This window comes from Mustelus asterias, chromosome 12 (assembly GCF_964213995.1).
Source record: "Mustelus asterias chromosome 12, sMusAst1.hap1.1, whole genome shotgun sequence".
Classification (NCBI taxonomy): Eukaryota; Metazoa; Chordata; class Chondrichthyes; order Carcharhiniformes; family Triakidae; genus Mustelus; species Mustelus asterias.
Window position 1 is genome coordinate 100,821,101 of NC_135812.1, and position 241,563 is coordinate 101,062,663.

The 241,563-nt window shown below is 45.6% G+C and overlaps 2 protein-coding genes across 7 annotated transcripts; both read right to left on the minus strand.

Annotated features, from left to right (window-relative positions):
- Window positions 1–12,529: 12,529 nt before the first annotated feature.
- On the minus strand, window positions 12,530–98,196 carry LOC144501749 (alpha-N-acetylgalactosaminide alpha-2,6-sialyltransferase 2-like). Of its 6 annotated transcripts, XM_078225734.1 has the most exons (11): window positions 97,728–97,776; window positions 94,905–94,993; window positions 74,483–74,604; window positions 58,728–58,929; window positions 29,985–30,153; window positions 27,416–27,593; window positions 26,413–26,551; window positions 21,832–21,935; window positions 19,455–19,538; window positions 16,788–16,887; window positions 13,138–14,088 (listed from the first exon to the last, which is right to left on the minus strand). In XM_078225734.1, exons 3-11 carry the CDS (start codon window positions 74,578–74,580, stop codon window positions 13,894–13,896), a joined length of 1,269 nt encoding a protein of 422 aa, XP_078081860.1. In that variant the 5' UTR covers window positions 74,581–74,604; window positions 94,905–94,993; window positions 97,728–97,776; the 3' UTR covers window positions 13,138–13,893. The 6 variants fall into 6 exon arrangements, with proteins under 6 accessions (XP_078081856.1, XP_078081858.1, XP_078081860.1 ...); XM_078225730.1 differs by lacking the exon at window positions 94,905–94,993 and having other exon boundaries at window positions 12,530–14,088; window positions 97,728–98,196; XM_078225732.1 differs by lacking the exon at window positions 94,905–94,993 and having other exon boundaries at window positions 12,531–14,088; window positions 97,470–97,751.
- Window positions 98,197–121,689: 23,493 nt separating this feature from the next.
- Window positions 121,690–241,015, minus strand: cep131 (centrosomal protein 131). Its single transcript, XM_078225722.1, is given in 28 exon segments — window positions 121,690–122,158; window positions 124,582–124,642; window positions 127,140–127,336; window positions 129,748–129,925; window positions 133,988–134,130; window positions 136,523–136,597; window positions 144,007–144,124; window positions 145,879–145,986; window positions 147,660–147,798; window positions 147,801–147,860; window positions 149,717–149,819; window positions 159,997–160,113; window positions 179,642–179,767; window positions 182,744–182,881; window positions 183,881–184,072; window positions 185,705–185,893; window positions 191,194–191,270; window positions 192,707–192,878; window positions 194,787–194,903; window positions 196,841–196,958; window positions 207,191–207,346; window positions 212,638–212,751; window positions 216,794–216,921; window positions 224,275–224,389; window positions 227,230–227,339; window positions 228,774–228,967; window positions 231,064–231,135; window positions 240,619–241,015. Coding segments are annotated over 26 exon segments (3,291 nt in total). The 5' UTR covers window positions 228,942–228,967; window positions 231,064–231,135; window positions 240,619–241,015; the 3' UTR covers window positions 121,690–122,086.
- Between the last annotated feature and the right edge of the window lie 548 nt (window positions 241,016–241,563).

The window sequence follows — 241,563 nt, forward strand, 5'->3', positions numbered from 1 at the left end:
AAGCAAAAGAAAGAGAGGGAATGAAAGATTGAATTAAGGGAGATATGAGACATTAAGTTGATCTTTCTCTACGCCCTAGCTATGACTGTAACACTACATTCTGCACTCTCTCCTTTCCTTGTCTATGAACGGTATGCTTTGTCTGTACAGCGTGCAAGAAACAATACTTTTCACTGTATACTAATACATTCGACAACAATAAATCAAACCAAATCAAAATCAACTCAGAAAGGAAAAGTAAGAAACTGTACTTCCTTTTCAAATCTCTAACAACAATTCAAATCTGAAAGAATGAGACTCCTCATTTTTAAAACCCAATTTTCAGTGCCAGAAGGCTTTCTTGGCAGTAGTTTAGACCTACCACACAATTCTAAAAGTATTTAGATGCAAATGATTTGACTAAACTTTCTGAGACTAATTTGTGACATCAGTACACAAACATTAGGCCATTCAATAAAATGGGGCGCCTGGCCGTAATGTACGATTGAAAAATCTAAATATTTAAAAAGTTATTTAATGAAGTTGAATGATGAAGGATGGGAGGAAGCTCCAATAGAGCACAAACACCAGCATGCACTGGTTGGGCTGAGTGGCCTCCTTCTGTGCTGTACATTTATGCAATTTTATGCAAGTTTGGGAATAACAAAAATCAAACTCGCCTGGAGCACCCTGTTTAGTTCTTTGACTGGTGGATCTTTGCAGCATTGAGAGGAGCGCACAGCTCTTAATAAAGATAGAATGATATAGATATGAGTCAATTATATTGGTTCACATTGAAAACAGCAATGCAATGAAAGAGTGGATTCAAATAAAGCACTCCAGCACAACAGTTCCCAGTTATGTGATTTCCAGCAAAATTCTTAAAGAGTTAGAAATATTTATGGGAATTGTATAGGGTATCTAGGAATTTAACTAGTGGTTTTGTAGAATGAACAAAGAACAGTACGTCACAGGAACAGGCCCTTCGGCCCACCAAGCCTGCGCCGATCACATTATCCTATCTAGACCAACCGTCTGTATCCCTCTATTCCCCGTCTGTTCATGTGTCTATCCAGATAAGTCTTAAATGTTGCTAACGTATCTGCCTCAACCACCTCATTTGGCAGCGCATTACAGGCCCCCACCACCCTCTGTGTGAAAAACTTTCCCCGCACACCTCCACTGAATGTTTCCCCGCTTACCTTGAACTTGTGCCCCCTTGTGATTGTCATTTCTGCCCTGGGAAAATGCTTCCAACTGTTCACCCTATCTGTACGCCTCATAATTTTAATGAGGTCCTCGTTTATCCATAACAGCATCTCACAATCATGCAAAATAGTCACTTTTCTCCAGTTGAATTGTTGTTGCCACAGCAGCCCCCTCCCCCCACCTCCCACCCCCCACCCCTCGCCCCACCAAACTCACTACCTTCTGCATTTGACTTGATTTTATGGTCACCGTTCAATTAGCCGTTCTCCATTGGGTTACTGCTATCTGGCTGTCTGACTTTCTTCGACATCGCACCATCATCACCTGACAATCAGTCAGTGGGCCTCAGCGATACATTACCTTCCAAACTGAGCTGCTGGTGTGGCCTGGGGAAGAGGGTGTAAAAGATAACACCCAAAAATGAATATGGCCCATTTGGTACATTTTTCTATTCATGTGTGGGACATTGGCGTCGCTGGCTGGCCAGCATTTATTGCCCATCCTACTTGCCTGAGGGCGGTTGAGGGTCAACCACATTGCTGTGGCTCTGGAGTCACATGTAGGCCAGACCAGGTAAGGATGGCAGATTTCCTTCCCTAAACGACATTCGTGAACCAGATGGGTTTTTCCGACAATCGACAATGGTTTCATGGTCATCAGCAGATTCTTAATTCCAGATTTTGTTTCATTGAATTCAAATTCCACCAGTGGCGGGTTTCGAACCCGGGTCCCCAGAACATTAGCTGAGTTTCTGGATTAATGGTCTAGCAATAATACCACTAGGCCATTGCCTCCCCATCTGGCTAACCCTTCCATAGAAATGTTTCCTCCGCCCCCCCCCCCCCCCCCCGGCCCCATCAGAGTATCCAACTCCCGAAGGGATGACTCCGGAGCTTTGGTTTGTGCAAACTGATCATAGACCATTGCTGGTCAAGGTCATCCTTTAGACAAAGTATTTCCTAATTAAAGTTCTCTTCTTGCCTTATGCCAGTTTGTATCAATGTCCTAGTTCAACCAGAAATGTATCCAGAATTCTCAGTGCCACCCTGTCTCCATTTTGGCCGAAAAATAGAAAGACAAATTATTATCTAATCGGAAAGCAGATTCAAAATGCATCTTGGTAGAGGGATCTGGGTGTCTTTGTTGATGAATCACAGTAAGTCGGTATGCAGATGCAGCATGTAATAAAAAAGGCAAATGGAGTGTTAGCATTTATTGCAAAGAGACTGGAGTATAAAGGTAGAGAAGTGTTGTTGCAATTGTACAGGGTGTTGGTGAGACCACATCTGGAGTATTGTGTCCAGTTTTGGTCTCCTTATTGGAGGAAGGATGTGGTGGCATTGGAGGCAGTTCAGAGGAGGTTCACCAGATTGATTCCGGGGATGAAAGGGTTGACGTATGAAGAGAGATTTAACAGATTGGGCTTATACTCGCTGGAGTTTAAAAGGATGAGAGGGAATCTGATTGAGGTATATAAAATTTTAAAAGGGATCGATAAGGTACATGTAGATCAAATGTTTCCTGTTGTGGGGCAATCTCGAACAAGAGGTCACAGGTATAGGTTAAGAGGTGGTAGATTTAAAATTGAGATGAGGAGGAACTACTTCTCGCAGAAGGTGGTGAATATGTGGAACTCACTGCCCTATAGTGCGGTAGAGTCTGAATCATTGAATGGTTTCGAGGAAATAGATGTATTTCTGATAAAAAAGGGACATGGGGACGAGGTAGGGAGGTGGATTGGAGACCAGGGAGAGATCAGCCATGATCTGATTGAATGGCAGAGCAGGCTGGAAGGGCGGAGTTGCCTACTTCTGCTCCTAATTTCTAGTTCCTATGTGTCTTAAAGACTCTGCAAAGATACTTTCTCATTTACCTCCTTTCCATGTTGAAGAAGTCCAGTGGGGAAGCTTTCGACTAGGCCCAGGCTTGAGTGGCGTGGGTGTTGACGGGCTTCCAAGGCAAGAATCCTGGTGACCAAACACAATTAGTCTTGAGGCCTCCGCTGAATAATTGGGGTGAGCTGCAAGCACTAGTCTCATTTCCATAGGAAACCCACCCAATGGGAGTCTTTGATTTCCTGCTGCATGCCTACCTGCAGAAAGCCCCTGAGGTAAGGCCAGGGTGGGGTAGTGTCGGCTGAAGTGGGCTGCAGAGGTAGGGGAGCATTTGTGACTCCTCGGTGTCCTCCTCCTGCCTCCACAGGGTGACTAATTTGACAAAGGGGGTCATTCAATAGGTGTCTTCATCATCAAGTGAACTGAGATGCCTAAATAAATGGGTCTTCCTTATCTTACCAGCAACACTCTCCCTTCAGCACGAACCTAAATAGACATGCAAGGTTACTGTAATTACTAATTTTTTACCAAGTACTCACTTACTCTCAGAATGGTGACATTGCTGTCTGGGTCAGCATTTATTGCCCATTTCTAATTACCATCAAGAAGGGGGTGGTGAGCTGCAGTCCATGTGATGTAGCTACGCCCACATTACTGTTAGGGCAGGGGGTTCTATGAAGGAATAGCGCGGCACGGTGGCACAGTGCTGAGCACTGCTGCCTCACAGCGCCAGTGACCTGGGTTCGATCCCAGTCTTGCGTGACTGTGTGGAGTTTGCACATTCTCCCTGTGTCTGCGTGGGTTTCCTCCCACAATCCAACAATGTTACAAGTTAGGTGGACTTGCCATGCTAAATTGATCCTTAGTGTCCAAAGATGTGGATTAGCCATGGTAAATGCGCAGGGTTATGGGGATAGGATGGAGTAGAGGGCCTGGGTAAGATACTCCGTCGGAGAATCGGTGCAGACCCGATAAGCTGAATGGCCTCTTTCTGCACTGTAGAGATTGTATTGTTTATTGTGATTAAGTTCCAAAGTGACGCGATGTGACTTGGAGGATGATTTGAAGGTGGTGGGGCTCCCATGCTTCTGCTGCCCTTTCCTTCTAGGTGGTAGAGGTTGAGTGTTTAGGAGGTGCTGTCGAAGGCACCTTGGTGAGTCGCTGCAATGCACCTTGTGGATGGCACACACTGCAGTCAGGTTCCATTGATGCTGGACGGTGTGGTGATGGATGTGCTACCAATCAAGCAGGCTGCTTTTCCTGGATGGTATTGAGCACATTACTGCGGATGCTAGAATCTGAAACCAAAAGAGAAAATGCTGGAAAATCTCAACAGGTCTGGCAGCATCTGTAAGGAGAGAAAAGTGCTGATGTTTTGAGTCCAGATGACCCTTTGTCAGAGCTCCGACAAAGGGTCGCCTGGACTCGAAACGTCAGCTCTTTTCTCTCCTGCTGAGATTTTCCAGCATTTTCTCTTTTGGTTTGAGTTTCTTGAGTGTTGTTGGAGCTCCATCCTTCCAGGTAAGTGTATAGTATTCCATCACACTCCTGACTTGGGTCTTGTGGCGATGGTGAACAGACTTTGGGGAGGCAGGAGATAAGTCACTCACCTGAGAAAACCAGCCTCTGACCTGCTCCTGTAGTCCCAGTCTTTATGCGGCTGGTCTAGTTCAGTTTCTGGTCAAAGGTAATACCCAGGGTGTTGGTTGCGGGGGTTACCGTGATGGTAATGCTATTAAATGACAAGGAGAGGTGGGTAGAAATTCATGGTCGAGATATATTGATTGTCTGGCACTTGGATGGTGTGACTGTTACTTGCCACTTATCAGCTGGATGTTGCTGCGCAGAGCCCATTATAAGCAGAGTCAGGAAGACGGTTGAAAAATGTGACCTTTCTTGACTGATACTCCCACTGAGGAAGTACTGTTCGTAACATGACATTTTAAATCATGCCAAGTAACAGGATCATCAGTTTTGGTGTCAATTAAATATCTAAAATAGCCTCTATAGCTCATCATATCATTTTAACAGCTTTACATTCACCTTTACCAAACATAGAACAGGAAGAGATTGGACTCAGTGCCCATATTTAGTCAATTTTGGAAAGGTGAACCTTTGCTAGCGCAATGCAACTACTGCTGCCAGAAGTATTTCTGATCCAGTCACAGTTAAGCAAAATGAACTTTTTTTTTAATTCATTCGTGGGACATGGGCGCTGCTGGCTAGGTCAGCATTTATTGCCCATCCTTGGTTGCCCTTGAGAAGGGGGTGGTGAGCTGCCTTCTCAACACCGCCACTTCTTGAATCGCTGCAGTCCATGTTCTGTGGGTTGACCCACAATGCCGTTAGAGAGGGAATTCCAGGATTTTGACCCAGCGACTGTGAAGGAACGGTGATATATTTCCAATTCAGGATGGTGAGTGGCTTGGAGGGGAACTTGCAGGTGGTGGTGTTCCCATTTATCTGCTGCCCTTGCCCTTCTAGATGGAAGTGGTCATGGGTTTGGAAGGCGCTGTCTAAGGATCTTTGGTGAATTGCTGCAGTGCATCTTGTAGATAGTACACACTGAGGGTCGGTGGTGGATTAAGGTGGTTGATTAACTTACCTGCTAATCAACAATATTCCCTCCCAGCTTCAGAACTGCAGCAACTGCTTTTATAAAATCTGCTATTAGAATTCAGCTGGGGTTAGTTATTGATAAGGAGACACTCTGCTCGAAATGGAATCTTTTGCCAGGATCAAGAGTCCGATCAGGCCCAGAACGGGATGCAATGCTCCGTCTTGTCAGTTTGGATCTTGTTTGTCTCTTGAGTTGGATTCAATTGGATTATGCATATGGTTCCAAAAGAGAAAACACTGGAAAATCTCAGCAGGTCTGGCAGCATCTGTAAGGAGAGAAAAGAGCTGACGTTTCCAGTCCAGATGTCCATGTTCAGCTTTGACAAAATGTCATCCGGACTGGAAATGTCAGCTCTTTTCTCTCCTTACAGATGCTGCCAGACCTGCTGAGATTTTCCAGCATTTTCTCTTTTGGTTTCAGATTCCAGCATTCACAGTAATTTGCTTTTATGCACATGGTTTTTGGAGCAAGCAAGCAAGCAAGGAATGGATTTAGGATTGCCTGGACCTCTGAGCATTGGCTTTGTAACTTTAAGGATGCAGTAAAAATATTTTTTAAAATGGTGGCCTAGATTTCCAAGCCGGCAATTGAGCAACAGCCCTAATTGCCAACCTCAGAGAAAGCCGTCCGCTAAACCCAATGATTTCAGTGACGTGGATTTTCCCTTTCTTTCCCCAAAGGCAGTAGGAGATACTTTGATGTTAATTTTCCTAAGTTGACTAGATTTTGGAAAGGTTCCACCAGACTAGAAAGTAGCAAATATAACCTCTCTATGATGGCGTCGGAACGAGGCAACCTCTTCCAAGCTGTCCCCAACATAACGTCTAATTCTATCTTTTACTCTCGTTCCAAGCTTTTAAAACTGTACTCTAACTCTTTTCTACACCCTAGCTATGACTGTAACACTACATTCTGCACCCTCTCCTTTCCTTCTCCCCTGTGTACTCTATGAACGGTCTGTATAGCACACAAGAAACAATACATTTCACTGTATCCATGTGACAATACATGTGACAATAATAAATCAAATCTAAATCTAAATTTTAAAAAAAGGGCATCTCCAGGTTCCCTCTGAAAAGATATCAGAAAGCTGGGTAAGCAGCCAATCACATTGAAGTATTTTCACAGACAGCAAACCAGGAAGTTAAAAGCACTAAATTCCCTCACTTTGGATTTATAATTCCAGATTGCGAAGTAATGGATTATGATTGAATTGATGGATAATGAATGAATTGATAGATTATGATTGAATTAAGATAGAAGTTAAAATAAAGATAAACAAGCTGTAAAAAGGAAAAGATGGAATTATTAAAAAATTCTTATAAAATTATTTTCCTACAAACTGGGTAATTTTCACCTCAAATCAATGATACAGTTGAATAGTCCAGAGACTGAGGACATTTTGTGGAGTCAGTTACGAGAACAGCTCCTACAATTTGCATTGTACTTTTCCAAAGTTTCTGATGTACTCATCAACATACCTTGTTATTCATATTGAGATTTCTTTTGTTATTCAAGAAGAACTAGAGTTACCATCCTGGAAACATAGAATGACATTGGATGCACAGGAAACATAGAATGACATTGAACGTACGGCTCAGAAGCAGGCCATTTAGGTCTATGTTTCATACTAGCCCCCTCCCCACCTGCTTTGAATGTAACCTTATCAGCATAAGGGACAACAGCAACCTGACTGAGAACACCTCAGCACACTCCTCTCCAGCAATGACACCCAGACAACATCATATGCTAGGCAGGAGAAAGGCTGAACAGTTCCTACCTTCCAAAGATTTGTGGGTTAGGTGGATTGGCCATGCTAAATTGACCCTTAGTGTCAGGGGATTAGCAGGGTCAGTATGTAGGGTTACAGGAATAGGGCCTGGATGAGATTGTGGTCAGTGCATATCCGATTGGCCAAATGGCCTCCTTCTGCACTATGATACCTTCGCTGTTTCAGGCAGAATCTCAGAATCTTTTGACAGGACAAGGTCACCAACGCAGAGATCCTGAGGCAAGCTGATTCCACTCATTGAGAAGGTTGGGCCTTTATTCACTGGAGTTTAGAGGAATGAGAGGAAACCTCATTGAGACATTGGCCGGAATTCTCCCACGGAGAATTGTAGCGGGTGGGGTGCAGTGGCGGGGGGGTGGAGGGGGGGCCAACCATGCAAAGGTCCATTGACCTTGGACAGGATTCTCCGGTTTTGAGGCGAGTGTGGTCAGAGAATCCCACCCATTTCCTGGGCCCACTCGTCTCGAGACCAGAAAGTCCTGCCCGAGGTCAGTGGACATTTGCATGGTCAGCTGAATTATTCTGTCCCGTCCGCTCGGTTTCCCGTGGTGGACGGGACGGGGAAGTTCTGCCATGGGGGGTGTTGACAGGGTAGGTACTGAGAGGTTGTTTCCCCTTGTGGGAGAGACTAGGACCAGAGGACATAATCTCAGAGTAAAGGGGGTCACCCGTTTCAGACACAGATGAAGAGGGAAGAAATTCCTCCCTCAAAGGATGGTGAATCTGTGGAATTCATTACAGTAAGAAGTCTCACAATACCAGGTTAAAGTCCAACAGGTGTTGTGAGACTTCTTACTGTGCTTACCCCAGTCCAACGCCGGCATCTCCACATCATGAATTCGTTACAGCACAGGGCTGTAGGGGCTGGGTGATTAACAAAAACAAAAAATGCTATAAAATCTCAGCAGGTCTGACAGCATCTGTGGGGAGAGAATAGAGCAAATTTCTTGAGTCTAGATGACCCTTCATCAGGGCTGAGAGCAAAGAGAATCAGCAGAGGGGGGGGGGAATGGAATGGGAGGGAATGTAAATGAGGATACAGAAAACTGAGAGGGTGCCAAAAGTGTCCATTAAGTGATCGGAATGCGGGAATGGCACAACCGAGGTACAGATAGTTAAAGGACTGCCCGAGGAATGTGGCAATTGCCCTGAAAGGGGGATGGAGGGGCAGAAAGGAGAGCTGGAGTGGAGAAGTGTTAATGTAAGCCCACTTGTGACACTAATAAATAAACCTTAACTTTAACTTTACCCTTCACTGCTCATAGGAGAATAATTCCTGGTTTTCGAAAAGTATTAAATCTGATCAAAGCCCAGGCCAGGAGATTGTACAGGCTGCTGTTGTATTTTAACAACTTAAAAACACAGCAAAGGGTCAGGAAAGGGCTCACGATGGAACGCACAAGGTGATAATCACAAACACACAGCGCATTAAATCCAAACAGTGAACTGGATTCAAAACTCTCCTTCACACACATTAATGTATTGGACGCTCTTAGCATTAAACAAAATCAACTCCCAAGCATAAACTGCTTTTGGTTAAGCATTTGTTGTCACGCGCAGTGACACATTAACACTGCAATGAAGTTACTGCGAGAATCCCCTAGTCGCCACACTCCAGCGCCTCTTCGGGTACACTGACGGAGAATTTAGCACGGCCAATGCAGCTAACCAGCAGTTTTTCGGATTGTGGGAGGAAACTGGAGCACCTGGAGGAAACCCACATAGACACGGGGAGAGCGTGCAAACTCCACACAAACAGTGACCCAAGTCGGGAATCGAACCCGGGTCCCTGTTGCATTGGGTTAATGGCTCAAGCTGAATCCTTCAGCTGAATTCCACGTTGCACCTTGTAGTGCTCCCAGGAATCCTTTCCTCTGATTGATTTGATTTGATTTATTATTGTCACATGTATTAGTATACAGTGAAAAGTATTGTTTATTGCACGCTATACAAAGCATACCCTTCATAGAGAAGGGAAGAAAAGAGTGCAGAATGTAGTGTTACAGTCATAGCTAGGGTGTAGAGGAAGATCAACTTAATGCAAGGTAGGTCCATTCAAAAGTCTGACAGCAGCAGGGAAGAAACGGTTCTTGAGTCGGTTGGTACGTGACCTCAGACCTTTGTATGTTTTTCCCGATGTGTAAATAAGTGGGATTACGGGAACAGGGCCTGGATGGGATTGTCGTCAGTTCAGACTTGATGAACCAAATGGCCTCTGTTTACTGCAGGGGTTCTATGATTAAGCCTTCTTCCTTTTATTTTTGGTTATGTGGTGTCTGCATCTCAAAGCGAGGTGCAGAGCAAATGCAAAGGAGGAAACATTTTGGGATAAAGTTCGTCAGGAAACCTAATGCCGCTTAAACTTCTATTTTGACGGAGAACTGGCAAGAACAGAAAACAACTGGCACAACCCTGTGTAACAGAAAGGTCAGAGTTACAAAAAGTACACTCTAGGACATGGCATAAATTGGCACTTGTCAGGTGAAAAGCTATCAACTTTTAGAATAACTTGAAATTTATTGATCAGAAACTACATTTGAACCAAGACAAAAATAAATCTCTACACAGTCAATGCATCTCTATAATATTTACATCAGAAGGAAACTCCAGTGTGCATTTTGAAACAACAGAGATTCTTACAATTTTATCTTACTGAAGTTCCACAGACTTCTGGTTATTATTATACATCATTGAAAAGATGTCCACTTCACATTTTTCAACGGATTGATTATTAAGCAGCATGGATAACCTTTATAAATCATCAATGCCACACTAAACCCTGCACTCAACTTCAGAGCAAAGCCTGAGAATAAGTGAATAACAATGGCTTCGTTTCAGGGAATTCCCAATGCCCGTGTTTCAACCAACTACGTTGAATAATTCTGGTCCGTTTGTGTGTTCTGGGGTAATGACCTCTCGTGCTGACAACTGGTCTTTGCAGAGCCAAGGTTGAATTATCGAATTATAGTTGCAAGCAGAGATGGTCATACAATTGTAGAATGTTGGTAACCAATAAAAACATATACAGTATGGCAGAAGAATCAGTTAACATGGTACAATTTGATTATTTGTTCTACATCTCGTTAAAAGGACACCACATGGTAGGCTTTCACATTTGGCAACAAAGGCACTTGATTTCAAGAGGGTTCATAATTGGGGGGTGGGGGGGAGTGGCGGTGGGGGAGGGGGGCATTGCTTCAATCTCAGCTAAGGCACCCAAATGTGTCAAAGCTTGAAGTCAAATCATAAAGTCCAAAGTCCAATATCCAGTACAAACATAGAAACTAGAAGCAGGAATAGGCCATTCGGCCCTTTGAGCCTGCTCCGCCATTCATCTTGATCATCGAATTCAATATCCTGATCCCCCCCTTCCTCCCATCCCTTGATCCCTTTAGCCCCAAGAGCTATATCTAATTTCTTCTTGAAATCAGACATTTTGGCATCAACTACATTTTGTGGTAGTGAATTCCACACATTCACCACCCTCTGGGTAAAGAAATTTCTCCTCACCTCAGTTCTATCAGTTTACCCCTTATCCTCAAACTATGACCCCTAGTTCTGGACTCCCCCACCATTGGGAACATTCTTTCTGAATCTACGCTGTGTGTTAGAATTTTATAAGTTTCTAGGAGATCCCCTCACTCTTCTAAACTCCAGTGAATATAATCCTAACTGACTTAGTCTCTCCTCATATGACAGACCTGCCATCCCAGGAATCAGCCTGGTAAACCTTCGCTGTACGCCCTCAATAGCTAGGACATCCTTCCTCAGATAAGGACACCAAAACTGCACACAATACTCCAGGTGTGGCCTCACCAATGCCCTACACAATTGGTAGAGGAGATTGTGTCAGCAAGTGCCCTGATGCTTCCCTCAAACCAGGGTACATCAACTCACGATAAGGGGTCGGCCATTTAAAGACTGAGATGAGGAGAAACCTCTTCAGTCAGAGGGTTGTGAAACTTTGGAATTCGCTACCCCAGAGGGCTGTGGAAGCTCAATCATTGAGCATGTTCCAGACAGAAATCACTCGATGAACGAAGACTAAATAACATCAAGGGACATGGGTATTGTGCAGGGGAAGTGTTATTAAGGCAGATGATCAACCATGATCTAATCAAATAATGAAGCAGGCTCGATGGATCAAATACCCTCTATGTTCCTACCATATCTTCCAATTTCCTAATAGGGGGAGATTCCCAATCCCTGGGAATAGGCAGCAATCCCAACTGGGAGAGGAGAGATACTGATTTTCCTCTATTTATTGAAAAAAATTGCTCACTTTTCCTTCTCAACTGCTCCTCAAATTCATTGAGAAGTTTTTTTCTCCCTTGGCTAAGCGAGAACTAAATAGAGGCCCCGACATAAAATCAAACACAGTCGTGTTATTGGATCCCTCAGCGGTAAAAAGAACAATAAACAGAAGCATGGGACAGCACATGGTTAGCATTGTTGCCTCACCGCGCCAAGGGCCCGGGTTCAAATCTGGCCTCGGGTCACCGTCTGTGTGGAGCTTGCAAGTTCTCCCCGTGTCTGCGTGGGTTTCCTCCGGGCGCTCCGGTTTCCTTCCACAGTCCAAAGGCGTGCAGGTTAGGTGGATTGGCCATGATAAATTGCCCCTTAGTGTCAGGGGGTTAACAGGGTAAATAAGTGGTGCTATGGGGATCGGGCCTGGGTGGGATTGTGGTCAGTGCAGACTCGATGGGCCAGATGGTCTCCTTCTGCACTGTAGGGATTCTATGATTTCTGTGAAGCAAAGTATTGGTTTGGTTCAGCGAAGCCATCAGGTTTTACCAAGCAATTTGGCAAACAGATTGTGGTTAATATTAGCAACCTGACTGAGCAAAGGCAACTTTAGCACAAACAACAATTCAAACCATTGTGCATTGTGCAATGACAGTGCTTTCCCTTGAATGAAGGCACATGGTTAAGGCAGAGCGGTGAGGGGCATTACCCTCATTTTTACTCCTACAATACAAGCTGAAAGTGGCTGGTGTTGCCACCATCCAATAAGTGGAAAAATATTGAATTCTAACTCGTATATCTAATCTGAATGTAGAAAATTTACCCCCTTTCCAAGAACATGTGCACAAACCACATAAAATAAATTTATAATCATGACCCAGAAAATAGACCCCAAAATACAGAGTTCAATAAACAGGTTACAATGTTGTACAATTGAAGACACTCTGAAAGGCAGGAGAAGTTGCAGATGAAAAGATCACTCCAGCAGGTAGGAGACGATGGGCGGAGGATGAATTGTAACTCCACTCGCCCAGTGGAAACAAGGCAGGTGTAGATTGAACCCTGTGCATCACTTACTGGCATGTGAATGCTCCATTACCATGTTTACTGGGGCCTTCCACTGCCCTGGGCCATTGACTGACCAGATACAGTCAAGGGATAAACCAGGCAGGGATGTGTGCAGTGTAGATGTTGCCCAGTTGAAGCAAATGGCAGAGAGGAAGAAACCTCTCTCCTCAACAGAGGAAGTCAATAATCATTGTGGAGTTAGAATGATCAGGAGTGTCTCTGGACCTGCCTGGAAAAGCATCCGCCAAGGTCAACCTGGGCTGCCAAATCCCCCAAAACAGCAAGCATTACAGTAGATGAGCACTGGTCCGTTGCTCCTCATAGCACAGCAGTGGGATCTATCATCAGAGCACCCACCAGTAATAATAAGCAGTTGCGGGGGGGGCATATCATGCTCATGTTTGGTTTATTCCCTTCAGTTGTCAGTTCTCGTTATAACATTGGTGGTCATAACCACACAGCTACAATATTAAATACATTATAAATTCATTCTTACAAAAGTACATACACAAAGAGACTTTTAGTACATTCACATTTGGAACATTCCAGAAGACATTAGGAACGAGTTTACATGAGGGGTTACCAGGCACTTGAGGCACCAACCATTTTGAAATTATAGACAATAAAGAGTTCAGAAAGCTTTAGATCAGCAAAAATGGTGCAAACATACACCCAATTCTTGCATTCTTCCTCGAACTGTTTCAGACAGATGGTTTCATTCTCTGGAATCTGATGACATGTTCCCATGCTCCATCACTGCTGTCCCTCTACTGTCCTCATTGCCCCTCTCCATCATTGTGACCCCCTCCACCATGTGTCTCCCTCACCCCTTTCCATCAGTGTCCCCTTCACCATCATGTTCCCTGTTCTACCCCCCCCATCGCCCCTCTCCATCACTGTGTCCCCCCCCTCCACCCCACTAGCAGCAAGGAGAACCTTCAGCACCATCTCAGTTCAGTAAAAGGGCTCCGATGATGCTTCCAGTCTCCAATTTCAGATCAGTCTCTCAGTCCCGAGGGGCAGAGGTGACGGGACACAAAATAACCCACCCAGAGTATTCAAAGCCCAGAGAAAGTAACAAGGCTATAGAAAAGGCACTTTTAATTCTTCTGAACCAGATACCCATATTTCACTCAGATTCAAGTTCATCTCTGTATCGTGCTTGCATTCTCGTCTCTGGTGTAGAGTTTAATGATCCCATAATTGTGCAACTTCTTCCACAGCTTCATTTCCAATCTGAAGTCATGATTTGAATAAAAGACCAATCTATGATAGCCTCGGTCAAAATAATGATCGGAATATTTTGCATAGTTTTCTGTGATAAATCCATAAGCATTAACCTGGAAGTGAATAGAACAGGAAAAAAATTTAAACAATGAACCATGCAGAAACACACACATCCCTGGGCAGCACAGTGGTTATCACTGCTGCCTCACAGCGCCAGGGACCCGGGTTTGATTCCTGGCTTGGGTCACCGTCTGTGTGGAGTTTGCACATTCTCCCCGTGTCTGCGTGGGTTTCCTCCGGGTGCTCCAGTTTCCTCCCACAGTCTGAAAGACGAGCATGGTATTGGCTATGCTAAATTCTCCCTCAGTGTACCTGAACAGGCGCCAGAGTGTGGCGACTAGGGGATTTTCACAGTAATTTCATTGCAGTGTTAATGTAAGCCTACTTGTGACACTAATAAATAAACTTAACTCTAACCCGAGTGTGAAACTGAGGATATGAAGGAATAAAGTAGATCCCAATTTACTAACTCTACCTTGGGGTATCTCTGACAATTAACAGCAGCAGCTGCTGACTGTAACAAAGCTATAAGTTACAAAGATCTCCGCTAGAAGGCAAAGGGCAGGGGGCTGTAGAAATAGGATTCAACTCGGCCTAGTTGGATAATGGACATCACAGAGCTGATGTTGACCTGTGTGGGCGAGGATGGTGCAAGACACAGGAGCCATGACACACCATGACATCAGATCCCCTGGTAGGTGTGGCTACAAGCAGGGAGAGACAGCTGGATACAGTCAGAAGCTTCTGCAACCATCCCCTCCTCCTCTCCAGACATGGGGCATGAATCCCTGTTCTTTCACTTGTCCATTGGTGCTTAGGGACTGTTGTACATCAAACTTTGTAGGCCGTGACGTCATTGGCTAATTCAGTAATTATCTCCGCCATCTTATCAAAGATGTTTCACTGCCCTGCTTCCAAACATACATGCATCCAAAACCTGCTCACCTTCCGAAACTGGGTATTTATCCATCATCCTGCACTCTTATTGGTCCAGTGGCAATAACATCTATTAACTTTTATCACTGATTTGATTCAACTCAGGTGCTGGTATTACATCAATACACATTGATCCAAATTCCCATCACCTTTTTATCCAAATCCCCTGGAAGGTTGAATTTGCTTCTACATGCTTTCAGGCAATGAATTCCAACTGATAGCTCACTGCTTAAACAATTCTCCTCATCACCTGTCTGGTTTTTTTGACAACCCCTCTGGTAACTTATCCTCCTGTCACACTGACATTTTTTTAAAAATCATCATCTTTGACCAGAAACGGAATTGGACTGTGGCTACCAAAGCAGGTCAAAGGCTAGGAATTCTGCAATGAGTAACTCACCTCCTGACTCCCCCAAAGCCTGTCCACCATCTACAAAGGAACAAGTTAGGAGCGAGATGGAATACTCCCCACTTGCCTGAATGAGTGCAGCTCCAACAACACAAGAATCTTGACACCATCCAGGACAAAGCAGTCTTCATGATCTGTACGTCACCCACCACCTTATACATTTACTCCTACCTGCCCCTCACCGCACCCCCTCCCCTCCCGCCCCCAACCAGCCAACCAACAATGCACAGTGGCAGCAGTGTGCACCATCAACAAGATACACAGCAGAAACTCACCAAGGTTCCTTTAACAGCGCCTTTCAAACCTGTGACCTGTACCATCCAGATGAAGAAAGGGCGGCAGATGCATGGGAGAAACACCACTTGCAAGTTGCCTCCCAGGTCATGTGCCATCCTGACTTGGAATTATGTCGCCGTCCCTTCACTGTCGCTGGGTCAAAATCCTAGAACTCTCTCGCTAACAGGACTTGGCTGACAGGATATCCGAGGTTGCTGAAGTGCTGAACTGGGCTGGCTAAACGGAGTTACCCGGCAGATACGCTCAGTGAAATAATTAAGCTGAATATAATGTGGAGACACCGGCGTTGGACTGGGGTGGGCACAGTCAGGAGCGTCACAATACCAGGTTAAAGTCCAGCAGGTTTATTTGGAATCATGAGCTTTCGGAGCGCTGCTTCCTCATTGGGTGAGTGGAGGGAGAAGACTCACCTGAGGAAGGAGTGGCGCTCCGAAAGTTCGTGACTCCAAATAAACCTGTGGGACTTTAACCTGGTATTGTGAGACTTCTTACTCTAACTGCATAAACAGTGGGAGAACTGAAAGAATTGGTACAATTAAAAACAGAGACAGCAAGCTTGGAAAATTCTTGTTTGTAGTGGGACGGGTGGAGGTGGGTGCAGGGAGGGAAACAGAAGCTAATCATAGAATCTACAGTGCAGGATGTGGTCATTTGGCCCATCACGCCTGCACCAGCAACAATCCCACCCAGGTCCCGTCTTATCCCCGTAATATTTACCCACCTAATCCCCCAGACATTCAGGGGCAATTTATCCTGGCCAATCATCCCAACCCGCACATCTTTGGACTGTGGGAGGAAACCGGAGCGCCCGGAGGAAACCCACGCCGACATGGGGAGAATGTGCAAACTCCACGCAGACAGTGACCCGAGGCCAGATTTGAACCTGCGTCCTTGGCACTGTGAGGCAGCGGTGCCAACCACTGTGCCGCCCTACTGTGCCACCGTGTTTGAGCTGTTACATTCTGACAATCAAACCACAGCTGGTAGCACATTTTTCTGAACTACTCTGCCGGTTTCACCAATTATTCTGCAGAATTGAATTGAACAATTGGCTCAACCAGGGGCAGTGGGACAAGGGTGGGCAGCATTGCAAATAAAAAGAATTCTCACCTCGTCACAGGAATGGATAGCAGCAAAGAGCATTGTTGCGCCAGTGGATGGGCGATACATATTCCGGCCCGAGGTTTTCAAAATGTTTGACCATAGGAACCTGTGGAGATAAAGAATCACAGGATTGTTACGGCACAGGAGGAGGCCTTTCGGCCCATCATTTCTGCACTGGCTCTCCAAACGGGCATTTTAACTTAGTGCCATTCCCCTTCCCGTTCCCCTGAACATTGTCTCTGTTCAAATAATCATCTAATGCCCGCTCGAATGCTTCGATTGAACCTGCCTCCACCACGTTTCCAGGCAGTGCATTCCCGACCCCTACCACTCGCCGTGTGAAAAATATTTCTCTCGCATCATACTTGCTTCTTTTGCAAATCACTTTAAATCTGTGCCCTCTCATTCTTAATCCTTTTACAAGCGGGAACAGTTTCTCCCCATCTACTCTGTCCAGCCCCCCTCATGATTTTGAGCATTTCTATCATCTTAACCTTCTTCTCTCCAAGGAGAATAGTCCCAACTTCACCGATCCATCCTCATAACTGAAGATTCCATTCCCTGGAACCATTCCTGTAAACCTCTTCTGCCCCCTCTCCAATGTGTTCATACCCTTCCTGTAGTGTGACACCCAGAACTGGACACAATATTCCAGCTGAGGTTTGGTGCCTTTACAAGTTCAGCACAACCTCCTTGCTCTTGTACCCTATGGCCCTATTAATGAAGCCCAGGATGCTATATGCTTTATTAATTTCTCTCTCCACCTGCCCTGCCACCTTCAATGATCCATGCTCATATACACCCAGCTCCCTCCATTCCTGCACCCCTTTTAGAATTTTACTCTTTATATATTTTATATTGTCTCTCCATGTTCTTTCTCCCAAAATGCATCACCTTGCACTTCTCCACTTCATCTGCCACTTATCTGCCCACTCGGTCAACTTGTCAATGTCCTTTCGAAGTTCTACTCCGTCTTCCTCACATTTTACAATACTTCGGAGTTTCAAGCCAAACTTTGAAACTGTACCCTGCACACTAAGATCTAGCTCGTTTATATATCAGCAAAAGCAAGGGTCCCAATACTGACCCCTGGGGAGCACCAGCACCAACATTTCACCAACTCAAAAAATATCCATTGACTGCTACTCTCCACTGCCTATTATTCAGCCAATTTTGTATCCACGCCTGCTACCGTCCCTTTTATTTCATGAGCTGTAACATTCCTCTATTGTGTGGCACAGCATCGAATGCCTTCTAAAAGATCACGCACACATCAACCTTGACCTTCATCAACCCTCTCTGCTACCTCTTCCAAAAACAGGTTAGTTAGTTAAACACGATTTCCCCAAGAACTTCACAAACCATGCAGTGAGCAGTGGGTATTTTTGGTGGTGTAGCTGAGGACATTGTGGAGTGATGTATTTTTTTTTAAACTGTACTTAACATTTATCAACAATAAGGCAAAATTATCATTCAGTTAGGTATTGAAAAATAAAGGGTTCTTTTGATACATAAACATTCAATATCTTAGATTATTTTTGGAGTATAAAAATCTTGGGGTGGCACGGTGGCTAGCACTGCTGCCTCATAGTGCCAGGGATCCGGTTCAATTCCGGCCTTGGGTCACTGTCTGTGTGGAGTTCTCCCTGCGTCTGCGTGGGTTTCCTCCGGGTGCTCCAGTTTCCTCCCACAGTCCAAAAATGTGCCGGTTAGGTTGATTGGCCATGCTAAGCTGTCCCTCCGTATCAGGGGGATTAGCAGGATAAATATGTGGGGTTACGGGGGATAGGGCTTGGTGGGGTTGTTGTCAGTGCAGGCTCGATGGGCTGAATGGCCTCCTTCTGCACTATAGGGATTCTATGATTCCATGAAACAGGAAGCCTGAAAGTTGATTCGTCGCCAGAAGTTCAAAGGTCAGGTGCAGCTGGTTTGCATGTTTATTTTTAGGTTGGCTTCACTCTTAACACTGCTGCTTTGTTTAGCATATTTGGTGTCACGCTAAATCCTAAACTACTGACGTCTTTCAGTGCATTTCCAGACCAGAGGAGGTCAAAATGGAGTTCGACAGTGGGTGAAAGGTCACGGAGAAGTTGGCATTCACAAATGGTCTTTTAGCCAAGTAAACAAAGCGAGATAAAGCACCAAGTTCGAAGGGAGCCCTGGCACATTGAACTCACTCGACCAGAATGTGTGCATCTTCCGTGGAAAAATTTGCAAGCTTGGTTATTTTTTTACAAGTATAAATGCAACAATTAGTTGTCAATACCTTCTCAAACACCTCACTCATCTCTCCCCCCCACCCCCGTTAGAAATCATAGAAACCCTACAGTACAGAAGGAGGCCATTCGGCCCATCAAGTCTGCACCGACCACAATCCCACCCAGGCCCTACCCCCACATATTTACCCACTAATCCCTCTAACCTACGCATCTCAGGATTCTAAGGAGCAATTTTTAACCTGGCCAATCAACCTAACCCGCACATCTTTGGACTGTGGGAGGAAACCGGAGCACCCGGAGGAAACCCACGCAGACACGAGGAGAATGTGCAAACTCCACACAGATAGTGACCCAAGCCGGGAATCGAACCCGGGACCCTGGAGCTGTGAAGCAGCAGTGCTAACCACTGTGCTACCGTGCCGCAGGCAAGGCAAAATTAAAAATCTCCTTTTACCTATTTCGAACATATCGAATGAAGTCAGGGTGATACATCTTGAATTTCTCAGGTCCAGTGTTTTCTCCAAAGAACGTTGGTGGCCTAAGACACACAAAGATATCAGAGTCATTACCGTTAGATCGCCACCCAATAAATTCAGTTTCAAATTTCTCCCTGCCTCCAATGCGAAAACAATTCTCATGCATCCCCATACCCCACCCACCGCCCCGCACCCATACCCCACCCACACCCACACTCCCCGCACCCACACCCCCCAACTACCACCGCCCCGCACCCCACTACTGAAGATACTGAATCATGGTAAGAAGTCTCACAACACCAGGTTAAAGTCCAACAGGTCTATTTGGAATCACGAGCTTTCAGAGCGCTGCTCCTTCATCAGTGATAAACATTAATAGACGTTATTACCACTGATGGACCAATAAGAGTGCAGTCTTTTAAAAAGCGTTTAGACAGTTACATGGGTAAGATGGGTATAGAGGGATATGGGCCAAATGCGGGCAATTAGGACTAGCTTAGTGGTTAAAAACTGGGCAGCATGGACAAGTTGGGCCGAAGGGCCTGTTTCCATGTTGTAAACCTCTATGATTAAACAGGATTAGATGCGTGGGGAAAACAATTCATAGAATAGAATCATAAAATCCTTACAGTGCAGGAGAAGGGCAGCCGGCCCATCGATCCTGCGCCAAGAACAATCCCACCCATGCCCCATTTCCCATAACCCCACGTATTTACCCTGCTCGTCCCCTGACACAAAGGGTGAAGGGGCAATTTAGCATGGCCAATTAACCCGGGTTCAATTCCAGCCTCGGGTGACTGTCTGCACGTTCTCCCCGTGTCTGCGTGGGTTTCCTCCGGGTGCTCCAGTTCCCTCCCACAGTCCAAAGATGTGCAGCTTAGGCGGATTGGCTATGCTAAATTGCCCTTTAGCATCCAAAGATGTGTAGGTTTGGGGGATTAGCGGGGTAAATGTGAGGGGTTACGGGGGTGGACCTGGGTAAGATGCTCTGTTGGAGAGTCGATGCAGACTCGATGGGCCAAACAGCCTCCTTCTGAACTGTAGGGATTCTATGATTCATGCAGTCAATTACCATTTATATGTTTGTAGATTTAACAATGACTTGTTCAAGGTAGATAAGATAATAATAAGTGATTAGATTGTTCTTGGGTAGATCCAGGTCCCCATGGGGCTTGGCCCCACAACAGAAATTGAATTTATCCAAACTATTCAAGGCCTAGCATGCAGGTACAGCAGATAATAAAGAAAGCAAATGGAATGTTGGCATCTATAGCTAAAGGAATAGAATAGAAAGATAAGGAAGTATTGTTGCAACTATACAAGGCATTGGTGAGGCCGCACCTGGAGTACTGTGCACAGTTTTGCTCCCCTTATTTGAGGAAAGATGTAGTGGCATTGGAGGCAGTTCAGAGGAGGTTCACTAGATTGATTCTAGAGTTGAGGGGTTTGTCGTATGAAAAGAGGGTAGCACGGTGGTACAGTGGTTGGCACTGCTGCCTCACAGCGCCAGGGTCCCGGGTTCGATTCCCGGCTTGGGTCACTGTCTGTGTGGAGTTTGCACGTTCTCCCCACGTCTGCGTGGGTTTCCTCCGGGTGCTCCGGTTTCCTCCCACAGTCCAAAGATGTGCGGGTTAGGTCAGGGGGACCAGCTAGTGTAAATGCACGGGGAAAGGGTCTGAGTGGGATTGTGGTCGGTGCAGACTCGATGGGCCAAATGGCCTCCTCCTGCACTGTAGGGTTCTATGATTCTATGAGAAATTGAACAGTTTAGGCCTATACTTTCTGGAATTTAGAAGAATGAGGGGAGATTAAATTGAGGTATTCAAGATGATAAAAGATATGGATAAAGAAGTCATGGAGTGGATGCTTCCGCTGGTGGGACATTCTAGGACGAGAGGTCATAGTCTTAGGATAAGAGGTAGCAAATTTAAAACAGAGTTGAGGAGAAACTACTTCTCCCAAAGGGTTGTGAATCTGTGGGATTCGCTCCCCCAAAGTGCAGTGGATGCTGGGACAGTGAGTAAATTTAAGGAGGAGTTAGACAGATTTTTAATTGGTAATGGGGTGAAGGGTTATGGGGAGGAGGCAAGAAATTGGAGAGGAGGAGCATATCAGCCATGATCGAATGGTGGAGCGGACTCGATGGGCCGAATAGCCTAATTCTGCTCCTATATCTTACGAACTTAAGACAGTTCAGTCACGTTTGGAGGATCAGCGCATTATATAAAACTCAGATATTATTTAGCTAAGAAAGCAATGTTTCTTTCTCGAATTGCAGTAGGAGTAGTTATCTGACCCAAGTGATGCATGAGCCAGCGGAGAGAGAAAAATATATAAAACACAACAGAAACTTACTTGTTGGATTTGTCAGATCCCTTCCTTATGGGCGTGTGTGTTATGGAGGCTTTTGCCAGGTAGTAATCTCGGTTATGGTCTGGGAGAAAAATGTACCTCGTCTCCTTCGCAAAAGGGAAAAAATATAAAAAGAGTTATGCAGAAAATGAAGCAGAGTTGGTTCAATTACTAATAGATCGGAGTTTGTAGTGACAAATCACTAATACAGCCACTCCTAGTTTACAGGAGATAAGCAGTGTTCACATTACAACTAATTCTTGTCGTTGACAGGGGTGGTAAATATTGATCCTCGATCTGTATTCTACTTGCACAGCAGAACAAAGTATTTATTTCTTGGAACACAAATTCATATCAAGTATACTTCATCATTTTTCAAGATAGCATAAGTGAGTAACTACTTTGTCAACTCTACCTGGTTCTAATTTCCCCCTAATATTGCCATTGCAGCATATTGAGATGAAGTGATTTACATTTCATAAACTCTCCTTTTAAAGTTTACTTATTAGCGTCACAAGTAGGCTTACGTTAACACTGCAATGAAGTTACTGTGAAAATCCCCTAGTCGCCACACTCTGGTGCCTGTCCAGGAAGAATTTAGCAGGGCCAATGCACCGAACCTGCACGTCTTTTCAGACTGTGGGCGGAAACTGGAGCACCCGGAGGACACGGGGAGAACACGCAGACCCTCCGCAAGAAACGACAAAGGGTCATGAATGAAGCCCAGTTCCATCACTCAAACCAACCTCCCATCCATTTACATTTTCTACACTTCCGGCTGCCTCGGAAAAGCAGCCAGCGTAATCAAGGACCGCACGCAACCCGGACATTCTCTCTTCCATCTTCTTCCGTCGGGAAAAAGATACAAAAGTCTGAGGTCACGCGCCAACCGACTCAAGAATAGCTTCTTCCCTGCTGCCATCAGACTTTTGAATGGACCTACCTTGCCTTAAGCTTTCTCTACACCCTAGCTAAGACTGTAATACTATATTCTGCACTCTTTCCTTCTCTATGAACGGTATGCTTTGTCTATATAGCGCACAAGAAACAATATTTTTCATTGTACATGCGTCAATAATAAATCAAATCAACTCCACACAGTCACCCAAGGCTGCAATCGAACCTGGGTCCCTGGCACTGTGAGGCAGCAATGTTAACCACTGTGCCACCGTGCTCCCCTTTGACTATTGCAGTAACATTGGTGTCATCCATTCTAACTGGATTAATCTCCAAAAGAAAAATATTCACATGATCCAACTTTTAGTCAGTTTATCTTTGCGTCTCTTGTATTCCAGCCGATATTAAACCTAGAGTCTGGTTCTCGAGGTGTTGTCTACCTTCACCCATTCACAGCCCTCACCTAGAATCCCTACAGTGCAGCAAGAGGCCATTCAGCCCATTGGGTTTGGACCGACCACAATCGCACCCAAACCCTATTCCCATAACCCTCATTTACCTTGCTAATCCCCTTGACACTAGGGTCAATTTAGCATGGCCAATCAACCTAACCCGCACATCTTTGGACTGTGGGAGGAAACCGGAGCACCCGGAGGAAACCCATGGGGAAAACGTGCTAACTCCACACAGACAGTGACCTGAGGCCGGAATTTAACCCGGGTCCCTGGCATTGTGGGGTAGCAGTGCTAACCACTGTGCCACCCCACGGCTAGTTTGTCTTACTCATGACAATCAGAGTTATCACCGGTCCATACGAAACGAGGATGAAAAATTCCTATTTCAACCCCAATCTGTAACTTGATTCTTAACTTTAACAAACATAATTAGGGAACGGAAATCTTTGTGCTTTATATACCATGGAGCATGAAATCCAGTACCAGGCTCTAGTGCAATACTGAGGGAGTGTCACACTGCTGGAGGTGCCACCTTTCAGATGAGACATTAAACCAAGATCCTTTCTGCTCTTGCAGTTAGATAGAAAATATCCCTTGGTACAATCTTGAACTAGAGCAGGGAAAATCACCTAGTGTCCTGGCCAACATTAACCAGGTTATCTGAGTTTCATGTTGTCATTCTGTTTGGATCTTGCTGTGTATACATTTGCTGCTATGTTTCCTACATTGCAACAATGACTGCACCCGAATAAATCATTCCGCTGGCTGTGAAGCTCTTTGGGACATCCCAAAGTCATGAAATGCGTTCTAGAATTCTACCTTACTTGATGAACTTCATTATGGTGTTCATTATGGGGTTCTCAAGGCTTTTTTTAAAACAAATTGACAAGATGAATGATAAAAATCAAAGCCTTCAACGTTTGTACTGTAATGTAGCAAAATATAACGATCGATCTGGATATGATCCCACATTTCTAAAACCAATCTTGTTTCAGCATCATGAGATTGTATCCCATTCCCAGCGCAGGCTGGAATGATGTCCCGACATTAGTTTTTTAAAAAATCTTTCATAGGATGTGGGCGTCGCTGGGCCAGCATTTATTGCCCATCCCAGAGGGCATTTAAGAGTCAACCACATTGCTGTGGCTCTGGAGTCACATGTAGGCCAGACCAGGTAAGGACGGCAGATTTCCTTCCCTAAAGGACATTAGTGAACCAGATGGGTTTTGCAAACAATTGACAATGGTTTTGTGGTCATCGGTAGACTTTTAATTCTAGATTTTTATTGAATTCAAATTTCACCATCTGCCTTGGTGGGATTTGAAACTGGGTCCCCAGAACATTACCCTGGGGCGGCACGGTAGCACAGTGGTTAGCACTGCTGCTTCATAGCGCCAGGGACCCGGGTTTGATTCCCGGCTTGGGTCACTGTCTGTGTGGAGTTTGCACGTTCTCCCCGTGTCTGCATGGGTTTCCTCCGGGTGCTCCGGTTTCCTCCCACATTCTGAAAGACGTGGTTAGGTGCATTGACCCGAATAGGCACCAGACTTTGGTGACGAGGGGAATTTCACAGTAACTTCATTGCAGTGTTAATGCAAGCCTTACTTGTGACTAATAAATAACCCTTAGATTACTAGTCCAGCGACAATACCACTATGCTACTGCCTCCCCCAATCTAATTGCTCTCCTTATGCGATTGTGTTCAGAAGACTTTCCTCGTGTCTGCAAAATTATTTTCTTGCAACCAAATCAATGGGTTGCTGCTCTAGCATCGACACGGAGGGTGAAATTTTTCTGTCCCGCTTGCCACGGGAATCGGAGCTGTGGGATACAGACCGTGTAAAGGTCCATTGACCTCGGGCAGGGATTTTCCAGCGAAAAATCTTTCATAGGATGTGGGCGTCGCTGGGCCAGCATTTATTGCCCATCCCAGAGGGCATTTAAGAGTCAACCACATTGCTGTGGCTCTGGAGTCACATGTAGGCCAGACCAGGTAAGGACGGCAGATTTCCTTCCCTAAAGGACATTAGTGAACCAGATGGGTTTTGCATTGGGGTGCATTGACCCGAATAGGCACCAGACTTTGGTGACGAGGGGAATTTGGGGCGAGCGCAGCTGGAAAGTCCCACCCAGGGTGTGACAACTCAGGCTGTGGTTCCACCCTGGAGCCTCAAACACCCAATCAGGCTGACACTGAGGGAATGGTGTGCTACGCTATCAGAGGTGAGGGAGATCTCAAATCAGGCTGTAGAGATCACAAAGAGATAGGGAAGGGATTGAAAATAAGAATGAGAATTTAAGAAATCAAGGCGCTGTTTGTCCAGGAGCCACTGTAGGTCGGTGAGCACAGGGGGCTATTAGTGAATGGGATTTTCAGGAGTAAGCAGACTGGATGACCTCAAGTTTAGGGAGGGTAGAATGTGGGAGGTCAGAGTGTGGGAGGTCAGCTAGGAACGCATTAGAATAGTCAAGCTTCAGAGATAAGAAAGGCACAGATACGGATTTCTATTGAAGCAGGGATAGAGTCAGGCCCTTTACAGAGGTCGCAATAGTCGGTCTGAGTGACAGCGCGGAAACAAGGGGCAGGTCATTTAAAACTGAGACAAGGAGGAATTTCTTCACTCAAATGGTGGCGAGCGTTTGGAATTCTCTGTCCCAGAAGGCTGCAGAGGCTCACTCGGTATTTTCTAGACCAAGATTGATAGATTTCTACACACTAAAAACATCAAGGGATAATTCAGAAAAATCACACTGAGGTAGAAGATTAGCTGTGTTCTCACTAGATAGCAGAGCGGGTTTGAAGGGCTGAATGGCCTATGCCTTTTTCTTCTGCATTAGGAATGGGTTAACTGCAACCTTCCACTTTAGAACTAATTTGTATGTTAATTGTTTAATAGTACTCATTGGAGTATATACAGGTGGCACTGGGCATGTGTATGTGGAGTTGTAAAAGAGAATAAAGTGAGTTTGTGAAGAAGCTGGAGTGGCAATATCTTTATTACTGGGCTGCAACCGAGAGGGTTTTTTCCCCATAGAATCCCGACAGGAGGAGGCCATTTAGCCCATCGAGTATGCACCGACCACGATCCAACTCAGGCCCTATTCCCGTAACCCCAGACATTTACATTCTGTTCTTAGATGTGGCCAGAAGCTCATCTCAGAATCAACTTTGACACCAAGGTTCCACGCTGTGGATCAGCCTCAGGCAATTGATCTGCGGAGAACACCTTACCGTGGATTGTGGTAAACCAATGTATCCTAAATGGTGATAGGCTGCCAGGGAGTTCCTCATTGTGTTTGTGGAAAATGTATAGAATGATGTCCTAGCTCCGACATCCTTCTCAAATCCTCGAGTGATGGCTCCATTTGCTCTGTATTTAGAAATAAAACATAGAATAAACAAGGCATTGGACAAGTAGACAATGCGCCATTTTAATCGCTAGATTTTCTCCTGGCCTCTCCTACCTTTTTCAAACTACAAGCTGCCATCACTTAACTCAGCTAATTTTTTCTTTCACTCTTCAAACTAGGTTGGATCTGACCAATTGTTGCCTAATCGTCCTTTTCATTCTTTCATGGGATGTGGGCGTCACCGGCTGGGTCGGCATTTATTACCCATCCCTAATTGCCCTTGAATTGAGCGTCTTGCTCAGACATTTCAGACCACATTGCTGGAGACACATCTAGACTAGACCAGGTATGGATGGCAGATTTCCTTCCCTGAAGGACATCAGAGAGCCAGATGGGTTTTTACAACAATCAGCAATGATCATCAGACTTCCAATTTTCTTTTTTTTATACTTAATTCAAATTTCACCATGTGCCCATGGTGGATTCGAACCTGGGTCCCAAGAGTGTTAGCGTGGGTTCCTGGATGACTAATCCAGTGACAATACCAGCAAGCCACCATCTCCCTTGGGCTTCTGGATTACTAATTCAGTGACCATACCACTACGCCACTACCTCCCCTTCATAAAATTAATATAGAAACATGCACACTTCATATCTGTAAGACTGGAGTTTAATTTAATCTACTTTCCAGCTCCACCACCGAGAGTTCAGACAGAGTTAGGTCCCTGGCACTGTGAGGCAGCAGTGCTAACCCGAGTTGGATATGCAACCTTAAGAGCCAACTGATAAAACGGAGAGAGTTTTGACTCTTCCTTTCACATTGGCACACTGGGTTTCAACCCTCCATTGAAGTGAGCCCAGCTGAGATGGAAATAAATGCGTACCTGAACACATAGTCATGCTGATCAATTTCTTCACCCTTCCGAGAACCGTTCAGGATTCCACCATTTCCAATTACAGCACAACGAATGCAGCTGGAAGTTTTATTTGGCCTCTCCTCCCAGTCATCAAACATGAAGGCATTTGCAGAAGTGTTAAGGTAGCTCAGGGCATCCTTCAGGTCTGTAAAACAGGAGTGCGGTGACTCTACCGTTACAATTAGCTGCAACACTTCAGCAAAGCAACCATCTCTCAAAGAGTGACCGTTGATTTTATTTTATTGTCACATGTATTAGTATACAGTGAAAAGTATTGTTTCTTGCACACGAGACAGAGCATACCGTTCATAGAGAAGGAAAGGAGGGCAAAATGTAGTGTTACGGTTACAGCTAGGGTGTAGAGAAAGATCAGCTTAATATAAGGTCAAAAGTCTGATGACAGCAGGGAAGAAGCTGTTCTTGAGCTGGTTGGTATGTGACGTCAGACTTTGTATCTTTTTCCCGACGGAAGAAGGTGGAAGAGAGAATGTCCGGGGTGTGTGGGGTCCTTAATTATGCTGGCTGCTTTGCCGAGGCAGTGGGAAGTGTAGACAGAGTCAATGGATGGGAGGCTGGTTTGAGTGATGGATTGGGCTACATTCACAACCTTTTGTAGTTTCTTGCGGTCTTGGGCAGAGCAGGAGCCAAGCTGTGATACAGCCAGAAAGAATGCTTTCTATGCTGTATCTGTAAATGTTGGTGAGAGTCGTAGCTGACATGGCAAATTTCCTTAGTCTTCTGAGAAAGTAGAGGTGTTGGTGGGCTTTCCTAATTATAGTGTCGGCATGAGGGGAGCAGGACAAGTTGTTGGCGATCTGGGCACCTAAAACCTTGATGCTTTTGACCATTTCTATTTTGTCCCCGTTGATGTAGACAGGGGCATGTCCTCTACTACGCTTCCTGACGTCGATGACAATCTCCCATTTTGTTGACATTGAGGGAGAGATTATTGTTGCCGCACCAGTTCACCAGATTCTCTATCTCATTCCTGCACTCCATCTCGTCATTGTTTGAGATCCGACCCACTAGGGTGGTGTCGTCAGCAAACTTGAAAATCGAGTTGGAGGGGAATTTGGCCACACAGTCATAGGTGTATAAGGAGTATAGTAGGGGGCTGAGAACACAGCCTTGTGGGGCACTGGTGTTGAGGATGGCATACACGCCAGACAATACTCTCTTCCACCTTCTCCCGTTGGGAGAAAGATACAAAAGTCTGAGGTCACGTACCAACCAACTCAAGAACAGCTTCTTCCCTACTGCCATCAGACTTCTGAATGGACCTACCTCGCATTAGGTTGATCTTTCTCTACACTCTAGCTATTACTGTAACACTACATTCTTCACCCTCTCCTTTCCTTCTCTATGTCCAGTATGCTCGCCAGAATTCTACCACCCCACCTGCTACAGAATCAGAGTGGGCGAGGTGCGGACAACGGAAATATCTGTTGATCTCGGGTGGGAATTTCTGGTCACTTTCAAGCGACGCAGTAAAATCCCACCCATTTGTCTGTATAGCGCACGAGAAACAATACTTCTCACTCTATCCTAATACATGTGACAATAATAAAAAACTATGTATACAGATACACACACCATTAGACTTAGAAAGCAAATAAATATATTTGATTTATTATTGTCACATGTATTGGGCAGCACAGTGGTTAGCACTGCTGCCTCACAGCGCCAGGGACCCGGGTTCGATTCCCAGCTCGGGTCACTGTCTGTGTGGAGTTTGCACATTCTCCTCGTGTCTGCGTGGGTTTCCTCCGGGTGCTCCGGTTTCCTCCCACAGTCCAAAGATGTGCGGGTTAGGTTGATTGGCCAGGTTAAAAATTGTCCCTTGGAGTCCTGGGATGCGTAGGTTAGAGGGATTAGCGGGTAAAAATATGTGGGGGTGGGGCCTGGGTGGGATTGTAGTCGGTGCGGACTCGATGGGCCGAATGGCCTCCTTCTGCACTGTAGGGTTTCTATGTTTTCTATGTTTCTATTCTCCCCGTGTCTGCGTGGGTTTCCTTCCCACATTCAGAAAGACGCGTTGGTTAGGGTGCACTGACCCGAACAGGCGCCGGGGTGTGGCGACTAGGGGAATTTCACAGTAACATCATTGCAGTGTTGTCAGCCTTACTTGTGACTAATAAATAAACTTTACTGTATTAGTGTACAGTGGTTTCTTGCGCACTATACAGACAAAGTATACCGTACATGGAGAAGGAAAGGAGGGTGCAGAATGTAGTGTCACAGTCATAACGAGAGCAAAATATAGAATTCGAGCTTGCAAGAAGTCGCCACGTTCCAGTGCCATCTTGTTCTCTTAATTATCCGCACCGTTCAGAATGGAAAGCAGAATATAAAACAAGCACTCAGGTGGTACGGCCAGACTATTACTGAGGGAAGGCTGCCTGCAATCTTTACAAAAAACATATTTTTCTCTGCATTAGGTGACTGCAAAATGCAGGTGTGTTAAGAGGTTGCTATTTTTCCAATAATTATTTGCAAATTTTTCATTGGATATAATTTAATAGAAGATAATATTTACCTTCATAGCTGATTACACCCCATCCATGAGCTCCATTATATCTGCTCAGTCTTTTATACTCCTGTTCTGTGGCATGTTTATTCCATTGCAGGAGGGGAACCATGCTCAGAAAGACATCTTTGTACTCGGATATTTTTGCCATTCGATCTCTCAGGTTTTCAGGACATTTCTAACAAGTAAAAGACAGCTCAGAATTAAGATAAAGCAGACGATTTATACTTCAGTGCAGATCACCACTGCTGTAATTCCTACATAAATGTACATTGCATCGTAACAGTACATCAATCCTTGTTTTAAAATTCATTCAAGGGGTGTGGGCTTCGCTGACTGGGCCAGCATTTATTGCCCATCCCCAATTGCCTTTGAACTGAGTGTCTCACGAGGCCATTTCAGAGGGCAGTTGAAAGTCGACCATATTGTTGTGGATCTGAAGTTACATGTAGGCCAGACTGAGTAAAGATGACAGATTTCCTTCCCTAAAAGACACCAGAGAACCAGATGGGTTTTTAAAAAAAAAATGATAATCGACAATGGTTTTCATGGTCATCGTTAGACTTGTAATTCCAGATTTAATCCCACCATGGTAAATTTGAACCTGGGTCCCCAAAGCATTACCCTGGGTCTCTGGGTTAATAGTCCAGTGAAAATACCACTACGCCACTGCCCCATTAGCCTTGCAGTGATCAGGGTCAGTAAACACCCCTTTACAGATTACTTTTACATAACATCTACCTTTACATAACGTCTTTCACTTACTAAAATATCCCAGATTGTTTGACAAACTCACAAAAGTGCCATTAGGACAGGTGGCCAACGGCTTATCAAGAAAGAGGCATGTGTTGCCTTTGTTTTTTACTTCATTTGTGGGATGTGGGTGTCGCTGGCGTGCCAGCATTTATTGCCCATCCCTAGTTGCCAGGGTTTTTCCAACAATGGTTTCATGGTCATTAGTAGATTCGGAATTCCAGATATTTTTTATTTGAATTCAAATTTCACCATCTGCCGTGGCGGGATTCGAACCCGGGTCCCCAGAACATTAGCTGAGTTTCTGGCTCAATAGTCTAGCGATAATACCACTAGGCCATCGCCTCCCCTTCTGTGTCAACATTACAGAGATTCACCAGTCTCTCACACAGTGTTGCTGAACCATGCGGAGCTTCGGGTAGGACAGGACGGCTCAGCAGAGAGACCTACTCGAGGGATTGAGGAACCTTTGGAAATCCCACACACACCACTAGCGGCGGGTCACATGCTGCTTTGCATCCTAGTTACCTGTTCATTCCCTTGAAATATTACAAAAGCAGGCATTAACGAGCATCTTTTAAATAAAGGGGGGGGGCGGGGGGGGGGAAGAGGGGCTGGTAATATGTTTATAGAGAGAATTCCCAAACTTGATGCCTTGGCAGATGAAGGCACAGCCGCCAATAATGGGGTGATTAAAATCGGAACACACACGGAGATAATGTGATACTTGGCAAGGTTTTCTTCTGCAGTCTTTTCACATGAGATGCACAATGAATGCATCGATGTTGCTGCTCATTATAAAAAGATCACGGAATACTGTACGGCTGGATGAGATTACATTGAGGGATTGAACAGAACAATCTGAATTTTAAGTTGTGGCATCACCAGACCGGTAGCTAACGCAGGTCAGTGCACAACAGGGCAATAGGCGAGTGGAATTTGGTCCAGATTCAGACTAGGCCTCCCAGATTCTTGTGCCTCAAGTTTAAAGAGCATAAAAAGGTGGATACCGGTCAGGAAGGCATTGGAAACAGTATGCAGAAAGGCAGAGGAAATTAGAGGAAAATTCTGGACAGTGCAAGGAAGAGGTCTGAAGGCTCGGGCACTGATTGTTCTTGTAACTGCACGGTGGCACAGTGGTTGGCACTGCTGCCTCACGGCGCCAGGGACCCGGGTTCGATTCCCGGCTTGGGTCACTATCTGTGTGGAGTTTGCACGTTCGCCCCGTGTCTGCGTGAGTTTCCTCCGGGTGCTCCGGATTCCTCCTACAGTCCAAAGATGTACAGGTTAGGTGCATTGAGCCATGCTAAATTCTTCCTCCGTGTACCCGAACAGGTGCCGGAGTGTGGCAACTTGGGGATTTTCACTGTAACTTCATTGCAGTGTGAATGCAAGCCTACTTGTGACACTAATAAAAAAAAAACAACTCCACACAAATGCAAGCACAATAGACCCATACTGAAAAGGTGAATGAGTTCTGCTATATTCATGCAGGATACTGGCGAGACCACATCTGGAGCACTGTGTACAATTTTGGTCCCCTGGCTCAAGGAGGGATGTATTTACATTAGCAGTACAGAGAAGGTTTACTTGACTGATCCTGGCATGAAGTAGTGATCTTAGGAGGAAATGTTATCCCCTGTACCCATTGGGGTTTACAGGGATGCTGAGAGGATGTTTCCCTCTGTGGGAGAGACTAGAACGAGGGGACACAGTTTTTAAAACAAGGGGTCTTCCAATTAAGACGGATGAGGAGAAGTTTTCTCCATTGAATTTTCTTCCCCAGAGCGTTGTTGAGATAAAAGTCATTGAATATATTTTTAAGGCGAGTTGGACAGATTCTGATTGGCAATGGAGTCAACAGTTGTGGGAAGTAGAGTTGATACCACAATCATATCAGTCACGATCTTATCAGATGATGGAAGAGACCAGAGGGGCTGAATGGCCTACTCCTGCTTTGTACGTTGATATTAGGACATGGGGTAAGAAGGATGAGACAGTAGAGAGATTTGTAGATGAGGATAAACTACCAATGGAGGTCAGCAAGGGTAACGGAAGCAGAATGTTTTGTGGGATAAAATCTAAGTAATGGCAATCTACACAGCAAGTCTACCCACAGCTAATTAAAGAGATCTGTTATATATTGGGAAAGTGTCTGACTTTATCATGTTCAATCAATGACCAGCAAAATTGGACCTTCACAAGATAAGAAATATTATTCAGTATTATTCAAATAATGTTTTGAATATTAAGACAGAAGCTCTATACCAGAAGTATTGCATGTACAGTATATGTAATGACTAAACAAAATGACAAAGCTTATCGAAATGCATTGACAAAGTACCTGCTTACTTTCCGTTTTCAGAAAATATTCTGGACGGGGGGACTTCAATGTCCATCACCAAGAGTGGCTCGCAGCACCACTGCTGATCGAGCTGGTCGGGTCCTAAAGGACATTGCTGCCAGACTGGAACTGCGGCAGGTGGTGAGGAAACCAACATAGGGGAAGAACCAAACAACCTCATCCTCCCCAACCGGCACGGTGGCACAGTGGTTAGCACTGCCGCCTCACAGCACAGTAAGAAGTCTCATAACACCAGGTTAACATCCAACTGGTTTATTTGGTAGCACAAGCCACTAGCTTTCGGAGCACTGCTCCTTCATCAGTTGAGTGGGAGTTGAGTTCACAAACAGGGCATATATAGACACAAACTCAATTTACAAGATAATGGTTGGAATGCAAGACTTTACAGATAATCAAGTCTTTACAGGTACAGACAATGTGAGTGGAGAGAGGTTTAAGCACAGGTTAAAGAGGTGTGTATTGTCTCCAGCCAAGACAGTTAGTGAGATTTTGCAAGCCCAGGCAAGTCGTGGGGTGTTACAGGTAGTGTGACACGAACCCAAGATACCGGTTGAGGCCGTCCTCATGGGTGCGGAACTTGGCTATCAGTCTCTGCTCAGCGACTCTGCGCTGTCGTGTGTCGTGAAGGCCGCCTTGGAGAACGCTTACCCGAAGATCAGAGGCTGAATGCCCATGACTGCTGAGGTGTTCCCCTGATGTGGAGATGCCGGCGTTGGACTGGGGTAAACACAGTAAAAAGTCTCACAACACCAGGTTAAAGTCCAACAGGTTTATTTGGTAGCAAATGCATTTGCTACCAAATAAACCTGTTGAACTTTAACCTGGCATTGTGAGACTTCTTGAAGTCTTCCCCAACAGGGAGAGAACACTTCTGCCTGGTGATCACAGCACCAGGGACCCAGGTTCAATTCTGGCCTTGGATGACTCTGTGGAGTCTCTTTAAATGTTATCTTTTGGCTCCCCAACCAATATTAATCATTAAACAAATTATCTGGTCATCAGGAGCTTGCTATGCACAAATTGACTTTCCTGTTTCTGACAGTTCAAAAAGGATCATGAAAAGCACTGTATAAACGCAACAACTGCATTAAATAAGAGTTTCTACGCAGATTCATAGACAAGTTAAGAGAAATTCCTACAGTGGTGTACATTAAAAGTTACAAGGAGATGATGGAAGTGGGTTTTGAAGCACTAGGATAGGTAACTCTTGCTGCAGCAATGAAACGGCCTTTTCTTCGACAATATCTGATTCTATAAAGGCGGCTTTGAGTGAAAGGTCTGGTGATGAATTGGGCGAGTGGAAATCTGGAACTTCCCCCACACAAAAAAACTGTCGAGGCCCTGGGGCGATTAAAAGTTCAAAAGCAAAAATTGAGATCAACAGCTTTCTGTTGTCACAGGTATTTGCAGAACCAAATTAGTAGATCATAGTTAAGATTGGAAATGAGCCGTGATCGAAACGGATGGAGGAAAACAGGCTCGAGGGGTTGAAGCCAGCCTGGAGCAAGTCTGTAGAATCATGAGAATTAAGAGCGAGAGACAGTGGGAACAAACCAAGGAATCCCCTTTTCTTCAAAATACAATATTGCAAAGATTAGGTAGAACGTCAAAGAAATGCTCCTCCAATCCTCAGGGAAAACATTGCTTCCACTTCACACCAGAATCGTTGAGTAATTATCCAAAATTTGCATCATCGAAGAGGTCACCCACAAACCAACGTTCAAACAAGGATGCCCTTTCCCCCCATCCTCGGTGAATCGCATCACCATTACCCAAATCCTAAAGCAACCCAATCAAGGAGACTAAAATGCAAAGTGGAGCCGATGCTTCTCTCATGACAAAGAGCATTGTATGTTTAAACAAGTTCAACAATGGTTCCCCTCTGGCAGATTAGGTAACTCGAGTTGACTGCACCATTACACAGACAGATCAGTTGCAGCCCTATCAATCAGCCAAACCTGGAGTTATGAACAGGTGTTGAATACTGTTCCGTTTAAATAAAACGCGTACATAATGCATTGTGCCCCAAAAGTCACAATGTGGCCTATCACAGGGGCAAGCAAGTTGGCAGCCAAGCCTCATCGTCATTGGAAAGTTAAAACCTAAGCAACAAGAAGCCAAAGGCAGCCCAGTAGGTTGGACACATTCTTCACCTCATTACCCCAAAACTGATTGCTCAGGAGTTGCCCACCGCCAGTCCCATGCACAGTTTCAGCGTTAACACGGTACAAAAGTGTAATCTTTTAGGGTTGACCCTCCAGTGCAGTACTGAGGGAGTGCTGCGCTGTCAGAGGAGTGAACTTTCAGACGAGATATTGAGTTGAGGTCCTGTCTTTTCTCTTGGGTGAATCCAGAAGCTCCTATGGCACTATCCAAGAGAAGAGTGCTCCCCCCCAGTGTCCTGGCCAATGGTTTCCCTCAGATTAACTTTATACAACCTTTACCACAGGAGCTTGCTGTGTTCAAAGTTGGCTGACATGTTTCCTACATTACAACAGTGACTACAAGTACTTAATTGGTTGTAAAATGCTTTGAGATCGGCCACTGGTTGTTCGAGGCACTACATAAATGCAAGTCTTTAAATAAAAGAGCATAAGAAATAGGGGTAGGCCATATAGCCCCTCAAGACTACTCGGCTATTCAATAAGATCATGTGATCTGACCTTTGCCTCAATTTCTACTTTTCTGACTGTTCCCAAAACTTCCCTATAGTTCGAAAAGCCGTCTACCTCAGCCTTGTTAATATTCAATGACATGGTGTCCACAGCTCTGTGGTAGAGAATTCTGAACATTAAACACTCATGTGAGAAAAGAAATTCACCTCATCTCAGTCTTAAATTTATTCTGAAACTGTGCCTCGCGTCGTGATGCCCCAAGTTCTAGACGCCCCCGAGGAGGGGGAACGTCATTGCAGCATCAAGACCCCTCAATGTTTCAATAAGGTCACCTCTCATCTTTCTAAACACCGACAAACACAGGCCACAGACTTTCTTCATAAGACAATCCCCCTCCTCACCTAGTGAACCGTCTCTGAATTGCAATTGAACGCAAGTGTATTTCTTCAGTGCTTTGGTTAGGAAATTTATAGTTTGCTATTGCCAAAATGCAGCTCAAGATAAAATGGCAGCACTTTAAGGTCCTTCATGAAAATTAAACCCCAAGAATCCTATAAATGCATTGATGAGAACACAATATGTCAAAAACTCACTGCATCAGCGTTGGAAACCCAAAAGCAATAACTTACTTGCAGCAAGAAAGTAAAGCCATGCAGAGGGGCAGGCGATGGCCTAGTGGTACTACCACTAGCCAATTAATCCAGAAACTCAGCTAATGCTCTGGGGACCCGGGTTCGAATCCCGCCACGGCAGATGGTAGAATTTGAATTCAATGAAGAAAAAAAATCTGGAATTGAAACCGGGCAGCATGGTGGCACAGCGGTTAGCACTGCTGCCTCACAGCGCCTGGAACCCGGGTTCGACTCCCGGCTTGGGTCACTGTCTGTGTGGTGTTTGCACATTCTCACTGTGTCTGCGTGGGTTTCCTCCGGGTGCTCTGGTTTCCTCCCACAGTCCAAACATTAGCGGAGTTATAGAACATAGAACAGTATAGCACAGAACAGGCCCTTCGGCCCATGATGTTGTGCCAAGCTTTCTGGATTAATAGGCTAGGTGGATTGGGCCATGCTAAATTGACCCTTAGTGTCAGGGGGACTAGCTAGGGTAAATGCATGGGGCTATGGGGATCGAGCCTGGGTGGGATTGTGGTCGGTACAGACTCAATGGGTCGAATGGCCTCCTTCTGCGCTGTAGGATTCTATGATTCAGAGTGACAGAAACCAACTACACTTACAGTCCAATTCTACTCAGACTTTCCACTGCTGATAATATCAGTAAGAAATAATTTGAAGAGTTACAGAGTCAATTATAGAACACAATTATACCACACACACAATCTCAAGGTGCCCAAAAAAGCTACTGAGAGGACACATATGCTTTATGTAATGCATGTGGCTTTAAGGTAGAAACTTAATTTTTTAATGACATGTTAAAAGTTACAGTTAAACAAAACCCACCAAAGAGGCACGTCTAATTTTAGTTGAAACGAAACAAAAAACAAAACACACAATCTTTCCTGATACTTGCGGGCAAAGTTTCCAAATTACTAAAATCACTCTGCACACAATGAGGGCCTTTTATGTTTTATTTCTTCTTGAGATATGACCAAAGCTGGAAATACGAGGTTTATTATTTATCCCTGCTTTCAAGGTGTGGCCAAGTCTACTCCTGGAAGAGTTGTAGCCCATGTGGCAGAGATGCCCGCTTTCTTGGGAATCAAAGCAAGTAGTCTCACAACACCAGGTTAAAGTCCAACAGGTTTATTTGGTAGCACGAGCTTTCTGGACTTTAACCTGGTGTTGTGAGGCTACTTTCTGGGCCTACCCCAGTCCAACTCCGGCATCTCCACTTCTTAATAATCAATGGACTGCGATGGTTTGTCATTCCAATCCAAACCTGCGGAAATTCGTGAACACGTCAGGGTTTTTTTTTTAAAAACAGTAAATTTTCTGGCCCTTAGCTCTCAAATTGTGGATTCATTGAATTCAGTTTCACAACTTGCCACGGTGGCACCTTTAACCCGAAACTGCTTGTTCGCTAGTTTATTTGGGAGGTTGGAAACTCTCTGTCAGTGTGCATCCACAGTGCAAAGAGTCACCAGCACATTACGACGACAAAGATGATTCACCATTAATGTGGGGTAGAGGAAAGTTGCGTTGATGCCAGAGTCAGCATCCAGAGTCTCTGATCAATTTGTACAGCCCACTGTTCTCAAATTGTACACAGTCTCTACATATTCAGCAGTCAGAATTCTGATCTTTAACCCAGGTGTATAAGATTATGTGGGGTACGGACAGGGTGAGGTAGATATTATCGGTGCAGGCTTGATGGGCTGAAGGGCCTTTTCTGCGCTGTATGATTCTATGCTACTGTTGTGAATGTCCTTGGAATGATATTAAGATGATCCCTAAAGGGTCCATTAAGCTGGTTTGTATAGTGGGGTCTGCATTTCATTAAAGTTTCCCCAAAAGGTTAGGAGATAACAACATGGAAAGTTTAATATTAAAGACACTATACGAATACAGGTTGTTGATCAAATGGTTCATTAGCTACTAGAAAAAGATTCTGATTCAAGATTTCACAATTAACCGATGGGGTGGCATGGTGGCACAGTGGTTAGCACTGATGCCTCTCAGCACCAGGGACCAGAGTTCAATTCCCGGCTTGGATCACCGTTTGTGCAGAGTCTGCACGCTCTCCCCGTGTCTGCGTGGGTTTCCTCAGGGTGCTCCGGTTTCCTCCCACAGTCCAAAGATGTGCTGGTTAGGTGCATTGGCCATGCTAAATTCTCCCTTAGTGTAACTGAACAGGCGCCGGAGTGTGGCGACTGGGGGCTTTTCACAGTAACTTCATTGCAGTGTTAATGTAAGCCTACTTGTGACACTAATAAATAAACTTTAAACTTAATTCGAAAATTATTTTGTGACAAAATAATCCATTTAAGACCCTTCCATTTTGTTGCTTTAAGCGATTAAATGAAATCTCATGGAAAAAGGTACCACCCACTCTTCAACTCATTGGCTGTTTATTTTACATTTCCTCCATTTAATTCCAAGAGGGAAGAAAGAAAAGCTCCAAAAGTTCATTCAGAAAATGCAATACCCAAAATGAAACAAAGTCACTCAGACCAGAGGCCTCCCAGACCCGGGGTGGGATTTTCCAGCCACGCTCGCTCCGAAACTGGAAAATCCCACCCGAGGTCAACGGACCGTTCCATGGTCCGCCCCTCATCCGCTCCGATTCCCACAGCAGGGGAAATGGGAAAATTCACCCCAAAAATATCAAATGTGTGTGGAAATAGCAAATTGAAGACAGCCTAATGGTGGAGTTGCCATAATTTACTCAAATACTTTGGCTCCAGGATCATGGATGGCGAGAGAAAACATGCATGGATTTCCCAGTCCCGATTATATTGAATGGCAGAGCAGGCTCAAAGGCCTACTCCTGCTCCCAGTTACTATGTTTCCTGCGTCCCTGGTTTGAAGATGCAGAATTCAGATGGTCAGGCTCGAGGAAGTAGGGAGTCTTTCAGGGTCACCTATTCTACGGCATGCATTTGCCTAAACGCAGACATGAAGAACAACAACAACCTCGTGGAGAGTGATGAAAGAGCCTATGAAATGGCACACATATATTGGTCAGTACCTTCCAAAATAAAGATTGAATTAATGGACAAAAGGACCATTTTGAAGTTTTTGTATGGAAACAAGAGGATATTCTGAGCAAGTGCATCATTTTTCAAGCAATACCCCACCCTCCGTCTAGCTAATCCTATTGTACCACAACCTTGTACCAATGACAAACAAAGAGAACAAAGAACAAAACAGCACAGGGACAGGCCCTTCGGCCCACCAAGCCTGTGCCGATTCCCAATCCTTATTTAGATCCACTAGTTATTGCCCATACGCAGCTTCTATGTCTCCGTTCGCCTCCCGTTGCTGTCAAGATAGCAACATTCAATGTGCCCGCTTCCACCACCTCCACTGGCAGTGCGTTCCAGGAACCCACCACCCTCTGGAAAACTTACCCTGCACGTCTTCCCTAAACATTCCTCCTCTCACCTTGAACCAGTGCCCTCTTGTATTTGACCTCTCCACCCTGGGAAAAAGCCTCCGACTATCCACCCTATCTCTGCCTCTCATCATTTTATAGACCTCCACCAGGTCGCTCCTCAGCCTCCGTCTTTCCACTGAAAACAATCTGAGTTTATCCAACCTCTCCTCCTACCCAAAATCCTCCTGACCAAGAAACCTCCTGGTTAACCTTCTTTGTGCCCTCTCCAAAGCATCCACATCCTTCTGCTTGTGTGGCAACCAGAACCGCACGCAAAAGTGGCTTAGCTAAAGTTTTATACAGCTGTAACATAACTTGCCAACTTTTATACTCAATGCCATGGCCGATGAAGGCAAGCATGCCGTATGCCTTCTTAACCACTTTATCCACCTGCGTTGCCACTTTCAGAGATTGTGACCCGTACATCCAGATCCCTCTGTGTGTCAATGCTCCAAGGGAATTCCCAGTCAGGTTCGCCAAGTTTGGAACAGACATGTTACTGGCCCTGCCAAGAGTTGTTTTATTAAAAAGCACTGCCGATCACTTCCACAAGCAGGGTACAATGAAATGCTGGTGCCCCAAGGCATGGTGCACATTTGAAGCTGGCAGATCTCAGTGGCACAATGGGCAACTGAGTAACTACTGGAGCGTAACCATCGAAAGGATGGTTGAGTATGGACAGGGTTGCAGTCCAAGGTTGAGGCTTTGTTGCCTGAACAAATCATCACTAAAAAGAGGTTTTGGACATGTTCATTATTCCACATTACTCTAAGCTCAAAAGAGAAAGGTCTGTGTCTATGTGTTTGTGTGTGTGTGTGTGTGTGTGTGTGTGTGTGAAGTCTGCAGGTTCTCCCCGTGTCCACATGGGTTTCCTCCGGGTGCTCCGGTTTCCTCCCACGTGTGGGTTAGGTTGATTGGCCATGCTAAATTGCCCCTTAGTGCAAGGGGATTAGTGGGGTAAATATGTGGGGTTACGGGGATAGGACCTGGGTGGGATTGTCGTCGGTGCGGACTCGATGGGCCAAATGGCCTCCTTCTGCACTGCTCATTCTATGATTCTATGAAAATTAAAAGTCAACACTTGTTCTGGGCATCAGAAAACGTTAGCAAACAGTTAGCGCCAAGATGAAACCAATATATATGTTACGGCTTTATCCTGCCTGCTTGCAGGAGGACCCAGAAGATCCCACAGTGCTGTTTTGGAGACCAACTAGCACCAGCGTCTTGACCAATAATCATTCCTCAGCCTGACGCCATTAAAAAGACAGATTACCTGATCATTTATCTCCTGGCTGTCTGTGGAGCTTGCTGCGTGCAAACTGGCAGCTACACTCCCTACATTACAGCAATGACCACAGGACCTCATTGGCTGTGAAGCACACAGGACCATACTGAGCTGATGAAAGGTGCTGCAGAGACAAAAATTCTTTTGTTCCTTCAACACGGAGCTGAAATGACTACATTTTGATGAAACTTGCGAACATTTGCATGAGGGAGTGAAATTTCTTGCCCACTAATATGGGAAAGTACCGCTGTTATTCTGCAACTGGATTTTACCCAGTAGTTGTCCTCGGGCCATTTCAGCTCATCATAACTGCAAAATTACCAATTTAGGGGCTTCGCGACTAACCCCACCCAGACAATATTTAAACCTCTTTCTCATTCGAGGAACCATCCCTGGGAAGGATGTAGACTTATCAGTGCAGCAGCTGTACCCATCTAACAGATTGGAAATCTCCGTAACGGCTGAGAGTGTGAAGGAAAATAGAAGGAGACTACTGGTTAATGGGGAACAAAAAAATAGCAGAATTTCAAGTCGATCGCTTTTGCTTTCTTTATACTTCAGAGATACTAACAGCTGGACAATCTTTGCCTTTTAGACAGCACTCTATATGGCTCAAGGCACTTCACAGAAATATCTCAAACTGCACAAGGTGATGTTAGGACTGATAGCCCAAAGCTAAAAGAATCAGGGAAAGGGGTGTCTGAAAGCAGGACAGCAATGTAGAGGCAGAGAAGCGTAGGGAGAGATGTCCAGAGCGTTGGGCCTAGGCAGCTGAAGGTACGGACACCAATGATGGAGTGGTCAAAAATCGGGATGCTCAAGAAGCCCCGAATTAGACAAACAAAGATACCTTGAGGGCTGAGTTACAGGGTCGATTATAGGGTAGGGAGGGACAAGGATGGGAATTTTAAAATCAAGGTGGCACAGTGGTGGTGAACAAACTTGAAGAAGCCACTGTACTGTGTACAGTTCTGGTCACTCTATTATAGAAAGGATATCGTTAAACTAGAAAGAGTGCAGAAAAGATTTACTAGGATGCTACCGAGACGTGATGGTTTGGGTTATAAGGAGAGCTGGATAAACTGGGACTTTTTTCTCTGGAGTGTAGGAGGCTTAGGGGTGATCTTATGGAGGTCTATAAAATAATGAGTGGCATAGATCAGGTAGACGGTCAACATCTTTTCCCAAAAGGCAGGGGAGTCTAAAACTAGAGGGTATAGGTTTAAGGGGGGGGGAAGATACAAAAGGGACCCAGCTCCAGGGACATGGGTTCAATTCTGGCTTTGGACGACTGCCTGCGTGGAGTTTGCACATTCTCCCCGTGTCTGCGTGGGTTTCCCCCTGGTGCCCTCCCACTGTCCAAAGATGTGCAGGTTGGATAGAATAGCCATGGGAAATGTGTGGGATTACAGGGATATGGCAGGGCAGAGGGCCTGGGTAAGAGAGTCAGTGCGGACTCAATGGGATGAATGCCTTTTTCTGCCCTGTAGGAATTTTATGATTCGATAAGGCGTTATCTGACTGGAAGCCACTGTGGAGTCAGCCAGCAGGGTTTTGGGTGATGTCAGGTTTAGAGAGGATAAATTGTGTGGGGCCAGCCAGCAGCAGACTACAAGAGTCAATTCTGGACTAACAAAGGCTCTCACGTTTGTGCTGATACTGAGAGAATGGGTACCCACCCCTGAGCAATAGGTTTGATAACTGACTTTATTTATAAGTGACACAATGTTCACCTCAAACCTCTAACCAACTTTGCAGAATATTGAATGTCAACTCACATCCAACACTGACCGTGCCTCGTGTAGATGACTTCTTCAAGTTTGTTCACATCTGAACACCCTTTCCCTGTCCATTTCTTGCTTCTCCAAGTAAAATGTGGTATTCGTCTCACACAGTTTCATTTTATAGTCTCTCACAGTTTTAGTTTATTGTGAAGAAAGTTTTTTAAAAATGTTTCTGGGGAGTCCACGTGGTATTGTGTAAAGCAGGATTGTAGGGGTTGTGCGCGCATGCATGACTAACTTAATTAAGCTGAGGACAGAGTCTCTACAAAGTTGAGGACATCTCAGAGGGTCTTGGTGTGAAAGGCAGGCATTGGAAGTGAACAAAGCCAAGTTGGATGTTCTACAGGTAAAAAAGGCAGGGGTAGAAATTTGCATTAGGAGATAAAGAAGGTTTGTGGTGTTGTTAAATTTCATAGGGAAGTAAAAAGGGGTTCACCAAAAATACCAATAGAGAAAACAGTTGTGATGGCTTGTCAAGTTTCCCTTTTTGGGATCTGGTTTACATGTCACTCACCACTGCCAGTAGATGCTAACAAAAGTTCATGTTTTACAATGGCCAATTTGTTTGAATAAGAGAGACCCCTTTCACTCCAGTATCACTTATTTATTCCCCTGTCTCAGTCGTCCTCTGATATAAGCTATCGTCTGGAATCTCCTGCTCTGATAGACCATCGTGTTGCAAAAGCTTTCCTGATCTGTTCCGAGAAAGGATTTTGAGATTATGACGAGGGGGGAAAAATGGACTTTTTCCAAAAAGAAATCCAATTTAAACAAATCTTTCAATTAAAAAAAAACTGTTGTCCCCATTAAAAAAGTGAAACATTACAAAAACGTCAACATTCTTGACAGCAACCTCACGTGGCTCAACCAAATAAAAATTTCTCCAATATTTTCTTCCACTGCTCGATTAAAGTTTCATGTTTCTCTTATCCCGCAAGCCTTCAAAAGGTTAACTTATTCATTGGAACGACAAAGGCAAACGCTAATTAATCTGGCCTCGAGGAATCTGTTCTCGACAGCCGCATCTTTTAACCACAGTTTAAAGACCAGAAGAGAAATGGAAAGATGCCAGATAACATTAACACCACTCAGCCTTCAATATCACATCAAAGCCTCATGATCGGGGCGGGGGTGGGGGGGAGGGGGGAGGGGGGGAGGGCTTTCTGTTTGCCTCTGCACAAAACAACAGCGTACATACAATCCCTACAGTGCAGAAGGAGACCATTTGGCCCATCTGTCTGCACCAACCACAATCCCACCCAGGCCCTATTCCTGTGACCCCACGTATTTACCCTGCTAGCCCCCTGATACTAAGGGTCAATTTAACATGGCCAATCAACCTAACCCGCATATCTTTGGACTGTGGGAGGAAACCGGAGCACCCGGAGTAAACTCTCACCGACATGGGGAGAACGTGCAAACTCCACACTTAGTGACCCAAGGCCGGAATTGAACCCAGGTCCCTGATGCTGTGAGGCAGCAATGCTAACCACTGCGCCACCGTGCCGCATGCTTGGGTCTCTTCATTTTCTTTTTATAAGTACCATTTGTAAACCACGGACTCACAGGGCAGTGGGACACGGGATGCTCTGACCGCCTGCGGGATTCTCCAGTCCCGCTGCAATGAACGAGAGATTTGGCCAAGTGCCAAATTCTCCATCCTCGCTGGGATTGGTGGAGGGACGTGAACAGTTGGAGAATTCCAGCCCAGAACTGGAAAAGGAAACCAGTCTCTTTCGGAACAGATGATATTCTAGCCTGCTGCAACAGGTTGGAGCTGGCAGGATAAAGAGGACAACAACATTCTACTACATAACACACAATGCACAGTTTGGCCGCTTGGTTGGTGTGGTCTCCTTGAAAGGTAACAGGCCTAAGAGAAGCAGCCAGCATAATCAAGGACCCCACGCACCCCAGACATTCTCTCTTCCATCTTCTTCCATCGGGAAAAAGATACAAAAGTCTGAGGTCACATACCAACCGATTCAAGAACAGCTTCTTCCCTGCTGCCGTCAGATTTTTGAATGGACCTACCTCGCATTAAGTTGATCTTTCTCCACACCCTAGCTATTACTGTAACACTACATTCTGCACTCTCTCCTTTCCTTCTCTATGAACGGTATGCTTTGTCTGTATAGTGCACAAGAAACAATACTTTTCACTGTATGCTAATATGTGACAATAATAAATCAAAAATCAATAACAAGTTAATTCCTCAGGTCACAGTCCAATGCCAATTGTTCCTCCGAGGATGGCCAGCTGGTTATAAACTCATGAGTAGCCTCAACATTCAAAAGAGTAGATTCCCTTTTTAAATACTGACTTGTTAGATGATGGTTGGATGGTGATCTCTTGTGCCGCTGCCCAGTTCAAAGATGTATCATTTTAGAGCAATTGAGATACTGTCCCATACAAATTGAGTCTGAAGCAATAAGTCTGGATCTGCACCTTAAGTGCTGTAAGCCACAGGGCTATGGGCCAAGCGCAGGAAGGTGGGATTTGAAAGGGCACCTGGGCATCTCTCCTCAGGCTGGCATGGACATGATGGGCCGAACGGCCTCCTTCTGTGCTGTGCATGGTTGCAAGTCAAATTCCATTACATCATAGTCTGGAATTTTAGCCAGTGCTTTGGACAATGGAAGCACACAACCCTACCCATTACTCAGTGATTGCTACTTATCCATATATAGAAAAACCCTTGCCTAACAACCTCAGTTTGACCCAGTCTCAACAGCTGTTCGGATCAGAGTGTTCCGGATTGAGACTACCCTTTATGGGATGCAGACTTACACCAACAGATTCACTCTCATTTTAAAGTTTCTCTGTCTTCTGGACTTCCCACAAGAAGCAGTTTCTCTCAGTCTACCTCACTGAACCATTTTCATCCGTCTTCAAAAGAAAACCTCGTCAGATCACTTCCTAATCTTCTATATTCAAGGAAATATAAGCCAATGTAACCTGCCCTCATAAGAACAACTCTCTACCATCATCTCAAGGGCAACTAGGGATGGGCAATAAATGCTGGCTAGCCAGCGACGCCCCATGTCCGAGAACTGACTAAAAAAAATTGTGAATTTGCGTTGATAGAATCCTGACAGTGCAGAAGGAGGCCATTCGGCCCATCGGGTCTGCACCGACCACAATCCCACCCAGCCCCTATCCCCGTAGCCCCCCCCCCCCCCCCGTAGTTCCCGAGACACTAAGAGGCAATGTAGCACGGCCAATCAACCTAACCCGAACGTATTTGGACCGTGGGGGGGAAACCAGAGCAACCGGAGGAAACCCACGCAGACACGGAGAGAATGTGCAAACTCCACACAGACAGTGACCCAAGGCCAGGAATTGGACCCGGGTCCCTGGCGCTGTGAGGCAGCAGTGCTAACCACTGTGCCACCCACAATCGGTGAGGTGGTCTGAACGGAACGGAGTACTCCAGTGCAGTCCACAGCTTTATACAATATAGCATTAATTTCACCAATTTGTGTCTCTGCTGGTCTAAGATTAAAACCAACATTCCATTAGCATCTTCAATTTTCTTGCTATGTTCACTAACGTGATTGCTGTTCACCAAGACCGAAGTCTCACCCCTGCTCCTACAGTGCAGGAAGGAAGCCATTCGGCCCATCAAGTCTGCACTGATATTTAGAAAATATTCTGACTGATCTACATGTCGAAGTCCCATCTGCCAGATTGTTCTGATCACTCACTCAATCACAGAATAGAATCATAGAATCCCCACAGTACAGGAGGAGGCCATTTGGCCCATCGAGTCCGTACTGACCACAATCCCAATTCCTGAGACCCCGCACATTTACCCTGCTACTCCCCCTGACATTATGGGTCAATTTAGCACGGCCAAACAACCTAACCCGCACACCTTTGGACTGTGGGAGGAAACCAGAGCACCCGGAGGAAACCCACGCAGACATGGGGAGAATGTGCAAACTCCACGCAGGCTGGAATCGGACCCGGGTCCCTGGCGCCGCGAGGCAACAGTGCCGCCCTATCACGTGTCACTTTGCAGTTTCCTGCTCTCAGCTGCGAGACGTACCGTGGGCCGCCCACGTCGCACGTTTGTCAGCTTTGGCGCTATACTGACAACACGAGTCTCAAAGAGTCAGAACGTTGCGGGCGCCTGCCCACTTTGCACTGACCCGAGTGCGTAATCTAGGCCGACGTGCCCATGCAGCAATGAGGGGGTGCTGCACTGTCTGAGGTTCGTCAAATGAGACCCATGAAGCTGAACTGAAGAGCAAGGGAACCCTGCTGGCTCCCTGGCCAACATTTACCCTTCAGACAATATCACCAAGACACATTAGCGGCCATTTACCTCCTTGTGGTTTGTGGGAAGCTTGCAGTATGCAAATTGGCTGCCACATTTGGCGGTGTTCAATTATAACTACACTTCAAAGAAGGTCCTCCATTGACTGTAAAGCTCTTGGGAGGTCCCGAAAATCTATAAATGTGCCAAATAATTTCAAGTTCTCCTTTTTTAAAAAGAAAAGTCTGAAGGGAAACATAGAGTTGTGCAAACTCGGGGGAAGGGGGGGGGCAAAGCGGTCCGCAGCCTATGGCTCCACACGGAGCTCTTCAATGTCTCATCGGCAGCTCTCAACTACTTCCATTTGTTCAGTAATCCAGGGACCCAGGCCAACGCTCCGGGTGATCACAGGTTCAAATCCCACCACGGCAGCTGGTGGATTTTTAATTCAGTTTAGAATATCTGGAATTAAAAGCACCGCACCTGTAACAGGGACCTTGAAACTATCACTGAATGTAGTTAAAATAAACCCATCTGGTTCACTCATTTAGAGAGAGAAATCTGCTGACTTTACCCAACCTGGCAGCTCCAGACTGATTGACTGCCCTCTGAAATGGCCTCGCAAATCACTCAATTCACAGCGCCAGGGACCCGGGTTCGATTCCCGGCTTGGGTCACTGTCTGTGCGGAGTCTGTACGTTCACCCCGTGTCTGCGTGGGTTTCCTCCGGTTTCCTCCCACGGTTCAAAAGGACGTGCTGGTTAGGGTGCATTGGCTGTGCTAAATTCTCCCTCAGTCAGTGAACCCGAACAGGCGCTGGAGTGTGGCGACGAGGGGATTTTCACAGTAACTTCATTGCAGTGTTAATGCAAGCCTACTTGTGGCGCTAATAAATGAAAACTTTAAACTTAGTGAAGCGCGTCACAATGCCAGGGAGTCAGGGCGGCCGCTATACAAATGTAAATCTCTGTGGGATCTTGGTGTGCATCATTTGGATGATGCATCTCCTATATTACAGCACTCGAATAAAGTCTCCTTTGGGTGCAGGCAGATGGATGTCCGGAGGTTGCGAGAAAACAGAGTCCACCCAGCAGTTACATTCCTCTTGGTCTCGAGGGCTGACCACTTTGCAACAGGAGCAGAGGGTAGACATGTGTGAAGAAAGACCATGGCGATGCAAGCATAGTAAGAAGTCTCACAACACCAGGTTAAAGTCCAACAGGTTTATTTGGTAGCAAATACCATAAGCTTTCGGAGCGCTGCCCCTTCGTCAGATGGAGTGAATAGATATTCACTCCATCTGACAAAGGGGCAGCGCTCCGAAAGCTTATGGTATTTGCTACCAAATAAACCTGTTGGACTTTAACCTGGTGTTGTGAGACTTCTTACTGTGCTTACCCCAGTCCAACGCCGGCATCTCCACACCATGACTACCATCGATGCAAGCATAGCCATAGGACAGCTTCTTCCCTGCTGCCAGACGTTTGAATGGACCTACCTCGCATTAAGTTGATCTTTCTCTACACCCGAGCTATGACTGTAACACTACATTCTGCCCTCTCTTTTCAATTACTAGGGGGCATAGGTTTAAGGTGCGAGGGGCAAGGTTTAAAGGAGATGCACGAGGCAAGTGGGTGGTGGGTGCCTGGAACTCGCTGCCGGGGGAGGCAGTGGAAGCAGATACGATCGTGACTTTTAAGGGGCGTCTTGACAAATACATGAATAGGATGGGAATGGAGGGATATGGTCCCCGGAAGGGCAGGGGGTTTTTAGTTCAGTCGGGCAGCATGGTCGGTGCAGGCTTGGAGGGTCAAAGGGCCCGTTCCTATGCTGTAATTTTCTTTGTTCTCTCCTTTCTTTCTCTCCTATGGACTCTATGAACAGTATGTCTTGTCTGCATAGCGCACAAGAAACAATACTTTTCACTGTATCCCAATAATAAATCAAATCAAAAAGAATAGTACTCAAAAACTGGCAAGGAAGTTAACATCCTTGAAAGCACAGAAAACAGATGGATATAAGAATTGCAGAAGTAAAAATTGTATCAAGGGTATTTATAGCTTATGTTCAGAACCATCCTGTAATTAGACTAATTATATCTTCAGCACTTATGCCTCAAAGCAACGGATTTAGCTAGTCTGGGTGAAATGTCTTGATGGATGTATATTCAGAGAGATTCAGGGAGAATATTCGCAAATTACGAGCGACAAACAGCTACTGCCGCAGACAGAATTCAAAAGGCAAGCTTGAAACCCCAAAGGAAGTACCTTCAAAACACAACCAGCAATCGTTCTGGAATCATTTCCAACTCAGAATGTACAGAACTATTTTTAACATTTCAAAAAAGTGCTGGCTCATAAAATCACAATTAAAACCAATTCCGGGCTTGAAAGAGACCGAAATCTGCTCCTGTTGGAACAGAAACTTCAAAAGCAATTCTATCGCTCTCCAAATCATTTCCAAGTCAAAATGCAGGAACTATTTTCACATTTAAAGAAGTCCCGTTCATTAATATCAGGGAAAATTAAATGTGGTGCTTTTAAAAGGGTTCAGCAAAAACCTGCTTCTGTGACTTCAAAAGCAGCTCACTAAATGTTGCGCTATTTTGGTGTAGATGACATATAATGCCAATGCGTGGCTTCAATGCAAGTATTGTAGCCTGGTTTAAGGCAAAATGACTCTCAGTAATTTAAGATGTCTTTACAAAATCGAGTTACACAATGACAGGTAACTCTTGTTAATTTCCTTGATACTTAATCTAGATGCCGCAAGGGGTTTTTCCTGAGACACTGTTCCACACGCACTCAGATTATTAACGGAATTGTTTGAAGTTTATTTATCATCGTCACAAGTAGCGGCAGGGATCCGGGTTCAATTCTGGCCTTGGGTCACTGTCTGTGCGGTGTCTGCATGTTCTCCCCGTGTCTGCGTGGGTTTCCTCCGGGTGCTCCAGTTTCTTCCCCACAGTCTGAGAGACGTGCTGGTTAGGTGTTAAATTCTCCCTCCGTGTACCCGAACAGGCACCGGAATGTGGCGTCTTAGGGGATTTTCACAGTAACTTCATTGCAGTGTTAGTGTAAGCCTACTTGTGACACTAATAAATAAAAATTTTAAACATTGGAAAATCCAGAGCACTCCTACTGTCCTGCAGTCAAGACATTTTAAGGGACTGAATGCCCTAGTCCTGTTGCTATGCAAGTGATGTGGAGATGCCGACGTTGGACTGGGGTAAACACAGTAAGAAGTTTAACAACAGCAAGTTAAAGGCAAACAGGTTTATTTGGTAGCAAAAGCCACAAGCTTTCGGAGCCTTAAGCTCACTCACCTGAAGAATTCCCACTCACCTGAAGAAGGAGCTTAAGGCTCCGAAAGCTTGTGGCTTTTGCTGCCAAATAAACCTGTTGGACTTTAACCTGGTGTTGTTAAACTTCTTGCTATGCAAGTGCCTAAGGTAACAAGGGAAACAATACATGGGCCTTTTGTTAAGACTGGAGAGCTTAAGGAGCCTGGTGTGGGGTACTCCAACCACAATTTTAATCAATGTATCGGCGTTCCTCTTCTCAAATCTTTTGGATAGCTCCAACAACGCCACACCCAAACAAATCATCCCACTGAAAGATCCAAGCTTCCTTCAGACAGAAAATTCAGCCTTGGCCTTCAGTGTTTAAACCGCTCCATTCGCTGTGCGTGACTGTCACAACCACGAACAAAGCAAAATACTACAGGGGTGCGGGAAATCTTAGAGAAAATAAAAGAAATGCCAGAAATTCTCAGCGTCTGTAGAGTTAACATTTCAGATCGAGGTGACTTTTGGTCAGAATGTTAGAAGTGTAGGAATATTTCAGCCTGTGGAAGAGGATGGGGGAGGGGGAAGGAAAACCAAAGCAGGAGAAGAGAGAGGGTGGAAGCTAGAGGAGATTAAATAAAATATTTCATGATGCAACCAGCAAACGAGTGGTCGCAAAGACACAAGGGGTGGCGCCCAAATGCTTCTTGTAAGGACTCCATTCCATTCACTAAGTTTCTCAGGCTCCGTCACAGCTGTTCTGACGATATGAGCTTCCAACAGCTGCACTTCCAACAGGTCCTTGTTATCCTCAGCTGAGGATTTTTTTCACCGTGTGGCTGACAGGGACCTCCACCATGTCTATCCCACTTCTGCCCTCACCCCTTCCCAAAATCATGAGGGGGTTCTCCCCTTGCCCACCTGCTTCTGCCTCACCGCCTCTGTATTTAACAGGGGAGCTGCCATTGCAAACCTGCCAGCGCCATGCCACCAAAACACATCTTCCTGTGCCCTCCCCTTTCAGCACTCCGAGGGGGCTGTCCCTACCGTGACACCCGAGCCCACCCTTCAGACATCCCCAACACCTCCTCCCTTCCCTACGGCACCTTCCCGTGCCAGTGTGGGAAATGCAACACCTATCCTATTTCCTCCTCCCCTTCCCAATGTTCCAGGCCTCAAACACTCCAGTTTTGATTCACCTGGACTTCTTTCAACTGAGTCCACTGTATTCACTGTTCAAACACCAGCGGGGTGACTGCTTTATGGAGTAGCTGTTTAGATGGCAAACACGACCCCAACCTCCAGTCGCTCGCCATTTTAATTCTCCACCTTGCTGGTCTTGTGCTGGGGTCCTTGTGCACGAGACGCAAAAACCCAGTCTGCAGGTGCAACAGGTGATCAAGAAGGCAAATGGGATGTTGGCCTATGTCGCAAGGGGGATAGAATATAAAAGCAGAGATGTCTTGCTGCATCTGTACAGGGCATTGGTGAGGCCGCAGCTGGAATACTGTGTGCCATATTGGTCCCCTTATTTGCGGAAGGATATATTGGCCTTGGAGGGAGTGCAGAGAAGGTTCACCAGGTTGATACCAGAGATGAGGGGTGTTGATTATGAGGAGAGACTGAGCAGATTGGGTTTGTACTCGTTGGAATTTAGAAGGCTGAGGGGGGATCTTATAGAGACCTATAAGATAATGAAGGGGCAGGATAGGGTAGAGGTGGAGAGATTCTTTCCACTTAGAAAGGAAGCTAAAACTAGAGGGCACAGCCTCAAAATAAAGGGGGGTCAGTTTAGGACAGAGTTGAGGAGGAACTTCTTCTCTCAGAGGGTGGTGAATCTCTGGAATTCTCTGCCCACTGAAGTGGTGGAGGCTACCTCGTTGAATATGTTTAAATCACGGATAGATGGATTCCTGATCGGTAAGGGAATTAGGGGTTATAGGGATCAGGCGGGTAAGTGGAACTGATCCACTTCAGATCAGCCATGATCTTATTGAATGGCGGGGCAGGCTCGAGGGGCTAGATGGCCTACTCCTGCTCCTATTTCTGATGTTCTTATGTCTTTCTGCCTGTCCAGTGAAACTCAATGCAATCTTGAGGAACAGTTCCTTCAACTCCCCAGCCTTTTGGACCCAACATCGAGTTTAACAACTTAAAATGATTATAACCTTGTTCCATTCCTTCTCTTTGTTCTGCTGGGTTGGTCTTCTTTATTCCTTGGCATTGCATTTAGATGGTTGCTATGCAACGTCTCCTTTGATCCCAGCAATTGTTTCTTTAATATCCACATTACCAGCTTTTGGCTGTTACATCATATAATCTTTCATTAATCATTCTCCTCCCCATCGAAGATATTTTCCTTTGCTTTTCTGGCACCCTCCCTCCCTCCACAAACCATTCATCGTTCTCCAGGTCAGACAAAAAGGTCATTGCAACTACAAACACTAACTACTTCTCTCCATGGATACAGCCTGACTCACCGATTATTGCTACAACTACAGATCAAGGGCAAAGCTTCTCCAAATGCGGCAAAGTCGGATTTCCGGCAGAAGCAGCAACCTCGGGCAATGGGGACTTTTTCTGCTCTTCTGGTGAGACATGCGGAGGAAACGAATTGCAGACATGGGTTCCACGCCGTATCGTTGACGGTCGGGCCTCTGGTTCGCTTGCCCCACTATCATCTCGCTGCTTCTCCAGGGGTTTAAAAGGCTGCCCCAGCACACTGCAGAGGCTGCTGCAGGTAACGGCTACCAGCCCCAGGAAACACTTGCATCTCGAGTACCTGCAGGACGCAGTGGTCAGTGAGAAACCCGATCCCTGCACAGATTAAAGACTGGGTTCGGAGAGAATCCAGTGCTTCCTCCCTGTGCTGTGGACAAGCTTCCCAGCATATTTGCTGCTGCCTTGGAAAAGCGCCCAACATAATTAAGGACCCCACGCACCCCGGACATTCTCTCTTCCACCTTCTTCCGTCGGGAAAAAAAATACAAAAGTCTGAGGCCACGTACCAACCAACTCAAGAACAGCTTCTTCAAACTTTTGAATGGACTTATCTTGCGTTAAGTTGATCTTTCTCTACACCCTAGCTATGACTGTAACACTACATTCTGCACTCTCTCATTTTCTTCTCTATGAACAGTATGTTTTGTCTATATAGCGCGCAAGAAACGATACTTTTCACTGCATACCAATACATGTGACAATAAATCAAATCAATAAATCATTGATAGTGTTATAAAGCAGAGGCGGACCACCCCCCCTCTCTCTCTCTGAGAACCAACACCCAAAGGGGAGTACCTCACCTTATAATCTGTAAGAAGTGAGAGAGAGGTGGCGCTTCAGTAACTCCCAGTGGTTAAATACAAAATAAATCCCTGACACACACTCGAAAAATCAACATGTAACAATTTATTTATCTAACTAACAGTGAGCAAATTAACTATCAGCAAACAAAATAAATCCCGAACTATTCCAGAGTAAAACCTTTTGGGAATCGTGACCCAGCACATTTTTGGGATGGTTTCCTCCCACAGTCTGAAAGACGTGCTGGTTACGGTGCATTGACCCAAACAGGCACCGGAGTGTGGCGGCAAGGGGAATTTCACAGTAACTTCATTGCCGTGTTAATGTAAGCCTTACTTGTGACTAATAAAGAAACTTTAACTTTGATGGGCGGTACCGGTGGCGCAGTGCTAACCACTGTGCCATTCATTGTCCACAGCTGCCTCACAGCACTAGGAACCTGGGTTCGATTCTGGCTTCGGGTGACTGTCTGAAGTTTGCATGTTCTCCCAGTGTCTGCGCACATTTCCTCTGGGTGCTCTGGTTTCCTCCCACAGTCCAAATAGTGCAGGTTAGGTGAGTTGGCCATGCTAGATTGCCCCTTAGTGTCCCACGATGTGTAGGCTGCTTAGATTAGCCATGGTAAATTTGTGGACTTACAGGAATGGGGTGGACAGAGGGGGCCTGGGTGGGGTACTCAGTCAGAGGGTCGGTGCAGACGCAATGGGCCAAATGGCCTCCTTCTGCACTGTAGGATTTCTACGATTTTATAAGTGCCAAGAGACCTTTTACCAAAGATAATATATAAATTGCAGCTGCTACTGTAGGAGTTCAAGATTGATCAGGATAGATCCGTGGGACAAAAGGAAACGAGGGGTTAAGTTTGGAACGCAATCAGGGAGTCGGTGTTAATGTCACAGCTTAGGTTATGGTGCAAGTTTCTGCATAATTACAACCAAAACCTTCCATTAGCCAGTGCCAAAGGTCAGCATAGCAAAACAATGAAAATATACTGCTCTGTTTACACTGGAGGGAGAGAGGGGGACAGAGACACAGCCCGAGAGAGAGAGAACAGAGACACAGCCCGAGAGAGAGAGAACAGAGACACAGCCCGAGAGAGAGAGAACAGAGACACAGCCCGAGAGAGAGAGAACAGAGACACAGCCCGAGAGAGAGAGAACAGAGACACAGCCCGAGAGAGAGAGAACAGAGACACAGCCCAAAGAGAGAAAGAACAGAGACACAGCCCGAGAGAGAGAGAACAGAGACACAGCCCGAGAGAGAGAGAACAGAGACACAGCCCGAGAGAGAGAGAACAGAGACACAGCCCGAGAGAGAGAGAACAGAGACACAGCCCGAGAGAGAGAGAACAGAGACACAGCCCAAGAGAGAAAGAACAGAGACACAGCCCGAGAGAGAGAGAACAGAGACACAGCCCGAGAGAGAGAGAACAGAGACACAGCCCGAGGGAGAGAGAACAGAGACACAGCCCGAGGGAGAGAGAACAGAGACACAGCCCGAGAGAGAGAGAACAGAGACACAGCCCGAGGGAGAGAGAGAACAGAGACACAGCCCGAGGGAGAGAGAACAGAGACACAGCCCGAGAGAGAGAGAACAGAGACACAGCCCGAGAGAGAGAGAACAGAGACACAGCCCGAGAGAGAGAGAACAGAGACACAGCCCGAGAGAGAGAGAACAGAGACACAGCCCGAGAGAGAGAGAACAGAGACACAGCCCGAGAGAGAGAGAACAGAGACACAGCCCGAGAGAGAGAGAACAGAGACACAGCCCGAGAGAGAGAGAGAGAACAGAGACACAGCCCGAGAGAGAGAGAGAGAACAGAGACACAGCCCGAGAGAGAGAGAGAGAACAGAGACACAGCCCGAGAGAGAGAGAGAAAACAGAGACACAGCCCGAGAGAGAGAGAACAGAGACACAGCCCGAGGGAGAGAGAACAGAGACACAGCCCGAGAGAGAGAGAACAGAGACACAGCCCGAGAGAGAGAGAACAGAGACACAGCCCGAGAGAGAGAGAACAGAGACACAGCCCGAGGGAGAGAGAACAGAGACACAGCCCGAGAGAGAGAGAACAGAGACACAGCCCGAGAGAGAGAGAACAGAGACACACCCCGAGAGAGAGAGAACAGAGACACAGCCCGAGAGAGAGAGAACAGAGACACAGCCCGAGAGAGAGAGAACAGAGACACAGCCCGAGAGAGAGAGAACAGAGACACAGCCCGAGAGAGAGAGAACAGAGACACAGCCCGAGAGAGAGAGAACAGAGACACAGCCCGAGAGAGAGAGAGAACAGAGACACAGCCCGAGAGAGAGAGAGAGAACAGAGACACAGCCCGAGAGAGAGAGAACAGAGACACAGCCCGAGAGAGAGAGAACAGAGACACAGCCCGAGAGAGAGAGAACAGAGACACAGCCCGAGAGAGAGTTTCCCCAACATTTTGCACTGGAGGAGCTGATGTAAGCTCCAGCCGGGACCACCAAGCATTTCAACAGTGACACAGCGTTAAGGAACAGAATACAAGGAGGCCAGCTCAGAGCTGCTTATCCTCCTTCAGCATCCCTCCTGCGATGCGCCATGCCTGCTGTTTCCACGTAATCATTGCCACCGAGAGAGAGGGGGACAGAGACACAGCCCGAGAGTGAGTGTTCTGCACTAAACACGGCAGAGATACTGCAGAGGTCAGGCTGCAGCAAGCACGCAGAGATACTTGTGGCACCTCTGGGTGTAAAAGCGTGCACACAAAGGTGAGCTACTCCTGGGGCGCACAACTCGTGCTAAATTTGGATCAAAATCAACAGCATCATTACTGAACACAAAACTGCAGAATAGGTCGGGAAGGGACAGAGTGCCAAATAATAGCACATTAATGGCTAGGCCGGCACCAGGTCAAAATAGAACTTCAAAACAGGCACAGGCAAGCTGGCGCAGTAGGCAGTAAGGTGGCAGATGAAGTTCAATGCAGAGAAGCGCAAGGTGATGTAGTTTGGTGGGAAGAACATGGGTGCAGGAGCAGAGGGACCTGGTTGCACAAGTTCAGACACTAGTGAGACCTCAGCTGGAATATTGTCTACAGTCCCGGGCGCCCACATTATAGGAAGGATGTGAATACATTGGAGAGAGTGTGCAGAAGAAGTTTACAAGAATGGTTCCAGGGATGAGAAACTTCAGTTATGAGGATGGATTGGAGAGGTTGGGACTGTTCTCCTCGGAGAGAGGAGAGCAAATTTAAAAAGGATTTGATGGAGATGTTCAAAATCATGAGGGTGTTGGACAGAGTAGAGAGGAAGAAACTGTTCCCGCTTATAAAAAGGAGCAAGAACGCCAGGGCACAGATTTAAAATGATTTGCTAAAGAAGCAAATATAATGCGAGAAAAAACTTTTTCAAACAGTGAGAGTGTGGTTTGGGTCTGGAATGCACTGCCTGGAAGTGTGGTGGAGGCAAGTTCAATCGAGGCATTCGAGAAGAGATTAAGCGCTTATTTGAGTAGAAACAATGTACAGGGTTACAGGGAAAAGGCAGGGGAATGGCACTAAGTCACGATGCTCCTTTGGAGAGCTGGTGCAGACACGATGGGCCAAATGGCCTCCTTCTGCACCGTAATCTGAGATTAAGCTAAAGGCGGTACATCCAAATGCGTAAAGCATTCACAACAAAACAGCTGGTGTTCTATCTGATCGATTGATACCATCTATTATTTTTGCAGGAAACACACTTTCCATTTGACTGGCTGTAGTTTTGCTAAGAATTTATAAAGCCACATCACCATAAGATAGAGGAGTAGAATTAGGCCACTCGGCCCATCGAGATTGCGCCATCATTCAATCAAGACTGATATGATTCTCATCCCCATTCTCCTGCCTCCTTTCCATAACCCTTGATCCCCTTATTGATCAAGAACCTATCTATCTCTGTCTTAAAGACACTCAATGACCTGGCCTCCACAACCCTCTGTAGAACTGAGTCCCACAGATTCACCACCCTCTGGTTGAAGAAATTCCTCCTCATCTCAGTTTTAAAGGAGCGTCCCTTCACTCCAAGATTGTGCCCTCGAGCTCTAGCCTCTCCCACTGGTGGAAACATCCTCTCCACGCCCACTCTATGCAGGCCTCTCAGTATTGTGTAAGTTTCAATTAGATCCCCTCATCCTTCTAAACTCCATCAAGTATAGGCCTAGACTCCTCAACCAGGCAACGTTCCTGACATCTGCTATAATCCATGGAGGACTTGTGTACCATTGTACACACGGAGCCAATGAAATCACAGTGCCACCAGTAGAGAGACATGGAGAGTCCACGCCATCGTGGTGATCTGCCTCCAGATGGGTGTGGAAATGGGTAGAGGAGGAAGAAACTGATGGCATGGCCATTAAGTTACAGGACAAGAAAAATTTCTGCAGCATTAAAATCTCCTTTTCTATTGCCTCGTGGGATATTGCACCCTTTGAAGAACCATTTTTAATTTGAAGTTTTTGTACACAAGCGTGACACAAAATTAAAATGCACAAGACCCACAAATGGCTCTGTATTTCGATTACGCAAATACAAGGACATGGAACTGTCTTTTGCTCCAATATTTCCGTTACACCATCATCTTCAGCACCAGGTGCAAGGTATAAAGTTTATTTATTAGTGTTACAAGCAGGCTTACATTAACACTGCAATGAAGTTACTGTGAAAATCCCCTTGTCGCCACACTCCGGCACCTGTTCGGGTACACTGAGGGAGAATTTAGCACGGCCAATGCACTTAACCAGCACATCTTTCAAAGTGAGGGGGGAAACCGGAGCGTCCGGAGGAAACCCACGCAGACACCGGGAGAATGTGCAGACTCCACACAGACAGTGACCCAAGCCGGGAATCGAACCCGGGTCCCTGGCGCTGTGAGGCAGCAGTGCTAACCAGTGTTCCCTGTTATTTACTAAGAATTCCAGCACTCATGCTGCAAGTTATTAATAATTTTGTAAATCTTCTGTAAATTTTGTAAGGTACAAGCAAAAACTGATATAGCTAACTAATTAAATAGCAGTATAATTAAAATTACAACTTACTGAATGAAGGTAGGTAGCATCTGTGGCGTACAGGTCCCCTGGGAATGGTGGCTCCAATCGAATTGGCGCACTTGTCTCCTTTGCAACGTTTTCAAGCAAACTTCCATTTTTCCCAAAAACCCAAAACTCCATGCGCCTTACATCTTCCGAAGATAGATTATTCTTCGCGCTAGCGGCTTCATAAGTCGTCACCCTCACTTTACTGAAAGAAAACATTCAATAAAGCAGGTTACAATCACAAGGTTATGGATAAAGCTAGTCAAACAATCCATCCCTCCCAGAGGACACATATTCTACCCATATTGTGCACCTTTTCTTTTAAAAAGGGATTATAAATTCATAATATAAAATGAGTAGAATTAGGCCATTCGGCCCATCGAGTCCGCTCCGCCCGCTATTCAATCATGGTTGACGTGCTCTCCATCCTCATTTCCTTGCCTTCTCCCCATAACCCTTCAACTCATTACCGATTCAAGGAACAAGACATAAAACTTTCAAACAGAAAAGGATTTGGGAAAATCTTTGACTCCTCAAAAGTGACTCTCACAAGTAATCCAATGATATTTATTCTCGATATTGAGCAGTCCGAAGTGGTTCCCATTTTACATCAGCGCTAACCGTGGGTGTAAATCTGGATCCAGGGCCCAATGTGATGTTGAGGCAAAGCACAGCGAGGCCCCCCACTAGATCTCCCGTGTCAAATCGGGCCACAATTCCACATTGAATCCTTTGGTCCCTCCCAAATCCATGCCCATCTTTCCCACAAATTCATGTTCGAATCCCTGCGATCAAGTTTCTGCCTCTGCAGAGAAGGGAGAGAGAGAGAGAGTGTGCTGGGTAATTGGGCATTTATGGATGACACCAGGTCAAAACAGTTTAAGCTCAAGGCACCACATTGGAATGTGCATTCACAACAAAATGGCTGAATTAACAATGAAGAAGAAAATATGGGTGGCACAGTGGTTCGCACTGCTGCCTCTCAGCACCAGGGACCCGAGTTTGATTCTAACCTTGGGTGACTGTGCAACCGCCACACAACCATCACCGCCCCCCCCCCATCCCATCGTTCAAAGGTGTGCAGGTGAGGTAGATTGGCCATGCTAAATTGCCCCATAGTGTCCCCAGATGTGTAGGTTAGAAGGATTAGAGTAATTATGTGAGGTTGAGGGACTGGGGCAGGGGGTGCTCTATCGGAGAGAGTGGGCCGAATGGTCTCCTTCTGCACTGTAGGGATTCTATGGTTCTAGATTTGATCTAATAGCCATTACAGAAACGTGGGGTGGGAATTTACAGCCTCGCTCATCCCAAAACCGTAAAATCCCGCCCAAGGGCAACGGACCTTCCCATGCACCGCCCCTCGCCCACTCCGATTCCCATGGCGGGCGGGTAAAATTCCAGCCATGGTTGCAAAGTGACCAAGGTTGGGAATGAATTATCGCAGGATACTGGACTTTTAGAAAAGATAAGCAATGCAAAGGAGGAGTAGCCCTGATAACAAATAGATTGGCTAAAGATCGTAGAGAGACAGGATCTTATCAAAAATTTAAAAGATGCAGAATCAGTTTGGATGGAGCAAAGAAACACTAAGAGGCGGAACACACTGATGAGGGAGGTAATGGGGCCCCTAATAGTAGTTATAATGCTGGGCATAGATCAAGAAATCAGAGATGCTCGTAATAAGACTAATACAGTAATCATAGAATCCCTACTGTGCAGGAGGTGGCCATTTGGCCCATCGAGTCTGCACTGACCACAATCCCACACATCGCTATTCCCATAACCCCACATATTTAATCTGCTAATTCCCCTGATACTAGGGTCAATTTAGCATGGCCAATCCACCTAACCCACACATCTTTGGATGTGGGAGGAAACCGGAGCACCCAGAGGAAACCCACGCAGACACAGGGAGAACGTGCAAACTCCACACAGTAATCATGGATAATTTTAATCTTTGTAGCTTGGGCAAACCAAATTTGTGGTAATAATGTGGTGGGCAAATTTATGGAATGCAACAAAGATTGATCGACAACAACATCTAGAAACAAATGGGAAATGGTAAATGTGGTAATGAGGCAGGGGTGGCACAGTGGTTAGCACTGCTGCCTCACAGCTCCAGGGACCCAGGTTCAATTCCAGCCTCGGGTCACTGTCTGTGTGGAGTTTGCACATTCTCCCTGTGTCTGCGTGGGTTTTCTCCGGGTGCTCTGATTTCCTCCCACAGTCTAAAGGTGTGTAGGTTAGGTGGATTGGCCATGCTAAATTGACCCTTAGTGACCGACGATGTGTAGGATAGGGGAATTGGGGGTGGGGGGGATGGTGTAATGTGGGGTTACAGGGATAGGGTCTGAGTGGGATTGTTGTCGGAGAGGCACTGCAGACAATGGGCCGAATGGCCTCCTCCTGCACTGGAGGGATTCTATGAAAAAATGCCCACGAACTAAGTAAAAGATCCTGTCTGCCTGGCATTTTGGAATGACTGAGCCAGGCAGATTGGGGATTGTATTCAGACTCAGAATATGAGCCACAATTGCCATGGGGCGTCTGAATGCCGGCGGCATCGTGGCACAGTGCTTGGCACAGCTGCCTCAGTGCCAGGACCTGGGTTCAATTCCGGCTTCGGGTCACTGTCTGCGTGGGTTTCCTCCGGGTGCTCCAGTTTCCTCCCACAGTCCAAAGATGTGTAGGTTAGGTAGATTGCCCATGATAAATTGGCCATTAGTGTTCCAAGATGTGTAGGTTAGAGGGATTAGTGGGGTAAATACTTGGGGTTACGGAGAACAGGTCTGGGTGGGATTGCCCTTTAGTGTCAGGGGGATTACGTGGGGTTGTTGTTGGTGCAGACTCAATGGGCCGAATGGCCTCCTTCTGCACTTTAGTGATCCTATGAGTTAATAACCTTATTAATAAATAGAGTTGTAGACCTAGGGTATGTTTTAGTAGAGATTGATAGATTCTTAGACAGTCCGAGAAGCGAGGGATTTGGGGATAGTGCAGACAGGTATAGCTGAGGTAGAAGATTAACCATGAATTTGAATGATCTAAATGGGCTAATGCTGCTTCAATGTTTGGCAGGGTCAATTTCTATCCGTTGACAAAATTATACAAACACCTTACAGATTCACAATAACGGATAGCCAGCTCAACTTCCTGATCATTTCTCAGTTGCTTTTGATGAGTGTTCGATGACAATTTGAGAAGGCATTGCCTTCAGTCCATCACTAGCTGTGTACCGTTGCAGCAGGCGTCACTGTCCCAGGCTAAAATCAGACAATTTACACCCTCATCGTCTGACTGAACTCTCAGCACAGCCTCCAACCTCGTTCTCGCCATCATAAACCAAACAAACTCCCATCTCCAAAACCCTCTCCCGGCCCTCTGGCAACACCAGATTCGATCCGGCAAACGCCATTCAGCCATCTTGCTCCCTCACCGAAGGGCAGCGAATGCTCCCCCAGCATGTTAAATTCTCACCCCTTCACCGTCTCCAGCCCTACATTCCAGCATTCTTCACGTCTGCCCCACTAACTCCACACAACCCAGCTTTTTCAGCTGAGATCTTACATGGAACACGGATGGAGGCCATTCGACCCATCGAGCCTGCACTGGCAACAATCCCACCCAGGCCCTATCCCCATAACCTAGCTCATTTACCCCACTCATTCCCCTGACACCATGGGGCAAGTTAGCCAATCCAGGGCAGCATGGTGGATCAGTGGTTAGCACTGCTGCCTCGCAGCACCAGAGATTGTGGTCGGTGCAGACGCGATGGGCCGAATGGCCTCCTTCTGCACTGTCAGATTCTATAATCCACCTAACCTGCACATCTTTGGTCTGTGGGAAGAAACCAGAGCACCCGGAGGAAACCCACGCAGACACGGGGAGAATGTGCAAACTCCACAGACACAGTCACCCAAGGCCGGAATTGAACCCGAGTCCCTGGCGCTGTGAGGGAGCAGTGCTAACCACTGTCCTGCTCATCTTACATTCATTGTGAAGTCCAACCCTACTGTCGAAGCTCTTTAAAACCCTCCTTTAAAATCCAATTCTCTGATTATCATCCATTTTTCCCCGTGTTTCTGGTAAAGTGCCTTAAATACGGTTTTCTCAACCTTAATTAAATGGAAGTTGATGTTGTTAACACTCGCCATCAGTTCTATTCAACCCTGTAAATGTTTAATTCAATGGTTGACACTTTGATTGATTAAGCAATGCAGAAATCATTGTACTCCACACAATATTTGATGCTCCTTCAGAGCCAATGTTGAGTTATCATTTCTTGCCCAAGGTAGCAAGCATGTTCATTGTCTTCTGCATCTTGGGAACACTGGGGAAGGTATGACCCATAATGAAAACTAAAAGTGCCGGGAAAACTCTACCGGTCCGACAACATCCCTGGAGAGCTAAACAGTTAATGGGTGGGATTTTCCAGCACCGCGCCGTAGGTGAGCAACCCCACGCCCAGGATCCCCTGGTGTCATGGCCAGAAAATAACGCAAATTGCCATTGGCCTCAGTGGGACCGGAAGATCCCACCAGCGGCCAATGGCGAGCTGCCTCCGCTGTAGGGAAAACCCACCACGGAGTGGCGGAGCAGAAAGTCCCAGCCAACTTTGAGTCCAAGATTGCTTTTCTTTGGGTTCTGATGTGGAATCACAATTGACCCGATGTGTGAACTCTGTTTCTCTCTTCACCAACACTGCCGGACCTGCTGAGGTTTCCCAGCATTTTGTTTTTATTTCAGACCTCCAGCATCTATGTTTTTTACTAGGGTGAATCATAGAAATAGAATCCCTACATCACAGAAGGAGGCCATTTGGCCCATCGAGTCTGCACCGACCACAATCTCAGCTAGGCCATATCCCCTTAACCCTACTAATTTACCCGAGCTAGTACCCCTGACACTAGGTTCAATTTAGCACGGCCAATCAACCTAACCCACACATCTTTGGACTGTGGGAGGAAACCGGTGCACCCCGAGGAAACCCACGCCGACACGGGGAGAACATAGATCATAGAAATCATAGAAACCCTACAGTGCAGAAGGAGGCCATTCGGCCCATCGAGTCTGCACCGACCACAATCCCACCCAGGCCCCACATATTTACCCGCTAATCCCTCTAACCTACACATCTCAGGACTCTAAGGGGCAATTTTTAACCTGGCCAATCAACCTAACCCGCACATCTTTGGACTGTGGGAGGAAACCGGAGCACCCGGAGGAAACCCACGCAGACACGAGGAGAATGTGCAAACTCCACACAGGCAGTGACCCGAGCCGGGAATCGAACCCGGGACCCTGGAGCTGTGAAGCAGCAGTGCTAACCACTGTGCTACCGTGCCACCCGGACAGTGCACCGACAGTGCAGACAGTGACCCGAAATTGAACCCCCAAGTCCCTGGCGCTGTGCGGCAGCAATGCTAACCACTGCGTCACACCGTGACGGGTGTTGCGCCTACTGATTTGTCTCAACTTTCTATTTCTTTTCTTTCAATACTTTTCTCCTATTTGAGGTCACCCCTCGCCTAGGCAAGATGCAAACCAGAAAAATATTCACCAACTTACACTGCTGTGCACCAAGGCCGCTTTGGAGAGTTGAGGCGTGGAGATTCTTTAAAAATCAAGAAAGATAGTATACAAGTGGCATTGTAGATCTACAGGCTGCCACAGAAGCCACCTGATCATTTCCAGTGATTACAGAGTGAAAGTTGGCCTGTTTCTGCAACAGATAGACAATTAACAACGTGCAGAGGAGATTTGCTGGAATGGGACGAGGAGTGCGGAACTGAAGTTATGCGGAGAGACCAGAGAATCTTTTTTTTTTATTCATTTGTGGGACATGGGTGTCGCTGGCTGGCCAGCGTTTATTGCCCATCCCTTGTTGCCCTTGGAGGGCATTTGAGAGTCAACCACATTGCTGTGTCTCTGGAGTCACATGTAGGCCAGACCAGGTAAGGACGGCAGATTTCCTTCCCTAAAAGAACATTAGTAAACCAGATGGGTTTTTCCAACAATCGACAATGGTCATCATTAGATTCGTAATTCCAGATATTTTTTATTGAATTCAAATTCCACCATCTGCCATGGTGGGATTCCAACCCAGGTCCCCAGAACATGAGCTGAGTTTCTAGATTGATAGTCAAGCGATAATACCACTAGGCCATAGCCTCCCCTTAATATGGGCCATTCTCCTGACAGTAGCGAAGGTCGGGGAGATAGAAAGGAAGAAAGAAAATATATTTAAAAAGGGAGACATCCAAAATCAAGGCGGCAAAACTGCTTCCAGTGCCTGAGAGTCAGTAAGCAGAGGACACAGATTTCAGGTAATTGTTAAAAGGTAACTTGGGGAATTTGGTTTACATAGCAAGTTAAAACTGAAAGGAAACATGCAATGATAACCAAGGAATCACCATAGACGGTGGACAGGTCAATGTTTGAAGCCTCCGAGAAAAATCCTTCCAAAACATGATACTGTCGAGTATAGAAGTGAACCATTGGATTGGGCAGTTGCAATGTTAAGTGTGCACCACCATGTGGGGTCTGCTCTGTGTGGGGTCTTAAACTCCCACGCATCTTCACAACACAATCCTGCCTAATCTCTTGCACAGTAAGAAGTTTAACAACACCAGGTTAAAGCCCAACAGGTTTATTTGATAGCAAATGCCACTAATAAACCTGTTGGGCTTTAACCTGGTGTTGTTAAACTTCTAACTGTGTTTACCCCAGTCCAACGCCGGCATCTCCACATCATAATCTCTTGCACCCAGTTACAAGGTACTGGTAAATAAAACAGCCACATATAGGGTGAAAAATTGAGGCCAACTACTAGTGGCTGACAAGGTAGTCAACTTATTTGCAGAGTATATGCAAAAACATTGATTTTTGGGGCTGCAATCGTGGGGTCATCTTGTTGTACACTGATTTACTGTAAATAAATACAAAGGGAAAAGGCTAGGGGGAAAAGGGCAGGAGAGTGGGACAAATTGGATAGTGCTTTCAAAGAGCCAGCACAAGCATGATGGGCTGAACATCCTCAGACTGCTGAAGGATGCCAATCTACAACCTTAGTTCCAAAAGAAAATGGTGCAGGAAGAAGTATAACCGGCTTTCGCCTTTGTTAGACTTGATGCTAATCTGGATGCCAAAAACAGACAGGTTTAATGGGGGGAAAAAAAAAATCAGAAACTCTTTTGGTGCCATCCCCGATTAAACCCCACTTTCTCTTCCAGGTAATGATTGAAATGTTGAGTGTCTCCCGTCAGGGAAAGGCAACGCACCCGGATTTTCTGATACCACTTTGGGAGGGATGGAGCAAGAGAGCCTGACCCTGCACCCAAATAGCAGAAACCCACCCGGCAACATCCTAACCACCAGGCACAGGAAGTGATTGATCGAAGCTGAACTCCCAGGATATGGCTGGAATACTATTAGTTCTTCAGTTGTCAAGCTCTGCCTTATCCAGCCACACAATTCGTCACCAATGCTTCCCTTCACTTTCCTATAAATACGGCATCACATTTCCTTCCAACACTCTCATCCTCTCCACTACTGCAACTGTCCTTCCCCCCACTAAGCAGGGCGGCATGGACAAGTTGGACCGAAAGGCCTGTTTCCATGCTCTATGACTCTATAACTGACATCTTAAGACACCACAGTACATACTATTGCATAATGATGGTCACATTCTCAAAATACCTCCCAGTATAAGAACACCCACTCCTTTCTTGCAGGAGAAAACTGCCGGGGGAAGCTGGACAATCTTTTGCTTTCCCCAATCCCCCTTGGAAGACATCATAGGATGAGCTTGGCTGTTGATTCACATTTTGTCAAACACAAACCACTAAACTGTTACACAGTAATCCTTATGTACAATAAGAAAGCACACTCCACCTGCCTACAACAATACATCGCAGTGCTTTTCACAACTCCAGAAGCATTGCACTGGATACATGACACATCTGCTTTGCATATGAAAGGGTTTATCAATAGCTTACTAACAGAAGTATAGATTGGGAGAGAGTGACTCACCTTTGCAAAGTTATTGCTTTCCAAATCTTGATTCGATTTGTCACAAGGCTCTCAATATATTGGAGCTGCTTGACAATGCAGAAAGCAAGCATGCCATTTTTAAATTTAGAAATGTTGGGAGGAGTCAACCCAAGCAGTGCCAATATTAGTCCAGGTTATAAAACAACTCAATTATAGCACACTAAACAGGCTATTGTAGTCACCTATGCTGGTGATTTTCTCTTTATTCATTCATGGGACATGGGCATCGCTGATCGGGTCAGCATTTATTGCCCGTCGCTAATTGCCCTTGAATGGAGTGGCTTGTTAGGCCATTTCAGAGGGTATTTAAGAGTCAACCACATTGCTATGGGTCTGGAGTCACATGTAGGCCAGACCGGGCAAGGACAGCAGATTTCCTTCCCTAAAGGGCGTTAGTGAGCCAGATGGGTTTTTTTTTTACAATCGACGATGGTTCCAAAGATGTGCGGGTTAGGTTGATTGGCCATACTAAAATTGCCCCTTAGTGTCCTGAGATGTGTAGGTTAGAGGGATTAGTGGGTAAAACATGTAGGGATACGAGGGTAGGGCCTGGGTGGGATTGTGGTCGGTGCAGACTCGATGGGCCGAATGGCCTCTTCCTGCACTGTAGGGATTCTATGATTTCTATGATTTCATGCTCATCACTGGACTTTTAATCAAATTCAGATCTCACTATCTGCAGTCATGAGATTCAAACCCAGGTCGCCAGAGCATTACTCTGGGTTCCTAGATTACTAGTCCAGTGACAATACAGCGACACCACTACCTCCCTACTTGCTCATGCCTTCGCATAATCCGCTGCCCCCCTCTAAAACACTTAAAAGGGAATTAGTTTGATGGACACTGATGTAACAGTTTGTGTGGGGAGTTCCATAATACAACCACCCTGGAGAATTCTATAATACAACCACCCTAGTAAACATTTTTCCTTAACCTTCATTTGATGCATCATCGCCTTAAATGTGTTCCCTTGTTATTAGGTCACCAGCAATCACTATCTGGACATTCATATCTCTGCAGATGTGACTATTCCCTGTACATCAAAATGTCCAACGTCGCTTACACTTTCAAATTCTTTCCTTTGTCACTATACCTTGGCAGCTACCGATCTACTCAGAGACTGGGCACCCCTGGTCCTCACTGAAACTTGTGCCTTCTCCCACTCTCATCATTGTCCTCAATATGGCTCTCTGAAATATGAGGGGATCAGATTTGAGCAAACTTTGGTACATCAATGTCAGTTCTGGCTGGTCCACATCATGCACTGCCAGGCCCGCTATGCTCTCTCCGCCAAAACCATTCATTGCTCCAGGATGGCTTGTTGGCAATACAAAGATAACCTGGCATTTCGCACCTTCGCGCGCGCCCCCCCCCCCCCCCCCCCCCCCACCAGCCAGCCAGCTCCTTAAATCATAGAATCCCTACAGTGCAGGAGGCCATTCGGCCCATCGAGTCTGCACCAACCACAATTCCACCCAGGCCCTATCCCCATAACCCCATATATTTACCCTAGCTAGTCCCCCGACACTCGGGGGCAATTTTTAACCTGGCCAATCCACCTAACCCGCACATCTTTGGACTGTGGGAGGAAACCGGAGCACCCGGAGGAAACCCACGCAGACACGGGGAGGGAATGTGCAAACTCCACACGGACAGTGACCCAAACTGGGTATTGAACCCAGGTCCCTGGCACTGTGAGGCAACAGTGCTAACCACTGTGCCACCTTGCCACCCTGTTAGTTGCTCCCTCAGCTCTGCCACTACACCCTCACCTTCAATTAGCACAAGCAGCTTGCGGACTTACCGATGGAAGGGAATCTATTTCCCAAGAAATCTTGCCCTTTCCACATCCCTTTTGTCCACCAGTCAGTTTCCCCAAAACGTCTCCCACCCACGGCGCCCCCTGGCCTTGAACTGACATCTTTCACCCCCATCCCCTTTCATGTCCTTTCCAAGCTCATTATTCACCATGAGACCCACATCCAGTCCTCTGGCACCACACCAAGGAGGGTTGAAAGACTGAGGTCAGAGCTTCTGCCGTCACCAACCCAACTTTCCCTCAGAACATAGCAAGCATCTAGACTGGGTGCCTTACTAACCCGAGCAAGACCAACCCACTTCCTTAGCTATATCCCAACCAGTATCTCCAACTCCTTCCTCCACACCGAAGTAGCTTCATCTCCTTTCTTTTGTGAAGCGCTCAGTCGGTACCTCGACCTCGCTAATCATCCCCTACAATTCCTACACCCGCTGGACAACTTTTAGGTTCCCTTTGATGCGACCCCAAGACCCCAGTCCAAAGATGTGCGAGTTAGGTTGATTGGCCATGCTAAAATTGCCCCTTAGTGTCCTGGGATGCGTGGATTAGCGGGTAAATATGGGGGTAGGGCCTGGGTAGGATTGTGGTCGGTGCAGACTCAATGGGCCGAATGGCCTCTTTCTGTACTGTAGGCTTTCTATGATCTTTCCTCATACTCTTGCTTTTTCCACTTTCCCGCTGTGCACTGTATGCTGTCTGGGGTCTGGCTATTGTACTCCGACATTTTTGTGTTGGCATCCTTTTCCTTTGTTTTGGAGCAACATGGTGGCACAGTGGGCAGCACCACTGCTTCACAGCACCAGGGACCCGGGTTCAATTCTAGCCTCGGGTGTGGAGTTTGCACATTCTCTTCGTGTTTCATGCCACAGTCCAAAGATGCGTGGGTTAGATTGCTTGGCCATTGCAAATTGCTCCTTAGTGTCAGGGGAGATCAGCAGGGTAACTACGTGGAGTCGCGGGGGATAGGGTCTGGGTGGGATTGTTGTCGGTGCGGGCTTGATGGGCTGAATGGCTTCCCTCTGCACTGCGGGGATTCCAAATCTCTGGGTCCTGCCTGTTTTTGCTTTTACAGCTGAACAACTGCTGTGAGTTAAAGGAGTGTTTTGAAATCCGATGCCATGATTTTTCCATATCTGTGATTAAATGTAATGAAAGACACAGAATTGCAAAAGGAAACTGATTACCATTATTAGATCCCATTCATCACTCTGGTAATCAAGTGAACTTACTGAACTCGTACAGGTTTCAGCCTGTTCATTCACCCATTCTCCAGTCTTCCCCAAACCTACACTTGAAGCAGATAAGCAAAAACAAATCACATCACCTTTATCTCAAAATCTGTTTTTGTTTCTCCCTGCAGAAGTTGCTTCATGTGCTTTAGAGAGGATTTCAATAATCTGAGGCTATTTAACCCTTTATTAAGCACCTCTTCTCTCAAACTCATAAGCTAACAAAGAACAGTACCATGATGTGGAGATGTGCTACCAAATAAACCTGTTGGACTTTAACCTGGTGTTGTGAGACTTCTTACTGAAAGAACACAGCACAGGAACAGGTCCTTCAGCCCTCCAAGCCTGCGCCGATCATGATGCCTGCCTAAACTAAAACTGTACGCACTTACGGAGTCCGTACCCTTCCATTCCCATCCTATTCATGTATTTGTCTAGATGCCCCTTAAATGCCACTATCGTACCTGCTCGCACCACCACCTGGGCAGCATGTTCCAGACAGTCACCACCTTGTGTAAAAAAAAATCTTGCCTCGCATATCTCCTCTAAACTTCTCTCCGCCCCCCCCCCCTCAACCCCACGCACCTTAAACCTATGCCCCCTAGTACTTGACGTGGAGATGCTGGTATTCGATTGGGACGGGCACAGTAAGAGGTCTCACCAGGTTTATTTGGAATCACGAGCTTTAGAAGTGCTGCCCCTTCATCAGATGATTAACTCATCTGATGAAGGAGCAGCGCTCCGAAAGCTCATGATTCCAAAAAGACCTGTTGGACTCTAACCTGGTGTTGCGAGACTTCTTACTGTGCCCAAGCAATTGACTTTTCTACCCTAGGAAAGAACATCTGACTATCCACTCTGTCCATGCCGCTCAATCTTGTAAACCTCGTCTCCCCTCAATCTCTGTCGTTCTAATGAGAACAAACTGAGTTTGTCCAACCTCTCCTCATAGCTAATACCCACCAGACCAGGCAACATCCTGGTAAACCTCTTCTGTACCCTCTCCAAAGCATCCATGTCCTTCTGGTAGTGTGGCGAACAGAACTGAACACTATATTCCAAATGGAGGTCTAACTAACAGCTATTAATGTGCAGATGACTTTTCCAAAACTATATCCCTTCATTCTAAACTTTTAGAAATATTATTGAAATGTAGAGAAAAGGTTATAGCTCATTTCCTTCAACTCTAACACGCAAATGGTCATTTGGGAAATTTAAACAAAAGGCATTGGGGTTAATTCTCTGGGACTTCCAGCACCAGCCATGATCCCCGAGGGCCAATTTGGGATGTGAAGCCGGTTGCAAATCTCTAAGCCCCCTGCGCCTGGCCAGATCTGGCTCTTGACTAGAGAACTAACTTCAATATAATTATGTTCCGAGCCTCTCCCTCACACCCTACTGGAAGGCCTGTGGGTGCCAAGCTTTACTGGGCCTGACAAGTTGGGACCAGGTGCCATGGACTCTGGAGGTGTGGGGTGGGGGAAAAGAGCAAAGGGGTAAGTACTACCTCAAACTGTGCCCATGGGCTCTGCTGCAGCTGCCAGGCTGCAGGGGTGAGTCCCTCAAGAGACCTGGAGGTGGATCTCAGGGGTCTCCCCCGGAATGGGGCTCTAGTGGGTGAACTTCTTGTTGTTGCCCTGGAAACCATTCTTTGGATGACAATTTCAGGCACCTGTCTGGTAAAATCCTTTATTATTGTCCATGTTCTGTAAAACCTTTGAAGTGGCCTGGTCACATTAAAATCCATGCCCCCTGAACACCTGGAAGCCTTCAAAATCACCGCAGCATTCTATGCTACGGTAGGGATTGCCCTTGGTTAATTTCAGAAGACCCGTGCAGCCAGCATAATCAAGGACCCCATGCACCTGGACATTCTCTCTTCCACCTTCTTCTGTCAGGAAAAAGATACAAAAGTCTGAGGTCACTACCAACCGACTCAAGAACAGCTTCTTCCCGGCTGCTGTCAGACTTTTGAATGGACCTACCTCACATTAAATTGATCTTTCTCTACACCCTAGCTATGACTGTAACACTACATTCTGCACTCTCTCCTTTCCTTCTCTATGAACGGTATGCTTTGTCTGTATAGTGCGCAAGAAACAATACTTTTCACTGTATCCCAATACATGTGACAATAATAAATCAAATCGAAGAGTGTTACCAGACCTATTTGAAGTGCTTTGATTGACAGGAGCGCTCAATTTCACAAGGGAGAACCTATTTTCCCATTGGAGACAGCACTTAGAACTCATTTGGGAGAATCGCGGCCAATAAAAGTTGCACATTGCTACAGAAAGGAGACCTTACTTTGGGAGTTCAACAAGTCTATCAAAAAACAAATGCTCCTCAAGTGCTTTTCAATTGCTACATCAGACTCAGCGTTCATCTCCCTGAATTCAACAATAATCCAAAATGAACCTTCCCCCATACCTTGGAAAACAGGTTAGCACTGCTCCTCAAAGCGCCAGGGACCCGGGTTCGATTCCCAGCTTGGGTCACTGTCTGTGTGGAGTTTGCATGTTCTTCCCGTGTCTGCGTGGGTTTCCTCCGGCTGCGCCAGTTTCCTCCCAAAGGACATGCTGGTTAGGTGCATTGGCCATGCTAACTTCTCCCTCAGTGTACCCAAAAAGGTGCCGAAGTGTGGTGACCAGGGGATCATCACAGTAACTTCATTGCAGTGTTAATGTAAGCTTACTTGTGACTAATAAACAAACTTTAACTGCTTCTTGAGGGTGGGGGAAGGGGAGGAGTGAATCCCACCCCCTCCCCCAATACGAAACATAGGAATAAATGCTTTTTGCCTCCAGCCAAATGTCAATAGCAGGCTCCCAATATTTCGCAAATACTAAACGCTCCCTACAGGTCTCTGTACAGCCAAGCCCTCACACGGTATGAGGTTTACTGGGCCAAAGACTAACAGCTGCACAGTTTGACAATACCTCTCCCAAAAGGTTTCTGACATTGGAATGAGATAAATGTTGATAGGATAATGACCAGACACCAGAGTCCCTAATCTGCCGCTCTTTAAACACAAATTAAACCTGTAAGATAAGTGGCAGCGCCACAAAATAAAACCTCATTTGCTGTTTTCCTCCCCTCTCTCGTCAAAACTGACGTTCACTCCTCCGGGGCAAAAGAGAATAGGTGGAAGAGACGACATATAAATAGCCATGGAAAGAAAACCACCCCTCTGCATAGATTAGATTAGATAAAAATCCAACGTATTCATAACTTTGTTGTTTCCAACACCAGAGAGAATCCACTTACAGACGATCAGACAATTAGCAAATCGAATACCAGAATTATTTTATTTCTGTACAAGTAGGGTTATAAACCACATAAAAATCCAACATATTCATACTTTGTTGTTTTCCTACTCCTAATTTTCGACACCAGAGAGAATCCACTCGAGGTACCAGTGTAACTCAACCGGGCAAAATGACCCTAGCTCCACACAATCCTCTCCGACACCGAATTGTACAAACCGGTGTACAAACCCTGTGGGTTTTTCTGTGCGTGAGTTAACATAACTAACCAGTTTACTGCCTTTCGTGTGGTCAGCAGCATCGGAAATGTAACAAACAAACATTTGTTCAGGAGCAAAGCCAATTGTCTCAATGTTGCAGAAGGGAACCAGTAAGTGGCACAGGCGAAAGGGAGAAGTGTGTTCGCAGCTTCCCAGATGCTTTTTACTTGTAAAGGTTCAATTGTCTGAGACGCAGAAGTTGAGGAACTTGCAATGTTTCATTTAAGACTCCCCAGCAAAAAGTCCCCCACGCCAAGTCCGTTTATTATTAACACGCCCTCTTGTTAACTTGGTGTCTGCTCTTTGTCCAAGTGTCCGGAACACCAGACAGGAATTCTATCCAGAAACGTTTCTGTTGGCTTATCATTAGAACCAGTGGGGTTCTTACAAAAAAGTGTTCACTTTCGTAAATAAATACACACACAAGTAGGGGAAGATTACATGGAAATGATCACACTAAATAGGGAAGGAAACAAGACTGTTTTTGGAAGGGAATAGGGGAGAAATATCTTTGACACAAATAGGAAGGAATTCCCGCAGAGTGCAAAGAACAATTAACTACATTTCATATTTATCCATACCCAACAATAATCAACTCACCGGACATGAAGGAAAGGAAAAAAAACAGGAATTGGGAGGAAAAAAAAGCAATGACTTGTTGGAGAAGTTAATTTTATATTAGTAACAAGAGTTAAAGGGGGAAGGGGGAGGAATAAAAGATTGCACTGCATGAAACTAAAAGACAACACCATCTACCCCCCCCCCCCCACACCGTACCCCCCCCCTCCCCACACATACACTAACCCCTCCCACCCACACAAACACCAACCTCCCCACTATCCCCCCACAACCTTCACCCCCACGCTAAACCCTACCACCAACAACCCACCGCAACCACACAATAACCCCCACCCACCCACACAGTCCCCGACCACCCTCCCCCCAACCCACTTCCCACACCCACCACAATCCCCCTCCCACCCCACACTATAACCCCCACACACAATCCCCCAATCTATACACTATTCCCCCCACCACCCTCCACACACACACAATAACCACCACCATTCCCCGCCCCCCCCCCCCCCCCCGCCCCCCCACACACACATACACACACACATACACACAGTACCTGTGCAATGATCGATTTAGAAGGAGGCAGGAAACGAAAAGGGTCGTTACACAAACCCCACTCAGGGCGAGGATAATCTTCACAGATATAAACTTCATTTCAAACTGCTCAGTCACCGGCAACTTCAGAGTGAGAGAGAGAAAAAAAAAATCCATGTTCAGTTGAGAGGAGACGGGGGATAAATTCACCGCCAGCAACCCCTTCAGCTTCAGCTGCCCTCAGTTCACATTGCAGCAACTCCCCCACCTTCAACTCACATCAAACCCAGCAGACTCATTCTAAACTCCCCAGCTTCATTGTCAGGGAATTTGCAAAGCTGCCTTTGGGAAAATGGGAAAGCAGCACAGCTCTGGAAAACACTCAAACAAGTCTGGCAGCATCGGCAAAGTTTATTTATTAGTGCCACAAGTAGGCTTACATTAACACTGCAATGAAGTTACCGTGAAAATCCCCTGGTTGCCACACTTCAGTGCCTGTTCAGGCACACTGAGGGAGAATTTAGCATGGCCAATGCACCCTAACCAGCACATCTTTCAGACTGTGGGAGGAAACCGGAGCACCCGGAGGAAACCCACGCAGACACGGGGAGAATGTGCAAACTCCACACAGACAGTGACCCAAGCCGGGAATCGAACCCGGGTGCCTGGGGCTGTGAGGCAGCAGTGCTAACCACTGTGCTGCCTTGCAGTTCCTTTTACCTCCATCAAAGCTGGAAGAGGTTTGAGATGCAAAGGCTTTAAACTAGTGAAAAGGGGAGGGGAGGGGAAGTAGTGGGTGGGTAACAGGACACAAGGGAAGGAGTGTGACAGGGTGAAGACAGGAGAGACTATGAAGGTGCAGTCATCAAGGAGGGTTAAAGTGAGGAAGCAGAGTCTACAGGAGGTGTGAATGGCAAAATCCTGAATATCTAACACCCCACAGCAAAAAAAACAGGAGAAACATCAAAGTAAAGTTAAAACCTCGAAAGCAGATTAGGCAGATGATAGTCTGAAATCATCCAACTCAGATGTTGAGTCTGGAAGGCTGTCAATTGTCTAATCGAAAGGCGAGAGATCGGAGCAGCACAGTAGCACAGTGGTTAGCACTGCTGCCTCAATACCAGGGACCCGGATTCAATTCCAGCCTTGGGTCACTGTCTGTGTGGAGTCTGCATATTCTCCCCGTCTCTGCGTGGGTTTCCTCCGGGTGCTCCGATTTCCTCCCACACTCCAAAGATGTGCGGGTTAGTTTGATTGGTCATGCTAAATTGCCTCTTGGTGTCAGGGGGACTAGCAGGGTGGATGTGTGAGGTTACGGGGTTAGGGCCTGGGTGGGATTGTTGTCAGTGCAGGCTCGATGGGCCGAATGATCTCCTTCTGCACTGAAGGGATTCTATGAGAGAAGCTGTCCCTCGAACACATGGAGCACCACAGAGCAGGAGAGGTCAATGTGAGAGCAAACTGGAGAATGGACAAGGCTGGTCACCCAGGAGCTCAGGGTCACGCTTGTGCTCTGAATTGGGGCTGTTCTGCCCTCGGATACATTGTGAACAGCGACGACATATAAATTGACAGGATTACCTGTCATTCACTGTTTCACCTGAAGGAAGTGGTTGAGACTTGAAATAGTGAGGACGGAGGTGGTGAGAGGGTGGGTGTTACAACCCCACTGCCTGCAAGGGGAGGGGGGTGGGGGGCTTGCTCCAGATCAGGGTGTTGCAGAGGGAAGTCGGTTACAGATCAGTTTGTCTCAAAGAAGTTCCCATTGGTTAACCCTCATGTCTTCATAGGGTACAAGCCAAGAGCTATCTTCATGTTGAGGTCTACTCAACACCACACTGACCCCTGGGTCATGTGTCACTGTGTGGGCGGTGCTGTACTTAGTCACACATTAACCCTGTAGATGCTGGACATTTAGTGCAGGAATGGTCCCTTTGCCACGCTGAAAGGAGGGGGCAAGGGAAGAGGTATTTGGTGGTGGCAAAGGCTGATCAAGTGTGCAGGCTGCTCGGTTAGAGAAGGAGGGCAAAAAGAAACGTATCGTGGCTTTGGGAGGGAGGGGAAAAAGGTGGAAGCAGCACAGCAGGAAATAGGGTATAGACGTCAAGGGTTTTGTTAAACACAGCAGAGGGAAATCCTTGGTTGAGGAAAAAGGAAGACATGTCAAAACACTGATATGGAAGGTTGCATCATCAAGATGGATGTGACAAAGGAGCTAGGAGAGTGGAAGCAGGGTTCAAGGAGGTAGCGTTGGAGGTGCCTGCAGGAGTCAGCAAGCTTCCCAAAAATTGAGACAGGGAAGTCAAGGAAAGGGAGAAGAGTTGGTGGTGGACCATCTGAAGGAGAGAGAAGGACGGAAATTGGCAAAAAAGTTGCTGAAATTTTCCAGTTCAGGAAACAGCACTGATACTGTCATCAATGTCTCAGGAAAAGAGGTGAGGGAGGATACCCAAAAGGCAGGTGGAGCTAGGACCCATAGTAACACTTTATTTATTTGTCACAAGTAGACTTCCATTAACACTGTAATGAAGTTACTGTGAAAAATCCCCTAGTTGCTCCAGCGCCTGTTTGGGTTACACCGAGGGAGAATTTAGCATGCCCAATGCACCTAACCAGCACGTCTTTCGGACTGTGGGAGGAAACCGGAGCACCCGGAGGAAACCCACGCAGACAAGGGGAGAACATGCAGCGACCCAAGCCGAGAATCGAATCCGGGTCCCTGACACGGAGACAGCAGTGCTAACCACTGTGCCACCCAGACGGAGTTAAGTGTGAGAACAAGGTCAGCTGGGCGGAGGAGGGGTGATACCAGATGGAGACTGGTTGGGCCTCATTTCAAGGGAGACGTGCGTGGCTGGAGACTGTAGCATGCACCATGGCCTCTTAAGGACCAAGCTGCTTTGCCATTCTGCACGTTGCAGTCTGTAACTTTGGATAGTGATGGTGGAGGTGCCAACATCCTATCACATAGCTGAGCCGGAATCTCACACTATTAACCGCCCAGAATGGGTGTGCGTGTTAGAATGCTTTGATCCTCAACCCGTTTGGCTTTCATCAAGTCCTGAATTGGAACTTGAACCCAGAGCTTGGGGCAGGGACACTACCTGCTGCGCCATGCGGCCTCCCCATGCACCACTGTAGCAAGATTAAACCAATAGTTCAAGCAAAGCTGTTCAGATATGCAAACAAGGGAAGGAGAAACGCCACAGTAACGTTGTTTGATCTGAGGCAATGCAAAGAAACAAAGTTAGATCAACGAACTTTGACCTCAGGCAATGCAAATAGAGAGAACTTGCATTTATATAGTGCCTTTCACAACCTCAACACATCCCAACACACTTTACAACCGATGAACATCTTTTTGTAAAGTAGCCACATTGCAGTGCATCGAAATGTAGCAGCAAACAAAATTGAATCAGATAATGTGTGTGTGTTTTAGTTGTGGTGATTTGTTCCAGTTGGATTGACCATTCTCCAAAATGGGAGTGAGTGGAGACACATCTATTGTATTGAGATCCTACATTGTGGTGCCGATCAGGAACATACACATCAGATGCTGCCTCTACAGTATTTCAGGACAGTAATTCGCAGACTGGGGCCCCTAAGATATAGGAGCAGAATTAGGCCATGAGGCCCATCGAGTCTGCTCCACCATTCAATAATACTGATAAGCGTCTCAACCCCATTCTCCCACCTTTTCCCCCCCTATTAGCTTTGGTCCCCTTACCAATCAAGAATCTATCCTTCCTTGGTCCGAAATACAATCAATGGCCCTGGCCTCCACAACCTTCTGTGGCAATGAATCCCATAGATTCGCCACCCTCTGGCTGAAGAAATTCCTCCTCGTCTCGGTTCTAAAGGGTTGTCCCTTTATTCTGAGGCTGCGTCCTGGAATTCTAGTCTCGTCGACTAGTGGAAACATCTTCCCCACATCCACTCTATCCAGGCCTTTCAGTATTCTGCAAGTTTCAGTGAGATTCCTCCCCCCCCCCCCCCCCAACCCCCCTCATCCCCACAGACTCCTGAGGATTCACAGAGATTCCCAAAAAGGATCGGTCAAATATCGTGACAGTGCTTCCTGACCAAGAGGGCCTTGCACACAGGTGAGTGCCCAGGGAATGAGTGGCAGCCAGGGGAGGGGGTAGAGAGCTTGGTGTATGGGTTGGGAGATCGGGTGGAAGTGCAGTGGAGTTGGCTATCCCAACCGGCAGGGAAGTTCACGAGGATAGACCGAACCTGTAGTCAGAAACAGGCACACCCATCTCACTAATAGCTGTGACTAAATACTAATTGCCCTTAGAAACCTTATTAAAATACTATTCGCACCTCGACTTGATCATTAACCAATTAGGAAAGAAGTCCAAAGATGTGCGGGTTAGGTGGATTGGCCATGTTAAATTGCCCCTTAAAGTCAGGGAGTCTAGCTAGGGTAAGTGCATGGGGTTATGAGGTTAGGCCCTGGGTGGAATTGTGGTTGGTGCAGACTCGATGGGCTGAATGGCCTCCTTCTGCACTGTAGGATTCTATGAAATTATTCAAGCAAAAACATTGGAGAACCATTGTTTTTGGGATATCCATTCACACTGTGACTCATGATAAAAATTCAGGCACTTGCCAGTTACAGTTTATGGAGTAGGACTGACTTCTGAAATTAGGTTTCTTTTTTAAAAAAAGCTAATTGAAAAAAAAAAATCCCTCTAGATTTTGAAGTGTTTCAAGGTAAAATTCAAGCTTCCTCCTAGTGTGTCATATCTAGTTTATGAATCAGCCAAACAGAACCAACAATAAAACACTTTTTGTTTAGTTAAGTTGCAGTAAAGGTGAGGCAGGAGTATTTCAGACCCACGAGCATCTATCCAAAACACGAATGAGGAATCTCTCCCCGGCCAGGAGTTTGAAAAGCACAGAAATCAAAGACAAGACGAAACGATTGGGGCGGCTTGTATAAAAAAGGTTCCAGAAATTTAATCCTTCCAGAAATTTAATCCTTAACAGAAGTGGTCGAATGCAGCTCCGCCCGGAGTAATTACTACCGATTTGCAGTGAACCAGTCACACAGATCAGAGAAAACAGAAATAAAACACTTGCCGAGCAGTTTGAAGAATTTATTCGGGGATCAATCAACGCGAAAACAGATGCTGGTTCACGATCAGAGGTTTTGAACCAGTTAAAATTAGTTACATTGCACGCACAAAGGGTGATGATGACACCAATTCCATCATTTATAAAGCCCCACGTCTCAAAGTGTAGCTTCTATAAATGTTCCACGTTAGCAAAAATAATTTATCCCGTGTGCGACACAACTGAACCAGCAAAGATAGCCAGGGTTTAAATCCTCTTCGACACGGTGATTCTCAAACCGCGCTGGCAGAAATACTTCACTCCTGCACATTCGCTCCTCTGAGGGAATGGCATTCTGCGTGCATCACGCACGGTCCGGGAAGACATCGGATCACCATGACAGGGAGGGGAGAGAGAAGAGACCAGAGAGAGAAAGAAGTTATTTCCCCCCAGGGTGGAAGAGTCAATGACTAGGGAGCGCAGGTTTAAGGTGCGAGGGGCAAGGTTTAAAGGAGCTGTACGAGGCAAGTTTTATTTATTATTTTTTTTACAGAGGGTGGTGGGTGCCTGGAACTCGCTGCCGGGGGAGGTAGTGGAAGCAGATACATAGAACATAGAACATAGAAAGCCACAGCACAAACAGGCCCTTCGGCCCACAGGTTGCGCCGATCACATCCCCACCTCTAGGCCTATCTATAGCCCTCAATCCCATTAAATCCCATGTACTCATCCAGAAGTCTCTTAAAAGACCCCAACGAGTTTGCCTCCACCACCACCGACGTCAGCCGATTCCACTCACCCACCACCCTCTGAGTGAAAAACTTACCCCTGACATCTCCTCTGTACCTACCCCCCAGCACCTTAAACCTGTGTCCTCTCGTAGCAACCATTTCAGCCCTTGGAAATAGCCTCTGAGAGTCTACCCTATCCAGACCTCTCAACATCTTGTAAACCTCTATCAGGTCACCTCTCATCCTTCGTCTCTCCAGGGAGAAGAGACCAAGCTCCCTCAACCTATCCTCATAAGGCATGCCCCCCAATCCAGGCAACATCCTTGTAAATCTCCTCTGCACCCTTTCAATGGCTTCAACATCTTTCCTGTAATGAGGTGACCAGAACTGCGCGCAGTACTCCAAGTGGGGTCTAACCAGGGTCCTATAAAGCTGCAGCATTATCTCCCGACTCCTAAACTCAATCCCTCGATTAATGAAGGCCAGTACGCCGTACGCCTTCTTGACCGCATCCTCCACCTGCGAGGCCGATTTAAGAGTCCTATGGACCCGGACCCCAAGGTCCTTCTGATCCTCTACACTGCTAAGAATGGTACCCTTCATATTATACTGCTGCTTCATCCCATTGGATCTGCCAAAATGGATCACCACACACTTATCCGGGTTGAAGTCCATCTGCCACTTCTCCGCCCAGTCTTGCATTCTATCTATGTCTCGCTGCAACTTCTGACATCCCTCCAAACTATCCACAACACCACCTACCTTGGTGTCGTCAGCAAACTTACCAACCCATCCCTCCACTTCCTCATCCAGGTCATTTATGAAAATGACAAACAGCAAGGGTCCCAGAACAGATCCCTGGGGCACTCCACTGGTCACTGACCGCCATGCAGAGAAAGACCCCTCCACAGCCACTCTCTGCCTTCTGCAGGCAAGCCAGTTCTGGATCCACAAGGCAACAGCCCCTTGGATCCCATGCCCTCTCACTTTCTCAAGAAGTCTTGCATGGGGGACCTTATCGAACGCCTTGCTGAAGTCCATATAGACCACATCCACCGCTCTTCCTTCGTCAATGTGTTTGGTCACATTTTCAAAGAACTCAACCAGGCTCGTAAGGCACGACCTGCCCTTGACAAAGCCGTGCTGACTACTTTTGATCATACTAAACTTCTCTAGATGATCATAAATCCTGTCTCTCAGGATCCTCTCCATCAACTTACCAACCACTGAGGTTAGACTCACCGGTCGGTAATTTCCCGGGCTGTCCCTGTTCCCTTTCTTGAATATAGGGACCACATCTGCAATCCTCCGGAACCTCTCCCGTCTCCATCGACGATGCAAAGATCATCGCCAAAGGCTCCGCAATCTCCTCCCTCGCCTCCCACAGTAACCTGGGGTACATCCCATCCGGTCCCGGCGACTTACCAACCTTGATGCCATTCAATAGTTCCAACACATCCTCTTTCTTTATGTCCACATGCTCGATCCTTTCTGTCCACCGCAAACCAGCAGTACAACCACCCAGATCCCTTTCCACCGTGAATACCGAGGTAAAGTATTCATTAAGCAGCTCCGCCATTTCTAACGGTTCCGCACAAACTTTTCCCCCTTCACCTTTTAAGGGTCCTATGCCGTCACATCTCATCCTTTTACTCTTGACATATTTGTAGAAAGCCTTGGGGTTCTCCTTAATCTTACCCGCCAAGGCCTTCTCATGACCCCTTCTCGCTCTCCTAATTTCCTTCTTAAGCTCCTTCCTACATCCCGTATACTCCTCTAAATCCTTAACACCTCCTAGCTCTCTGAACCTTCTGTACGCCTCTCTTTTCTTATTCACCAGGTTCATCACAACCTTCGTGCACCACGGTTCCCGTACCCTACCAACACCCCCCTGTCTCATCGGAACGTTGTCATGCAGAGCTCCAGACAAACATTCCTTGAAAATCCTCCACTTTCCTTCGGTACTTTTCCCCAAGAATGCCTCCTTCCAATTTACCCGTCTAATTTCCTCCCTGATGACACTGTATTTCCCTTTACTCCAGAGAAACACTTTCCTAGCCTGCCTGATCCTATCTCTTTCCAATGCTATCATGAAGGAGATAGAATTATGATCGCTATCCCCAAGATGCTCACCCACCGAGAGATCCTCCACCTGTCCAGGTTCATTAGCCAGCACCAGATCAAGTACAGCCTCTCCTCTAGTAGGCTTATCCACATACTGTGTCAGGAAACTCTCCTGGACACACCTAACAAACTCCTCTCCATCCAAACCCCTAGCCCTAGGGATATTCCAATCTCTGTTTGGGAAATTAAAATCTCCCATCACGACAACTCTGTTATTCCTACATCTCTCCAGGATCTGTTTCCCCATCTGCTCCTCAACATCTCTGTTACTATTGGGCGGCCGATAGAAAACACCCAGCAACGTTACCGACCCCTTCCTGTTCCTAACCTCCACCCACAGAGACTCCGTCGTCAATCCCTCCACGGCGTCCACCTTCTCTACAGCCGTGACACTATCCCTGATCAACAGTGCCACTCCCCCCCCTCTCTTGCCTCCCTCCCTGTCCTTCCTGAAACATCTAAAACCCGGCACCTGAAGCACCCAGTCCTGTCCCTGAGACATCCAAGTCTCCGTAATGGCCACCACATCACAATTCGAAGCAGCAATCCACGCTCTAAGCTCATCCACTTTATTCACTACACTCCTGGCATTAAAATAGACACATCTCAGACCTTCAGCCTGAGCACTTCCCTTCTCCATCACTCGTCTAACCTCCCTCTTACCCGGTTTACATTCCTTATCTATTTGTGAGCTAACCTCCTCGCTCTCAGTCCCCTCATTTCGATTCCCTCCCCCCAACCTTTCTAGTTTAAAGTCTCTCCAGTAGCCTTAGCCAACCTTCCCGCCAGGATATTGGTCCCCCTGGGATTCAAGTGCCACCCGTCTTTTTTAAACAGGTCACACCTGCCCCAAAAGAGGTCCCAATGATCCAAGTACCCAAATCCTTGTCCCTTGCTCCAGTCCCTCAGCCACGCATTCATTCTCCACCGATTCCTGTTCTCACTCTCCCGCGGCACAGGCAGCAATCCCGAGATTACTACCTTTGCATTCCTCTTTCTCAGCTGTCTACCTAACTCCCTATATTCTCTTTTCATGACCCCTTCCCTCTTCCTACCTATGTCAGCAGTACCTATATGCATCACGACCTTCGGCTCCTCTCCCTCCCCCTTCAGGATTTCTGGGACTCGACCAGAGACATCCCGGACCCCTGCACCAGGGAGGCAAACCACCATCCGAGAGTCCCGTCTTTGTCCGCAAAAACGCCTATCTGACCCACTCACCGTAGAGTCCCCAATTAGCACTACCCTCCTTTCCTTACCCTTATAGTAACTTTTAAGGGGCATCTTGACAGATACATGAATAGGATGGGAATAAAGGGATATGGTCCCCGAAAGGGTAGGAGGTTTTAGTTCAGTCGGGCAGCATGGTCGGTGCAGGCTTGGTGGGCCGAAGGGCCTGTTCCTGTGCTGTAATTTTCTTTGATTGGTGGGGTGGTGATGGTAGTGTGGTCTAATTGTTTGACAGGCTAACAAGGTGGTGTGGGAATAGGAGAAAAGCCTTGTGATGAAAACTCACACCATGAACGTTAACTCAGTTCCTCTCTGACCAGATGCTGCCAGACCAACTATTAGCAGCATTTTCTGTTGTAAGCAGCTCTGCTCGCACCCTCTCCCCTCCATCCCAGAGCCATGACAGGATTCCTGTTGTCCTCAACTTCCACACCATTGGCGGATCAGCCATTTCCACTGCAGTGTGACACTGCCACCAAATAGATTTTTCCTTCTCTACCCATTCTGAAGGGACCACTCACTCTGCAACACTTCGATCCACTCTTCAACCACCTCCAACACTCCATCACCTTTACATGCCATCAAGAAAATCGGTCAGGAAAACCCAAGAAATTGCGATATTTTTCTGCTGGTAATATTCTGATCATTTGATTTGTCACATGTATTAACATACAGTGAAAAGTATTGTTTCTTGCACGCTATACAGACAAAACATACCGTTCATAGAGAAGGAAAGGAGAGAGTGCAGAATGTAGTGTTACAGTCATAGCTAGGGTGTAGAGAAAGATCAACTTAATGCGAGGTAGGTCCATTCAAAAGTCTGACAGCAGCAGAGAAGAAGCTGTTCTTGAGTCGGTTGGTACGTGACCTCAGACTTTTGTATCTTTTTCCCGAAGGGAGAAGGTGGAAGAGAGAATGTCCAGGGTGCATGGGGTCCTGAATTATGCTGGCTGCTTTGCCGAGGCAGCGGGAAGTGTAGACAGAGTCAATGGATGGAAGGCTGGTTTGCGCGGTGGATATGTTTAAACTGTTAGGATGCATGAATGGTAATTATAGCAAGTGGCTGTGGGAAATTGAGAGTTTGATGTGATAATGAGCCAGGCAAAACATCAAATGGATGTTTACCTAAGGCAAGCTAGGTCAGGATGGTTCTAGAACAGGAATAGATATTGCGATTCAAAGGACAAGACACACAAGGGGTGAATAAAAGGTGTCATAGGTAAAGTATGGATAAAGGGAGTTTGCTTTTAAATTCTAAAAGCTAAACTGAATAGATTAAGTTAAACCAATTCTGGATGATAATGTGAGATCAAATGGAATGAATGTATTGGGAGGAATATTGAAATCTGTGAAGACGACAGTTTTAGATCTGAGCCATCATCAGGAACAGTTAGTTAACTCCGAGCAAATCTAGTGAATGAAACCAAATCTGAAAAGTCAACTGATGAGAAATCTCAAGAGTGCGTCCCAAGAGAGAATGAAAGGCAGTGTAAAAGTTACAGGATTTTCAGACTGCTGTAAGGTATTGCTAAACGGTTTGGGGAAGTTTAGCTCTGTCAGTAATTAAATGAAGAATGTTTGGAAGTGTTCAAAGTATTGGTACTGTGTGAAGACACTCTCATTTATAATGTGCTTCTGTTTTAGTTTAGGGTTTTTCCCACCATTTCTTAACAAACATTTACTTTGCTGTAAAATCAACTCAAGTTGTCGGGGATATCATTTCTGGATTTCACTCCTGATTGTGTACAAATCACAAACACAAACCGTAGTTGTTTCAAGTTTCCCTCTTGGGATTTGAACAGTTCAGCTTTCACCATTAACTGTGCCCTTAAACAATGCAAACACTGGAGATGCAGCATTTGCCCTTTCACCCGCTCCCTGTCCTTGTCCCCAAACACTCCTTCCAGGTGAAACAGTGACTTACACGCACTTCTCTCAATGTATACTGGATGTGCTGCTCACAATGTGATCTCTACATCGAGGATATCAAATCCAGACTGTGTGAAAGTTTTGCAGAACACTTCCTTTCAGTCCACAAAGTGCGACCCTGAGCATCATCACCTGCCATTTCAGTTCCCTGCCTTGCTCTCACTCCGACCTCACCATCCCTGGCCTGTAACGAGGCTCAACCTCAAGGAACTGTCCCACATCTTTTGCGGCACACACGGTGGCTAGTACTGCTGCCTCTCAGTGCCAGGGACCCAGGTTCGATTCCCGGCTTGGGTCACTGTCTGTACCTTCTCCCCATGTCCGCACAGGATTCCTCCGGGTGCTCTGGTTTCCTCCCACAGTCCAAAAGACATGCTGGTTAGGTGGACCTGCCATCTAAATTCTCGCTCAGTGTACCCGAACAGGTGCTGGAGTGTGGCGACTAAGAGATTTTCACAGTAGCTTCATTGCGGTGTTAATGCAAGCCTACTTGTGACACTAATATATAAATTTTACAGCCTTCTGGACTCAGCACAGTGATTGTTTATGAAATGCTCTAATTCTCAAAGTGCTGAAGTTGGGAATTTGGGGCAGAGACGGAAGGAGATACTCCTTTTTATTCTTTTTGCTTTTCTCCAGTAGCTGGTGAGTGTTCTTGTTTTATCTTTGTTAAGTTGAAAAACTGTAACATACCATCACTCTACTAAATCTGTAACTAAATCGAATAGACTTTCCTCAGAGAAGAAGAATCAAACAAATAACTAAGGTCAGACAGACATAACAGGGCAAGCATAGAACATAGAACAGTACAGCACAGAACAGGCCCTTCGGCCCACGATGTTGTGCCGAGCTTTATCTGAAACCAAGATCAAGCTATCCCACTCCCTATCATCCTGGTGCGCTCCATGTGGCAGCATGCGGTAACTGTTTAACCAACAGTCAGGGACAGGAGGGTGTGACAGTGAGCCAGGAAGGTAATCATAGAAATCATAGAAACCCTACAGTACAGAAAGAGGCCATTCGGCCCATCGAGTCTGCACCGAACACAATCCCACCCAGACCCTACTCCCATATCCCTACATATTTTACCCACTAATCCCTCTAATCTATGCATCTCAGGACACTAAGGGGCAATTTTAACATGGCCAATCAACCTAACCCGCACATCTTTGGACTGTGGGAGGAAACCGGAGCACCCGGAGGAAACCCACGCAGACACGAGGAGAATGTTCAAACTCCACACAGACAGTGACCCAAGCCGGGAATCGAATCCAGGTCCCTGGAGTTGTGAAGCAGCAGTGCTAACCACTGTGCTACCGTGCCGTCCATTCGAACCCAGGTCCCTGGAGCTGTGAAGCAGCAGTGCCGTCCATGGTATGGTATGGGGATGGGGATAGTAGAAGGTGTGGGGATTGTAGAAGGGAATTTCAAATTAGTTAGTGAGATTCACAGGCAGAGGTAGTCTTTGAGAGGACAGCACAGCAAGGAAGGGGTTAAATAATTCTTTATGACAAGTTAATATGGACAGTTTTGCTCATATGTGAATGCAGTAAAAAGTATTAGAATTGTTGCATATGTGGAACAAATGTTGTAACTTTACGAATAGCGGCGTTCATTGTCTTGACACAGAATAGATATGTACCTAGGGCCCAAGGTTTACGTGTCTATTCATCTGGCAATGCGCCAGTGGGAAAGTTCATTTTGACCTCTGGGGAGAGCATCTGTGGGTGCCTTGAAAGCAGGAAGTTAGTATTGCCAGGATAAAGGGTGATATCCGTATTAAATGGACCAGTGAAAAAGCATTATGCTGGGTGGCAAATTGTGAATGGCCAAAGTATCTGACAAAGTGTGTATTGTGTATAATTGTTAAATGAAATTGATCTGAAGGTAATGGAAGGCAGAATTAGAAATAACAGAATCCTATAACCGATTTATAATTTGGCTGAGTGCCTCAGATCTCAGAGGTTTTACCCTCTGAACCAGAGCTGTGTAACCCTTTGATGATCGCCGGAACAGCCGTTTGACTGTGTGATTTAAATAAATTTCGTTACGTTTTTTGAGCAGAGACTTTACCTTTTGGCGAGTTTTTTTGTATAAAGTCTAAGTTTTTGGACATAAATTGGCCACCTTTTCAAATTCCCCACAACAGGGACGTGGCATTTTGTTCATGGAAAAGCCTCAGTTCTGGACTTTGACCAAGAGTTACAAGGTATTCACTACCTGTGTGGGTGAGCACAAGGACTGTAGGGTAGATGGGCAAACTAAGCATGGCACCATGGGTGCAGGAAGACATCCAAGTGGAAGGGTGTGAAAATGAAATGTGGTAGAGACTGGGGACAGGATAGTCAGGGAGATAGTCAGGCAAGATTAGGACCTCCACTATTTTGCCTGCCTGCGACTAGGGCTAAAGACGTTTACTTGTGGTTGGGGATGAACGTAGAGTGAGAGGGGAGGATCGAATTGTTGTGGCGCGTGGAGGAATCAGTAACATAGGTAGAACTATAAATGATGCATGTACAATACAAGAGTTAAATATGGGGCAATACAACCACAAGAAAATACTAAATAGTCTACACTTGTGAATGGCAAGTTTCAAGTTATATACTTAATAGACCTCAGGCACAACTTAAAAACTTCAGATGACATGAATTGTGATGCAAATAGAACAGCAAGATCCCACAAACAGCAATGGATGAGAAATGTCATTCAGCCCATCACTATCCAAGTGACTAGTTGATCTATGTGACCCAACTAGTTAAGGAAGGAACATTAACCGGCACCCATTCACAGAACACAAGCTGCTCTTCCGCCAAATAATGTGGAGATGCCAGCGTTGGACTGGGGTTAGCACAGTAAGAAGTCTCACAACACCAGGTTAAAGTTGGTGTTGTGAGACTTCTTACTGTGCTTCCCAAATAAGTCCAGGGGATTTTTTTGTTTAAATATGAACTCAAACCATCAAATTAAAGCAGGAAAAACCGTTGGTTTAAAGTTTAATCTGAAGAATATTTCAGACAAGGGAGTGTTCTCAATAAAGAACACAACTTTTATTGACATGGCAAATTATTTACTCTCAAGGATGTGCCAACACAGCTCACAGCCAAACCTAACTCAAGAACATTTCGATATAAGAAATATATCACCAAGGATTTCAGAAGTGAAAAATCTTCCTTTCTTTTCTTTCATGGGATGTGGGAGTCACTGGCAAGCCAGCATTTGTTGCCCCATTGCCCTTGAGCTGGGCCCTGGACCATATCAGAGGGCAGTTACGAGTCTCATTGACGTGGGTCTGGAGTTACACGTAGGCCAGATCAGGTAAGGATGGCCGATTTCCTTCCCCTAACAGGCATCAGTGAACCAAATAGGTTTTTACAATAAGCAAATGGTCACCATCACTGACTAGCTTTCAATTCCAGATTTATTAATTTAAATTCCACCAACTGCTATGGTGGGATTTGAACCCATGTCCCCAGGGCGTTAGCCTAATCCAGTGACATTTGCACAGTGCCACCATCTCCAACAAAAATACTGATTTCTTTATAAAAAGGTCAGAGAGAGAGAGAGTAGACAATGAAAATTGAACTTCAGAATCAAAACTACAGCACAGTTCTGTTCGCCGAATTCTAAAAGGATATAGAGGGGCTGGAGAGAGGGCAAAGATTTACAAGGATGACACCAGAAATGCGCGGGCTTACATATCAGTAAAGGATTGACAGACTGAGTCAATTCTCTCAAAAAAAAGGCTGAGAGGCTGGGGGCGGCACGGTGACACAGTGGTTAGCACTGCTGCCTCACAGTGCCAGGGACCCGGGTTCAATTCCCAGCTTGGGTTACTGTCTGTGCGGAGTCTGCACGTTCTCCCCGTGTCTGCGTGGGTTTCCCCCCCACTGTCCAAAAGCCGTTATGCTGGTTAGGTGCATTGGCCATGCTAAATTCTCCCTCAGTGTACCCAAACAGGCGCCGGAGTGTGGCAACTGGGCGATTTTCACACTAACTTCATTGCAGCGTTAATATAAGCTGACTTATGACGCTAATAAATAAACTGGAAGGTGACCTAGTAGAGGTCTTTAAAATGGTCGAGTGGATAGAGAGAGAGAATGTTTCCTCTTGCGGGAAAGACTAGACACCATCGATATAAGACATATCGATGGAGGCCAGGTCGAAGGAAGTCAGGTCTGGCACTTCCAAACCTACAGAACTTGGTTTCATGACAGGCATTTAGATTCTGCACCAGCTCAGGATCCACACGCCCCCTTGCCACCTCAGCATAGTTACTACATCTGTGACCAAATTTTTAAAATCGCATCGCATTGCAGCTCTTGTTTCCACACCCAAAGCCACAAGATGGGCTGGTGAACAATGTCTCCCTCTAACATTTAAATGTTATCTCCTCTTCAATCCGGTTCACACAATTGTACACATGCGTTTCAGGTGTTGGCACTGAGATGGTCTTAGTTTGTGTGTTCCTCAAGGTGAGAGGATGTTGACTGGAAAGTGGAGCATTTACACTATTGGCAAGCGGTCCCAGCATTGAGCAGTCTCTGGTGAAGCACTCACTGCCTGCCTGTGTGGCTCGCTTCTCTAACCTCACAATGGAATCCTTGGAACAGCAGCCTGCGCTGTGCCAGTGTGAAGTTTCAATTCCCACACCAATCATCATCATGGTCTTTCTGAATGAGAATATCGACTGTGTGCCAAATGGTGGAGTGCTTTCTGCCACGGAGATGTGTGCGCTCATTGAGACCCATTTTGAACCTCTCCAATTCCTTTCCCCTCACGTGAACTCTTAAATCGGCAGAAAATGATTTGCAGCCAACATTTCCCATCGTAGCCCAGTCCATCACGCAAACCGGCCTCTCACCCATTGACTGTCTACACTTCCCGCTGCCTCGGAAAAGCAGCCAGCATAATTAAGGACCCCACACACCCCGGACATTCTCTCTTCCACCTTCTTCCGTCAAGAAAAAAATAAAGTAGTCTGAGATCACGTACCAACCGACTCAAGAACAGCTTCTTCCCTGCTGCTGTCAGACTTCTGAATGGACCTACCTCGCATTAAGTTTATCTTTCTCTACACCCTAGCTATGACTGTAACACTACATTCTGCACCCTTTCTTTCTCTATGAATTTGATTTATTGTCACATGTATTAGTATACAGTGAAAAGTATTGTTTCTTGCGCGCTATACAGACAAAGCATACCGTTCATAGAGAAGGAAAGGAGAGGGTGCAGAATGTAGTGTTAGTCATAGCTAGGGTGTAGGGAAAGATCAACTTAATACAAGGTTGGTCCATTCAAAAGTCTGATGGTAGCAGGGAAGAAGCTGTTCTTGAGTCGGTTGGTACGTGACCTCAGACTTTTGTATCTTTTTCCCGACGGAAGAAGGTGGAAGAGAGAATGTCCAGGGTGCTTGGGGTCCTTAATTATGCTGGCTGCTTTTCCGAGACAGTGGGAAGTGTAGACAGAGTCAATGAACGGTATGCTTTGTCTGTATAGCGCGCAAGAAACAATACTATTCATTGTATATAATATGACAATAACAAATCAAATCAGTAATGAGAAGTACCAGATTCTAATCTGCTCCATCACCTATTCCCCATATTGGTTTATTCTGAATGTTCGAGGCCTGAGACTCTGCGCTGTGGAGATAACTGGCTTTCATTCAGTTTAACAATTTCCATGGATAATGCTCAGCCTTGTGTTAGCCTTCTAAAACATCAAGGTGAGTATATTCAAATATAGGAGTGCAAAGGTACAGCTAACTCAGCAGCTAACTTGCTTTCTTCCTGCACACATCACATTGCAGGACTTAAGATCTTAAATATTAGGATTGAAATGGATGAGTTAATGCAAGGACTGAGCAGGAGGGATTATATATCGCTACACAAAAAGGCTATGTTAATGGATAGCTTACGTAGCTCTGAGATTTAGCGGATTATGCAAATTATACCCTGGGGACCCCCCCCCACCAGTGATCATTTTAACCAAATAGCAAAGTGGTCAAGGACTTCATTACGAGGGGGTGGTTTGGAAAAATTAAAACAATTTCCCCCACCATATGGTTTAAGATATTCTCACTGTAATTCTTCGTCCCAACTTGGGTCAGATGGGTATAGAGGGATATGGGCCAAATGCAGGCAATTGGGACTAGCTTAGGGGTTTGAAAAAGAAAGGGCAGCATGGACAAGTTGGGCCGAAGGGGCTGTTTCCATTCTGTAAACCTCTGACTCTATCTCAAGATATTTCACAGACGAGGAACGCTCTTTGCCCACTCACTCAATCTCTCAATAGCCCTTTGCAGTTTCTTTGTGTCCTCCTGTTAGCAGAAAAGTCTCATCAACAATCCGGATACATTACATTCAGGCCCTCATCTGAGTCCTATAGATTGTAAATAGCTGGAACCCAGGTACTGAGCTTTGCCGTACCCAATGTGTTACTGCCTAGAAGATTGAACATTACCTACTTAAGGAGAGCTGCAAAAATGGACAGAATTGAACGAACGCAGAGGATTGTAGAGGGAGGTCAAAGAGGATAGGGCAAGGATCAAAACCAGGGGTGAGAATTTTTAAAATCTAGGTACAGGTGGTTGGCAGCTGATGACACCCAGCAAGCACAGGACTACACAGAGAGTAATGGTAGAGGCTCCAACTTTCTTTCCCTCGATATGGCTGACCAGAAATCTCCACTATTATCACCTGTCATTGGCATGTGTTGGAAACGTTTGCTGGTTGATTCTCAACCTGTCTGGCCACATTATTAAACGCACTTTCCTTGGTCTTTGTCTGGGATGGGAATTGAACGCAGTAAGAAGTCTCACAACACCAGGTTAAAGTCCAACAGGTCTATATGGTAGCACGAGCCACTAGCTTTCGGAGCGCTGCTCCTTTATCAGGTAAGTGGGAGTTCTGTTCACAAACAGGGCATATAAAGTCACAAACTCAGAAGTAGGGATGCTACCCACTGCTCCACAAGGCATCCTCAAACTTCAGTGCACAAGACACTTTCAAAACAACGATTGACACAGAATTCGGAAGTATCAACTGTGAAAAGGATATCGATAGACAGGTAGACCATTCAGTCCCTCGAGCCTGCTCTGTCATTCAGTAGGATCGTGACTGATCCAGCATTCCTCACGCCCACTTTCCTGACCTTTCCCCACCTTTCCCCGTAACCCTTGATTCCCTTACTGATCAAAAATCTACCCATCTCAACCTTAAATATACACAAGGACTCTGCCCCCCACAGCTGTCTGCGGCAAGGAGTTCCAAAGACTCAAAATCCTGAATTGGCACCCCTTCATTCTGAGGGCCCTGGTCCGAGACTCTCCCACGGTGGGAAATATCCTCTCAGCATTGACCTCGTCATAGAATCCCTACAGTGCAGAAGGAAGCCATTCGGCCCATTGACCACAATCCTGCCCCATCCCCATAACCCCGTGCATTTACCCTAGCTAGTCCCCCTGACACTAAGGGGCAATTTAGCGTGGCCAATCCACCTAACCCGCACACCTTTGGAGTGAGGGGAGAAACCGGAGCACCCGGAGGAAACCCACGCAAACACGGGGAAAATGTGCAAACTTCACACAGACAGTGACCCAAGCCGGGAGTTGAACCTGGGTCCCTGGCGCTGTGAGGCAGCAGTGCTAACCAGTGTGCCACTGTGCCACCCCTGTCAAGCCCCTTAAGAATCCAACATGTTTCAATGAGATCACTTCTTATTCTTCAAAGTTCCAATGAGTCATAACCTGTTTAACCTTCCCTCAAAGACAATCCCTCCACACCGCAGACCATCCTCATGATCCTTCTCGGAACTGCCTCAATGAAATAATATATTTTCTTAAATAAGTATTCGTAGCTGGTACTTACTGAGATCTTTAATTGTTCCAGTCACTCTGCCACCAGCCAGTAATTGAGAGTGGACACACACACAGACTACAAAAGGAGCTGATCCAACACAAGGAAACTTTAAGATAAGTACCCTGAAAGTTACGTTTTATGCAATCTTAAAATACCAATCGTGATTAAATGTATTCCTGGAAGTTTCATCACATGACTTGCCCCCGCACTCCAGCCATTAGTCAGCCAACACATCGCACTGTCTTCCTACGCCAATTAGAAAGCACAAAGACTCATCACCCAATTGGACAATGCTTGATTGTCAGCCAAATAGCCTTACCCAACCCAAGCCGCCCCTTCAATATTTTTATAACCTGTTTAACCTTCCCTCAAAGACAATCCCTCCACACCGCAGACCATCCTCGTGATCCTTCTCGGAACTGCCTCAAATGAAATAATATAGTTTCTTAAATAAAAGGGGATTAAAACTGCTCACAGGACTCCAGATGTGGCCTCACCAGTACCTTGCACAGTTGCAGCAAGACTTCCCAACTCTTACACTCCAAATCCCTTGAAATAAGGGTCAACATTCCATTAGCCTTTCAGATTCCCTGCTGCACCTGTGCACTAGCTTTCTGTGTTTCGTGCACAAGTTCCCCCCCAAGTCCCTTTGTGTTGCAGCTTTTCTTCATTTAAATAATACTGTTTTTTATGTTCCTCCTTCCAAAATGAACACCGGAATAGGCAGACATGTGGCAGATGAAACTTATTGCAACAAAATTTGATGTGATACATTTTAGTAGGAACAACAAGCAGAGGCAACACAAGATGATGGATGCAATGTTCACAAGTCATTGAAGATGGAAGGTCAGGTTGAGAAAATGGTTAAAAAAGGCATAAAGGATCCTTGGCTTTAACTAGAGGCAAGGAGTACAAAAGCAAGGAAGTGAAGGATTTAGTGAGGGTTCAGAAAAGATTTACGACAATAGTTCCAGGGATGGGGGCTTTAATTTACTTGGTCCACTGGCAAAGCGGGGACTGTTATTCTAAAAGAGTAGGTTGAAAGTAGATTTGATAGAGGTATCCAACATGATGAAGGGGTATAGACAGAATCACAGAATCCTTACAGTGCAGCAAAGTCCATTCAGCCCATCGAGTCTGCACTGACTCAGCATTGTTTTTACCCAGGCCCCCTCCCTCGCCTTATCCCTGTAATCTTACGTATTTTACCATGGCCAATCCATCTAAACTGCACACCTTTGGACGGTGGGAGGAAACCAGAGCACCCGGGAGGAAACCCACGCAGACACGGGGAGAATGTGCAAACTCCACTCACACGTAGAGAGAAACAGTCCCCAGCAGCAGAAGGACCAAAAACCAGAGAAGGCTAATTTAAAGGAGATTAGCAAAAGACGCAGCAGTGACACGAGAAACGTCTTTATGCAGCGAGTGGTTAAAGCCTGTGATGCACTGCCGAAGAAAGCAAAGGGATGCAGATTCAATCATGGCTTTCTAAAAAGAATTAGATAAATACCTGCAGGTTCCGACCTGGTATCCTAACTCAAAGTTTACATCGATCATTGGGTATTTGGATCGTTGTTACTTTGCCAGTATAAAATACTCCTATTGGATTAACACAAATGAAGGAATCTGAAATTTGTAAAAATATCAAGGTAACCGAAACACTTGAACCTGCTTAAGTCCTCCCATCCCCACCTGAAAGAGTACTGCATTCCACGACTGTATTCGTAGCTGGTACTTACTGAGATCTTTAATTGTTCCAGTCACTCTGCCACCAGCCAGTAATTGAGAGTGGACACACACACAGACTACAAAAGGAGCTGATCCAACACAAGGAAACTTTAAGATAAGTACCCTGAAAGTTACGTTTTATGCAATCTTAAAATACCAATCGTGATTAAATGTATTCCTGGAAGTTTCATCACATGACTTGCCCCCACACTCCAGCCATTAGTCAGCCAACACATCGCACTGTCTTCCTACGCCAATTAGAAAGCACAAAGACTCATCACCCAATTGGACAATGCTTGATTGTCAGCCAAATAGCCTTACCCAACCCAAGCCGCCCCTTCAATATTTTTATATCTGCTACAGGTAATATTCAAAGGAAATTTTTTTTAAATTAACGTCCCGAAGATTTTTCTCCAGCATCGCACACAGCAGCGTCCTGGAGACTCCAGGCAGACCCGGGAGGGCTAGCAACACTAGAATAAAACTTAGTTCCAACAAACTGCACACTCACAGCTCTTCATAGAAACCCTACAGTGCAGAAGGTGGCTATTCAGCCCACCGAGTATGCACCGACCACAATCCCACCCAGGCCCTAGCCTCATAACCCCACATATTTACCCCACTAATCCCGCTAACCTATCCATCCCGGGACACTAAGAAGCAACTTAGCATGGCCAGTGCACCTAACCCGCACATCTTCGGACGATGGGAGGAAACCGGTGCACCCGGAGGAAACCCACGCAAAAACACAGGGAGAACTTGCAAACTCCACACAGACAGTGACCCAAGCCAGGAATCGAACCCAGGTCCCTGGAGCTGTGAGGCAGCAGTGCTAACCACTGTGCCAACTCAGTCATAAAGAATTGGCCACTGCCAGAAAAACACATTAATCCTGAAATGGACATCACTATTCAGCTGGAGTTCAGAAGAATGAGGGGGGGGGGGATCTCAGAAACCTACAAAATTCTAACAGGACTAGACAGGGTAGATGCAGGAAGTATGTTCCCAATGGTGGGGGTGTCCAGAATCAGGGGTCACAGTCTGAGGATACAGGGTAGACCGTTTAGGACAGAGATGAGGAGTAATTTCTTCACCCAGAGAGAGTGGTCAGACTGTGGAATTCGCTGCCACAGAAAGCAATTGAGGCCAAAACATTGAATGTTTTCAAGAAGCAGTTCGATATAGATCTTGGGATGAAGGGGAATCAAAGGAAAAGTTCTGATATCAATGCCAGAATTCTACTGCCCTACCCACCACGGGAATCAGAGCGGGCGAGGGGCAGACAATGGGAAAGCCCTTCGCCCTCAAATGGGATTTTCCAGTCTCTGGACGAGCGAAGCTGTAAAATCCCACCCAAAATCCTGGAGTAGATTTTTTTGTTCTTTCTCTCCCCACTTCAACTTCAGACTGAAGTGTTATATTCCAGGTGATCTTTTCTATAACTCTCTGTTAGTCCTTCCTCACAAGAATCTCCCTCCTAACTGTGCAGTCTGCTGCCTGGAGCTGGATATAATGCTCAAGGGGGCATGGGTGGCACAGTGGTTAGCACTGCTGCCTCACAGCACCAGGGACCCGGGTTCGATTCCCGGCTTGGGTCACTGTGTGTGTGTGTGTGTGTGTGTGTGTGTGTGTGGAGTCTGCACATTCTCCCCGTGTCTGCATGGGTTTCCTCTGGATGCTCCGGTTTCCTCCCACAGTCTGAAAGACGTGTTGGTTAGGTGCCTTGGCTATGCTAAATTCTCCCTCAGAGTGCCCGAACAGGCACCAGAGTGTGGCGACTAGGGGATTTTCACAATAACTTCATTGCAGTTAAATGTAAGCCTACTTGTAACATTAATAAACTTTAAAAAGTCTACCTGAACAGGCGCCAGAATGTGGCAACTGGAGGGTTTTCACAATAACTGCATTGCAGTTAATGTAAGCCTACTTGTGATACTAATAAATAAACTTTAAAACAAGATGGAACGAAAACAAAGCCACTTGTGTTTACCAGTGTGCGTGCACTGATGATAACGGTCTCACTGTGCTGGTATGTGCAAAGATATATAACTGATTCAACATGTTAACCAGCCCTGAACAACACAACATACACAAAGGAAAAAGTGTTTTAGCAATCCGGTATTCCTGGGGAGAGGGTCTACCTCCTGTCACATTGTCGACATCTCAAGTACAGGTGATTGGGAGCTCTGCAAGTTTCAGCGTGTAAAACGTTCAGAACCGCAACTGCAGCAGAGGCGAAAAACTTCATCACAAGAGTTTAACGCAGCAAAAACTTTCCATGCAAGACGCTGAGAGTTTCACTCTCCACTTACACCACAGCTACACGGAGAGAACAGGCATTACTCACAGAAATAGCAGCCACAATTAGGAGTATCTCCTCCTCCACCACTTTAACACAGAAAAGCTGCAATTAGACGTGGACAACGCATGAAGCTGACCTCTTCACTCTCAGTCAGAAGTCTCACAACACCAGGTTAACACTCTTCACTCTCCCCCCACCCAGCCGTGGTTTCATTTGTTCAGCTTGAAATCCCTCCCCTGTTTAAAAAAAAGAAACACTTCACACAAAATGCCGTCCACAAAACGTGAAAACACTCAGACCCACCAGCCAAACGCTACCCACTTCTCTGCGCATTTCACCGAGGGGAACAATCAGGGCGTGGCTTTGTTATTTCTGAAGGAAATAGCCCAGTTAAGGAGTTGTGGTTCGCAAGCAGGAAGGCAGTTGTGTTCAGAAGTTGAGCTGACTGCTACAATAACTTTCCCCGGTCAGCACCAAGCTTCTGTGTCAAGAATTTGTCCCCATTCCTCTAACGTCCATTGGATAATTGTTGCAAACTTCCTTGTAACAAGGCTTTTGCTTCTAACCTCATTCTGCCGAAAGGCGGCCGGCCAATTCCTTTACCGTTGTTTTGCCCTCCAAGCTCCCAAGAGTCACACAAAAGGGACTTTTTTTCTTGAGAAGTGACTTTTTTCTGTCGCTCTGCTGCATTGGTAAAACCCTTAACAGGATGAACTAATCGCATTAAAATACAGCAATAGAGGAACAAGTCAGAAGCCAGCTCATACACAGTAACCTCCCACTAGTGGAACTGACATAAAGGCAAAATACTGCAGATGCTGGAAATCTGAAACAGAAAATGCTGGAAAATCTCAGCAGGTCTGACAGCATCTGTGGAGAGAGAGAAAATAGAGCCAACGTTTCGGGTCTGGATGACTGTTCATCAGAGTTCATTTCAGAGTGGAAGGACTCGGGTTCAGTTCCAGCCTTGGCTCACCATGTGTAGAGTTTGCACGTTCTCCCCGTGTCTGCGTGGGTTTCCTCCCACACTCCAAAGATGTGCAGGTTAGGTGGATTGACCGTGCTAAATTGCCCCTTACTGTACCAAGATGTGTAGTTTAGGGGATTAGTGGGATAAATATGTGGGATTATGGGGATGGGGCCTGGGTGGGATGCTCTGTCAAAGAGTCGGTGCAGACTCGATGGGCTGAATAGCCTCCTTCTGCACTGTAGGGATTCTATGATTGTCTAATCTTGTAATGCCATTTTGAAATGTCTGTAATTTTTTTGACTGTTTTGAAGCACCTCAGGGTTTAACTGGATCTATGTAGAAAATCTGAATATCATCGCACTTTCTGCGGTAGCCATTTTGAAATGTTTGTACTGTTCTTTCAGATATTTTACAAATACAGTTTTTTTTGCAAAAGAAAATACTTCTTTATATTGCTATTAATGGAAGGAGGGAATTCAACAGCCCCTCCTAGAAACTGTGACCTCCAACACCTTAAGGAAAGAGTAGCAGATGACTGGGAACACTATCAAGTTCCCCTTCAAATCACAAGACTTGGACATCTATTGTCCATTCCTTCATTGTTGCCAGGTCAAAATCCTGGAAGTGTCTATAAGTCAACACTATAGCAACATCTTTACCGCACAAGGGGAGATTGTGTGGCACAGTGGGGGGCATCCCTGCCTCTGAACCAGAAGCTCCGGGTTCGAGTCCCACCGCAGGACTTGATGGTTAAGGAAGGTGCATTCACAATGCTGTCAAACAGGTTGAGTATCAACTCTGTCCAAACACACCACTGGCTGTCAGTAAGAGCGGGTGAGACCTGGTCAGCCATGCTTGATGTGGAGTGGTGCCCCCTCAAGCTCTAAGTCCCTGGCGACAGATTAGTGACCTGTTCCAGGAATTACTAGCTGTGGAAACAGATGGAAGTCTGCCTTAGTGCACTGCTGGGTGCGGGAAGAGAAATGGAATTACCACACAAGGAGGGAGTTCCAGGATTTTGTTCCAGTGATGCAGTGGGTTCAATCGGGACATTCCGGAGGGAATTAGATGATTATCTGAAAAAGAAACAATCTTTGCAGGGTTCCAGGAAGAAAGTAGGAGAATGGCACGAGTTGAAATGTTCATTCAGAGAGACAGCACAGACACAATGGGCCAAATGGCCTCCTTCTGCATTGTAGCAATTCTGTGATTCTGTCATATTCCACTTTTCCAAAGAAAATAACCCCAGCCTATACAATCTTTTTTCAAAGTTAAACTTTTCCAGTCCTGGCAACATCCTCACAAAGTTCCTCTCTTTCAACATTAGGGAAACCTAAAAATGAGATACCAACCTGGCACGTCCTGTCCACAGAAATCAGGACAAATCCAACCTGGCCAAATACCACCCCATTAACTCACTCTCAATCACCAGCAAAGCGAAGGAAGATGTTGTGTTCAGCATTATCATATGGCACTTGCTCAGCAATAACCTGCTCACCGACCCTCAGTTTGGGTTCTGCCAGGGTCACTCAGCTCCTGACCTCATTACAGCCTTGGTTCAAACATGGACAAAAGAGCCGAATTCAGAAGGTGAGGTGAGACTAACTGCCCTTGACATCAAGATGACATTTGATCTGAGTGGTGTCCTGGGCTCAACATTCAGCTGTTTCATCAATAGCCGTCATAGGGTGAAATTTTCCCATCTTGCCCGTGGTGGATTTGGTGGCAAGCGGGAGAATCCAGCGGGAGTGGGAAACTCACCGGCATAAAAACAATAATTCTCCCAATGGCGAGTCAATTTTCCCAAGGCCTGCTGGTGTGAACGCAATTTGCATTGATTTGCGTCTGATAAATGCTCATTAAAACAGCAGAACACCAAAATCTTGCCAGCCTTTCCAATCTTGTGTCACGCCAGTGAGAAATAATATCGGTGCCAAACCACCCTGCCACAGCGCTGCGCCACTCCTCTTCTGCTGAACGCCACTCTGGTGGGGCAGACCATTTTGTGCCCCCCTCCTCAAGCTGAGCTGACCCTTATGGACAGCACTGTGCTGCTGGACTCATGGACCCTCCACTCCAATACTCCATAGCTCGACCAGGGATGTAATGTGAGGGTGGGGAGGAGCAGATAAAGACAGGGGGTGCCATGGGGAAAGAGGGCTCGGATGGTGGTGTGGTAGGGCGACAGGGCATGATGGCAGACAGAGGGACAAGGAGGTGGATGAAGATGACAAACAATGGAAGGCAGAGTGAAGATGGAGGGGAGGGAAGCTGGGTCCCAATATAGCTGCACAAACAAGGGGGTCAGAGGGATACCACATTGTTTACTGGAAAGGGATGCATGAAGACTCCAGGTGCAGTGGGTAGAGGGCCATGTGGGCCATGGGCAGGTAATGGGCTCAGGGGGAGAGTGGTTGACTCCAGGTACAGACTTCTTCTTCAGGTTGCTAGCCTGTTGCCTCAGTAACTGCAATGAAGTCACTGTGAAAATCCCCTAGTCGCCACACTCCGGCGCCTGTTCGGGTACACTGAGGGAGAATTTAGCATGGCCAATGCACCCTAACCAGCACGTCTTTCGGACTGTGGGAGGAAACCGGAGCACCCGGAGGAAACCCACGCAGACACGGGGAGAACGTGCAGACTCTGCACAGACAGTCACCCAAGCTGGGAATCGAACCCGGGTCCCTGGCGCTGTGAGGCAGCAGTGCTAACCATCCCGCATGGTTTGGTGAGGGCAGGTGGGCTGGAGAGAATGATGTGAGAGTGCTGGACTTGCATTTACATATTTACACAATGGTGCCCAGACCTTCGAATCCGCTTAGTGACGGCGGCTGGATGAATCAGCTGCCATCCTGGAAGGTGATTCGCTGGGGAACTCGCCTATGCATGATTAATGAGCTTCCAAGTACAAAATCCAGCGTGGGTTCCCGCTATCCTTGTCCCCACTATCCTGGTCAGAGGGAAAGGCGTTACTGAGTCAATTCTCAATACTGAGAATTCTGCCCACAAGGTCAGAGGTGGGGATGTTCGCTGATGACTGACACAATGTTCAGCACCATTCGTGACTCCACAGATACTGAAGCAGACAATGTCCCAATGCAGCAACGAACTGGACATAATCCAGGCTTGGGTTGATAAGCGACAAGTAACATTCACACCACACAAATGCCACGCAATGGCCATCTCCAGGAAGAAGAATTTAACCATCTCCCCCTAACATTCAATGGCATTACAACCACTGAATCTTCCACCATCAAAATCCTGGGGGTTGCCATTGACCAGGAACTGAACTGGACTATCCATATAAATACTGTACCATTCCCCTCCCAGCCACACACTATCCTGACTTGGAAATATATTTCCTTCACTGTCGCTGAGTCAAAATCCTGGAACTCCTTTCCTAACAGCACTGTGGATGGACCTACACCACATGGACTTCAGCGGTTCAGGAAGGCAGCTCACCACCTCCTTCTCAAGGGCATCTAGAGATGGGAAATAAAAGCTGGCCTGGCCAATGATACCCACTTCCTGTAAATAAATAAAATAAATAAAAACCCTCTCCAGTGTGAGCGTACCCTTGCTGTAACTGCAGTGACCAGTAACTGTGTGCAATATTCATGGTCTAACTATTGTAAATGTTTGCTTTCAGGATTAGAGAAACATGCTGCAACTCTGGGTGTTCAACTTGACTTGCCCTGAGAAAGAGGGAGTGAGCTTTCTGGTTATTTATTTACAACTGAGTGATTTGCCAAGTCGCTACACAGGGCATTAGGAATCATGTATGTAATTATTTTATTTCTGGTCCTTTCTCCTTCATGTGATTATCTAAACTTCCCCTTAAATGTATCGATATCACTCATTTCAACTAATCCTGTGTGTGTGTGTGTGTGAAGGTGTGTGTGTGTAGGCGTGGACGTGTGTGTGTGTGAAGGCGTAAAGATGTGTGTGGGTGTATTGGTGTATGTGTGTAGGTGTATGTGTGAGTGTGTGGGTGAGTGTGAGTGAGTGTGTGTGTGTGTGTGAGTGAGTGTGTGAGTGTGTGTATGCATGTGTGTGTGTGTGTGTGCGTGAGTGTGTGTGCATGGGTGAAGGTGTGTGTGTGTGTGTGAGTGTGTGTTCGTTTCTGTGTCTGTGTGAGTGTGTGTGTGTCAGTGTGTGAAGTGTGTGTGTCAGTGTGTGTGTGTCAGTGTGTGTGTGTGAATGTTTGTGTGCGTGAGTGTATGTGTGTGTATGAGAGTGTGAGTGTGTGTTTGTGTGTGTCTGTGTGAGTGTGTATGACTATGTGTGTGGGTGAGTGTGACTATGTGTATGAGTGAGTGTGCGTGTGTGTGAGAGTGTATGTGTGTGTGCGTGTGTGTGTGCATGTGTGAAGGTGTGTGTGTGTGAGTGTGTTGTGTGTGCGTGAAGTGTGTGTGTGAGTGAGTGTGTGTGTGAGTGTAAGTGTGTATGTGTGTGAGTGAGTGCATGTGTGTGTGAATGTGGTGTGTGTGTGAAGTGTGTGTGTATGTGAGAGTGTGTGTGTGTGCGTGTAAGAGTGTGTTTATGAGTATGTGTGAGTGAGTGTGTGTGTGTGTGTAGGTGTGTGTGAGTGTGTGTGTAGGTGTGTGTGTGTGTCAAGTGTGTGTGTGTGTGTGTAAGTGTGTGTGTGTGAGTGTGTGAGTGTGTGTGTAGGTGTGTGTGTGTGTGTGTATGTGTGTGTGAGTGTGTGTGTAGGTGTGTGTAGGTGTGAGTAGGTGTGTGTATGTGTAGGTGTGTGTAGGTGTGTGTGTAGGTGTGAGTAGGTGTGTGTGTAGATGTGAGTAGGTGTGAGTAGGTGTGTGTGTGTGTAGGTGTGTGTGTAGGTGTGTGTGTAGGTGTGAGTAGGTGTGTGTGTAGGTGTGAGTAGGTGTGTGTGTGTGTGTGTGTAGGTGTGTGTGTAGGTGTGAGTAGGTGTGTGTGTGTGTGTGTGTAGGTGTGTGTGTAGGTGTGTGTGTAGGTGTGAGTAGGTGTGTGTGTAGGTGTGTGTGTGTAGGTGTGTGTGTGTATGTGTGTGTGAGTGTGTGTGTAGGTGTGTGTAGGTGTGAGTAGGTGTGTGTGTGTGTAGGTGTGTGTAGGTGTGTGTGTAGGTGTGAGTAGGTGTGTGTGTAGATGTGAGTAGGTGTGAGTGTGTGTGTAGGTGTGTGTGTAGGTGTGTGTGTAGGTGTGAGTAGGTGTGTGTGTGTAGGTGTGAGTAGGTGTGTGTGTGTGTGTAGGTGTGTGTGTGTAGGTGTGTGTGTAGGTGTGAGTAGGTGTGTGTGTGTGTGTGTGTAGGTGTGTGTGTAGGTGTGAGTAGGTGTGTGTGTGTGTGTGTGTAGGTGTGTGTGTAGGTGTGTGTAGGTGTGAGTAGGTGTGTGTGTGTGTGTGTGTGTGTGTGTAGGTGTGTGTGTAGGTGTGAGTAGGTGTGTGTGTGTGTGTAGGTGTGTGTAGGTGTGAGTAGGTGTGTGTGTGTGTGTGTAGGTGTGAGTAGGTGTGTGTGTGTGTAGGTGTGTGTGTAGGTGTGAGTAGGTGTGTGTGTGTGTGTGTGTGTGTGTAGGTGTGCGTTTCGTGAGGCCTCATTCACAGCTTTAGTTTCCAGTCGAGTGGCCTGCTGGTCAGGTCAGTGAATGCCACATAAATCCATGCTAGGCAGCACGGTGGCACAGTGGTTAGCACTGCTGTCTCACAGCGCCAGGGACCCGGGTTCAATTCCCAGCTTGGGTCACCGTCTGGGTGGAGTTTGCAAGTTCTCCCCGTGTCTGCGTGGGTTTCCTCCGGATGCTCCGGTTTCCTCCCACAGTCCGAAAGATGTGCTGGTTAGGTGCATTGGCCGTGCTAAATTCTCTCTCAGTGTACCCGAACAGGCGCCGGAGTGTGGCGACTAGGGGATTTTCACAGTAACTTTGTTGTGGTGTTAATGTAAGCCGACTTGTGACTAATAAATAAACTTTAAACTGATCCCGTTGGGGGGTATTGGGGAGGGAGGTCGACTGGTTGAACTGTCAATCCTAAGGTCCTGTGGAGTGAGGGGCTTTGGAGTAGAGGTGTTCCAAGTCATGGATGGATGTAAAATCCGAGGTCTGGGAGTGGGGTGAGGGGTGGTGTGGAGGGGGGGAGGGGGGGTGTGGTTTGGGATGTTGGTGGGGTGGCGGGTGAAGGCCGTGGTCCTATGGGAGGTTAAGTGAGCTATTCGAAGGCCAACAGATGCAAGTTGGTGGGCTGATGGGGCAGAGTTTGGCGATCAGGTGTAGGAATGAAGAAACAGAGGCCAGGGGAAGAGGGGTTGTGGATTTATAGGTCTAGGGAGTGCAGGGGGATTGTTGGTTGGAATCAGGTGTTCCATTCGGAGGAGGTTGATCAGAGAGTGGGGAGGTTTAGGAGGTGGGTGGGGGGGTTAATGGCACCCAGCCTGAATCCAGGAGTGGGTGTGAAAAGCAGCAAAGTCTGCAAAGCCCTCGCGTGAATGGAGCTGACAGATTTCTCCCGGCTTAGGAACCTCAGCCCAGTCAAAGCACAATGAGGAGGCCTTGTCATTATATTTAAAGTACCTCCTTGGGGCTGCCCAGCCACCTTCCAGCCTCAGTAAGAGCAGGAAGGAGGCTGGTTGGAGATGGGTTTGGAAGACTTTAACCCCACAAAGCAAAGTTGCCATCCTTTGTGTTAAGATTAACTCCGAGCTCTCTGTTAGTCTGGGAGCATTATCACCGCATGCCTGTAGCCCTCATCAATCTGATAGGCGGCAACCTCCTTCATTGTCTCTTCAAACAAAAACAATCTAAATTAAAGGACGACTGAGCATTATTAGCAATTAGTAGTTTCAATATTTTAAAAATTCATTCATGTGATGTGGGCATCGCTGGCTGGGCCAGCCTTTACTGCCCATCCCTAATGATCCTTGATCTGAGTGGTTTGCTAGGCCCTCTCAGAGGGCATCTAAGAGTCAACCACATGGAGTCACGTGTTGACAGGACCAGGTGAGGGCAGACGATTAACTTCCCGATAGGACATTAGTGAACCAAATGGGTTTTTAGGACAATGGTTACATGGTCATCGTTAGACCTTACTTCCAGATATTTCCTGAATTCAAATTTCACCATCTGCCATGGTGGGATTCGAACTCTGTTCCTCAGAACTTTGTCCTATGATTACAAGTCCAGTGACAATGCCACTATGCCACCACCTTCCTCTATATACAACTATTAAGGTTGGTAGAAACAAGTGTCTGTGCATTGCTAAGCTGGATGTACTGTTATGGCTCTAGGGCGGCACGGCACAGTGGTTAGCACTGCTGCTTCACAGCACCAGGTATCTGGGTTCAATACCTGCCTCGAGTCTGTGTGGAGTCTGCACATTCTCTGCGTGGGTTTCCTCCGGGTGCTCCGGTTTCCTCTCACAGTCCAGAGATGTGTAGGTTAGGTGGATTGGCCGTGCTAAATTGACCCTTAGTGCCAGGAGGATTAGTAGGGTAAATACATACATGGGGTTGCGGGGATAGGGCCTGAGTGGGATTGTGGTCGATGTGGACTCGATGGGCCAAATGGCCTCCTTCTGTAGGGATTCCATGATTCTTCTGAACCGCGATGGGAAGCATTGGTTTCGACAGCCAATGTGAGCTGACTCTGGGGCACTGCAGTTATTTCATGAGCTCAGACCATTAATAGTGCTGCAACCGGAGGATTCCTGAGGGGAGAGGGCTATAATTCCTCATCTTAAAATCCAATTTGTCCGCCTCGCAGTAGAAAGGTTGTCAGATGGCTGAGAACCAGAGCTGCGGAAGTTGCGTCTTCAACGTACATCACTAAAACCGATTATCCGGTTTGTTATTGGCTTTTCAGGTACTGAACAATGTGATCAATGGCTGCAAGGGCGGCACGGTGGCACAGTGGTTAGCACTGCTGCTTCACAGCACCAGGGACCCGGGTTCGATTCCCGGCTTGGGTCACCGTCCCTGTGGAGTTTGCACATTCTCCCCATCTCTGCGTGGGTTTTCTCCGGGTGCTCCGGTTTCCTCCCACATTCTGAAAGACGTGCTGGTTAGGGTGCATTGACCCAAACAGACGCCGGAGTGTGGCGACTAGGGGAATTTCACAGTAATTTCATTGCAGTGTTAATGTAAGCCTTACTTGTGACTAATAAATACATTTTTTTTTAAAAAAAAGCAATATTCATTGAGCAGAATGAAGTTCCAACTTGTCACAAATGTCCGAGTTATCTGCAGATTCTCTGATCTCTCTTGCTGGTGAGTTTTATTTGGAACAACGTAGGGAATAAGGTTGTATTTACAATTTCTGCATGAGACACATCATGCTGCTCTGCTCTGCTCAATCATAGCAACAAAGTCCCTTTCTCGTCTCAATGTAGAGGCCAGCCAGCAAAACAAAGGAACTTTTCACCAGAAACAGTTCTTTCTGTTCCTGACGCTAACAAGAACTTGCACATTATCAGCCACCCTTTCTCTGAATAACTACATCTAATGTGAAGTTATGACCAGTGAGTGACCGCAGATTTTAGACACTATAAATTGTTCCTTTATTCACTTGGGATGAAAGGTTCAACAAGTTTGTTGAAATCGGCCCCGCAGGTGGAGAAGGTGGTTAAGAAGGCGTATGGTGTGCTGGCCTTTATCAATCGAGGGATTTGAATGTGGTGAACCATAGATGGTTACCACTATGGGTACTTGTTCATATGTTGCTGTTGTCACTGTTGGGGTTAGGGTTGGGGTGTTCTACCTGTGGTACACTCCGGTTGGCTCCGCCTACCTGTAGGAGTATAAAGGTCACTGCACTGCCGGGTGACCCTTTAGTCTGGGATTGTATTGTTATATAGTATGCTCCATTCTTGTTACGAATAAAAGCCTTTATTTCCCGGGTACGATCCAGCCTCCCGAGTGATTTAATCGCGCATCAGGGAGGAAACCGGAGCACGCGGAGGAAACCCACGCAGACATGGGGCAGACGTGCAGACTCCAAACAGACAGTGACCCAAGGCTGGAATTGGACTGGGTCCCTGGCACTGTGAGACAGCAGTGCTAACCACTGTAAAAAACTGTAGTTTTTACAACAATCAATAGTTTCATGGTCATCATAACAGAGACAGGCTTTCAATTCCTGATTTTATTGATTGAATTTACATTCCACCAGCTGCCAAGGTGAGATTTGAACCGGCGTCCCCTTGGCCTGGGCCTCTAGATTACTATTCCAGAGACATTACTGCTACACCACCACCTTGTGCTTCCTCACTCGACGATTCAATGATATAGCGACCTTTCATCTGCCTAGGTCGCCCCCAAAGTGCTTCCCACACAATTAAGTTTTTTGGAAGTGCAGTCACTCCTGCAATGTGAACAAGCGTGATGCAGCACCAGCCTTGGCCCAACGGGTTGAGACCTGCACCTGTTGGTTAAGGGTTCAAGTCTCAATCCTCCAGCGTGTAACCTTGGCTTCAATGCAGTAACGAGATGCTGCCTTTCAAGAGGTGATGTTAAAAGAAGTCCCTGTAATACATTTTGATGAATGCCAGGGGAGTTCTCGAGTTGCCCGAAGCAATATTTATCCTTCAACCAATGGTTTAGCATGGTCATCCGATTTCCACACGTACAGACTGAAATATGACAGAAGCTGTTAGTGGCAAAAACAAATTAAAATTTGTGGCAATTCAGTCACCTTCCGTTCGATATTAAAATGTGATTTGAACATACTAATGGAGTACATTCGTTAGGCAAAAATTTAGTCACAAGATGCAAGCCTTGATTTATTTTTAACTGTGTAACATGACAGCTGTCACCCCACTGCACCTGACATTTTAGTCTATATTTACAACAAGTGGTGCCACAACAGCCTGTTTAAGAAGTTGGTTCAAATGCATTCAGCTTTCGATTGCCCAACATTGATCCTCAATCTGTTTTCAAATACAATCTGAGGATCCGTTTCCTGCTTAAAAACTCATTCGCCCAGTCACTGGTTTCATCCCTCTCCCTGGCAACTGAGACCTTCAGGAAGCGTAAAGGAGGACATGCCCCTGTCTACGTCAACGGGGACGAAGTAGAAAGGGTCGAGTGCTTCAAGTTCTTAGGTGTCCAGATCACCAACAACCTGCCCTGGTCTCCCCTCATGCCGACACTATAATTAAGAAAGCCCACCAAGTAGAAGTAGAAAGGGTCGAGAGCTTCAAGTTTTTAGGTGTCCAGATCACCAACAACCTGTCCTGGTCTCCCCATGCCGACACTATAGTTAAGAAAGCCCACCAACGCCTCTACTTTCTCAGAAGGCTAAGGAAATTTGGCATGTCAGCTACGATTCTCATCACCTTTTACAGATGCGCCATAGAAAGCATTCTTTCTGGTTGTATCACAGCTTGGTATGGCTCCTGCTCTGCCCAAGACCACAAGGAACTACAAAAAGGTCGTGAATGTAGCCCAATCCATCACGCAAACCCGCCTCCCATCCAGTGACTCTGTCTACACTTCCTGCTGCCTCGGCAAAGCAGCCAGCATAATTAAGGACCCCAAGCACCCTGGACATTCTCTCTTCCACCTTCTTCCTTCGGGAAAAAGATACAAAAGTCTGAGATCACGTACCGACCGACTCAAGATCAGCTTCTTCCCTGCTGCTATCAGACTTTTGAATGGACTTACCTTGCATTAAGTTGATCTTTCTCTACACCCCAGTTATGACTGTAACTACATTCTGCACTCTCTCATTTCCTTCTCTATGAATGGTATGTTTTGTCTGTATAGCGGGCAAGAAATGATACTTTTCACTGTATGCTAAGACATGTGACAATAATAAATCAAACCAAGTCAAATCAAATGAAAACCACGAGGGATAACAAAACATGGATAAGGGTTTCAGCAGCAGAGGAGCTGAGGCAGGGGAAGGATCGAGTGATGTTATGGAGGTAGAAATAGGCAGCCTTAGTGATGGTGCCAATCTATGGTTGGTACCTCATCTCAGGGTCAAATATGGCACCAAGGTCGCAAACAGTGGCGGAAAGGGGAATTGAATGTTTACGATGTTGGGTGTGATGTCAATCAAGCAAGCCGCTTTGTCCTGAATGGTGTTGAGATTCTTGGGTGTTGTTGGAGGTGTACTCTTCCAGACAAATGGGGAGTATTCCATCACACTCCTGACTTGTGTCATGTGGGCAGGCTTTGGGGAGTCAAGAGGTGAGTTACTTGCTGCAGAATTCCCAGCCTCTGACCTGCTCTTAAACTCTGTCTTTGTATGTTTGGCCTGGTTCACTTCCTGGTCACTGGTAACCCGCCGGAATGTTGTTAGAGGGTGATTCAGCCATTGAAGGTGATTCAGCATTGGAAATGCGATTAAATGTCATGGGGAGATGGTTAGCTTCTGTTGTTGGCGATGGTCATTGCCTGGTATTTGTGGGGCGCTCTTACTTGTCACTTATCAGCTCAGCCTGAATGTTATCCAGGTTTTGCTGGATTTGGACATGGACCAATTCATTAGCTGAGGAGTTGTGAATGGTGCTGAACATTGGGCAGTTATCTGTGAACATCCCAAATCTGACCTTATGATGGGGGCAAGGTGATGATGAAGCAATTGTTTGGTTGATGGTTGGGCCTCGGACACTGTCCTAAGCAATTCGTGCAGCGATGCCCTCGGACGGAGATGATGGACCTCCAACAACCCACCACCTTCCTTTGTTCTAGACATCACCAACCAGTGGAGAGTTTTCCCCGATTTCCACCGACTACAGTTTCACTGGGGCTGAATAGTCTATTCTTACTCTTATGTTCCTAGATGTAGAGGGAATAACCTAAATGTGGAACAGAAGAAATAGGAGCAGGAGTCGGCTTGTCAATAGATTATGGCTGAAGGTGGACCTCAATTCCACTTTCCCAAATCCCTTGATTCCCCGAGAGTGGAAATATTCGATCTCAACCTTAAACACACAGCGAGATAGAGAGGGCAAAATAAAAAATCCTACAGCCTGATCTAGGTATACCTGACATATTGCTCAGCCAAGGAGAGGAAGCCCCATGATCTAATTACCCATTTCTGGACAATAAAACAAAGAAAGGTACAGCACAGGAACAGGCCCTTTGGCCCTCCAAGCCTGTGCCAATCACGATGCCCTAACTAAACTAAAAAGAACCTTCTGCCCTCACTCAGTCCATATCCCTCTATTCTCTCCTTATTCATGTACCCATCCAGATATCTCTTAAATGTTGCTAATGTGCCTGCTTCCACCACCTCCTCTGGCACCCCGTTCCAGGCACCCACCATTCTCTGCGTGAAAAACCTCCCCCCGCACATCTCCCTTAAACTTTCCCCCTCTCACCTTGAACCTGTGCCCTCTTGTAACTGACACTTCCACTTTAGGAGAAAGCCTCTGACTATCCACCCTGTCTATGCCTCTCATAATATTGTAGACCTCTATCAGGTCTCTCCCTCAGCCTCCGTCTTTCCAGTGAAAACAATCCGAGTTTATTCAACCTCTCCTCATCACCAACACCCTCAACATCCTGGTGAACCTTCTTTGCACTCTCTCCAAAGCTTCTACGTCCTTCTGGCAGAGTGGCGACCAGAACTGCACACAATACTCCAAATGCGGCCTAACCAAGGTTTTATATAGCTGCAACATGATTTCCCAACTCCTGCACTCAATGCCCTGACTGATGAAGGCAAGCGTGCCATATCCCTTCTTAATCACCTTGGCCACCTGTGTTGCCACTTTGAGGGAAATAAGCCCACATGCGAGCTGTTAAAGTCTGCCAGAATGGAATTTCTTATGATGATCCGCAGATGAAAGTTGCTTTGATGAAATGTTTGCAGCAGGGCGAAGTGATAACTGACACAAAGGATCTAATCATGTTTCCACGGTTACAATCTGACCCAGTAGATTTCAGCTGTAAGATGTGCAATATCATTTCAGCTGCGTGTCACATGACTCTCTCAATTTTCACAGACAGCTGAATGGATAGCATCAGAGAATCAAAGAATGTACGGCACCAGACAGGCCCTTCGGCCCAAACTGGTCCGTGCTGACCAGAAAGCCCATCTAAGCTAACACCATTTGTCTGCATTTGGCCCATGTCCCTCTAAACCTTTCCTATCCTTGTATCTGTCCAAATGCCTTTTAAATGTTGTCAATGTCCCTGCCTCAACCACTTCCTCCGGTAGCTCATTCCACACACGCACTGTAAAAAAGTTGCTCCTCGGGTTCCCATTAATTCTTTCCCCTCATAACTTAAACCTACGCCCTCTAGTTCGCGATTCCCCATTTTTATATTATTAACTGAAAAGCAGAATCTTGAGAACCATTTAATACACAGCATCGGGCAATCAGTAACTCTTATATAGATGGACTACAGAGTTTGTAATTCCAATACTAAATTAAACAGCATTAAAGCCAACAATCTTCTGTAAACTTAATTGTTCTTTGAGAGAAAACAATGGCCCAGATGCTGTGATCGGCTGTCAAAGAAACGGTGCTCACTGTTTCATCGACTCCCTACAGTGCAGAGGGAGGCCAATCGGCCCATCGAGTCTGCACCAACAACAATCCCACCCAAGCCCGATTCCCGTAACCCCACATATTTACCCTGCTAATCCCCTGACGCTAGGGTCAATTTAGCATGGCCAATCAACCTAACCTGCGCACCTTTGGGCTGTGGGAGGAAACCGGAGCACCCGGAGGAAACCCACGTAGACATGGGGAGAACATGCAAACTCCACACAGACAGTGACCCGAGGACGGAATTGAACCTGGGTCCCTGGCGCTGTGAGGCAGCAGTGCTAACCACTGGGCCACTGCGCTGCCCTGTGGTTTACCTTGCTAATATATGTCCAGAAAGCTTTTTTGACTGGAGACTTACTCCAATCCGGCGTCTGGTTTAGTACAGTGCCCTTTAAAGGATATCGGCAAGGAACGAATGATCCTCACTGAGACATGGGCAGAATTTTCTCAAAAAAATTCTAAGTGTTGAACAGGCGAGAAAATGGTAGGTTTACCCGCCGACTTTTTCAGCAAGGCAAGTAACGGGGATTTCTGAATTTACGGCACTCTGTGCATAACAGAAGGTGTAATGCGATTTTTCCCGGGGGATGGTAAGGGGGGCTGGGGTGGTGGGGGGGAACCTCAGCTCACCTCTGAAGCCGGCTGCTGAGCTCCAGGGGCACCATTGCACAGGTGTCCCGATCTCCCAGTATACTGTGTATACGCAGTGTACACTGCACACTGGGAGATCTCCTGTCATTCCCCCCATGGACATCGCCCCCTCCCTCCCGCCCCCTGCAATTACTGCTCCAGACATTGCCCCAACCCCACCCCCCCCCCCCCCCCCCCCGCCCCCACCAAATCACCAGCCTGGCCAAATGCCCCTGCACGCCCTACCATCTTTTTGCCTCTCGCCCTATCTTACCAGCCCACCACGCTGATCGACTGCAGCGGCGCGCCAGTAAGATCACGCCCAGAAAGTAAAAACGAGGAAGTAAAAAGTAAAAACTATAAATTGTGTAAATCATGTACAGAAAGTGGAATGAAGATTGGGGAAGAGAAAAGGAATTGAGAGGGACAAGAGGAACTGGAAAAGTGAAAAAGTAATTTTTTTAAAATTGCAAAACTTTGTAATATCTGAAGGAATGAGACGGCACACTTGTAAATTTTAATTTTCGGGACAAAGGAGCATTTTGGCAGTGATTATCAATTATCTTGTGGTTAAGAGTTCAATTACTCCCCTGAAAGCTCCAGTCCTAACATTTTATGTTCACTTTAGGGGCATATACCCCAGCTTTTCACGTCTTTTAATGTTGAGTCTATCCCCAATGACTGTTAGTGCACATTCTGTGGAGTATGAGATTTCTTTGCCAGCAACCTCCAGATTTCTGATGTTTTACTACAGATGTGCGGACGCCAGACTTTGCTGTCAAATTTACTCCAAAATGACGATGAGTACAGTTAGCCTCATCTTTAATAATAATGCAAAATCCAAGCCAAAAATTTTCAGACACAGGACATGATTCCAGACCTTCCTTGGAGCAAAAGCACCAGGTTAAAGCTCAGGAAATTAAACACAAACTGTTTTGAAGGAAGTAAACATGTCCCATTGACCCAATCTCAGGCGATGACGCACATTTTCATTTTCCAGCCAGTTCCTTCCTGAATCTGAATAAGGCCCAGCTTTAATAACTTATATTTTATAAAGGGAATGGTCTAAGATTGTCTATGTTTGTTGCTAATATCCAATTCCTAGAACTATCACAAAATAAATTGTTAATCCTCCAAAACCATTCCGTTCTGCATTTTTCAGAATCTCTACAGCTACAGAATTGAAATGCTAACCATAAGTCAACTGGATCATAGAATCCCTACAATGCAGAAGGAGGTCATTCGGCCCTTCGGGTCTGGACCAACCACGATCCCATCCAGACCACTATTCCCATAACCCCACACATTTATCCTGCTAATTCCCCTGACACTAAGGGTCAATTTAGCATGGCCAATCCACCGAACCCGCACATCTTTGGACTGTGGGAGGAAACCGGAGCACCCGGAGGAAACCCACGCAGACACAGGGAGAAGTGACGCGAGACCGGGAATCGAACCCGGGTCCCTGGCGCTGTGAGGCAGCAGTGCTAACCACTGTGCCACCGTGCCGCTCTCGCCCTGAGATCGGACGTCTTGCATAGATTAAATAATCGGTGATCCGGCACACTCTGAGTCGGGTTCAGAGCTTTGGACCAACATCAAGATGAAAGGTTATGATTTAAGTGGGTGCACAGTCCTGCCTTTTGTTCATTACTCTGATGGACCAGCAATAATGCATTCATGCCAACTATTTGACAAATAATGCATGCGAGTTACATATTCCACAACAACTGAGCAGGCATTCAAACTCCTCTCTCTTTGCAACATCTATGTCTGCTCTCAACCAGTTTTGGAGAAACATTTTCCCAAGGGCAGTGCAAACTCTTGGATGGTATCCATGTTATAGGATCCTGATTGTTCTGTTGAAAAGTATAAAGGTCCATTCACCTTTTCCTCATTGTGCCATGTGCTTTGTTTATACATTGCCATTGTTATTCCGCTCCAAATATCAGAGCAAACACCACATCCAGCAACTTCCAAAATACTGCACTCTTAACAAGTAGGGAGAACACAGTTTAATAGAATGACTGCAATGCCACTCAAAGGTACTGAACGCAATTGTATATTAAATATAACAGCATGAAAGTAGAAATAAAATGTTTTCATACACATTTTTTGTTTTAAGAACTCCACAGAAACTACTCCTATCTGCAGCTTTGCGCCAATAATGATCGGATGGGCTTTGAAAGTGTGCACGGCCGGAATATATTACTGCCTCGCCCACCCCAGAATCAGGGCGGGCGAGGCTCACAGAACGGCCATTCTCCGTTGGCCTCGGACGGGATCTTACGAACCAACGGGCGGGCGAGGTGGTAAAATTCCGGCATGCATCTCTGAAGGTTTTCTAAAGGGGTAAACGAAAATGGTTTTGCTGCATTTCCAGAACGACCTTTACAAATATCTCCCCCACACTTGCCAACTATTTGACAAATATGCCTTGTTAGACTTTAGTTCTGATAATTAGGTAATAAAATTATCTTGTGGTGAAATTGCACCGCCGTTTACCCGGGGAAAATGTTCAATCTGACCATTTGAATCATTAATTTGATAGAAAATTGATAAAAACCACGTGACTCGGTGTTTCAGGATTAGAATGTTCTACGGTGTGGGCTGGGAGTGTATGGTGAAATTTTACGAGATTTTATCTAAGTGTCCAGCTAATCTGAAAATGGGAGAGTTGGTGCTCCATTTTTCGGCAGATTGGCAGCGGGCCTCCCCACCCCAACCCCCCCCCCCCCCCCCCCCCCCCCATTGACCTCACCCCCATTGACCTCACCCCTATTGGCCCACCCCCACAGTCCCCAACCCGCTATTGGCCCCAACCCGGCACGCCCCAATGGACCTGTCCCCTGGCACTGCCTGGGATGGTGCCAAGTGCCCAGTAGGCATTGCCCAGGCACCAGGCTGGCATTGCCCAGGTGCCAGGGTGGCACTGCCCAAGGGGCACCCCCACCTTGCACTCGACCTCCCCAGGGGGGCCTCAACGGCCTCCAGTTTGACCGGCGAGGCCAACACGACTGTTTCCCGATCATGGGGAGCAGGTGTTTTCCTTGCCAAAGAGAACCTCTCTCGGCGAGGCCATAAAGGCAGGTGAGCCCGGATGATTGAGTGCCAGGCTCACTAAACAGATGCAAAACAGCATTTGCATACATTTAAATAACCAGCCTCTCACCCATTACCAACAAAAGGCTGACGGTGCCGGAAATCCGGATATCGTAAAATCGCAAGAGGTGTGAAAACGGGCGCCATTCCCACTAGCTGCTTTAAGCCCGATTTTATGACATTTTCACAGCGCAAAATATGTTGTAATATTTCACCCTTTACGTCTCATAAATATACCGTGCATTGGTTATTCTGAATTGAGGTGAAACTCCAAGTCAGATAATGCTTGGTCTCCAGGTGAACAGAATGGGACTATTAACCAAAACACCATTTTGGTTCACGCTTAGTTGGGTCTATTATCTGAAAATGAAATTTATTGCACTCTGTGATCTGGTTTATGGAAGAGAGGAAGCAAGAACAGGCTCTGGGTCAAGTGCTGGTAAGTGAAATTAGGTGGGAGTTCAGGTGTTTCTCGCGTGCCGGTGCAGTCTCAATGGGCCGAAGGGCCTCTTCTGTGCTGTATGATTCTACGATTCCAAAAACAAATGGATGCAGTGAGAAAGGGAGCGATTGGGCGACAGGAAAGTTATAGAGAAAATCTCAAGGGCAAGAACTTCGTTCATCATCTTTCTTCAAGTTGTGTCTTTGCCCATATACGCTGTGTTAGTGAACCAACCTCTCCACTCACCTGATGAAGGAACGGCGCTCCCAAAGCTCGTGATTCCAAATAAACCTGTTGGACTTTAACCTGGTGTTGTGACAGTCCTTACTTTCTTCAAATTAATTTTTCACTGCTCAACATTTAGTATTTACCACTTGTTGTTGGATCACCATACCTTTCTGCAACGTTCTTCTCACGTTGAAGAGTGCAACTGGAACTTGAGAGCGATCTCTTTGCAGAATCGAGTTTCTCATTTTGTAGATTGCTTCATGCCAGATCTTTCAAACTGTCAGTCTCAGAAATCTACAACTCGACTCCTTATTGCTCATTTCCTGATCCTCCCCTGTCTTCCTGTCTTTTAATTGTGTGCTGTTTTAAGCAAATGTTCAAATTGGAGGTAAGCACATTAACAAATTATGCCATAATTGGTATCTAGGTTCCGAATTGAATGACCATTAAAATTGTGTGTATGCAATTTGTCTACAGGATGCACTCATAGCAAAAAACAACTTCTATAATGATGGCAACCTTTCTCAAGAGACCAATTACACACAAAGAAACTATAGTATTTTGACGGTAACTCATAAATTGAACCTTTGGAGAGGGTACAGAAAAGATTTACCGGGATGCTGCCTGGTATGGAGGGCATTAGCTATGAGGAGAGGTTGGAGAAACTTGGTTTGTTCCCACTGGAACGACGGAGGTTGAGGGGCAATCTGATAGAAGTCTACAAGATTATCAGGGGCATGGACAGAGTGGATAGTCAGAAGCTTTTTCCCAGGGTGGATGAGTCAATTACTAGGAGGCATAGGTTTAAGGTGTGAGGGGCAAGGTTTAAAGGAGATGTACGAGTCAAGGTTTTTTTACACAGAGGGTGGTGGGTGCCTGGAACTCGCTGCCGGGGGAGGTAGTGGAAGCAGATACAATAGTGATGTTTAAGGGACGTCTTGACAAATACCTGAATAGGATGGGAATGGAGGGATTTGGTCCCCGGAAGGGTAGGGGGTTTTAGTTCAGATGGGCAGCATGGTCGGTGCAGGCTTGGAGGGCCGAAGGGCCTGTTCCTGTGCTGTAACTTTCTTTGTTCTTTATATGACACTCCTCTGCTGCTATAGAAAGATCAACACTTTCATAACAGACTATGATTCTAATGTACTACAAACCTGAAACCAGTATCTTTACAGGGTGTAGCACATGCACTAAGACCAAGGCTATATTGTGGACTATGTTTTGCTCTACCCTCCAGGAATCAGCAAGACATTATGCTCCCCCAGCAGCTCTTCTTGCTAGCTTGGTACAGCAGTGCCATTAATTTTCTCATAAAGTGCAGAAAGATTCAATGCTGATGCCCGGGGGATCTAACTGCAAAACCTGAGCAATTTCTGATTCCAGCTTCAAATGAGCTCCGAGTTATATTCCACTTGGTCTGGAGCCAAATGAAGCAATAGGGGTCTCATGTTGGTTGGCCTTTAATGTGTCTGTGGGATGGAATGTAACTGATTCCTGAGTTACACTGTGAATTCCATATCAATGTACACTGGAAACTGCTTTACAGGAATAAAGCATGCAGGCATAATTCCCTCATTTAGCATCAGAGTGGATTACAATGAAGTTATTACGAAATTGTAATGGAACATTACCAGAGTAGCTGTGTCCACTCAATGTGACCAATAACCATCATAATAAGTCTAATTTTTTTAACTGATCTATTATAGCACATCAAATTATTGTTCTCCACAGCTGGAGCACTATGTGCAGTTCTGGTCGCCTCAGTATAGGAAGGATGTGATAGCACTAGAGGGGGTACAGAGGAGGTTCACCAGGATGTTGCCTGGGATGGAGCATTTGGGCTATAAGGAAAGACTGGATAGGCTTGGTTTGTTTTTACTTTAGAGCAGAGAAGGCGGAGAGGGGCTATGATTGAGGTGTATAAGGGGGCGGTGCGGTGGTGCAGTGTTTAGCACTGCTGCCTCACAGCGCCAGGGACCTGGGTTTGATTCCAGCCTCAGGACCCTGTCTGTGTGGAGTTTGCATGTTCTCCCCGTGTCTGCGTGGGTTTCCTCCGGGTGCTCCGGTTTCCCCCCCCCACAGTCCGAAAGACATGCCGGGTAGGTGCATTGACCCGAACACGTGCCAGAGTGTGGCGACTAGGGAAATTTCACGGTAACTTCATTGCAGTGTTAATGTAAGCCTACTTGTGACTAATAAATAAACTTTAAGATTATGACAAGTACGTTCGGGGGGAGTAGGGAGCAGCTGTTTCCTTTGGTTGAGGGGGCATAGTTTTAGGGTAAGGGGCTGGAGATTCAGAGGGGATTCAAGAAAACACTTTTTCACTCAGAGGGTGGTGGGAGTCTGGAATGCACTGCCTGGGATGGTAGTGGAGACCGGAAACCTTACAACCTTTAAAAAATATTTGGATGTGCACTTTAACTATCATAACATTCAAGGATAGGGGGTGAAGTGCAGGAAAATAGGATTAGCATGCCTCTCCTGGTAATTATTGTCAGTGCAGACTCAATGGGCCGAAGGGCCTTTTCTGCACTGTATGACCCTACGATCATCCACATTGAACCCAAAAATTACTTCAAATTAAAATGTAAGATTAAGACAAATGGACCCACATTCAAACTTGTAAAAGCCAAATTGAAGAGTAATAATGGGAACTTCGTTTGCACAAAAAATAGGTTTAGTTTTTATTTTATTAATGTCACAAGTAGACCTACATTAACACTGCAATGAAGTTACTGTGAAAATCCCCTAGTCACCACACTCCGGCGCCTGTTCAGATACACAGAGGGAGAATTTGGCACGGCCAATGCACCTAACCAGCACGCCTTTCAGACTGTGGGAGGAAACCGGAGCACCCGGAGGAAACCCACGCAGACATGGGGAGAATGTGCAGACTCCGCACAGACAGTAACCCAAGCCGGGAATCGAATCAGAGTCCCTGGCACTGGGAGGCAGCAGTGCTAATCACTGTGCCACCGTGCCGTCCTAAGTAGTGCTGAATGCATGGAATGGTCATGGAGGAAAAAAATCTAGAATCACTGAACCACTGGGTCTACCACAGGGGAGACTGTCTACTGTTCCTGGATGGATAAACAAAGATGGACTGAATGACCCCTCCTCACACATTACTAACTCATGATCCTTTAGTACTTAGAGTAGCAGATGTCCAGGCTATTGTTCTGATGCTGGTATAGAGTGCTAAAGAAGCTCGTAGGTTGATGTTTCTTTGATAGTGACTATTGGCTTTCATCCCAAATCTCCTGAATTTCCTACTTTCTTGGCAATGAATTAGGCTTTCTACAGAATGAATATTAGATTTCAGTTACACCCTCCATTGTCTTGTAGAGCACTGTATTAAATGGGAATAGATTCATAACAGATCAAGCATCTCAAAAGTAGGCATACGTGAGCCACTGAGAGCTATTGGTAACACAAGAACCGTATCCCACCACAATCTGTAACTGCACGTCCTGGCATATCCCTCCGTCTACCATCATCATCAAGAACCCAGCTCTGGTTCAGCAAGTATGGGAGAACATACCAGGAGCAGCACCAGACATACCCAGAAGTGAAGTGCTAATCAGATGAAGCAACAACACAGGGCCACATTCATACTAAGAAGTCTCACAACACTAGGTTAAAGTCCAACAGGTTTATTTGGTGTCACGAGCTTTTGGAGCGCTGCCTCCTCACACACCTGAAGCGCTCCGAAAGCTCGTGACACCAAATAAACCTGTTGGACATTAACCTGATGTTGAGAGATTTCTTACTGTGCTCATCCCAGTCCAATGCCAGCGTCTCCACATCACATTCATACTGAACAGTGGAAACAGCATGCCACAGATGGAGCTGATCAATCAATGGATCTAGGCCCTGCAGCCCTGATATACTCAGTTGTGAATGGTGGTGGATAACTGAACAATTCCCTGGAGGGGTCAACATCCTTAATGATGGAAGAGTCCAGCACGACTGCAAAAGGCAAAGCTGAAGGTCATACAATTATCCTCAGCCAGAAACGCAGACTCGATGGGCTGAATGACCTCCTTCTGCACTGTAGGATTCGATGACCTTAAACTTCATCTCCAGCATTGGCTGCAGTGTGTACCACCTACAAGATGAACACAGTCACCGTATTTTTGTTTATTCCCCCATGGGATGTGGGAGTTACGCGTCAGGCCAACTTTCATTGCACATCCCTAATTGCCCTCGAAATGGTGCTGGTGAGTCATGACAGAGTATAACTTGGTCAAAGCTCCTTCACCAGCTCCTCCCAAATCCATGACATTTTCCACCTAGAAGAACAAGGATAGCAGGCACATGGGAACACCGCTCCCTCCAAGTTTCCCTCTACATCGTACACCATCGCGACCTGAAGGTATATCACTGTCCCTTCATTGTTGTTGGGTCAAAAATCCCAGAACTACCCATCAGTTAACAGAGTGGAAATACCTACGTCACACAGGCTGCGGCGGTTCAAGAAGTGGAGATGCCGGCGTTGGACTGGGGTAAACACAGTACGAAGTCTCACAACACCGGGTTAAAGTCCAACAGGTTTATTTGGTAGCAAAAGCCACTAGCTTTTGGAGCGCTGCTCCTTCATCAGGTAAGTGGGAGTTCTGTTCACAATCCCACTTACCTGACGAAGGAGCAGCACGCTCCAAAAGCTAGTGGCCTTTGCTACCAAATAAACCTATTGGACTTTAACCTGGTGTTGTGAGACTTCTTACTGTGGTTCAAGAAGGCAGCCTTATGTATGTTGAGGGTTCATTGACAGAGTACGGTTCGGGCCAATTCAGTGGTTTGTAGAATTTGCTGCTACGCCTGCTGCAGAATGTGTTACATGTCCGATGCTCAATATATCAATCAACCAGTGCCCTTGAAGTTGTGGTGTATCGCCTTGCACTATAGTACTGCTGCTGCCGCCCTCAGATTCAGGGGTCACAATCTGAGGATTCAGGATAGACTATTTAGGACGGAGGTGAGGAGACATTTCTTCATCCCAAGGGAGTGGTGAGCCTGTGGAATTCATTACCACAGGAAGTAGTTGATGCTAAAACATTGAATGTATTCAAGAGGTGGCTGGATAGAGCACTTGGGGCGAATTGGATCAAAGGTTATGGGGAGAAAGCAGGATGAGGCTATTAAGTTGGATGATCAGCCATGATGGTAATGAATGGCGGAGCAGGCTCAAAGGGCCAAATGGCCTCTTCCTGCTCCTATCTTCTATGTTTCTAAAACGTGGCACTCCTAACAGTTAAGGTAGGGAGGATTGAGGCAGCTGCAACACATGTCATTTGTTTAGTAACACTTACGTTGTGGGGGGAAAAACAACATTGGTCATTATGTACCAGATCTTCAGCTGAGTTTGGTGCTGAATTTCTTTGATTCATTCTGGGTGAAAACACTTGGAGTCCAAATGAATTGAAGAAATGAGTCATTTAATTACAAGAGATGCTTTGCAATAATGAAACTAATTGAAACATTTTATAAATTCCATCATGCTACACATTACAGCTAACATACAAAACAAGGTCTGCAATCTGGGAAAATATTACAGTACTTAATGTAGAAAAATAAAAAAACATTTTTGTTTAAAAAGACTGTTTAGCTAAAATGTTCGATTTGGACAGTTTGAACCACAGTGAGATTATTGATCAAAAACAAACATTAAATTAATGTTATTCTGTTGGCCTTTGCGCAAATGGATCACACTTTTGCACTTCAAGTATGCAACTCGATGTTGTGACTACTCCCAGTGTGATGCTTATGGTGAGTGAGGGCGCAGTGTGGTCTCTGTTATACCGGTCTACACATTCATTTGCCCAGGAGCTGTTTTCTTTGTTGTTCAAGGAGGGCTTCAAGATGATCTGCTCGTTTAAGTGCTGCCTACACACACACACACACACAGAAAAATACACAAGGATTGAAAAGTATTGTCAAAGTGGTGATACTTAACGAAGGGAATAAACGGCAACATTCAGGAACTGCAGGACTATATTTGTAGCATTTAGATAATACTAGAATCCCTACAGTGCAGAAGGAGGCCATTCGGCCCATCGAGTCTGCACCGGCCACAATTCCATCCAGGCCCTATCCCCATAAGCCTACATATTTACCCTGCTAATCCCCCTGACACTAAGGGGCAATTTAGCGTGGCCAATCAACCTAACCTGCACATCTTTGGACTGTGGGAGGAAACCGGAGCACCCAGAGGAAACCCACGCAGACACGGGGAGAATGTGCAAACTCCACACAGACAGTGACCCAAGCCGGGAATCGAACCTGGGTCCCTGGCGCTGTGAGGTAGCAGTGCTAACCACTGCGCCGCCCATTAACACTAGTGCTAACTTTGAATGAATGTTTAATGCATGTTAAGTGCATGACATCTTTATATGCTAAACTTTGCTCTCAATGCCCCCTGCAAAGTCAAAGATATACACTGTTTTAATAGATATTTATCAATTATATATCTCACTGATTTTTTCCAAATATACATGTTTGCAACTAACCGCAAGCTTAACTGGCACCACCTACCGATACGCTGTGCATCCTTGCAAGTTAAGGGAAGTTATTCAAATGTGAATTAAAGATTCATCTCAGCATAAATTCCTGCAAGGAGCTGGGCCAGTTACTATTGAAAGCTGGAGATTGTTTCTTGCACAAAGGGCAACACAAATTGAGGCTCCTCTTCCCCCAAAAGACTGTGGATTTGGTGAAATTGATGGATTTGTTTCCCCAGTACTCTTATTCCGATCAAAAAACCCAATTCAAATGAAATCCAATCATGGTCCCCGTGTAAAGGACAAACAAGATCCAAGCTGACAAGATGAGACATTGCATCCCCTCCCGGGCATCAATCTTAGCCAAAAGGCTGAGATGGATTTGAAAAATTGCATCAGGTAAAGCCTTGGTTTTACCTCATTGGCTACTGTGATTCTTTATTCTACCCTAGCTTGGGCAGATCACTAACGTAGGCAACAGCCCACCCCAAGTCCAATGGCCTGGCCTCGTCACCTGCATGATCATGGTTTCATCCCTTTTACCGTAGAATTCACAGCACATCATCTGCCATTCAGGGTTCCATCCTACTTAGGCCTTCTACTCAATTTACTTCATTCCAACCTATCAACGTATCCTTCCATTCCTTTCTCCCTTGTAAACTTATCTTCCCCTTAAATACATCTATGTACTCATCCCAACCACTCAAGTTCCACCTTTTCACCTCTCTTAAGTAATGGCATTGAGGGATAATGGAAAGACAGCTGGCAGATCCAGTTGAGGTACAGGTGACGTGTAATCGAGCAGAATATAGGAACAAGCCTGAATGACCCCCTCCTGTTTCTACTAGCTTGTGTGGCTTTTGCTACCAAATAAACCTGTTGGACTTTAACCTGGTGTTGTTAAACTTCTTACTGTGTCTACAGATCTTGACAGCGATACCTATTTGGATGGGGAGATGGAAGCCAGCAGCCACAGTACTCAATCAATCCCAACACTGCAGCACCCAAGGAAGCATCCAAGGCCATAATTATTACTGCACAAGGATGACACTGCATTTACAAAAAAACTGCCAAAATGTTAAATGTGGTGTTCCTCTATTCAAACCGAATAAAGATCCAAAAACCAACTGAAAATTCAACCATGACAGGGAAAATTGAGGCAAATTAGGAAGGAGGAGATATTAATTCTGGGTGATATTGATATTTGAAAATAGATAATACAATATTAATGCATTAATATTACAAATAATTCTTTTCTTTTATAGAACCCCTCCAGTGCAGAAGGAGGCCATTCGGCCCATCAAATCTGCCTTGTATCTCAGACAATAATCCCACCCAGGCATTATCCCCGTGATCCCACATACTTACCCCCCTAATGCTAATTCCCCTATCGTTGGGCACTAAGGGGCTATTTTAGCATGGCCAATCCACCTAACCCGCACATCTTTGGACTGTGGGAGGAAACTGGAGCGCCCGGAGGAAACCCACACAGATACGGAAGAATGTGCAGACTTTGCACAGACAGTCACCCAAGACCCGGGTCCCTGGCGCTGTGAGGCAACAGTGCTAACTCCCGTGCCACCGTGCCGCCATTCATTTAAATTGAGTTTGTTGCACTGTTAAAAAGTCTCACAATATTTGAAGGTAGTGCAGCAAATGCATTGACTGCTTGATATTTATTAGTTACAATAACTTAACAGACTCAAATGCAACCAAATGTCACAGATTCCGATTTAAGCAGTCGGTGACAAATTGTGAAAATGGAGGTGAGGGAATAAATACAAAGCAGATTTGAAAGTGAACACTCACTTCGTATTGTTTTCGAAGACTATTCACTGCTTCTTCTTTCTTTACTATTGCGACTTTTACTCTAGAACAGAAAAACAAAACAAATTCACAGGGTCATTCCTATCCATGGCAGGGGGGGGGGGGCGGGGGGGGGGGGGGGTCACTTTTGCAATCCAGAATAGCAGAAAGGTTCTGGTGAAGAATTCCATCCCCGAAATTATTCTTTCCATTTCCAATTGGTCACTGATCTGGCGTTACACTCAGCCTACACCATAGAAATAAATCATTCGGCCAACTTGGTTTGTGTCATGTATATATGCCCCACACGAGCCCCCTCCCACCCTGCTTCACCTAACACTATCACCAAACTACTTCTACCATTCCTCTTTTTTGCACTTAGCAGACTTCCCTTTAAATATGTCTGTAAGTTTAAAGTTTATTTATGTGTCACAAGTAGGCTTACTGCGATGAAGTTACTGTGAAAATCCCTGAGTCACCACACTCTGGCACCTGTTCGGGTACACTGAGGGAGAATTTAGCACGGCCAGTGAACCTAACCAGCAAGTCTTTTGGGCTGTGGAAGGAAACTGGAGCACCCGGAGGAAACCCACGTAGACACAGAGAGAACGTGCAGACCCCCCACAGACAGTGACCCAAGCTGCTTTGGGTCCCTGGTGCTGTGGGGCAGCTAACCACTATGCCCTATACTATACTACACTGCCCTATATACTATACTACAAACAACAAAGAACAAAGAACAATACAGCACAGGAACAGGCCCTTCGGCCCTCCAAGCCCGCGCCGCTCCCCGGTCCAGGATTGAATCCTGAATCCAGGATCCCCGCCCAATTTTCCAGCCTATCTACATACCAATATCCTATCCACCGAGCTGTCCCTCACAGCTACGATGCTTTGTTCATTACAACCTATCACCTCACCCCCACCCCCCCATTCCAGACCATGTGATCTCCAGGGAGAGGCGAAAACCCAGAGTGAAAAACCCCAGGGCCAATATGGGGAAAAAAAATCTGGGAAATTCCTCTCCGACCCCCTGAGGCGATCGAAACGAGTCCAGGAGATCACAATGGCACTGATCGGGAAATGCTTCCCAACCCTAGTCATTTCCACTTCCACGAACACCATATGAATTCCCTGCCCCCGAGACAGGTTCCCAACTATCCACAGTCTCGCTCTGTACTGGCACCAGCAAGATGATCATAGAATGAAGCCTTGAAACGAGAAACAAGGAACAATTAGCCCGCGCCGCTCCCTGGTCCAGACTAGACCACTCTTTTGTATCCCTCCATTCCCACTCCGTTCATATAGCTGTCTAGATAAGTCTTAAACGTTCCCAGTGTGTCCGCCTCCACCACCTTGCCCGGCAACACATTCCAGGCCCCCACGACCCTCTGTGTGAAATATGTCCTTCTGATATCTGTGTTAAACCTCCCCCCCTTCACCTTGAACCTATGACCCCTCGTGAACGTCACCACCGACCCGGGGAAAAGCTTCCCACCGTTCACCCTATCTATGCCTTTCATAATTTTATACACCTCTATTAAGTCTCCCCTCATCCTCCGTCTTTCCAAGGAGAACAACCCCAGTTTCCCCAATCTCTCCTCATAACCAAGCCCCTCCATACCAGGCAACATCCTGGTAAACCTCCTCTGTACTCTCTCCAAAGCCTCCACGTCCTTCTGGACGCAGTATTCCAAATGCGGCCGAACCAATGTTCTATACATCTGCAACATCAGACCCCAACTCTTATACTCTATGCCCCGTCCTATAAAGGCAAGCATGCCATATGCCTTCTTCACTATTTGCACTCCCTATTGTCGTGGGTTCTAGATTCCGATTACTCTACCTAAAGAAGTTCCCCTTGAATTCCTTATTAGATTTATTAGCACCTACGTTGTTGTTATGACTCCTAACTTTGGACTCACTCACAGGTGCAAAACATTTTCCCTTTTGTCTATCTTCATTATCTTCAAGATCCAATCAGATTATCCATACCTCTTTTTTTAGTGAAAGAACTAATGTCCTTTAGGGATAGAAATCTGCTGTCCTTATCCGGTCTGGCCTAGATGTGACTCCAGAGCCACAGCAATGTGGTTGATTCTCAACTGCCCTCGGGCAACTAGGGATGGGCAATAAATGCTGACCAGCCAGCGACACCCATGTACCATGAATGAATAAAAAGAATCACAGCCTTTCAGCTTTTCCTGTTAAGTATATACTCTCAGTTCTGGTATCATCTTGTGACCTGTTTTTCCACCTGCTCCAATGTCTCTATATCATTTTTAACAATGCAGAGATCAGAACTGCGTATAATGCTACTGGTGTGGTCCAAACAAAGGGTTCAACAAAAGTTTACCACAACTTCTCTGCTTTTCAGTTCTATCCCTCCGGAGGATATTAGACATGTAATTAGCATACTGACAAAGATATTGCAAGAGTAACTTCTACCCGTTGCAAAGGATTATTCAGCAAGAACAGAACTTCATGTTCAGACATTAGCCTGGCTTTGGGGTAAATCAGAGCCTCGGAGAGCCTGTGAATCTAAACGCGCTTCACCTCACCTTTTATGGACCTCCTCCAGCTCTTCCTCCTTTTCCTTAGTGATTCGTTCCACTTCCAAGCGATGACGCGCTCTCATCTCAGACATCTCCGTCTTTAACCGTTTGTTTTCTTCCTCGGTGCTAACCAACCTGTCTGCAAACTCCTGCCGAAGGACCTCTGCTAAACTCTTTCTTTCTTCTGTCAGTCTGTCAGTGATCTGGTTGCAAAACAAAGAAAATGCCAACAAATCACAAAGCAATAGTCCAAAGGCACTTCTTTATTAAGTTTCATTTATTCATAGTGAAGTCTCCCATTGCTGCTTTTTTATTTTTACAAAGAAGGATACACACTCAATACCAATAAATTGATGCTTCCATATTTTGCTACACGTGGTAACTGCCGAGGATGTGAAACGGAAGAAACAAAAAGGACATTGGGGCCAGCTCTTGGAGGCTCACTCGACACAAATCCCCACTCACAAAGTGCTTCCGACCACGAGAACGAAACAAAAAGCATTGCAAACACAGCGGGGATGATTTTCCCACCTTGCTGTGTCTGGCACAGGTTGCACCAACCCGCAAGTGTAAAAAACCGCTTCACGCCTGGCGCCAAACAGTTTGCAATCGTTCTGGTCCCCTTCCAAACACGCAAACCAGATCACACCCAGAAAGGGCACGAGGCTGATTCGCATATTTAAAATGCATAGCCCGTTCAGCTCCCAGCGCATGGGATCTTCCAGGCCTGTGGGCACAATGCGAGGACGTGGGAATCAGTACTGGTTTCCATTAGTGGAGACCTGGTGCAATGGTCACGCCAGGGGGTTTGGAGACCATTGAAACCCCACGATGGTCAGGAGCATGGCCGGGCAGTGCCCACCGGACACCCTGGCAGTGGCATTTGGGCACCTCCAGTGTGCCAGGGCAGTGCCAAAGATGTGGGGCAGCTATGACCAGGGGTGGGGGGGGGGGTGGGGGGGGTGGTCATGTAGGGGTGGAGCATGTCAGAGGTCGTGATGGGGGGAGAGGTATATCAGGGATCAGGCAGGGGGAGCCATCGGGAAGGCTTTGATGCCCCGATGTGGTCGCTCCGTGTTGAGGAGGGGGTGGAATAACATTTTGTCAATGAGGGGTGGGGGCCCCAATATTTGAGAGGCCTGCGGAGGGATCTCCCAATATACTGTGAGATTGGAACACCCTCGTGGAATGGCGCCCGAGCGCTCTGAAGCCGGGCTCACCGGTGTGTTTAGGTCCCTCTCGTCCAGCACTGGTGCGAATGGCTCACCATTCTCCAAAAACGTGACAGAGTGTGGGACAATTGCAGTGCGGAGCACGCCTGAGAGACCGGCACGGATCATTCCATTAGTTGCACCATTGTGACACTTCGATTTTTGGGGGAAAATTCTGCCCAGCGACTCAACCAAGAGAGCCTTGAATGGACAGGGTCCTGGCAGATGGAACCTAGCCGTGACAAGGTTGTCCGTGTAACTTAGTTGTTCGTGTAATTTAGTACTTGCTGCACCAAGTGCTAAATTTGGAAAATGGCTTCCATGCACTTTTAGGGATTAACTGTCCTTGAACCTACTTCAGTGTCAGCCTTGGTTGTACTCCTGCCTCTAATTCAAAAGGGTTGTGGTTTCAACCCACATACCAGAGACCTGACCATGCGATCAAAATTGATGCTTCAGTGGAGTATCGAGGGATTACTACACTTGTTGGAGATTCTGGCTTTTCGATGTGACAATAATTGGGGTCCTATCTACCCCTTCAGGGGAGGGGGAGGGATCTCAAAGTGCTGCTGAGCTCAGAGAGAGAGAGCAAAATGAAAAATTGAGTAAGACAACCCTCTTCTTTCCTCAACTGGTTTCAATTGCTCTGTTAAAACAAATCCAACCATTCTCAAGTTAACCTCCTCTCTCCCCCCGACCCGAGCAGTCCACTGAGGATTCAGGTGGTCAAACCACAGAGTGGAGCAGTAATAAGGAAATTTTCGGTGTAATGTTTATGCAAATTGTACTGTTTTAACACTTCTCTTTTTATTGTAGGCAATAATATTGAAAATGAATCTCTCGCAAACCATCTGTTTTTCTGCAGATTCTGTATTTACTTCCTAATTACAGCAATGGGGCAATTTGCCAAAAGGTTTTATGAAGCATTATAAAAATAATTGAACTATTTGAGATTTCCTACAGGGATGAAGACTGGCCAAGGAGCTGTTCCCCCAACCTGAAGACCGCCCCAGGAATTTCAGAGCCGTGTTCGTTAAGGGTCAGCATTTTCACAAACATCATTTCACTATCAACGATGAATGGGAACTCAAGCCAACTTTTTCCTTCCCTTAGCCAAGAGTACTAAAGCCAATGATAGCTTTACCATAAACGTGGAAGTGAATTGCCCAGCCTTGCAGACACTATGTTACAGCGTGCTGCCTACAGAGTTGGTGCAAAATAGGTTATGGTCTTCAGACATAGGGGCGAATTTTCCCGTTCCCCCTGCCACGGGAATCATAGCGGACGAGGAACGGACCATGGATGTGGGGCGGGATTTTCCGGTTTCGGGGCGAGTGGAAAATCCAGCCTGTAAAGTATGAATGACATGGCAAACACCAATCAAAACAAAGCGCCAGTGTTACCTTTCTTATATCTTCTATTTCTTGTTCTTTGTATCGGAGTAACCCCTTGAATCGGATAGTCTCCCCCTCCGCATCCATCAGCCGTGCCTTAAGTTCATTGCATCTTTCCTGCAGATTGCGTTCGGAGCGCTCCAGCTCCCTCAACTCTGCTTCATATTTGTGTCGAACATGCTTAATCCTGCGGAAGGTTAATTTGACATATTGGCTGGCAGTCGCGTTTCATTTGGTTTACTGCAACAGCATTACCATCTGTTACCCCCAACTTGTGCGCGCGACGAAGCAGATGTTTCTGGGATTATTCTATGGTTCAAGTGTAGTTTTGGATACAGCAAGAGAGGGAGGAGGTTACCTGGACACAGTGGTCCGTGAGGCAGTCACACCCCTTAGGTTAAGTACCTCAGATTTTGTCCATGTTAAGGGACAGGAGAGGTCCTGTGAGGCAGTGGGTAGTGTACCTGCCTCTGAACCTGAAGCTCTGGGTTCAGGTCCCGCTCCAGGGCCTGGTGGTCAAGGAAGGTACGTTCATAACGCAGCCAAACACTGAGTGTCAACCTGCAAAATCCTTCCAACAGACGTTTATGGCAAGTGTTGAGAGTGAAAGATATTCCTGGTCAGCCACATGATGGCTCTAACTTGACCCTCTACCATCGCTACAACTTGCATGTAAAAGTGTCTGTTGCCACAGCAACTCAGACCCCTTGGGGGGGGGTGGGGGGAGAAGTTGTGGATCAAATTGGTGTAGCACATTATTTGGAAGGTTAATGAAATGGGGAGCAGCATGGTGGCACAGTGGTTAGCACTGCTACCTCACAGCGCCAGGGACCTGGGTTCGATTCCCAGCTTGGGTCACTGTCTGTGTGGAGTTTGCACATTCTCCCCGTGTCTGTGTGGGTTTCCTCCAGGTGCTCTGGTTTCCCCTCACAGTCCAAAAGCTGTGCTGGTTAGGTGTATTGGCCATGCTAAATTCTCCCTCAGTGTACCCGAACAGGTGCTGGAGTGTGGCGACTAGGGGATTTTCACAGTAACTTCATTGCAGTGTGAATGTAAGCCTATTTGTGACTATAATAAATAAACTTTCTCATCTCCTGTCTAGATCTTGTGCGATTGATCTGGAATCTATGACTTCTGATGATTAATACACTAATTTTATGGTTTTCATCTTGACAACCTCTAGTAGATTACCGCAAACCTCTCCTGTTCCTAGGAGAACACTCTGAGCTTTTCATCCTCTCCTCGCAATTGAGATTCCTCATCCTTGGTAACGTCCTGATTAACTCCACCCTAATCTTTCTCGAGACCTCTACATCTTTTCTGAAGTGCGCTGCCCAGAATTGCCCACAATACTCCAGCCAAGACTTAACCAACAATTTATACATTTCCAGCACAGTTTCTTTGCTTTTTGGTATGAAGGTGCTGTGGCAGTAATGTCACTGGACTGGTAAATCAGATGCCCAGGATAACACACTGGGGATTGAGGTTCAAGTCCCACCACAGCAGCTGATGGAATTTAAATTCAATTAATTCATTTAAAAATCTGGAATTGAAAGCGATACCGGAACTTTCCAGCCATTCGCTCCAGCAGGATCTTCCGGTCCCACACCTACGGTGCATCCCAGGGTTCAATGGGGAATCCCATTGACAGCGCGGGATCTTCGGTCAGTGGCACGCCGCCCCCCTTCGCAAGAAACACATAGCGGGAAGGCCAGAAACTCTCATCCCTAGTTCCAGTGATGGTGACCATCAAACTATCAATTGCTGTAAAAATGTATCTGGTTCACTAATGTCCTTTAGGGAAGGAAATCTGCCGTCTTTACCTTGTCTGGACTACATCTGACTCCAGTCTCCAATGTACTCTTAACTGCTCTTTGAAATGGCCTAGCAAGCTACGCAGTTTAAGGACAATTAGGGATGGGCAACAAATGCTGGCCCAGCCAGCGATGCCCACATTCCAAGAATTTTTTTAACAATCTACTTTGCTATTTATAAGTCCAAGAACCCAAATTATTTTTTGACCAGTGTTTCAACTGGTCTGAAGATTTGTGCAGCTAGACACCCAAGTTTCTCTGTTCACCTATACTTTCAGAGCACTGCCATTTCCATATTATTCCTCTCAGCTCATCGCACTCAACTCCAGCTGCCATGTTCCTGCTTATTCATCATCCTGTTGGCCATCTTGAAGTCTATATCTATCCTCATCACTATCTACTAGGCTGCCAGGTTATGGTTTATCTGCAAACTTTATAATGTTACTCCCTACAAAATGTTGCTCCGTCCAAATTAAGGTTGCTTATTGCTGTCCTTAACTTCCCCCTCCACTTTCAGTGTTACCTTTAAAACATCTGCGTTCTTTGTGAGATGTTAAGAGATGTTAAGCATGAATTTAATGCTTTAACCATGACCATGCCTCTACATGAGGGATTCCTTTAGGGTCCTCGATAGGTTCAAAATGTCCTTAGCTCACCCCTCACACTTTGTGCATTTAGAAAATGTTTCAGGATTCAATTTAATTCAGCTCTGACAAAAGGGTCGTCTGGACTCGAAACGTCAGCTCTTTTCTCTCCTTACAGATGCTGCCAGACCTGCTGAGATTTTCCAGCATCTTCTCTTTTGGTTTCAGTTTAATGATGCCTGCTAATATTTTCTCCTAATCCGTCTCTATATCATGAAAGGTGGGTTGGCCATACTGTATTGTCCCTTAGTATCCCAAGATGTGTAGGGTCGGGGGATTAGCCCATGGTAAATATGTATGAATAGGCTTGGGGAAAAGGGCCTGGGTAAGATATTCTGTCAGAGAGTCAGTACAGACTCAATGGGCTGAATGGCCTCCTTCTTCACTTTAGGGATTCTATGAAAATAACCTTTTTAGTAATCTTCCTGATTGTTAACTGAATCTTTGAGGTTTACCATAAGCCTCCTTTTTGTGTCTTATTTGAACTTTTATTTTCTTTGATATCTAGGGCACAATAGCCTTGGATGTTCTATCTTTTCCCTTTGGAAGAACATGCCTAATTTGAGGGAGAGCTTCCATGAATGCTTTTCATTTCTCCAGTACAGTTTTACCCTGCTGTACTTGCACACTTTCTAATCTATCCAGTGCGCGAGCCCTTTCTGAAAGGACCAAAATTAACTCTTCTCTAGTTGAGGATTTTTACTTTCGATAATTTCTGGTCTCTATCCAATCATTACTTTACCCCACATGCCATTCTGCTTTTCTGAGAGCCAGAACCAACACCACTTCTTTCCCTGCTGATTGACTGGGAAAGTTTGGAGACAGATTGATTGGGAAAGTTTCCCTGTGACAGCAGATATTTCTCTCGTTCTCTACCCCTGGCACTATGTTTTCACAGCCTACATTAGGGAAATTTTTCACCACACGTCTGTGAAAGTGGCCAGCAAATCTACTCATCTGGATCCTTCTCACATTTTCGAGCTTGATAAAAAGAACTTCCAGTAACAGAAGAAAGAACAAAGGACAGTACAGCACAGGAATAAGCCCTTCAGCCCATCAAGCTCTCGTTGATACATGAAGCCTTTCTAAACTAAAGAACTTTTGCCGCTACAAGGTCCATATTCCTCTATTTATTATCACTTACAGTGTCAATTATGGGTGGCACGGTAGTTAGCACTGCTGAATCACAGCGCCAGGGACCTGGATTCGATTCCCGGCTTGGGGCACTATCTGTGTGGAGTTTGCACGTTCTCCCTGTGTCTCCGTGGGTTTCCTCCGGGTGCTCCGGCTTCCTCCCACAGTCCAAAGATGTGTGGGTTAGGTGGATTGGCCATGCTAAATTTCCCCTTAGTGTCAGGGGGATTAGCTGGGTAAATACATGGGGTTACGAGGATAGGACCTGGGTGGGATTGTTGTTGGTGCAGGCTCGATGGGCTGAATGGCCTCCTTCTGCACGGTAGGGATTCTATGGCTTGATAACCTGAGCCTTGTTTGAGCCATATCTCAGTTAATGCAACCATAAATAATCATTCCAGCTAGCCAATCTGTCACCATGATGGACAGTAAACCTCGTTTGCCAGATCACAATTTTTGCATCCATCAAACAAGTTGAAAAGGGCAGTTAGATTCTTTTCAATTTTAACATTCGGACTTTAAAATCTCCTGATGTTATGAATCTATTTTTGGTACATGTCTTCTCGAAAAATAGTTTCAGCTTACTAACGTAGAGGACAGTGAACTTCTCACAGGATATAAATTCTTGCAAAAACGAAATTTGGAAATTGTTCTCACGTATTTTCAGCTACCCTCTCACACTCATGCTTAGAAATTCGGACTTCTTCCTCCAGGCGCTGAATAACAAGCTCAATCTCCTTGTCTCGTCCTTTGCGTACCTCTTCTTTTAATCCTCGTTCGCGGGTCAGTAACCATGCTTCCTGCACAGGAAGGAAAATTATTTAACCCCAGGCAAGGAACCATGAGGAGCCTGATTTTTGCAATTCCAACTCTGCAGATTCACTCCATCAACTTGTTCTGGAAGGTATTACGCTGCCAAACGGAAGTGCCGCATAACAAAGAAGGGTCAGCAAAGAAGGGTCAGGGCTACAGGGATATGAAGTTGGCTGAGTGACAAGAAACAGAGCAGTGGCTGGCGAATGGTTGTTTTTCAGAGTAGAGGTAGGTATGAAAACAGGGCTCGAATTTTACCCTTACCCCAGCGGGTTCTGCGGCAGGAGTGGGGTGTAAAATTACATTATGCATTACACTGGGTCAGGCAGGCTGATGAACACCAAGCCCTCCATTGTCCCAATTAAGTCCCTTAATTGGCTATTTGAAGAACATTTTTCCCACTCAGACTCAATATTTAGGCCAGCAAGTGGATGCTAGATTGCAGGAAACCCAAAATTCAACTAAGTTTGCTCTTGGGTGGGGGAATACCTGTCAGAAGACCCTGACAGGGGGCGTCCTCCCCTTAGACTCTGTGACCCCTGGACCTCCCTCCCCCTGACCTATCCCCCGACATCTAAATCTTCCCCCTCACCAACCCCTCAAGCCCTCCCTACCTTATATCCCCATCCCTCTTGACTCCTGCCATTTGCCTGTCCTCTGGTTCCCGTCACGTAGTTCTGGACAGCTAACTGCAGTGCCTCAGATGGCCACCGCAGCACTGTTCCTGGAATGACTGGAGAGTTTCCAGCCAATCTAATTGGCCGGGAGCTCTCCAAGGCAGGGCTTCCATCCGGTGATGGGCGGATGTCCCACCTTTAGCCAATCACTGCTCGTTAGAGTATAAAATATCATTGGGCTTGCTGGAGTTGATGGCTGCCTGGATTTGGCTACCAAAAAGAGGGCTGGAGTCGATGGGGACAAGTTCCTCATTGAATCTTCGGACGGTGGGGACCCCAGATATCCTCAGTGGCTGTTATTAGAGCCACTCCTTTTTATGATCGATATTAATGTACATTAATATATTAATTAATGATTTAGACTTGCGCAGAGCACAAGTTCAAAATGTGAAGATGACAAAACGTGAAAATATGGTGAACTGTGATGAGGACAGTGGTAGAATTCATGAGGATACGGGCAGGCTGGAGGAATAGGCAGACACTTGGCAGGTGAAACTTAATGCAGAGAAGTATGAAGTGATACATTTTGGCAGGAAGAACATGGAGAGGCAATATAACATGGGAATGTGAAGTTGAGGGTACAATCAGATCAGCCATAATCTTATTGAATGGTGAAGCAGGCTCGAGGGGCTGAATGGTCTACACCTTTGTATGTTTGCATGCAACTCTAAAGGGGATGCAGGGTGCCAATGGGCCTTCAATCCAGCCTATTGTGTATAGGCTGGAAAATACTGTCATGAAATCCATTGATCTGTGTGTCCCTGGGTGCTAAAGTAGCTATCTGCAGAATGTTTGAGGTACAGGATGTCCTAATCCTGTTACATTGGTTCCTGCCTAGTAACAACGGTGGGACTCTCTGGGAGAATTTTGAATAGTTCAAGACTCTGTGAAAAACTCTTCTTGAGAAGGTCAGTCGCAGAAGCGTTAGAAGTAGCGGGAAGAGACTCGACACAGCCAGAGTGTTGGTGCTGTTAGCTCTGAAAAGCTGAGAAGAGGGCTCAGGGGAAGTCCTGGTAATCAAAGCGAGCTCAGGGGAGGCTTTGGGAGTCATAGATCGCTGGATACAGCTAGGAGACAGGGGTTCAGAGAAACTCAAGGGTGGTGCCAACTCAATGAAGCTAGCTGACTAATAGCTGCAAATATGCCCATAAGTAGAAATTGAGTACCGATTCAGGAATGCAGAGAGAAGGAATCTCAGAAGGTGAGTATGAAATCCTGTGAGGTGGGCCATTGTTAAATGCGAGTGGGAGCAGTTTTTGGGGAGAATTCAAAAGAAATATCTTCAAAAGGTGAACCTGAGGATCCCTTGTTTCAATGACATTGCTTGACACGGTGTTCAGGATTCCTAAAAAATCCATGGACTCCTTCTTGGTTGCATCTGTCATTTACTCTCTAGCGTGGTGTGATCAAACACAGTTTGCCTGTTAACTCACATGTGCCCCATATTTACCCTGAATGTTGGAGTACAAGATAGATATTACAAATTGTTTTATCTTTCTGGCCTTGTCTGGTAAAGTTTGTTTTTGTTTGTTGAAAACCCATGGAATCTTGTGGCTTTATTCCAAAAGCAAGTGTCTTGAATCTCAAATTTTTTTTTTTACTTTAAACAAAATGTTATTGATCCCTAATCGGAAACCCACTCCACCACGTCCCAGAGTCTGGCCAAGGGTCAGAGCAATATACTAAATGTGATTGAAATTACCTGCTTCTTCATGTAATTTTCTTCCCAGGCATATTTCTCAATTTCTAGTCTTTCTTTCAAGGATTGAATTTCTACCTGATCAAATAAGCACACAGTGAAATGAACAAAAGTAATCAATTAATGTGATGTAATCAATTAATGTGATGTAATCAATTAATGGTTCCGCTTATATGCATTTCCCATCAACCAAATAAAAGGGCAGAATAAGATCCAAAGTACCTCTGCCAAACTTTAGCACAGTAAACGAGAATGAACAAAACACGATATCCTCTCCCCCGGTAATCTAGCTGATTAAGGCAGTGAGCAGTTCAGCCCAGAAAGGTCAAAGTTACATCTCCTAATCCGTACTGAACTGGCTTATGGTGGAAGAAAAGGCGATTCAATTGACATCTGTGCCTCTCGAGTTGGGGAGAGGTGGTAAAAATATGCAGAGTTCATGATCATGACTGCTATTCCAACTCAAGAACAGCTTCTTCCTCGCTACAATCAGACGTTTGAATGGACCTGCTTTGCATTAAGTTGATCTTTCTCTACACCCTAGCTATGACTGTAACACTACATTCTGCACTCTCGCCTTTCCTTCTCTATGAACGGTATGTTTTGTCTGTATAGCGCACAAGAAACAATACTTTTCACTGTACACTAATACGTGACAATAATAAATCAAATCAGATACTGTAGCCAGAAACGCTCATATGTGGATAGAATCATATTCAACTGTGATGACCCTGGTCATTGGACAGCCTGCCTACACAAGCCGTCAGGGACACACATAACTAGCAGTCACTTCTGTTGATAAATCAGCAAACCATTGAAGTTTATGGAACTATACCGGAGGAAAAGTATCTATGTTTCCAGGAGAAGTGGGGAGGGAAAGGCCCAGCTAGTGATAATAAGGATTAAAGGCATTTTGCAACATTGACCAAACCTTGAGAGAGTTCAAAATTGCAAGTAAAGTGTATGCCTGCAACTTCTTTCCCACATGCAATAGATTTGGCACAATATTGACTTTATTTAAGACTTCTATAGTATTAGTTTAAAATCCTACATTATTATTTAAGCATCCTTCATTATTAAAGAGTTCTAGATTATTACTTAAGGATCCTATATTATTATTTAAGAATCCAATATTATTATCGAGTCCTATTTATTAAGGAGTCCTATTTATTAAAGGGTCATATATTGTTTAAGAATACTATATTATTATTTAGATCTATATTATTAGATTATTATAGGCGGCATGGTGGCACAGTGGTCCCAGCCTCACAGCGCCAGGGACCCCGGTTTGAATCCCGGCTAGATCACTGTGCGGAGTCTGTACGTTCTCCCTGTGTCTGCGTGGGTTTCCTCCAGGTGCCCCAGTTTCCTCCCACAATCCAAAAGATGTGCTGGTTAGGTGCATTGGTTATGCTAAATTCTCCCTCAGTGTACCTGAGCAGGCGCTGGAGTGTGGCGACTAGGGGATTTTCACAGTAACTTCATTGTGGTGTTAATATAAGCCAACTTGTGTCACTAATAAATAAACTTATTTAAAATAACTTAATTAAAATAAAATTATTATTTAAGAGTGTGATTATTACTTAAGGATCCTATATTATTATTTAAGAAGCCTATTTTATTATTTAAGTATCCATATTATTTAAGAATCCTTTATTATGTAAGAGCACAATATTATTATTTAGGAGTTCCATATTATTATTTAAAAGTCCTATGTTATTTAAATGCACAGAGGTTACCATTCTTCACCAGCACAGCAGCACAGTGATTGGCACTGTTGCTTCAAATTGCCAGGGACCTGGGTTCGATTCCGACCTCGGGTCAATGTCTTCATGGAGTTTGCATGTTCTCCCCATGTCTGCCTGGGTTTCCTCCGGTTGCTCTGGCTTCCTCCCACACTCCAAAGATGTGCAGGTTAGGTTGATTGGCTATGCTAAAGTGCCCCTTACTGTACCAAGATGTGTAGTTAGGGGGTTAGCAGGGTAAATGCATGGGGTTACGTGCTTAGCATGTGTGTGGGATGCTCCAAAGAGTCGGTGCAGACTTGTTGGGCTGAATGGCCTGCGTCAGCACTGTTGGGATTCGATGGTTTCTTTCTCAAGTCTTTCTTTCATTGGAAAGGCAATTGCCAAAGGTCAATCCATTGAAAAAGCAAAATGTTACTGAATTTCTTCAAAGATCTTACAACATTTACAAGTTGTGTGTCCGAACTGACAAAACGTCTGGTTAAAATTTCAAAGACACCTTTCCTCTGCTCGAGCAGACATTCACAAGCTGATTGTCCCCAGCAGAAGTAAACACTTACGTCTCAGTTTGACCCCTTATCTCACCTCCTGCAGGATCTTTCACTTGTCAGGGTGGTTGGTGCGAGAAGAAAGAGTGTTGAGTCAAGAAGAGAGAAAAAAGTCCCCCTCTTCTGGGCTTAATGTTGTACCAGACTACTGCAATGTTTCTGACCAGATAGCACTGGCTTTCTCTCAGTGAAAGTCTGGAATTGTTCAATGGTTTAACTTCATTCCTTCCAATGAAACGTGTTACTCTACTGGCCATTTAGCCCAAATCTAATTGGTTTGCAAAGGGGTACTTCAGCCTGGCAGTGTCCTTTCTTAATCGTTAAGCAAGGCAAATTCTTACTGAGTTTGTAACGAGTGAAGTAATGAGTGCTTGGAGGAGTTCAGAAAAGTGAGCAATGTCTGCAAGGAGTGGTATTGGACGTTGGGTAGACATTACAAGGGCTCTGAACATACCAGTTACTCCCAGTCACCGGGGCTATGACCGCAGTTCCCTGTTGGGCTTCATCTCAGAGGGAAATGGCACAGAGACAGCAAGAAAAGTTTTTAAAGTTTATTTATTAGTGTCACAAGTAGGCTTACACTAACACTGCAATGAAGTTACTGTGAAAATCCTCTAGTCGCCACACTCCGGTGCCTGTTGAGTACACAGAGGGAGTATTTATCATGGCCAATGCACCTATCCAGCATGTCTTTTGGACTGTGGGAGGAAACCGGAGCACCCGGAGGAAACCCACGCAGACACAGGGAGAACATGCAGACTCCGCACAGACAATGACCCCAGCCGGGAATTGAACCTGGCTCCCTGGCGCTGTGAGGCAGCAGTGCTAACCCACTGTGCTACCCCAAATAGTACTCAATGCATGGAATGGTCACGGAGGAAAAAGAAAATCAAGAATCATTGAATCACTGGGTCTACCACAGGGGAGACGGTGAACTGCTTCGGGATGGATAAACTAAGATGGGCTGAATGGCCCTCCTCACACATTACTAGAGCCTGCATTCACCGTGTGCAGGATTGGCATCAGGGGCTCAATATCTGGCAAAAGCCGGAAATCGCAGATCTCGCTGGCAAGATCATAACTTCCAATTTTTGCCACCCTTCGCTAGTGAAGTAATTAGGACGAGGTTGGCGGGGGGGGGGGGGGGGGGGGGGGGGAGGAGAAGAAGAACTGCCTGCTCCAATCGGTTGGGGAGGGTGTGGAAGTGGAAGAGGAGGCGACTCCAACTCAGGGGTGCCGCGGAGAGAGCCCCTGAGATCTTGGTGGTTGAGCTGGAGAGGGTGGGGGGTTTTGCTGTTCTGGCTTGATTAGGCCCCACCCTCCCTGTATGACAGCGTGAAACTCGCTCAGCTGGGTTTTTTTTGAGTGTAGGAAGATCTGGAGAGAAAACCGACTCACGTCTCCCTTTTCTCACCAGAGCCAACACTCTGCCAAATTCTGGTAACACCGCCCCCCCCCTTATGATCCTTTGAATAAATGAGTTGAAGGTTTCTGATGGACAATTATTCATACAGGGAATGAAAAGTAAAAGATGAAAGTTCACAAGCCTGAGGAGATTGTGTATTCATTAACGTGGGCTCGGAGTGAATCCTGGAAAATGACACATTTTGGGACCTGTTGTGAAGGAAATCACTGACCCAAAGAGGGAGATTTGGACTAAGATCACTTTCCTCTGTCTTCCTCTTGACTTTCAGTTTCCACCCCTTGCTGTAGCCGCAACGAGCCTGGTCTTTATAAGGTGCAGTAAGGGGTACAAGCTAGCTTTAAGTGGTGCTGGCCTCACACAATCCTGGGCCCTCTGCTGAGGCTGACAGCTACTCACTCAGCAGTTAACTCAGTGCCACAGGCAGCAGGAAGTTTACATGCTGCCAGCATTGCTTTGAACAAGCTCGGGGTGATCATGTGTTGCACAGCCAGTGTGCCCGATTTTGGGTTCTATCCAATTTAGCCCCAATTTATTGTGTGGGATTTAGCATTCACACTGCGTTCATTAACCCTCTCCAAATACTGCAGGTAATTCCTTTTAAATGCATTTCGGGAGCAAAGAAAAAAAACTGACAAACTGTGCTATCTTTCAGCAACAGGCACTTTTAATCGTCATGATTGGTTGTTAATGGGTGTTGCATGTTGCACCGTATTTAAAACTTGCAGCAGAGGTTTGCGTATCTGAACCACAAGCACTTTCTTCAATTCGAAGGAGGTTATGAACTGCATGTGTCAATACTGAGGGACATTTCTCTACAGTTCATTGAAACTACCGTGGGTTTATTTTTGGCTGCTTTACTTCCTCTGTTCTCGACCAACAAAAATCACACCGGGGGTTGGTGTTGCTGGACTGTAATACTCCTCAAAAGGAGAGTCGACCATTTGGTTTATCTGTGGGCTTATTGACTGCTACAGGAACCGTCATCTTCCAGGGAACACTCTCAAAAATCCAGACTGACCAGTTTCAGCAACAGAAAATGTAAAGTTCCATCTAACCCAACCTTCCCCGGTAGACAGGCTGGAGATTCCTGAGTGTCTGGTGATGAGGAATCAGCATCAGGGGACAACACTGCCTGCAGACAACAGCAGGATACATTTTCCCGCAAATGCTGTTTCCCCAGAATTCAGTCGGAGTTAGGGTAAACTTCCATGATGCATAATAATGCAAAATGAAGAAGAATTAAATTTTTCTAAAATTAAAACCAGTAGTTTAAAAGAGTGACGAGCAACTTCAGGGTCAGCTCTGCGAGTTTAAGTTGCTGGGAAACAAGGAAGGCCCTGGATTTCCTCTTTGGTTTTGTGCTGGGTTTTCATGGCAGGAGGAGATTCTGCTGCTGGCTCATCACCTCTGTGATCAGACAGGAAAAAAATCTGGCTGGGGACTCTTTCCTCACTGCGATCCATGGTGGCACAGTGGTTAGCACTGCTGCCTCACAGCGCCAGGGATCCGGGTTCGACTCCCGGCCTCGGATCACTGTCTGGGCATTCTCCCCGTGTCCGCGTTGGTTTCCTCCGGGTGCTCCGGTTTCCTCCCAGATTCCAAAAGACGTGCTGGTTAGGGTGCATTGGCCGTGCTAAATTCTCCCTCAGTGTTACCCGAACAGGCGCCGGAGTGTGGCGACTAGGGGATTTTCACAGTAACTTCATTGCAATGTTAACATAAGTCTACTTGTGACACTAATAAATAAACTCTAAACTATCCAATGACATCCACTGGCAGTAAATAGCGGAAGGATTGCAACGCACGTTTTGTTAAATTTGCTTATCAGGCGTGTGTGCCACTGGCACAGCAGGTATTTAGTGACTGCCCTTCCTTGCCCTTGGAAAGATGATGGTGAACTGGCTTCTTGAACCACTGCAGTCCATGTGCTCATGCACACGGTGTTGTTTTGGTGGTGGTGGGGGGGGGGAGGGGCTTGGTGGAGGGGGGTGGAGGAGGTGTGTGTGTGTGGAGGTGTTCCAGAATTTTGACACTGCAATCATGAAATAATGGCAATATATTTCCAAGTCATGATAAGGTGTGATTTGGAGGGGACATGGTGGTGCTGCCCTTGTTTCTCTAAGCAGTGGGCTCTGGAAGCTACCAGGGCCCTGAAGGTTAGATTACAAGAACAGATTACATAAGGTAGGTTTGCATTCCCTGGAACATAGAAGGATAGTGAGAGTTTTAACAACACCAGGTTAAAGTCCAACAGGTTTATTTGGTAGCAAATGCCATTAGCTTTCGGAGCACTGCTCCTTCGTCAGATGGAGTGGAAATCTGCTCACAAACAGGGCACAGAGACGCAAAATCAAGTTACAGAATACTGATTAGAATGTGAATCTTAACAGCTAATCAGGTCTTAAAGATACCGACGAAGGACGAAGGAGCAGCGCTCCGTAAGCTAATGGCATTTGCTACCAAATAAACCTGTTGGACTTTAACGTGGTGTTGTTAAAAATCTTACTGTGTTCACCCCAGTCCAACGCCGGTATCTCCACATAGAAGGATAACAGGCTTTGATAAGAATTACAGTAAATTAACAGAAATTTTTTTCTGCTGTTGAGAGAGTCCAGGATAAGGAAACATATCTGTAAATGGAAAAGCAGGCTATTCAGGAGAGAGTTCTTCAAGCAAAGGGGAAGGAATCATGGAACTCTCTCCCCTTTGAAGGGTGACACAGCATGCAGCACAGTGGTTAGCACAGCACCAGAAACCTGGGTTCGATTCCAGCTCTGGGTGACTGTGTGGAGTTTACACATTCTCCCCGTGTCTGTGTGGGTTTCCTCTGGGTGCTCCGGTTTCCTACCACAGTTCAAAGTAGTACAGGTTAGGTGGATTGGCCGTGCTAAATTGCCCCTTAGTGTCCAAAAGCGTGTAGGTTAGATGGATTAGCCATGGTAAATGCATAGGGTTACAGGAATAGGACGGAGGGGAGGGCCTGTGTGGGATGCTCTTTCGGAGAGTCAGTGCAGAATCGATGGGCTGAACTGTAGGGGTTCTATGGATTTATGGAAAGCAACAGATACCAACAGCTTTAACTTTGGGAGCTATACAAGTGTATAAAATGGTGCGGAGCCAACAGACGTGGATAGTGTGACCCATAACTTCAGTGAATGGTAGGACGTATTGAATGGGCTAATCCTGTTTCTTGATGTATGGGGCGGCACGGTAGCTCAGTGGTTAGCACTGCTGCTTCACAGCTCCAGGGACCTGGGTTCGATTCCCGGCTTGGGTCACTGTCTGTGTGGAGTTTGCACATTCTCCTCGTGTCTGCGTGGGTTTCCTCCGGGTGCTCCGGTTTCCTCCCACAGTCAAAAGATGTGTGGGTTAGGTTGATTGGCCATGCTAAAATTGCCCTTAGTGTCCTGGGATGCGTAGGTTAGAGGGATTAGTGGGTAAATATGTAGGGATGTGGGGGTAGGGCCTGCGTGGGATTGTGGTCGGTGCGGACTCGATGGGCCGAGTGGCCTCTTTCTGTGCTGTAGGGTTTCTAAGATTCTAAGATCAAGTAGGGGCAGAAGAAGATTCCACCGTGACATTCCATACAATTCAATGATCTGCAAACACTTATATGCAAGTAACTGCCTCTAGGAAATGATATGAGAAGCTATCAGGCATCTGCACAAACATAGGTGGGAGAAGATTGGTAAGAGGAAAAGCTACAAGGATTGTATAACACAATAATATTAAAACACCACGCCAATCCTCGACATGTGTGAATTCTACCTGGTGGCGTCTTTCTTGCTCTTCCTTTGCCTTTTCAAATTCCTCTTTTAGGGCTTTGGTTGCAAGGGAAGAGTTATCTTCCAGCTGTCGTCGTAGTTCATCCAACTCAGCTCGCTGTCTTTAATGTATAAAAATATCCAGCTGTAAAACATGTCTTTCCAAAGGGCAGAACTATTCCCTGCAGCACTGCTGAACTGCGATAATTAAATCAAATCAAATAAGATACACAGACAATCATTCTAATCTGGCTTACCTGCCCACTTTGTAATATTGCAATAGCTTCCTGACATACCTACTTCCATTACCCCGCGCTGTCATGCATTTCGATCATAAATAAACTTGTCTGTTCATTAGCAAATGACTCATTGCATTACTCTCTGTCAATGGATGCACACAAGATGGAAGAGACTTCAAAAACTCACTCCGCGGAAAGTCAGGAAAAGCAAAGGGATGTGGGGGAAACAGTCATAAACACCATCCAAAGACCTGATGAGTAGCTGAGCACACAAAAATCAGGATGATTCCAGGTTTAACTCCGATAAATTGTAGAGTTTTCTGACCTCGATCAGGAGAGGTGAAGACACTGGCCTGGATCACTGGCTAGTGGATTTTGCTACCAGATAAACCTGTTGGACTTTAACCTGGTGTTGTGAGACTTCTTACTGGATTCTCCGGACATTTTCAGTGGGTCGGAAAGCTGGTGGGAGGGGAGAATCCAACACGGGTTCCCAAACGGCTTTTACACCGGCGGGATTTTTTATTCATTCGTGGGCCATGGGCGTCGCTGAGTGGCCAGTATTTATTGTCCATCCCTAGTTGCCCATGGAGGACAATCGAGTCAACCACATTGCTGTGACTCTGGAGTCACATGTAGGCCAGACCGGGTAATGTCCCTCCCTAAACGACATTCGAGAACCAGATGGGTTTTTCCGACAATCGACAATGGTTTCATGGTCATCAGTAGATTCTTATCTCCAGATATTTTTTGTTGAATTCAAATTCCACCATTTGCCGTGGCGGGATTCGAACCCACATCTCCACAACATTAGCTGAGTTTCTGGATTAATAGTCTAGCGATAATACCACTAGGCCATCACCTCTCCTATTTCACGTTCAGATTGTCCCCACACCCCCCCGCCCCCCCCGCCAATAATGTAATGGGGTTCCTGCCATGAAAAAGGTATCACACACAGGTACATATACCCCCCCAGGGGGAGACGGTCATACCTGGGCACTGCACTGCTGGGGTAGAGGGGCTTTCACTGGGGAAGTCTGTGGAGTGGAGGGGTGGGGTGTTCCCAAAGTCCGTGGGGCGAGTGTGGTCACGCGTGTGTGGAGATGGGGGGGAGGGGGGGAGGGGTCCCCATGTCCATCGGGGTGGGGGTGGATCCTTTTATATTTTCTTTAAGATTAAGGCGCCCAATCTCTTGACAGTCAGGGTTGTTGGCAGGCAGGCTCATTCAAAGCCCGCCCCACCAGTCATAGGACTTGCCTCTGGGATTTTCTTTTAATCGCAGTGTCAAAGAATATGGCAGGAGAAGCCAGCAGTGCCAGCGGCTGGGCAGGAGACCACCTTACCTGCCGGAGTTGACACGCCGTTAAAATATAATAAAATTCCGCTCACTGTCACTAGCCCCACTCCTGCCAGATAGCGAAGAGTGGAGGTCAGCCGACCTCACATTGGGCTTGAATGTGTTGTTTTTGCACAGCATGCTAAACCTCATTGTTCACGCATGGAACATGACCACCTGGGCAGGTTACTAGAAGGTTCAAGTGCTGTCATGATTTTCAGGAGGCAAAAGGTCAAGGAAAAAGCAAAGGGGATAAAATAGCACTATTCAAATTCCGTACGCAATGTGATGATATTCTCACCGAGCTGCTAACTGGTTGAGACGTTCCTTCTCTTCAGCCACCTCAGCGTACAGTCTCCTTCGCTGTTGTTGGATAGCTTGCTCCTCTTGTTCAAGCTGTTTCTCATATCTATTGGAACACAGTAACTGTGACTCTCACACCATCACACCCCCATCCTGAGGCCTTCCCTTCACTGTCGCTGGGTCAAGTTCCTGGAACCTCCGCCCTAACAGCACTGTGTTAATATACCAGCAGTTGCACTGTTCGGCAATTACATTGTTGTAACCATGGCCTCAGCAATAAATGGATACATTATCCCTCATTTTATTTGGCTTGGTTTAATTAGCCCGTTTGCTTTACGCCAACAAAAAGAGTACAAATGGACATAGCTAGAACAGTAGAAAAAACAGTGGAAGAAACGGGAGGGTCTGTCACTCTGCTAAACTGTTTTAAAGTATAAAGTTTATTTATCAGTGTCACAAGTAGGCGTACATTAACACTGCAATGAAGTTACTGTGAAAATCACCTCGTCGCCAGACTCCGGTGCCTGTTCGGGTACACTGATGGAGAATTTAGGTGGGTTGGTGTAGACTTGATGGGCCAAATGGCCTCCTTCTGCACTGTAGAGATTCTATGATCTTTTCCCCGAGAGTGGTTAGAATGTGGAACTCAATACTGCAAGGAACAGTTCATGCAAATACCACCGATGCTTTTAAAATGGAGCAGGGAGGATTAGAAGGAGTTGAAGGAATTGATGAAGTGTGGAAAGCTATTCTTGTGGAGCAGAAACACCAGCATTAACCAGCTGGGTCATAGATACTATCATAGAATCCTACAGTGCAGAAGGAGACCATTCGGCCCATCGAGTCTACACTGACAACAATCCTCCAGCCCCCATCCCCGTAACCCCACACATTCACCCCGCCAATCCCTCCAACCTACACATCCCGGGACACTAAGGGGCAACCTCGTATGGCAAATGCACCCAACCTGCGCATCCGCTTTTAACTCTTTTAATTTTTTCACCATGTACAATTACGGAGCTGGGTGGGTGAACCTACACCACACGGCCTACAGCAGTTCAAGGAGCCAGTTCACCACCACCTTCTCAAGGGCGATAGAAACGCTGGCCTAGCCAGCCATGTCCATATCCTGTAAAACTCTGAGACTCAATGTAAATAAAACGAGAATCATTTTTCTTTAACATGGTGAAAATGTGTCTGTACTGCTAAAGGAAATGAGAAAAGGCCCTCGCTGTATCGTGTAAATTAACTCCATAGTCACTTAGAGTGCTGAAATTTATCTGAGCATAATCGCTCACCTTGTCCTTTTCAAACAATTCACATCGACATGAATCGATTTGCAAAAAGGCCTCTTAAAACAGAGATGGGAGGATAGACTAAAAATGGTAGCTTTTGTGGAAGTCTTACAATGATGACCAGTTTTTTAGGTACTTGCTAAAATAATGTCTGCCCGCAATCTGATCATTTATGCAAATCATTCTTGGTTGCGAGAGAATCTTTTGTGGCATTTTCTCCCTTTCTCAGAACGCTATCAGCTAAGCACATGCAATAAATTGGGTGTACAGCATCAATAAACACCAGTCCAACATCAGACCCAAAGAAGTTTTATGTTTAAACTTGTCTGAGGCAGAGCCAATTCCTTATCTAAACTGATGCTGGAATGCAAGAAACACAGACTATTTTTTTAAAGAAACATTGTCACTCTGTTTGTGTCTTTGGGGTAAATATTTAAATATTATTGGACTCGAGAGGCAAGCATTATTTTATTTCCCCTCAAACCTCTGTCTGGCGACATCCCGCTCCCTCTGGCACAGGGCTTCTTTCTCTCTCTCCAGCTGTTCCCTCAGTTCTTCGGTCTGTTTGACGTACGCCTGAGCCGCACGCTCATCAGACTGCAGAAGTTCAGCCTCATGCAGGCTTTTAGCTTCTTGAGCTCCAGCTTGTGTTTAGCTATTAGCTTCTGAATCTCTGGCTCCAAACCTGGAATTCACACAATTTGGCAATGTGGTTTCGTGGCAAAGGTGTTTCACTGAAACTCTCTACAGATCAGAATGCCTTCACTTACCATGAGGGCCCCTGACAGAGAAAACCATTGCAGGGTGTTACACACGGGTGTACCCAGGCAGAAATGGGTGCAAGCGGCAAAGTATGAGATTGTGGCAAGTGGCTAGTTGAGGAGGAACGTGCAACCAAAACTTCAGTCAAAGTTTTCCTTATGTTTTAAGGGAGAAAGGGAGGTGAACGGGTGGAAAGGTTTAGGGCAGTGATGGGCAACCTAGGCTAGTGAGTGGGCCGCATAAGTGACCCTCCTTCATCTCAGTGGGCCGCAAATTTGAAACTGGGCTTGTTCCCTAACCATGAGTAAGATTAAATACATTTAATACACGCTGAATATTTCATACTTAGTTATAGAAAATGCTGAATCATTTATATATTAATGGAACTATCAATTTCAAATGGTGAAAGTATTAAACATTTACACTTTGGACACAGAGGGAGCGCACAGCTCACGCAGTCAATGCTGAGAGTAATCAGTACGCACCTCACTTCACTTGCCCTCGCCTGCCCCCAGCCCCCCCTTTCCCCACCCAGGAGCTGCAGGTTGTCCAGCACTGGATTAGGGAATGCCTTCCAGAGGAGCCAGAGTGGCTAAATAATGGGTGTTAATAATGGGGCAAAGGGATAGGAGGGGAGGACAAGAGACCAGGGGTTTCTAGGACTGCAGGAGGTTTCAGCAATATGAAGCACCAGGGCCCTCGAGCATATTGAGGCCCCAAAGTGGCCAATAAATGACCATGCAAGGGTCCCACACTGCAACCACCGTTATACCCACGGTGGGGAAAGGTCATGAGGTAAGCCCAGCAAGCTGGGGGCGGGGGGGAATGAGAAACCTCATTTGTGGGGACCCTGGGCCACTCGGAGATATCCATCTCCCCCCCCCCACAAAGATCATCCTCCTTAATGATCTCCCTGGCCTCTTGAACCCTGCCCCTGCTGCCCCTTAGCTTCCTCCCCCCCCCCCGCCCTCTTGACAAGATCCCCAACCCAGGCTTCTCTGTGGTGCACCTCCAGTGCTGGAGGCCAATCAAACCATTTGGCTGGCAGCTCACAGAGCTGGGACTTGGAAATAGGGGCGGTAGCATTGCCCAATACAAATACTGCTGTTCCCAGCATTACATTCCTGCGGGGCAGCTGCCAGGACAGTGGGTGGGCTTTCCCCAGTGGTGTGTGTGTGTCTCTGTGTGTGTGCACGCACTGGTGGGGCGGGGGGGGGGGGGGGGGGTGTAAAACCCAGCCCAACAATTCTATTTCCCTCTCTACAAATACAGCTGACCTACACCCCCCCCCCCCCCCCCCCCCCCCCCCGGAGTATTGCCAGAACATTCTGTTTTCATTTCACTTTCCCAGCATCTACAATATTTGCCCTTGTAACAAACGAACAGGACAGATGATCAAGAGATCCCTTAAGGAAGGTTGATTTAAAAGGTTAAAAGTAATGGAAGCGAGAGGGGGGAGACAGGAAGGTCACCAACTTTCCCAGTATTTGTTTTCTGCAATCTTCTGGATTTGTGCGTGTGTAAGCTGCAAGATAGTATATCCGAGATGTGCCCTGATAAATCCATTACGATACAATTATATATATATTTTTTGAAAACATGAACAGTCTCTGAACAATAAATCTAAAAATTGCTTTTTAGTTTATCTTGATGGCTGTTCTCTTGTCAAACACCTGGGTACAATACCATTCGGAGCTAATCACAAGATGTGTAACTATAGTTGGCCAGCTAGTCTCTTTAGAGCAGGGATTGTAAGCTGCAGGTTTTAAAAACTGGTACCTTTTACAGTGATCTCTTTAATTTTCTTTGTTTTCTCATCTATCCATTTCTCTCGGCGCATTTTCTCTGTTGCACTCATTATTTCTTTCAGCTTCTTGATTTCCTACAGATAAAAAAAAGAGAGGATGTTACGGGAATGCCTGTAGCTCAAGGATTAAGCCTCTTTTCTTTATTTGTATCTTTGAATACTGAAAATCTTCAGAGAGAGGGAAAAACAAGATAGTTGTACACAGAAGAAAAACTTGCAAAGATATAGCATTTTTCGCAACCTCAGAACGTCCCACAGCAACTAACAGGGCGGCACAGTGGTTAGCACTGCAGCCTCACAGCGCCAGGGACCCGGGTACGATTCCCGGCTTGGGTCACTGCCTGTGTGGAGTCTGCACGTTCTCCCCGTGTCTGCGTGGGTTTCTTCCGGATGCTCCGGTTTCCTCCCACAGTCTGAAAGACGTGCTGGTTAGGTGGATTGGCCATGCTAATTTCTCCCTCAGGTGTACCCGAACAGGCGCGGGTGGCGACTAGAGGATTTTCACAGTAACTTCATTGCAGAGTTAACGTAAGCCTACTTGTAACAATAATAAATAAACTTTAAACGTTACAGCTAATGAACTACTTCTGAAGCATAGTCACTGATGTAACGTAGGAAACATGACAGTCAATTTGCACACAGCAAGCTTACACAAACAACTATGATATATTTATATACATATAAAAAACTGAACACACCTAAACTCTGAATGTTAGTTTTGAACAGACTAACATGAGCCAACATGAACCTCATCAATCATTTGCACAGGAAGTCTGTGACCTGAGCTGACATGAACCATGCTTACCGAGACCTGACCACTGGCCAGGTGAGAACCTACCATTTATTATTCAGTGATACATGTTGTTTTTCTAGCCATTTTATTTACTCTAGGCTGTAGCAGCCGAGGTCAACCATATATACATCGGAAAAACAAAAATATCTGAATACCAAAACGCCACAGGACCCAAAAGTTTCCCAAAAAAAAGATACCCGATCTGTACATGATCTTTTTACATGGTGTTGATCGAGGGCAAGTCTTAGTCACGGCACTGGGAGAACTTTACTGTTTTTTTTTCTTTGAATGTGGGTGCCGCAAGTAAGGCCAGTAGTTGTTGCGCATCCCTAACTGCACTCGAACTGAGTGGCTTTCACAGGGGCAGTTAAAAGTCAACCACATTGCCGTGGGTCTGGAGTTGCGTGTAGCTCAGACCAGGTAAGGAAGGGAAATTTCCTTCCCTAAAGGACTTTCGTGAACCAGGTGGGTTTTCACATCATTACTAGCTTTATATTCCAGCTCTATTAACTGAATTTAAATTCCACCAGGTGCCATGTGTTAATGTTGCAATATTATTACAATGAAGTGCATGATCTAGTTATAGTCATAGAGCTTTACAGCACGGAAACAAGCCCTGCGGGCCAAAACTTGTCCATGCCGCCCTTTTTTTTAACCTTGTAAGTGAGAGCAGCTGTGACTAACTGGGGAAAGATTAGGGCATTATTCTTAAGTTTATATAAGCACCGCCTTTCACCTGTGGAGGGGAGAGGAGAATTTGTGTTCTGTGAATGTGGTTCCGGATTCTTCATTTATTCACTGAATGAGCCGTGAATTATAGCACCGGGGTGGGATTTGAACGCATGTCCTCAGAGCATTAGTCTGGACCTTAGGATCACCAATCAGTGACATTACCACGACCCCATCATCTTTTTTTCAAAACAGCGCCATGGAATCTTTTAAGTCAGTGATGGGCAACCTCGGCTAGTGAGTGGGTCGCATGAGTCACCCTCCTTTATCTCAATGGCCCGCAAGATTGAAATCAGCCTTGTTCACTAACCATGTCCCCATGAATAAGATTAAGTACAATTAATACACACCAAATATTTCATAAGTTACAGAAAATGCTTAATCATTTATGTATTAATAGAACTCTCATCAACTTCAGAATGTAAAAACAAAATAAATAAATATGCTTGATTGGACAGCGTACGGCTCTCACAGTCAATGTTGTGAGCAATCAGCACGCACCTCACTTCACTTGTCCTTGTTTTACGTGAGTATCACTTCAGTCATGGTGGTAGGAAATAAACTACGCTGATGGAAACCAGCAGAATGTGGCAAACCTGTGTGTGGACAATGATGAACAAAATGCCTCGGAGGCTGCATTCCCGAATCCAGATGGGCCGCAAGTGGCCCTCTGGGCTGCGGGTTGTCCACCACTGGTTTAAGTCCACCTGAGAGGGTAGACAGAACCTGGTCTTAAACGTCTCATCTGAAAGGCAGTGGGCGGGATTTTCTGGCCCTTCCTGCCAGCGAGATCCTCAGGTCCCACCAAAGGCATGCCGTACAAAACACCGGAGACATCGGTGGAGACCAAAGGATCTGCCTCCTCCGCCGGAAAACATGTTGGGAAATCCCGGCCAGTGCCTTCCACAGCGAGACACTCCCTCAGGACTGCACTGGAACATGAATCTCCATCAGAAAAATATATAACTGAAGAGTGAAGTGTGTCTCAAGTTTGGCTGTGCTAATTTTAGACCAAGTTCTCAAATGCAGAAGTGCTTTAGCGGTACGGAGACCTGATTATTTCACAAAGCAGAACAGGAATGCAATAAACCTAGTTATATAGGAAAATAATTAAAATTGCAAGGTTAATGATTATAAGAAAATAGATCCTCTGAAGTGCAGTGATGATTTATAAATCCAATTATACATTGTGCAGGAAAGGATGTTGTGCCACACTGCATTATAACAAAAGATATATACTTATATCTAAATTGTGTGCAATCAGCAGGATCCTAAACCAAAAGGCCACCACAAACCATAAAATAAATCTGATATCAAAAACAAAAGATTCAAGAGACATAAAAAAAACTTTCCTCAGAGGTTCAATGCTTTATGATGTTTTTGTAAGAGGAGAGTTTAAATTTGATGCAAAAATCACAGATGTCTTGCGCATTTTATCAGAAAGTGCTAAAAAAAACATTGATCCCAAATTTTAAAATCATATCTCTTAAATATTAGCTAGCCAAAGAGAGAGCACAAAATGAGAGAACAAACAAGGTTGAGGAACAGCTGGGGGTGGAATTGGATAAAGATTTCAAATGCTGGTCCATGTGCCTCTTGGACCTGATGTCTGAATGATGCTCTCATTCTGTGTTTTCTACTGTTGCCCTCACTGTTAGTATTAACTGACTGGGGAATGAAAGCAATGAATCTGGGCAAACAAAGCTACCGGACGTAACTCAATTCATACAAGTCGCCTGGCGTATATGTATTTTTATGTTCTCTTATCTGTGTTCATAGAAATCTTAGAATCATAGAAACCGTACAGTACAGGAAGAGGCCATTCGGCCCATCGAGTCTGCACCGACCACAATCCCACCCAGGCTCCACCTCCACATATTTACCCACTAATCCCTCTAACCTACGCATCTCAGGACACTAAGGGCAATTTTTAGCATGGCCAATCAAACTAACCCGCACATCTTTGGACTGTGGGAGGAAACCGGAGCACCCGGAGGAAACCCACGCAGACACGAGGAGAATGTGCAAACTCCACACAGACATTGACCCAAGCCGGGAATCGAACCCGGGTCCCTGGAGCTGTGAAGCAGCAGTGCTAACCACTGTGCTACCGTGCCGCCGTGTTGTAGAGAGAAATAGAAATGGGGGGGGCGGTTCTCCCATTCCGACCCGCTACTTGTTTGGTGGGTCAGGCCAGGAGATTTACGCTTGCGCCGATTCGCGCGCATCTCCCAGCGACAGATATCTGGCACGGTCGGGACTACACTGGAAATCAGCGGGAACACCGGTAAGCTATTTTATTCTTATTTTTGTGTGATTATCGGGACCGGGACTGAATTCTTTGGGCCCGATAGAATCTCCCACCCCACCAGTACAATTTCACTCCAGCGGAGTGCACTTTCGGGAGACCCCGCTGGAGTGAAGGGGGGGGCAACTGGGTCCCCCTGGGCATGGGCACCCTGGCAGTGCCAGCCTCTGCCTCCTGGCATTGCCCAAGGGGCAAATGCCCATGCCCAGGGGGCACCTTGACACTCCCCACTGGGCATCAGGCAGTGCCAAGGGGGCAGGGCCTGGGACTAATCGGTTGGCGGGGGCGCAAACTGCAGGCTGACAGATTGGGCCCACTGCACATGCGCAGAGGCCCGGAACTATCTGACTTTGGCGTGAATAGGCCCCGCCCCCCCGAGTTTTTAATGATATTCATGATTGTGCCCTCTGCATTGCACAGAGTGTGGGAGATTCGAGTGTGAACTCCCACTGAAAAAACAATCGTGATTTACACCAGCTTTCCCGTAAATTCAACATTTAGAACTTCTTTGGGAGAATCGTCCTCAGGAAGTTTATTGAGTAATGACAATTCAAGAGGGCGACCGCTGTCAATGGTGTTTCCTATTGTTCATATCCTCTGCTGCCCGGGAACCCACTGTGGGTTGTGCAACAGGAGACATTACTCTGCAGAAACAACAACGACAGTACTCTCCATTCAGAGGATGCAGCTGTCAGGCCAAAATGACGTTCTGCCCATCACACAAGTGAGTAGTGTAGTCTATAATATTTAATGATAGTGTGATGCCAGATATGTGAGCCGTATGTCCAACAACTGGTGGATCATATCAAACTGCATATTCCTTTGGCCATTCACAGCAGACCAAAGTGCTGACCATACTTAACCAGCCTGTGCTTGCAAAACTCAGAACATAGAATCATTCTCGTAAAATTTCAGGCTAAGTGTCCAGCTAGCGTGAAAATGGGAGAGTTCCTGATCCGTTTTTTTTGGGCACGTTTTCATGCCCAACCTTACAGACTAAGACCTTGGAAAAATGGTCCAGACCATTTCTAGCTGTTGCAGGCAGTGGTTTGGGCTTAACTCGTCAGCCAGCCAGCCTACAGAGAGACCTCTGATTCTGCACATGCGCAGTACCAACAGCAGGGATCTGACCGAGAGGCAGAGAGGTATCAAGCCCCGGCTGTTGGAGCCAACCTGAACCAACACCCTCCCCACCAAAAGTGATCAGGGCCCACGGCCAATCGCGAGCCCCAACACCACTCGGAAATCTAGTCTCCACCGTCCCCCCGCCACCCAGACCAATCGTGCCCCCCTCCTCCCACTGATCTGATCGCAATGCAGAGAGGCAGTAGACCCCTCCACCGATCCAATGTCAGGCAGAGTGCGCAGCAGCCCCTCCACCCCCGATCGGGCTGCCCATTCAGGCCTCGCACCTTCAGGCCACGCCCACTTCAGGCCCCACCCCCATTGGCCCCAGCCCCTATCCCCCCATATGCCCTACCCCCTGGCACTCCCCGGTGGGCAGTACCAAGGTGCCCAGCAGGTATTACTAAGGTGCCAGGGTGACACTGCCCTAGGGGCACCCCCTTGCCCTTGGCCTCCTCGGAGGGGGCCCTCAATGGCCTCCGGCTCCACTGGGGAGGCCCACATGACGTCCCCATTCACAACGTGCTTTCCTCGCCAGAGAGAATCTCTCCCGGCGAGGCCATAAATGCAAGGGAGACCGGACGATTCAGCTCCGGGCTCACTAAAGACATGCAAATAAACATTAGCATACATGACCTTAATTGATTCAGCCTCTCGCCCATTTCTGGTGAGAGGCTGACCTCGCCGGAAATCCAGCTCTCGTAAGATTGCGAGAGCCGAGAAATCGGGCGCGATCCTGGTTTCTCAGCTCGCATGTGATCTTACTGGCTCGCTCCGCCTACCGATGGACAGGGCGAGCCGGTTAAATCCTGGCCATAGTGTCCAACATTAGATGTGATTCCACGATTGGATAACACGTACTAAACAATTCTGACTGTGCTAGGAAATACACTAACAACCAATTTATGATCATGGTTTGTGGTGTGGTTCGATTGCATGTGCCAGAAGATACATATATTCACACACAGGGCCCTGTTCTTTGCAAACAGAAAAAATATGTCCATGCAATGTGCCTTTTTCAACCAACAGAAGCTTGGGGGACAGCCATTCCCTGGTTCATGCCCCATGGCAATTCATTGACCAGTCAAGTTGCCTGGTTTGAAATTAAACAAAAGCTCGGCAGTTAGCTGTTCCCTGGTGCACTCTCCATGGCAACGCCTCTATTAATCAGAGTCCACACGCCACCCAATCAGCATCCTCTTCTCATGCAGCACCAATTGTCGTTTTCCTTTGAGATCAGATATTCTTGTGACTCCGTCCTGATGAGTGGGGGATGAAAAGCTTCGACAGGATGTCTCTTCATTTCAGCAAAATGTATGTTCTTTACTACCAAGTTACTATTTATTTTATTTGCATCATTAAATTACTGGGAAATCTTTGTATAGAACATAAAAAACCCAGTTAAGTGTTTACAAGTATTCATATAAAGGTGGATCAGAGTGCTGATGTTTGCTACGACAAGCCCTTGTTTTATCATTGCTGGGTCAAACAGCACTGTGGGTGTACCGACATCGCACAGCCTGCAGCCATTCAATAAAGTGGTTCACCTTCTCAAGGGCAATCAGGGATGGGTAATAAATGCTGGCATTGCTGGCGACGTTCACACTCCATGAATGAATTTTAATAAAATTAGTGGGCTGCAGGCTTCATCATTAAGTCTCCGGTTAATTTCAACTGTCAGCAAGTCTTTGGAATTTGGGATTTTATTTTTTCCCTCAACTTAGCAGGTCAGAATCGAACAAAAAAAAAACATCAAAAACAACATTGGAAGGAATATGATTCCAATTCTCTGCATGAAATACAACACCCAAAAGGGCATTAAGCCTTCACTATTAGCCACCTCCTCAGGCCATTCTCCTCCAGAGAACTTCATTCCGCTGTCAATGTAGGATATAACTGTAATAAGTCTTCAGAAGCAGAAGTCCCTTCACCAAAATCCCTTTATTTACGAACTCTAACAGCAGTACACAGAGTGCTAGTAGTTAGTAGTCTATCTCTGGGGGTATCAGAGGAACTGGCACTCTCGGTTAAGTACAAGGCAAAGACTCCCTGATTGACCCATCAATTGGATCCTTAATTAGGGAGTTCATACTCCAATAGGCCAAACTCAATGGCTTGATTTAAGTTATTATAATAACTAACTGAAGGAATGCTCTATGTTCATGCTGCTAGTTGGTACAGACAGGTGATGGAATGCTTCCCAACTGGGTGCAGTATGCAGACTTTTACATTCCTGATTTAATTGGATTTAACCCTAATTTTGGAATTCATCATCCAGGATGCAGAGAATATCAAGTTTGAGCAACTATAATAGGAAGACAACCATTATCAAATTGAATTTTGATGTTAATGTAAGCAGCTAAATAAATCTAGTATCAATACTAAGATTAGAATTTTAAAATGAGAGAATCTTTAATAACTTTGGTAGAATTGAAAATAAATCTTGATAAACAGCAAACTGCCCCTGTCTACATCAACAGGAATGAAGTTTCTAGGCGTTCAGATCACCAACAACCTATCCTGGTCTTTCCACGCTGAAGCTATAGTTAAGAAAGCCCACCAACACCTCTATTTTCTCAGGAGGCTAAGGAAATTCAGCATGTCTGCTACGACTCTCACCAACTTTTATTGATGCATCATAGAAAGCATCCTTTCTGAATGTATCGCAGCTTGGTATGGCTCTTGCTCTGTCCAAGATCACAAGAAACTACAAAGGGTCGTGAACAAAGCCCAGTCCAAAACGCAAACCAGCCTCCCATCCACCGACTTCATCTACACTTCCCGCTGCCTCGGAAAAGCAGCCAGCATAAGCAAGGAGCCCACACAGCCCGGACATTCTCTCTTTCACCTTCTTCCGTTGGGAAAAAGATACAAAAGTCTGAGGTCACATACCAATCAGCTGAAGAACAGTTTCTTCCCTACTGCTGTCAGACTTTTGAGTAGACCTACCATATATTAAGCTGATCTTTCTCTACACCCTAGATATGACTGTTACATTCTGTACTCTGTCCTTTCCTTCTCTATGAACGGTATGTTTTGTCTGTATAGTGCACAAGAAACAATACTTTTCACTGGACACTAATACATGTGACAATGAGAAATCAAATCAAAGCAAATCAAACATGTTTTCATGACAATGAGTTAAAAACAGTGTTACTTCTTGATTGATTCATCTAAAAATATTGATAAAGGTTCAGGATTGAATTCTTAAATGATTAAATTACGTAAAAAATATTTTATAAAAGAATTATATGATTAACTATAATAGCTCACACTTGCGCAGTTTTGTTTCAGATTTCAAGCTTCACATAAAGTTAACAGAAGTCCCATGATGTAAGAAAAACATTCAATTTTATGGACCTCTTTCTTTTGCTTGTATATAAGAAATCTCAGAGTAGTTATTTGCGGTTAAACGGCACGAGCCTAAAAGGGTCACAGTGACAACAAAATAACATGGGCACCTTGGGTGGGATTTACCTGCCACGCTCCCCCGATACCAGAAAATCCCACCCATGGTCAACTGGCCTTTCCAACGGTCCGCCCCTCGCCCGCTAAGATTCCCGTGGCGGACGGAATGGGAAAATTCACTCCCGGTGTGCCTCCTTTGAGTACCGCACAAAAGCTTACTGCTTCCATCACAATACCCTTGCCTACAATTCATGTTACTTAGAACCATAGAACCATAGAAAATTACAGCTCAGAAACAGGCCTTTTGGCCCTTCTTGTCTGTGCCGAACCATTTTTTGCCCAGTCCCACTGACCTGCACTTGGACCAATAGAACTTCTTCAAAGAATTCATGTCGAGTGAATTTCGTTGTACTTCTGTAGATATTTTTAAATTCCATCTTTGAGCAAGGATTCCAATATCTTTCCTGCCACTTGACTATAGTTGTCGGGATTTGTTCTCTCCCGCTTTTTGTATATGGCAACCACATTTAATTTCAGTGTCCTGATCATTGTCCACTTTTTATTGACTAATCTTTCTGAGACACCATTTTCAAACTATGCTGGCCTTGCAAAACTGTAGAGGTTCAATACAGTGTGAAGGATATTTAGGCTTTCACTAATTGTCTACCCCAACAAGTAGTCAAAGCAGCCTGGAGTATATATACCTGTCTTATAATAACAGTGAACAGAAAAGAGCCTGAGAACTGGTGGATAGAGAATGCTTTTTCCTGCCTTGGAATACTAAAGGCACTACACAAATACACATTGCCGTTGGCACCAAATTGCAGGGTATGGATAACACGGAGGAAGACTGCGACAAAATAGATCACACTAATAATCTTGCAGAATGGGCACGTAAATGGGAATGAACATGAGGCAGGAATGCAAGGGGATTTGTACAGATGCAAAAAATCATCAAAAGCAGTGAAGCAGGTTAACGTAAAGAGTGCAAACAATTTCCAGACAAATTCAATTCAAAAATTGCAGATGTTAAACTTGTTTAGATTCTTGGTTTAACCATACTTAGAGTAATGTGCATAGTTCTCGTCTCCATATTATAAAGCAAATATAGAAACAGTGGAGAAAGTACAGGAAACAGCACGGTGGCACAATGGTTAGCACTGCTGCCTCACAGCGCCAGGGACCCAGGTTCAATTCCCAGCTTGGGTCACTGTTTGTGTGGAGTTTGCACATTCTCCCGGTGACTGCATGGGTTTTCTCCCGGTGCTCCGGTTTCCTCCCATAGTCTGAAAGACGTGCTGTTTAGGTGCGTTGGCCATGCTCAATTCTCCCTCCGTGTACCCAAACAGGCGCCGGATTGTGGCGACTAGGGGATTTTTACAGTAACTTCATTGCAGTGTTAACGTAAGCCTACCTGCAACACTAATAAATAAACCAAAACTACAAACATACAAAAGAATAATACTGTAACCGAGAGGGTACAATTGTCAGGAAAGATAGAGCAGACTGCTGCCCATCTCCCGAGAGAAAGACCTAGTGGTGACCTGAAGGGTCCCTTTAAAATTATGAAGGGCTTTGATAGGGTAACGGTAGAGAAGATGCTTCCACTATGGGGACGTCCAATGCCAGGGACAAGAAATTTTAGTTAGTTCCGAATAGATTTAATTACAAATTCAGGAGAAGCTCGTGTCCTCAGAGGGCAGCGAGAATGTGGAACTTGCTACCACGAGGCAAATTTAATAATTTAAGGGAAGCTAGGCAAATATCTGGGGGAGAAGGGAATAGAAAGATAGAGTGAGATGAACCAAGGTAGGAGGAGTTAGGCCGAATGGCCTGTTTGTGCTGTAAATTCTGTGTAATTCCACACAGTTACATTCTGAATCTCTTACCATTTCATGTTGATCCTGCATCTGTTGAATTTTCTTTGTGTATTTCTGGTCCACCTGTTTCAGTTCATTTACCATTGACTCGCACTTTGCATTTAACCCCTTCTTGTCATCTATCAGCTGTCGGGAACAAATAATGTTTTAGCTCAAACACTTTCCAGAACATGACAAAACATGAAGCAAAAGAACATTCAAAGTCAGCTCTCAACATGAGCTTGACAATTCGCTTAATGGTACACATTCCAATTGTTCAAATATAATTGTACTAGAAAGATAAGGATTATTTTTACAATTTGAAAGAACTGTGCTGACAATGATCTAACAATGATGAAGCTAAGGATGAATAAGTTGATAAAGTTTGAGTACAATATAAGTGAATGATGATTGTTATAACCACAGCAGATATTATTTGCTGAGCAAGTCAGATTCCAAAGGGAAACCTATCTTACTGATCATAACTTTTTTTTTGTCATTTGAAAATGAGGAGGAAACGCTACTGATCCCAGAAGCATAGAACTCCAGTAACACTTTAAGAAAGAAAGGATTTATTAACAAGACGAAAAAACTTAAGTGCGTCAGATTAAAGTTGCACAGTTAGAACAGTATTACAAAATGTCACCCCTCCAAAAAAACATTTGGTCAGAACACACAAGTGCTACATTTTATCTTTTTGGCAACAACTCCTTTATAGTCTTAACCACAAAAATTCCTAGGAATCCCAAATATTACCCAAGGACAAACTGCTGTTACTTTAAATATATATACTACATCACCTCACACTCTTCTACTCTGCTTTCTGAAGCTTTCTGAAAACAAAGACTTTTCTGGTTTGAACAGTATAGTTTAAGTATATTTATTAGTGTCACAAGTATGCTTATATTAACACTGCAATGAAGTTGCTGTGAAAATCCCCTAATCGCCACACTTCGGCACCTGTTCGGGTACACTGAGGGAGAATTTAGCAGTGCATCTAATCAGCATGTCTTTCAGACTGTGGGAGGAAACCAGAGCACCCGGAGGAAACCCACGCAGACACGGGGAGAACGTGCAGACTCTGCACAGACAGTTACCCAAGCTGGGGATCGTACCTGGATCCCTGGCGCTGTGAGGCAGTAGTGCTAACCACTGTGCCACCATGCCTGCTAACTGATATCTGTTACAACTTCCACACCTGTTCCCCAACACAGACTGGTCTCCGGACATCTCCGCCACACAGTCCCACAACTCAGCTCAATATCTTTCCTTAAATATCCTTTCCCCTGTCATCTCGGATCCCATTGCAATTAATCTATACCATATGGACTGCAGCGATTCAAGAAGGTAGCTCACCTTCAATCACCTCAAGGGCAATTAGGGATAAGCACTAAATGCTGACCTAGCCAGGGTCATCTACACCCCGTAAATTAATTAAAAAGAATACCTCTTTGAACACAATTTCTCCAAAGTATGGAAATCTTTCATATTTTCCTATTGCTTCCAATTTTGGGTCAATAATTATTTAATGACCTTCCCCTGTTTACATATGAAACATTTCTAAAATTGTAACTTGTCACTTCTAAACTCCCCTTTTGAAATTATCAGCTGAGAAGTTAAAACTCTACCTAAAACCTAGTGCAAATTTTAAACCCAAACTATTAAACCCAAACTGGTAAATGCAACCACACCATCGCCTCTCATTACAAATGTATGATAATAGTACCCTTTTATCTCTCAGTATCACAGACAAGCTGGCTCTATTAAACTTTCCCAGGTTAATTAATCATGGGCACAGATACACAGCCTTCTTTACAGAATACCACCATATTCCCAGAAGTATTTTTAGAACCTTTATTATCACCCGATCAAAGGTTATTGTTGATTGTTGAGTTTTAATTTTCTCATTGCGTTCTCGGTCAATTTTTTCTTCTTGTTCCCCACCCCCCTTGTGATAACGCAAGCCCACAGTACGATAGCCATTTAGCCCATCACATCTGTGCATGGGCTCTCTGGCTGATCACTTAAACGAGGCGTCAATCTTTTCTTATCGACAGGACACTTGCCTCGGAGTCAAAAGGTTGTATGTTCAAGTTCTACTCCAGGACTTGCAGCACAAAACCTAGGCAGCATATGGCACAGAGGTTAGTACTGCTGCCTCACAGTGCCAGGGACCCGGGTTCAATTCCCGGCTTGGGTCACTGTTCGTGCAGAGTCTGCACGTTCTCCCTGTGTCTGCATGGATTTCCTCCAGGGGCTAAATTCTCCCTCAGTGTACCCGAACAGGAGCCGGAGCGTGGCAACAAGGGGATTTTCACAGTAACTTTATTGCAGTGTTAATGTAAGCCTACTTGTGAGAATAAAAAAAACTTAAACCCATTTAAATGCAACACAGAGTGCTCAACAGTGGAGCTGCTGATATTTGGACGAGACGTCAAACTTAGGCACTATCTGTCACCTCTGGTGGCATTATTCAAAGAAGAATAAGGGAGTTCCTCCCTAGCATCCTTTTACCCCTCATCCAACATCATTACATAGCTGTTGAAAGATGCTGAAGAGTTGTGCCTATTGATACAGAAATGGAGGTATTAACCAGGCCTCATCCTTTTCTGGCCCAATGTCCATAAATTAACACCTACAAGCAAGGATAACTGGATAATTTGATTTGATTCATTATTGTCACATGTATTAACATACAGTGAAAAGTATTGTTTCTTGTGCGCTATACAGACAAAACATACCGTTCATAGAGAAGGAAACGAGAGAGTGCAGAATGTAGTGTTACAGTCATAGCCAGGGTGTAGAGAAAGATCAACTTAATGCAAAGTAAGTCCATCCAAAAGTCTGACAGCAGCAGGGAAGAAGCTGTTCTTGAGTTGGTTGGTATGTGACCTCAGATTTTTGTATTTTTTTCCCGAAGGAAGAAGGTGGGAGAGAGAATGTCTGGGGTGCGTGGGGTCCTTAATTATGCTGGCTGCTTTGCTGTGGCAGCGGGAAGTGTAGACAGAGTCAATGGATGAGAGGCTGGTTTGCATGATGGGAGGTGGAACTCTGGCTGACACCAAGACCAACTGTTGTGACTCTGAAGTCTTCTTCCCTTTCTTTCTCCACCCCCACCCCTCCCCACTGCCCAAGAGCAATGAATTTACTATAGGTTAGGAATTGAATGAGAACATCTTAAATGATGGCTAAACTGGCTGAGCCATCTGAGGAATTATATTTTTCTTAAGTACCTATTTCTAATTGAAAGGAGAGGTAGTATCTAGGCAGAGGATATGTGGGCGTGGGAGAAAAGCCCAATGGTAAAATTAGTTAAGTTGACTTGTAGGGTCTGGGCCGATCCAACCAAATGGATTAAACAAAGGACTCCTCACTATGCTTAATGAACGCACGGATGAGGGTTCCTGAAGCATCAGCTGAAACTTTGTTGAACCTTTCATTATGTGGGTAAGGATTTATTGTGTGATACCTTCTTTAACCAAACCTACTACCTGATAACGCCCAAAAGAAAGATCCAGAAGAAAAAGCAGTGAATAAAGAGTATTAAGAGATTCTGTTAAGATTATTTCTTTGAACCAATCATTTATAAAATGCTTATCTTTGATTTTTACCACTCATTTCTGATTTACTTTTAAGTATTGGTAACTCCCATAGTATATTTGCTTTACAATAGTCATAGTACTGGAAAGTTACGTTCAGTTCAAGTGTCATAGTAATTCATTTCATCTTCCGATTAGGCACATTACAGCCTCGGAACTCAGCATTGAGTTCAACAACTTTAGACTGTGACCTTTCCCCTGAATCTTAACCCACTTTTAAAAAAAAGTCCCATATATTCACGTTTCAATGCAAGAACGCTCTTCCCCCATCACCAACCACACAGTCATCTATCTCTTGTTCTTAAGACTGCTACACTTTTGTTGCAATCTCTTCCAGCTACAGTACAGTACGTAGCAGATTTCCCCCTCTCTCATTTCTGATGAAGAGACAAATGGATTCATAGAAACATAGAAAATAGAAGCAGGAGGCGGCGATTCGGCCCTTCGAGCCTGCTCCGCCATTCATTTTGATCATGGCTGATCATCAAATTTAATTTCCTGATCCCGGCTTCTGCCCACATCCATCCCTTGATCCCTTTCGCCCCAAGAGCTATATCTAATTTTGTCTTGAAATCACTGGAAATGTTAACTATGCTCCCTCCCTACAGATGCTGTCAGACCTGAGTTTTTCCAGCCTTCTGTTTGTTTCAGATTCCAGCATCCATGGTATTTTGCTTATTACAGTAATTCATTTGCCAGGGGTATGGTAATTTTCAATTATATTAACTTTTGTTAATTTTTAAATGCCCCGAACACCTTTCTACCAAAGTCTAGGGAGAGATAATAACTAATCAACCCAACCAAGAGTACCAACAGTACTGTTCTTTGTTCAATGGTTATTCCTTTTCAATTAATGATCCCCAGTAAACGCTGACACGCATCCACTCCTAAAGTCCAAAGCACATCGTTCCATTTTCTTTGGAAGCAAACAAACATTCCACTGCACACACCAAGATAAATAATGTACCAGCGAGTTAATTAAATACAGCTCTCGGACTCTGGTGAACAAGCATCTAGGAAATCTGTCGCTGTCAGCTTGGTAAAGGAGGTCATGCAGAACCAACAAAGTGGAAAGCTCTGGACCAGGGTATAACAAGGAATAATGAAATGCAAGATCACCCACTGGGTGTATTTGCAGACCTGATGTTTGGACCAATAAATCAATATTGCTTTTTCTATAATTATAAGAAGCTGAGAACAAAAGGAGAGAGAGAAGGAGTGGGCGCAGAAGCCTGATCCGCTGTCATCCAAAAGGATTACGGCTAGTCTTCAATTTCAACTCCACATTTCTGCCCAAACCTCATATCCCTCGAGCTCTTTACAGCCCAAACTTCTAACAATCTCAGCCCTGGACATACCTAATGTCTGAATGTTTTCTTTGTTCTTTTACACAGAGGGTGGTGGGTGCCTGGAACTCGTTGCCAGGGGAGGCAGTGGAAGCAGATATGATGGTGACTTTTAAGGGGCGTCTTGACAAATACATGAACAGGATGGGAATCGAGGGATATGGTCCCCGGAAAGGTAGAGGGTTTTAGTTCAGTCGGGCAGCATGGTCGGTGCAGGCTTGGAGGGCCAAAGGGCCTTTTCCGGTGCTGTAATTTTCTTTGTTCTTTGAATACCACAGCCCACTGGGGTTGAGAATTTCAGAGATTCACAACCCTCCTCCTGAAGAAATTCATTTTCATTGGAGTCCTAAACAGTCCACCGCTTCCCCTCACAGAATTGTCACGGTGCAGGAGGAGGCCATTCGGCCCATTGTGTGCACGCCGGCTCTCCAAAGGAGCCTCATGACATGGTGCCATTTCCCTGCCTTTTCCCCGTACCCCTGCACATAGTTTCTGTTCAAATAATAATCCAACACCGTCTTGAATGCCTCGATTGAACCTGCCTCCACCACACTTCCAGGCAGTGCATTCCAGACCCCAACCACTTACTGTGTGAAAAAGTATTTTCTCACATCACATTTGCTTCTTTTTGCAAATCTCTTTAAATCTGTGCTCTCTCCTTCCTGTTCCTTTTACAAGCGGGAACAGTTTCTCCCTATCTACTCTGTCCAGCTCCGTCAGGAGTTTCAACATCTCCATCAAGTCTCCTCTTAGCCTTCTCTCTCCAAGAAAAACAGTCCCACCATCTCCAATCTATCCTCATAGCTGAAGTTTCTCAACCCTAGAACCATTCTTGTAAACCTCTTCTCCACCCTCTCTGCATTCAGATCTTTCTTATCGTGTGGCATCCAGAACTCTACACAATATTCCAGCTGAGGTCCAACTAGTGTCTTGTATAAGTTCAGCACAAACCTCCTTGCTCTTCTGCTCTGGGCCCCGATCAATAAAGCCCAGGATACTGTGTGCTTTATTAACTACTCTCTCCCTCCGTCCTGCCACCTTCAGCGATCAATGCACATGTACATCCAAGTCCCTCTGCTCCTGCACCCACTTAAGAATTTTACCCCTTATTTTCTATTGTCCCTCCATGTTCTTCCTACCAAAATGCATCAACTCACAGTCCTCCACATTGAACTTCACCTGGCACCTATCTGCCCACTCCACCAACCATTTGAGTCTATCTGAACCTTTACACCATCTTCCTCACAGATTGCAAAACTTCCAAGTTTTGTATCATTCACAAACTTTGAAATTGTGCCCTACACACCAAGATCTAGATCATGAACATATATTCTCTTGGGATTACTCACCCAAGCCTAGAATCAGGGAAAACAGCTTCTCAGCATCTACCCTGTAAAGTCCTCTCAGAATCTCTCATGTTTTGATCAGATCACCTCTACCTCTTCAAAGCTGCAGAAAGTACAAGTCCATTCACTTCGATCTCACTTCACGGGAAGATGCTCTCATCTCAGTAAACTATTGTTGCACCAGCTCTCACACAATACATGGTTCCCCTTTTGCAAACCACTTCAAAGAGGATGTAAAGCCACAAACTGTGAATCAGACTTAGACTCTGTCAACATTGCAATCAGGATCACTGGGATATTTGAGGTGCATTCAATGGCGAAGGGAAATAAAAAGTAACCACAGGTGGCTGGAGTGTGATAGAAATCCATCGAGCTTGCAGTTGAACCGTTAACCAGGCACTGCGCGCTGAATTGGTTACAGATCAAAGACTTCAAGTGCAATGGAGAAGGTTTCAATGATTCCAGTTCATTGGGAAGCCTCAGCAACTTCAAATTAAAGCTGTGGACTGAGTGCATAGCCGGGCAGACTGGAAACCTCCCCACCCCTGGTGAAATTGACATCTCTTCTCTGTCAGATGACTTCAAAGGGCTCTGCTCTCACCTGCAGCTTCTGACAGGGAGAAAGGATCGCTGCCGCTGAATGGAGTGCTACAATGATTTAAAATCCTGCCAGGTGACCAGGAGACAGGAGATTAAAGTGACCTGACTACTTCAGAATTTGCACAGCTAACAGGCAGGAATGCAGATATTGATCACAGAGCTGCCTGAAATTGCTATAAGAAGTCTCACAACACCAGGTTAAAGTCCAACAGGTTTATTTGGTAGCACAAGCTTTCGGAGTGACTCTCCTGAGTCACTCACCTGATGGAGGAGCGACACTCCGAAAGTTTGTGCTACCAAATAAACCTGTTGGACTTTAACCTGGTGTTGCGAGACTTCTGACTGTGCTTACCCCAGTCCAACGCCAGCATCTCCACATCATGAAATCACTATGCCAGGAGTGATCTTCAAGTCTGCCAGGGCCAGAAGGAGCAGTCAAGCCATAACATCCCCACCCTGGCAGAAAATGGCAAGGTCAACCACTTTCCCCTAGCCCGAGCCCTCCCAACCCCCAAGATCCCTGAAGGACCCGTCCTCTGCAGCCTGGCAACAGCAGAGGGGCAAATGGCCATTGGACCTACCTTCTCGAGCTCCTTCTGGGCCAGAGTCAGTGCCGGGGGCAGTGCACTGTTGGCAATGCCAAGACACATGGTCTGAAGGGAGGCTGAGTGGGAGGTGTGAGGGGGAAGGGTGCTGAGTGGGGGAAGGGGGTTGAATGGGGGGGGTTCTAGAAGGGAAGGGAGGCTGAGGGGAAAGGGGGCCTGAGTGAGTGGTTGGGTCAGAAAATCCCTCAGACCTGCATGGAGTGCAGGTGCATTGCTGAGGGGTTGGTAGGGCTTCCTCAACCCTCAGGATCCAACACTCCAGGTCCTCGCTCGTAAGGACCTGTACGAAAACCCGCCTACTGCGGATCTCCCTGGGGAGACGGGCAAATAGTGGATGGTATTTGAATCGGGCTTCAAGGCCACTAATTATATTTAAAGTAGTTAATTTGAACATTTGTGAGCAGGAAGCCAATAAGGACCAGGGACCTGGGTTCGATTCCCGGCTTGGGTCACTGTCTGTGTGGAGTTTGCACGTTCTCCCCGTGTCTGCGTGGGTTTCCTCCGGGTGCTCCAGCTTCCTCCCACAGTCTGAAAGACGTGCTGGTTAGGTGCATTGGCCATGCTAAATTCTCCCTCAGTGTACCCGAACAGGAGTGTGGCGACTAGGGGATTTTCACAGTAACTTTATTGCTGTGTTAATGTAAGCCGACTTGTGACAATAATAAATAAACTTTAAACATTTTATGGCCAAACAGTCATGCAAAGATATGGATAGGGTACTCCATTGTGTGAGGCATCATACTGCCTGCATAGGCCCAGTGTCTGAATCAATATTTAAAGCTAATCAAGCATTTCCTTATGAAAGTAGATCCCATGAGGTGAAGATTCTCATGCTGATCAACTGAACAATCATTTTTACCCTCCCAACTTCAGACACAAAGAGCAGAATGTGATATTACAATAATATCCTCATGAGAATCCTTTATGCATAGCTTCCAATCAATGAATCATAGAATCCTACAGTGCAGAAGGAGCCCATTTGATCCATCTGCACTGGCCACAATCCACCCAGGCCCTATTCCCACAACCTCATGCATTTACCCTGCTAGTCTTCCTGACACTAAGGGGCAATTTAGCATGGCTAATCCACCTAACCCGCACATCTTTGGACATGGAGGAACATCAAGATAAAATATTTCAAGTATATGGTTTGTCACCAATGAGTCCTACTCGTCCATATCCAGTTCCCAATATTGTCCATGACAGGCTGACCTTTCTCCTTAATAGGGGGTTAATGCACAAAGGTTAAAGCTCCAACTATCCCTCGGAAGGGAGAAATACAGAAGTGAGAGTTTTACACAAATGTCAGCGCATGATCTAGAAAATGATATCCAACATGCCATTGCTTTAGATTACTCGCACTTGAACACCTGCAAGATCATGATTCACAGAACAGTTGCAAAGGAAGCAAGGTGATAAATACTTCATAAGCCAATTATGGTAAACATTGGATGTAATGTAGGTCACTGAGTCATAGGTGTTGAGTACATTTAATTAATTCAACATTATAATGCTTCTGGTTACTTTGGGTGGCTTGAGAAAGTCACTACATTTCTCCCTAGCTTCACAGAACATTGATTAGAACATTCATACTGATTGCTGCCTTCTATTTGTTTGGTTGGTCAGCTTGATGAGGAAATACCAAGACACACTCCCTGTGCGTGTCATTTCATTCCATCAGAATTCCTGTGGCCTTTCAGAGGAACAGGACATTCTGTACCAGCTGAATAATGATCCAGAACAGGTGCCCAGTGGCAATATGCACCTCCCACCCATCACCAACCCTACCTTCATCCCCCACCCCCCCCCCCCCCCCCCCCCCCCCGCCCCTCAAGCAACTCTAATGCCACCATTGGAGGGTTCTTCCCCCGATGGCTGGAGTCTGCCTAACAAAATGTCCTCTGGTCTCGACGGTGCCTAAACATGGTGGTGACCTTCCACCCTTTGAAGCCTATTGGGTGGCCATCTCTATCAGTGGTGCTGCCAAGCTGTCAGGCCTCGAGGTTGGGCTGCCAGACCAGAGAGCCAGGCTTGGCCCACAAAATGCCCCCTGTGCTGCTGCATTCACTGCCTTAGGTTCAAGCTTTGCATTTGGTCCTGGCAGAGGGACCCATCGGATGCCGATAAAATTCTGGCCTTTGTGGCCTCCTCACAACTTACCCATCGTTATATTGTCAGTAAACCTGGCTACAATACACTCGGTCCCTTCTATCTAACTCATTAACATAGATTTGTAAATAGTTGAAGCTCCCTTTACCACTCCACTAGTTACAGTCTGCTAACCAAAAATGATATATTTATCCCGGCTCTCTGTTTCCTGTGAGTTAGCCAATCATCTTTCTGTGCTAAAATATTACCCCCAAAACAATGAGCCCTTATCTTGTGCACCAACTTTTTATGTGGCATTTGGCACTCCACTAATTACAATCTGCCAACCAAAAATGACCTATTTATCCCAACTCTGTGAATTAGCCAATCTTCTATTTGTGCTCATATATATTACCCCCAAAGCCCTTACCTTGTGCAGCAGTCTTTTATGTGGCACCTTACTGAATGCCTTTTAAAAACCCAAATATACTACATCTACTGGTTCTCCTTTATCCACCATGCTTGCTGCATCAAAACACTCCAATCTGATTTGGAAAACGCAACTTCCCTGTCATGAAACCATGTTGACGCAGTCAGGATTTGAGGACCAGGCCAAGTGGCTGGAGTTAGGATACAGGTCAGTCCTGATTTCCCTGAATGGTCCAAAAGGTTCAAGGACCTGAATATCTATTGTTTCTGTATTACACAGCTGGCTTGCCAGGAAAGCATCATGAAGAGGAGAAAAAAAAGCAAAGAAACTTAAATTCACACAATATCTTGCACGCGCTAAAGACACTTCAAAGTGCCAAGGTAGCATCTCTGAAGTGCAGTCGCTTTTATTCTTTTGGCAAATGTAGCACACACATTGCACACAGCAACATACGACAAGCAGCATTAAGCAGCACCATCTGTTTAGGTAGTGTTCATAGAATCCCTACAATGAAGAAGGAGGCCACTTGGCCCATTGAGCCTGCACCGACAACAATCCCACCCAGGCCCTATCCCCGTAATCCCACATATTTACCCCGCTAATCCCTCTAACCCATGCATCCCGGGACACTAAGGGATAATTTAGCATGGCCAATCAACCTAACCCACACATCTTTGGACTGTGGGAGGAAACCGGAGCACCCGGAGGAAGCCCACGCAGACACAGAGAGAATGTGCAAACACAGAGACAGTGACCCAAGCCGGGAATCGAACCTGGGTCCCTGGAGCTGTGAGGCAGCAGCGCTAACCACTTTGCCACCGTGTTGGCTGTAAAGGGAGCTTCACCCCATAGCTCAGGAGGACGGGTATTGATCACCCAGCGGCCACCTGGAGGTTTGTTTCTCCTAGATCAGTAACTCGGACAATGAAGTGTCTCAAAGTGAAGGCTTCATGACGGTTGCCTGGGAAATGAACATTGACTTGCATAAAATGCGCTGCCCTTCGTCACTGAGGGTTGTAAATAAGTTAAACGCGAATGAAATACAACCTTCCCTGATCAAAATAGGTCAGGACATTGTACAATAGAGTACACAATCCAAACTACATAATCTATAACTGCTGGCATCTTTGCGAATCTAACCATTTGTTAAAGGTGCATAGCCCTTTTAAGCTGTCTATTGTGAAGGAGATGAAACTGCTTGCTTGAACAAACGAGGCTTCTGTCGCCAGTTTTATATTGCTATGTATTGTGGACTGGCTAATAAATATGGGATTACTGGGGGAACTGTAGAAAACTGCTGAATGATAGACATTAGAAACGGTTTGAGGTGTTTACGGTTCAGTGCCTATGAATGAAGTTGGCAGAGATTAGCACTGATTCATATTCCTCTGACATAGTTGGGCACATACACCTTGGTCTGTAATTCTGGGCAGAATTTTCCATTCCCGCCAGCAGCGGGAATCATGGTGGGCAAGGGCATTCAATTTGGAATGGTGGCAAAAGACATGCTTGCTATTAAGAACATAAGAAATAGGAGCAGGAGTAGGCCATCTAGCCCCTCGAGCCTGCCCCGCCATTCAATAAGATCATGGCTGATCTGACGTGGATCAGTACCACTTACTATTGAGGGAGTCCAGTGAAGATTCATCAGACCGATTCCCGGAATGGTAGGACTGACATATGGAGAGAGACTGGATCGACTGGGCTTGTACTCACTGGAATTTAGAAGAATGAGAGGGGATCTCCTAGAAACATATAAAATCCTGATGGGACTGGACAGGCTAGATACATGAAGAATGTTCCCAATGTTGGGGAAATCCAGAACTAAGGTCACACTCTAAGAATAAGGGGTAAGCCATTCGGGACTGAGATGAGGAAGAACTTCACGCAGAGTTGTAAAATTCTCTACCACAGGAAGTTGTTGGGGCCAGTTCGTTAGACATGTTTCAAGAGGAAGCTGGATGTGGCCCTTGTGGCGAAAGGGATCAAGGGGATGAAGAGAAGGTGGGAGTGGGATACCAAGAGTGCATGGTCAGCCATGATCATATTGAATGGTGGTGCAGACTCGAAGGGCCGAATGGCCTACATCTGCACCTGTTTTCTATCTTTCTATGAAATTAGTTTGGAATTTTGTTCTCCCGACTTTGCCGCTGATTAACATTAGGAAACATATTTGCATTTCATGAATGCTCATTAAAAATACAATTAGTCAGAATCAGGCTCTCCCTCCAAGTTTCAGTGCCTTGCCGGTGGATATTTAGTTATGTTTTATGTCCACATACTAGCAGTGTGCACCTAGTGAGCTTCACTTCAGCATCGACTTTGAGGTACATGGATGCTGCTTTTACCAACCTCCAACAGCGACACTACGAGATCTCGGCGCTAGTTGGAAGCCCCGTCAAGGCTGGTGTGGGGGGGGGGGGGGGGGGGGGGGGGCGGAGGGGGCACAAGATTCACAGTGCACAGCAAGCATCTGCATCCTGTAAAAGTAGAAGTGGGCAATTCAGAGAGTAGGTAAGAGGGAGAGCATCCCAGGATAAACTGTGATCCTGTCTCTATTCTATTTGTCCACAAATACAAGGAGGAGGAGTGCAGACTGTAAGCAATGCTGCCTTTGCGATAGGTTTGATGTGAGAGAGGAGATGAAGGGTCGTCTGGACTCGAAACGTCAGCTCTTTTCTCTCCTTACAGATGCTGACGGACCTGCTGAGATTTTCCAGCATTTTCTCTTTTGGTTTCAGATTCCAGCATCCGCAGTAATTTGCTTTTATTTAGGAGATGAAGGGCCTGTCACCATATGGCACAGCTCAGGGAAGAGCATGGTCCTGAGGAACAAGAGCGCAGGGCCCCAGAAAGACCCAGATGCTCATGAGGAGGGACCAAATCCACAGAGGCATTTGGTGTGATCAAAGGTCTCCAGAAGACACCTCACAAACACCTGCTCATAAATGCTTAAGGGAGATGTCCTACTCCCTGGCCGCAGCCATTAAGATTTATCAATAGAAAAGGATTTAACTCTCTAAACATGCAGTTGATCTGTGATCACCAAAAGCAGATAATGCATGTTTGTGCAAGGTGCCCTGGGAGTTTGCATGACTCTTCCATCTTGAGCCATTCGCAGATGCCACAGAACTTCAAGGACCATCAGCATGCTTGGGTTGGCTCCTTGGTGATAAGGGGTACCACCAAAAGGGCATGGCAAATGGCGCCCATTTGGCAGCTGCGGAGTACAACTGAGAAGATGTACAATGCGGCACATTCTGCAGCATGCTCCCTAATAGAGCACCCTACGTTGAATATACCCTTCAGATGTTTGGACCAATTAGGTGGCACTCTCCACTACTCTCCACACAGTGTATTTAGCATAGAATAGAATCCCTACAGTGCAGAAGGAGGCCATTCAGCCCACCGAGTCTGCACCGACAACAATCCCACCCAAGCTCTACCCCCGTAATCACCCATATTTACCCTGCTCATCCCCCTGACACTAAGGGGCAATTTAGCATGGCCAATCCACTAACCCCCACATCTTTGGACTGTGGGAGGAAACCGGAGCACACAGAGGAAACCCATGCAGACACAGGGAGAACGTGCAAACTCCACACAGACAGTAACCCGAGGCTGGAATTGAACCCAGGTCCCTGGCGCAGTGAGGCAGCAGTGCTAACCACTGTGCCACCGTGCCGCCCTTGGTTTGCTGTACTCCATACAACCTAGCGTTGCAAAGGGGGAAGGAGTTGGCACACTATGACTGACAGAGGAGCTACACGTCTCCTCAGACAAAGGAGGAATTGGAATAGGATGAATTCAAAAAGGTCAAGGATTCTAACGTCCCACAGGAAAAAGCCAATATACAGGCACGATGTGGAAGACATGCTTCCAGTCCAAAGACGTGCGGGTTAGGTTGATTGGCTAGGTTAAAAATTGCTCCTTAGAATCCTGAGATGCGCAGGTTAGAGGGTTTAGTGGGTAAATACATGGGGGTAGGGCCTGGGTGGGATTGTGGTCGGTGCAGACTCGATGGGCCGAATGGTCTCCTTCTGCACTGTAGGGTTTCTATGATTCTTTTCTATGATTCTTCTATGCCTGCCAGACCCTCATAGCAACAAGATTCCAGGCGAATAAGGCCAAGACTGGCTGATATGGAGTGCATTTCTCCTGTCCCTTTGATGCAGTGTAGGCTGTAAGGCCTTCTTGGTCATCCTCAATATCTCAATGGAGGTTATCAATTGCAGATTGAACAGCCACATTCATGTATAATGGAATTTTTTACCACTCATTTTTACCACTCCACCAGTGCTAAGTAGACTCAGTAGACCATTATGCCAACATTTCATTAAACATGGCAGCCTTCATAGAACTGTAGGGTGGGATTTTCCAGCCTCACTCGCCCCGAAATCAGAAAATCCTGCTCGAGGTCAACGGACCTTTCCATGGTCCACCCCTTGCCCGCTCCGATTTCCGTGGCGGGGGGACGGTAAAATTCAGGCCATAGAATCCTTACAGTGCTGAAGGAGGCCATTAGGCCCATCTGTTCTGCACCAACTTTCCGAAAAAACATCCTACCCAGGCCCAACCCCCGCCCTATCCCTGTAACCCCACACATTTACCATGGCTGATCCATCTACCCCTACACATCTTTGGGAAATAAGGGGCAACTTAGCATGGCCAATCCACCTAACCGGCACATCTTTGGACTATGGAAGGAAACTGGAGCACCCGGAGGAAACCCACACAGACGGGGAGAACATGCAAACTCCACACAATCACCCAAGGCCGGAATTGAATCCGGGTCTCTGGCTAACCATTAGGACAGTGTGCCTGCAGGAATGTTACTGAAATCATCAATGCACTCATGGAACCATGCCAAGAGCTGAGCAAGGAAGCCAAGGAGGAAAATCATTAGTCACCAGTTATCGCTTGGTCATCTAAAGACAGAGCTACATGGGACAGCGGCATCTCGCCAAATGCCATCTCTCAAGCACGATTAATGATGAGGCTTCATCTTGATACTGAGTCCCAGAACAACCTCGCTCTTCATAAGATCTGTCATTGAAAGCAAACCTGTGGGTCAGGTTACCTTGGTAAGCACAGTGTTTCAGCAGGGCCACTGACAAGCAAAAGCCTCGCAAATTAAAGTTCAGCACTGCCTTGGCACCTGGGAGGGATGTGGCCCAGACAGTATTGACACAACATTTAATGAGAACTTGCAAATACTAAAGAGCACTCAGGAGATACACAGGAGCATTGTTCACATCCCATTACAGTCTCCCACATTTTCAATCTACCAGAGTGCCCGAGGAAGCCTAAGACACTGACTGTATCGCAATGTTGAGAGATCCATGTCGATTGTCCTTCTGAGACGTAACACAGGGATTCCGCCAAGCTAGACCAGCCTGACCTTAAGGTGCAACCTAACATCCTCCCACGTGATTGAACAGTATCAGGCTACTCACACACAACGTCACAGCCTCATTGGCATCTAGCAGACATTTCAAACGTCGCCAAGTGCAAACAATTTCCATTGCTCAGCATCTTGCATGTGAAGAGTGGGAAGCAATGAAAGAGTAATGTTCAGCCGTAAACACGGTAATGAGATAATGCCACAGGCAGGCATGAAAGGCAATGGTCCCCTACGATTAATTAAACTGTACCTCAAAGCTGACAGTCATTACATGCAGGCCACTGCAAAGTGCATTTAGTTGGAATGACTCCAATTGGGGTCATGATAATTAACTACAACACACACAGAGAACAGACCCGAGTGCAGCTGCATCAGGATAATCAATAACCTTCCAAATACTACACTGGTGAGAATCATAGAATCTACAATGCAGAAAGAGGCCATTCGGCCCATGGAGACAGCGCCGACAACAATCCCACACAGGTCCCATCCCCGTAACCCCACATATTTACCCTCCTAGTCCCCCTTCCACTGAGGCGCAGTTTATCATGACCAATCCACCTAACCAGCACATCTTTGGAGTGTGGGAGGAAACCGGAGCACCCGGAGGAAACCCACGCAGACACGGGGAGAACATGCAGTGACCTGAGGCTGGAATTGAACCCGGGTTCCTGGCACTGTGAGGCAGCAGTGTTAACCTCTGTGCCACCGTGCCGCCCACATTCGATGATCCTCCGATGCAAGACTTACATATGCATTGTAACAACATCATGTGCATACAGGAACTGCCTTTGTTCATATTGCTTCTGTGGAACTAAATGCGGCGGACCGAGCGGAGATTGAGTGAGACAACCTCAAAAATGAGAAACACGATGGGTGATATTTGAGGAGCGGTGGGGGCATGGTACAAGTTACCCTTGGATGACTACAGAATATTGCATGCCGTGGAAGAGTCATTCGGTAGCTGAGACAATGCAGAAGAGAAGCAAAATATATTTACAAAGGTTCAAAATATATATATACACAATTATTGAACACCCGTGCCACCATTGTGCTTTCAGAACTTGTTCAATTCTAACTCTACCGTTAGGTCTTGATGATTCCCGACATCCAAAGCAGCGGGAGAGATAGCCTGCTGATTGCTATGCCCTGATGTCTGAGGTGATTTTGGCATCCTCTGGAGGCCCGATGCCTAGAAGGCCCTGGCCTGTTAGGAATCTCCCGGTAAGAAGTCTCACAACACCAGGTTAAAGTCCAACAGGTTTATTTGGTAGCAAATACCATCAATCTCTCCCACACAGGGACAAGTACACCATCCTCAGCCTGGCCTGGAGTTGATGGCGTCACAGACAGAGGGAATTTGGAGCAGTGGACACCCTCGGAGTGTCCTGGGTGGGTGCTGCTGGAAACCTCTCTTTCCTGTGGCGGGGTGGGGGCGCGGTGGTCAAGTTGGCCATTCTCCTCTTGCCTCGACACTATTGGAACACACTCATGGTTAGAGCAATGGTGTGCAGGTCCGAGCCCAAATCTGGCAGAAACTGCTGGACTTGGATCTCTAAGGTGGCCACTATCCTTCCGATGGTGACTTTGATGCACTCCAGTGTCAGAGCTATGATAGGATATGAATGGACCCCCCATCCTTCGTTCCAATCTGCTGGTATGACAACTCTGTCTGATGTTCCCTGCCTGTCTTTGCATCTCCAACATTTCCCAGGGTCAATTCCAGAGGCTGATCATTGGACTCAGCAAGGACCTGGCCTCCAGCAGTCCTCCGAGTGTCAGAGACCTTGGCTGCCTCTGCCTCTTGTTTGATTTGATTTATGATTGTCACATGTATTAGTATACAGTGGAAAAATATTGTTTCTTGCGCGCTTTACAGACAAAGCATACTGTTCATAAAGAAGGAAACGAGAGAGTGCAGAATGTAGTGTTACAGTCATAGCCAGGGTGTAGAGAAAGATCAAGGTAGGTCCATTCAAAGGTCTGATGGCAGCAGGGAAGAAGCTGTTCTTGAGTCGGTGGGTACATGACCTCAGACTTTTGTATCTTTTTCTCCATGGCAGAAGATGGAATAGAGTATGTCTGGGGTGCGTGGGGTCCTTAATTACACTGGCTACTTTGCCGAGGCAGCAGGAAGTGTAGACAGAGTCAATGGATGGGAGGCTGGTTTGCGTGATGGATTGGGCTACATTCACGACCTTTTATAGTTTCTTGCGGTCTTGGGCAGAGCAGGAGCCACACCAAGCTGTGATACAACCAGAAATAATGCTTTCTATGGTGCATCTGTAAAAGTTGGTGGGAGTTGTAGCTGACAAATTTCCTTACTCTTCTGAGAAAGTAAGACTTGTGTGAAGAAGGAAAGTGTGGACTTGTGTCTGTGCTGTGCTCACCAGATTGTGACCCTGAGCCTATGCTAGAAGTAGGCTCCACTGAGATGCATGTATCTGTGCTGGTAGAGAGTGCAGGTGAACACAGAGGTTTTTCATCAGATGCCTCCTCAGGATCCTCATTCCCAGTCCTCTGGTAGCTGGGGCTGATGCCCTCCCTCTGCCTTTTCTTGCTGGTGGCTGGGATAGAGGAAAGAGATAATCAGTGATTGACTAGACATTATCCATCACTCACAGTCATTGTCCATGTGTGGCCCTGCTGTATACTGGATGGACCTTCACTGGCTTGTTGGGGCAGGCTGATCTCCTCTGCACGCAGGAACAATCTCTGTCCTCACTGGACATCTCTGCCTTCACCAGACATCTCTGCTGCCTGCTTCTTAAAGGGAGTGAATTCCACTGCGGAATCCCTCCTCCAGTCTGGTCGCTCTCCCTCTTGTTGTGGGTAATCTTGCCCTTCATAAAGGCAGAAAGATTGGCTTTGAGCATCACAGGTCATAGAGCAAATCCTGCTGTGTGCGGAGTCCTCCCCAGTCAAGGATGAAGAGGCCATTTGTGCAGGGTGTTACCAGAGATGGTGATGGCCTCATGAGAGTGCGGGTCTGGAGTGAGGAGAAGCTTCACCTACCTGGCGGAGCAGATAAGAACATTAATTCTCTTCCTGCACTTCAGGGTGGCTCTCTTTTGTGGTCACAAGAGTTGAGCTCCCTGGCGACCTCCTCCCAAGTTGGCGCAAACCTCTACTCTGGGCACGAGGAAATAGGGCCTCCAACCTGCCCTGGATGGCCTGGAAGAGACTCTCCAGGGAGGTCTTGCTGAATCTTGGAGCTGTGGGCTAGGTCCTTTTGGGCGCCATTTTTGGCTTTGTCACAACAGCACCTGGGCAAGAGAGTGACTGTGTGTGCGAGTGCTGTTTCAATATGACGCCAGGATCTTCGACTCCATGAGGTAATGGCAGAGCGGATGAATCACAACCTGCCCCGCTCCGCCACGAGATTCAACGAGCTCTTCTGCTGAAAAGCAGAAGATCGTGCGTGAGAGCCCACTCTGCCACCCAATGGAAATCACACTAATCTTCCCACCCATCACCCATTAATCTCCAGGATGGAACGTTCTGCCCTATGGGTTGGCATGTACCAACTGGGGGCTGATCTGGTGCGGCATGAGCTGCCTTGCATCCCTTCTGTGATCTTCCATCCTTCCAAGACAAAAACGGGAAAAATCTATTTCCGGTTCAAATTTTAGACCAAACATGTCACTGACCCCCATCGGTTATGAGGAAGGTACCAGAACGCCTGGTGAAAACAAAAGTGAAAGAAATTAACTCAACTTGTAGCGTTCAACATAGCTTCACACGGGCACCTGCATCTGCAGGAGCACCAAGAAATTAAATAAAGAAAATGAAAATATCACAGAGGCTTCTGAAACATTCGCAGGCTGATTATTTGATGTCGGTGACATATGCCCAGTAAATTATCATGGTGCAAGGGCGGCACAGTGGTTAGCACTGCTGCCTCTCAGCGCCAGGGACACAGGTTCGATTCCCGGCTTGGATCACTGACTGTGTGGCGTCTGCACGTTCTCCCCGTTTCTGCGTGGGTTTCCTCCCACATTCCAAAGATGTGCTGGTTAGGGTGCATTGACCCGAACAGGCGCCGTAGTGTGGCAACTAGGGGAATTTCACAGTAACTTCATTGCAATGTTAATATAAGCCTTACTTGTGACTAATAAATAAACTTTAAATTTTAAAAAAGATAAGCGAGGTTAGATTTCTTCAGACTTGGAGCTGAGCTTCCCCAGTTTAAGCTCATTTTTTTTGGACCAGACCGATTGTAAAATTAAGACATTAAAGGATTATCATAGATTTTACCTGATCAATAAATGTCAGATGCCTTTGAATGGTTGCTTCATATTGATCCTTCTGCATTTTTAACCGATGGCTCATTTCCTTTTCAGTTTCCTTCATGTGACGCACAGTTAATTCTTTCTGCTGAGTCTAACAAGAAAAGTCTGATAAGAAAAGTGCAGAAAATTCTGTGCTTTTCTTTTTCAAGGATTTCGCACGACAAAATAGCAACTGTTTATATTCTGTCCGATGTATCTAACTACGTAAGCCGTCTTAACTGGAGGTACTGTGCTACTTGTTAGATTCATTACCAAGGTCAGAATATGTTGGGTGAAATTTTGTGTGGCGCAGAGGGGGGTGGTGGCCCCGCGCTAAGCTTTGCAAGTTGTGCACGACCCAACCTCCACATGACCAGGGAGCCCCAAGCCGATTTTATGACCATCGGGCCATCATTTGCTCAGGGCAAAAACTTCTGCCCCATCTTGTGAAGTCCCTTCTCCGAGAGCCACCAGTCATTCGAATGGATGGCAGCTCCCAAGTCCCTCACAGCACCACCCAGGACCAGTCGATCGGCGCTGGGGCTGGATTCGAAGGCGGGACTTTGCCAGGTCCAGGATGCCACAGACCCTGGCAAAGTGCAGATAGGGCTGAAATTGGGAGCGGGGAAGAAAGTGGGTGGGGAGGGCGAGTGGAGCTCTGTTGGGCACAGGGTACCTGTACAGGAGGGTCATACCCCCAGCTAGCACCCCCGCAATGCCACATGATTTTACGCTACACTCAGCTCCCAGGAAGGGCTGGAAAGCGTATAACTTCACCCATGGAGTGAGAGACAAGTAGCAGAGTGAATAGCAAGCCATTACAAAACATGAAACAGAGAATGGGATTTATATGTAGTTACTCAGATTGGCAAATGATAGGAAGTGGTGTTCAACTTGGATTGGTGTTGGGACCACAGTTGTTCACCATTTAAATGTATTGAGAATCAAAGTTCTGATTTCAAGATTTATGGGGAACAGCAAATTGGGGGGGTAGTTAATACAGAGAGGGACAATGAAAAAATACAGTAAGACATTAAAAAATTGCAGAATGGAAATGTAATTGGCAAATAAAAATTATAGGTAAGTATTATAGGTAATGTATTTTGCTAGGAAGAATAAAGAGATCAACAACTCCTGGGAAAAGAAATGTGGTACAGCTACACATATCACTAATAGTAGCAATACCGGTTAATAAGGTCATAACTAAAGCAAACAAAGCACTGGGGTTATTTTTATAGGGATAGAATTGAAAAACAGAGAAGTGATGTTAAACTTGTTAGAACTTTGGTTCGACCCGATTTGAGCAGTTCATTTTATTCTTTGATGGGATGTGGTGTCGCCGGCAAGGCCAGCATTTGTTGCCCAATCTTAATTGCCCTTTGAACCAAGTGTCTTGCTAGGCCATTTCCGAAGGCAGTTAGGAATCAATCACATTACTGTGGATCCCAGAAAGCAACGCAGTTTGAGAGAATGATACCAGAACTGAGTTATAGCCATCATAAAAGAATGAACAGGCTGTAACTCCAGTCTGTGCTGAAGAGAAAACAGAGGAGCAATCTGATCAGGGTGTTAACGATTCGGAGAATGTTTGATGGGGTAAAGATAGGGAGGATGATTCTACTTGCTTGAGCAAGTTGAAGTTGAGGAAAATGAGCGGTAATCTTAGTGAAACATTTATGACTCTAAGGGGGCTTGAGAAGATAGATGCTGGGAGGATGTTCCCTCCAGTGGGGGGAATTTAGAACCGGGGTGCGGTTTCAAAATAAGGGGTCACCCATTAGGACAGAGAGGCAAAATCAGAACTGGGGGCCGTAAGTACAGGATAATGACGAAGAAAACAAATAAGAGAATTAAGGAAAAACTTATTTTCCCAGGGGGTGGAACTCGCTATCACAGGGAGTATCTGGGAACATGAAATAGATGGATTTAAGGAGGCACGAGACAAGCACATGAGGAAGAAAGGAATAGGATCGATATGTTGGTAGGGATGGATGAAGAAGAGTCGAAGGAGGAGGAGGAATGGGACATGAACAAGAGTATGGACCCATTGCATCGAATGGCCTGTATTCATGCTGTAGGTATTCGGTGATTGATTGCGAATGTTCCAATCCACCAACCAAATAAGCTAAATCTGTTTGTCAGTCGTTTCTTGAATTATTAACGTGTGATGTTGCAGACTCTGGAAGAACCATAAAGTCTACTTTAATCAGCGCAGAAGGTCAGAGTGCAAAAGGCTACAATGTTCAGCAAGTTCCACTCAACAAAGCTACAAGTGGCACAGTGGCTACTCAGTGCCAGGTTGGGCAAATCCCAACCCTCCTAGTTGGTCAGTTTTTAAAAAGTGTTCAGGTAGCAACGGTACTGTACAAACACTTACATTAACAGTAGGCAGGTGTTAAAAAGACGAGGAGATTCCACAATGCGCTGGACTTGCACTTTACACACTAAGAAGTCTCACAACACCAGGTTAAAGTCCAACAGGTGTATTTGGAATCACCGTGTTTGTGAAACCTACCTCTCCACTCACCTGATGAAGGAGCAGCGCTCCAAAAGCTCGTGATTTCAAGTAAACCTATTGGACTTTAACCTGGCGTTGAGAGACTTCTTACTGTGCCCAGCCCAGTCCAACGCCGGCATCTCCACATCATGACTTTGTACAGTGTCAGACAGAAGTGCTACAAGACGAATCTCCCCTCTCCCTGCCCCAATTCAAAGAGTTTGTCATGCTTTGCCCTGGAGTCATGTAAAAGGCTTAACTTTATTTTAACTGACAGGCCAGGGTGAATTAGATCGAGACCGCTCACGTTCGTTTCGCTGAGGATTCTCGTGGTCAACGGAATGATCGCAGGAACTTTGAATCCATCAGTTTGCCAATTGATCCAAATCCATTCTAACCTCCCCCCAAACAAACCCCCCACTGCCACACCCCCCCCGCCACACCCCCACCCCACCCCCACTGCCACACCCCCCCCGCCACACCCCCCCCCCCCCGCCACACCCCCACCCCCCCCCCCCCCCCCCCCCCCCACCTTTGAAATTAAAATTAACGCCAACTACAAATATTAAGAGCCACATTCTTGGCATTTACCAAAGCAGTCTGCAACATGGCAATGGCACGTTTCTTTTCTTCATATTCCAGTTTTAATCTGATCATGGAGCTCGTCACCTCAGTCGCCATAACTGAAGCTTGTTCCAGGTGAGACAATTCTTCTTCAGAAAGCAGAACCTGGAGACAAGACACGGCAAAGTTGGAATACACCAAGTCACATGTTTCAATTGGTTTTCAGTCGACTTTAATGGCACGGTGGCACAGTGGATGAGCACTGCTGCCTCACAGCGCCAGGGACCCGGGTTCGATTCCCGGCTTGGGTCACTGTCGGTGCAGAGTCTGCACCTTCTCCCCGTGTCTGCGTGGGTTTCCTCCGGGTGCTCCGATTTCCTCCCACAGTCTGAAAGACGTGCTATTTAGGTGAATTGGCCGTGCTAAATTCTCCCTCAGTGTACCCGAACAGGTGGCGGAGGGTGGCGACTAGGGGATTTTCACAGTAACTTCATTGCAGTGTTAATGTTAGCCAATTCGTGACACTGATAAATGAATAAACTTAACTTAATATTCAACAGTTCGATCACCAACAGCACTGAAAGAAGCTGAGAGGAAGGTCACAGCGAAGACACTTGACTAAACTAAATTAATTTGAACATGGAGTGGTATTAAATCCTGTGCTTCATTCTTAACAAATCTACCTCCAGTTCAAGTCAATTGGCGATTTCAGGACAAGTTGTATTTTCCCTGTCTTCAAGATGCCAATTTCTGGCTCTCCCTTCACCAAAGGAAAATTAAACTCCCTGCACACAGCTGCAACTTACACCCCAAAACATAATCTCAACCAGAAAATCCATCTTATTTACAGTAATTAGGTATATATGGGCTATTGGTATAATGGGCTACTTTTAGCCTGTTATTTGCACACTAGGTCAAAGCTAGGTCAAGCCTCTTGTCCCTTCACTGATATCGTTCTCACACTTGGGCATTAAAGTGCTCTTTCCAATCTTAGATAGGTGATTTTAATGATGAGAGAGAAAATATACAAATGTTGGATTGATCGTTAAGTAAATTCAATTGCGTTTTTCCCGAAATTAAGAATTTCCTTGGTATTGATTTTAGGGTTACAGAGATTTATTTATTTTTTTAAATTTAATTGAAAAGTTGACAGCTCTGACTTACCTCTTTGGGTGCTGTGGAGGAACAGGACCTTGGTCGCTCCTGCTCGGACTTCTCCATCTCATCCAGGAAACTCATAATGCTTTGCAGCTTTGCTTCGGACAGCAAAGTGCCATCGTTTGGTAAGCCCGAAGCCTGCTCGATTTGCCCCAACTTCTCCAGGTTATCTGCCGTCAAGGAACTGGAGTCACGATCCTGTTTATTGAGAGAGAGAACAATGTCGGACAAACTGCACTTCGAGCAGATTGCACTGGTTATTAATACAGTAGCAATCAGCAACTTTAAGGATCAACTACAAATAATTATTCGCAGTGACAAGGGCAATAAGAACAAAGGACAGATATGACACCAATCCCTTGGAGATCCACCACAAGTTTTCAAAATTGCTTAATTCTTTGTTCTCTGTCCCACCTTAAGACTGTTCTTTATATTCCATGACCACAAAAGGATGAGACCTTCAACCAATCACTGCCAATGCAGCAAATTTTACTCACAAATCGACATTGTGTTTCATCCGGATTTCTTACCAGTTTTATCCTTTGTGATGCCTTACAGGCGACAGTGAAACAATTTAAGATTGAAATGTGCCTTGCAAACTATAGTGAAACAATTTGGGATTGCAATGTGCCTTACAAGCGACAGTGAAACAATTTAAGACATAGTACGGTCCTCACCTCGAATGCTGGAAAGAAACAACTTGTCACTTATTTCTTCCTGTTAACCAGTTTAACCAACTCAAAGTCTCAATTTTTGCACAAGTCAATCAAAACATAGCAAGGCAAAGCCTAACAGTCAATGCAATGACTAGGGTGATTTGAATTAATGCCAGGGCAGGCCTGGGGCATTGTTATTTATTGCCTCCCATATTCATGACTCCATGTTGCTGTACTCCCTTTCCCACATGCCCTGGAACAGCCTACCAAAATAAACAGCAGAAACGGCCTTCACACTAAAGAGGAGGTGGAACGGAGTAGCCAAAATGGATTACTACCTGGGAACCCCATAGTACAACCCCTCATCTACCCCATCCCTCATCTAACCCATCAAGTGGCAACATTAACCAGAGACACAGGAAAAATGATATAATTTCTCATTAGCACCCAACCTGCATGGGAATCAACAGCTAGTATTGTGCCCATAGGGGTAATGACAAGCAGACGGACAGACAGACATGGTTGTAAGTACCTCCTCCTCTTTGCGTCACTTGTACCTAACGTTCAGGAGAATGGTTATCATAAGTAATCATAGAATCCCAACCATGCAGAAGGACGCCATTCAGCCTATCGACAACAATCCCACTAAGGCCCTATTCCCATTACCCCGCATATTTGCACTGCTAATCCCTCTGATACTAAGGGGCAATTTAGCATGGCCAATCAACCTAACCCTAATCTTTGGACTGAGAGGGGAAATCGGAACAGTCACCCGAGGCTGGAATTGAACCGGGGTCCCGGCACTGTGAGGTAGCAGTGCTAATCATTGTGCGACTGTGCCACCCAGAAGCAGGCAATCCTCGGTATAGTATGCCAGAAAAGCATAAAGTCGCACTACATTCTTTGAATAGCATCCCTCCAGATCAGCGACTTTCCAGCCTCCTTCTGGTCCCCTGGCAAGTACCAGAGTAATTTTCCATGCTCCTCACAATGGCTTTCTTCTATGGAGCCTCTTGACTCCACCTTCAAGAGTTGTGGGCGACTCATAGGGAAAGTGATAATAGCTGGAACAAACCAATTTCAGCACCGATTTAGCAATCCCGCCTTTACAGGATGATCCCTCCCCAAACATTTCAGCTTCCACTCATCTTGTCAAAAAACTATCCAAATATACCTCATCTATCCAAGCATATTTATCTTTTTTGTAGGCCTTGGGTTCTGGGAGCAATTTGGGTTCTTCCTCCAGCAGCTTGAGTGTGTCGAGCACATCGTTCAGTGTTGTTTTAGACTGCGTCAGGCTTGTTGTCATCATCTCCTGCTCCTCAACTGGCATCTCTCCCTGAGTCACATCTTGTGACTGGTGCTGCAAAACATTATCAAAGGTTAGTTCATGAACTTCAGGAAGAAACTGGCTCAAATATTGTACTCTTCATATCCACAGGACCTCCCCATCCAAAGCACATCACAGCTGACAGATGAGGCATAAATCTTTGGGGAGGGAATGTGTCAGCCAAACCACATCCAGCAGAAGCCGTAATAATAATGATAGATGACCAGTTGGTTGAGGAGTGAATGTTGGCCGATACATCAGGATATCTGACATACTCTTGATTTGATTTATTGTCACATGTATTGATATACAGTGAAAAGTATTGTTTCTTGTGCATTATGCAGACAAAGCATACCGTTCATAGTGTATGTAAGACAGAAGGAAAGGAGAGGGAGCAGAATATATATCAACTTAATACAAGGTAGTCCATTCAAAAGTCTGATGGCAGCAGAGAAGAAGCTGCTCTTGAGTTGGGTGATACCTGATCTCAGACTTTTATATCTTTTTCCCGTAGGAAGGTGTGGAAAAGAGAATGCCCAGGGTGCGTGGGGTCCTCAATTATGCTGGCTGCTTTTCCGAGGCAGCAGGGAGTGTAGACAGACTCAATGGATGGGAGACTGGTTTGTGTGATGAACTGGGCTTTGTTCATAACCCTTTGCAGTTTCTTTGTCAGAGCAGCAGCCATTCCAAGCTGTGATACTTCTGGAAAAGCTGCTTTCTATGGTGCATCTGTAAAAATTGGTGAGAGTCGTAGTGGACATATCAAATTTTCTTAGCCTCCTGAGAAAGTAGAGGCATTGGTGGGCTTTCTTAAATATAGTGTCCACATGGAGGGACCAGGATAGGTTGTTGGTGATCTGGATAAGTAGATCTTTCAAAGAGATCTTTTAAACCCACTTCAATGGGCAGACGAGGTCCAGGTTTGAGGCCTCATCTGAAAGGTAGCACCTCCGACAGTACAGCACTCTCTCGGTATTGCACTGAAGCGTCAGTCTGGTTCACATCCTGGAATAAAACTAAAGCCACCGAGGTAATAGGTGTACCTCAAGTCAAACTGACTGAAATTCAAAAGATTCCTTATTAAAGAACTTTTTTTTTCCCCAAAAAAGGATTGTGAATTAGCAAAACAGGCAAAATAAACATCTGTTTTTAACATCCCTCTCAGTTTTCTCTTGTCCCTCTGGCTGCTGCCTGATCTGCTGACTGTTTCCAGCAGTTTCTGTCTCATTTCTGGTTCTCAGGACCTGTTTTATAATTGCAAAACAAATTAAGAGCACTGAATGCACCAATTACTACAGAAAGCAAACTGAGAAACTCTGAGCATTTTTAAGATTGCCACAGCGGAAGGGCATGTTAGTAAGGTGGTGAAAAAGGCATATGGGACACTTGCCTTTATCAATCGAGGCACGGATTACAAAAGCAGGGAAGTCATGTTGGAGTTGTATAGAACTTTGGTGAGGCCACAGCTGGAGCACTGTGCGCAGTTCTGATCGCCACGTTATAGGAAGGATGTGATTGCACTGGAGGGGGAGCAGAGGAGATTCACCAGGATGCTGCCTGGGACGGCATAGTTATGAAGAGAGGTTGAGTATGCTTGGGTTGTTTGCATTGGAGCAGAGAAGACTGAGGGGTGACCTGATGGGGTGCAGAAGATTATGAGGGACATGGACAGGGTGGATAATGAGCAGCGTTTCCCCTTAGTTGAAGGGTCAGTCATGAGGGGACATAGGTTCAAGGAAAAGGACAGGAGGTTTCCGGGGCGCGGGTTGCCTCACATCCTTTAAAAAGTATCAGGATGAACACTTGGCACGTGATAACATTCAGGGCTATGGGCCAAGTGCTGGCAGATGGGATTGGGTGGGAGCTCAGGTATTTCTGATGTATCAGGGCGAACTCGATGGGCCGAAGGGCTTCTTCTGTGCTGTACGATTCTATGAGTGCTGTTTGAGTTTGGGCTGATGGGGAGAATTGGTAGAAATCTGCTTCTATTCAGATTTATCCTTCGCAATGGAGGGACTGCAGGGACCTCTGCTGGAATTTATGTACATATAACATAAAAATAAAAACTGAATAAAGAGAGTTCAGGCACCCACGCTCATATCTAGACACACACATGGACTTTGATGATGTATATTGCTGATATCCATTGCAATATGTTCTATCACAAGCCAGGATTTAAGAAAAATTGGCCAGAATTCAGAGCAGTGGAAAACATTCATGTAACTTAGTGTCTCTAAGGGCTTGGGTAGCAACTAGTTTGCCTGTTTTTGTCCCTGCCTTATGAAGAGGAGCATTACAGCCAAGCCATGATGATGAAAGCTTCCTTTTTGTCTCAACGTCCATGTTTTGTGGTGCAGCTGAATGTAGTTTCACCAAAACATGAGACAATGTATATAATCCGCGCAGGTAAAAGCAGATACATCCAAGGCTGGGATTTTCCAGCCTGTTTCCTGTGCTGTACTGTTCTTTGTTCTTTGTACAGTGACAGGATCTGCCGTGAGGGATGCAGGAAGTCAGCCAAACGTCCACTGGCTTTCAGTGAGGTCTCAACATCCCAGCCCCCAAGTCTTCAGTTACTTTAAACTGAATAGGAATGTTGCATGCAGCATAAACTTGCTGTGGTCCCATATACTTCCTGGCATCCTTTGCTGATAACATCACACTGTTTACCCTCTAATTCACCATGACCAATTGTGAGGATACCAGATCAGATACCTCACTGTATATTATGAAGTCAGACTAGACCTCAACTATTTGCTATTTTGATATTTTGAGGATAAGATGTTTTACTCCAGGTGCAATTCTACTGACGATCTAGGGAACTTTTATCAATTCAAACTTTATTTAACAACAGTTTAACTATAACAAATGAATTAGCTTAACTTTAACAATTGATGCGTTAGCGCTGCTTAAAACAAATACTCCAGGTCTAAAACGAGTACTCATCCTGTGCTCCCAGCTACCAATTTAAAGGTTTTGCTAGACAAATCAGCACCCCGCCAAAACAGATCCGAATTCTAAACATGCCTCTTACAAGAAACATGATATACATAAATTTCTTAAAGGCAAATTATCATCACACAATGTCACAGGAGATCGGATAACCTGAAAAATACTATCCAGATGAAATGGAAGTGTTTCCTGGTCAGCCACATTGCAGACGGCAACAGCAAACCACTGCAGTTCTTTGCCAAGTTCAATCAATCAATACCCGCATGCGCACACACATGAATCGACTTCCAATTTAAGGGGCACAGGTGGCAGATGGTAGGTGGTGGTGGTGGTGGTGGTGGTGGTGGGGTTGGGGGGGGCGAGGCGGCTAGCCAGCAATTTCAACATGATGCTTATATTTTAATACACTTTTACATTCGGTGGCTGAGAGCTGGATTGCCCAGGGCTCTGGAAACACAACGATTGGAAGGAGGCAAGTACAGCCAGACCCTGGAGGAGCACGAGTGCTTTCCCAACCTCTCCAAGCTTATCTCATCCATGAGACCCATCTCCTCTCCCAAGAAACCATTGGCTGCCTAACCTCCCTTCCAAATCCATTGGCTCCTAACCACACCATCCTGCTCTGAAGTCTTTCAGCTTTACAACCCTGCAGAACCCCCCCCAATCTGCATTCATAGATGTACAGTGCAGAAGGAGGCCATTCAGCCCATCGAGCCTGCACCAACAACAACCTTATTCAGGCCCTATGCCCCTAACCCCACACATTTACCCCGCTAATCCCCCTGATACTAAGGGGTAATCTAACGTGTCCAATTAACCTAACCAGCACATCTTTCAGACTGCGGGAGGAAACCGGAGCACCCGGAGGAAACCCATGCAGACACAGGGAGAACGTGTAAACTCAGTCACCCAAAGCCAGAACTGAACCCGGGTCCCCAGCACTGTGAGGCAGCAGTGCTAACGACCGTGCCACCATCTCGCCCTAAACATCCCTCTAACAATAGCCTAGTGCACCCCCCCCACCCCCAGCCACTTCAACTGCCACTGCTACTTGTATCTGCAGCCCCCATATTCTGGAATGTCCATCCAAAAACCTCTGCACCTTCACCTCCATTTCCAAGTTCCAGCTCATCCTTCCTGAACCCCATCCCGACATCTCCTCCTTTGACCCCACCACCGTTGTCTGATTAGGTCCTCATGGAGTGCTTTGGGGCATTCTGCATTGCAGTCACTACGCAAATGCAAGTTCACAATCAAAAGTTTCTACATGCAGCCTTTGTACTGTAAAACATGCCGATAAATGAGGGGATATTAATATTTCAGATTGAAATCTTAGCTGAGAGCCTGTCCTCATTCCATGATAATATCACTTCCAAGTCAGAGTTTTCCACCGAGGGAACTCAAAACCCTGAGTTACAGACTTCTAATGCATTTTCTTATTTTATGCAAAAGCTGTGCTAAGATTAAAAAGGACCCACGAGGGTATGAAAACCAGCCAGTCCCAACTGCACAAGGATTAGTTACTTTATTTAGGTTCAAATAACAGACGCCATTAGATTTTTTCTTCAGGAATGTTGAAATATTCAGTGGCAGAATGCTTAGCTTGGACGATAAAAAGAGTGTATTTTTTACCCTGCAGTAAAACCGGTTTCACTCGATATTACAAATGAAGCCGTATTTCAAAATGTCAGTGTTTCTTCACCGCTTTTTCCTCACTCCCTCCTGAAGCACTTGACTCCTCGCAGGGACATTGAGAGTCAGTGCCCTCCAGTACTGCGTCTAATCAAACCATTCTCCATGCCTATGGAGCGTATGGACTCGGCAGGCAATTTGATCAATGAGAGGCTGGGAGAGAGGTGCAAAAGTAAATCGCAGACTGTGCCCTATCCTGTCTGCACCCACGGCAGTCATAGATACAGAATAGGAATCTCATTAACCAAGAGACAGACACTGGACCCAGTATTTTTGTCCCTGCCATCATCCCAGCTGTGATGTGGAGATGCCGGTGTTGGACTGGGGTGGGCTCAGTAAGAAGTCTCACAACACCAGGTTAAAGTCCAACAGGTTCATTTGGAATCACGAGCTTTCGGACTCACCTGGTGAAGGAGCAGCGCTCCAAAAGCTCGCGATTCCAATTAAACCCGTTGGTCTTTAACCTGGTGTTGTGGGACTTCTTACCTTCATCCCAGCTAACTAAGCATTGCCAAGGAATGAAACTTGTAAACTCCCTGCTCAAATGTTCAGAATCAGTAAGGAAAGCAGGAAGTTTTTTTAGAAATGATATGCTTATGAGCTGAATGTCGAACAAAACTGATCAGAAGTGAAATAGAAACTTGACATCAATTAGCATGACGTTACAGAATAAATAGATGAACTCATACCTGTAGTTCTTCCGTCTTTACACGAGGTCCAGGGGGGCTTTCAGTTCTCTGGTTAGAATGAATTTCCGGATCTGTGGCTGCAACAGGAACAAGTTTGTTTTTAAAATAGGGAAAAGGTAAAATGCTAATGTTTTTAAAAAGTGGAAAAAAAAGTGTGTTGGCAGATGCAAACTCAACAGCCCATGAGGATGTGTGTATGTGGAGCAGAATCCTAATGCATACATGGTGAAATCCCCAGACTTCGGGGGGATCTTATCATAGCTGTGATATGGGGAGGGGGGGGGTTCTGGTTAGAGGGGTGGGAGAGGACACCCAAGAAAAGAAACAAAGAGCAAATCAGGTAAGCTGTACTTGCGTACCATTTTCAGGGGGTTAATGGAATGTGCCAATTAGACCATATTACCTGATCACTCCTCCTTCCTCCATAAATCACGTAAAGAAGAAAGGCAATTCTACTGCATCTTTCTCAGCCTTGGGATGTCCCAAAGCCCTTGGGGAGGAGATGGTGTATTGGTATTGTCACTGGACTAGTAATCCAGAGACCTGGGTTCGAAACCCCTCTTTGGCAGACAGTGAAATTTGGATTGAAAGCCTGCAATTAAGACTTTAATAATGACCATGAAACCATTGTTGATGGTCTTAAAACCCCACCTGGTTCACTAATGTCCTGTCCTTACCTGGTCTGGCCGACATACATGGTCTAAAGAGTGTTATAACTTCTAAACCATGATACCTTACCCTAGATTTTACCTGTTCCAAGTGTTCTCCTGAGACACAATTCAACATGAAGAATTCTGGCACATATCATAGAAATCATAGGAACCCTACAGTACAGAAAGAGGCCATTCGGCCCATCGAGTCTGCACCGACCACAATCCCACCCAGGCCCTACCCCCATATCCCTACATATTTACCCACTAATCCCTCTAACCTATGCATCTCAGGACACCAAGGGCAATTTTTAGCATGGCAAATCAACCTAATCCGCACATCTTTGGACTGTGGGAGGAAACCGGAGCACCCGGAGGAAACCCACGCAAACACGAGGAGAATGTGCAAACTCCACACAGACAGTGACCCAAGCCGGGAATCGAACCCAGGTCCCTGGAGCTGTGAAGCAGCAGTGCCAACCACTGTGCTACCGTGCCGCCCGATCTCTGGGAGGGTGAATTTTTTGAGAGGAGTTTAATGCTAGTCCATTTTAACCTCGGTAAAAGCCATGGAAGACCCAGTAAACGCCATTTAAGATGGTTTTCCAGGACTTCTGCATCTCTTCTGCTGAAATTATGGAGATCAAGCAGAAATTCACCGTGTAATCTACACCTAGTGTTTGTCTATCACCTATTAAACAGCTCTGCAATAATCTGACGTTACTAAAATCACAACGGCAATATATCAGAATGAGGTGAGGAGAGAAGAGAAGGCTTGAAAGTATACAAAAAAAATTGAATCTAATGTATTACTGCTTCTAACCGCATCTTGTTAATCTCGTGATACAAGTACAATTCCACACCTGTATTTTTGGATTTGACTTGACTGTGCACTGGGCTGGTATTATTTATGGGCACAGGCTTGATAGTTTTTCTCTTTGCTGCGATCTTCCCCCTCTGTTGAAGCATGGCAACTTCTTCCTCACTAATCCTCTTACCTTCAGCTGCTTTTTCTGCACGTTTCTGCTGAAGTTCCTACAATAAACACAGGTAGGGTGCATTAAATTATTTGAAAAGTGATGGTGCATTCACCCTTCCTTACAATAAAACACTATAGTCAATCATGGGGGAAAATTGGGCAGCTCCACCAGTACAACATTCAGCTCATCTGGCTACTTAACTTTGAAGCTTAGATAAGATCATTTTTAATTTCCTGAGGCAGAATTCTGTGGTGGGCACTACCTTATTCTACAATGACAAGTGGACATGTTGCAATCTGCGCCTCAGTGCAGGTCTTCCTAACCCCACAGGCAAGGCATCAAACACTGTTAATGGGTAATATTCCAGACTAACCACATACACAAGTATTTTGTGAGTTCTCCGTCAAGTCATGGGCTCACTCAGAATAAAGAGAAAGTTTATTAATATGGTACCTTTCATGTTCTTGGGATGTTCTATGAAGTACATTTTGAAAGACAGCCATTTGTTTTTAGATAGGCACAATTGGACTCAGCCAGGTCCCACAAACAAATGGCAAATTAATCAAATAACCAGTCAATCTTTGTTTTGGTGTTCGTTGAAGGATAATTGTTAGCCTGGACACCAGAAGAACTTCCTTGCTGTGCTATGAATAGTGGCCTGGGATCATTTATGGTCATCTGAAAGGGTCATCACCCTCATGGGGGAAGCTAGAACTAAGGGTCACAGTCTCAGCCTAATGGATCTCTCATTTATGTTGCAAATGAGGAGGAATTTCTTCTCCTGAAATGTCTTTGGAATTCATTGCCCCAGGGAACATGCAGGTTGGGTCACTGAATACAGTCAAAGCTGAGTTTGACAGATTTTTGACCTTCAAGGGAAGCAAGGGTTATGAAGGCAGGCAAAATGGTGGAGTTAAAGCCATGATCTTATTGGATGGAGGAGCAGGTTCGAGGAGCTTAATGGTGTACTCCTGCTCTTATTTGTTCTGTTTTATATTCACTTCCTCAGTACTATATAGACTGCCAACATAGATTAAGCTCTCAAGTCTTGTTTGTGGTGCGTGCACACTTAACCATCTAATTCAAGAACAAGAGCATCATAACAGAGTCATGCTTTCATATGTAACCCTATCATTGTTCATAACACTAATTACACTGTGGAAAAAAAACAACAAAAGGGCCATTAAGGAATTCAAGACACACTCAATGGGGGAGGGGGGCGCCCCTGTTTTTGGTGGGTGCGAAAGCCAGTGGGGGCTGAGAATCCAACAGGAGTCCCCAAATGGCTTTTACGCCAGCGGGATTTCACATTCTGATTATCCCCTGCCCCCACACAATTACGTAATGGGGCTCCTGTCATGAAAAGTCTGGAACCCCATTAGCATACATTAACATCTGATTAGTAGGCTTCCCTGCTGTATCATTCCCTCCCACGTTAGGATGCCACACGCACCAGTGTGACATCATGTTGGCAGGATTTACAATAGCTTTTGACAAACGGGGAACAGGCGAATGGTCCCTGCCAGGGGCACAATGGCAAGTACAGGGTCAGGCCTGGGCAGCACCATGACTAACCCATCTAACCTACACATCTTTGGACTCTAAGGAGCAATTTACCATGGCCAATCCACAAACCTGCAGGTCTTTGGACTGTGGGGGGAAACCGGAGCACCCGGAGGAAACCCATGCAGACACGGGGATAACGTGCAAATTCCACACAGTCGCCCAAGGTCAGAATCGAACCTGGATCCCTGGTGCTGTGAGGCAGCAGTGCTAACCACCGTGCCACCCGAGGCCCATAGAAAAGGTGATTCTTACTGACATTATCAGACTATCGTAAATACCACAATCATCATGTTAATAGATTAAGGAGTCAAATGAAATTAGGATGTTCACATGCAAGGTTAGTGTGAAATACAAAAAGTACCAAACATATACTGAAAGTTACTTTACAGCACAGTACCTCTATGGCTGCCTTCCTAGCTTGTCGAGCTTTCTCTTCACGAATCTTCCTCCTTTCCTCGCTTTTTTTCCTCTGGCGCTCTTGGACGCTCTCAGCTAGCATTTCCTGCTCCTTTTCCTGACAGCAAAATGCACCATCCGAAAATTAGCACTTCCTAATATTTGAATGAACTGATTCTCACCCAACTGAGGAGTAATCTAATTCTGTCCTACTGTACAACAATACCTTTAGTTATATATGTATCTACAGGAGGACTGATGGCTTACAGTTTCAGTAATTATTGTTTTCAATTCACTTTGTAAAGATTCCGGATTGTGATTAAATTTAGCATAGAATTTGCTTTATAAGTATAGGAAATATCTTAGGATAATTTGGTGCAGCACAGTGGTTAGCACTGCTGCCTCGCAGGCCAAGGACCCGGGTTCAATTCCGGCCTTGGGTGGCTGTTTGTGAGTGGAGTTTGCACGCTCTCCCCATGTCTGCGCGGGTTTTCTCCAGGTGCTCCTGTTTCCTCCCACACTCCAAAGATATGCAGGTTAGGTGGATTAGCAGGATAAATGTGTTGGGGTTATGGGGATAGGGCAGAAGGGTGGGCTTGGGTACGATGCTCTGTCGGAGAGTTGGGGCAGACTCGGAATTAAACTTCCGGATTGTGCACGCATTGTGGTTACACTCCTTTCCATTCTGTTCTCTTTAAGCCCCCCCCGGCCCACTCAACGTATCATTCGCCAGCCAAAGCAGGCAGTCAGAACTCAGCTAAAATACGTCTATAACTAGCTGCTTCATATAGCCTGGAAGTTGAGCCATCTCTCGGACCTTAATCCTTTACCTTTGGGGTGTCTGCCTCATATTTATTGCATGAAGCTACTTCTAAGGGGAACAATGGATTTACCAATGGATAACACTGACCACAACAAACCACTTTGGCTCATCCAGAACAGTTGAACCAGAGGACCCAGTCAGCCTTGGGCAGAGGGATGGGGATAGAGCAATAAATTCAAAACCAATCTGCAGAAATAATTCACAGATTCAAAGAATCTCTACAGGGAAGAAGGAGACCATTTGGTCCATCGAGTCTGCGCCAACTCTCCGACAGAGCATCACACCCGTGCCCATCCTTCCCCATACCCCAACACATTTATCCTGCTAATCCACCTAACCTGCACATCTTTGGATAGTGAGAAGAAACAGGAGCACCTGGAGGAAACCCAGACACAGGGAGAATGTGCAAACTCTACACACAAACAGTCACCCAAGGCCGGAATTGAACCCAGGTCCTTGGCATGTGAGGCAGCAGTGCTAACCACTGTGCCGTCCTTCTACTGTACCATCATGCCGCTTTTCTTCAGTAAACAAATGTCAATCGATAGTACAGGCTGCCTAACAAAACGGAGGCAGATATCATTGATTAATTCAAATTAAATGGCTTTTTCCCCAGAGAACCATATTTTGGGATCGAGTGCATCAGGAATTTGAGTTATGACTTATGCTAAGCGTAGCAGGCTTGGGGGGGAACACATTACTTTGGGCCCAAAAGAGAAAACACTGGAAAATCTCAGGAGGTCTGGCAGCATCTGTAAGGAGAGAAAAGAGCTGATGTTTTGAGTCCAAAGCTTTGACAAAGGGTCATCTGGACTCGAAACGTCAGCTCTTTTCTCTCCGTACAGATGCTGCCAGACCTGCTGAGATTTTCCAGTGTTTTCTCTTTTGGTTTCCGATTCCAGCATCCCCAGTAATTTGCTTTTATACATTACTTTGGTCCTATGATGCTCAAAGGTTTCTGCCATTGCAGGTTCTTTTCATGCCTGGATCTGCTGTCGACTAATAAAGTCTAAAAAAAATAGACCGATAAAGATTGAGGACTACAATTAGTCAAAAACTCCATTACCGTTGCATCATATGACTACCAGGATAGTAGCAGCTAGATTAATCTGTGTCTTTTCTCATCTAGTAATTCGTATGTTCTTAGCAATAAGTCTGGATGAGTTCAATGTGAATGTCCAAAGTACAGCATTTTATCCAATCACACTTCCTTTAAATGACAAATCTGTCACCTGTTTTTTCGTAGTAAGCAGTCTTTTAAGAGCGGCTTGACTTGTTCTGCGTCTGTGGGAGTGACGTCTATACCAGCGCTGAATGGTGATCGCTGCATGATTCACATGTTGTATGAATCTATCATTTCAATGGGGGAGCAAAGAGAACAAGAACAAGTATTTAAAACAACTTTTAATATGATGCAAAAAAAAAAAAGCCCTTTCTTCCTACTGGGTGTTAACTCATGGAGCAGCTGTACCCATCTTCAGCTGAAAGTCAAGAACTTTGTCTTAGGGTAACGTGCCTCTGTATGCTGCAAACGCACTAGCTAATCAAACACAGCATGCAGGATAGCATGAAGTAGTTGATCTTTATTTTCCAGGGCACACTAAAATAAGGTAGGCACTTAAAATTATACATTACATCGATAATCAAATCCATCTCAAACACTGGGCCCGATTTTATCATTGAGAGCGCGAAAACTTGGTAAAGTCGGGTGTAAGGCGATTAGCGCGATCCGCACCCGCGTCTGTGCAGATGCCCACTTTATCAAGGCCCGAAAATGGACGCGATCTGAACCGCACCCGAAATGGGCGCAACGGCGATTTAAATGCGCTCCAGCTTCTGAAGAGGCAAGTTCAGAGCTTCCAGCGGCTCTTTAACTCAGATCGGTGGTGGTGGGGGTGGGCCAGATGTTTCTTTGGTGGGGGGGTGGGAGGCCAGATCATCCTCTGGTTGGGGGGGGGGGGGGCGGTGGAAAAGAGAAGGCCAGATAGTTCTCTGATGAGGGGGGAAGGAGGCGGGTCAGACATATCTCTGGTGGGGAGGGGGGGACCGCTGCCATTCTGCGGGCGATCGGTTGGGGGGGGGGGGGGGGGGTGGGGTGGTAGGCAGAGGGGTCGCAATCAGTCTGGATACCAGGGGATTGGGTGGATAAGGGGGACAGTTATGTTGTGGGGGTGGGGCGATGTCTGTGGGGGCCATCGCTCCCACTTTTTCTCCCAGGCCACTATCTGCTTAGTGTGGCTCGGGAGTGACGTGACAGTGCGTTTTTTCAAAATTTTTTTTCACTGCGCATGTGCAGTTCAGAGCTGTGATCGAAGCAGCAGCGTTTCGGGCGCACCAAGCCCCGCCCACAGCGTGATTCAGACTCGTGATTCAGATTCTGGCTGAGTGCGTATGGGGGCGCCTGAGAACAGGTTTCCAAGTCGGATCCGAATTGCGCCCAGATTCAGCACTTAGAATCAAAATGGTAAAATCGGGCCCACTGAGTTGCTGTGATGGACCACTTGTGAATAACAAGGCAATTTGACACAGGGTGATTTTGCCCGAATTCTCACTTCTTCTCCGACGAACATTCACAATTTTCGGGAAATCTTCACTTCCTCTATTATCCTCCTGTACAATAATTCTGGGATGGGACTCGAAAGTCAGGTGCTGTTCACTGAGAGTTGCAAACTACAGCACATTTAGTGACAGAATCTAACACGTACATCAAAAATAAACACAAGCACTGAGTGCCACGTAATAAGGCCTTTCTGCACTGATCCAATAACGTATCCCAAAAAGATACTCAGCAAGCCGTTTAACATTGGCCAATGTTCGTCGGATTTTAAGCGGGCAACATCGGGTGATACATTCCAGCCACAGAGGCCAGTGGAAAGGAAGATTGGGAGATGTGTATAATTGTCTTCCAGTCTGATATTATGATGTGGAGATGCTGGTGTTGGACTGGGGTGGGCACAGCAAGAAGTCTCACAACACCAGGTTAAAGACCAACAGGTTTATTTGGAATCATGAGCTTTCGGAGCGCTGCTCCTTCATCAGGTGATCACTCACTCACCTGATGAAGGAGCAGCACTCCAAAAGCTCGTGATTCCAAATAAACCTGTTGGACTTTAACCTGGTGTTGTGAGACTTCTGACTAGTCTGCTATTAGCTGCTCCATACCAAAGTTAAAATGTTACCCCCCAGGATTCCTATTATGGCTTTATTGTCAAACAGTCACAAGTAGATACCACCTGATGTATATCTATTCAAGCTATTAAGGAGGGGAAAAAATCCTCTATTAAATCATAACTTCAACAACTTTTACATGTTATTTCACCTCCCAGTATCTCTCCGGCCCAGTTAAATTCGCTTGAATGTTTGTGTTCAATATGTGAATGCCAATTATAATTGAATGAAGAAAGTTTGAGTCTATATCTGACTTTTACAAACTTGAGTTCAGACTCACCAAACTCATTTTTAAGAGGACCCCTTCAGCTGAGAGAGACAGCAGATAATTGGAAAAGGCAGAAGAGATTCCATCGGATCATTCTCAATGACTTCAAACACAACTATAGTGAAATTACAGCATCATAGCCAACTTTGCCAACCAGAATCCCCCCCCCGCCCCAAAGGTTAGAATTTGTTGCAGACTTCTACAGCGGTAAACGCAAGCACAAAGGTGAAGCAGAAATCAAACCTAGACAAACAGCAAGGAAGCAGTAAAGCACTACTGTACAGTATGCTGCAAAAATACAGATCAGCTAGTATATGGACTACGAAATCTGGTTTTCTGCACAGTAAGGAAGGCAACACACTCCTACATAAAAATCTATGCATACCCGAAATCGGGATGAGCGATATCTGGATTATCGTTCTGGAGCAGTTGAGTAAAATCCATTTTATCGTTAAGATTTAAGTATCGGATTCTAAGGGTGGTAGAAAAACATATTTAGAGACAATTTTTGACTCCCTTTTTTTTTTCGATATTTAGGTAGGATATATGGTGCTGTTAACACGGGCGTTCGAGGTCATCACAGTGTTAATGAGTCATTTCTATTTTTTTTCAGTTAAAACCTCAAGGTTGATGTTTGAACCCCAATTTCAAAGCAAATGTGATGATATAGACACAATGGCCGGAATATTACGACTGTTCATGCCGGTGGGATTTTCCCATCCCGCTACAGTGAACGGAGATTTGGCTGGCTGCCAAATTCTCCGACTTCACAGGAGCGGGGAGTGAACGGCCGGTAAGATCACGTCCAAAGTTCTACAAATAATAGGTGAAAACATGTAGAGAATCAATAGAAAGAAGTGATACCTACTGGAGCTTATGTTCAGCAGAAAACATGATTAGAAAATTTCAACCAAACTTAAAATCAATATCTAAAACAACATCGACAAATTCCAGAATATCGTAGGTCTGGACCAAACAGGCCATTTCCCAAGAGGGAAAGGTTTATTTTTTTAAAATAACTAAATTGACTTTTGGAAAAATAAGGGGAAAGTACGTTGCTGGAAAACTACTTTTATGACAACAGTGTTTTCAGTGGAATCGATGGACGAGTCTCAGTTGAAATGACCAGATCCGGGCACACATATCGCACTGAAACCCAAACGAGGAGGAGTTAGGGAATTGTACTCCGGGCCAGGTACTTGGCAGTCAGTTCTTGCAAACTCACAGCCTCAAAATCAGTGATTGGTAACCTAGGCTAGTGAGTGGGCTGTGCGAGTGGTCCTCCTCCATCTCAGTGGGCCGCAAGATTGAAATCAGGCTTGTTCAGTAATCATGACCCCACGAATAAGATTAGATACATTTAATACACACCAAGAATTTCATAATGAATTATCGAAAATGTTTAATCACAAATAGATTAATCAACTTCAAACAGTAAAGACAAAAACAATATGTTGTGTCGGTGCAGACTCAATGGGCCGAAGGGCCTCTTCTGCACTGTATGATTCTATGACACTTTGGACACAGACACGACTCTCACAGTCAATGTTGTGAGCAATCAGCACGCACCTCATTTCACTTGCCCTTGCTTTATGTGCGTGTCACTTCAATCACACTAGTAAGAAAAAAACCCAGCATGGACAGTAATCAGCGGAATGTGGAACTGCACGTGGGCAATGGCCAACAAAACGTCTCGAGTGCCGCACCCAGAACCAAGATGGGCCGCAGGTGGCTTCTGGGCTGCAGGTTGCCCAACACTGCTCCAAAATATTCCAACTGGCCAAGTAACCATGCTGCCATCATTGCCTATCCAGGTGTCGAGTCAAAACTGCAGGATTCCGATGTGACCTTCAATGTGTCTCTATAGTATTTAACTTGCAACATCCGGGTGTCAGCTCACCGAAGAAAGTGGCTTTGGAAATTCTACAACCAGACATACAAACAGCATTTGCAGACCAACATTGTTTGATCAGCAGTACGTTTCCTAAAACATTGAAGATTTGCCCTCACCCATCTTGTCTCTTGCATAAAGTTGGAATGGATTTTCATTGGATGCATCAAAGTAAAACCTTGTTTCACTGAAGTCATCGAATGGCTGCTTTCAGCAGCTCCTGATCAGTTCTGCCCTCTTAGCCTCCTATCCCTGATGTATACAGAGTGTGAAAACTGCCCCAAAAAGCCTAGCTTAAATAACGTGATGCCCCTCCCATTGTTGCTATCAAGTAACATCCACCACTGACAGAGCAATACCTCGCTCTTTCCCACATCAATGAGTGTGTCAAATTCACCAAACCCAGTAGCACTGAGGGCAACAGTCCAAGTGCTCGGACTCTGCCTCATGTTGACCGGTTCATAGGCCGATTGGGATCCAGAGAGAGGAAGGGCAGCAGGTTTCCACTGTGAGATACTGGAAGAATCTACAACTTCATGGGGAAAATTGGACCAATTTTGATAGTAAACCTGAGTGGTGAGATAGCTGGAGCCAGATGTCCAGAAGAAGCCCAAAGCTCTGCTTAAAGGATGCTTGCAAACATGACATAAAAGGTGCATCAGTCTGTACTGCATCCTTCCTAATAACAAAACTAATAAACTAGAAAGTAAAGAGCAATTTGTGCATTAATCATTATATTTTGCAACAATGACAAGAATTTTTATTAATCCTCTCCAGATTAAATAGTTCAAGCTGTGCATTAAAAACAGCCACTGAAAAATATATTATGGTATTAAGAAAAAAAAAATACATGCCATGTTGGCTTTATTTGTTCAGCAGGATGCCATTTGAAATCTGTGATCTGCTTCTGATGCTAAATAAATATCCACTTTAGAAGAATGAATGAAAACAAGTAATTGATTGAAGTGCCAAGATTCAGTTCTCCAAGAGCGAGATGCTATAAGGCAACTGTTTGGATAATGCACCCATTACTGCTGTACCAACCAGTCAGAGATACATTGAACCACTCAAACATGTTGCAGTTTCTTTGTCCATATCTTAAAAAAGTAAAAGTATTAGTCACAAGTAGGCTTACATTAACACTGCAATGAAGTTATTGTGAAAATCCCCTAGTTGCCACACTCCAGTGCCTGTTTGCCTACGCTGAGGGAGAATTTAGCATGGCCAATTCACTCAACCTGCACATCTTTGGGAGGAAACCCGAGCACCCGGAGAAAACCCACGCAGACACGGGGAGAATGTGCAAACTCCACACAGACAGTGACCCAAGCCAGGAACTGAACCCGGGTCCCTGGCGCTGTGAGGCAGCAGTGCTAACCACTGGGCCACCGTGCCGCCCCCAACATCAGGTATTATTTCAAATTACCCACATCTTCTCTGGGTTAAAACATTCACTCCGGAATTTGCTCATCTCCCAGAAAATTGACTAAAGGGCCAAAAGTCCTTTACAGTATCAGAGTGTGCTGGAATGCTCACCGTTGGTTCCCTGGAGAACAAATCTAATCAGATAGATAGATCGCACCACGTAAACAGAAAAGATGACTCAAGGCTAAGTCAGTTAGCGGAAATGGTACTGAATATAAAGTGCAATCAATTAACAATTGACTGAAGCTACAATGCCCCAAGCAATACGCCAAACTGCATTTTCTCATTGAGAGCAAAGTTAAGATTCATTACCAAGCTATTTTGGATTCTCAATGGTGATTAGTTTCAGAGCTGCTCAGTTCATGCATTCATCACCAATTTCTGTTCCTCACCCTCCGGGCTTGTTCCAGCATCGTTCCATTTGAGGAAGCTAATGGACATGCAGTAAACAAATTCATATCACACAGCGTGCCTTCATATAGTGCACCACTACTGATGGTTGAAGCAGCCAATCTTTGAGAGACAGGTTGTTCCACATGTCACACAGAAAGCTCCCAAATTGCATTGTGGGATGCTGCTTTTGGCATTGGGACCTGTTGCTAAGCTGCTGTAGACTCTGGTCATCGCAATGGTGCACGCCAGCCCGCAGGAGGAGGTGGTGTTGCCAATTCCCTCTGCCGTCAACTCCTGACTCCCAGGTGCAGCAGCCAAGGTGTGGGGCCTTCATGTCACAGTTGCAAGCACACTTCAATAGGAGCCCAAAGCTCTGCTTCTTCATCCGGCTCCCTCACCATTCAACAAGTCCTCGAGTACACGACTGTTTATCATCCTGCTGATGTGTCCAAGCCAACAAAGTCGCCTCCCTCTCTGCTGATCGCCAACAGGAGTTCAGCCTTTTGAGAAGACTGCTTTATTTCTGATATTGTCCTGCCAGGATATAGTCACAAGACAGTGAAGATGGAAATTGTTGAGTTTCCTTTCTCGATGGGTGAGGGAACACAGGCCTTAGAAACCACTAGCCTTGTTCTAAAGATCAACTTGGTGTTATTCCATGTGCGTTTTGTGAGTCAGCCAAAGGTGGCCGCTGCTTTTCCTATGCAAGTAGCAAGTTCTGCATCAAGCAATGGACGGTCCAGTCACCATCCTCCCCACTGTTATGGGGAGTAGGTAGCGTAGTGGTATTATTATGAGAAGAATAAACCAGAGACCCAGCATCATGGTCTGGGGGCCTGGTTCAAATCCCACCAAGACAGATGGTGAAATTTGAATTCAATAAAAAAATTGGTGTAGAGGGATTCTCTGATCAGGACTTGCTGCACTTTTGTCTTTACTTTCAGTCTCGAGAGATTGTGAAGTTTGCCATTTGATCTAATGTGTAAGGAGACTCCTTCTATATCTGCTGGGAAGGAAAAGGTCAGGAGTGTGGAAAAGAAGATGCCAAACAGAGTGGGAGGTAGCCCTGTTTCACCGAAACCATCGGAAGTGCAGCCATCAAACTTTACAGCGCATGTTTTCATGGAAAAAGTGAATGAGACCAAGGAGCTTTGGTGGACAACCAATTTTCCTCCAAACCTTGTGGAGTCCTGCTCTGCAGATAAATGTGAGTGCCTTAGTGAGATCTACAAAAGTAAGGTAAAGGGGAATATCCTGTTCCCTACACGTCTCTTGCAGTCAGTGTATGGAGAATATCGGTCCACAGAAGATCTGTCAACACAAACTGCACTCTGCTTCTGGATATACTTGGCCTGTAAGTAGATGGAGTCTTTTAAAAATGATCTGAACAAAGGTGTGCCCCGTGACATTGAGAAGCGAGATGCCTTACTAGTTGTTGCAGTCTCCTCTGTTGTCTTTGTGAATATATAGTGTGATGATTTTGACATCATACATCTTCAGTGGAATGGAGCCTTCTTGCCAGCAGAGAAGGAGTAGGTCACCAAGATGCGACAGTAGATTACCTGTGCTTCAGCAATTTGGCTGGGATTCCATCTTTGCCCTGTCATGCTCTTTGCTTGAGGCCTTTGAGCTCAAGTGATGAGGGCTCTTCATCTAGCTCATCCACGACAGGAAGTTGCAGGAAAGCAATAAGTGGGGACTGGGAGGTGTCTATCTCACAGGAGAAGAGTTAGATGTTTGGCCCATCGGTTTACTTCTGTTGGTTAGTACTTCACCATCTGCCAACTTCTGGGAGCAACTTTGGTAACGGCAGGATCATTTCAAGCTTAACTCAGATTTCCACTGGATTTCTTGACCAATGATCCAGAGCTTGATTGGGCAACATTTCCCTTTCTTTTGTATGGCTGTCTTGGCTACTTTCAGGTTGTGCACTGTTTTAGCTGTTAGCCTAAACCTATGTCAGCTGAGTAGTCTCAAACCGATCCTTGTGCGGGATTTGCCTTTACCAAATGATGCTTCTGTTGTTTCATAGATGATTGAGCATAGTGACTCCCAAGATTCATTGGTACCAGTATTGGTGACTCCTGGTAAACCTTTGGTGGGTAGAAATCGTTCTAGTAATAGTGCAAAGTGCTGGTATTTGGCATCATCATTTGTGCAAGGGATGTTGATGTATGGCAAACTGTCGGGTTTGAAACTACGGAACCTTCACTCTGCTGCTGAGAAGAGTGGTCGATGTCACAATCTGCAGTGTGGTAGGTGCTGGTGTAAATACTGGCAGATTGTGCTTTATCATGGTGCTAATGTCCAGGTCTTGGATGTCACCATGGTACCTTGTGGTAATGGATTCCCCTGGACAAAGGTGCTGGAGATGAAGAGTTCATTCAAATTACAAAGCTCAAGAAGGCACCGTCCGTTATGGTGATCTTGCCCATATGTGACAAGCATGCCAGCCATGAATCACTGTCTACCCCAATATGTGCGCTGAAGTCACCCAGGACGAATAGCCTCTCGCCATTTAGAATGCTCCTCAGAATATCACCTGCTGAGTCACAGAAATGTTCCTTGTCTGAGATGCTGGCTTGCAGAGTTGGTGAGTAGGCCTATACGATGTTGACTGCATCTCCATTAGATGACCCCCACAGAGAGATGAGACCTTAAAAGGTTACCACTGATGACCGAACTGACTTTGTCACCCGGTTGCTCACTGCAAAGCCTACACCATTCTCACGATGGTCCTGTGCGCTCTTTCCATTCCAGTAGAAGGTGTAATTAATTACCCTCTTGAATAGAGCCTGTATCAGCTAATCTGGTTTATTGTAGAGTATCAGCACCGACACCAAGCTTGTGTAGCTCACGGTAAAGCAGTGCTGTCTTGTGAACCCTTTCTGAGGGGTGTAGACCGTGGTTCAGGCCAGTGCATATTGTCCTCACATCCCAACTTCCAAACCGAATGGTTACCTTTCCTTGTCCGCTGACTAACCCAGGTCTTCTAGGCTTAACTTTGACTCGGTGATTATTAAGAACTTAGGGTTGGAACACAGAGGTCTGTTATAAAAACATTCAACCTAACAGTAGGAAGGATGCCATTTCCGCTGTTCCCGCCCTCACAATGTTTGGATTCAGTTCCCAAATGAATCAAGCAACAGATATCCTAACAAAGAGAGTTTACTTCAAAGCAGAGAAAAATATAACAATTCGTAAACTGCGATCATATAATCACGTTTAACATTGTAAAAGTATCCAAAGCTGCTTCGCAAGATTGCTATCAGATAAAATGTGACCCCATGGCACATAAAGTAGCAGCTTTGGACAAAGGGATGGGTTTTAAGGCACAACTTGAGAAGAGAAAAGCCAAGAGTTGAAGAAGTTTAGAAAGAGAATTTGAGAGCTTAAGAAGTTGAAAAGATGGCTGCCACTGGTGGGATGACAAAAACCAGGGATGCACAAAAGGTCAGAATTGGATCCCGCAAGGCAGGTGTATCCAACTTTTTCCCCCATTAGACATTCAGAAGAAAAATGGAAAATCCCGCCCTAGGTGCTGGACCAGGTGAGAAAGGCAGCGGGCAGCACGCTAGCTGCACAGCCGACTTTTCTTACCATATCATCAAGCACTTTGAAGAAACAATTCCTGGAGGCATGTCCTATGGTGTCATGCTGGTGGGGCGAGGCCTGAAAGAGTCAGCAATGTCAGTTTCGATCTCCAGTACTCAAAATAAAAACATAGAATTCCCACCCACCCACTAATGGCACTCCCAAGAGGAAGCTCCTCCTCCCCACACCGGCCTGCCCGGGCATGTCCCTCTCCCCGCTGTTGGCTGTACTTACCAGTGTGCCCCCGGCGTGGTCTCTTTGTCGCTCGAGACTTGTTGTAATCATCGCCGACGTGGCGTCACGCCAGCCAGTGGGGAATCGCAATGTGTGGGGACGACACAGCGGCCATTAATGAGATGATAATGTAATTAAATGAGGTCCACAATCTTCCTGGGTGGGAACCTTGTTACATCAATGGCAGGGGAACTGGGTGATCATGCTAAAAGGTCTCGTCAGGAAGAGTCTCACTTTTGGTCTCTCATGGGATTTTGCACCCCTGTCGCCACTTGCGCCCACATTCACCATAATCCCGGTCATAGTTTCAATATCAGTTCACGAGTCTCTTATATATTTTAAGTAGTCAATACTAACGGATCTTGGTGTTCTGAATTGGGATTTATCTATCAATTCCTGCAGGCTAACAAAATTCAAACAGAATAAATCACACATTAGAAAGGAAAACACAAAGAGAGTTTGAGGGCAGGATTTCACGGTCTCCACGGACAAAGATTCAACACCCCTGCTGTGATGTAGCTAGGAATCACAATGTAGATTCAGAGATAGTTTCATACAGCACATATTATAACTCCTTCTGCACCACAATGAGCAAATGTTCAAACTGACCTTTCTGCTTCCTCCTCAGTCACTTCCTTCTTCTTCTTCAACATGCTTGTGTTGTTTCTTGTTACAACATTATTACTGGATAGATTTTTTTGTGATTTCTTAAAGGAGTTCTGGTCCAGGCTATTGTCGTCATTAGTCGGCACCTTAATCATGTTGCTGTCAAAAAATACAAACATCATCTTACATTCCATGCACACAAAATGGATGACCAAATCTTAGTTCATGAGAACGCATTGTTTTTTTTATTCGTTGGTCCGACATAGGCATCACTGGCTGGCCAGCATTTATTGCCCATCCCTAGTTGCTCTGGGGCAGTTGAGAGTCAACCACATTGCTGTGGCTCTGGAGTCACGTGTAGTCCAAGACCAGGTAAACATAGAACATAGAACAGTACTGCACAGAACAGGCCCTTCGGCCCACGATGTCGTGCCGAAGACAGGAGATTTCCCTCCTTGAAGGACATGAGTGGATCAGATGGGTTTTTCCTGACAATCGACAATGGTTTCATGGTCATCGGTAGATTTTTAATTCCAGAGATATTTTAATTTAATTTAAATTCCACCATCTGCTGTGGCGAGATATGAACCCAGGTCCCTAGACCATTAGCTGAGTTTCTGGATTAATAATCTAGCGATAACACCACTGGGTCATTGCCTCCCCATTAAGAGTAACTCATGCTGCCACACTAGCGTCGAGGCACTGGTAACCACCCCTCCTCCCAACACTTCGTTCAAATGGCCATCGTTAATGAGTGAATGTTAACAGTGAGTTTTGATAGTTCTTTAATATAAAGGGAATGACAACCAATTTCCAACTCAATGCACTGAAGCCATGAGGTTGGTGCTCAATAAGCTCAGTAACTAGGCAAGGGCTCTGGTTTCACGTGAGCAGGCATTCTGGAGGGAGATGGAGAGGTGTGGTGATAGTTGATGCATTGGCAGAGTCCACAGTGTCAGCACTGGGAAGGATAAGTACAACAAGATATATTAACAAAATTAGCTCTCAGTGGACACAAGGGTTAGTAGGAGAGTGAGATGAAGCGGTTGGAGTTGCTGCTCGTAAAGAGGATGCGGTGAGTGCTTAAATGGACCCTGCGGAGGATGCCCAGAGAGGCACAGGGGAAATCTGATGGCTTATCCAAGAAGGGATTACGCCTGGTTTGGTGACAGAAGAGTAGGAAGTTCAAGGTGTGCTGAAGGGTTCTGCTAGGGAAATGAGAGAGCAGGGTACCTGAAAGGAGAGAAATCAAAGGAGAGAGGGGTCGAGGAGGAATAAAGAGAAAAGAAGTAAAATGGGGAATAAAAAGAAGAAGAATTGGTGGGCTTGAATCCAGATCATCGGCTAAGACATACAAGTGAATTATATAGGGAAAATTCAAGTTATACAGCCCAGTTCCGTATCAATTATCAGCTTATATGGTCCTGTGAACTGTTCTGCTCAGTAAAGCAGCTCAATTTGCTCGAAGAAAGTTTAAAACTGATGGTACACCAACTCTCTAAGAGGACAGCTACGGAGCAATAATAAACACAACCTCATCAGCATCAATCTATTCCAAGAAAAATAAACTGCAATTTTTAAAAATGGTGCTTTTCTGGTATATGAGAGAGTTGGTATTGCACAGCTCATTAACTACCAACCTCTGAGGAGACAAGTTAATACGTTTTTCTGTTAATAGCACAAATAATTAATGCAAAATGTGCTTCAGGAAGGAACTGCTCAGGAACTAATTGATATAGAACCTGCTGTTTGCAAAGAAAAATATAATTGAGCCCCAAATGTTTACTCACCCGCAGGAGTTTGGCAATGCCGGATCTATTCATAGAATCACAGAATCTCTGCAGTGCAGGAGGCTATTCGGCCCATTGAGCCTGCACCAACCACAATCCCACCCAGACCCTATCCCTGTAGCCCCATGTATTTACCCCACTAATCCCCCTGACACTAAGGGATAATTTTAGCATGGCCAATTCGCCTAATTCACAGATCTTTGGAGTGTGGGAGAAAACCGGAGCACCCGGTGAAAACCCACGCAGACACGGGGAGAATGTGCAAACTCCACACAGTCAACGAAGGCTGGAATTGAACCCGGGTCCTCGGCGCTGTGAGGCAGCAGTGCTAACCACTGTGCCACCATGCCATCTGCAATTCATATGGGACAAGGACTGTTCCATAATTGCCAATTTATTTTGTCAACAGTCATATTTTTATTGAAATTCTCTCTCAAAATCCCCCCCCTTTAAAATATTTATGAGATGGAATGGTGTCATACTCTGGATTCAGCAACTGAACTCCCCATACAGGTGGGCAAATCCATTAAAACTGCATGACATTGTTGACACAAAACCCAAATGCGGTTATTAAATACCGAGCGCTCACTTCTGCATCTTCACCAATTTAGAGAGTGTTAGCCAGTTACCAATAACCAGCAGTGTTAGAGATCATAGAGGTTTACAGCATGGAAACAGACCCTTCGGCCCAACTTGTCCATGCCGCTCTTTTTTTTTAAACCCCCAAGTAATCCTAACTGCCCGCATTTGGCCCATATCCCTCTGTACTCATCGTACCCATGTAACTATCTAAATGCTTTTTAAAAGACAAAATTGTACCCGCCTCTACTACTACCTCTGGCAGCTTGTTCCAGACACTCACCACCCTGTGTGTGAAAAAATTGCCCCCTGGGCACTTTTGTATCTCTCCCCTCTCGCCCTCTAGTTTCAGACTCCCCTACCTTTGGAAAAAGATATTGACTATCTAGCTGATCTGTGCCCCTCATTATTTTATAGACCTCTATGAGATCACCCGTCAGCCTCCTACGCTCCAGAGAAAAAGGTCCCAGTCTATCCAGCCTCTCCTTATAACTCAAACCATCATGTCCCGGTAGCATCCTAGTAAATCTTTTGTGCACTCTTTCTAGTTTAATAATATCCTTTCTATAATAGGGTGACCAGAACTGCACACAGTATTTCAATGTCCTGTACAACTTCAACAAGACGTTCCAACTGCTGTATTCAATGTTCTGACCGGTGAAACCAAGCATGCCGAATGCCTTCTTCACCACTCTGTCCACTTGTGACTCCACTTTCAAGGAGCTATGAACATGTACCCCTATCTCTTTGTTCTGGAACTCTCTCCAACGCCCTACCATTAACTGAGTAAGTCCCGCCCTGGTTCAATCTACCAAAATGCATCACCTCACATTTGTCTAAATTAAACTCCATCTGCCATTCATCAGCCCACTGGCCCAATTGATCAAGATCCCTTTGCAATCCGAGATAACCTTCTTCACTGTCCACTATGCCACCAATCTTGGTGTCATCTGCAAACTTAATAACCATGCCTCCTGTATTCTCATTCAAATCATTAATATAAATGACAAATAACAGTGGACCCAGCACTGATCCCTGAGGCACACCGCTGGTCACAGGCCTCCAGTTTGAAAAACAACCCTCTACAACCACCCTCTGGCATCTGTCAAGAAGCCAATTTTGTATCCATTTAGATACCTCACCCTGGGTCCCGTGAGATTTAACCTTATGCACCATGTGGTACCTTGTCAAAGGCCTTGCTAAGTCCATGTCAACAACATCAACCACACTGCCCTCATCTACCTTCTTGATTACCCCTTCAAAAAACTCAATTAAATTTGTGAGACACGATTTTCCACTCACAAAGCCATGCTGACTGTCCCTAATCAGTCCTTGCATCTCTAAATGCCTGTAGGTCCTGTCTCTCAAAATACCTTCCAACAACTTACCCACCACAGATGTGAGGCTCACTTGCCTGTAGTTCCCAGACCAGTTCAGAAAGAAGGTTAACAGATCCTCCCCAGTACCTGCCCAATTAACCATCTTTTATGTGCAAGATGACACGGTGAACATGAACGACATGACAATTGAGTACAATCCCGAGATCCCGGCACATTTTCCAGCAGGAGTGGGCCGACCTCCTGTCCCAGGCCAAGATTCCAAGTCTAGATTTTCCACCCATCGACTTACGAGTAAGCAGGGAACAATATGATCTTTTGTTTGAACGAGTGCAAGGGAGGGCATGTAGGCGGTCAAAAACAACAACTGGTCATGGAAGATTGAATAGAAGTAGCAGAAATGTAAATTTTTGATTGACGAGGGAGTTCAGGGTTACAGAGGGTAGGCAGGAAAGCGGAATAAGGCCACAATATGTTCAGCCATCATATTTTCTTGTGCACATCCTGTACAACAAACAACGTTACAACAAATTTATCAAACCACAAAAGCAGATATTAGGGGAGGTGACCAAAACTTTAACAAAAGAGGGACATTTTAAAGAGTATCTTAAAGGAGGAGAGGGAGGTAGCAAAGTAGAAAATATTTAGGGAGGGAATTCCAGAGATTAGGACATATGCAGAGAAGAGCAGAGAGGGCAGAATTGGGGAAGTACGGAGATCTTGAAGGGTTGCAGGAGGTTACAGAGTCAGGGTTGGGTTGCAAAGCCGTGGATGCTTGGATTTGAAAACAAGGAGGAGAACATTAAAAATCAAGGTATTGTCAGACCAGAGCCCAATGTAACTGAGCGAGCACAGAGGTGGTGGATAAAATACATGGTAAGCTCTCGGCATATTATCAGTGACCCTGCCAAATAGATTGCTTTCATTACAAGCTCCCAATTGGAAACAACCCATTTTTAAAACGTTTATACAGGATAGGTCTTCTGGATTCTCTGTTTTAGGCTGCAATGTAAATAAACTTTAATTTGGGTGCGCAGTCGACACACAAGTTGATATTTTTTGCCCCCTTGAGGTTGGGTCTACATCTACATCAATAAGTCTTGAAATTGGTATTCAATTCTTTCAGGGAGACCTTCTGTTCTCACTATTGTAAAGGGGATACGAATATACCAGTGATTCGTCAAACCCTTGAGAAAAAACATTGCACAAAACTGTCTCCAAAGAGTAACCACAGTCTGAAATGCGATACTCCCTGCTGTCCAGCAAATGGTTTCAAACGTAGAAAATAGAAGGAGTAGGCCATTTGGCCCTTTGAGCCTCCTCCGCCATTCATTTTGATAATCAGATTCAATAACCTTCCCCCCCATATCCCTTGCTCCCTTTAGCCCCAAGAGTTATATCTATTTTTTTCTTGAAATCAAACAATGTTTTGGCCTCAACTACTTGCTGTGGTAGTGAATTCCACAGATTCACCACTCTCTGGGTGAAGAAATTTCTCCTCACCTCAGTCCTAAAAAGTTATCCTCAAACTGTGACCTTTAGTTCTGGACCCTCCTCCACCACACACACCACCATCCCACCCCCCCCAATTGGGAACATTCTTCCTGAATCTACCCCGTCTAATCCTGCTATAATTTTATAAGTTTCTATGAGATCCCCTACCATTTCTTAAATACTTCAATGGAATGGGATATTCAATAGATGTTTGGATAGTTTTGACTACCAACGCGAATCTTAAACTTACTTAAGAGATGTTGCTTTCTGGTTGGAGCTTTTTGGAGTCAGAGGTTTATCAACAATTGAGTAGTTATTGTGCAGCATTGTGGTGACAGAATTCCCAACAGTTCCCTTGTTGCTCCTGAAAGGAAAGAATGACAAAAATTATTCATCCTCAAAGATGACTAGCAATGAAGTCATACCATTCGGATAAAAGCTGGCAAAGCCCTCTCTAGACTTGGTTAAGTAAAATTTTGCCAGCTCTCAACAGGAGGCGGGGGGAGGGAACCGGCCAGGGTTGCAAATCAAGAAATTCAATCATGGGGAAAGAAACCTCAAACACCAGTCAGCTTCCCTTCCCTAGATCAAGTTTCATCCAAAAGGTCAACAACAACAAAATGGTGAGAACTGCTGTGTAGCAGACCCACTGCACACTCGACAGAAAGAGTACGTGTGACGGAGAGCAGGCTGTGAGTGGAAAAGAAAATAAAGAAAAGGGGGGGGGGGGGGAAAAAATGTAGAATAATTAATGGTACTTAAACAAAATAAGCGCATACTATTTTGCGGTTACATACCGGCACAACGGAGAATGCAGAGCGTAACTAAAACTCAGTTGCCATTGTTCCACTATATTTGCACATTCAGAAACAATGTATATCGGTCCCACAAATGCTACATTTACTGAAAGGATATCCTGAGTTTGGTTGTGGGGGGAGCGAAAAATGAATTTCCCTCTGAATATGAAGGAAACAACTTGTGATGTTAATGTACTCTTATCCAACGTTGCTCATTATTTTACAAATAAAGACCGGAGTTAGTTTATTTAACTAAAAATAGAGCTGTTGTAGCACACTCTTAGTCAAGGAAGGGTTCTCCACAGGCTGCACTAAGGCATGGACTTCAGGATGGGGGCAGAGAAAGAAGTGAGACAAAGGGAAAACATGTAATCAGGTCATTGTGAGTTGTCAATGATCTGTCCATCCTATTAGAGTCACCGTGAACCATAACAAGCTAAAAATACCAGAAGGAAAAGCTATTTCCAGTGACCATAGAATCCCTACAGTTCAGGAGGAGGCCATTCAGCCCATCAGGTTTGCACCAACTCTCTGACAGAGTATCTTACCCAGGCCCTCTCCCACGCCCTATCCCTGCAGTTTTACCATGGTTTGTCCATCTAACTTACACATCTTGGGACACTAAGGGAAAATTTAACACGGCCAATCCCCCTAACCGGCACATCTTGGGACTGTGGGAGGAAATCAGAGCACCCGGAGGAAACCCACACAGGCGCAGGGAGAACGTGCAAACTCCACAAGGACGGTGACCCAAGGCCGGAATTGAACGCTGATGTCCGATGCCGTGAAGCAGCAGTGCTAACAACTGTGCCACCACGCCACCCTGACAAGTGCACAATGCTTAATGCCGCAATTGCAAACTGCAATTCTTGACAGATGCAACTCAATGCTTTAGTGCTCTGACGTACTGGCTTCTCACCAGACTCACATTATTGCAGTAGGAGTTAAACATCAAGCAAGACACAGCAGAATTGCTTTAGGCTTGCATAATCAAATATAAATAGATATCACTGCAATACACTTCATAAAAATCCATTTATAACCATCATTTGGTTTTATTTTATTGATTAATTCATGGGTTATGGGGGGGGGGGGGGGATTTCAATTCCATGAAATATTTTCGCCTGTGTAATAGCCTGTGTTTATATAGTGAGTCACAGTGATATTAATAACTATTCCACAAACTCCACAGGTATGTGGAATTTATGTTATTTAACACACACAGTTAGATGGAAGGTGAGAGAAACTGAGAATGTTCTCCTTGCAGCAGAGATAGTTAAGGGGATACCTGATGGGTACATTGCTAATAACCAGGGATTTAATGAGTAGTTGGGGGACAAACTTTTTCTCTGGCAGGGTGATCAGTAAGTGATAGTTTAAGATAATTGGCAATAAACCCACAAGGAAAATGAGAAGATTTTCTTTTTCTCCTGTAGTGAGTTTTGATGATCTGGGACGCACTATCCGAAAAGGTGCTGGAGGCACAATAGTAACTTCCTCAACAGGGAACTGGGTATATATTTGATGAGGTGAAGTTTACAGGGCAATGGGAAAGAGCAGGGTTACAGAGACTAACTGGATGGAGCAGCACAGACACAATGTGCCACATGGAAGCCTTTCAAGTTGGATGATACTGTTTAGTTGGTATTTAAATCATCCAGGTTTATTTTACTTCCTCAACTAATTTATGATAGATAAACTGGACCACGAGAAGTGATTTATTGATTCCCTTGCATTCCTGACACCAACCAAAAATTATTCATGACACTGACTGGTAATCCTGTGGGACAACCATCACCTTGTAGAGGTCATCAAAATAAGAAAAATATTTTTTAAAAACTCTTGAACCCCATCCCTCTACCATTTTAGCTCACCCAGTTAAGCATCCAATTCCATTTTGAATCTAAACATTAGCTTTCCCAATTTTAGCTGGTAGATAATTGAAAATATTGTAGCACCCTTTCAATGGTGAATCGAAGAGGAGTCTTACATAGAAATTACAACGTTCCTCACTGTCTTTATCCGCACCACACATGCAATCATCTCACTTTCTGCTGCTCATCCTGCCCTTATTTATTAGCTGCGCTCTGCTCAGTTCTGCTCTCCGCTGGCGTAGTGATTTAACAGCAGAAATGTCAATCAAGTTATATTCAGAACGCAGAATTGGAGAGCCAATCCGCAGCTGCACAGCTCCAGGAGCATAACACGGTATCGAACTCAGTCTGTATCTGTAATGCTGCAACCCTACAACCTTGTATATATTTTAAATTACAGTGCCATAGACCTCATGTCAAGATCGCTAGTTACTGTGTGAGCAGGCTGACACCTGCAGTCAGCTTCCACCTTACAGACACGGTGATAAACACAAGAGCTTCACCATCAAACCGGTCAGTCTGGCTCACATAAAAGAAAGCATCAAGACAAGAATCAATTGCTTAATGTAATAAAATGAATTTAGAAATCGGGGTGGCACAGTGGTTAGCGCTGCTGCCTCACGGTACCAGAGACCTGGGTTCAATTCCTGGCTTGGGTCACTGTCTGTGCGGAGTCTGCACGTTCTCCCTGTGTCTGCGTGGGTTTTCTCCGGGGGCTCCGGTTTCCTCCCACACTCTGAAAGACGTGCTGGTTAGGTGAATTGGCCATGCTAAATTCTCCCTCAGTGTCCCCGAACAGGCACCAGAGTGTGGCGACTAGGGGAATTTCACAGTAACTTCATTGCAGTGTTAATGCAAGCCTACTTGTGACTAATAAATTAACTTCACTTTATGAACTTCAAACCTATAAATTATTTTATAACTTTCAGCGCAATATTTAAATTGATCACAAGTGATTAAATCTTGGGACCAATGCATGGTGGCATAGTTTTCTCATTGAGAAGAAACACAACTTAATAATCGCCACAGCAAGACATATTGTTCCTATCATGGAGTCATTATGGCACAAGAGGCCATTTAGCCAGTTAGGTCTGTACTGGCTCTCTGTAGAACAAACAAGCATTCCCCCGCTTTCGCCCTGTGGTGCAGCAAGTTTATTTCCCTCAAGTTCCCATCTGATTTCTTTTTGAAAGCATCATAGTCTCTGTTTCCCCCACCCGTATTGGCAGCAGGTTCTCGGTCATCACCACTTGTTGCATAAAAAACATCTTTCTCACATACCTACTGCAACTCTTGCCCAAAACCTTAAATCTGTGCCTCCTCGTCCTTGAGCCACCAGCTAACAACAAGTTTTTCTTTGTCTACCTTCTTTAAAATTGTCACAATCTGTACACCTTGTTCAAATTTCCTCTCAATCTCCTTTGCTCCAAGGAGAACAACCCCAATTTCTTCTACATAACCATTCTAGTAAATCTCCTCCCCTACATCATCTCAAGGGTCCTCACATTCTCCCTAAAGTGTGGTGGTGATCCAAGTTGGACACTGTTGGTATTGGAAGCACACAGCAGAATGTTGATAAGGGCGACCTCATTGTTCACCAATATAAAAACAACGCTGTATCTTTATGCTGTTAGAACAAACATTTCCACATTGCATAAAAGACTAAAAGGTACTTGCAATATATAGAGTACTTCCCCCTTACATTCTCATTGTAGTTTTCAAAAGACTGACTAACCGATTGTTGGCTGTAAAGTTGGCTGCCAGTGACACAGTTGCCTCCCTCCTTTTAGTGAAGCCTGGCACATCAATAGTGCTGGTACTGCGACCACTAACGGGAACTGGGAAAGCTCTGGGCTCATCATCCTGCCATGGAGAAAGAAACAAAGGACGGTGGGTAGAGAAACAGCACATTATTCTACAAACATAGACATTAACATTTCATCCAATAATTCTGAAATGAATTGCATTTAGAAAGAGGAAAACCCGTCTCGGAACCAGGCTGATTCCGGGGATGGCGGGACTGATGTATGAGGAGAGATTGACTAAGTTAGGATTGTTTTTGCTGGAGTTCAGACAAATGAGGGAGGGGAGAAAATTCTAACAGGGCTAGGTAGGATAGATGCAGGGAGGATCTTCCCGATGGTGGGGGTGTCCAGAACCAGGGGTCACAGTCTGAGGATTCAGGGTAGACCATTTAGGATGGAGGCGAGGAGACATTTCTTCACCCAAAGTGGTGAGCCTGTGGAATTCATTACCACAGGAAGTAGTTGATGCCAAAACACTGAATGTATTCAAGAGGTGGCTGGATATATCACTTGGGGCGAATGGGATCGAAGGTTTTGGGGAAAAAGCAGGATTAGGCTATTGAGTTGGATGATCAGCCATGATCATAATGAATGGCAGAGCAGGCTCGATGGGCCAAATGGCCTCCTGCTGCCCCTATCTTCTATGTTTCTAATATTGTTTTGAGAGGCCAGGAGCACATGGCAGTAGCCATCTTATCTGCCTGGTTCTCATCAATAAAAAGTAAAGTTTATTTATTAGTCACAAGTAAGGCTTACATTAACATTGCAATGAAGTTACTGTGAAATTCCCCTAGTTGCCACACTCCGGCGCCTGTTCGGGTCAATGCACCTAACCAGCACGTCTTTCAGACTGTGGGAGGAAACCAAGTGACCCAAGCCGGGAATCAAACCCGGGTCCCTGGCGCTGTGAGGCAGCAGTGCTAACCACTGTGCCACCATGCTGCCGTCAGCTGCTTAAGGCAACCGTACAGTTCTCTCACATCTGATAAAGGAAATTCAACAGCATAGGATTGCAAAAGGTCTGGATTATTTTCTGAAGCATTCAGGTCATGAAAATGCATTATAATATTCTCCTCAGGACTCCAAACTCGTCAGCAGTCAATCCAGCAGGTAGGCAGAGGTCAGGGGTGAATAAATGTTAGCATACAAAGTGATCAAGTTCAAATGAACGCATAAAACCAATACACATCAAAAGGTGACAGGACAGACTCAGTCAACTATAGTCCCATTAGTTAGACAAAAGTAAACGGAAAGAAGTATGAGAGATTCATTTAGAATGTTATATGTGGTTGTGAGGAGAGAGGAACTGCCCAAATAAATTATAGTGAAAAGATAAAGCTACTTCTAAACCTAGTAATGTTACGTAAGCTACGTCAAACGAGTGTATGAAGACAAAGCAATCCACTTGTACAAATTATTCCACAGCACGGCTATTGTAACCACCCAACATGCTTCATTTAAAAGGTCATGTCTTACAAATCTATCTGTCGTCATTTGGTAGCATAGAACTTCAGCATAGCTGGAAAATGAGACATGCTGTTGAAGTTTTTTGTCTTGCACTCATCTGGGCAGATGGAAGAATACCTAATTTCAAAGGGTACAGTAATTTATACTGCATGAGGAAAGGTGTGCTGATTAGTTAGTATGGTTCTAATTGGGGGAGACATTGCCATAGTGAATGCAGCAAGTAGCTATTGTTCCCCATGCATTCATTTATTCAAAGAAAGGCTTCATGTTTGGATGTTTTCCTTTGCTTGCAGAGGACAGGTCTCTACGCATGAATATATGCAAGTTCTAGCAAGTGTTAAGTGAGGCACATTGCAAGCCCAACCGATAACCTTAAATTGGTTGTCAGTATAAACACTCAGAATTGTTCAACAAGTGCTCCCCAATCACAGAATCACATCATGTCCTGAGCTTTGTGCCACACAATAAGTTTCTCTACAAGATTTAAGCCTCTGGGGGTTATAATGATAATATACTGAAGTGGACTAAGAACTGGCTGGTAGACAGATGCAAGCAAAAAACAATTAGAAGTGGATTTGGATCTGCTTAGAGGCCAGTCACCAGTGGTGTCCCACAAGGTTTGGAGTTGGAAACTTTGCTCGTTACTATTTTATTAATGGTTTGAATGAAGGGATTGGGAGAACAGTTATAAATTTTCAGATAGTACAAAGACATGTAGAAGTATGAAGGACACCAGCCCATCCTCCAATGCTTCAGGTGGATCTTAATGTGTTAGAAGATTGGGCTTATGTCTAGCAAATTATGTTTAATGTAGATCAGGGCAATATTATGCATTTGGGCTGGGCAAACACACTGCATCCCTTAGGGAAATGTGAAAGCAGCTGGAGAAGGAAAGCAATCTAGGCTTTCTGGTGCATAGATTCTCTAAAAGGTACATAAGCAATGCTATGAAACACAAACTATAGCAACTAAGGTGTTGGAATGCATTCAAAGGACAACTGATTGTCAGACAAGGGATCCTTGTAGAAGATGTTGGTCAGGTCTCATTGGGAATACTGTGTCTGGTGGGTGATACAAAAGCTTTGGACAGGGAGGGAAACAAGATAGCCACAAGACTAATCAGCAGCATGAAATATCAAGATAAGCTAAATCATTGTAATTCTGCATTTTAAAGAAGCCTACACTTAGGGGTGATGAAACAAACAGTGTGCGCTCCAGTTGAGCATTTAAAAGTTTATTTATTAGTCACAGGTAGGTTTACATTCACACTGCAATGAAGTTACTGTGAAAATCCCCTAGTCGCCACACTCCGGCGCCTGTTCGGGTACACTGAGGGAGAATTTAGCACAGCCAATGCACCTAACCAGCATTTCTTTGGACTGTGGGAGGAAACCCACTCAGACACGGGGAGAATGTGCAAACTCCACATACAGTCAGGAGAGGTTAGGGAGGACCAGGGATCAGAATTTTTATAGAAGCAAGATACTATCGATACTGGAGATCTGACACAAAAACAGAAAGTGCTGGAAAAACTCAGCAGGTCCAGCAACATCTCTGGAGAGAGAAACACAGTTAACGTTTCGAGTTCTTATGACTCTTCTTCAGAACTTTAATATTAGAATTTTAAATTGTCTAAGGTCAGATCAGGAGGTAATTCTTTTCCCAGAGCACAGTGAGACTCAGGAACTGGCTGTCATCTCATGCAGTGGATGCTGATTTGCTCACCTCCCTCAAGCAGAGAAGTAATTATTACCAGTTTTTTGAGAGGGGGGGGGTACTTTTCTTACAAAAAGGCAGCTGCTTTGGGGATTGAGGCCAGAGTGATCTCCTAGGCTAGCTTCCATCCAATTGATGGATCAGAGAGGAACATTCAAGATCTTCCCCCTCTACAAATCGGCCCGGATACTTTCACTGGTTTTTCATCTCTCCAATGGTCTTGGGTTCCGTGGAAAGTGGTGGCGACATTGCACAGAGTGTCACAATCGCATGAGACACGCTAAATATTCCAAAGGGTCGTTATCTGTTCATCACAATTCCTGTGTTCCTTATTAACTCAAGCGAACACCACTAAATTATAGCACAACATTCAAGCAAATGGGCTGGTAAAGAACTACTGGAACAATTAACCTTCAAAGACAACCTGAAACACACTGAGAAGCGGTTTAATGGCACAACCACCTCAACTTCCCAAAGTAAATAATTAACACATGACCATTCAGCAGGGCAGCATAACAGAACATTTTTCATGCTGTAACTAATCAAATGTTAGGTTAGATGCAGCATTGTAGAGGACTAGTACTGCAGTCAAGCTCCCATAACATTTTCTAAGGGAGGTCAACTCTATTCTATCTGGTGTACTTTAAGATTGAACGCAATAGGGACTTTCAAGAGACTCCTGGATGAGTACATGGGACTTAATAGGATGGAGGGTTATAGGTAGGCCTAGAAGGTAGGGATATGTTCGGCACAACTTGTGGGGCCGAAGGGCCTGTTTGTGCTGTAGTTTTTCTATGTTTCTAAGGTCTGGTGAGGCTTATAATTACTGGCATTTAAAACAAATCTACTTTAACTTCACGTTTTAATCACTTCAGAAAAATGGAATCATCCCAAAATATACACAATCAGGTGGAAAACTTACACAGTTAGTGTATCTCAAGTTAATTTTTCAATGGTGGAATGAGATTCTCTTATGGATAATTTTTCTTCCTAAAATACAGCTAATGCCAGCAGTTATGATCTTAGCTGATGTTTCTACTGGACAAGTCGGATTGCTTGATAGATCCTTTATTTTTTTAATTTAGAAATGTGGAGGGCGGCTACTGAACAGAATCACAGGAATCAGCCGATGAACTTTTAACAAAAGAACAAAAATTTATTAAACGAGAAAAGATGAACTATAATACACTACTCCTTCACCCCAACTATACCTTTACAGATATGTATAGATTCGTAAGGATAACACAAAAATCTAGCTCGAACGTTCACAGTCCATATAAACCAATGTGACCCATGGTCAGACGCCCCACACGCTGAAACCAAATGATAGCTCCACCCTGAACAGATGCTATAAATCACTCATCAACTCCTCCAGACGCTTGTCACACTGTGAGCCAACTGGTCTCACAGAAGCTCTGTCTTTTAACTTGGGTTTCCAATCTCCACTTTTGAAGAACTCACCTTGGAATTTCCTCCCAAACTACACTTTCACTTGGATATCATCAACATGGATCCTCCTCCAGGGTTCCAACCTCTCTTTCTGATATTCCTTTCCCCTGGATGGCCACGTGCATTCAAGCTTCACCTTCCATGCACACTCTCTGATATTCAGTTGTGCCAACAGAATAATCACTGCTTCTCACAGGTCTGTAGGATTAAGTCACCAACCTTTGGCTGTCTCCACTGATCTTGTGAATTCTTGCAAGCCTATTTTGCTTTAGCTCTGCCTCATGCAGCTCTGTCTTTTCATCTGCTTCTCACTCTTGGATTCACTTAACAGGACCTTTTTCAGATTCTTGTCCTTTCCCTTTGACCAGAAAGGTTTTATTGGGACTGTTCTCCTGTTCCACTCCCTGATTCTGGCTTCTTCATTAGTTTGGGGCTTGCTACCTGTCCCTTTCCATGTCCTGCCTGTTCTGGCATTTTCTGTGGAATGCTGTTTCCTTCTGGGTCACCTTGTATATCTGTGCGCCTCTGCAATCCAATGTTGCTAAGCAACAGCACGGTTTTTTCTACTTTGTGTTTGCTTTACCTTCCCTTCAAGAGTTGTAAAACCTCAGTAGAATGCAGACATCTTTTAAAGTGAAACCAAAATTTGAGATCCCCCCTTTCTTAAATGCAAAAATACAGAAATACAAATTAAACTTACTCAGCTACATCTTATTCCTCACAACTACAAATAGGATTTACTTTTTCTGGGGCCCGTAACGTAACTAAAGAAGCAATTGAGTATCGCATACAAGACAACACAGAATTAGTTGAAAACTGTGCACGTGATTCCTCATACCAATGCTAAAGAAAACTACAGATATAAATCTCACTATTCTTAGATACTCTGACTATACGACTTAATTCAACTCATAACTGGCACAATTTGGTGCAGTGTTCTGGAGAGAGAAGATACTTAATTTAAGTTTATTTATTCGTGTCTGGAGGAACTTCTTCACCCAAAGGATTATGCGACTGTGGAATTCTCTGTCCAGTGAATCAGTTGAGGCTACCTCATTGAATGTTTTTAAGGCAAAGATAGAATCTAAGGGTTATAATGAGCCGGCGGGTAAGTGGAGCTGAGTCCACGAAAAAGGTTGATAGAGCTAGGTCTTTTCTCCTTGGAGAGGCGAAGGATGAGAGGTGACCTGATAGAGGTGTATCAGATGTTGAGGGGTATTGATAGAGTGGATTCTCAGAGGCTTTTACCCAGGGCTGAAATGGTTGCCACAAGAGGTCACAGGTTTAGGGTGCTGGGGAGTAGGTACAGAGGAGATGTTAGGGGTAAGTTTTTCACTCAGAGGGTGGTGGGTGCGTGGAATCGGCTGCCGGTAGTGGTGGTGGAGGCGGATTCGATAGGGTCTTTTAAGAGACTTTTGGAAAAGTTCATGGAAGTTAGTAAGATAGAGGGTTACTGACTCTGACCAACAATAAATGAGCAGCAAATGCTAACTTGTATACTACACACTTTAGCATTTAAAAATGTCAAGTTAAACAGCAAGAAGGGGTATTTTAAATTATTTAATTAAGATAGCCGAGCTGGTCATTTTTGGAAAATAGGTGATTTTTGAGATAGTGCAACTGAAATTTTAAAATATCTGAAGATGATTGGCTGTGATGCAAAGCTTAGAGATAGTTGAAGATTTGGTGGGGCAACAGAGCTGATGCAATGGATTTGTCAGAAAAGAACAGGCTCCCAAGATAGTCTTGTCTCAGGCTGTTTTGATGTCGACCAGCTACTTTTAACATTATTCACTTTGTCGCGCCTCTTGAATAGCTGTTCAAATAACAAGCTTCGTTTCACTGCAGAGGCGAAAGGGATTAAATTATATTTGTCCCCACAGGACAGTGAAGGACATTCAACACATGGAGCTGCAGCCCAGGAAAGGGGAGATGGAAACTGACACAAATAAAACGGTAGAAATGTTATTTCTCTGCTGCCTCACAGCGCCAAGGACCCGGGTTCAATTCCCGGCTTGAGTCACTGTCTGTGTGGAGTTTGCACAGTAAGAGTTTTAACAACACCAGGTTAAAGTCCAACAGGTTTATTTGGTAGCAAATGCCACTAGCTTTCGGAGCGCTGCTCCTTCGTCAGATGGAGTGGATATCTGCTCTCAAACAGGGTATTCAGAGACACAAAATCAAGTTACAGAATACTGATTAGAATGCGAATCTCTACAGCCAACCAGGTCTTAAAGATACAGATAATGTGAGTGGAGGGAGCATTAAGCACAGGTTAAAGAGATGTGTATTGTCTCCAGACAGGACAGCCAGTGAGATTCTGCAAGTCCAGGAAGCAAGCTGTGGAGGTTACTGATAGTGTGACATAAACCCAATGTTTAGGCCGTCCTCATGTGTGCAGAACTTGGCTATCAGTTTCTGCTCAGCAACTCTGCGTTGTCGTGTGTTGTGAAGGCCGCCTTGGAGAACGCTTACCCGGAGATCAGTGTGGAGTTTGCACATTCTCCCCATTCCCTCCGGGTGCTCTGGTTTCCTCCCACAGTCCGAAAGACGTGCTGGTTAGGGTGCATTGGCCGTGCTAAATTCTCCCTCAGTGTACCCGAACAGGCGCCGGAGTGTGGCGACTAGAGGATTTTCACAGTAACTTCATTGCAGTGTTAATGTAAGCCTACTTGTGGCACTAATAAATAAATTTTAAACTGTAAAGGGTTGGGAAAGACAAGGACGCAATCTGTCTTCAGTTCTCAATGCCTGAAAAGTTTGGTTAATTTATAATTACCAGAACATTCCAAGTGGTTCCCTTCTCTGGGGATGTCTTGCTCAAACTGGACAGCTTCTTCCTCCCAGCTGCAGAGCTATCGAACAAAGCCAGAAAATCGCCTGCTCTCTCTTCGCTAAGGAGGGAAAAGGCAAGGGGGCACAATTAATGGATTTATTTTCATCAGGCATGGTGCGTTATTGAAGGGCAAAAGATAGTCATCATTTTTGTTTTACATTTTTGCAATCAATTCCTGATATTCACTTTTTTCAAAGTCTTAATTAGCATAATTCAGTGCTCCCTGTGTGCCAGATGCAAATAGTGTCGGGGGGATTCGCAGGGTAAATACGTGGGGTTACGGGAATCGGGCCTGGGTGGGATTGTGGTCGGTGCAGACTCGATGGGCCGAATGGCCTTTTTCTGCACTGTAGGGATTCTATTATCAAACAGTGCTCTTCCACACATTTGAAATCTAACTTTAAAAGTCACTGCACCATTCCTCTAGCCATAACTAGGCAAGAATTAAGAAAATACATTGATCAATTGATTTTATAAAGCGCATGCTCGTGTGGATACTGTGAGCAAGCTGCACCTTTCCACAAGCAGTTGCTTTTAGCCTGGACTTCACAGTCTACTATGATCTTTTTTTTTTAAATGGAAGGAAATTGTTACACAAGTGAAGTAGAGGTGGAAAACATTTTTTTTTTTAAAAATTCCCTCATCACCAAGTTAGGTGTTTGCAATCTGGGCACCATTCACTGGTCAAAGATGTAGGCTGGAATTCTCCGACTGTTCATGTCCCGCCGCCAGAGAGGACGGAGAATTTGGCTCTCAGCCACATCTCTGCTCACTGCAGCGGGACTGGAGAATCCCGCTGGCGTGAACAGCCGGAGAATTCTGCCTCATAAACTGGCAGGTGTGTGGACATACTGCCACCTACTGTCACCATCTACAAATTCCAATCATTATTCTGTAAATTGAGTTTGTGTCTCTGTATGCCCTGTTGGTGAGCATTTCTCCACTCCACCTGACGAAGGGACAGCCTGTCCCGAAAGCTGGTAACATTTGCTACCAAATAAACCCGTTGGACTTTAACCTGGTGTTGTTAAACTTCTTACTATCTACAAACACATAAACACTGATCTACAGTCATGGCATTAGGCAGATGCAATAGTTCCAGCTCTCTCTGATTCAGCAACAAGATGGTCACTGCAATCTCAGTGGAGAAGTATTGGGTGTAATTTGAAATTAGCAATTTTCTTGAAAAATCGCTCCTTTGAGTGGTTTTCAGGTGAAAAGAGCATGACAAAAAGTTATATTCCATGATTTAATGTTGACAATCAAAGTGAAAATATTGAAAGTATACATAAAATAAGCTCCCCAAATGATAAAAATTAGAGGGTTAACTGCTTTAACAAAAATAAGGCTATTTTTTATCTCCATGTTCCAAGAACAGAGACGTTTATATTTGCAGCAGGTTGCAGGATGAGAACCTTAAGTGAGTATAAGACCATAAGACATAGGAGCAGAATTAGGCCACTCGGCCCATCGAGTCTGCTCCGCCATTCAATCATGGCTGATATTTTTCTCATCCCCGTTCTCCTGCCTTTTCCCCATAACCCTGATCCCCTTATTAAATCAAACACCTATCTATCTCTGTACAGTAATTAATGTTCCCTTAAGGACCTCAATTGGCAGTGGGCAGGAGTGCCATCCACAGGCCAGGCCTGAAGCGGTGATGCAGTGGTACTGTCATGGGACTAGTAATCCAGAGACCCAGAGTAATGCTCTGGGGGCCCTGGTTCGAATCCCACCATGGCAGATGGTGGAATTTGAATTCAATAAAAGGAAAAGGAAAATCTGGAATTAAAAGTCGAATAATTGGCCGTCAAACCATTGTCCCCTTTTCAATTTCTTAAAAACTCTTTGGTTACAGTTTTGTTTGCACTTCACTCCCATGCCACTGATTTACAGGCACCAAGTGCAGAGAGGGGTGGGGGAAAAGAGGAGGATCTCTGCGTGAACTTGCTCCCAAGCCTGGCGCAACCTGCCATAAGCAAGTCAAGACAGCGGAGGACCATGGGAGGCATCTGACCCGATTGTCTGCCCCTCTACCACGAGTACATTCATGGCTGGGTTTCCCTGGAGAGGGAGCATACGGAGTCCACTGGCACTGTCGAGGCCTTCCATGCCCAGTGGGCACCGTGGGGACTGGGGTACTTCATCAACCCTCTTAATCACATTTTGGTTTAATGTCTTAAGTGTAATTGTGGTTTGTCTTTTGTTTAAGGCAGTATCCCTTTAAGGGGCTGCCCCTTTAATTTGTCCCTCTGTTTGTTTTAGTTTAATTGGTTATCTTATTTATTCAAAACAGGAGTGCGGTACCACAGGCCTTCCAGCCATGGACTTAATCAGGTTGGAGACAGGAAGGTGGCGGGTTCTTCACCTGTAACATATATACCCTCACATGGGTAGCACAGACATGAATATTATCCCTCCAATATTTCCCATGGTTGGATAAGTTGCCAAAATACTATCATTTCCCAATCCTCCTTAGATACAGAGGGGTGATGCCAGAGGACTGGAGAATTTAAGTGTTACACTCTTGTTCAAAAATGGGTACAAGTATAAGCCAGGAACTACAAACCAATCAGGTTAACATTCGTGACTGGGCAACTTTTAGGAATGATAATGTGGAGCAAAATTACAGCAACTTGGACAAGTGTGGAACAGCTAAGAAATGCCACATGAACTTGTTAGATGCAAATCATTTTTAACTAACATTTTGACAAGACAACAGAATCTCATGGAAAGCAGAGAAACGATATTGGAACATTTACTGCTGACTGAATAATCAAAAATTTTGGGCGTAGTTATTGATTAACTGACTTGCAAGATTTCCTTCACAATTGGTTAGATTCCACCCAAACAGGGATTTACTTCAATTAGCAGCAACACAAATTAACTCTAGATTACCTTAATGTGGCATTGACTTGCTGGTTGACCTGCGTCGTACTGTTTGACCTTTGTAAGTTGTTAATGGCATGAGAACCACTGCCATTGATATTTCCGAGACTAGCATCAACCTGGAGAGAGGCAAACAACCTTGACATAAGTTTATTTATTAGTGTAATGAGTAGACTTACATTAACACTGCAATGAAGTTGCTGTGAAAATCCTCTAGTCACCATGCTCCGGCGCCTGTTCTGGTACACGGAGGGAGAATTTAGCGTGGCCAATGCACCTAATCAGCACATTTTTCGGACTGTGGGAGGAAACGGGAGCACCCAGAGGAAACCCACTCAGACACGGGGAGAATGTACAGACTCCGCACAGACAGTGACCCAAGCCGAGATTTGAAACCAGGTCCCGGCGCTGTGAGGCTGCAGTGCTAACCCACTGTGCCACCGTGCCGCCCATACCTTTTACAAGTGACATTTCTCATTCTCTTTTCTTCTCTCACACACATACACTTACACACACCCAATAGCTTTTCCTGGAATATTTTTTCCTCCATGTCTGAAACATCATTGCACATTTGTGACTTTACAGATTTTACACTTTCCCCATTGGAGTTGTATTGTTGCTCTTAGGTAGGGGAAGAGAAAGGGTACTTACTCCCAGTCCTGACAACCACTACAATCAGTCAGACAGGGGCAATTATATTAACTGCACCCAAACTTTCCTTATCAAATGGATCATTGAACACATCAGACATTAGTATGATTCAGCTCAATGAACAGACAAAGGTAATCAACCTAGATACTTATAAAGTAAAAGTAAAGTTTATTTATTAGTCACAAGTCGGCTTACATTAACACTGCAATGAAGTTACTGTGAAAATCCCCTAGTCGCCACACTCCGGTGCTGTTCGGGTAAACTGAGGGAGAATTTAACATGGTCAATGCACATCTTTGGAGTGTGGGAGGAAACCGGAGCACCCGGAGGAAACCCATGTAGACACAGGGAGAATGTACAAACTCCACACAGACAGTGACCCAAGCCAGGAACCGAACCCGGGTTCCTGATGCTGTGAGGCAGCAGTGTTAACTACTGTGCCGCCCAGTAAACAATAGATAACTGTAAGGCTCGGCTAGTAACTGCACCACCTGGAACATTAAAAGGTAAAAGAAACTGAAAATGTCCCAGGATGAATCCTTAGTGTTGCTTATTAGCGGTTAAAGTCGGGGAGCGGGTGGAGATGGGCTGTTATAACAAGAAGTAAAATTGGTCCTTGCGTCCTTTGGACAGGTTGGGGTGGTGGGGAAGAACATCATCCAAGATTTATGCTTCTAATGACTATCCAATCCCGCTCTGGAAACTACATTGGTCATTGTCAGGTCAGACTTAGCAGTGATTAGCTCCACAATTAGCTTAAATTGTCCACAAAAATGACAAATTGGCTGCCATACCGAGTACCCATAATCGCCACATTCATGACAGGAAGGGAAATTCCTAAATCTTGGCCAGTTATGAAAAGTTCTGTTAAATTATATCCAGGTTCAATCTGCATTGCTTACCGAAGTGTTCCGTTTGGCCTTGTTCTCAGAGATGACAGAGGTGGAGCGTGCCAGCTGTTTGGCTGGTGAAGCACTGCTGGGGCGCTTAGACATGGATAACTGAGAGCCAGTCAAGCTCAGATCAAACCCATCGCCAAGGAAAGAGGAACTGCTTCGTGAAGTATTCATCTTGAACGCACATTAAAAAAAGCAACCTGGAATGAAATTCAGAAACTAGATGTCAATATTTGCCTTTTGAATCCAGTAACTTAACACTTTAACATAATGAAATGCGTATGCTGTCAGTCGCAAAAGAATATATGCGATCAAGCCGTCTTCTAGCTTTTGAAAGGGTCAATTAATATCCTATTCGTTAAAAAGGTTAATGCATTTGCTAATATCCCAAGAGGATTTCATTTTAGCCTGTACTAGAAAAACATCAATGTGCAACAGAGCTAATAAACAGGCTGAATAGCACCAACTGAAATCAGTTAGTAACACAGATTAAGAACTATATCCAGCACATTCATGATCTAAATATATTAGCTTGGCTCATGTAGCCTCTAAATTGGAAGTTTGTGGATGGAATGCCTATTGTAAAAATTGAGCCTATAATCCAGGCTGATGTTCTAGTGTGGTGTTGAGATAATGTCTTATCTGAAGGATAGCACTAAACATAAGCTTTATCAACCTGTCCCAATGGACATTACAGATCCCTTACCAATACTCAGAGAGAGCTACAATGCCCGTGGCGGGCGGGATGGTAAAATTCTGCCCGTAGAGTTCACCTGGTGTGCATGCAATATTTCATAGAGTCCCGACTGTCCATAAGACTCATCGAGTGTGCACCAACAATCCCACCCAGGCCCTATCCCTGTAACCCCACGTATAGAATCATAGAATCCTACAGTGCAGAAGGAAACCATTCGGCCCATCAAGTCAGCACCGACCACAATCCCACTCAGACTCTATCCCCATTTACCCTAGCTAGTCCCCCTGACACTAAGGGGCAATTTTAGCATGGCCAATCCACCTAACCCGCACATCTTTGGACTGTGGGAGGAAACCGGAGCACCCGGAGGAAATCCATGCAGACACGGAGAGAACGTGCAAAATTCACACAGACACCCAAGGCTGGAAATGAACCCGAGTCTCTGGAGCTGTGAGGCAGCAATGCTGATCACTCTTATCCTAAACCGACAGCATAATCATTCATTTAATTGGTGTTTGTGTGATCTTGCAGCACACAGAGTATTTCTTCAGTCGCAACCACTGAATTTGATAAAAATATTATCGTATTCCACCTGAGGATATATGACAAAGCACTATATACTTTACATTTAGAAATCATAAATGCATCCAATTCCACAATACTGTCTTCCTCTACTCATGCTATATTCCTTCTGCTGCTGAAATCCTTAACCACACCTTTGCCACCTCCGGACTTGACCAGTCCACTCCATTGCAGGCCAGCTACCCAACCTCTGCCATCCATAAACTCTAGCCTACAACAGCTGCTCCCTGTATTCTAACGCAATCAGTCCCTCTCACCCAATCTGACGCTGCTCCTCTCTCTCTCCCCCTCTAACACTCACCATGAAGTCCTCCCCTTTGACCCAGCCTCCCATCTATTGACTCTGTCTACACTTCCCACTGCCTCTGCAAAGCAGCCAGCATAATTAAGGACCCCACGCACCCTGGACATTCTCTCTTCCACCTTCTTCTGTCCAGAAAATGATACAAAAGTCTGAGGTCACGGACCAACCGACTCAAGAACAGCTTCTTCCCTGTTGCCATCAAACTTTTGAATGATCCTACCTCATATTAAATTGATCTTTCTCTACACCCTAGCTATGACTGTAACACTACATTCTGCACTCTCTCTTTTTCTTCTCTATGAACGGTATGCTTTGTCTGTACAGCGCGCAAGAAACAATACTTTTCATTGAACACTAATACATGTGACAACAATAAATCAAATCAAAAGTCCTTTTAGCTGCCCATCCTAACACATTCCTCCTTATTTGTATGTCCAATTTTTTCCGTGTCCATTTGTGTCTGATCATGTCTTTACGATGTTAAAACACACTATACGCGTGCAAGTCGTTGTTAGTGTGGGCTCACTCCATCAAGGAAACCTTCTTCATGGATTTCTTTGACAAGTCCGTACAGGCAAATGACACAAGCATACCTCAACAAAACATTTAAAACATACTCAAGGCGGCCAGACCAAAAAAAAAAGAGTTTATAATTACAGAAATTCAATGAGTAAAATAGACCTGAATAACAATGAAAATACAAAGTCATCAACCTTTTAAAAGCATCAGATTTCTGGTCCTGGCTCTGGATCTTCCATGTTCATGAAGACATCGTTATTCACAACCTAAGGGGTGCCGAATCAGACAGTCAAAATCAATTCACAGCCTTTAAGCAGTTCATTGTCCAAAATAAATCTTGCTGAAGCTTTATTTGAAAGTGCCAACTCTGAGCAAAAGTCAGAGCAAACGTTCATGTCATCTGCCCCCCAAAAATAGTATTGGTAAATCTCTTCTAGATAAAACAGCCAAAACAAAAATTCTTGGCACAACAGCGAGGATTTTGATAGCTAGCATTGTTGAAAATCTGCAAGGTTTAGAGGTTACCTTGAAGCTCCTAAAACAGAAAACTCTCCACAAGGTACCAAACATTGCACATTAAAGATTTTGCAGCTCTTTTTTTGTGCGAACATGTGTCTGTGGGAGAGCTTAAAATTGCCCCCTCTTTTTGATGCACTGGCATTTTAACCTGACCCACTGAACACCGCCAGTCTCAAACCGATCAGCTCACTCCAAACAGACAAAGGAAGTCTAACATTAGATAATGACGGAGCACCTCCATTTGGTGATCGCAGAGTGAAACTAAAAATAACCACCGCCCCTTCCATCCAAGGAATATGCACACCCTACGTGAAAAGCTTCAGAGAAAGAGTCCAGCACAACCGGAATAATGCTAACGTTCAAGCTGAATTGCCAGCACTTTGTAAATTAACAATATTTTGCCATCACTCAAGTTTTCCCTGGCTGCTTTATCCCACCCCATGAATAAAATTAATTAGTTGACTGTACTCTTTATTTGGAGTCAGTGAACAACCTTTGGAGCTTAGCGTGTCATTTCAGGAAACGCACTGTGTGAAGAAAGGGACAAAAATATGCAACTGTGCCAAATCCAATTTAATAAACATTCTATTTTAACAGCTTACAAACACAAATGGGTTTTAACTTGCTCTGCTGCATGAGGAATATCCATTTCAACAATATTAACTGGAGAAATTCAGTTTAATTTCTAAGATACCCGTATTAAAAAATTCACTCTAAATTCATGTTCTGATTCTCAGGTTGCTTTCCATTACCTGGTACCAAACACCGAGATGATAGAATTCTTTCTTAAAACCAATTATTTTTAATCCAATTCCTGCACTTGGTATTTCACTTTCCCCAGAAATTGAATCTTTCAACTCCGACCTCTTCATATTTAAGAATATTGCTGCACAATTCTCTCATTTGAATCCTCACATTTTTATTGTTAGTTGGCATTACCCATTTTCTCAAAGAACAAAGAAAATTACAGCACAGGAACAGGCCCTTTGACCCTCCAAGCCTGCACCGACCAGGCTGCCCGGCTGAACTAAAACCCCCTGCCCTTCCGGGGACCATATCCCTCTATCCCCATCCTATTCATGTATTTGTCAAGATGCCCCTTAAAAAGTCACTATCGTATCCGCTTCCACTACCTCCCCCGGCAGCGAGTTCCAGGCACCCACCACCCTCGGTGTAAAAAAACTTGCCTCATACATCTCCTTTAAACCTTGCCCCTCGCACCTTAAACCTATGCCCCCTAGTAATTGACTCTTCCACCCTGGGAAAAAGCTTTTGACTATCCACTCTGTCCATGCCTCTCATAATCTTGTAGACTTCTATCAGGTCACCCCACAACCTCCGTCATTCCAGTGAGAACAAACCAAGTTTCTCCAACCTCAAAGTGTAACAAATGTTTACTTTGCGAACGGAGTTAAAAACTTCACTATTTTGCAATGCATTTGGATTGTAAGCTGATTACGCCAGATGCATTTGAGGAATTGAATGTACTGAATATCATAGAATGACTCAGCACAGACAAAAGGCCATTCATCCCATCATGACTGGGCTGCAGCTATCCCACTCCCCTACTCTGTTTCCATAGCCCTGCAAATGTTTTCCTTTAAGTATAGGCGGCACGCTGGCACAGTGGTTAGCACTGCTGCCTCACAGCGCCAGGGGCCCGCATTCAATTCCGGCTTGGGTCAGTGTGTGGAGTCTGCACATTCTCCCCGTGTCTGCGTGGGTTTCCTCCGGGTGCTCCGGTTTTCTCCCACAGTCCAAAGATGTGCAGGTTAGGTGGACTGGCCATGCTAAATTGCTCCTTAGTGTCCAAAGATGTGTGGGCTAAGGGGACTAGTGGGGTAGATAAGTGGGTTACGGGGATAGGGCCTGGTTGGGATGTCGAAGGGTCGGTGCAGACTTGATGGGCCAAATGGCTTCCTTCTGCAATGTAGGGATTCTATGGTTCTATTTATTACATTCTCCTTCCAAAGTCTTGGATCTGTTTCCACTGCCCTTTCAGGCTGCATTTTCCAGTTCACAGCAAGTCACTGCATAAAACTGAAACTTTTCTCATGTCGCCCCTTTTGTCAATCACCTTAAATCTCCGATTAATGCTCCGTCTGCCACTGGAAGCAGCTTCTCTTTAATTACACTGTCAAAACCATTCATGATCTTGAACACATCTATCAAAACTCTTCTTAACCTTCTCTTTTCCAAGGAGAACAACCCCAGCTTCTCTGATCAAGGGCACTTTACCGGTGAATCTCTTCTACAGCCTCTCAAAGGCCTTGACATCTTCCTGAAGAGTCACGGCCAGAATTGAATGCAACATTTCAACTGAGCCCTGACCAGTGTTTTATAAAAGATACAGCGTGACCTCTTTCCTTTTGTCTGTCCCTAATTGCCCTTGAACTGAGTGGCTTGCTCGAGCATTTCAGAGGTCATTCAAGAGTGAGCCACATTGCTATGGGTCTGGAGTCACATGTCCTTTCCTTTTGTACTCTATCTGATTATCAATAAAGCCAAGGAGTCCAATCACAACCCCCAACCCCACTTTCCAACCAGGTCTCCCTGTTCCTATGTTGGTGTGACCCAAGGTATGGGACACACACACCCCCTTCTCCCTACTAGGCCATTAATGCGAAGAGTTGCCCACATTGGGAAACACTGCATCTCTCAATCTATCGATCAAAATGCATCACTTCACACTTCTCCATGTTAACTTTCAGCCACTGTGGGCATGAACATACCAATTAGGAACAGCAGGCGGCCATTTCACCCTCTGACAGACCAAAGAACAAAGAAAATTACAGCACCAGAACAGGCCCTTCGACCCTCCAAGCCTGCACCGACCCTGCTGCCCGACTGAACTAAAACCCCCTACCCTTCCGGGGTCCATATCCCTTTATTCCCATCCTATTCATGTATTTGTCCAGACGCCCCTTAAAAGTCACTATCATATCTGCTTCCACTACCTCCCCTGATAAGATCATGGCTGATCTGATTGTGGTCCCAACTCTACTTTCCTGTTTAGCCCCCATAACCTTTGACGACCTTGCCAATCGAGAATCTATCTCACTCAGCCTTAAAATTATTCAGTGACCCTCCCGCCACTGCTCCCTGGGGAAAGAGAATTCCACTGACTAACAATCCTCTGGGAGAAAATAATTTCTCCTCACATCCATCTTAAATGGGAGAGCCTTTGTTTTAAAACCATGTACGTAGTGCCAGTCTGTCCTAGAAAGGGAAACATCTTCTCAGTGTCCGCCTTGTCAAGTTCCCCAGGATCTTACAAGTTGCAACAAGCTCACCTCTCAATCCTCTAAATTCCAATGGATACAGACTCAACCTGTCCAACCTTTCAAACGATAACCCCTTTATCCAATGAATCAGTCAAGTGAACCTTCTCTGAACTGTTTCTGATGCAAACATATCCGAAGTAAGGAGTCCAAAACTGTACACAATACTCAGGGTGTGGTCTCAGCAACTGTATAACTGTAGCAAAGCATGCCAACTTTTATATTCCATGTCTTTGCAATAAATGACAACTTTCCATTTACCTTCCCAATCAGCTGCTGTAGCAGCATACTGCCTTTTTTAATGAGTCATGTACCAGGGCTCTTATGTTAATATTCAGTGGGGGATAGGTGGAAGGTTACAGTCTGATCAGCTATAATCTTATTGGGCGAGGCGCGTAAAATCCCGCCCAAGGCCAACAGAGAATTCCGTTCCGTGAGCCTTGCTCGCCGCGATTCCGGAGCGGGCGAGGCGGTAAAACTCCGGCTCGCCCACCCCAGAATTGGACAATAAAAATGTCCTCTTCACAACTTGCTTTCCTACCTATCTTGGTGTCATCAACAAATTTAGCAACCATACATTATGTCTCTTCACCCATTGTTATGGATTGTAAATAGTTGAGGCCCCAGCAGTGATCCCTGTGGCACCTCATTAATGATGTGGAGATGCCGGCGTTGGACTGGGGTAAACACAGTAAGAAGTTTAACAACACCAGGTTAAAGTCCAACAGGTTTATTTGGTAAATACTCCCCGCGTTGGAGATCTCTACTGCCTCCCGAAGATACACAAGGCAAACACACCCGGCCGTCCCATCGTATCGGGCAATGGGACCCTGTGCGAGAACCTCTCCGGCTATGTCGAGGGCATCCTGAAACCCATTGTACAAAGAACCCCCAGCTTTTGTCGCGACACGACGGACTTCCTACAGAAACTCGGCACACATGGAGCAGTTGAACCAGGAGCGCTCCTCGTCACAATGGATGTCTCAGCACTCTACACCAGCATCCCCCATGACGATGGCATTGCTGCAACGGCCTCAGTGCTCAGCGCCAACAACTGCCAGTTTCCAGATGCAATTTTACATCTCATCCGCTTCATCCTGGACCACAATATCTTCACCTTCAACAACCAGTTCTTCATCCAGACACACGGAACAGCCATGGGGACCAAATTTGCACCTCAATATGCCAACATCTTCATGCACAGGTTCGAACAAGACTTCTTCACCGCACGGGACCTTCAACCGGTGCTATACACTAGATACATCGATGACATTTTCTTCCTTTGGACTCATGGTGAACAATCACTGAAACAACTCTATGATGACATCAACAAGTTCCATCCCACCATCAGGCTCACCATAGACTACTCTCCGGAATCGGTTGCATTCTTGGACACGCGCATCTCCATTAAGGACGGTCACCTCAGCACCTCACTGTACCGCAAGCCCACGGATAACCTCACGATGCTCCACTTCTCCAGCTTCCACCCTAAACACGTTAAAGAAGCCATCCCCTACGGACAAGCCCTCCGTATACACAGGATCTGCTCGGATGAGGAGGATCGCAACAGACACCTCCAGACGCTGAAAGATGCCCTCATAAGAACAGGATATGGCGCTAGACTCATTGATCAACAGTTCCAATGCGCCACAGCGAAAAACCGCACCGACCTCCTCAGAAGACAAACACGGGACACAGTGGACAGAGTACCCTTCGTTGTCCAGTACTTCCCCGGAGCGGAGAAGCTACGGCATCTCCTCCGGAGCCTTCAACATGTCATTGATGAAGATGAACATCTCGCCAAGGCCATCCCCACACCCCCACTTCTTGCCTTCAAACAACCGCACAACCTCAAACAGACCATTGTCCGCAGCAAACTACCCAGCCTTCAGGAGAACAGTGACCAAGACACCACACAACCCTGCCACAGCAACCTCTGCAAGACGTGCCGGATCATCGACACAGATGCCATCATCTCACGTGAGAACACCATCCACCAGGTACACGGTACATACTCTTGCAACTCGGCCAACGTTGTCTACCTGATACGCTGCAAGAAAGGATGTCCCGAGGCATGGTACATTGGGGAAACTATGCAGACGCTGCGACAACGGATGAATGAACACCGCTCGACAATCACCAGGCAAGACTGTTCTCTTCCTGTTGGGGAGCACTTCAGCGGTCACGGGCATTCGGCCTCTGATATTCGGGTAAGCGTTCTCCAAGGCGGCCTTCGCGACACACGACAGCGCAGAGTCGCGGAGCAGAAACTGATAGCCAGGTTCCGCACACACAAGGACGGCCTCAACCGGGATATTGGGTTTATGTCACACTATTTCACATAAATATTTCTGCTTTTTTCCTCCTGAGTCTTTATCATGCGATCCTAGAATCAGAATTTATGTCACACTATTTGTAACTCCCACAGTTGCGTGGACCTGCAGAGTTTCACTGGCTGTCTTGTCTGGAGACAATACACATCTTTTTAGCCTGTCTTGATGCTCTCTCCACTCCCATTGTTTTGTTTCTTAAAGACTGGATTAGTTGTAAGTATTCGCATTCCAACCATTATTCATGTAAATTGAGTCTGTGTCTTATAAGTTCTGTTTGTGAACAGAATTCCCACTCACCTGAAGAAGGGGCTCAGAGCCTCGAAAGCTTGTGTGGCTTTTGCTACCAAATAAACCTGTTGGACTTTAACCTGGTGTTGTTAAACTTCACCTCATTAATTACAGCTTGCCAGCTCAAAACGAACCTATCATTCCTACTCTCTGTTTTCTGTTAGCTAACCAATTTTCTATCTATGCTAATACATTAACCCACCCCCCCCCCAACACTCCAGGATTTAAGTACATAGGTAGGTTGACACTCCTGATGCAGCGCTGAGCTGCTGTCTTTTGGATGAGGCATTAAACATTTGATGCTCAGATGACACAGTTCAAAGGGGAGCATGGGAGTTCTCTTGGCCAAAATGTATCCCTTAATAACATCACTAAAATTATTATTTTTTTATTCTTTCATGGGATGTGGGCGTTGCTGGCTGGGCCAGCATTCATTGTCTGTCCCTAATTGCCCTTGAACTGAGTGGCTTACTCAACCATTTGAGAGATCATCCAAGAGTGAGCCACATTGCTGTGGGTCTGGAGTCACAGGTCAGCACAGACAAGGTTAAGGACGGAAAAATAATCTGGTTGATTATCTGATCCTTTATTTCATTGCTGTTTCCAGGCATTGCATAGAATAGATTCATAGAATCTCTACAGTGCAGAAGGAGGCCATTCGGCCCATCGAGTTTGCATCAACAACAATCCCACCCAGACCCTATCCCTGCAACCCCACACATTTACCCTGCTCATCTCCTTGACACTAAGGGGGCAATTTACCATGGCCAATCAAGCTAACCCGCACATCTTTAGAGTAATTAGCCACCATGTTCCCCCTGTAACAACAACAATGACTTGTATAGCTCCCTAAATGCAACAACAAACAAAATTTGATTGCACTATCATTGCTAAATGCTTTGGGCCATCCTGATGCTGTGAAAGGCAATATCTAAATGCAAAAATCCTTTATTAGGCCCTTTAAGTCAGAAGTATGGAAAATGTAGAAGTTAATCTCATTATATTATATTGTAGAATCCCTACAGTGCAGAAGGAGGCCATTCGGCCCATCGGGTCTGCACTGACCACAATCCCACCCAGGCCCTATTCCTATAACCCCACATAGTTACCCTGCCAGTCCCCTGACACTAGGGTCAATTTAGTGTGGCCAATCCACCTAACCCGCACATCTTTGGACTGTGGGAGGAAACTGGAGTACCTGGCACTATGACGCAGCAGCGCTAACCATTGTGCCACCATGCCATGCAATCAACTTTCACCGAGCTGTGAAAAAACAAAGTTAGCTTCTGAAATATTTTTGCGCGTTTCCCCCAAACATCCAAAATGTAACCAGGCCTTAGTGCCTTTGCTGCGAGTTACAGCTTTCCTCTTTGTGCTATTTCTTCTCCCCCAGATAAATGCCATTAGAAAGCCGCTGGATTGCCAGCTTATTCCTTTGACACAGTCACCCAACTATGAAGGAATACATGGCATGTCTGCTACGACTCTCACCACCTTTACAGATGCACCATAGAAAGCATCGTTCTGAACGTATCATAGGTTGATCTGTCTCCTGCTCTGTCCAAGGCCGCAAGAAACTACAAAGTGTTGTGAACGAAGCCCAGTCCATCACGCAAACCAGCCTCCCATCCATTGACTCCGTCTACACTTCCCGCTGCCTCGGAGAAGCAGCCAGCATAATTAAGGACCCCCACACACCCCCTGACATACCCTATTCCATCTTCTTCCGTCGAGAAAAAGATACAAAAGTCTGAGGTCACTCTACCATCCAACTCAAGAACAGCTTCTTCCCACTGCCATCAGATTTGGATTAGACCTACCTCGTATTAAGTTGATCTTTCTCTACACTCTAGCTATGGCTGTAACACTACATTCTGCAATCTCTCCTTTCCCCTCTATGAACGGTATGTTTTGTCTGTATAGTGCGCAAGAAACAATACTTTTCACTGTATGCTAATACATGTGACAAAAATAAATCAAATCAAAGGATTTATGAACAAGTTGCTTGGGATGATCTAATTAAAGAACTTCCATTCTCGCTGTGAGCGTAATGTCTCATTCAACACTTGATATTTTACAGACATGTCCATAAATGGCAACGTACTACCCTCCCCCAACCCTCAAAGGGATCTACAGACTCTGGAACATGCATCCTTACAAAGCAATTCAGTTAAAACCCTCATATGGATGGAACAATTTACGTTACTATGGCTGGTAAGCGATTGTGTTCCATAGTTTTAGCCCGACTCACAGGAACGCTTAACAGGAGGTAGGTCTAATACAAACAAATTGAGAAAAAATAAACTTGTAAATAAGGGAAAACTAGCATTTATGAAGTGCCTTTTCCATACTCAAGATGTCCCAAAGTTCTGTAGAACAAGTGAAATATTCAATGACGTGTAATCACTGTTGCAGTGCATGACAATTAGCTGCTGGTTTAATGACCCAATATGAAACCCCTGCAATCCCTTCTAATTGAATTTCAGTTGGTCATAATCCTCTACGTAGCTAATATATTCCACTTTTCTTCAAACAGTTGAGGGAAATAAATGATCTTACAATTAAGTCCCTGCCAACACCTACGAGAAAATTATAAGCAAGTCACAGCAAATGTCTTTCAAATACATCAAGACTCTTGCAGCAAGCATCCAGGTATTAATTCCCCCTGCATCAGACATGCCTCACTTCCAAGCACAAGTCTGGCTGAGGATAAATAGTGCTGACTTTCACCCACAAAATGGTGAATTCAGACCAGGACTTGTTGAGTTCACCTTCATGTTTTTAGTGACAGCAGGGAGGGAATTAGCATTAAATTAAAACTAACATGTGTACCAAAATAAATCCAAGAGAAGTTTAGGATCACTGATTTGGAATGGGAAGCATTATAAACAAAGATGCAAAGAGTCAGAGAGTGGATTCGGAATCAGAAAACTGGTTGTCAGTTTTAGTTGTCAACGGGGGGGGGGGGGGGGGGGTAGAGATTCCACTACAAACAGACCAACATGCAAACTTTGACCCCAAATCCACAACAATCCTCATACACCTTAAGAAATCCCGGACTACATTGAAATAAAAAATCTTGACAGCGACATGGATTGGTCTGGGTTTTACATGAACCATTTCCCTCTCGACTGAGTCAAACGTTACCATAGGCAACGCTGCTAACAGTCACAAGCATGCACTACTATCTAAATCCCCAGAGACTGAAAACCCTTCTCCCTTGTGCTTTGCTTCAAGGAGCTGGGATTCAAGAGGGGGAGGGTGGGGGAAGAGAGAGAGAGAGAGAGAGCTCCCACCTGAGACTCAGGATGGCAGAAAATCCACTCACATCAATCGATCTTTTTGTTGGGTGTTAGGGTGGGAGGTTGTGGCCAGCCTGTCCCGACACGATGCAGATGCTGAACAATGTCTTGAGAGAGAGAGAGAGTCACTGGGAAGTTCCAAGTAGCCCAGGGCCCTGTGGATGGTAACTTGTATCGAAGAGGGTTAATCGCAGAGCCTTGGCCTAGGCTTACATTGCAACTGTGTATCCCACAAGCGATACATTGCAACAAATAAAGACAATATATCCTCTCTCAGTGCATGTCCTTCACACTGAGCGCATTGTGGAGCCGCTCCTGTGTGAGACAGCGACACAGAACCTCCTCCCCACTCATCCCAGGGCCAGGGGAGAAAAGCAGCAACTTAGCAACCCAGCCTCCAGCGCAACCACACTTCACCTCAACGGAGATCCCGCCCTCCCCAGCCTCCCATTGGACCCCAGCCGGGGCAGGCTCCCTCACCGGCCTGCTGATTGGTTAACAATCAGTCAATCATCCTCCTCCCTCCCCTCCCACTCTGGTTCCGCTATCAAACTAGATTGACCCGAACACTCATAGCTTAAAGATATCGCACTCCCCCCGACACACACACACAGCTTAAAGATATTACACTCCCCCCGACACACACACACAGCTTAAAGATATTACACTCCCCCCACAGCTTAAAGATATTACACTCCACACACACAGCTTAAAGATATCACACTCCACCCACCCCCTCCACACACACAGCTCAAAGATATCACACTCCCCCCACACACAGCTTAAAGATATCACACTGCACCCACCCCCTCCACACACACACAGCTTAAAGATATTACACTCCACCCACCCCTTACACACACACAGCTTAAAGATATTACACTGCACCCACCCCCTCCACACACACACAGCTTAAAGATATTACACTCCACCCACCCCCTCCTTAAAGATATACACACCCCCCACCCCTA

Bases quoted from the DNA above. Each gene is read 5' to 3' on its own strand.
- LOC144501749 (XM_078225730.1), bottom strand. From the start codon at position 97,757: ATGCGCAGAGAAGTGGGTAGCGTTTGGCTG. The intron at 58,930-74,482 runs GTACTGTGTGTA...GTTTTCTTTCAG, and splicing joins CTAAATCGATCATTGCACAG to TAAAGTGAGGGTGACGACTT. The intron at 30,154-58,727 runs GTAAGTTGTAAT...TTTACTTGTTAG, and splicing joins ATGCTACCTACCTTCATTCA to AAATGTCCTGAAAACCTGAG.